Genomic DNA, 288,358 nt, shown 5'->3' with positions numbered 1-288,358 from the left:
AACTAAATCACAAGTATGGGGAAGACTGCTGATCTGACTGCTGTCCAGAAGACCATCATTGACACCCTCCATCAGGAGGGTAAGACACAAAAAGAAATTTCTCAAAGAGCAGGGTGTTCACAGAGTGCAGTTTAAAAGCACATTTACAAAAAGTGTGTTGGAAGGGGGAAATGTGGCAGGAAACGCTACACAACCAAGAGAGGCGACCGCAGCCTTAACAGCATTGTGAAGAAGAGCCGCTTCCAGAATTTGGGGGAGCTTCAAAGACAGTGGACTGAAGCTGGAGTCCAGGTATCAAAAGCCACTGTTCACAGACGTGTCCGGGAAATGGGCTACAATAGCCGTATTCCCATGGTCAAGCCACTTCTGAACTCAAGACAACGGAAGAAGCGTCTGACTTGGGCTATGAAAAAGAAGCACTGGACAGTTGCAGAGTGGTCCAAAGTCCTCTTTTCAGATGAAAGCAAGTTTTGTATGTAATTTGGTAGTCAAGGCGCCAGAGTCTGGATAAAGGCTGGAGAGGCGCAAAATCCAAGTTGCTTGAAATCCAGTGTGAAGTTCCCACAGTCAACGATGGTTTGAGGAGCCATGTGTTGGTCCACTGTGTTTCATCAAGTCCAGAGTGAATGCAGCTGTGTACCAAGAGATTTTAAAGCACTACATGCTTCCATCTGCTGAAAAGCTCTATGGAGATGATGATTTCATTTTCCAGCATGATCTGGCACCTGCCCACAGTGCCAAAACGACCAGTAACTGGTGTACTGACCATGGCATTACTGTCCTTGATTGGCCTGCCAATTCCCCTGACCTGAACCCCATAGAGAATTTGTGGGGTATTGTGAAGAAGAAGCTGAAAGACACCAGACCCAACAATGCAAATGAGCTAAAGGCCGCTATTGAAGCATCCTTGGCATCCATAACACCTCAGCAATGCCACAGGCTGATTGCCTCCATGCCACGCCGCATTGATGCAGTAATCTGTGCAAAAGAATTCCCAACCAAGTACTGAGTGCATTAATGGACATTTTCAAATGTTTGATTTTGTTTTGCTGTTATATTTTTTTTTTACTTGGTCTGAGGAAATATTCCAATATTTTAAAATAGGACTTTTGAGTTTTCTTCAGCTGTAAGCCATAATCAGCGATATTAAAACAATAAAAGGCTTGCGATATTTCAGTTGGTTTGTAATGAATCCAGAATGTATGACATTTCATGTTTTTTAATTGCATTACAGAAAATAAAGAACTTTATCACAATATTCTAATTTTCTGAGACAGTCCTGTACATCAGGGAGACTCTATTTTTCAAAATTCTTCCCTCTGGGGCTCGGGCGGTGGCACCAGCATAAGTGCACCCTCCTACCTGATAGTGTGTGGCCTGCTACTGTAAAAAAGTTTGACTGCCCTGGTCTAGTGACAAAGTTTTGGTGTATTGCTGTAATCTTCATGCAGTTAATGTGTACAATCTTTAGTTTTTCAGTTATTAGTCTGAAAATCGCGATAAAACTGGAGGCATTTGTATGCAACAAAGCGTTTCAGTAACTTGAACATTAATGATAGCTTTGCCCATGCGGCAAGACTAGCTCAAGTGGTTAAGCAGTGGGAGATCATTTGGGAGACCAGGGTTAAATTCCTTAGAAGTGCATGATGTTTTTTTCTTGATCTTTGAGCTTTTAATTACTTCTGAAACCATGTGCAGTTAATGTGTACAATCTTTTGTTTTTCAGTAAATAATCAGAAAAGTGCTACTGAAATGGATGCATTTATGTCTGTGGTTGCCTAGCAGCAATAAACAAAAGAACAATATAGGCTAACATTGATCGCTGTGTGGATCAAGAGGTCACTTGGTAAAGCATGGGGTTTCCCTGTTATTATTAAAAAACATTTCGACAGAATATGAGATACTTTTGTGATACTTTTTTTAATCACTTTTTTGTCAAGGGTTCTGATTTGTCGGTGTTCAAATCACGCACAGGAAGTGCACAGTTCTACCGCCATTTAGTGCTACAGTTACACATGTAAGACCAGCGTTAGCCTAGTCAAGTGCGGACGACACAAATTTGTTCACATTAGGCCTACCGCTTATCTACTACTGGACTTATGAGCCAAACAGAGGAGGAAGCTCCCGAGAGGGGTTTTGTCAATGTCATAAACCGAGTTTGGAATGCACTTGAGGTTGCAAGGCGGGAGTTATCATCATCACAGGAGGACAACATGTTGAGAAATACAAGAAGCATTTTTCGGAGACGAAGACGTCTAGGTCCAACAGGTATGAATACTTTTTATATTTGCCGTCTACAAAATGTAGCATTTTATAATGACTACACTGGCGGAATATTTGAAAATAATTAAATTGGTTGGCTCATTTGAATACAAGGTGGCTAATGGGTTCTTTGGAGTTGGTTTTATCTTAAGTGAAATAACATACTGTAGGCTAATGACTTTATTAAGTCATTATTACTAATGACTAGGGGCACCCATCAGGACCTGATTGCGAGGCTATGAACAGTAAATTTACATATATGGGTGGGATTCTTACATGATACCCAATAGGAGTCTTCTACCCACCCTCTCATTGGAATATGCATAATGATCGTTTCAGGCACTAGTTAACTAGTGAGCTGCTTTACTGCCACACATGCAAACTAGTGAGACTTAAATTGTTTACTAGTTAACTAGTGGACAAAAACGGTAAGCTTGTTTGTGTTTTTAGCTGTAACTAGTTAACTAGTGAACAAAATATGCATGCCACTAGTTAACTAGTAAGGCCCACAACACCCTCACTAGTAAACTAGTGGGCATTTTGGCCTTTACATGTTAACAAGTGAGCGTTTTGGCATCTCACTAGTTAACTAGTGGGGCTGCAATGGCCATCACTAGTTAACTAGTGGGCATTTTGGGGCACACTAGTAAACTAGTGACACTTTTTGCACCTCACTAGTTAACTAGTCGGATGGAATTTGCCATGACTAGTTTACTAGTGGGTGTTTTGGTGCACACTAGTAAACTAGTGACACTTTTTAGACCTCACTAGTTAACTAGTGGGCATTTGTGTCTTCGCTAGTTAACTAGTGAGCAGTTCTGCCTTCACTAGTTTACATGTAAGTGTCACACTGAAGCCACTAGTTTACTAGCTAGAGTACCTTTGGCCAGCATGTTAATTTGTGTGCCACATGCAAATGTTGTGGGTGGGATTTCGTGAAAGTCTGCACTGTGATTGGTTGTCATGTTCTATTTAGACATAGAGAGCCAATAGAAAGCCTCAATTTCCAGGATTCTCCGCCTCCTAATTTGAATTCTGTGCCACTAGTTGACTAGTGAGAATGTTGTCTTGAACTAGTTTACTAGTATACATTTACAACCTCACTAGTTAACTAGTTTGGACAAAGGATGCATTAACTAGTTAACTAGTGAGACTACTGCCATCACCTAGCTAGCTAGAAAGCTATTTATGGTTCACTAGTTAACTAGTGACATTGACCTACTGCAACTAGTTAACTAGTGAGGTATTTTGCCTTCACTAGTAAACATGTGTACATTTTTGGCAGTAACTAGTTAACTAGTGAGACCCAAAAGCCGTCAACTAGCTGACTGGTATGCATTTCGGCCTTTACTAGTTAACTAGTGGACATTTCTGGCTCTCACTAGTTAACTAGTGAAGCTATAATGTGTTCACTAGTTAACTAGTGGGCATTTATGCTGTCACTAGTTAACTAGTGTGCACAAACATGGCTCACTAGTTAACTAGTTGACAAAAATGGCCTGATATCAAGATATCAGAATAAATGCTCAAGCGGCTGGCCAAATTACATAGAAGTTAACAAGTGGGAATTTTACACTCAGTAGTCAGCTAGTAAACATTTTTGTACCTTACTAGTTGACTAGTAATATATGGAAGTCTTTAAACTAGTTAACTAGTGGACATTGCAATTTCCACTAGTTAACTAGTGAACATGCAGAGCATTACCAGTTAACTAGTAAGATATGAAACATATGAACTAGCTAATTAGAGAGAATTTTGGCCTTACTAGTTAACTAGTGGGCATTTTGGCTGTCACTAGTTAAGTAGTTCACACAGAAATGGCTCACTAGTTAACTAGTGGGCAGAAATGGCTTGCATGTACATGACAATTATGCCTGATATCAAGATATCAGAATAAATGCTCATTCGGCTTTCCATAGGAGTCGGATAAAACTCTGCCTGTCTGAGGATGGACTGCTCAAAAGTTTCTTGGGAGGAAGAGCCATTCCCATTGTTTTACCTGCTATTTTCACCAAGTTTAAAATCTGGGTCTGTGGTTTAGCAGCCAAATTGCCAAACCAGCTGGTGATGCCATTCCCTTAGTACAGACTCTATGGTGGCTCTGTAAAAAAGAAAAAATAACATAATATTGGCACAAACACTCTCAAACGACGACGAAAAAAAAGATGAAAGGCCCAGGGATGACCTATTCTGAGTTTACAAGTAGAGTCCACCAGTTTTTTTTTTTTTTATCTCCTGGTATGTCAGAGTTTATGATGCTATGTATTCAAACAAGGTCCCAAGGCCTTTGGTGGACAAACAGGTCCACAGCACCACACATCATCATCATCTGCCACCTAAACATTGTTTTATTTCGTTACTCTTCTTGTTTAAACACGCTTGCATTTATATGGATTTAAAAATGACAATGTCTATAAGAAAGCATCATTTTACATACGGTTAAGGTGATCTTTGACTCCTCAAGGGTCAGTACTTTTAGCCCTTCGTATGACAGAACACCAATCAAGCAGCTCTCACTTTCAAAAAGGTTGGTGACCTCTGATCTAGTGGTTGATGGAGACTCGCTGGCAATTTGGAGCAGTTTTTATTTCTTTTACCGTCACGGTGCAACAAATTACACTGGGTTCCTTTTTTATCGCATTTGTTTATAGCCTGCTGTCCTTGCAATCTAAACCGCAGATAAGGGCGAGTTTGGCAGAACGGTTATTTTCTTGTGGACGTTTGGAAACAGGCTCACAGCTTTACAGATTCTAAGCCATAATTAGCTGCGTTTCCACATTTCCACCATGCCAGACGTCCCTGGTGTGCACATTGTTAAAAATCCCAATGTTAGTCTCAGCTGAAAAAAAACAAAACATGCAGTTTCAGTTAAAGACCAAGAACACACATATTTGCGTCGGTGATGGTGGGACGGATTTCTTTTCTCTCTCTGACATGACCGTGATGTTTCTCAGGTTATATCGCTGCATGCACTCTTCTGTGAATGCTAGAGCGATGCAGAAAACAACATTCATATTATTGCACAACCTTGAAGAGCTGCTGCAGGCTCGTCCGAAGAAAAAGTTGCAGAATGTCCCTCTCCCTGCAGCGCTGACCTGTCCTCGAACCCAAAACTCTTCTTCACTACTTACATTAAATGACAAAATTGGCACATTTTAAATGAAGGGATGGATTTGCATGCTTTTTTTTTAGGCTGCTTTGAAAAGGTAAAGGTACAAAGCTGGAGCTCTTTGGAGGCGTTTGGTCTGTAGTACTCAAACTAATGTCATCTGCGTGACCCAGACGGAGCTCGAGAGAGCCCTCGTGTGGCTGATGCAGGTTAAGCTTGTTCAAACTAAACCTTGACATTATTTTTCTGACACCAGGACATAAAAAAAATAAAAAAATAAAACCAACTTCTCTTTTCTTGAACTTCTGCTTTCATTGTGACAGTGATCTTGGCTTTTTATTTCCTTGGAAACTATGTAACCAGTTATGGAATTAGGACAAATTTGGTTTCAAGTTTTGAGCTACAAATAACTGCACAGGGGGTCGCATTGCCTGGTGTGGCGTGGGAGGTTGCTTTGGCGCGAACCTTTTCCAGACATGTCAACAAACATGCAGATTGATTTATTTATGCAGCGACTGTGTCCAGCAGAAAAAATCCTGCATCTAATATCCAGACGCCTGGTGTAACCACAACACCATTTATCAGACAGAGCATCATTTATTACAACCAGTGGCCTCGCAGGGTTATGAAAAATACTCTTATTTCTACTGTTTCCATCTATTTTAGGGCTTTTGATGCCTGCGAGCTTTCAATAAAGCTGTAAAGGAATGCAAAAGCTTTTACTAAGACAGCTGGGTAAGATACTCCTTTTCTTTCTATCCCTCGTTCCCTTCTCCTCCTTATTATACAGGCTCCACGTTTAATGCTGATGGTTACAGGAAGCATAGCACATGCTGCAGCTGAGAAATTAGTTTCTTTAAAATGCAACCACTTACCTGTTTTGAGTGTTACACCCGTGGCCTTCTGCTGCCATGTTCATCGTCTACATCTTTTAAGCCTGTGCATATGCTCGGATGTAAACGCCTTGCTTCTTTAGATGAAATAAAAGCCACCTTTTCACTGCTGACGCTAGCGTCTGCCACATTTCATCGTTTCCTTTGTCTCTATGACGGTGCCTTTAGGTTGCAATAAAGTGAGAATGTATTTTACGTTCAGCCTGCATCCTTTGCCGTTTTCAGGCTCGAGGTTTCTGAGTCGGCCATTGACCAGCAAACAACACAACATGGACCACATCGACTTTAAACCACAGTCTGATGAATACAGAAAAGGATTTTTTAATTAGCTAGAGGTTGTTCACCATAGCTTTCAGACAGAGCAAACGTATGTAAAAGCAGCATTAATGTGGAACAACACAGGGGGTGAAGAGCCATGCAAAGGTCTTCATGTCTCCACAACCTTTTCACAATTTTGTCATGTTACGACCACAGACCTCAAGGGGTTTCACCGAGACGTCAAAGTGGTAAAATTATCCAGGGTTGATGGTTTATTCAGCTCTCTGGAGTCAACATTTTGTAGAAGGTCCTTGTAGCTTGGCCCTCCAACACGGCTTCTGACAAACTACATGTTTTCACACCACTCGCCCATAAAAGGCCAAATTGGTGAAGTTCAGGACAAAGAGAGTTCCTGCTTGACCCACCTGAGCTGCAGATCTCCGTCATTCCTCCAGAGTGACCACGGAGACGGCTGCTTCTCTGTTAAACGTTCACTTTTTCACAGCTTGCCACTTCTGGTGCTCGGCCGCGTCTTGGTAGGTTTGAAGCTGTGCCGCACGCTTTCCAGGTTCAGACGATGGACTGAACAGAGTTCTGTGAGGTGTTCAAAGTTTGGGATTGTGTTTTTATAACCCGGTTCTGCTTTAAAAGCTCTCCACAGCGTTCTCCCTGAATGTTCTGCTGTTTTTTCTCTCGGTTCCTTCGCAGAACAGACAAATTTACACCGATAAGAAACTATACACAGGGGGCCTCCATCAACTAAACTGATCTGTAAAAGTTCATGCATAACTTTGTATTTTTTTTTTCACAAAAAGGTTTGTTGGGGTTGTTTTTGCACAGTCTAGAAAACTACTGTATATAACGGGTCCACCTCCAGGAATGACAAAAAAAAAAATCACTTTTTAGAGCCAAAGCAGATTTTACTCACAACCCCCATGCCAGTGTCACCACCTTTCCCAAATTTTAGAAGGAAATTAAATTTGAACTGAGTAAATATTTGTCACAAACCTGATAGTTTAGCTGAAGGCCAGCTTCTCACCTCATCCTGAGAATATATTGACAGAAGGAAATGCCCAGATATTTATGGTGGCCAGTTTTGAGCGTTATATAAACAGTAAAAAGACTGTGGCCTTTAGGCTTCCTGCATTTTAATGTCTTTAGTGCTCGTTTTAGCCGATTAACACCGTCTCTGTGAAAACAGCACGGAGGAGCTGTTTTGATTTGAACATGTTGCGTTTTAGCTGGCCGTCCAGATGGACAAACTACTTTCTAGCGGGCGGGGGGGAAGCTTCAAGTTGCACTGGCGGTTAACGAGAGAAACGTCAAATATGAGGAAAAGCGCTTTATTATCTCGGTGTTTTACAACTCGTCGGCCATCCTGACCCCTCCAGCGTGCCTAACTGTTTAACGAGGCCAATTAAAGATGAATCGGCACCGCCTCTGAGGGCCTGCGGAATCATTACAGCGCAAGGCAGATAAACCTGGCGACAGCAAATTAATCCGGTAATGAGGAACTCTCCGACTAAAAGAGAAGAGACAAGGAACAAGCAGAGGGTCTTATTAGCGTCTCTGCCAATTTGCTTCTCTGACGAAACGGTTCGTTCTGTCGCTGGCTAACTCCTTCACACAGCGCACAATAAGACTGGACTTTTTCTTTTTTATACATTATTTTATAAATCAAATATAGTCATGCAGTCTATAATGATTTACAAATCAGGGACAGAAAAACACACGGTTTTATTCCTCTTTATTGGAATGTTTTGATTCAATAACATGACGAGAAGCCATAACAGTGCAAGTATCCTATCGTATCTGCAATCGCTTCCTTTTTTTATTCCCTCAAACCTCTCACATGTCCTACACACAACAAGAGACGCACAAAGCAGCACCAGACACACTGTACACACTTAAGGCACACACACACACACACTCTATTTACACGTAACACACACGTACGTGCAGTGCATACGACGGAAGAAACGGCGGATAACTCGATGTGCAACAGGAGCAGCAGCACAGATAAACTCTCTCTTACATATTTGACATGACCTATGATTGCTTTTAGCATTTAGAGTGATTATATCCAACATGGTGTGACCTAGATGCCTGAGAGATATTCGTTAGCAATAACACAATGAGCAGCATTCAAGGCGCCAGAGTTTGCGCCTGTGTGCCGGCAACAAACAAGCAGCATTGAAGAAGTTTGACAGAAAAATTACTTTCTGAAAGAGAAAGAAAAAAATAAAAACACCAGCGGGAGACGGATAAATATTTGTGTGCTTGTAAAAGATGCTGAGAGGCAATGATATGTCAGTAGGCATGGGCCGGTCACCCATATCAAACCTTTTTTTGTTAAAACTGTAAGATAGTGCTGTGTGGACCATGCTGTGATACAATGTGCCCCTCCCCTACCTGTTGCTACGCACTGCTGGTCAGCTGGCTGAAAGACGAGCACTACACGTTTGGGTAGTGTGGACACTACAAGAATGTTACCCATCTGTTGGAAAACCCCGAGCTGCATGTCTGTCAGGCGGCTGACTGCAGGCCGGAGTAGAAAGCCTGACGAAGCAGTTCATATCAGCTTATTCTACCCACGTTACTCTACAAAGAGCAAAAAAACTGGAAAATAAAAATAAAAAATACATACATTTTGAAAAATGCAACTAAATTCAGCAGGTGTTTATTCTCTATTTTTGTTTTGTTTATGTATCTAAACAAAAATGTTGTAGCCAGTACTATCAGAACGGAGATAATTGAAGCTATGTTAACAGAGAGGATAACTGATTCCATCTTAATTTAAAAGGAAAGTCATTTGATCATTGCTTAAATTTTCTTTGTTTTTTTTATTATTAATTTGTGTGACGTGACATAATTTCACTCAGGATTGTCGCAGCGGCCCACGCCTAGGCGTCACAATCAAACTGTGCTCACTAGGAAGAAATGCACGACAAGGTAAAATCCCAGCAAAGTCATATTTTCCTTTTTTTTCTGCAACAGCTAGCAGGACTCAGTCAACCAGTACATTTAGATCTGTGCTCATACTGATTTACAAAGCATTTACAAAGAAGTTGCCATATATAATGTGCTATCCAAACAATGACGTTTAATCATGGATGCAGAGTAAATAAAGCTGCTGGAAGGGGAAGGAGCGTTGCTCTTCACTGAAGGTGTCTGGAAGACTGACAGAATGTCGGGCAGCTACGATGCGATCGGCGTCGCTAATATGGAAGGTTGCTCGATACCGGCTGGGCGTGGCTAACGTCCAGCTCTTTCTACGACACAGTGGAGGCTCGCGTTAGCAAACACGCTGCTGTGCCGCGTTAGCATCCAGTTTGACGAGCACAAGCTGGGAGATATTCTGCTGACGGGCCAAATACAGCCGTCTGTCTCCACTTCTTTACACAAGTTTACAGACACGGTGCTGAGTCTTTTTTTTTCCCCCGCAGGGTCAAATAATAAAACATACAACTACTGTGAAGCTTGAAGGCGAGAATTTGGTGCATTTAATGTCATTTCATGAGGATTTTCTCCAATCCACAGGGTCAAAACTATTCTATATGCATTTCATAAAGAACTGCAGTAAGTGTTTAAGTAAGTCTCAGGCTTTCTGTGCCTGTTATTTGGTGACACTTGTTTTAATGCAGCATAAACATTTTAGAAGCTAAACAGCTGCTGAGGTGATTAGGAAACAACAGTCGCTTTAATGCCTCGACAGCAGCTTTCTGCCAGAAGCAACCATTCAATAAAACCTCTTTGCTGACATCCAAACAACAGATTTTAGATGTTTCCAGTTGCCAAAGGTTGCTATGAACCCAAATCAGAAAGAAACAAACACTTTGTATTTGTTTATATTATTCTGGAACATCGCATGTTTTCTTGATGTCTTGCTACCTAAAAGTACATCCACACTAATATTTAGTTAAACGCAGAAGCTGTAGAGCTTTTTTGGAACCATTTGGCATAATTTCTGCTCCTCTTTTAGCCGGACTGGCTTACGGACCGGTCCGTAAGTTCCTACATATTGAACAGGGTTGAGATCAGGAGCTTTCCAAAACCTTAGTGTTAGCCTGCTTTGTTCACAGTTTAGGTCTTTTTTTTTTTGGGGTCACTGAACCCTCTGGAGCAAACTCCCCTCCCTACAAGATGAACGGTCATATCTTTAAAACGTTCAACAGCAACTCAGGAAGCACAAAAGGCGTAAGCCTACCATGACCCGAAAGATACTAGACCGCCACTGCCGCCATTCCCAGTAAAACCAGTTTCTCAGCAACGACGGAGCAAAGCGCCTGCTCCTAAACAGACGCCTTCAAGGTTCGGGTACGGCTGTCAAACCTGACAGAACTGTACCAAAACTTCAGCAGAGTGGAGGGGGGGCAGCATTACGCCAAGGGTTCGTTTTAGTGGTAGTGACGCCGGTGAATTGCACACACTGAATGTAATAGAGGAGGAAGACCACCTCTGAATTCTTCAGTTTGGGTGTTCGGGAACGGGCCGGACCTCAACCCTTTTGATGGATTATCCCGTCTGGGAAGCAACCAATCAAAAATGAGCTCTACCAATTCTGAAAAGAAGAGCGGTCAAATTTCCTGCAAGAAATGCGTCACAAGCTTGTTGACGACTCCAAAAACGTTTCTCTGCAACTTGGTAAGGGAGACTCACGGACATACTGGAGCCTCTATGAAACATGTTGACCCTGTATAAATTAGAGAAATTTTACAATGAACGTATATCTTATTTTGAGATTATTGAGGTTGTGTGTTGTGCAATTATTCCACCCTGAAGAAAAAAAAGATTTGACTAAAACAAAAGTCCAACTTTAATATAAGCATATAGTGGGCCTATGGGAACGTCTGCAATGCATTTTATAGTGATGACCGGGTTCTAAAACTGGAGTTGCAGAAGCTGACAGAAGACGTGCTGCTTAAAGTAAAATTATGTTCAAAGTTAATTTTGATCGGTTTTCAGACACTGAGAAATCTACTAGAATGTAAATGAGACGGACGGTCTGCACCAATCCACGTGACAGGAGAGGCTTTACCTCTTTACTGCTTGGTTTACTGACGATCACTGACATCAAAATACAGCCACAGGTGAGACTCTGAACAGCTAAAAGATAATATTTTTCCCCCCGGCTCAGTGCGGAACAGATCAAACATCGTTCTGTGTCTGTTTCTACCATCTGTGACTGCGGCGGACTGGACTTACAGGCTACTAATGCAATCGGTGTCTACGTCTTCAGCGGCGTCGTCCTCCAAACCCAACCCTCTGCTCAAGGGCCCCTTCTGCTGCTCCCAGCAGGAGAGGCCTCCTGGGGGGCCCGAGGCGGCTAAACCAGCGACGCCCTCCTGTCCTCTGGCGTCTCCTCCAGGATCTGAAGCAGCAGGTCGAGGAGAGGCTTGGCGAGGGTGCGGTAGCCTGCCGACGTCAGGTGGAGGTAGTCGAACATGTCCTGTGAGCTGATGGTCCCGTCCGAGTGGACGAATTCTTTGCTCACGTCCAACAAGGAAGCCTGGCCCAGCCGTGGCAGCCAGGAGCACAGGAGCCTGTTGACGGCGGCGTTCTTCTCTCTCAGCGGGTTGGGCCGCTCCCCCCGAGGTAACAGACCCTTCGTTGGCACAAAGACGTATCAGATGTTACCAGACTTCACTTTGATTCGTTCAAATCATTCAGTGCAAACTCCGGATTATTTGGGTTTTACTTTTTAGGACATGGATTAGAATAGAACTACCCTTTATTGCCCCTCAGTGGGGAAATGAAGGTAATACATAATTACTGGATTTTTATCCAAATTCTATACATTTAGAACTAAGCTCATGCGTCCAAAAGACACACAACAGATTGAACACCATCAGTACTTAAGGTTAGGGCTGGGCGACATGGCTTGAAAATAAAATCTCAGATTTTATTATACCAAATCCGATTAATGAATTTTTTTCCTCCTTTTCGTTTCATAAAAATAAATTATTGGAAGAATAATTGCTTTTATGTCAAGCATTTCATCTTGGAGTTGACCTGAATTCAAAGTGTAACTCAATACAAAACATGAAACATGCTTGTAAAAACAAGATGGCGGCCCTGCTGTTGTAAACAAAGGAAGTATTACAAAATGTTTGCTGCCAGTGAATTTACACAATGAGCTAAGAACAGGCTTCACTTGTGTAACATCAAACTTTCTTAAAAAAATTATTTAATAATCATAATTAAAGTGCCTCATATTATGGTAAAAAAAAAAAAGAGTTTCCCCCTTTACAATATATAAACATATATTCATCATTGCATGCTATTCTCTTCATGAAGGCCCAACGAGTGCTTTGGCAAAAATCAGATCCTGATTTTCCAAAAATTCAATCTTTAAAAATCATTTTTTTTAAATTGAAAATTCAAATGAATCGATTAAATCGATAAATATCGTCCAGCTCTACTTGAGGCGCTTCAATCAGATGTTCTAGAGGAGACGGAGACCAAAGTGAGAAAGTCTGGCGATAACAAGAAGACGAACACTAAACCCAGAACATTAGCAGGAACACCTCATACTGTCAAACACGGTGGTGGAGGCATGACGGTTTGAGCTTAAAATACAGCCACAGGTAGGGGGGCCGCCAGGAATATTAGGCCCAATGGTAAAAAATAAATGTACTAATCCCAAAAGCTAATATAGACATATACATTATCTTTTTTGGGGCCCTGACTAACAGGGGCCCTTAAATTGTCCCAACTTTCCCCCCATATGGTGCCCCGGGCCACAGCTGCTCATAAACTCCTCATTACACAAAAAGTATTTGTAGGTTAAATATGAGAACATCTCTCTGACAGTTGAAGCTTTGCCCAAACTGGGTCACCAGCCGGGCAAAGATCCTAAACAAGGCAGCAGATCTACAACAGAACGGCTAAAGAAGAAATCATTTTAATGTTTTACCAGGTCAGATGAGTGCAGACCTCAATCTGACCGAAATAATGCGTTTGGATCTTTGGAGATCTGAGCAGAAACCAGTCTCTGTAAATTTCAGTGAACTTAAACATCCATCCAGTGTCTATAGGACAGGTCGGCAGTCCATCACAGGGCCACAGAGACACACAGGACAAACAACCATGTGCGTACATACACCTCGGGCAATTAGGAGAGACCAAGCAGTCATGACTGGGACCTGTGGGGGGGAAGCCGGGGTACCCAGAGAGAACCCACGCATGCAGAGGGAGAACATGCACACTCCATGCAGACACCTTAGAAACTCCTCTCCAACAATTAGAGCGTCTCAAAGTCGAACAGAACGACTTCTGACGGTTATTGCTGCTGACGCGGCGTCTACATTGGGTGTACTCAGGCTTTCATGCAAGACTTTCTATTTTTTTAGCTTAGCTTATTTTTACATTATTTAATAAAAAGTAAAAGTGGTACCAGCTGTCGAATATTAGTCGGGGTTTTTGTACACCTCTGTTTAAAATAGCTTAAAAAACCTGGTTTAAGCAAGATCACTATTTATCTCTTATGTAAAAGCAATTTTCACGACGTTACATCTCATTTACAAAGATATAAATACATAAAACGGCTGCACGTTACTAGTTCTAAAGCCAGAGCGTCAGATAACACTAATAAACTCACCAGTACAACAATCTTCGCTTTGGGAAGCCGGTTGGTGAGCAGCTGTGCAATGGCAACGATTCCTCCTGCGACCTGCTCCGCTGTGTGTGCATGGTTGTTGGTTCCGACCCACAAAACCACCGCCTTAGCGATAGAGAGCAGACACACGGCTTGTTACTGTGGATTTCACTGGGCACAGTTAAATTACACACCCATCAGAAAGCAGGCGACACATGAAACTTGATGGGGTGGCCTTGATGAAGTCTCTCCAGGGAGGGCCTCGCATACCAATGTCTAAGCAAAAACAAAAACAAAAAAAAATGGTGGATTTAGCTTTGCTTTGCCACCTTTGGGCGGATGTTCTGTAGCTCTCCGTTCTGCAGCCTCCACAGCACGTTGCAGGTCGTGTCCCCGGCAAGGCCGAAGTTGAGCGCGTGAAGAGGAGAGAACATCTCCCTCCAGATCTGGGCAGAAAAATAAAGAAATTAAATAAATCTCAATTTTACAGAAATGCCCTGCGAACAAGAACAAACGGAGCACGCCTCTGCTTTTCACTTTGCAGCATTTGTAAGATGAGCAGCTTCTACAAAGCAAATTACCGCCGCCTGTTATTTTAATGACAAATAAATTAGCTGAACCTGTACTGAAAAGAATGCTCAATAAACCTTGTCTGCATTCAAACGCCAAACAATACTCAATTAACTTCTGCTGTGGTCTCCGCCTTTTTAAATGCGTTGCTACAAAAATGGCTTATGAAGGAACAGCGGGGTGATAACGTGTAAACGACATGAAGAAAACGGCTAATTAGAAGCTCGTTAACTTGGCAGAGTGTGTATTTGCGGTGCAGAAACGCAGTAAAGAAGGTCCAACATGCAACGCGCTCAGTTCGCCTCACCTCATACTGCTCCATCAGTTGCACCATCGAGTCCCCTACGAAAAGAACCTCTGGTTCCCCGTCTTTGCACTCCTGCACAAACCTCGCATGCTGAAAACACACGAGAAGTGCTCACTATAGGCATAGATCTGACAAACCTCCCCCAAAATCACCACCACCATGCTTCGTTAAAGTATGTACAACCCTAAGGCTTTTCCACATTTTGTTTCGTTACATTGATGGTTTCATTGATTTTACAGGGCTCTTATGTGACAGACACAAAGTTGCAAATAATTGTGAGGTGAAGGAAACATGATGTACAGTTGTTTTGGGAAATAAGAGTGCGGTTTTAACAAATCCCTTTTACTCGGACACCCTTGAATAAATAAAAGCATGCATGCAGCTGCTTTCAGAAGACAGCCATTAGGTATAGTTTCATCTATTGGTCTATAAACAGCTGGTCAGTTAAGGCTTTAGAGCATTGTGTCAAACTCAAGGCCTGCGGGCCGATTCCGGCCCATCAAGGGAATTCGTCCAGAGCCAATAAAGTAAAATGTCATAAAGTAGAGGCATATATCCTTTTAAATTGTATAAAGTGGCTTAAACTGTCTCCTATAGTGAATGTTGATTTTTTTAAATGTGTAGTAACATCATCCAGCCACTAGATGTCAGATTTCCCACAACACACTAAAACAACCTAGAAATGTCCAAAAAGTAAAAAAGTCAAGCAGAATGATGAGTTTAAAGTGTAATTCACGCCAATATCAACTTTTTTGCATATAAACTGTCTAAACTAAGACTAAGGGTGCTGCTTTACTGTTACTTTGCCTTGTTTAAATACTTTTACGTGAACTGGAAAGAATTTCTGAAATCAAGAATCATCTATACAAGTGCAACAGGCACTTTTAATGACTTCATGATGCCAAAGTGGCCCAATGTAGAAATGAGTTTGAGACCCCTGCTTTAGAATTTGGTGCACCATCACCATCATGACCCATGGCAACTCTGGACAAGAGATCAGCATCTCATGTGGGAGCATCTGGTGTCAGGACAACCATTAGGCACACACTCCAAAAAAAAAAAAAAAACAAAAAAAAAAAAACTAACATCTGGCCTCATATAGCTGCTCAACATAGCAACCGTTGGAAGCTGCATGCCAGTAATACTTTTGATCAGTTGGATTGATTTTTTACTGTGCTCAACGCTCCACACTTGATGTGTATTTTTAGTATCCAAGATGCTAACGCTGACAAAGAGTGGGAGGATATTGTGTTGAAGAACAATGTGGGGGATTCATAATCATTTATATAGTTTTCAGATTATTCCACATTAGTGAAGCAATTCCTGATATTGTGCAGCCTCGCCTTTACAGAAGAAAGTCCGTATTAAAAGACAACCATAAAAAGGCATTTAGGCAAGCATGTGGGAAAAGGTGCTCTGCTTAGATGATGCCAAAAACCAAGATATTTAGCCAACAGTGGAAACAAACACCATGTGTGGCAGAAAACTAACACTGTGTCTCACCCTAAACTAACCATCCCAAGAGTGAAACACGGTGATGGTGGCATCATGCTGCGGGGATGCTTTTCTGCAGCAGAGAAAGGGAAGCTGGTCGGAGGTAGGGATGGGTACCGAAAGCCAGTCTCTAAGGACCAACAAGCTTCAGCCTTGTGGGTCCTCTCAATGCTATTAGGCACCAACCTTTCTGAAACCGAGCTACCTGATTGGTGTTGTGCCATACGAAGGGCTGACCTTTGAGTCAGAGTTCACCTTAACTTCATGCAAAATAAACACATTTGTTATGCTTTGTTATAGTCATTTTTAAATCTATATAAATGCAAGTGTGAATAAAAAAAAATGGAAAGTAACAGAATAAAATAAAGTTTTAGATCCAATTGGTGGATTGGCCCTAAAGTCTTAGATTTGTAAATGCAGTGTTAAATCATGGGGCTGAATACGAATGCACACTTTTCAGATTTGCTTCTTTGTAAAAAAAAAACAAACAAAAAAAAACAAAAAAAACCCTCATAATTAAATTCTCTTCTACTATGAACTATATGCAACTTTGTGTTGGATCATCACAGAAACTCCCAACGTGTGGTTTCAACGTGACAAAAGCACAAGTATAAACAAATGTTCTTGTAAAGCACCAAAGCTTTTGGCTGTTGTTGTTAAGATTAAGCACCCCATGCTGTGATTTCTGTCAATCAGAGCATCATGGTGATATAAATGAGCCATCGGTGCAGGGCCAAATAATCCAACAAGGCGATCGCAGCCAGGGGCCGTCAGACCTGAAGCCAAGCTGGCCCACTTAAGTTGCTCTGGCTTCAGAGGATCAACCTGGCAGAGAGCGGCCAGGAGGCGCCACTAAACAAGCCCGGTACCCGGTGGATAAGCGATGTCTTCACGGCAATGGACGCACACCGTACCTGCGCCAGCCACCGTCCGTCTCCATGGAGATCCTCCACCGGCTGAGGCACCGCCGCCGGGTTCAGGTCATCGCCGCTCATCGTGCAGGAGAACCCCGCCGCTGCTCGGTGGCTTCAACAGAGCACCAGTCCGCGGCTCGACGCTGGAAGACAAGACAGCCGCCCGACGTCGCGGACTCAACTTAGTTCAGAATATAGTGCGTGTAAACATGAGGGTGACGCTGCAGCTCTCTGCAGTGGAGCAGACTGACTGGCACGAATAAACGCGGGATGTATGAAGGCGGCGCACGTCAACTCCGCCGGGTTCCAGGTTGTTTTAGCGTGAAAGCTGCTAGGAAGCTAATGACAGGAGGACGGACACGCCCGCCGTTAAACCGGGCAGGTCATAAATCAAGAGGCTCCACCTGACGCTGACAGGATGCCGTCGCTCCTGTCAAACCCGTAGTTCCTCCGCCACGGCTGAACTCTGCCTCCGTGCTGCCGTAAAGGTTTAGTACAGACACTGACAACCGCAAGCTGTATCAGGGAGGTGAACTAGACAGGCCGAGTCAGGAGAAGTCCAGAGCTGCAGCGTCAACGGCGAGATGCGGCCCCCCCGCCCGCCATTTGCGCCACTACACGGTGCTTTACGGGCGAGTTTTAAGTCCATGGTGCGTTCACGTACCGTCGTACACAAGACTTTTTATGTCGAGACCTTTAACATATTATTACGTTTTATAAATACGTATATATGTAGCCTACAGCTGAGCAGTGAGCTCACTTTTAAGTAATCTTAAAATACATATTTTCTTCAACAGTACGTTAAAATATTTCTTAAACCTGTATTTGTGTATGAAAGATTTGTTCTAAATAATCGAGTTATTTCCTGCCCAACAACAGCTGACTTAACCGAAAGAGAATTTAAAACTCAAATGTTTTAAATTATATATGACAAAAGCGCCAGATCGTTAGCTCTGTTGTTGTGGCTCTTAATAAATAAAATGCACATAAATCATAATTTCCCAGTTATTTTTAGTAAACATTTAAAACAAAATAGTAACAATACACTATAAATCATTACCAATCGGTGTTATCAGTCTACACCTTTTAGTGAAAACCTAATCACGAATAGTAGCTTTAAATGCGTTGAGGCGTGTCAACATAGGTCCTGTAGTCTACGTGGTAACCCTGAATACACCATGAGTTCACCTCCAGTTGCCGTAAACCACCGTTTAGAAGCGCCACGGCGTGATGGCGGGCACAGCCACAGCTGGTAGGAAAACACGGGGGAACTTAGCTAGTCACTGCACCTGTTTCCAAAGGTCGAAAGTGCTAGCAGCTAATAAAAATATTCCTTGAACAGTGCAGGCCGCCACATCAGGTTAATCAGGTTATAACAGATAACTCCTATCACTCCGATATGCCAAAACGCGTTTCCTGTCATCATCTCTTACCTCAGCTGCTCGACGGGTGCATTCCCTAACGTCAGGCCGGCAGATCACTATGGAGGAAGGGATCAGGAGACGGTGTGGGAGGAGATTACCTCTTAAATCGAGAGCAAACCTCTTACCCGGCGGGACGAGGTCATAGACAAACCCGTCTGGACGATTTAAGGTCATTTTACGCCATCAATCACTGTCCATGCACATTTGGACACCAGCTGAAACCTAAAGTCAATTTATTGACACTGTTCGTTATTTAAAGCAACTCTGTGCCGCCGGTCACGTGATCGCCCGTCTCTCTCCAAGCGCTTGTTGGAAACGTGTGCAAGCGTCGCCCACCACCCGGTGCACCCATTCTGTCGCCCTGTGATAAATGGGGCTCACCCGTTGTCATCTGATTATTAATGGCGTCAAGAAAATGCTGCGTTTCAGTTTGAATGTATAAAAAAAAACGTAACAAGTTATTAAAATGAGCAGGGAAGGGTAAAGTGTTTGTAAATTCTAATTCACCCCATGTAATTTCTAATCCAGGGTGATTATAAAGTTCCATACCCTCCCCAGACATTCAGTCTGTTAGGATTTGTCAGAGTTTCCTTTTCATTGCAGGTAATTCTTCAAATCCTTTTTAAAAACAGCTTTCCAGCAATCCAGCTCACACAGCAGGCTGCTGACCTTTGGACCTCACCAGTCGGAGTCCTTAATTCATCACTTGTGCTCCAAGAATTCAAAAACTAGTCTGAAGGTGTGTTGAAACATACACCTCACTAATTCAGTTGTACAAGTGATCATGTGAACATACTTGACAGCTATAATGAGGTACAGTATTTGAGAGTTGTTTTAAGAAACTGGCATGTATTCAAACACACATGAGATGATATTGGTCAGAAATCTTGGGCTCTTAATTTCACCCATTTTAATCAGAAAAGTGACGACGGTATTTGCAGGCACCTTTTAACACAAATGTCATGTCAATCTTTAATCACAAACAAGTTTTAAATGACGGAGAAGCTCATGTGGCACTTTTTTTTTTCTTTCTTGGAAGGATTCCATGAAACTATATAAACCATAATGTAATTACCAAAATAATTTTTTTTTTAGAACAAAATAATGTTAATTATAGCAATGTAATAAAATATTGGGGGAAGAAATTAATTTATATGGCAAACCTCATAAAACAATGAGTTAATTTTCTATGCTAATGCAAATCTTATTTTCCACTTGAAATAAAAATAGTGTAAAGCACAAAAGAAGTAGGCAGCAGCAAGCCTATTCCAATTGCTCACTGAACTCCTGCATGTGTTTTCTCTGGAAATTAAACAATTAAAAAGGAGGAAAAACAAAAATGAGATGAAGAGATCAAAGATTTTGTTTAGATTCTACTCGCCTTTTCTTTAAAGTAGCCCACGTTGTCCTCAAATTTAGCTACAGCTTTCAAGGAACGATCAAAGTGTAACTCAATTCTTTTTATGTTGATGTTTGCATGGAAATTTATTTTTAACTATTTTTTATCTATTGAACTAAAATGAGGCTATTTATGTTTATATCAATTTAACTTTAAAGTTACAGTTCTTTTCTTATGCATCCCTTCAGTTTCTAGGTTACATAAGGGAACCTTGCAATATCTGCTAACAATGTTCTTAAACTGGATCTTATGGACAGAACCCTCAACATGGGTCGAACATTCACTGACGGGTTTAGCAGTCTCAGAAAATGTAAAGAAAGGCCCTCAGTGTGATGTGACTTACAACAAAATTATGAAAGAGAGCTTAAAGGTTTGCACTGTTGCTTCACCAGTCATGTTTAAAAAAAAACAAAATAATAACTTTTCAGCACCGACATGCTGTGAATGACGCTGAGAATCCATTTTAGTTTGCTATACAAGTCTAATTAAAGCGCAATAATTGATGGCTAATAAACTCCCAGTGTTAAGAACTTGCATTTTTTCCATGCTAACGTAATAATAAGCCAGCTGGAAAGAATCCCGCAGCAGCAGACGCTCACCCTGGACACAAATGACGGCACCCAAAATGCTAAACGTCACAGAGTGATGGAATCTCTGGTGAGAAGGTAAGAAGAAAACAGGCATATATTGTAACAGATATGATCATTGCAAAATGTTCTTATACTGTGCAGTCCTGCTGGAAATACACGTTAGTTGTTTGTTGTGAAAAAGTACCCACCCTGACAAATTCGTTTATTTATTTGTCACACTTAAATGTCTTGGATCATCAAATAAATGTCAATATGAAAGAAGATATTCTGAGTTAGTACCAAATGCTGTTTTCACAAAGCGTTTTGTTTATTAAAAAAGGGACAAAAACCTGATGTGTGAAGAAATAAATAGCATGAAATTGGGCATCCAGATTCCAGGCCAAAACTACTGCTTGACAAAAAAGGAAAAAACAAAAGTCTAATTTTTCATTCCCCCAAAAAAGTTTCAGTGATCCCCAAGGACTTGGGGAAAGTATTCTGTGGAATGACAAGACAAATATTTCCCTTTTTGCAAAGAACAAGTCTGCGTCCCGTTACATCTGGTGTAAGATTAGCACAGTATTTCAGGATTAAAACATAAAACAGCCAAACGTGCTGGTGGTGGCGGAATGCTCTGGGGTTGTTTTCCTGCTTTGGAAAATGTATGAATTGATAGAACTGCTCTGTACCAGAAAATTCTTTAGGGCAATGTATGACCATCAGTTTATGTCATAAAGCTCAAAGGAAACCATCAATATCAGTGTGGACCCTCGCCAGAATGAGTACAGGAGAAATGGGTGTATATCTGAAGCTGTGGTAGCTGTGGTCCATCAGGTCCTCACCCAACAAGCTCCTCTAAGGTCACAGGTGGGCGTTCTGCACAACAATCACACAGACCCTGGTGATATAGCTGGCACTTCAACAATCAGTTTACCTGGGTGCTGGACTTCTTCACCCGCAGGACACAGACCCTGAAGATCTATGGTTACGGGGTAAGATAACTGTCAATATAAATGTGTGCATAGGTGTCTGGATTTGTAAATGCAAGTCAATAAATGTGAATCAATTTAAGATTTGTGTTTGTTCCTTGCTGCGATACACTGGCGACCTATCCAGGGTGTATCCCACCTCTCGCCCATTGACAGCTGGAGATGGGCACCAGCACCCCTGGCGACCCCACAAGGGATAGACGTGTTGGGAAATGGATGGATGGATTTGTTCCTTGTTGACTCATACATGTGACAGCTGATGTTTCATCTGTGATGATACAAGTTTAGAAGTTACAAATACAGGTTACAAAGTTACAACTTTGTAACAATACATACAACTACAAATAACTAATTCCGTCCGTCCGTCTTCTTCCGCTTATCCGGGGTCGGGTCGCGGGGGCAGCAGCTTCAGTAGGGAGGCCCTACTACTGTAACAATACATACAACTACAAATAACTAATTCACGAGTACAAAATTACAATTTTACGAGTACAAATCAAAAATTTACCAGTGCGAATCTACAACCCCTAAAGAAGTTAGGTGGCAGTAATGCACCTGAAAGTTGTTCACCAACCACCATTAAACGAGAAGAAGAAGACAAAACAGAGCTTGCATTCTCACAGACGAAAAATCTGATGTAATATTTCATTACTGCCACCAACTGGTAAGGAATATAACAGTTTCATCAGGGGGTTTACATTCGTACTCGTAACTTTGTGATTCGTACTTGTATTGTTGCAAAGTTGTAACTTTCTTACTTGTATTCGTAACTTCTAAACTTGTATTCTTACATATGAAACACCCGATGTCACACGTATGTATGAGTTGACAACAAGAAACAAATACAAATCTTAAATTTATTCACATACATTTACAAATGTAGACACCTACGCATATGTTTTTAAGACGGTAATCTTACCCCATACATGGTCGCTGCTCTTCACCAGCACTCCTCCACCAGTAAATAAGGCTGGCATATAACTGCTCAACTACACATCCGAGCTGCCCTGCTGTCATTGTGGACCTGTTCCTTCACAGCAACGGGTCAGCGTAGTAGAGGCTGTGGGAGCAGCACTTAAAGTCTTGGTGCAAAGCCAACAACCTCTGCATAAATATAACGTTGGTACAAAGAAGATAATTGTGGTTTATAGGAAGAGCAGCCATCCACATTGTGGCTACAGCAGCTCAGGCTACACCTCAGCGAAAACCTCACATGGTCTTGTCATACTATAGGCCTGTTCTCGGCCTCCTCTGGTTCTTTTATCTGATAATGCGGTGTTTCTATTGTAGACTTCTGTAGTAGTAAAAAGACTCAAACCGTAAATATATTTTACCATGTTTAATCTAAAAGACAGAGGAATGTTTGCAGATTCAGTACTGGGTTCTCATAACAACACAACCGATAACTGAGAACCCCGTTTGTTCTCACCAACAGACATTAAATACCAAGCATGTATCCACCCATTCAGGGGCGTGCACAGTATGATATCAGCGTTCTGTTCATCACATTGGTGGAGAAGATCATGCAGTAATGCAGATGTCCTTGCTGACACATATCACCCATAACAGTCATTCTGTCCAGTCTATGTCAGACACTTTGCCTTCAGAGTCCGTTTATCTGTAATTTCCATTGCAACCAACTTTGCAGTCCAGTCTCTGTAATCTCATAATCTCTTACAGTCTTCTACAACCATGACCTTGAGGAAAACCTGACCAAAATCTCCATCTCATGAGGAAACTCACTGCAGCCTGACCAGGGCTCCCATCCCTCATCGTCTTCCATAGATGTGGACTGGAGAGGCTCCTGACCCTGTGCTGGACAGGAAAGCTCCCCAATGGGTGATCTAAGCAGCTGGCAAGATCACCAGAAGCAGTTTTCCATCCATCATTGAGATTACCATCAACTGCTGCAGGAGGAGACTGATTAGTAAACCAAGTCCACACATGTGTAACACAATCTCAGTGCAAATCCAACCCTTTAGTGAAGGCCTCAGTTTCTTTTTTTTTAGAGAACATTAGTGAACAAACAGCATAATGAATACCAAGGAACACACACAAAAGACAGGTCAAGATTAAAGTTGTGGAGCAGGGTCCAGTTATAAAACAATTCGCTCCACAACGAAGTCCAACCAAAATTTCTGAAAGCACAGGCAAGGATGAGATTCAAGACGTTTGAGGTTCTATCCTGATATAGGCTAACATGAAAACGTTCAGCGGGTTTGATTGTTCAAAAGAGACTTTAGATCCCTGATAAATTTTTGGACAATTCTGGATTAGCAACGTACTCAAATGTTTTCCTCAAACAAGTTGACATTTAATGCTAAACAAAGAGCTTTTGCTACCCTGATCCAGGAGTCAGCAGACTTTATGATGCATAGAGCCATTTTTACCATAGTGCAGTCTAAAAAAGCTCATGTAGAGCAGCAGATGTTACATGACCTGTGGAGATTAAAAGAATTTAGGATTTTGATAAATAAGCCCATCTATAGTAAATTTGTTGTCATATAAAAAAAACAATTTATTTCTATTATAAAATAAAGAAAAATATGCAAAAAAAACATGATGTATACAATTTCTTCATTTGAATGTTAATATTTGTGGAATACTTTGTTACTTTGAATATTTAGCTTTCCAATCTGACAGGTAAAGTGTGATTTAAAAAGCTCTCGGGTTCTTTTAGTGTAATTCTGTTGAAATTCACCGCTATTATTCCATGAAAAATCTGCTAAAACCCGCATTTGTTATCATATTTATATGGAAAAACATCAATTGGTTCTTCAGCATTTTTTGGGAAAATGTTTACGAGCCATAGCAGAAGGTCCAAAGATATGGAGGACCAATCCTGCCATAATTAAAAATACACACAGAAATAAATGAAGGACTTAATAATATAAAATGGCTTAAGAAAAGTGTCTAATAATATTAATTTGTGTGCCATTTAATGTGACAAAATAATAAAAATAAGATATTTCTTCAACAATTCATCAATTATTCATCAAAAAATATATATTTTAACTTACACTTTTATTTTTACTTTTCTTCTTGCTTTTATGCTGACTTATTTTTAACCCTTGTATTTCTGAAACAATCATTTATTTCTGCCTCTAACATTTCTAGCTGTTTTTTTACCCAAAGGATTTACACCTGCCCTTTTATTTCCTTTTCCCCTTTTTCCACTTTGTGTATTTCTAGTTCTTGTATTTAAAGCAACATTTTTAAAGCATGTTTTTACTCCACCATAAATATTTCTTTCTATTTTATTTTAAACTTATATTTCTGAAACATATATTTATTTCTGCCTCTAACTTTTCTAGCTGTTTTTTTACCCAAAGGATTTACGCCTGCCCTTTTATTTCCTTTTCCCCTTTTTCCACTTTGTGTATTTCTACTTCTTGTTTTTAAAGCAACATTTCTAAAGCATGTTTTTCCTCCACCATAAATATTTCTTTCTATTTTATTTAAAACTTATATTTCTGAAACAATCATTTATTTCTGCCTCTAACTTTTCTAACTGTTTTTTTACCAACCCAATTTTTGCCTGCCCTTTTTATTTCCTTCTCCCTTTTTTCCACTTCTTGTATTTCTACTTGGTGTTTTTTTACTTCCTCTTTTTCCACTTTGTTTATTTCTACTTTGCGTTTTACTTCCTCTTTTTCCACTTTGTGTATTTCTACTTCGTGTTTTTTTACTTCTTTCTCCACTTCGTGTATTTCCACTTCATGTATTTCTACTTGGTGTTTTTTTACCTCCTCTTTTTCCACTTCGTGTATTTGTGCTTCGTGTTTTATTACTTCCTCTTTTTCCACTTGGTCTGACTGCAGCTGTTAATGTTAATACGATGGCAGGGAGGGAGGGGGGAGAGGGGGGCGGTGTCACCGGCAAAGCTTCACAACTATTGGCCAAGGCCTGCCTCCCCGGAAACGAGCCTGCATCAGCTGGCCGCTTTCCCAGAATGCACCGCGGCCGCAGCTTGCTTATGGACAGCGCTAACAGATCACAGTGGTAAGTTAAAAATTACCTTTTCTGCTGCTGTTGTTCTTTAAAAGTACGTTTGAGGCGACAGAATTATACTTTTAAGCTTCCCTATATGGCCTGTTTACAGAGTTAGTGTGTAATTAAAAAAGAACAAGTCCGACATGAGTGGACCACAGTGATCTGCAGATTCATTCGGGAGCGTCAGAAAGCTATAGTGCGTTCAGGAGCATGGGACATTTCATATTTACAAGGAAAGAGGCATAAAACGGAACAGAACTTCACTCATACAATATTGTGTCTATCCAGAAACAGTGTGGGCTTTCTTACAATACTGAATGCTCTATAATTGTATTTCTGTTATTTTTTGATTATGCACACCTGCTAGCTTTTTATTCTGAAACTTCTAATGTCCCATGCTCCTGAATGCACCATAGCTTTCTGAATGCGCTGTGCTGTGTAGATAGATGCACGTCTGATCTTCCGCTTAAGACAAAGCTTTGCAGTTTCGAAACTCATGTCGGCTCTCACGGATTACTGTTGTGTGAATGACAAGAGACCACAACAAATAAATCAGCCATTCCTCTAGGGAACGCGAAAACCTTTGCGAGGGAATGCAAAAAAATATATATTTTCCCCAGGTCCCCTAAAGGGCTCTGTATACACTTCCCTCGGCCTTGTCGTGTGTCAAGTGCTGCTGGTTCTGATGCCGTTTTTTGTTGTTTTAATTCGGCAAAACGTTCATTTGTTTTGTGTTTATCTCACTGACTTGAGTTGCTTTATTAACTCAATACTTGCTGGAATAAATTATAAATGTCTCCCAAGGACGACAGCAGCATTCAGGACAAAACGCAGAAGCAGAAGCAGTTAGTTATCAGCTATTATATAGGTTACAAAATATGTTCGGTCTGCGAGTGTCATGTTAGTTACACATAGCAGAAGCAGTCGTAATATTGCCTAGCTTTTAGGTTTAACATGGGTTCTGTTGTCTGTTCATCTTTTATTATGAAGTATTACATAATTGACATTTATATTTTAAACAGGGACCACAGAAGGAACCCAGGCCCTCATCAACTGGCGTATTCCCAATGAGGGCCTATTTACAGGCAGGAGGAACTACTCCAAAACCGAATGGCAGTAAGTCATTTTTATTTATGTCTGCCTAAATGTTTATGTTCAGCTCTTGTGACACTAAACTTGTTTTCTATTCAACTAGTGATTTTGTGAGATTTTGGCTACCAAAAGGGCCAATAAATATTTGTCCCTTTTAGAAAAACTTGACAAGTTTTAAATAAAATCTATAAATGTTTTTCTTATCTAAGTGAGTTTCTTTTGAGCAAGGACACAAAGAATTGAGAGGGGAAAGAAAACAATTGTAACAGTGTAAAAAAAGACATTTATTTTATACAAATGATTTTACATTCAAAATCTTTCCCCGTGCGTCACACACACCCTGCAGGATGATTGAAGGGAAGAGTTTTCTGTTTAAATAACATTTCTTTTGTGGTTCTGCAGGTGGAACAATTCGCACGTCACCCATCAATGGCACCGACTGCTCCTTTGAGCGCCTCGATCCGGGCAAGGCGGGCAAAACCAGCACCCACTCCCTCCAAATCTTGTCTTTTTGGGAAGAAATTTTTTTTTAATGATCCCCATCAAGGAGTTCATGACTCTGTGCACCACCTGGCACACAAGGGCATCACAAAGATGTCGGCTGTTTCCCTATAGGATGCACCGCCGCCAGCCAGAAGAGGGTCACCAGCACTCTCCTTATCCTCACATGTTTTGTTGGTGTTTCTTCCTGTAAATAAAAAATGCGAAATGTTACCATAATTGGTTTTTAATTTCTCACCTTTTCATATCATAAAACTATACCTGGTTAACATGTAAATTAATATAGTTCTCAAGAAAGAAAAAGTAAAATGTATAGTCCTGTAAAACTAGTCAAGTATAGCAAATGTAACAAATGGCTTCTCTTCTCTGGTGTTTTTAAAATGTACAGATTCTCATTGTAAGATGTATTGATTAATTTTGCCATTTCACTAAGAGAATGAACTGAACTAACTGCACATAATTTATAGATTAATCACTGTAAAAGTGGGCAGACATAGAAATGACTTTTCCTATCTTAATGATCAATGCTGTGGTCAGTAGGTACAACAAAGTACCCTAACCCTGCAATGTTATGTTAAAATTGTGTTTTCGTTTTCCCATGAGTTATAGAGAAATGGTCACAATTTCAACCTTATCACTTGTTCAATACCATCCTCAATGTTTTTTTTTAAGATAAAAGTAGGAAATAGGCATGTTAATCTTAAAATGACTACCAGTTGGCACAGTTGGGCTAGCAAAGCAACACAAGTCAGTGAGATAAACACAAAAATGAACGTTTTGCCGAATTAAAACAACAAAAAACGACATCAGATCCAGCAGCACTTGACACACGACAAGGCCGAGGGAAGTGTATACAGAGCCCTTTAGGGGACATGGGGAAAATATATATTTTTTTGCGTTACCTCAGAATACTTTTGCGTTCCCTCGCAAAGGTTTTCGCGTTCCCTAGAGGAATGGCTGATTTATTTGTTGTGGTCTCTTGTCATTCACACAACAGTAATCCGTGAGAGCCGACATGAGTTTCGAAACTGCAAAGCTTTGTCTTAAGCGGAAGATCAGACGTGCATCTATCTACACAGCACAGCGCATTCAGAAAGCTATGGTGCATTCAGGAGCATGGGACATTAGAAGTTTCAGAATAAAAAGCTAGCAGGTGTGCATAATCAAAAAATAACAGAAATACAATTATAGAGCATTCAGTATTGTAAGAAAGCCCACACTGTTTCTGGATAGACACAATAGTGTATGAGTGAAGTTCTGTTCCGTTTTATGCCTCTTTCCTTGTAAATATGAAATGTCCCATGCTCCTGAACGCACTATAGCTTTCTGACGCTCCCGAATGAATCTGCAGATCACTGTGGTCCACTCATGTCGGACTTGTTCTTTTTTAATTACACACTAACTCTGTAAACAGGCCATATAGGGAAGCTTAAAAGTATAATGCTGTCGCCTCAAACGTACTTTTAAAGAACAACAGCAGCAGAAAAGGTAATTTTTAACTTACCACTGTGATCTGTTAGCGCTGTCCATAAGCAAGCTGCGGCCGCGGTGCATTCTGGGAAAGCGGCCAGCTGATGCAGGCTCGTTTCCGGGGAGGCAGGCCTTGGCCAATAGTTGTGAAGCTTTGCCGGTGACACCGCCCCCCTCTCCCCCCTCCCTCCCTGCCATCGTATTAACATTAACAGCTGCAGTCAGACCAAGTGGAAAAAGAGGAAGTAATAAAACACGAAGCACAAATACACGAAGTGGAAAAAGAGGAGGTAAAAAAACACCAAGTAGAAATACATGAAGTGGAAATACACGAAGTGGAGAAAGAAGAAGTAAAAAAACACGAAGTAGAAATACACAAAGTGGAAAAAGAGGAAGTAAAACGCAAAGTAGAAATAAACAAAGTGGAAAAAGAGGAAGTAAAAAAACACCAAGTAGAAATACAAGAAGTGGAAAAAAGGGAGAAGGAAATAAAAAGGGCAGGCAAAAATTGGGTTGGTAAAAAAACAGTTAGAAAAGTTAGAGGCAGAAATAAATGATTGTTTCAGAAATATAAGTTTTAAATAAAATAGAAAGAAATATTTATGGTGGAGGAAAAACATGCTTTAGAAATGTTGCTTTAAAAACAAGAAGTAGAAATACACAAAGTGGAAAAAGGGGAAAAGGAAATAAAAGGGCAGGCGTAAATCCTTTGGGTAAAAAAACAGCTAGAAAAGTTAGAGGCAGAAATAAATATATGTTTCAGAAATATAAGTTTAAAATAAAATAGAAAGAAATATTTATGGTGGAGTAAAAACATGCTTTAAAAATGTTGCTTTAAATACAAGAACTAGAAATACACAAAGTGGAAAAAGGGGAAAAGGAAATAAAAGGGCAGGTGTAAATCCTTTGGGTAAAAAAACAGCTAGAAATGTTAGAGGCAGAAATAAATGATTGTTTCAGAAATACAAGGGTTAAAAATAAGTCAGCATAAAAGCAAGAAGAAAAGTAAAAATAAAAGTGTAAGTTAAAATATATATTTTTTGATGAATAATTGATGAATTGTTGAAGAAATATCTTATTTTTATTATTTTGTCACATTAAATGGCACACAAATTAATATTATTAGACACTTTTCTTAAGCCATTTTATATTATTAAGTCCTTCATTTATTTCTGTGTGTATTTTTAATTATGGCAGGATTGGTCCTCCATACAAAGAGCCACTTGCGGCTCCGGACCACTGAGCTATATTATACACTGGAGTGCTGATTTTGCCGAAAAACTGAAGTCACTGGCCGCCATCTTGCTACTCCCTACTCTCACAGAATCCCACAGGATTTGGTTGCAACAACAAGCAGTTTTCTGGCTGAGTGAAAACGTTTCACAGGTAATTCTACAGTCAGTGGATGTACTAACACTATCAACTACTAGGAAATTAGGTGCTGAAATATTTTACATGTTATTCATATTAAATATATATATATATATGTATATATAAGTATGTGTATATTTATATATTTATATATGTATACACATATGCAAATATATGTTTTTGTACATTGTTATTTATATATTTATAAATGTTAAACATATATATTTAAATTAATAAAATGCAAAATATTTCAGCACATGACTTTCTCAGTACTTGATAGTTTTAGAACATAACATAAAAGTATATGGCATTTGACATTTTAAAAGTCTTAAGCCCCCCCTGAAAATGAGAAAATCCTCGTTATTCGATGCTGTAGCGCACATATTCCCTAGTTACTGGGGGGAAATAGGGAGTACCAATATGGCGGCTGGTGGCTTCAAAGCGACTCGTTCAAACAGACGGTGATTAGCACTCCAGTGTATAATATAGCTCAGTGCTCCGGACCCACAGGTTTCACAGGAGCCACTGGTCAAAAAGAATCTCATCTGTTGACTCCTTGTCTGGCCACAAGATGGCAGTAGCTTGCAGCTCCCCAATTAAATCAATTATTGGAGGTGCAGTTCTGCTGCTCCGCTCTGCATTAAACCAAAGGTTCATCAGACCCAAGCGGTTTGGTTTCCATCAGGTCGTTAGTGCCAGTATTTTTTTTTTTTTTTTTTTTTTTTTTTTTTTTTTTTTGTGTGTGGGAGTGTGAGCCGCGTTACGCAACAGGTTAAACTCCACCCCTCAGGTGTGTGCTCTTCCTCGGGTGCCATGAATCATTTTCTTCCCGAAACCTAAAGCGAAATTTTGCGGACAAATCGTTGGAATCCATGCCTCCCTCCAGTAAATGCCCCTGAATGGACATTTTTGGCCCACACAGCAGAATCTGAGGGAGTACCGGTGCTTTTTTCACACATGGATCGGATATGGCTTCTTGTTTTCCTGGGAGGATTGTTGCTACCAGGTAAGTTAGAACAACTTCCTGGAGTGGCATGCCTTTCATTCCTTATGTTAAACCGCGGTGCCACATATTTCTGTGTATTATAAATGACAGCCTTTTGTACGGGGTTTTATAAATTCAAGCTGCTCTATTAGGGCTGTTAGTGAAGGACAGAAACTGTTTGGAGAGCTACCGACCTTTGATTACAACCTCTGAACAGCAGACCTTTAGACCAGCTCCTCTTCTGGATCCCTGGACATTTATTTAATGACTACTTATTTATTGGCATAAATGCCTCTGTGTGTATGTACGTTTTTCCAGGCTTTGTATTTAATACTCCAGGCTTTTATTTTATAGGGTATGGGAATTTGTTTGTGCCACTAAACCTTATTCAAAAACGTTTTTTAATTACACTGCCTTTGTCAATACATGTTTTACCGATTTCTGATAGATTAGGATCGTTTTATTTAAAATCAATGACACTCAATCATGCTGCCATTTTTGGGCTCTCACGGTCTCAAATATAATCAGCAAAACTTTGTATTTTCTAAGAGAATAGATGCCTAAATCCAGAGGTGGGAAGTAACTAGCTACATTTACTCAGTTACATTTACTAGAGTAACTTTTTGAACGAAATGCACTTCAAGGATTACTTTTACTGCACTGTACTTCTTACTCTTACTTGAGTAAAACCTCTGGCTACTCTAGCCACTGTAAGTAACTTCGCTGAATACAGAACAAACTTGTTTCAACCAAAAATGCAACAGAGAGACATGCATCCACAGTCTGTATTAAGGTGAGACTTCTTGTTTTTACACAAGCTTTGTTCTTTTAATGGTATTTCTATATGCTGAGCTCATCGAGCCATTTACAGGTCTAGTAACCGCAGTAAACAGTAGATGTTGTCATTGGAAGTTCTTTGCACTGTCCTAACTTACTGTGTATACTTTTACTGCTTGGTTTCATAAGTTTTATGTTGAAAAACATTGTTTATTGCTTGGAAATGTTTTATTCTAGTTGTTAAAATACTAGAATTTGTACATAATTTAATATTTTTGCCTGGCTGATTACATAATTTTTAAATATTAAATCAGTTATTATAAATATTTACTAAGTACTTTGGTAGCCTTCTTACCAAATCCGTTTTTACTCTTACTTGAGTAATTTCTTGGTTGGGTGTTTTTTACTTCGACTTGAATACGTTCAAGTAGTGCTACTCATACTTGAGTAAAATTTCTGGCTACTACCCAACTCTGCCTAAATCCCTAAAATTGGTATTCAAGAGTTAAAAAAAATCCAGAATTTTATTGTTGTTTCCTTGGCTATATATGAAGTCATGCTTATAATGTTGCAGCCTAATTTCAAGGCTAACCTTTTATTGCAAAATAAAACTGTATGGTGTTTATAAGATATGCAATGAGGTCAACTCAGCATGTTGCTTTGCAGGCATGCACTGGACTTAAGGTTTACAGACATCTGCTTAACACCGTCCAAGTAAAATTTTTTAGGGTTAAACATTCACTGGGGAATTGTGATTTGTGATACATTTCCAGCCAAACTGTCCTTGTCTCATTAGCTGACCCAGTTAGGGCCGGTCCTAAGATGCTGAACTAGACATGAGTTGGTATGAATTCCTCCCAGTAAAGTCACCTTGAGTAAAAAAATACTATGGTTTCACTGTATCACCCTAATTATACGGAAGTATGGGGGAAAGACGTAAAGTGATCAAATTTATTTTATTTAAAACAGATAAGCAACAATTATTCCTACCACAGTAAACCATGTTGATTATAGTTATAATCATCTATGATATGTATTTATTGTGTGTTTTGTATATGTCAATGTCAAATGTCAAATTTATTTATATAGCACTTTAAAAACAGGTATAAAACTGCACCAAAGTGCTTTACAAGGAAGACAACAACAACAATTAACAAAACAGAATGTGAAACACTGCTTCAAATAAAAGCCAAAGAATAAAAATAAGTTTTTAGAAGCGATTTAAAAATTATCCAGGCTGTGGGCAGATTTAATTTGAAGAGGAAAATTGTTCCACAGAATTGGAACAACAAGTCTGTGGAACAATCTGTCGACTTTTTTCCTCTCAAGTTGAGTCCGAGGAACTGTAATAGTTGATTATTTGAACGTAGACTTCTCGACACAGACTGGAATTTTAAAAGGTCTCTAAGATGAGGAGGAGCTAATCCATTTAAGACCTTATAAGTTAATAAAAGAATCTTAAAGCTCTTCACCACCGGCCGGTGTGTGGCCATGTCTGCTTTTGTTTGTTTAAATTAGGACTTGCAACACCCAAGGGATGCTGCTGTAGAGCGAAGGCAACCACTCCTAGCCATACTTGCTCAGTGTGTATTAAAATACAGGGTTCATGAACCTGAGCATGGTAAATGCACAGCCAGCACCGTCCTTGTTTTAATCTAGACAGCTGGATTCTCTCAGGGTCCACACACAAACCAAACGTTACTCAGGGATTTAGCAGTTCTCAAATGTTGACCATAGCCAGGTTTGTGGGTTGATGTTTGCAGCTTTCAAAACTGCAGTCCCATACAGTCTGTGCAGCATGCAGCGATTTTCAGTGACTGTGTTTCCCTTTCCACTCGACTGGTCAGGAATCCCCACTGTTGCTGCTCGCTCCTGTCCTTCCCTTTCATCGGGGCATACGCGTCATCACAAATAGTGTTTTTGTCTCAGGGATGTGTGGCTTCAAAGGATCTGAATTTAAGTGAGAGTTGCAAAAGTTGTGAAGAGGTTCTGGTACAGCATCACCTACTTTCAGGGCGCACGAATAATGAAGAACTAAGGTTATGACTCTGACACTTGTAATGTTTAAATCATAGGTATCGGTCGATACGAGTGTTTCACAGTGTGATAATCTATATTCTGCTCTTCACAGGGTAACAAATGGATTACAAACTGATATTGGCTGTTTAATTTGTCAGGCTAACTGCTCCGGTTGGGCCTGCTGTCAGCTGCCTAGCAAAACAGCCCATTGTGAGATTTACTTTAGAAAACAGGATTACACCAATAAGAGTGATGAGCAGTGTATATATATATATATATATATATATATATATATATATATATATATATATATATATATATATATATATATATATATATATATATATATATATATATATATATATATATATAACTTATGTTGGGTATAACTTTTTGAGGCCCTCAATAATCCATAATCATGATTGTTGGATAACTGGCTTAAGCTAATTAAAGAACAGTTATTTTTTACCAGCTGGTGATGGTTTGTGGTCACAGACATGGTGTGACGCGTGTGCATGATGGGAGGACAGCAGTAGCTAGCTTGATTTGCCAAACTGAATCATGGGGAGTGAGCACAGTTACGCTGGTAGTCACCACGGTTTGGTCTTTTGAGGTGGAGGATTGCCCGTGAGACAGCTCTCTGCAAGCCAATTTACATTTAAATCTCTAGACTGGATATTAATTACTGAAATCTGCAACGTAATTTTGCTAATTTAGTCCAAACTCTTTATTCAAAATATCTGTAATTAGATTTTGACTATTCAGCACTAATTACAGATATCTGTAATTCAGTTTTCCTTGTAAGATTCAAACTATTTTGCCATTCATGTGTTGTTTGTCATCATAGATATCTCTAATTTAGTTTTGACCGGTCAGAATGACATTAGCTATATCGTAAAGCAAAATTCCTTCTAGTCACAGTGACATTACGACTAGTCAAAATGTTGTAGATACCAATATTGGTAATTCCGGAGAGTTAAACTTACTGATTAAATTTTAAAATTGCTTGCCCTAGTCCCACCGGGGCAGAGCTGCTGACATCACTTTCTCCAGATTACATCACAAACACTTTTGAGCCAATAGCAATACAGATTCAAAAGTCAATGCAAGACCACCGTTTAACTCTATGAGGGCGCCACACCAACGTTTTGAAACAAAAGCAGGATTTCAACAAATATGCACTAATTTGTCAAAATAATTACCAGGATATGTAGACGGTACTATAAGACAACTATGGTAAGAGTTTATTGGCAAAAAATAGTTCATCTGGGGGTGAGTTACCCTTTTAAACAAAGTCCTTGTGATGAAAGTTCTGGTTTGTTTTCCCCATTTGCTAATTTTTATGTTATTTCTCATTTTAAACAGACCACCCTTTTGTAAGGGGTTGTTTTTAGTTTGCATTCTATTTAAATAGTACTTTATGCTTTCGAACCATTTTGATCTATGTCTCGGTTGAAAAAGTGAAGCTATGCGTAAACCAGGAAACTAGAAAACATTTGGTTGGGGTGGAGGATGGTGGTTTACGTGCTTAGTAATAGAGAATATCTGTCTAGTCACAGCCAGGTTTGTCACATTTTTCATAAAGAAACCCGTTTGTGTTCAGTTTTACGTTTTAAAAGCTAACCCGCTTAAATGAAACAGGCCTTCTCACATTTGTTCTCACACTTTTGGCAAATTACATGAGGGAGACTTGCTAACTGATTTAGTCTGTGTCCGAGTTTCTGTAACTGAGTGAAACAGTTCAGAGCTGTATTTTTCTTTGTTGATGGAATCTCTTATCTTCAAGCCTTATCCCTTACCCAGCAGTGAGACCTGCATATCAGCCTGGTTTTCAAACAGGTGCAGGGTTTTGCACTACAGCAGCTTGGTTTCATTTTAGATTTTAGATTTATTTTATTTTTTCAGATCCTGAAGTGTGTGCATTGTGACAAATCTCTGTTCCTGCAACTAGAGCACAGGAATTTAAAATGGAACAAAGAAACAACAGTTTAGTCAATTGTTTAGTGTCCAAATTGCTGTACAAGTTAGAGCTGCACCAATGAGGCTTTTCTTGGAAATAAGGATCTCCACTTTTAACCAATTAAAATGTTTAATTTTTCGCTTTTTCCCCATGGAATATATGTATAGAACAGAAAATAAATGTGCAGCAGACATAGTCTTGAAACTAGGAATGGGCAATAAATACATTTTATCAAGACGTTTGAATTTGTAATTTTTTTGTTTTTGAAACTTTGCATTATATCAGTCCACAATGGGGAAATTATTTTGGTAATAGGTTTCAATATTGAATATTTAGTTTAAGAAAGTGCTTTATAGAGGAAACTTTTTTTTTTACCACAAGTTAGTTTGAAGTTACAAGTGATGTTAAGCCTTTTCTTAGATGCATACCTTTAGCTTTATCTATTACCCAGTTCTTTTGTTGGCAGCCTGAGGAAAGTAGTCAGAGTCTTAAGTTCTCAGATGCCAAAGTCTAATTAATTTTGGACACATATAAAGTTTTACCGCGCCGGATTCTATCCATAGAAAGAGCATCGTCATCAGAATACAATACATATTTATCTTCTCGGCCGAGTATGCCCCGTACAATTACCTGGACTTAGGCACGCAGCGCGATCTAATTGGCTCTATGCAAATAGTGTGGGCAGGCCAGCTTCTGCACACATTCTTTCAGGGGGATAGAAAAGAAAAGTGTGTGTGTTGGTCTCAAGCATGTATCTAATTGCAACAGACCTACAGTTAGACAGAAGACCTTGAACATTTCTACTCTACTCCTCAACCCTATCGAGAGTGTCTCTCTAATATGGCATGGCCTGCCATCTTCTTTTACATGCATAAAATGTAAAAGGGGGAGAAAATAAATTGATTAATCAGACTTGGTATTATAAAATCGAACCAACCCTACCTGAATCTAAAAGAAATGGAAATTAAATTGAATGAAAAAATGAATTACAAGATTATCCCCTTTTATGCATCAAATGCAGGTCCCTAACCTTTATCTGATTTTTTTTTTATTTTTTATTATGCTACAAAAAACATCAAAGGAAATGCAGTTGGTTATATCTTTATGGATTGAAAATGCTTGAACTTGTTTGTTTTTATGCATTTAACGAATAGTGGGGGTAAAAAAATTCTACATCTCAAAGAGTATACAAATTTATGACCTCTTTCATTTCTTTGGAGAAATGTTTGTGATCTGCAGGGATATTTCAGCTGTCTAAACCCTCGGTGCTGTGCCCAGATTTAGTCTAACCTTTACATTTCTGCAGACCATGTGAGGTAGAGACACTCCTGTCATGTGTCATCTTAATAAGTAACCGATATTCAAACAAAACCGGTCAAAGAATCCTTAATCTGTTGGGAGTTTGAAATAAAACCAGAAAATTAAAAATCTTGTTCAGATGAGATGAGCAAGGTTGACACATTTAAACCATGTTTAGCTTTTCCTTATGCTGTTTCACTCTTTAATTAGAAAACAAGTGATGAACTTTAAGCTTTGCTATCTTTATCGACGACCCTGCCGTCTCCTGCGTAATAGTTTCTTGTTTGTCCTCATTCCACAGTTTTGTTTCCTTTCAATGGGACTTGAGTCACCAAGTATATTCCAAGATGGAGCCAAAGGGTGAATGGAAGTGGGGAAAAAAACACACACACAGCGATTCATACATCTATTTTACTTAATTATTTTGCAGACAGGCAAGAAACTAAGAAATACCATGTATTTCATGTATTTTATATTTTTTTGTTGAATAGTTTTTAGTGCCATATTTCAAACAAGACAAGGCAAACTATTGCTTCAGGTCTGATCATGTCCCCAGACAACAATAGTGCCTCCTTTTCAGCCTTAAACTGTACCCATCTCAACAGTGTTCTTAAAACCTATTCAGGCAGGATTAGCTTTACCCAGGAACCACATGAGATTTCTGATAATTGTGGAGATTGTCTGTGTTGTCAATTCCGTGCGAGCCATTTCGGTGATTTGTAAAGTAAAAATTCACCCACAAATTACCTACTATGAGGTCCCAAGATAATACTAATCCAAAGCAAACAGATCTCTGTGATTTGGACAGAAATGGGCGGGATCCTATAGGTGGTTAGACAGGTTTTTTTTATTTTATTTTTATTTTTTTCGTTTCCTGGGCACATTTTTATTTGCTTTTGGCAAAGAATGGAGACTGCATTGGGGTGTTTAGAAAACATTTCGGGACCCTGGACAGCAAAACCCCTTCGGCCCATAACGTGTAGCATCAAAAAGAAAAGTCTGGAGAGAAGGAGCAATATCAGATGTAAGCGGTGGATCACATCATGCATTGCTCTGTGTGATAAGAATAATTTTCTTCTGTTTGTAGCCCTTCTTCTATAAAGCTGGCTAGCACTGGCAGTAACACAGCACCGAGCTGTGGTCGTAGCCTAGAGAGTGTTTTGAACATCAACTCACACATGGGTTCACATCGTCCCTCAAGTCGTTAACATCCTGTCTGGAAGACGTCAGTAAAATCTCAGGCTTTGGTTATCCCGTGTTAATGTGTCACATAAAAAGCAGACGTAGGGGTAATTTATTTTTTACATTAGGGGTCTCCGGATAATGCTTATCCTGTCTGAATAGGGCTTTAGAATGTGGTTTTATTTCATTTGAAGGGATGCTTTTTTTTCCCGCTTGCTTTTTTCATACAGTCAGCTTTATTTGAATAAAGTTGTATCCTCCTAACTGTACCAAAAGGGGCCAAAAGCTGGTTCAGTGACCATGGTGTCACTGGGTTTGATTGGCCAACAAACTGGCCCCCATAGTTATCAATTCATGCAAAAGAAGCATTTCCAAATATATAACCCACAAAAAAAGGCTTGGAATTTTTTCTTTCCAATCTGTGTGTAATGAATCTATATGATTATAGGAGGTTAATTTTTTTAAATGAGCAACAATAATTTTAACTTTTTCACACATTTCTAATTTTTTGATATTAAACTGTATCATCACGTTTGACTTTTTTGCTTCATGGCGATACTCTAATAATAATAAAAATGGTTGTTTACTACTTCTGCCTTCATCCTGTGAGAGACTAGAATTAGGAATGTCTTGATCTATTTCCATCATGTTGGAGCCTTAATCTAGATCCACATAGAACTGCGATGAAATGTGTTACTAGCCAAATGATCAAGAAGTCATATCAAAACACAGATTCAGTATAATCGCTTTAGCCTTGCATTTCAGCAAACCGTGCCATAAGAAAACATTTAGCTCACTGTAGTTGAATGTATCGAGGCATGTATATCTATAGTAACGGGTGTCCTATAGTAACTCCTGTTTGGACAAAATACTTGTTGCTGTTTTGCAAACAACAGATGCTGCAACATCCTGAACATCATTGGTGATCGAATTAAGTAACAATACTAATGTAGACCATGTAACACTGGTGAAATGTAGCATGTTATTTTAATTTCAAGTTGATTATATAGAGGCAATTCACAACACATCATCTCATGGTGCTCTGCCGAGTCAGTTCAGTCAATTTATACAAACACATTAGCTGTGTCTCAATTCGCAGGCTGCGTCCTTCGAAAGACGCATTTTAAGGCCAGTGACGTCAGTGACGTCAGTGACGGCCATTGACGATGCGCGGAGGCTGTCCCATTTGGCAAAAATTCTGAGGATGCTTAAAATGCAGCCTTCGAATGCGTCCTCCTTTTCCCCGAATTCTGAGGATGCACCGCTACCATCCTTTGCGGCCTCGCCTGCCATAAGATTTCCCGAGGTGCTTTGCGCGCTTTTTTAGTGATAGTGAAAGTAGTGATTTAAGTCAGTTATTTACAGGGTTTGTACACATTTAACTATTTAATTAAAATTACTAAAGTTACAAACATAAGCTTATATCAAGTCTTAGAAATATAAAATTTTATATTTAAACATATTCGTCAATCTGCTGACAAGCGTTTGTTTAATAACTGGTATATTATGATCAGTAGCAGACCCCTGTGGGTGAAAATAATAGCAGGTAAATGTTACCTCTCCACTGCGCTCTCCCAGTCTGAGAAAAATTTGTCGCCGGTTTTGCTGCCACCGACTCTCCTCCTCCAATAACAAGTAAATAAAAAAATTAAATAAAAATTTCCATATCCATTTTTTTTGTCGTCTGGCGCTGTTTTTCCCGGGCTTGGGGTAGACGTGATGACGTCGCGTCGCAACCAGGAAGTGCTCCAAAGGCTAGACCATCCCATTTACCAACGGTTGAGGATCCTCCGGAGCATCCTCCAATGGCTGGATCCTCCTAAGGCTGTGTAGGCTGGGTCCTTCGAAGGACGCAGCCTGCGAATTGAGACACAGCTATTGTGTTTTTTTTTTCTCTGAGGAAACCTGGCAGATTGCATCAAGTCATTGACTCACAGCATTCACTCCTGAAAGAGCATGTAGCAACAGCAGACAGTCACTTGCATTGTGATGTTTACTTTGCAGCAATCCCTCATACTGAGCATGCATGTAGCGACAGCGGAGAGGAAAACTCCAATTTAACGGGAAGAAGCTTTAGGCAGAACAGGCTCAGTGTGAACGGCCATCTGCAATGACCACCTAGGCTTAGAGAAGACACAGCAGACACACAAAAGATCAAAGATGATCCAGCAATGCTTTCTATGTTGGAAAGTCATTACAGTTTAAAGAAGTTATGCCTGAATTTATCTTTGTCTGGTTAAGAAAAATGCTTTTTACACAATGTATTATGAGTTTAAAAATATAATTTGATAACAATTTACTAGTTGATTACACGACCAAGTGAGCACAGGCATTTTCTTTTTAGTAGGAACAAGCAGGGAACTGGGGACAACCTGGGATGACTTTTTTTCTGCCAATGGCGCAACAAGGAGTGTTGACTATTCACATAAATGGAATTTACCCGAGACGTAGCCATTTATGTAAAAGAAAACAAAGAAAAGTCCCGCGATGAAGCCTTGTTTGCTCCAGAGAATTGTGCACGAGCTTGAGGTGTGTGTGTAATAGCATGTCAACTGGGAGGAAACAAGGAGGGAGATAAGGAGGGTTTCTCATGTTTAGTTTGTTCAAACCGAACAAACTAAACATTTCTTCTCACTCTTGGTTCGAATTTGTGCAGAATTAGGGATAGTCCCTTTTAAATCTACCATGTTCTCATGCATACACATGAAACAGATTTTAATGAACTTGATTTCAGTTTATTTATATAGCATCAGTTCACAACTTGTTCTCTGTAATTTACCTGAAAAAACATTGGTGACTTTACTCAAATCATACAAACTCCAAGTGCTTTACATTCATTCTGATTGGGTGGAGTTATCAAACAATGCAGGGAAGCCTATGTTATTATTCAAACTGGTTAAACGTTTTCTACCTAAGGACACCCAGCAGATTGCATTAAGGCACCGACTGATGTTCTTAAAGGACTTTGATGAATATCTGAGACAAAATTAAAAAACATCCTGGTTAGTCCATTTATAGTTTCAATTCTTCCCTCCATTATCTTAACTTTCTTCAGTTCCCAATGTCTGACCTTTTAATCAGTAGCTGCATAATTTCCGCTGGCATCATGCTTACAATCAAAAACAGTGGTAAAAAAAATCTGTTATTGCCTATACAAAGATGTCTAAAGTACTGGACTTATGAAGGTTATCGAACCGCTGCCTATCAATATGCAACGTTTTGAATTTTCCAGAACCATAATGATGAATTTGTGAGTTTGTACAATCTTCTTATCTACTCGTGTTTTTTCAGGGGCGCAACATGTCTGGGGGATGGAAATTTCCACCACAAAGGAGGTGGAAGCGGTCAACGGAACCAGTGTAAAACTGACGTGCACCTTCACCTCTACTCACCCCGTGTCGCCTCAGACGGTTATTGTATCATGGAACTTCCAGCCGGTTAATTCCAAAAATACTCACCGTGTAAGTAGCACTTTTTGTGCAAAAAACCTGGTTTTATCGTCATCAGTAATATGGAAATGCAGAACTTGCGGTTTGGTTCATCTTAAGCACGGACTGGAGAGAGCTTTTCACAAGATGATAATAAAAATACCAGTTTCTCAGTGTTAATCATTACCCTGAAAACTTTTTAAAGGCTCCACCTTTATGTGTATTTAGACAGTTTCTTGCAAGCAAGTTCAAATGTTTTAGTTTAGTTTTTTGCCTGCTGAAGGACAAAATGATGGCTTACTTTCAGGGTCACTAAGGTTCAAAGGTAGCCTGGCGTAGTCATACTCAATTGTAGTCAGAATTTGAGTCTGATACTGCTCCATAGAGCTGTGATTATGGGACGTGTTTCGTCCCATAGATTAAAAAAGCATCTTGAATAAATTCCCATTAAATTTTGGTAGTCTTCTCAAGTATTCATATATGAAATTGATTAAACAATTAGAACTTTGTTTTACTTTCTACATTCTTTGGATTCCTGCACTTCAGTTACCATTTTTGTGTGTGTTGCTTTGTTTTTTTCAGGTGTTTTACTACCAGGAGGATCCACATCCTCCCCCTGAGGGGATCTTTAAAGGGCATGTAGAGTGGTCAGGAGACATAATGAGAAAAGACGCCTCCATCACCTTGCTTGATGTGCAGCCCATCTTTAATGGGACCTACAGCTGTCGGGTGACCAACAATCCCGATGTCCACGGCGAAATTGGAAAAACCGACCTTAGAGTCGTCAACAAAAGTGAGGCCATACAATACATTCTTCTTGATTACTGTAACCTTTCAAAAGGGTTAACAATAAGCTGCTTTCATAGAAAATATTATTGTGTATGATACTATATGACAATAGACAACACCTGCAAAAGTTTTCATACCCTTGTACCACATTTTGAAACATAACTACACGTTTTGATGTGTTTTAGTGGGATTTTATTTGACAGATCAAGACATGCTAGTGCAAGGCTTTACAACTACATTGCTCAAGGGGCCACAGTTACTAAAGGCCAACAGCTCAGGGGCCAGGCATCTAGCAACTAAAGTCGTTATGTAAAACAAGAAGTATAATCATTTGTTACCTTTTTTAAATCGGTTTTTACTGTCTTAAATTATAAGTGTAATTAGCAGAACCCAAATGTGCAATTCAAAGCAAGATGTCAAGTGTTGAAAGTGCTTTCATCCATTATGTAATCCTGAAAAAGAAACGTGAGAAATATGAATCCAATTTTGTACACTTTACATGTTGTTCAGTTTTAGCATAGCATAGTGATCTATTATACTCTTGCCAGGGCTATTCAACTGGCGACCTGCGGGCCACTTCTGGCCCACGGGTGATTGCAATTTGGCCCGCAATGAGCTTCCAAGTAAAATAAATAAAAAATAAATAAATATGAAAAACGGATTAATCTGTGAAAAACACCTCAGGCCAGCGACAACCTTTGTTTGCCATTCATTTACTAAGTTAGACTTCAGTTGTGTCTTTAACAATTCTCAATCTAGGGCCTATTACATCTGGCCAATAATATGCTTAGATTTTTAAGCACCTCAAGCACCAAGTCCTGCTTTCAGTTTCTCAACAAAGAGCTCATTGAGGACAAGTTTAACAAGTAGGCCTACTATATAGAACAAAAGGAAAGTCTCACTAAACAGGACAGACACTTCACTGATGGTGTAGAAATGTCTATCTTACGCCGGCCCTCCAGCACCCCTACACCAATCAACAGATAGTAAAAGGAACAACAGGTTAAACTGAAAACCAGAGAACAAATGAACAGTCACATGGGAACTCAAGCCAAATAACGTTACAGTGTTTCTCAGGATCTCCCATTGGGGTGAAAGGAAGTCAAGTTGCAGCTCCTCCAGAGTTACCATGGGCGTGTCTGATTGATAGGCTCCATGTTTCTGCCTCAATGTAGTTTGACTGGCCTGTCGTGACGGGTTTGTTGTTGCACCATAGTCTAACTATTTTCAGACGATGTTCACAACTTCAGGTTATTCCTAACCTAACCCTGCTTTGAACATGCCCACAGCCTACTCCCTCACCTGTCTGCTGTGTTTGGTCTTGACGATGATCCTGAGGATCACGATGATGTTTGATCACTAAACAGCTGGGTTTATACTGAGATTGAATTACGCCAATGACTTATTTTTTGACTTTTTGCTGCAATTTGTTGCACTAGATTTATTTTTAGGGATATCAAAGTAAAGGAGTTTAAAAATAAATGCACACCGCACTTTTTAGATTTATTTTTGTCATAAAACTTAAAAAAAACAAACACGTTTCCTGTTCCCTCCACTTCACAAATATTCACCCAATTACAGAAGTGAGACCGGTGCTTGGAAAAATGGCTCTTCCTCAAGAGCCATTGTTTTGCTTGTTCTAGAAGTGTCCCTACTCCAATTAAATAGTGGTTGTTTCACCTGCTCAATGTATTATCCAGTTCTGCAGCTGCGTAGTAGTGAACCATTCATTTCATTCAGCACATTGTATCCAGACCCCTAGCAGTGAAGTTGGCCACACATGGCCTATCACAAAAAAGTTGCAACAAAACACCTGCTATGAATGCTTTTTGCAAAGTACTGTAACTTATAGCCATCTAAAGAGAGGTTCACCCGAAGGTAGAGAAGTCATTCTTTACGCTTTTGCTTCTAGCATCCCTGTCTGAGCTCAGCATCCTGGGGGCCATTGTTGGAGGTTCCTGTGCCTTCGTCCTTATCCTCCTCGGTATCTATGTGGCTTGGAAGATGTACAGGAAGCAACAAAGGGAAAGGGACATTGAGATGCACCTAGACGAGCGATCGGAGAAGGACCCAACTGTGTGGTGAGGCTCCAGAGAACCCCGGCTTTTGTCACGCTCCTCCTCTCGGGTCTGCTATGGAGTCTGATTGGCTGCTTGGGTCCATGTTCTTGGAAGAGATGAATGAAAAGCTTTGTTTTTGTTTTTTTCTTTCATGTTTGCTCCTCTATAGTCAGCTTTCAGATAACACTGCAGATTAAGAATGTCACTATAGTGTTGGAGATGTAATGTGTCATATAATATGTTGTTTTATAGAAGAACCGGGGCACTTTTAACCTCTTCGTATTTTTATTTCTTTTTAATTTAAAACACTTGTTTCTAAGAACTTAAACACATTTTAGAGGGTGTAAACGTGGATACATGTTGTCCTAAGGGTGGGGTCTTGACTTTAGCCTTAACTCACAGCAGCAGTGCTGACACATGCGCCTTTTTATGTTTTTACTTTTATACCTTTGTGTTGTGTGTAGTAACATGAAATGTAAAGGGAATCCTGCTGCTGTGAATTAAGGTTTACCATCGTTGCAGTTTTTTACCTACTAAGAAATGAGGTGTTTTTTAGGCTTAACAGATACAACACTAATCTTTCTTTGGGGCAATTTCCCTTTCTTTTGCCTCGTGCTAACAACTGTTGCTACACAATATGTTTCAATCTTTGAGTTCAGGTGAGAAATTTCTGAAATCAACACCTAGGACTGGGTTTAATACGGATAAATCCTCTTTGTCTGGGAGGGAATCCGTTTTCTGGGCCTTCCTCGACTCGAGGTAACCACTTTGGCCACCTCTCCTTTTCTGTTGCTTTGGCGATGGATATATATTTGCTGAGGTAAACCAATCCCACGCAGTCATTTACTGGACTATCCATGTGCAAGGAAATCTAAAATCTATCTCACGGTTTGCTTTTGTCGTTTTGTTTTTCTTCCCCCCTCCTGCGGCTGAATGTGTTTGACCACGGTTCTGCAGTTCACCTGCAGAGGCAGTTCATCTGACAGCCCAGAAACAGGAAAAAGAAGTCGGTAGTTCAGACGATGAGGAGTCTGAGGAGAGCAGTGGGGATGGTGAGGAGGAGGGAAGTAATGAGGAGGAAGATGACGATGACGACGACGACGAGGAGGAGGATGATGATGATTAGTTAAACTTTTATTTTAGCAGAAGAAATTGAAATATTTGTGTTGCACAGTTCAAATTTAAATGCACAGACGTTTGTTCAACTGTCTGTTGGTTGATAAACACAACATTTAACTCCCATAACCATTTAAAAGAGTAAGGCAGAATCAGAGACGCTGTCTTCTTGATCCATTTACAAAATCTTTCTTTTAAAAACATTTGCTTCGGTGGAACTAAACCGGAGTTTTGCTCAGCTTTACTTTAGCAGCACAGTGGCACCAGCCTCCAGAGACAAGATGTAGGATGAGATAAAAACTTTGAAGTTACATCTTTTGACTACATTCCCCTGGTGTTCTTTCAGATCTTTCAGATTACCAAACCTATCCGACCAAATGAACACCGCAAATGGCCTTTTGAAACATTTCACTATAAAGATGGACCGAGAAATTGGCCAGCTTGATCAAGGCGGGAAACTCGATTCAGCAGATCTTCTTCCTTTCAGTGAATGCACTACCAGGTCACTCGAACAACCAGACTCTTCGAAAGGCGTTTAAGGGGAACTGTAGGGTCAACAGAGTCGTGCTTTGTTCAGGCTGATCGTTTTTAAACGGGGAGTGAAACCTTTGACAGAAAACAGGGATGTGGCTTACAAGAAGGGTAGCTCTTTTATCCATTTGAGCTTCCCAGCCTCTTCCTGTCATGGAAAAGGATGGATTCAGAAATATTAGCTGCCTTGTGGAAATGCCAGGAGGTGCGGATCTATATTTTTAATGGTGAAACACATTGACTTATTTTAAGCTTTGAAAGGTGCGTTTCTGAAACTTCTTTGCGAGCAGCACAACTCTGTCCTTTTTTTTCTTTTCGAATATACACTAATGCTCCATAACATTCTAAAATACAGTTTTAAATGTATTTTATTTCTGTTTTAAGTTGTTTGAGATGTGTATCGTTTCTTCTGTAGTGCATAAGAACAGTGTCACAAAGTTGTTTGTGCTAATTTAACTAGATTTCCACATATTGTGTAAAAATGTGTTGCCCGAATCAGAATTCTGCTGGATTTTAATGCAGTATGAATGTATTTTTATAGATTTTTTTTTTATAGACATTTCCTTTTTAATTTGTCTCAATGCTAACACTGTGCAGATAATATTATCTGTTTCTGCTCCATCTCCGGTGCTGTAACATACATTTCTTCTCTTTGAATGAGTAGATGAGTCATTAGAGGTTTCCAGTAAAAATGTATTTGGCTTGTTTTGATATTTAGATGAAAGCAACATGATCTCTTGCCTTTTTTTTTTTTTTCACAGGTGAATGACATTTTATGTTTGTCACACCTGTGAAATTGCACAGGGGATTTATACATGTATTTTTTGTATGTGTTGTAAACAAAGTGAACTTTATTATTTTTTTAAAAAAGAAAGTCGGGAAATGTCCATTATATTTTTTGCTGCTTTTAATTAAAGAGATACCATTTTGAAACCACAGTAGAATCTGTTTTTCAAGTCGAAAGCAGCCCTTGGCATGAACAGACCGGTTATTGGAGAAATGTGACATACCAGCCATCCACGCCTGTGTGATAAACAACATGTTACAATGCCAACGCACTTTCCCACTGCAGCAGAGACTTCGTTTTAAGCTGCTTCAAATGTTTGTAAAAAAAAAAAAAATCTATTTGTTGTAAATATTCATTTGCGGTATTAATTTTTTGATTGCTTATTTAACTTATCAGTTCATAATGGCGCACCTCTTGGAGAAGAATAAATAAAGGTTAATAGCATTGTGAAAGCAGTCAGTCAGAATATGGAGTTGTTGGCTCTGGATGAGCTCATCTTGGGATCGACTGTATGGAATCCCAAGAGTGCTTAAAAAAACAAAATGAAAAAAAATTTAAACAACTAGATATTTACACAGAGATTTAAAAATCACGTCATGAAAAACATTTTCCAAATGGAAACATTTTATTTTTTACTTTTTTGCATAATTTCTTTCCTTAAATGAAGTTTATTTAAAGATGGAGTGGACGATTTTTCCGAAAATGTAAGCAAGAACAGGCCAAGTCCTGTTTTGAATAACTGCGGTAAAGGAACAAACAAATGCATATTCTTTTTAAATCATTTCACAACTAAACCTTTCAAAAACCTAAATAGGGTGCCAGAAATCAATAAATATAACTCTTACCTTTTTAGAAATGGTTTTCCCCTAGTGTTCTTTGCAGAAAAAGCCATGAAACACATGAAGGATGCATGTTCAGTTGTCCGGACACTTTCTTGCTCCATGTCTGATCACGATCAATGTGTGCCTTTATTTTGACACAATCCCGGTTTTGTGCGAAATTCAGTTCCCCTGAAATAATCTGTTCTTCTGCAGTCAAGAGACCACAGTTGAAAAGTTGGAGAGGCTGATTCTACAGCAGATTTATTAATGAAGTAACATTATTTCTTCCTCTCATTTTACACAACTATTCCTCTACATTTGAAGCTGTTTCCTTACTAAAGCAACGCAAGGGAACAGAATATTTCAACCTGCCTTTTGTCTCTAAAATCTGTTCTCCCTAGACAGAGAGAGACCAATCAGATTATATTATTATATTATATTATACTTATTGTTTTGGATTTTTTTTTCTCCCACTCACTTCAACTATTTCCATAAATTTGGATACTATACTAGATTTTTCTTAATATATGGGGCAGAAATAAGGGGAGAAAATTCTGAACTTTTCCGGAAGCTATAGTTGTTGTGTCCAGTGACTGAGTTTCCAGTGCTTTGTATCAGTGATAAAGAAAACTGTTAGCCTGACCACGAGTTGGCTTAAACTATTGTGCAAGGGAACACAGCTTCGGTTGAAGGCACAAAAAAAAGACCCAAAACTGTGTCAAAAACAAGAACACGTTTAATCTGTATTACTTTTACTGGGAACAGCAGGTTCAACGTTAAAATAACCTTGACATTTACGGACTGAAGAATCCGCCTCTTGGGCTGATGTTATTTTTTTTTTAAATAAAGCTATAATGCTGCAGGTCATTTTATTTCAGAGGAACTGAATTTTGCACACCGGGTCACTTTTATAAAGGCAAAACGTAACACCAGCCAGCATTCACCTATGCTGCCTGCATCTCCTCCTCCTCCTCTCACTCAGGTGGTCTGAGAGCGTCTTTCAACAGGATTATCTTCGCTGGCAGTTGTTTTAAAAACTCTGTAAGCTTTGGTGTAGTTTGTAGTAATTCTTGAAACCCCCTAACAAGTTTATTTTAATTTGTTCCAAGCACCGGTCTCAAATTTCTTTCCCAACAACCGTCACCGATTCACAGCGGAAGTGCACAGTCAAAAACTAGCTCTTCACGTTCTGATTGGTCATCGTAAATCAGTGAGCCCACATGGGTCGTTTTTAGTTTGGGGGGCCTCAGCAGGCACAGACCTGCATCTAAAGTCCTAGACATATGTCTAAAGTGATTGACAGACAGAGAGTTTGACATGTTACAGACATTGATATATATTACAATAGTTACAAAACAACTGGATTTTTTTCAACTCATCTTGTGACCTCAAAATGTCAGGCCTTCTAACGCTGTAGGCCCATGGGCTTCAGCCCAGGTAAGCCCGTGTGTTAAGGCGGCTCTGGGCGTTACGTGAGCGCGTTGTGATTGGCTCGAGGGACAACTGATAGATAAGATGATACCCCCCGGAACTCGAAGCCGAAAAAAGATCGTCCACTATACCCTTAATAGGTGTAAATAAATAAATAATAATTTGATCATGTAATTATGTATATTTTTCACATATTAAATATATAATTTTTCAAAATGTAATGAGACTATGCATAAACGAGATAAATGGCCGAAAACATTCCCTACCTTTTCACAGAGGGTACAGAGCCTTTAAAATGACAATGTTGTGCCAACTCTGTGATTGGCTGAATTGCTAATTGTGTTGATTAGTAAATGGTAAATGGTAAATGACTTGTACTTGTATAGCGCTTTTAACTAGTCTTGACGACCTCCAAAGCGCTTCACACTACAGTTCAGTCATTCACCCATTCACACACACATTCACACCCTGACGGTGGTGAGCTATGTTAGTAGCTACAGCTGCCCTGGGGCACACTGACAGAGGCGAGAGTAATTGAGAATGTGTATCCAATAAAGTGGCTGGTGAGTGTATGTCTGTGCACAACACAATTTTAGCTACACAAATAGAAGCTGAAGCATAGCTATCACACACTCACTTGCCAAGCTCTATATCTAAGGAAAAAAAAATATTTTACTAGCATAGCTGCGAGCGAGTTTTCATTCAGGTAACTAAATTTTTTGTGGCATATTTGAGTTTTCCTAGTCGCTATGTCAGTAATAAAAATATTTTCCATGTTATTCCCTTTAAGACACTGGACACAGATTGTTTCCCATTTCCGCTTTGAACCTTCAACAACACAAGCTCGGCTGTATTGCTCCAGCTGTCAGATGGGATGCTATTCGTCGAGTTGTGTTCTACATGAGGTCCAAATAGACTCCTCCCCTGTCGATCCAGTTAGGCTGGTTTATGCAGTTCTACTTTTTTTCTCTTTGCCAGGAGTTACATTGGTGACAGTAGACTCCTGGAGTTCCAGAGCAGATCGAAAACCAATGCAAGGGAATCAGCAAATGATTAGTAATGATAATAAAATTCAGGCACAGTACTTTTATTTCCCAGTTTTTCACCTTCCTAGCCTTTTTTCTGCCCTTATTATCTTTATTTCTTTTCCAAAATTAATCACTTTTTTGCTCACTACTGTAGTTCCATATACTTGTCAGAGCTAAGAGTATTATTTTAAAAAACAACCTTGTAATGGCACTCTTTTACCATTTTTTTCTCTACTGCAGTATTATGACCTTCAGCAAAGAAGAGGAAAAAAAGATATTTGCATAGATACACACGATACAATCACATATTTTGAATAGTCCTTAAGTTGTGCTCTACAAATAAAGGCGATTTTAATCATGTTACGTCATTGCTGTACAATAACACCTGAGATGTGTGTCCTTGTCTCCTGCTGCGGGCAGCAAGCATCTCGCTGCAGCACTCCCAGAGGTACCCATGTTCTTTTTAAAGCTGAGGATGCATCTTCATGGCACTGAGTTATGTAATGAAACAAATGAACACAGCATCTGTACACATTATAACTCATCTAGTTCTATGTGTGCATGTGCAAGCAGACACCCTCGCCATGTTGCTGCAGCTGCCTTGGACAGGTCTGCTGCAGCACTCTGTCTTCCTGCAGCAAAAAGCATTTTTTTTTTTTTTCTAATCGCAATTTTGGAAGAGTTCCCACTGCTGCTGCATTGATACTCCAGTGGAGGGGCTTGCAGAGCAGAGCGGTGAGCCTGCATCCTGGCCAAACTCTCTCTGATGTTAACTTAACATCTAATAAACTGCACTACTCTCTACCTCTTTTTACAATGCACAACAGTCTGTCTGTCTGAACTATTCTGTTGTTGGGTTATAAAAAAGTAAATTAGTCGGGATAATTGGTTTATATGTTTCTTATCCCCACATTGTGTTCTGATTTACTGCAGGAATGGAAATTGTAAAAAAAAACAAAAAAAACAACAACACTAAAAAAAGCATTCAGATTTGCTATGAATCATAAAATTGGTGTTAGTATATGTCAATTACTCAAACTTAGTGGGTTCTTCAAAAATGCAATTCATTAAAAAAATATTTTTTAAAATATGAGGAATAAGGGCTTCAATAAACCATCTTTGAGTAAGAAGACTCATAATAAAAACTTTAGTATTGCCTCAAAACAATGTTTTTTTTCCCCTTTAGAGCTATTCACTGCCTAGCTATTCAGGTCTTGCTCTTTCTAGTCATATACCGCAGGTTTCCTGGTGAGACACAGACGAGTTCCTCAGCCATTCAGCAAGTTATATAAAATTGTCTAAACACATCCACATTGTCCTGTGTGTTTTTTGTTCTCCGACTTCCCCAAACCACCTCAATGGAGCAAAATTGGGGCCAGTTTGATGAAGCTGAAGCTCTTTGCAGATTTGACACTCACATTACCAGAGAATGCGGTAATGTCTGGTCATTTGCAAAACCTCCAAAATAGTTCGAAATTGTAGAGGCCAGCTGGGAAAGAGACTTTTGGTTGGCCTCGACAAAACCATTCAGCAATACAGAAAGAGAAAACGGAGACAATCCAAAGCTGTGTGTAAATATATATATATATATATATATATATATATATATATATATATATATATATATATATATATATATATATATGCATTGTTCTGGAGGGGGTGGACTCAGATCGGAGTCCACCTTCCATCTATTTTGTGTACTTCAACAGTATCACTGGCAGAAAACAACCCCCAGCATGAACCTGTCACCACCATGCTTAACAATGTTCTTAAGTTTGAAAGCTTGACTTTTACTCCTCCAAACATACTTCTTGTCATTGTGGCAAAAAATCTTAATCTTTGTCTGGTCTGACAAAAAAAAAAAAACGTTCCCCCATAAGGCATTTTAATTTTTCCACGTGGGCAGCTGCTAACCTTGAGGCTGAAGGACTTTGCACGTCTTCTTATTTTAACACACCGGAGTTCCACAACCTTCCAGTTTATGTAGAGTCTCGGTGGTTCTTCGGTTTTTCCAAACCAATTTTCTTTCATCCAAGGGTTCAAGCATTAGTATTATATAGTATTCTTTAAAATGGACTAAGCAGGCCAACATGATTATCTGGAATGTCCTTCCCAAAGGGTGGTCCACGTTTTTAAGAAAGGGGACCACCAGAGAGTGTGTTCCAGTTATTAAAGGTTCACGCTTCTGTGAAAGCTCAGTCTGGGGTGTTGGAGAGGAAGTTCAGACTAATGATTGAACCTTTGTCCTGCCAATGGAATAGTGTCGCAATTCCTTACTCCTGCAGAATTCCTTAGGGGTCATGGGAGTATGCTTCTCTGGTCCACATGTGTTTTGTTTATCTGAAGAGGGCCTTAGACCAGGTCCCTGTAGTACTTTGTGGGAATATGGAGGATCTGGGCGGCTATCTGATCCTTGTATGCCCCAAATCAAGAGCTATGTCCGCATTTTCAGCAAAAATGGAGTCTGGTCCCATTGTGCATTGGACTCTGCCATTGCTGTACCTATTGCAGATCCAGTCTGTGGTGTTCATGGACAGGATATGAAGGCATAGTCATGGACAGGAGGTTGTCTGGTTTGGGTTCATTTATCTTTGCTTTTTGCAGATGATGTGGTTCTGTTGGCTTCTTCAGGCCATTGCCTCCTGTGGTACGTGGACTGGGGCAATTCACAGCTGAGTATGAAGCGGTTGAAAGGGCATTCAGCTGAAATAAGAGGGATCACCACTTTTGGGTTTGAGGTCATTCTCTGCTTCAAATTTAGGAGTCTAGATAGCTCGGTGTGTTGTTCATGAGGGATGGTAGGATGGAAAGGAAGATGGGCAGATGGATTGGGGCTTCCTCTGTTTTTGTCTTTTTTTTTAAATCTGTCCTGGTCTGTCTGGTAGTGTGGCATTAAGAATTGATGTCTTAATACCAAAGAGAGCTCAACAGATTTTACTTTCGCAAATGGGCCATTACCATAGTAGTGCTCCACTTGATTTCGTATATAAGCATATAGCTTTATTAGATTTTATTCTGGGACTATTTAACGTTCAATGGACACAAAAACGGGAAGGTAGAAGTGAAAAAAAAAAAACAAGGTAGTAATGTTATTCAATACGAGATGTATAAAGTCAAAAACCCACCCTGACAAAAAGACAAACAGGAAACCTCAGTCACATTCACACGTTCCCACCCTAGTGCCCCCACATCCATACACTCTTACCCACACAAAAAGGACACTGTACACACACTCGCACTCACCTCACACATCCTATACTCCCAGGTCTAGATACCCCCGGTCCCAGGGGGGTATCCAGCCCCTCTGGGACCCCACAAACCTTGAGGTTCTACCTCTCCTACACCCTGCCCTCCAAACCAGCTTCTTCTTTGTAAGGTCCAAGCTGCAGTCATTTCTCAGAACAGGACACCTCCATCTACCCTTCAGCCTCCCAAAAGCGGCAGCCCTTTGCCCCCTTATGAGGTTTAAAAGTACTTAATGTTAAAATAAAAAATATTAATACAATTCTGAAGATGCGTTGCATTGAGATGTTTGGTGCCTAAAACATTTGGAAAAGAGCGTTGGCTCCCAACAGAACACAGATGTTCTGGTTTCGAACAACAGCGCTTCTGGTGGAAAAGTACTGGGAGAACCCTCAGCTCAGTTCTGGTTAATATCTTAACAAATAAAAGGGTGGAGGCTACATATACTAGAAAATACATGAGTTTAAATTCAGTCCTAGGATTTCATGAGTCATAAATGGATGTCAACTACTGAGCACCCTTGAATGTTTTTTTTACATTTTAACAACAAACAATCACAAAATCCATTTATTTTCACGTTTATGTGATGGACCACAATTGTCAATCTCCTGCCTTCCGGTTTTCGGCCTCCTTTGGATGTGCTTGTGCTTTAATTTTCCTGAATCCAACAATTAAGCCACAAGAAGGACTTTGTAGAAAGAGCTCCACACTGAGGAGGCAATTCACGCGTTTGATGTGGTTGTTTGAGGACACTGTCCCGCAAAGACGGGAGTCAGACATCACTGTGACCCAACAACACAAACAGTTTGGGTGTAAGTTAAGTTTTAAATCTGATTGGTGTGTTTGTTTTCAACCCCCTTTACTCTGATACCCTTGCATAAAATTCTTAATGCTGACCTCTAGAAGTCAACTAATGCGCTTTTTTCTTAGCCTTTTTTATACATTATCTTTTTATACATTATCTTTTTATACATTATCATTTTATACACATTGTTCTTTTCTACTTTTTAGGCTTAATTTTGTTGCAGTCCTGCTGATTTATACAAAAATTTTCTTCACTTTCCTGAGCCATAGCACAAAATCTCATCCACATGGTATTTGATAATGCAAATCTGAATGACAATAAAGATAAGTCACATTTTTTAACCACTTTACAAATATTCACTGCTTTGGTCTTTCACATAAAATCCTAAAAAAATACAGACAAAATTGTGGTTGAAAAGTAAAAAAAACGTTAAGGTGAATGAATATGTTTTCAAAGCACTGTGACTTTGCTCCTGACCTTCAGTCTACTGGTGTGAATTAGTTCTAGACCTTGGTGGTGGCAAACATTCCCACGACTTATTCTGTTAAAAAAAAATGGTCTTTTTTTTTTCAAAAAAAAGGCCAAAATCATGTAAACATTGCCAACTTAACTTTTTCCCCAACATTAACTTTCAGTAGGTGAACTATCTTCTCTTTAAACAGTTTCACAAGCCCTAATCTGAATGCAATGTTTGTCAATTCTGAGGTTGACTAATCATAACCGAAATCTCTGAGGTCGGCACTTTCTTCTTCATGCCCTGCAGTAATAAGGTTGTAGAAACGAAATGATTCTCAGACGTCGCTTACTGACAAGATGGTGAATTTATCACTTGGAAAATGAGCTGTCCTACCACAAACAACCGACACCACTGCCATGTCAAATAATATGTCTTCATAAAATTAAAAAAAGTTGCAAATGTTGTTAAACATCAGAAAATCTGACCCAATCTGTATAATATGATTGAACTTGATTTTGCAAAGTGCCTTGAGATGACATGTTTCATGATTTGGCGCTATATAAATAAAATGGAATTGAATTGAATTGAAAAGGATTCTCAAGAGAAAGTCTGCATTGTGCAAAGTGAAAAAAGAAAGTATTGTTTTTTTACGCTCTTGCTGTAATTCTCTCATTCTAAAGTAAGAATGAAATAATCCACATTTATGAATGGCAGTACATCCTGGCCGAGGCCCTGAAGCAGAACCACACACCCTCCTTCCCAGCCAGCACTGCAGAACTTTCTCCTGATCTTCACAGCGCTCAGCCAAAGGTACATGAGTCTGCACACACACACACACCCAGACACACACCCCAAATCTGACAATGGGGAGGGTGGGGGGGGGTGAGCCAGTGGGAGGGAACTGTAGAGGGGAGGCGGAGGAGTGGAAGGGGAGTTTGTGGAGGAACTGAGAGGAAAGTGGGGGCAGGTGACGAAGTGGGGGGGGGGGGGGGGGGGGGAAGAAACAGAAGTGAGATAGTGTGGCGCGCAGCCAAGAGGGGATGACAAGCAAAAAAAAAAAAAAAAAAAAGTTAAGGAACATCTGGATGAACGATCTTGGGAAAGATGCAGCTCGCTTAGGTTCTGCTGAACAGGGATGAAACCCTGTGTCCCTCCTGTCTGTCTGGGGTTGCTATTCCCTTTTCTGCCCCCCCCCCCCCCCTCAACCCCACCCCTTCTCTCCGATTGTCTCTCCTCCCGGCCGGCGCTGCAATGTGGCTGTCTCTGCAGTGAAAGTGCTGGCTGGCAGATTCTCCTTGTGTGAACCCTGACTCTGCGCAGTGAGAGTCTGCTTCCGTCCTGTCCCACACTGACTCAGCTGTGAAGCCAGTCGCCCGGCCACAGGAGCAGGTAGGACAAAAACTTTAACTGTACTGTATGTTCCTTTGGTTAAAACGCGTAGCTGCTACTTTAAGGTTTTGCATTTTGTTTATTCATTCATCCATTTTTTTTCTTTATGGGGTAAAGTTTTAAAAGCACGCTCATAAATCTTTTCCTTTCTTCCACATATCCCCTCATATGTCCCTTTTTTTCTCTGCTGCTCTGTCTAACATACAGCATTTTCTACATGAGAGCATCCATAGCTGCCTTTTTTGGGACTCCAGCCTCCAGATTTGACTCCACACATCTGGAGAGCAGAGCTGGCCTGAAGGATAGTCCAGTGTCAAAGTGAGCCGGGGGCTGGATCCTGCAACACCATCTTTCTCGGACTAAGCTAGCTACCATGGATGTCCGGTGGATGGGGGTTGAACCCTCCAAGCTGGGCTCTCCATATGCAGCCTTCACTTTGCTGCTGGGTAAAGTCTGCCTTTAATCTCTTACCTCCTCTTTCTATGTTATGCGAAGCATCTTTGTTTTTTGTTTTTTTTTCTCTCTCTCTCTTGCTGATTTCCAGATATCTGTTTTTTTTTAACTCCACAGAACCTCCTTGGACTTTATTGTTCTTACCCCAGTTTGTCATTCTTAGTACTTTTACACAATGTAATTGAAATAATATTGAGGCATTGAAGTCTTTTATGCATTACTCTAGGTTTTTTGTCTGCAGGTAGATTCACAATACAGGAACATTTGTTTTTGTCAAACCAAAAAGGCAATGACAGGATGTTTTACAGAAACAAACAAGCTAATTTCGGTTTTTGAGTCAAACGTGTGATAGTTGTGCCTTAAATGTTGCAGCCGTGCTATTAGATCTGATTGCTGCTTGCTGCTGGTTTGGGACTCTGTATGAACAGAAGGGCATCTCAGGGAAGTAAAGTGATCCTCCTATAGGAAGGATGCGTCATGCACTCCTGGGCTGCTCTATCACACGGTGTTTTGTTGGTCCAGATATGTATTTTTGGAGCCGATGTTGCAGGGAAAATCCCATTTAGGTCGCATATTTTCACATGTAGGTCTGGCTTGTAGTTGGATTGTAGTCTGGTACGTACCATACATATTCTTTTACCTCAGCATTAAAAGAAAATGCTCCTGGAAAAAGATCCTATTCACCTAACCCTTAGTAAAACATTTATAACACATATTTATTTGTTATAAACACACATCCATCCATCCATCCATTTTCTAACACGTCCATCCCTTGTGGGGTGGCGAGGGGTGCTGGTACCTATCTCTAGCTGTAAATGGGCGAGAGGCGGGGTAACCCTTTGCACACATTCCCTTGAAATTCAGTCTTCTTAAACGTATCCCCGAACATCCTATTTGTGGCCTGAATGCAATATATGTTCAGTAGAAATATAATCTGTACCATTATTTACTTGGAAAACAGCCTGCAATGATGCTGTATAGCTGTTACAGCGTAGTGAATTTGATTAAATGAAAAATGAGATTAGTAAGGGAATTTATGTTGCCTGGTGAATACTGGTTCATTTATCTTGTTTTTTTTTTATATAACAACAAAACAGTATAGGACCTATTTTTTACAGGCCACCTGCAAAAATACAAAAAAAGAGGAGAAAAACTGCATAGAAGAGTATAACACACACAGATGATCAGGCAGCTGCAACAGAACTAAAACCCTACATCTTTATTTGCACACTCATTGTACAATGTGATATATTGTTTTTTTGGCTCTGAAAAAAAAAATCACTTTATGCAACATAGATAAATATTAGTGTGTGAGATAGATAGGAATAATTAAAGCAGCAGCTACTATTTGTAAGAGGACACGGCATTATCATAGCATAGCCTGAATAAATGTAAAAAAAAAAATAAAAAAAATAAACAGTTTTCAAATGATAATGGTATTTGTGCCACCCTGGGGGACTATACTGCTATCAAGTGAATATATCGTCTAAAAAGCCTCAAGGTGTTTTAAGCCGATGTGAGACAGGTTTTTCTTTTTTATAAGTCAGATTTGATTTTACCCAATGGATGCCATCTTTGCCCTAATCATATGTCTATTATTGAATCAGTAATGCTGACATTAACCGAGGCAAGAAAGTCTGCAGTGCTTAGATTTTTACTACTGTTCCATGTTTGTAGATATTGGCTTTTACTTTGTTTCATTACAAGCGTTATAAATGGGCTTGTAACCCTGATCAGTGCCAATGACTATATCGTGTGTTCTTGGATGTCATCAGATTAGGGCAGGATGTGTTGCTATTTGAAATCTTTTAGCCTGGCTTTTATTATCACACAGGTTCTGGTTATGGTAATTTTTTTGTAATTCTACAGGTCAAACCCACGCCGTATTCGGGCCTGGGTGTAGCTGGTTAAGCTTTAACTCAGCTGTACAATATGCGTGCTGAATCAAAGTTTATTTGTGATTTAGAAAGGGAATGAAACTAAACAAATTAAATCTTAATATGTAACCTGCTATTTGTATTAACTATTGTTATCTTTGTCTGATTAAAAATTACTTTAACAAACTGAAACATTCAAATGTGACCAAACCTCTAAGGAGGGAAGTCCTTACTCACAGTACTGTATGTTGTTGTGACGTGATGCTTTTTTTTTTGAACAGTACAGAACTATTCAAAAAAGCAAAACAGTACAGTTATGTCTTATATCATTTTACCTTTTAAAGAAGGACCTGAGAATTTATTAAAAAGGAATATATTTGACATATAGGTCAGAAACTAGGGCATCTGTTTATTTAGAAATAAAGAGAAAGATTTTTTTTTTTTACATGTCCCAAAAACCGTGGTAGCTTTATTTATGTGATAACAACATTACCATGATCTTAAACATGCAGCATTTGTTTGTCTTTAGCATTATGTCCTCGTAAACCATTGAAACAATAGTTATTTATGCAGATGAGGTAACAGGAGTAGAACTTTTAATCCCTGTGCAATCCCTGAGCGGCTGTGTGCTGAAACCTGGTTTTGGGTTTGTATATTAGCTTTTTGGAACTAAAGTCATCTTATAGCAGCTGAAGTGTAATATCTTTGGTGCCATCCATAGATTTGAACTTTATTGTTCTGATGTCTGGGCAGTGAATAATGTGGCACAGAGTTTTTACTACATATCTCTGTAATCCGTCTTAATTGAGATCAGGTTGTGTGGCTGCCAGGTAAAGGGGGAGGGGGGGGGGGGGGCACAGAGTCACCATCGACACTCTCCAGCTCATTCTTGGGAATCCCAATGTGTTCCCAGGTGAAATTGGATATTTAGTCTCTCCAGGGAGTTCTTAGTCTGCCAGAGGGATGTGCACAGAAAACCTCCTAAAGAAGAGGCACGGTAGGCCTCCTGATCAGACGCCTGAACCACCTCGATTGACATCTTTCAATGTGGAGGAGAAGCAGACCTGCTCCAAGCTTCCCCCCGGATGACGGAGTTGCTCACCTCACCACGTCTCTAAGACTGAATCCAGTCACCCTTGCTCATTTCAGCCGCTTGTTGATCTTGCTATTTTGCTCACGATTTATGCCTCATGACTGTAGGTGGGGGTCGGAATTTAGTCTATGCTCACACAAATGCGACCCAAATCCCATCTGCCCACATGTGACCCAAATCTGACATTTTAATGGCAGTATGAACGGCCTTGTTCCGATCTTGTCACCCAAAAGAAAGCCGATTTCACTTCCATATTCTCTACGAAATCAGATACGTATCCGATAGCCGCCAAAGAGTCTGCAGTCTGAACCATCATGTCGCATTTTAGCAGTCACTACTCCACAAAGGCCATTGTTGACAGCTCTGTTTTTTTTGTTGTTGTTTTTTTTTAGCTTTCTTCGTCTTGCTATGATGTGGTATTTATATTGTCGCCTCCTGTTGCTCAGCACGTTCATAATAATGCAATCTAATCCAATCCAAGTTTATTTATAACACACTTTAAATTATGAGGGGAGGATGGAGCGGGAGATCGACAGGCGGATTGGTGCAGCGTCTGCTGTGAAGCGGGCGCTGTACCGATCCGTTGTGGTGAAGAGAGAGCTGAGCCAAAAGGCGAAGCTCTCGATTTACCGGTCGATCTACGTTCCTACCCTCATCTATGGTCACGAGCTTTGGGTCGTGACCGAAAGAACGAGATCCCGGATACAAGCGGCTGAAATGAGTTTTCTCCGTAGTGTGTCTGGGCTCTCCCTTAGAGATAGGGTGAGGAGCTCAGTCATCCGGGGAGGACTCAGAGTAGAGCCGCTGCTCCTCCACGTCGAGAGGAGCCAGTTGAGGTGGCTCGGGCATCTGGTCAGGATGCCTCCTGGACGCCTCCCTGGAGAGGTGTTCCGGGCACGTCCCACCGGGAGGAGGCCCAGGGGAAGACCCAGGACACGCTGGAGGGACTATGTCTCCCGGCTGGCCTGGGAACGCCTTGGGATTCCTCCTGAGGAGCTGGCCCAAGTGACTGGGGAGAGGGACGTTTGGGCCTCCCTACTGAAGCTGCTACCCCCGCGACCCGACCCCGGATAAGCGGAAGACAACGGACGGACGGACGGACACTTTAAATTACCAAAGGGACCAAAGTGCTGTTCAGAATACATCACAAAAGTTCAAAACATTAAAAAATGCTATAATAAGGAAACAAGCATAAAATACAGAAATTAGATAGAATTAAAATGCATTAGCGGCCATGCAATAAAAGACTAACAAACTAAGCAGAAGCTAACATCAACTTCTCGCATGATGTCAAAGGCCAAGGTGAAGGAATGAGTTTTAAGAAAAGATTTAAATCAGACCGTGATGTAGCCTGTCTGATGTGCAGTGGTAGCTCATTCCACATTTTAGGACATGGTAAATACATGTACTCCCCAACTTCAGACATTGCATGAAGATGTTTAAAATATTACTAAAATATTACTAAAATCTCACATTATCTCTCTGGAAGTTTGCATTAAACCGTACGCAGTGAATCATTATTTTTCTTTATGTTTCACACAAGCGCCATACACTGCAAAAAGGGAACTAAAAGTAAGTAAAAGCTTCTTGAAATTAGTGCATTTGTCCTTCATATGAGCAGGCAAGTTTAAATGATCTGCCAATGGAATGAGATTGGCAGATGGAACAACTAATCTTCATCGTCTTATATACAGCATCTAATTATCTTATTTTAGGGATCTAAGTACTCATTCCATTGGCAGATAATCTTATTTACCTACTCAAATCAAGAACAAATACACTTATTTCATGAAAATTGTACTTATTTTCAGTTCCCTGTTTTTTAGTGTTCAATTTATACAAAACCTAGACTGACAAGGTGAAAGATGCATGGGTTTTTCCCACCAGAATCAGAATCAGAATCAAAAAGTTTAATCGCCAAGTAGGTTTGCACTTACAAGGAATTTGACTTGGTGTTGATGGTGCAGACAAAAAATAAGAATACAGTAAAATAAAAAGTAAAAAGGATATGTATATATACAGAAGCTATATACTCTCAGTAAACTGTGCGTTAATGTAACACAGAAGCTTGTAAGTCCTGAACGGTGGAGAGAGACAGTGTCCAGTTTCACGGGCGGCTCTTGGCCTCGTTCATAAGGCCGGTAGCAGATGGGAAGACCGTGAGAACGTGTTAGCTCAGCAGTTTGCAGAGTTTAAAAGGCCCTTTTTTTTTTCCTGAGTCCAAGAAGTGCCCAGAGGCTGATGGGGGAGAAGAAACTGTTTCCTGCAGCAGGAGAAATGTCCTGCTACAGCGAACCCAGGCATTCTTCTGATAGTGTAATGTTTTTTTCTATTCATCTTGCGCGTCCCTTATATCTTAGTTTTAGGAAGACTAAGACAGCATTCGGGGGCAGCTTGACCCAGAAAGAGAGCAGACACATGTACCGTTGCGGGTCGTGTGAAGATTAATAGAAGGTCTTTGTCGTCGATTCTCTTGCATCGTTGTCTGCCAGCCGCATAAACAGCGGCAGTATCAGAAGCATAGCAGCTTACGTCAGGTGATGAGACTAAAAACTAAAATGCAACATTATATAACTGAAACGTTGATTTTAAAGGTGTACTCGGATGAGAATGAACCCCTTAGATAACAGATTACAGGATGTTCTCCCCAGCCACCTCCTGTGCATTTCTGCAGTAGGGTTTTGCACGGTGCTGACCTTGACCGTGCTGTTTGTGTAACACGGAGACACAAAACACGGAGCAGGATCCCAGTGGTGTTGGAGACAGTGCACAGGGTGTTATGGCTGCTCCTCGGGTCTCACCACTGTCCATGTGTCATTCCACTGCTGAGCCTTACTAAATGTTGACATGGAGCACATCTAATCACTTGAAAAAAGGGAGGTCAAAGAAAAAAACATCTTCTTCTTCTGTTTTCTGGGGGATTTTTCTTTACCTTTTCATGAAGGCAACATTTATTTACTGCTACTTCCTGGACTCGCATGACCCTGGTGATCTCCAGTTTTGAGTTACACCTTTCAAGCCCAGGCAGATTGAGTCCTTTGTTATTGACAGTAACGCCACAGCAAGGACGTGGCGGTGTCATGTTACGGAGGCTTTGAATTCGTGAATGTCAGTAGTAGGTGTAGGAATAGCAGGATGTGACAAGAAGTTCCCTAAACACTTTTAATCCCTGTCCAGCACAAAAAGAGGTTTGGCTCTCTTGTGTCCAAAGTTTCAACACCACCGTATCGCTTACAGCCATGGAGTGTGGTACAGCTAGTTAGAGGAGAGATTCTGAATGAACAACGCTGTTTAGTTGCCCTAAAAGCCATTCGTTTAACATTGTTTGAATAAAGTTGGATTACAAACAAAAGCAAAAGTAAAGGACCCCGTGTAAAGTAAAGGAAATAATAAGTCAAAACCCATAACAGTCAACAACACTTTACCACTATTCTGGCACTAAGGCTCCTTCCTATTAATGTGTCTTTAAATATGATATTGTTCCAGGATCAATTAAATCAAACACAGGGAACTGATAGCTTGGCGCCGGGTAAAAAACGCTCAATTATCACTTTCTATTTCTTTTGTTATTTCACCTAATTTACTGTTCAGATTAAAGTGTTCCCTCATGAAAAAGCAAAGTACACTTGAAGTACATTTGTGAGGTCAGACACTGATGTTGGATGAGTAGGCCGGTCTCATGGTCTCTGCTAATCTAATTCATCCCAAAGGGTTGATGTCAGGATTGTGTTCAGGTCTGCCACGTTCTTCCCGACTGCACTGCTTATCCACGTCTTTCCAGGCCATGCTTTGTTAACGGATGTACAGCCACATTAGACTTAAAGGAGCCATCCCCAAACTCTTTAAACAAAGTTTGGAACATAAAGTTGTCCCAAATGTCTTGGTATGCTGAGGAGTTCCTTTCAGTAGAACTAATGGGACTTTTCCAAAGCCCCCTGTCTAGGCCTGCACTACTCTACTCATCCTGCCCCAGCTCCGCTCCACTGTAGCGCTTTTGGTTTTCAACAGACCTGGTAACGCGGTGGCTTTAAGCCCCACCTCTGTTTGGCGCCCGGTTGCTATTAAGCAGTGAGGCATTAACTGAAGAGATAGTGAGAAACGGTAGAATAAAAATGTAGATCAGGCTCTGACATGCCTCTGTGCGTGTGTGCGTGTGTGTGTGTGTGTGTGTGTGAGAGAGAGAGAGAGAGAGAGAGAGAGAGAGAGAGAGAGAGAGAGAGAGAAAGAGAAAACGGGAGACATGGGACATTTGCATTGCATAGTTGCGCTAAATCGTCCGAGTGCTGCTTGGGTTAGATCCACAATGGCTCCGCTTTGCTCCTTGCGGTTGTTATGCTTTTCTCCGTTGTACTGAGTTTGCAAATCACCCCCCCCCCCCCCCCCTCGCTCCACTGTCGGCTGGCTGGTCCCACGTACGGCCAATCACTGCCTGGCAGTCGGCCCACGTAAGAGCTCTACTCTACTCGATAACAACCACACCACATCCTGAGAGGGGACCAAAAACCCAGCCGGGTAGGAGATAAATGTCCGTCGTTGTGGAGTTGAGTGGACTTCATAGAAAAGTCGTATAAGAGTCCAACCTGAACCCCTGATTAAACAGCCCTACATCACCCGAGTTTCTACATCAAACTTTACACTTAATGCAACGCAGTCAGGCCGGTGCTGCTCTGCTGGCAACACTAGACTAGACTCATCCATCAGAAATCTAGACAGGCCAGATTATTCCCTCCAGGGAACATGCCTCCTCTCCTCTGGAGTCCAGGGATGGCGTCCCTCACACCACAGCGTCCAGTGCTTTGGATTGCACATGGCGTTGGGCTCGATGCAGCTTCTCGGACACAGAACCCATTCCACAAAGCTCTCCATGCTCTGCTCTTGAGCTAATCTGAATGCCACATATAGCTGGGAGCTCTGAAGCCATTGCCTCTGCTGAAGGTCGTAACCTGTGAGCGACAGCGGCGCAGGAGTTTAGGAGTTCGTCCTGCCCCGGAGCAGCTGTGGCTACTAACACAGCTCCCCACCGTCAGGGTGTGAATGTGTGAATGACTGATTGTAATGTGAAGCGCTTTGGGGTCGTCAGACTAGTTAAAGCGCTATAAAACTACAAGCCATTTACCTCTGTGCACACATCTGCTAATCGCACTGTTGTATTACGTTGCCTACTACTTTGTGTATTAGTTTTACCCGTTTTTCTTCCACTTATTCCACCAACAATTTACCAGGGAAAATCTGTCAAATCTTCATAGCTACACTTTTTTGCTACCACACTGGGCTGGGTGGCTTGTTGTCATACATCTGTGGACATGGAAGTGATTAGAAGGCCTGAACTCAGTGACGAAGAGGAGTAAGCAGGGTATCTTCCTGACAGGTATCCTACCAGTATTAATAAATTACCCTCCTCCCCCCACCAAATCCCCTCAGACATTTGGGTTCTTCAATGATATTTCTACACATGCAGCATCATGCTGACAAATCATAACATATGTGATACTCTGAACTGCATAATCACATGGTAGGGTAATTTCATATTTTCTTGTTAATGAAGAAGGTCCCATCTCTGTGTATGATGCACTGATTTGAGCTGTGGTTACCCATAGTTAACCAGCAGAGGGAGTTGCTCCCAAAATGCAACATCCCAAATTTTCCCTCTGAAGACCACAGGCAGTGCTGACGCTGAAGGCCATGTTTATCACATGTTTCGTCACCTTATCTCTCGCATGTATTTCTTTGCTTTCCCAGGTGTTTGGTCCGCTCAGGGCCTGGAAATGTCCGTGGGGAAAATTCCCTTCTTGGAGGCAGTGAACGGCAGCACCGTCATGTTGCCTTGCACGTACGCCAGCTGCATTGGCATCGAAAACCTCTACTTTAACTGGCAGTACAACGACAACGGCACGATGCAAAAGGTAAAAGCAGTCTGCTCCTTTCAAAGTTTTTCCCCCTCGGCTTTTCTTTACGCTGACCTTGCAGTTTTGTGAGATTGACGGCTCGCTGATCCTGTCAGGTGTGTGACGCCGTGATACCGACAGAGGACGTGATACCGACTGTGAATATATTCAGAGAGAGAGTGGAGTTCATAGGAAAGAACCACAAAAACAACATCTCCATCTTGCTGTGGAACATCACCTTCGAGGACGGAGGCCTGTACACGTGTTTTGGCCGTAATCCAAAAGAGAAGAACAAGAACCACAGCGCGGTCTTCCACCTCATTGTGGTGGACGAGTGTAAGTTCTCGACATGTTACAAACGTTTTATTCTTGCCAAACGTTTTTCCGCATTTTGTCACGTTACAGCTTCAAACCGCAGTGTGTTTGCTAGGATTTGCACAACATGGTTAAGTGGAAGGAAAAAGTACTAAATAGTTGTCCGCTCATCGGATTCTGCCCCCTGAGGTGGAGATCTCAGCAGCTCCCCCAGAGTTACCACCGGCCTCTCGGCTGCTTCTCTGATCAATGCTCTCCATGTTGGTTTAGGTGGACGGTCATGTCTTGGTAAGTTTGTATTTGCGCCATGCTCCATTTCAGATGAGGGACCGAATTTAAAGGTAGGGATGTTGCTTTATTATCCACCCTCTGCCCTCACTACACAAGGGCCATTCACATTAATATTATATTACATGTGGATGGACTCTGCTTATTAATTAGGTGACAACAGAAGGAATTTGGTTTCACATTGGATTTTATTCAGAGGCGTTAGAATAAACAGGGCTGACCGAGCCACGCTTTTTTATGATCTCTATTTGCAAAACATTTTAAGCGCCATTTAGAGCACTTCACAGAGGATCCTCCTGAAATACATTAAAGTTTGGAGTTGTACTGTGACAAAATGTAAAAAGTTAAAAAGATTACAAATGCTTTGTCATACATTGAAAAGTTTCCCCAATTTACTTTCCCAACATATACATAAATGAATCTCCCAGTACTGCAGTTTACCAACATAATACCAGATGTTCAGCTTTAGTTACTACTACTGCTCCACTTGTGTTGGTTGCTGCCTGGTAACTCTATGGTACGTTTAGTTTATTACAAGGATATGACCTGAAATACCAATTGGTCAATTTACCAAAAAAGTAAATGAGTCACTCTCACTCCCTTGATCCTTTATTAATATGCATACTCAGGTGAAAGTAGACCAGAACAAGCATTTGTTGTCTAAAGATAAAGTAGTGGGCAGTTAAACCTTTAAGGACAAATTGAATCAGACTGGAAAAAGCAAATCTATGAAATGTTTTGTCTCTCTCTGAGAAACCTATTTACAGTGGACAGGAATCATTAAAACAGAGAGATGAAAGATTCATCTTAGGTTTTCTTTATGTTAGGAAACATATATAAATTATTTTAACATTGTAAAGGATTTCTTTGCTACATGTCTGCAGTGAGGGTGGTGGACAACACGCTCACCATCCTCATAGCCTCGGCTGTAGGTGGGGTCATCGGGTTCCTGATGGCCTTCATGCTAATCAAGAACTTCACTCTCTTTGTTCTGGCCAAACTCGAGGAGAAAAAGTGAGTTTTCGGTTTTCCGCATTTTAATGGCCGTGCAAATGTTTCACGATATTTCATCACGAGCCACCGCTGCGTGGTGGCGGCTGACTTTGAGCCGTCGCACACGCTGGAGTTGTTTTCTTAAAGCTGCCAGTTTGCCTTTGAGTCGCTGTGATTCCGTGGTTCTAACGCAACCTCGTTTTTTTTTTGTTTTTTTTTCCCGCTTCCCTCCTGCAGTAAAGAGTGCCTTGTGTCTTCGTCAGGGATCGACAACACTGAGAACGGCCTCTCCAGATCCAAAGCTGATTCCAAGCCAACTCCAAAAAAGAAATGAGGCAGGGAATGTGCGACTAAAGGAGATTTAGGTCGTGTTTGCAGACGTTTATAAATGCGAATGTGTTGACCGGTCATTATGCCTAATTTAATACCTCTGGGTATGAGGTTTGAATGGGGAAAATAGACATTTGCACACAACGATGCCAAATGTGCTCTAAGTGGAAACTGTGCAAATGATATACAACTTAGGATTGTGCAAATCTTGAATGCATACATACTTATTCAAAATGTCTACATCATTTGTACACCGTTATCTTGTGCTCGGCTTAAGTTAATTGTGGCTTGAGTGGTAGTTAGGTTTACCTACTATACAAAGCCAACTAAACATGGCAGCAAGTTATTCTAATATGTACCCTTTCCTTCAGATATAGTGGTTCATGGAGAAAGAGTACAATCCAATGAAACAGATCTATTTCATGACAAAACGTATGACTTTAAATAAGACAGGCACAGGTGTATTAAGCCCCTTCACACTGAATTAAGACCACTCTAAGGTCTTCGTAATCTCCAACTTTTGGGAATGTTAGTGGATCGTGACAAACTTGGAAAAACTCATTTCAGTGTGAAGGCGGTCATGAGCTACTGGATTCTTACTACTTGTTTCCCCAGCTCTTTTAAAATGACACGTACAATATCTCCTCACAATTTGCTGAAATTCCCGGCAAATATTAGAGGTTTCTGCTCCACCGCCATCAGTTCCAGCCTTGCTGTAGAGGAGGAAACACCGTCAGTATTTTTCATCAGTTTAGCAGCATTTTTTTTTTTACTGATCACTGTAAACCGCCAAGCACCGCATCCTTTGCATCCTGCGTTTGGTACGGTGCTCTGTTCCCATAGCTTGGGGCGGACAGAAGTAATTATGGACACAATCTAACATCTGAGGTTTTCACTCATCATCGCTATTAACTTTGTGAGTCCTGCTACAGATATATGTCATAAACCAGGTTCTCACCAGCTCAAACTTTTTCCTCCTTACTCCTCCTGGTCCTCTCTGTCTGTTTGCTATCTCCCTCCTCCTATTAAATATGATGCCAGGACTTCTCCTTGACAGCTAGGGAACCACATTTTGTGGTCAAACCGCAGCTGGAAATACTTGCAACTTCCCTCAGTTTCTTTTTCACCCGTGTTACTCCCCTGCTGAGAGACCTATTTAACACAGAACCCAGGACATCCCAGCTTCTAAATGCAAGAAAGCTGATCCTGATACTGCATTTATCGGCGTGGATTTTGTGGACCGTGTGTTGCAGCTGCTTGCTAAGATACTCTTTTTAAGCAATAGCAGCAGCGGGGCATGAGTTCAGTTGCGCCACACAGAGCCCAACAACAAATCACACGGAGAAATGCCACCCGGGTGCGGATGTAATGAGGTTTTAAGCTTAGATTCAGGGAAACAGAGCTGTCCTGCTATAGGTTTTCTGATGACCAGTCCACGTAAGGATCAGCTACCCGGCTGAGCATAGGACTAAGATTTGTTAGCAAACTCCAACACATCAGAACCGCAGGCCTTTTAGCATGCTCAAATACATAATCTGGAACGCCAAAGACAGAGGACCCGGAAATTCAGCCAAACGCAGGGAGCATTTCAAAGGGTTTAAAACAAACTCGCTGGTGGGAAACAGGAAACTGATCGGAGCACTCTCAGGAACCACTGATGGGGGGGGGGGGGGGGGAGATAAAGGTGAGTGGCTGCCGAGGACTCAATGAGGGATGAAAAACAGAAATAAAGCCACTAACCTCCTCCGGATGGAGGTAAAGGATGTGATCTGAGGTTCCTCAGGCTCCATTTTGGATCCACAGGGTTGAGCGAATGATGGCGTCGCAACAGGTCACATCTTGGAATAAGCAGGCAGCTTTACCAGATGGGGGGGGCGGAGACTTGAGAGGGATCCGTCAGATAATCAAGGGTCACACACTAGAAACCAGAAACCGATGAGGTGTCAGACGAGGCCAAGGCAGGGGGATCCAAAAAACAAGAACCTGGTCATATACAGGTAATCTATGCACACAAAGCCTTTTAAAAAATCTGGTGGCGACTGACTGTGGAGATTCAGCATTTAAAGGCAGTGGGGGGGGGCAGGTTAATAGGATTCTTCTTATGTGACGGCGCAGTAGTCCGGAGGAGCGAAGGAGGTGCGTTCCATTCTGTACCGAGGCAAAGGTGGGATGCGGCCCTCATTAATACACCTGTTCTTGTGCTACTCATTCAGCTCAAATGTCTGCCATATAGACCTATTGTTCTAGTTTATAGTGTATGGCGATGCTGCTGTTAAACAGTAGAGAACATATCTTACTGGTGTAGTAGCATTAGTGAATGACTTCACATTCTTGGAACATTCATTTTAACTAGAGTAAGAATTTCCCACCAGCCTCCAAAGTCTCTTTATACAAAAACTATCTGGAAAATATTCCCTACACAAAAACGTCCCGCTAGTTTTCATTTAAAATTGTTCGAATAGCAACAGGAAGCAAATGATGTCCTCATTTTGTCGTTAACGGGGGGAGTTTTAACTGATGCAAGTTATTAAATGTGTAGCTTCACATGTAAAACAAAAAAAACAAGTTGTATGGCATTTGGCACAGTTGTTCACGTTTGTTTCCACCAAATATCCACTCAGGCTGTAGCTTCTGCCATTCAAAAAATATTGAACTGTTCTTTATCCAAAGTCAAAACAAAACAGAAAATAACCTTTTTTTTTTTTTTGTCGAATTGCTTGAGGCTTAGAAATGCTGGGATGAAGACCCTTATAATAAACACCAAATCTCATATGCTAATAATATCTACTTTAATCATATTGATAGTCAGTATTTTTCTACACAAGTTAGCAATTACTTTAGTTTTAGTAAAAGAAAGAGGGCTTTAAGCAGTTCTAATGCAAAATATCATACGTAGTATTGCAGGAATCAGCCTAGTTCTTCATCTCATATCTCCTCCTTGCTTGAAAAGAACACATGTGCCTGTTAAAGCATACCGACTCTCGTATTTAATAGAATAGCTAGACATTGCAAAACAGTTTTTTAAAATCTTATTAAACTGTTACAAGACGTTAAGCTTTTAGATCAAAATGATAGACAATCTCCATAGACAATCCCCAACATCTAGATACACTAAATAAACACCATTCAGAGGATGCTGCTTTTGAACTAACTACTCCAATATAAGCATGTGCGACATGGGCCTGATTTTAGCTCTGATGCTTAAATGCGGAAAACAAATAGAAATATAAAAATACATTAAAAACACATCTTCTCATAGTAAAGCTGGTAGTGTCAGGGCTGAAGTTAATTGTAAACCAGTTTCAATCTCGGCTAATCCCATTAATGTGTTGGGTCGAGTCTACACAGGCCATCTCCTCGTACTCTAAAATCTGCTGGGTTAAAAACAACCTATCCCATCTGTCCTGGGTTAAACATGGACCAATTCAGCACTGGCTTGATCTAACGTGCCAGGGTTTGGTTATAGGGCTGAATATTAAAACCCAAAACTCTTGCCAACTCCTCAGCTATGGAAGTTGCTTCTGACCATCCAAAATCTTGCTAATACGTTGTCACCCAATTTACCACGCTATTGTCGCGGACATTGAAAGATAAATTAATAGCGGAAATGTTTAGTGCAGAAAAGCTCTAAATCTGTGTTTTAAACTACGAATGAACGCACAAGAACCAGAGCAGCACACGCCGCACATTAAAAGAAGTAAGGATGATAGAGGCGAATGATAAATATTACAATTGCAGCAAGTCACATGTACAAAAAAAACAACAACTAAAAACTCAAAATAGCGAGAAGATTGCATTGTGGCAATACTACCAGCAATGGGTTTTATAAAGCCTGTCTGTATTGACTTTGTGACTGGTTGATAAAAGTGTGCAGCTAGTGGTAACTTCCTATCAGATGAAAAGTTCATGTAATCTTAAACGAACAAAGGCAATCTCTAGTGTGAACTAAAGTCATTAGCTTAGGCTAGATACATTAACATTACCTTACAGCCTCCTTTTCCATCTCACCATTTCTTATTTGCTCCTGCGAAAGAGGTTCAGTGAAGTCTGAATAGGTTGTTGTATAGTTAAAAATTAAGAGTGTGGGGTCTCTTCGCTAAACTTCCCAACCGGGTCACAGGTAACGACCCAATATTTTGTTAAAAGAACCCAACTTTTGTCCTAGCAGCAATAATCCAGCAGCATTTTACGGAGCCCTAGAGGGGTCATCGCAAAATGTTTTGCATGTTGAGAGAATGTGCTCTCGTTTAACTATATTGTGCTCTCGTTTTACTAAAATATACGCTCATTTTACTAAATCATGTGCACAATTTACTATATTGTGCTCTCGTTTTACTATAGTGTGAGCTCATTTTACTAAATTGAGCTCTCATTTAAGCATAGTAAAACGAGAGCACAATTTAGTGAACATGGTTATAGAACATTGTGTGCACGATCTACTTAAACGGGGCCACAATATGTAAAACGTGCACTCAATATTGTCTTGACACATGTAAACATGAGCACGTTATAGTATATTCGAGATCTCGATCTACCAAAACGCACCCACGAATAATTAAAACGTGTGCTCGAATAAGTTTTATTAATTCGAGGACTCAATTAAAAGAAAACGTGCTCAGGTTTTATTAATTCGAGGGCTCAATTAAAGGAAACGTGCTCACAAATTATCACGACATGAAAAAAAATATCACTTAAAGTGAGCTCTCCCGGGCTCCGTAGCATTTTGGGCTTTAGAAAAAAAAAAAAAAAAAACAGCAGCTTTTTGTGTGTAGGATGAGGACGCAGATCAAGTTTATCGATGTTAACGCCAAACTTCTTAAAATGCATTTCTAATTTAGAACAAACATCCTTACCTGAAGCACTATAGAGAGAAAAAAAGTGACTAGGTTGTCTTGCACATGCATGTACAAAGCAAGCACCCTTAAACCAATTGTTAATGGGTATATTGATGATGATAGAAATATCTGACAGTAGGTTGAGCATGGAGGGTTATAGTTCATGTCAGCTGCAAAGGTAAGGTCCTGTTTTAGCAACCTGTACCAGAGAGGGAGGTTTTCAGTAGTGCTTTGCTTCAGGAGGAGACCCAAACTCTGCCAAATACAATTTTAGGTAGTATTGAGAAAATACTGAACTTCTATGGCTTTAAAAGAAGTACCTTGAGCTCAAGAAGTTGGGCGTAGTGCGTATGTAAAACTTACTTCCCACCCTTAAAAGTTGATAAAAAAAGTACTGTACAATACAAATTCTGACCGTTTCATCACCACTTTTTTTTAAAAAAAAGTGCCTCAAACTTTAAAATCAAGCTTGAAGCAATATATTTTAACGGGGTATTCTGGGCTCTTTAAGAAGATTTATATTTTTCGTATGCGCGATCCAAATCGGATCATTCTTTCATGTTGTTCATGCAAGTGCGACAGAAAAAGCAAAAACAAGCAGCACAAAAAAAAAAAAAAAAAAAAGATTTCATGTGAGACCGTCAGTGGCGGTTCTTGCATGCACGGCGCTTTGGGCCAGCACCCCTTGTTCCCCCTATAATAACCTGTTTTGACTGCAAACAGGTCTTGCAGCTGCTGTGTTTTGCCATGTTTTATTTCATATTTTCTCCTTTTTGGTGCCTGCTGCCATGTTACACACGTCCACAGACATCTTCAAACTGCTTGTTTAGGCGTAGCAGAAAGGTAAGGCTTTAACGCTCCAGCTGAAGGGAGAGTAAATGGTGGCAGGATAACTTTCCTTTGGCTCAGTTTGATTGACACCACAGGCAGCCATGTTACCTGAAACTCGGACAAAATACAAGAAGCAATCAGATTATTGGGTTGGGTGAAAAGGCAGATGTGTCTTTCAGCAGAAAGCAGAGGGTACACATTCAACACACAGTGGTCCCTATTGAGTGCACGCACATTAAAAGCAATAGAAAAAAAGTTTGAGACGCAAGTGACAGATTAAAAAGTTATTTTGTACGTCCCCCCTTTCTAATGCCGCCCTGAGTAACTGCCCATGATACCCGTATCTAAACCTCCACTGGTTGCAGTCATTGCTGGAAACACATTCAGTTAACCAATCATATAACTTATTCATTCATTTTAAAAAAGCACTCCCCTTGTAAATGTTTTTATTTATTTATTCAGTGCCAGCATGTGAGACGGTATGAGCTTTTCTGCAGAGTCACTTCACCCCCTTCGTTAGATTAAATGGCTGCGGTCATGAAGTCCAGTTTTAACCGTGTCGGGAATGTGTTGTGACATTGGAAACATCTGAAAAAGGCATTTCTAAAAATGATTCGATTCGATGGCAACATTTAACCTAAAGTACGGGAGGATGAGGTTTCTCTGCTAACGTTACAGAACTATTACTGTGAGTTGTTTTTAATCAAAAGACTGTCGTTTGTTTGAATCACAATCCCCAAATTTGGATATTAAGCTTTTAGTGAAGTGTGTCAGAATGAGTGTGGCAGTTTTGGGCCTTTGCAAGCAACTCTATGCAAATGACAGCCGGACCAAGCATTTACTGTGACAGCTTTGTAAAAAGGTACCGCAGTGATTACTATAGATCTACGAGCTGTGGTGATGGCATGCAGGCTGGATCCAGAGCCCCTCAACTGGAGCAGAACCCGAGGAGCCTTTGGAGTCAGTTTCTTCTCTACCGCTGCTCTCTGCACTCAGATGTAAAGCTGTAATGCTCTTGCTTGCACTTAAATGACTTCACTGTTTCCCATATCTCCTCCATGCATATCTACCATTTGTTCTGTGTTAATAAAGTTTTGAATATTATCTGTCTGGTTGTGCTGTGTGTGTTGGGATACACTGATACACTCCTTCCAGGCCGGCGAATGAAGTGAACGAAGGTTAATATGCACTTAAATGCAACATCTGGCAACAATACTAGCATGCAAACGTTAGGCAGATGAAGAGGAAGCTCTTGCATTAGTGAGAACTAAAACTATAACGCTACATTTGCTTAGTCAATCAGTTTATTGTCAAAAGATTTATTAAATAATAATATTTACAGATATTTACAGAAAATATTAGGTCACCCTACAAAAAGTCTGGCGTATGGGTAATATAAATTTAAACTGATATAGTCTATGAAAGAAAATAGTACGTGGATCAAAATTGAAGAAAATATCTGAGATTTTCTGTGAGGATCGTTGAAAAAGAAACAACTACCGCAGAGGAATTAAATTATGCCAATGCCACATTTATTCTGATTTAAAATGGCTAAAATCATAAACCATCAGGAGCGCGTGGTTACAACATTGCTACCAAGCATTTTAGGGAAGTTTGTCCTGTTTCAACCTCAGACATTTAATTTAATGTGTTCCTGACAATGTTCATTTTTTGTTACTTAGTTGTCATTAAATCACGTTTATGTAAATATTTTTACTTGAAATAAATGAGCATTTGATGGGCTGTTATAAGTTTTCAACAGGACTATAAATGTTCTTGAGAAAGTAACTACAATACTCAGTAATTTAGGATCTATTTGTTTTACTTATATCAACCCCGTTCTAGAAAAAAAAAACTACATTGAAATACTTATTTAAATCTCTATTTTTTTATTTTTTTTAACAGAATCTTAAGTGAGCAACTTTATTTATTTATTTATTTATTTATTTCAGACATTTAAAGAGCCACACTCACAAAAGCTTTAGGGAAGTGGGTTACTCTTGCTCACCACAGCAAGTTTCATAGTTTAGGCACTGAAAATACTAATTAACACAGGTTTACAAGTGAAATCTCTGCATCTGGCTGAATGCAAAGGGTATATCTGATCAATAGTCACAGGTCATCAAAAAGATTTCAACTGAAAGAGCTAGTCAAGCACACATATTGTGTTGTTTTTTTTATATAAAGAATGCCTTTAACAAGATGGTAATGGACGCAAATGTTTCTCCACTATTCCAGTATAATTATTTCTTTAAAGTCCCAACTATTGTTAGAATATTTTATTATTATTTAGGTGTTATGTATTCAGCTGTAAGAATAGATTGTTCAGTGGCACTACTTTGTGTGCTAGGTGGAAGAACACCGAGTGTGTTGTTTGTACGTCTTTCGACTTGTCACTTGTACTCCAGTAAATAACCAATAAAGAAGGTCACGCTCTACTGAAGGTCTCGCTTGTTGCCCAAAAGGGATAAGACAGAACGTAACAATATAATAAATATAATATAATATAATATAATATAATATAATATAATATAATATAATATAATATAATATAATATAATATAATATAATATAATATAATATAAGTAAGTTTATTTATAAGTTTACAGAAAATAAGTATTTGGAGGGAAACTGCAGTGTCATTTTTTGGGACAGTTGCCAAGTTAGGAAGCAGCACTGTGGTCACATCCTTTTTCAGCACAGGGTGTGTCATGTCTCATTTCATTTTGTTAATATCCAAAATGGATGTGTTTTTTTTTTTGTTATATTAAAATATAGGTGTATAAAAAAATAAAGAGTCCTTCATTTCCAAATATTTCAGGTTACATAATTTTAAAAACTCAATTCCTGACGCAGAAGGAAGCCTTTCTTTAATTGTATTAAGATATTCATCGATTAATCATTAACAGGTGCGTGCACCTCCATGGAAACAGAAGCTCTGATGGTTTTCAGATGTGTTTTATTACGACATCATCCCGGGAGAGAAAAATTACAACATTTGTTTCGAATAAGTAAATATTAAAGCCCATCCTGTCTGGAAGGAGTTTTGCCATTTTAAAAGTAATTGGACTCACCATTCTATTTAGAAACATAATGTAATTTTTTAGTGGAGAAACATTCGTGGCCGTTTCCGCCTTTATAGCCTCGATTGTCTCAGACAGTTCACCGTGAGGTCAGACCCTTCAGTTTGTGTAAAATGGTAAAGTTAATGAGAGTAAAATATAAAAGTATGACTTACTTCAAAGGAGTGTTTGGAGAAAGCCAAATCTCTAAAAATATATGACAGCAAAATTAGATTACATTAGATTATATTAGATTATATTAGATTAGATGCACTTTATGGATCTCACATCAGGGAAATTCATGTGTTATAATAGTGCCACGCAATGAACAGTGGCACAATAAAACAATCAATACTGGTATAAAAATAAGAGGAAAACAAAAAAAGACTAAAATATTTAAAAGGAAACTATAAACTATGTGCAATATATACAGAGAGTTATTTGCATTATTTACAGAAAAAGATGTATTATAATACAAAACCCAAAGGTTTAGGTTTGCAGAGTTGTACCTCAGCAAACCATGCGAAACAAAATTACATTGAAATTCAAATGCAGCATCTGAAAATAAACACCCATTATTCAGGGTGGTGGGGGGGTCATGGTTTGGGCTTCTTTTGGCATGAAAAAGCAACTATGTTAACCATGAATGCTTCTGTGAAGCGTGGGAGAGACCATTATTTTACAGCTTACTCAAACTGCATCATTTAAAATGACAAAGATCCAGAGCCGAGCTGCAAAAAGACGGCCTGTTTTTACCCAGAGAAAGTTCGCCTGATTTCTTGCTCCATCTCTTGATTGAGATGCTTTCGTGGGCTTAGTATTTTACACAATGCTTCCTTCCTTTGGCTATGGTTTATGTCATAAAAAAAAGTCTCCAAAATGTTCTGTAGCTATGTGCCCGACTGAATTTGTCTGACTTAAAATGTTGGTAAGAATCCAAAGACTTTGAAAATATTTTTTTCTTCTGGTTTGTGAACATTGGAACTAAAGGAAAACAATGTATGGACATTGCCCGATGACCAATATTTCTGCTATTTTTTGCCCAGTACTGTATACAGGTGTGTTACCTGATGCAACTGTCGTCTGTAAATCAAATCAAATTAAAGGTATAAAAAAAACAAAAAAAAAAACAAGGACATCTCTGGTCTTGATGGGATTGTGACGGGAAACCCATTTAAAAGTCTGAGGGAGATTCACAAGCAAAGACTTCGGCTCTTGAGCCAAAGAGCCGCCACATCCAGGATATCAGGACTCCTGATATGTGCAGTTATATTCAATAAATTAGAATATTATTGAAAAACGTATTCATTCTAGTAATTTAGTTCACTAAGAAAAACACATTGCACAAATACTGATGTTTTCAAGCCTTTATTTCTGTTATAGACAGGACAAATAACCTTGTGCACACACCTTTTTATACCTAAGGACAATTTCAAGAGACCAATGAACCCAACAGTCATACTTTTGGGCTTTGGGAGGAAGGAACCCAAACATGCACAGGTAGAGCACTTCATGCTTCCTTCTGATGACAAACTTTTTGGAGCAGCTGATCATATTTTCCTGCAGGACTTGACACCTGCCCATACTGAAAGTGCCAACACCTGGTTTAATGACCATGGTGTCACTGTATGTGGCCTAAACCCCATAGAGAACTTTTATAGGTATTTTTCTAATAGTGTAGTTTTTCATTAGCTGTAATCATCACAACAAATAGAAATCAATGCCTGAAATATAGCACTTCGCATGGAAAGGACACCCATTACGAATTAACTATTTTCTTCTTAATCACTGATCAGTAATAATCAATTTTAGCGCGATTTACCCTATAGAGATTTTTGGTTTGTTGTTATTTACAAATACATTTTATTGTATGCCTAAATGCATTGTGTTATCCGATAGAATTGTATATATATATATATATATATATATATATATATATATATATATATATATATATATATATATATATATATATATATATTATTTTTTTTTTTTTTTTTTTATCGTATGCGGTATTCCTGATTTGAAATCCAGGACTCCCGTTGGATGGAGAGCAATGTGAAATTGTGAGCTTGTTCACTTGTCTGTTCGAAGATTGGCCAGCAGATGGCAGCATTGAGCCGCAGAAAGGATCGGATGCTTGGCCCTCAGCTCGCAGGGGCAGCTGCAGCGAGCCAGAGGTGGAGAGAACTTTAACCAAGTCTGAGTCAGTCAGTAATACTGGCCAATCAACTAATATGTGCACATAAAGGTAGTATTACCGAATGTTTTATTATCACTGCTAATTCATATGTTTCTTAATGTGGTCAGGAGATGAAAACGTCCTCAACAACGTGAATCTATGAGAACTTATTCTTACTGCGAAAGTGTCACCGGCCGCATATGTAACTAATTTATAATTTAAATACAAACATTCAGCCTTTTCTTTATTAAGAGAAAAATCCACATAATAGTCTGATCTAAGTTATGAAAGGATCAACTCGAAGTAGTGCGGATTCCAACACCTTTTATTCCAATATTTTAATATTAGTATTATTGTCAGTTTAAGAACTAACAGTTTGTAATAAATGTTTGTTTTTTGTTTGTTTTTTAATAAAGACCTTACATATTTTCCCTCGTGCAGTTTTATTGCTCTCTGTGTGTTTTTCGGGTCATTTTGGCTTTTGCAGCAAAATATTTTCATATTTTCAATTTAATTTATTGATCATTTTTCACCATTATTTGAAATATTCCATGAGCCTGAATGAGTCAAGCAACTTTCATGCCTTGACTTTATGCTTGTGCAGCGGAGCAGTTCTCCGCGGACTGGCCTGCAGTTAAGAGCAAACCAGCTCCCCAGAAAGTTGCCCTGTTGTCTTTCAGAGCGTCCCTGGAAACCTTTGGTTCGCTTGGCACAATGTACCCGCTTTGTGAACTTGCCATGCCCCACACCCCGCTCCTCTCTCCTCCTCTTCTATCTGCAGTGCATTTCTGTGCGCAAATGCCTGCGCTCTGAAAGCAGACAAAGAAAAGAACAATCTTTGGAGCCCACCCTGGTCTGCAGCTACATGGACCTTCAAACCTGGCACCGTCTCAGAGAAGAGTGTGCCAACCCAAAATAGGCTCCGGGTCAGTGCAGAGCGACTTCTCCGCATCCATATTGCGCAGGAAAGAAAAGCGCGGTCATCGGGGCGCACAGGTGGGTGCGCTCTCCAAACGCCCTCTCCAAAACAGTGCCAGACGAGGCATCCTGGACACAAGTGGACCAAGAACGACCAGCTGCGAAAGAACCCAATCGGCGTTTGATTTGAGGAAAGACGGGAAGAAAAAAAAAATGGATTTGCATGCACGGTAGTCTCATGAAGAGAGGAGGGGACATGGGCGGGGCCGAGGCGCCTCTCGTTTCCCCTCCACGCTTAGCGGGGCAGCAGGGCTGGAAATACCTCCCGGGAGCACAGTCGCCAGTCCAGCACGGAGACCCGCCTGGCCAAAAGAACGCGCCTCACACTTACCAGGATTGTCAAAAATTCCTGAAAAATATACCTGCTATTTATGGCATGTGGCTTGTAACTTTACTCCTGCTGTACTCTCTCCAAGAAGGTAAGGGGAAAAAAATTTTTAGAATAATATTTTTGGTATATTCCCTCACTCTAGTCTGAGATGGGCTTTTTGGTATTTAAGTTGAGTGAATGAATGAAAAGTTGCTTGTGGAAACCGCTAATTTCAGATTCCGCCTGCTCTGCCCCTCAAGCTCCGGCTGAAAATCCAGCCCTGATTTGATCTGATTGAAATGTATCATTAAAAATCAAATTGCCTGAAACTGTTGCAGCTGAGCGAACTGAGGTTTAAAGTGGTATGATTTCTCTGATGCTTGGTGAGATTTTATTTTTTTATTTTTATCTTTTTTTGCAGCGCACCTTGGTGCCGCTCAGATGCTGCTGATAGCACGGATTGTTTTCGCATTACCAACTCCAGTTATGAATATGTAAAATGGCTGAATGGGGAGAATGAGGCGCAAACAGAGGGGGAGTGAGACAGAAATAAAAACAAGCGCTTATAATCAGCTCATTCACGATTATTATTATTTTTTTAAAAGCAGTTGTCATTTATGTCCACTCTACTCCAAAAGTTTCCAGGTGGACCTTTGTGATTTATTGATTTTTATATATGTATGTCTAGGTGCTTCCATCTTGTAGCTTTTGCTAATTGCAGCTGTTTGGATGGACTGATTAGGGGGAGAAGCGCTGGTTGCTACAGAGACGCTCTTATTTTTAGGATGAGATTTTTTTTTTCCTTCCCCTGTGATGACAAATTGTTATAATTTGATGGTAAATAAAAAAGGGGCCCCCTTTTCTTCCACCACAGGCTTATTAGTGTAATAGGTCTACACCCACATAAAGGCCATAATTGGAGCATTCAGATTTGTCCTTCTTACTTAATTCATCGTGCCCCTTTTGAAAAAAAAAAAAAAAAAAAAAACGTCCTCTGATTTTTCTGCCCGCAAATGCGAAATGCTCCTTCGAATTATTTCATTTGTGTCCCTTGTTCACGATGCAACACATCCCCGACCCGTATTGTAAAGTTGATCTTTGTGCTTTTGCAGTGCATTAAAATAATCCCGAGCAAATCTGCGTCGAAAAATAACAGAAATTCAACGCTCCCACATGAGGGTGTATTTATAGGCCTTTGTGTACATCCTGTCTGTCTGCAACCATTTTCATGTGATTTTGTCCTTATTAGCTGAAGTCTTGAGAACGAGGAAATAAGTAAAAAAAAAAAAAATAATCTAAAAACCTGGAGTACTGGGAGCAGAAATGTGGCCATTTTAGCGCATAAAGGCCCTAAAGGTCCACGTAGGCACCAGGTTCATTTGTATCCGACAGGATTTTAGTTTTATGTGAAGAAATATTAGTGAGAAAATGTTTTCTTTATATATATCATTTTTTTCTTGTTAAATTGTTTTTATTATTATTTATACCATTTATTAAATGTGATTTGAGAGCCTGGCAGACGGCTCAATGGAATCACATTAAAATACGCAAATTTATTTCACCAAATGAGAAACTCCAGGGGCGTGGGTGCAGATTAGAGACTTGCCCGGTCATGTTCCTCGCTAATAGCGCACCTGGACCCCGCGGACGTGTCCGCGCGCGTGTGCCAGCCAGCGCGGCGCGTGCCCGAGAGGCGTGCGACGGGGACGCCCCTTTTTAATGGTTCTGCTGGTACATGCTGGGTACTTTTTCATGAGACCCAAACATCTCTGGATGTTTGTTGTTTTTTTTTCTCGCTGAAACGGACGAAAAATAAATAAAAAATGATTTGGGCCCTAAAGAAAAAAAGGTGGAAAGAGTGAGTTGCAAAGTAACTAACGGATCTTAAAAAGGATCCCGTTATAAGAGCTAAATTCATTCTTGTTTTTGAAAAGAGGATGCAATGGTTTTCTCCTGTGATTTTTAAGATTTACATTGCAATTAGTGATTGATTGGAAATGAGTAAAATTAGGTTCTTATTCTAATAATGAGGCCTAATGTCAATCAAATCATCAACTGAATGAAAATGTTTAATTATTTATGACACAATTGTTATGTATAACCTTGTGTTTTTGAATTAGAGGTGTTTAATGAGAAGTCTGACAGCAGCAAGGGGGGGTCAGTCCCCTTTTTGACACTACTCACCTCCCTTCATCTCCTTGCCCAATTCCCTTTCCTTCCTTTGCCAGTCTGCAAAATAAAATTTGCAAACTGGGCTGACAGGCTGCGTGGTGCTTGTCCATGCCTCCTTTCCAACCTGCCATTACTTAATTTTACACTTCAGGATAGAAAACGGCAATCTGGGTGAAGGCCACAAAGACAAATGGATCCGATTGAGTTAGTTTTGCTCTATGACCTTTACCTGAAATCGATTTGTTTAATTAAAATGTATATATTTATTCTGAAGTAAGCCTATACTAAAATATATATAGAATGAAAGTACTTTACAATTATAATTCATTTTAATAATTTGCTTTTAACTCTCACATTTTCATTTACTAACTCACTAAGAACATATAGGTGCTGTCAAAAGTTGTTCATAAAATCCCCAATGGGACAGCTCAGCGTTTCCCCAATTTGGCCAAATCTATCACAAATCCAGATATTCTATCATGACCACCAGTAAAATAAAACAACAAAACAACATCCATGCCCGAGACATCAAAAGTGAATGTGCAAAATTTTCTCCAGCAAGAACTCTGTGTATCAACACAGCGTTGCTAAATTGAGCCAGACCTCCTCCGAATTTCATTGGACGCCAGCGCGGCACATTTTTTTCCGAAGGAGGGAGTGTTCGGCAAATGTCAAATCTCTGAAGCAAGTATTTTTTTTTTATTTTTTTTTGGATCTCCTTCTATCTCCATCTCTCTCTCCATCTCTCCCTCCCTCCCTCCCTCCCTCCCTCGCTCAGTTGCTTCCTCTCGCAATAACTCCCCTCCCTCTCTTTCCCTCATCACTAGGCAGAATTAAAGGCTGGGGGGAGGGGCAGTTTATGCAGACTGTGCTGGGACTTGTGATCTACAGATTTGATATTCACATTAAGAGAGAAACTGGCTGCTTTGAAGTGAGGGGGGAGCAGATCCCTGGGGACTGCTGAAGTAGCACACTTTTTTTTTTACTGACACAGCACGGTCCTGGGTGGAGGGGGGGGGGGGGATTGGGGGGCTAGGGGGGCTAGGGGAACAGATTGCCAGGGATAAGGGTGGGGAACAGCAAAACCCCTCCATTGATTAGATCCAACTTCAGCAACCCTCCTCCCTACTCTTCCACCCACCGACCACCTACTCATGCCAGACCCCCAAGGATTGTCTATACGTTTGCACCTATCTAGACCCCCCCCCCTCCAATTGCTCAGTGATATTCAATTCACACCCCTTCTCTCATTGTATCTTGTCCCAGAAATCCCCGTGCAATTTTATGTTTCCTCACATAGTTGCCACCCAAATCAAAACACAACTTTCTGCTCCGAAAAAACACCCGACAGATGAGTGACGGCGGGACGGCACGCCAAGACGAGAGAAAGAGTAGACCTACCCCTCAAAATGAGGCGGTTTCTAAAATAGTTAGAGCCAAAGGGGGAAGAACAGAGAGATTTTCTGACAGTTCATCCGGCTATTCTACATGCGAAACGCGGGGCTGCAAAAGTTGAATCCTAGTTTTGAGCTTTAGCGACTACACCTATTTCTTTTGAAAAGAACCCCAAAATGTGCTGGAAATAATTTCCAGGTTTAAAATTTGTGAGAGCAGACACAGGAAGCGTGAAGATGTGTTTTGTCTTCAGTTGGGTACAGGGGCATGTGGAATTGTACAAAAAAAAAAAAAAATCTGTGAATTTGAATCATTTGGGGGGGGGTTGGAGTCACCCCCCCCCCCCCAACACAATACAACTGTGAACGTCAAGTGTGTGTGTGTGTGTGTGTGTGCATGCACACTTGTGCGCATTCACATCCTGGAGAGGCGTAGATCAGCTGCATTATGCATGATGAAACCTTGCATAGGTTATGACTTCTGCTTCTCCGGCATACATATTCATGCATGGCTCACTGGCAGGGCGTGTAAAATAGTTCCTGCGACTCTGACAGCCTAAGCTGCAGCTCCAGTGGTGCCATCAGCGCCTCCAACACCTTCCTGTAACGGCTGGTTTTCTCTCTGGAGCTGTGTCTGAACGAGGCTGATGAAGCCTCCTGGGTGCAGAGGAACGGCAACAACACCTCCACGAACACCGTGCAGCACCGTCAATACGGCTACCTGGGTATCGACTGTCCACCTGCTGCAAGGGTTGGGCAACAACAATTTTTAGCTTTTGTTACGTTACAAAGATAACAAATCATCATAAATAATCTGAAATTGACTTACTGTTTTTTTATTCTGTTTGTCAGTAGATGATACTTTTCGGGGGGAGAAAACCCCCAAATTCTCTCTTTACAATTTTAAAGCTCTTCTTCACTTGTGTAACATTAGATTTTAGACATGCCTTCTGGTTGCGGAAAATTAGACTTGTGAGGACCTCGTTAATGGATCCAGTAAAATAAAAATTCAGCTGGTAGTTGAAAAAAAAAAATACAACATTTAGATGTCTCTAAATACGCTGACTAAGTTGAATATGGACTTTGATGTAGAACAACTTATAGTCAGGTGGTCATTTCTTGAGAGAAATATTTTGGTGTAATTGTTACACTATATGTTGATGATCTTTTCCTAATCTTAAACAAATTCTTTGAAAGTTGGAAAACAGTAATGAAACAACAAGCAAAGGTCCCAGGAATTTGCACATGAAATGTAGAAAATATGAAAAAAATTTTGCACTTTGAAACAAAACATTTGGACTAAAATGCCCCTTTTTTAAAGTCATGCTGCTAGCTTCTAACTTGACCCTCGCCAGACGGATTTCGTTTCGCTGAGGTCCTCATGGCCTCAACACATCCATCTGGTATCACAGCCATTGGGAGGGATTTCAATACAACATAAAATGGAAGAGCCAATCAGGATAGCTTTCGTAGATGTGACGTATCAGAGAAGCGACTGTTTTGATTCAGAAAACAATGGCAGCTCGTAGTGAGGAAACAAGCGGTAACATTTATGCTATTTCATCAGTGTTGTCCAATCTACCGAATATTACGTATTTAAAAGAACACCAGAGAATGGCTTTGAAGGCTTTTGTTAGTGGAAACAATGTTTTTGCCCTTTTCCCGACTGGGTTTAGCAAGATGGTAAATGGCTTGTACTTGTATAGCGCTTTAACTAGTCCAGCGACCCCAAAGCGCTTTACAATACAATCAGACATTCACACCCTGATGGTGGTGAGCTATGTTAGTAGCCACAGCTGCCCTGGGGCAGACTGACAGAAGCGAGGCTGCCATACATCGGCGCAATCGGGCCCTCTGACCACCGCCAGCAGGCAATTCGGGTGAAGTTTCTTGCCCAAGAACACAACGACTGAGGTAGTCAGAGCGGGACATCGAACCGGCAACCCACCAATTGCAGGACGACCTCCCTCTCTGCTAACCTGACTCTAGCCATATGGATGTCGCTCCGCCTAGCTCCACTCACATCCATCTGGGACCTCTCCAATAGAGAGTGATTTCTTCAACCAATTTTATTGTCTAGCCAATCAGGACGCAGGGCTGGAGTTTCATAGATGTGACGTAGTGGAGGAGCGACTGTGAGACTGTTTTGATTCAGACAATGGCAGCTAGCATCGAGGAAGCAAGCGTTAACATTGATGCTGCTATTTTTATCCGTGTTGTCCAATCTACCTAATATTGTTTCATTAAAAGAACATCAGAGAACAGCTCTGAAGGCTTTTGTTGGTGGAAACAATGTTTTCGCCCTTCTCCCGACCGGATTTGGCAAGTTTTGTTTTCCAGGGCGCGTCCGCGGCAGAGCGGTTAGCACAGACCATGTTAGGAGGCCTTTAGTCCTCGACGCGGTCGGCCCGGAATGGACTCCAACCCGATCCAATCATATGCAAGGATTTTTGATAAGGCCCAGCCTTCAATAAAGGCAATTCCTATGGAGAGGTCCCAGATGGATGTAGGTGGAGCTAGGCGGAGCGACATACATATGGCTAGAGTCAGGTTACGTTTTCATTCTTACCTGTCAAAGATAAAACTAGTAGATCTGGTTTGTACCGTGAATTGGTTGGTAGTTCTTCAAAGTTCAAGTAAACACTATCAGGATGAACCCTTGATGTATATTGTTTTATTCGAAAATGAATATATCATTTGTTGTGTTTCCTTTTTATGGTTAATGTGTGACTAGGCCCCTTTAAGCATAGTAAAACAGCCTTTTAGCTGATTTCAACTTTAGCATTGTAAGTGACAGTCACAGTATTCTTACGGGTCTCTCAGATCATATGTATCTTGTTTCTAACTTCTCCATCGTGCTTTGATTGTTTTTTTTTTTTCATTTACTTAAATTGAGTCCACAAATACTGCAAAATCAAATTATTTTAAAGTGATGTGGTGTTGGCCAGCTGACTCTATATCACTCTTTCTCATGTTCATTAAAAAACTGTTCAGTTGTTCACGAACTAGCTAAACATGATTCAATTTGCTCTAAGTAAATGTAAAATCGTCAGTTAAAATGAAAATAATAATTATGATAATAGAAAATGTAGCAGTGATAAACTATGATAAAAACAGTTGAATCTTTTCATCTAAATATTGTACTCGGTAATATACTTTTTTATCTCAAATATTTCGGTGCCTTATGTGTGCTGTGTATCAGATGTATTTTTTCAGTCAGGTTTGTCGATATTTAGGTTCTCAATGTGGTTTGAAGCATAAATCCATGAGTGCAAGGGACTGAAGCGCTTAGGAGAACCAGTAATTGGAGATCCAATGAACGCAGTTGTCACCAGAGAAACTTATCAGGTTTATAACAGAGGTGTTAATGTTGGCTCAGCAGAAAATGAACGGCAATTCCTCTGTCTACTATTACCATCCCTCAAACATTCATCTGGTAGCTATCTAAACAGACTTGTAGCAGATTAATCTGGGTCTAAATAAAATATGATTAGTTGTTTTTCTTTTTGCCATTACAAGGTTTTTGAGAAAGAAATATGTTTTTGGACATTTGAACATACAATTATACATTTATAAGGTACAGACAGAAATAGTTAGTTTGCTAGATGTGTGTAAATTTAGATTAAATTAGGTATAATTTAGGACATTATGCTTTTAACAGTATAGGTTTATATTATACTGCTTTATTTTGCTCCATAATTCATCAAAAATATTGTTTTATGTGTAAAAAAAAAAGTTTACTTTGACTGTTTCTATGCACTAACCTCAAGTTTTGAAATGCTTGTGTTTTATACCTCACTGTCAGTTGATTCTACAGTGTGCAGGTTTATATAATGGACTTTTTTTTAAACTATAATTGGCTCCATTAAACAGTAGATGTAATTCAGTATGTGGTTATTGTACTTAAAGGTCTGAATATGTTTGTTATAGTTTTCCAAATATTGTCAAATAACTTACACTTTATGCTGATACTGCTTTGGCTTGAACCTTCACATGAATAAGCCTGTGTGGTCGCAGTACTGAAAAATATTTTGTTTGTAATGTTGTATTGAACCAACGGATCATCCGATAGCATTGGTGCATAGCCATGAATCTGGATGAAAGTACTTTCTAAACAAACTATTTAAAGCTAAAGAACATGCAATTTATGAATCAGAAGCGCTTCAATGAAGTTGCTCTTTCTTTAAATGAATTTCCTTATTTGTTTAACAGGATAGCCTTTAAACCTCATTAAAAAAAAAACATGTAAAGTGTTAATGTTCCTGTGTTTCTCTGTCACTGGTGCCATGGCTATGTTTTCTTTCCTTGGCAATGCAAGCTATGATACTGGTTGGCACAGGTGGTCGGTAATGTTTGATCTGCTGGTTTTAAATGGAGTGGAAACAAGTGCAGCACTGAGCCTTTAAACACACCTGGTCGGGTGGCTTTGTGATGCTATCTGTAGGCAGTTTGCCTCCAGATACTATTAATCTGCCCTCTATCTCCAAAACAGTGGCCATTTTTTTTGTAAAAAACAAATAAAAAGCATTTCACTCTTTTCTAATACTTTCAAGGTTATGATTGGCAGTCATTCTGGACGTGGTAAATTCAAATACGTGGGTTAAAAACCCAACTGGACCTCAGTTATCGTGGTTCAAAAAACGTTTCATCCCCTTAAACGATGGCCTTTTTTCAATTCAAAGCTAAGGAGGGAGAAGTTCCAAACTTTTAAGCGTCAGGGATGTGCAGTTCTGCATTTCTAGATTCACATGCAAATTGACCTCCACTATGTTTGGAGAGATGTTTGATGGGACGCCATAAGGCTTAATTCTAAACTGTACGTTTTTTTTAAAGCCAAAATCTGAGATCTCCTCCTCTGTTTAGAGATAGTTTTTCTCTTATTATGTAAGTTACTTTCTTCATCCTTAAAATATGAACTTTTTGGTCCCTTGAAAAGGGTGTCCTTTATCCTTGAGGTGTAGATGCACAGCTGAGTCTTGTCCTGAGGAGAGCCCCAGGAAAGCCAGGTCTTCAGAAATGACGATTTGGTGCCTATCTCCAGCGGTCATTGGGCAGGAGGTGGGGTACAGCCTGGGGAGGTCGGCGGTCAAACACAGGGCAGCACAGAGACACACAGGATGTGTGCATATATGCATACACACACGCTTATAACAATTTGGACAGCCCACTTAACCTAACAGTCATGTTTTTGACTGTGGGAGGAAGCCAGGGAGAAACATGCATGCACAGGGAGAACATGCAACCTCCATGCAGAAAGACCCTGGGCCAGGATTTGAACCCAGGACCTCCTTGATGCAAGGCAATAATGCTAGCTTTATCCCAATGTTATGAAACAGTAATATTAAGAACATGCATACAAAATAGGGTAAATTACAGAAACTCATTATTAGACATGCTGTTGTTTACAATGCTCTGACAATCAATTGTGTTGTAAGGATGGTTTAATGTTTATTTGCCACTTCTTTAGATGTTGACACAATATTAAGAAGGCAAGCGGTTATAGTTTGTTGATCTCCACGGGTTTTTATTTTGCAGTTGTCACATGTGGTCTGTTCTGGAATTGGTATTATGTTGCTCCAGAAATTATATTGAAAAATGGAATCGCTTGAGTCCCTTTATAGTATGGATTAAGGCCAGCTTTAAAGCATAAACAATAGTATGTTTTAGCGTTAAACAGCAGTCCCTAATATGGAATAGCAAAAGCTAGGACTGACTAGGAAAGTATTCAAGTTAGAAGAATTCAATTAGATAAGAATAGCAAATGAAGTCTGAAAATATACCCCAAAATACAGGAGAAAAACTTCAGGTCTCCTGGATTTTTGTGTTATTCAGCGCCAGTTTTCAGGCATGAGGTAAACCTTTTGGGATGTTGTCTTGTAGCTTGTATTACACACGAAACAAGAAGGACAGAATGTCCAAGAATGAAAATAATAAGCTGTTGCTCTGCGACCTTTTTCAAAAAAGAAGAGAGCAATATGAAAGGACAAATATCAGCTAGATCAGTGTCATATAAATTATGTTTTTCCTCCGATTATCAAGCTAAAACCCTCATTAATTGCTAAAAGCATGCAATGCAGGGAGTTTTTGTTGCTTTGTTTTCATTGCAATGGACGTCATGATTTTGTCTCCTGTCTGCAACACAGTAATGCAGTGAAGTGTCAGAAAATTTATTAGCGATGCGCCAATCAAGAGTTTTGTGGCTGATTTCCTATCTCTAGCTAAAAATGATTAATATTGGTTGCAGGGAAGACATCGTCACACTGTGTGTGTGAAGGAAAGCAGTCACTGTAAAACATGGTTTTTGTGACTGTAAAACAAAGATAAATGATTGTGGCATCATCATTTTAAATGGGTTTTGGATCTCCCATTAGCAATTAGCATGGGTGTCAATACCATAATAGTAGTTTCTGTGTGCATGGTATTCCCTAGAATGTAGATAATTGTAGGACTGGGCAATATGGCTTAAATATAAAATCTCAGATTTTATCATTCCAAATCTGATCAATCAATTTTATTCCCCTCCATTTTTCACAAAAATAATTAAAGAAATTATTTAAAAAACTTTCTTTTATTTCAAAGATTTCGTCTGGTAGCTGACCTGAATTTAAAGTGTAACTAAATGCAAGCTATAAAACATGCTTGTTAAAACAAGATGGCGGCCCTGCGGTTGCAAACAAAGAAAGTATTACAAAATGTTTGCTGCTAGTGGTATTACACAATGAGCTAAGAACAGGCTTCACTTCGCTCGTGCAACCTCAAACTAACTTAAAAAAATAAGTAATTCAATATATTAAAGTGTCTCATATTATGATAAAAAAGTTCCCTCTTTACAATATTTTGACAGTATATATTTCTAAACATACATTCAGCATTGCATGCTATTCTCTTCATGGACGCCCAACGAGTGCATTGTCTAAATAAAATCCCAATTTTCCAGAAATTGAATCATAATTAATTGTGAATTTGAATTAATCGATGAAATCGATCAAACGCCCAGCCCTAGATTATACCTTTAAAGATTGACAACATTTTTTAACACAGCACATGTGACAGCTAGAGACAGAAAGCTCCAGAATATAAAATGACAGACCTACATCATACTCTGTCCAGGTTGCTGTTATGAGCTTAAAGTCTTGCTCTTTCTTGCTCCTTTGCAGACTAAATAATTCTCACACACTTCATGCAAAATAGTTTCCCCTTGATTAGCTTTTTACATCTCTGACTTCAACAACCGTCTGATGCTGAAAATAGGAATAATAACCGTTACCTCCCTGCTGGGTGTTGCTGTTTGAGCAACTTTTCGGGGTTTACATATGGTGAGTTATGGGTTCACTGATAAAAAAAAAAAAAAAAAAAAACATTGGAGTCTTTAGTTTCCAACTGGCTGGTCATCAGTCATTGCTGGTCAAGACTGACCAATCCCTATGTGCATATCTAATATTTATGTATCACTTTATTATTCTTGTTTTAATAACAAATGGCTCCTGCTACCCGTAAAGCTATAACCTGTACATTACAATATAAAAATGCCGTTTATCTTTTATTTTTTGACACAGTGAAGAGTATTTTTTAACAAAAGTTTTTTTTTTATTTCTTTATTTATTTTGTGCGTGTGACCAACAATACCAGCCTACCCCTACGACCTTTGTTACTTGCAAAGGGCAAGGGATCCTCCTATCGAAATTATGTTAATTTTATCCATTTGCAAGTATTTAATAAGTCATAATTTAGTTTAATTAGAGTATAATTACTTTTAATATTAGCTGTCTCTGATATTGGAGACATGGGAAATGAAATGATTGGATCTCTCATTCTTGTGAGAACCTTTCAGCTAGTTTCCAGTTGCATTCATGGATGTAGCACCTGAGTTTGTTGAATTATAATAGATTTCAAAGCAGCTCTAGAAACCATATGTGTATTCATTATCCATCAAGTCACTCAACATACATGTGTTGGTAATATAATTCGAACATCATGAAAATGTTGATTTTTTTTTTCTTCAGTATTTCCATTCAAATAGTTAAACCAGTATAATATATTAATTCATTACACACAAACTGATGATATTTCAATTGTTCATTTCTTTTGATGATTATAACTGACAACTAATGAAAACCTCAAATTCAGTGTCTCAGACAAGTAAAATATTACTTAAGACGAACACAAAAAAGGATTTCTTGAAAAGTTGGCCAACTGAAAAGTATGAGCATGAAAACTGTGAGAATGTCCAGCACTAAATACCTAAATACCACTAACATCTCCTTTTCCTTCGATTACTGCAGCAATGCAGCGTGGCATGGAGTCCATCAGACTGTGGCACTGCTCAGGTGTTAGGACAGCCCAGGTTGCTCTGATTGTAGTCTTCAGTTCTTCTGCATTGTTAGGTCTGGTGTATCACATCTTCCCCATAATCCCATAGATTCTCTATGGAGTTAAGGTCAGGTAGGTTTGCTGACCAGTTAAGAACAGGGATACCATGGTCCTTAAACCAGGTACTGGTAGCTTTGGCACTGTGTGCAGGTGCAAAGTCCTGTTGGAAAATGAAATGTGCATCTCCATAAAGTTGGTCAGCAGCAGGGAGCATGAAGAGGTCTAAAACTTCCTGGTAGATGGACACGTTGACCTTGGACCTCAGAAAACACAGAGGACCAACACCAGCAGATGACATGGCTCCACAGACCATCAGTGACTGTGGAAACTTTCCACTGGACCTCCAGCAACGTGGATTCTGTGCCTCTCCTCTCTTCCTCTAGACTCTGGGACCTTGATTTCCAAAATTAAATGCGTAATTTAATTTGATCAGAGAACAAAACTTTGGACCACTCAGCAGCATCCAGTCCTTTTTGTCTTCAGCCGAGGAGAGACGTTTCTGTCTCTTGTTCCAGAGCGGTTGACTCCAGCAATGAGACGGCTGAAACCATGTCCTGCAGACGTCTGTCTGGTGGTTCTGGAAGCTCTGACTCCAGCTGCAGTCCACTCTTTGTGAATCTCTCCACACATTTTTAATGGGTTTTGTTTCACAATCCTCTCCAGGGTGCGGTCATCCCTGTAGCCTGTACACTTTTTTTCTACCACATATTTTCCTTCCCTTCGCCTTTCTATTAATGTGCTTGGACACAGAGCTCTGTGAACAGCCAGCCTCTTTAGCAATCACCTTCTGTGTCTTGCCCTCCTTGTCCAAGGTGTCAATGGTCGTCTTTTGGACAACTGTCAAGTCAGCAGTCTTCCCCATGATTGTGTCGCCTACAGATCTAGACTGAGAGACCATTTAAAGGCCTTTGAAGGCGTTTTGAGTTAATTAGCTGATTAGAGTGTGACACCAGATGTCTTCAATATAGGACCTTTTCACAATATTCTAATTTTCTGAGATACTGAATTAGTTTTTTTATTAGTTGTCAGGTATAATCATCAAAATTAAAATGAATAAACACTTGAAATATATCAGTCTGTGTGTAATGAATTAATATAACCTACAAGTTTTTACATTTGAATGGAATTACTGAAAAAAAATCTAACTTGTTCATGATATTCTAATTATATGACCAGCCCCTGTATACGCTACAATATTTTGCACAGTAGATATTAAAAGACATACGTTCTTTGAAGGCTTTTTTGACACAGACCAATAAATGGAATTTGCCACACACGTTTTTGACGTGCAACCGTGATGACTATCAGGTAGATCCACTTTCCTTTATATAGCCTACCAACACTAGACGGCTTGTGTTGGTAGGATGGTCTTTGGTAGATGCTCCTTTTGTACCCAGTTTTGACACCCTCACTCAATCTTCTGATTTTGACTTTTACTTAAACTCACTTTGATTCAGTTTATTTATATAGCACTGACACCTGAGTGTTGTCTCTTTTCACTTCACCAAAGAAACAGCCGGTGTGTGTGTGTTCAAGAACGTAGTCATTTCATTCCAATCATACACAAAGATGTGAAGTCAGTAGTGTAAACGCCAATGTAATCCCAGCTATTAAACACCAAAATCAAATTGAGTTCGTTAATCCGGTAGGTAAAATGTTTTCTTTCTAAGGACACGCAGCTGATTGCATCAAGTTGTTTTCGACTTTGCAGCAATCCCTCATATTGAGCATGAATGTAGCGACAGTGGAGAATAGAGCTCCACTCGAACCGGATGAAACCTCCATTAGAGCGTGGCTCAGATAGAGATTGACTTGTGCCGCATCAATGCAGTTCTCTTTCTGTTTGCCTTTTACTAAAAACTGTTTGAAGTTTAATCAAAGTTGAGTTTGTTTTTTTTGGGATGTTGTACTTGTAAAAAAGCAGATTAATTAAATAAAAAAATATATAATACGAGAAACTCTTTCGGAAAGTGGGGTTGCTAGATGACAAAATCTCGAGATGGTACTGCTGTCATATTAAAGAGAAAAAAGTGTGCCCCTAAAGAAGGATCTGAATTGTAACATGGATAAAAGTTTAACTAAATTCTATTTTTGGTTGAAGAGGATCTACGCCAAAGCCAAAACGTCATCAAGGGGACATTTTGCTAACAATTTGGATTAACAGACAAACAGTTTACAGTGTTTTTAGGTTGTAACGTAGTTTACTATGGCGGCCACAGTTATTAGGAAGAGTTGTTGTGTTATTGTTTTAAATCCAGACAGAGCTAGAGTGTCAGAGCGTCCATTAAAAAGCCACTTTGGCTCCTCCCTTTACGGCTGAGAAAAGAATGCATGTGAAGGTTTTCATCCATTTTCATGTGTGTATTTGTGTTCCAGTAAGTGTGTGTGTGTGTGTTTTCCGTGGTTTTGACACAGCTTTGACATGGTTTTGAGTGGCGGGAGTTCTTTCAGATCCACTTCAGTCCCAGTGCTCCCCAGCCCTCCAAATGCCCATGCCTCCAGGCCATATAATCTACTGTATGAGAGGTTTCTTTCGCTGTCCGCGATCCCCTCCCCCCCAAGCTGATAGGGTGACCCCTCACTTCCCTACTTTGCTGCTGTCCCCCCATTGGGAGATTATAGATATTGCAATCTTTAATATGGGCTTTATGCTCAGGGGCCATTATCAGTAATCTGCGGAGGGGAGGGAGTCTGACCTGGTTTTTGGAGCCCACCGCTGGACTGCCAGACATATTTTCATATACCATCTGTAACATGTTGCCTAGATCCATCAATCTCTGACCAGGGATCCTCCTTTATTTTAAACAAAGCTATAATTATTAACCCAGTGGTATAGATTAGATCACTGCTTTTATCTCCGATTTTGATCATTTGAGTTCAGCAGCAATATATTGAAATTGCTGATAATTTAGAACAATAGATTCTCTTGGTAGGGTGGACTATCATATATTGAGATATTTTTGCATTAACTTAAGGAAGGAAAGAAGGAAAGACTATAATGCTGTCATTACATCTGCTCAGATTTAAGATGTTTTACCTTGATTAATATAAGATATGTGCAAATTGTATATTTAAATTTTTTTAAAATATATTTTAAAACTTATGTGGACGACATTAATTTACTATCTTGACAGAATCCACAAATCTTTGTGAAATTGCTAATCTAACAGCTTGTTTTCCCTTTATCAAACATAATATCCAGTGTTGTATTGTAATGTCTTTAAACAAACTAAGAATAAAAAACTTTCCGGTTAATGAAGTGTGGATTTCCACAGCAGGATTATTTTTTTTAAAGCACACAGTAGAAGGCAAAATCAAATTCTGCTGTGCGTGTATTTGTGTTATTGACATAAAAGGAGGCAGACACATCAGATAGCATTTGTACACAGAAGACAAGTAAAGATCCTCAAAGCAAGAATTTGATCAGAAATGTGATTAAAAGGGGGAAACGTGTCACAAAACACTACAAATCAGAGAAATCTGAAACAATGCCGATCCCTTGCCTTGCGCATCGTGTGATGTCAGCAGAGGCACGTCAGTAGGGAAGCTTGTTTTGAAAGGGTAGCCTTCATCTTGAATAAATAACATTTGATTGTGAAAGAAAAAAAAATGGATCATGAAATGTTTTATGGTCTCTTGTAACACCTGAAGTACGTTTTGATTTTATAGAAAACTGTCTGGCAGCTTTAAATTCTGGTTGGCCTAAAATTTCAATAGATTTTTAATAATTTATTGATAACAATCTTGACTGGTCCCCAGAGACATCGTCTAGGTTTGACAGGAGTCTGAGAATAATATTTAATTCTAGGCTCGAGTCAAACATGTTTCTGGTCTTGGTGGGGTCAAAAATCAGCCTTCAGTGTGTTTGGTCAAAAAAAATATAAAAAAACGCAGAAGTTCCTGAGGTAGTATAAAGTAAATAGCACTTTAACCCAAAGCCTCATGGATAACGCCCCTAGAAACATCTCTGACTTATCAACCTTCTGTGTGCCCTCCTGACCACTGAGATCCTTGGCTTGAACCTCAATAACTATCTCCTGGTCAACCTTTGTTATAATGAGAGATAAAAGGCTTTTTTTCCACTCAAAGCCCACCCCCAGTTCATCGAACTCCCTGCCCACTGAACTCCAGCGCACTAAATCTCTAACTGCCTTCAAATCTCTTTATAAAACCTTCCTCTCTGTTAGAGCCTTTGGCAATGTCTAAGATATTTATCACAAGCGCTATTATTCTCCTTTTGTGAGTCAAACCAGCTCACCTTCACCTTCCTCTCTATCGCATACTGTACCACAGGAAGAAATTCATGGAAAATACTATGATCAATAATAATATTAACGATAATGGTAATAATAATAGCAACACCTTAGAGTCTTGGATTGAATTTGGATGGAAAGAGTAAGTGATACGTGTTACTTTTTGTTAAAAACTTGAACAAAGTATTTTTTTTGAAGGATTTTTGTGTCAAATAGAGAAGTGGTAAAATTATTTAGCAAAGCGGCGATGTAGCTTTTATAAGAAAAAAATATATATTTTTTTCTTCTTTTTCTTTTTTTTTTACCACCAGTAGATTTAGGGATATATAGTATTTCAATATTTTTTTTCAGTCAACACGATCAGCGCCTGTTTGTGCAAACATTTTGATGTAAATGGGGGCGGGGTGGGGGGGTTATATTATGCAGGTGGTAGCTAAACTTTACATCTTCTAGCTTCTTTGACAACATGTTAAAAAAAAATCTGTCCTTAAATGTAAAATGTATTTGGGGGAGGAGGGGGTGTCGAGCATTTGGTCAGTGGCTGTATATGAGGTGGCATGCAGTAAATCAGAGTCAGTTGTGGTTAAAATCCACATCTGTCCATCAGAAGTGCCCCCCCCCCCCCCCTTCTCTATGTACTCTTTTAATCTCACCCAAACTTGGTGCAACCCACCCCCCATTTTTCCTCTTTTAACTCTCCTTTTCTCGGCTGGAGGTGTGTGTGTTTAATCTAAGGGCCTATGAATAACATGGCTATGAGTGTGTATTTGTGTGTGTGTGTGTGTGTGTGTAAATATGTAAGGAGATTAAATAGACTTAAATCTCTGCGTCTGGCATAGAAATTCCAATCACATAACCTATCAGCGAGTTCCCTCCCTCCCCGTCTCTCTGTTTGTCTTTGTGTATGCGTGCATGGAGGTAACAGACTCCTCCTCCCACCCCCCCCACCCCCACCCCGTCCCATCCACCTAAACCATCACAGGCTTTAGCCCAAATCCCTGGCTTTTTGAGTCACATGACTGATGTTTGCAGCTGGGCATTTGACATACATTTGTTATGATTATTTTGCAACACATCTGAAGGACGTTCCCACCCGTTTCAACTTATTTCTGTCACGGCGACGTGGGCACGAGCTGTTTTGACATGTAGTAACCTTAAGTAAGTGAAGAACACAGTTTAATGGAATAAAAGGTGTGCATTTAAATGCAAATTTACAACATGGTCTAATTGCTTTCATTACTTTTTTTAATAATTCAAAACTAAAAAGCAACAGAAAGTTCTAAACCCTAACGCTAAGAAAATTAGGTATTCATCACGACAGTTACGTTAATGTTATATACAACCTTTGCTTATTGTTAATTTGATCTCAGTACAATGTAAACACAAAATTACTTCAAATTCAAATTCCAGTATTTGTGCTTTCAATGAATACAGTTTGAATGATTAGTCATTGGTACCAAAAAATAAAATACAGAAAGGCCACATATGCTTCATTTGGTTTGAAATGTAAAACAAAATAATGAAAAATTACAATTCACCCCACAGTACACAAGCTGGCCAGTTGTTTTTTGTTTGCTCATTTGAGCAACACAGCTAGAACTATGCAAAAATATAAAGTACGACAAAACTTGACAAAAGGATTTAATCCTCATACTGTGAAATACCGTAAAAGCTTAAAATCTTGGTATGCATAGATACTGGTAACTGACCCATGTCTGCTGCGATGCTTGCCTCTTTAAAGTACCTTATTGGTCCTGGAATTGATTCAGTCTGGGTTTTTTGGTGTTTGGATCGTACCCTGCATAAAACCCATGCTTAAACCTCGTGCTGCTAAGTAAGAATGTTTTTGTCTGTTTGCCTCTGCAGTACACAGTGAGGATGTGGGCTCTACCAGGCTGTACTTTGTAAATGCCTCCCTGCAGAGGGTAACCTACTCCAGCTCAGTGGGGGTGTCCCTGCCCTGTCCTGCAGGGGGCACCCCCAGCGCCATACTGCGCTGGTACCTGGCCACCGGCGACGACATCTACGACGTGCCCCACATTCGCCACGTGCACGCCAATGGCACCCTCCAGCTGTACCCGTTCTCGCCCTCCGCGTACAACAGCTACATCCACGACAACGACTACTTCTGCACCGCCGAGAACCAGGCGGGCAAGATCCGCAGCCCAAACATCCGCATCAAAGCTGGTGAGTAGCAGCGTCCGGCGGCGGTTTAAGCTGAAAATAGAGCAGGTTGGATTGACAGCTTCAAAAAAACAAAAAAAAAAAAAATAGAAGCCCAACCCACACTGAATCACCTGCCCTAAAATAGCCCTTGACCTGAACACAGATTGACCTAGAACACAGTCTGCAGAGAGAACATCTGCATCGCTCACCGCATCAGGCCCCGGCCTTCACTCGCCCCTGTTAGACAGAGCCAGTGATGAAACAGCGCGCTTTCCTCCTAACATCAGCCCTTCAGCTTCTCCATCTGCTGAATGAGGTGCAAAACACAAGTTCAGCTTCTTTGGAGTCCAGATCAAAGGAGATGGGCAGGAACTTCCAGTCACTTGGGAAAAGTTTAGAACAAAACATTTTAAAAGCAAATTGAAGATTTAATAATGTGTCTTATAATAGTTTTTTTTTAATCACCACATTATAATGACACGAAAATCACTGCCATTATAGCGCTTTAACATATTTTCAGTCAACTCTGTGGACTCTGTGGTTGCCAGGGTTCCCATGTTTGAAACAAATGAATGTGTTTTGAAATTAATCTTTATGGAATTGACTAGAGCTTCACAATATATTAAATTGCAGCTGTCCACAGTATCAGTGTGTAAACTTTCGCAATCACAAAGGCCTACATGGATGCAAGATTTGATAGAATATTTAATATACATTAAAACTCTGCTTGCAAATCCTATACCTTGCCATTTCGATGGACTGTCTTTGAATGCTATCTAATATTTAAGGAAGTTGCTAAAATGGTTGAAAAGTGAATGATTGTTTTTTTTTTCAGAACCTCCAAAAAAAAATGTAATGTTTTTTTTTTGGACCAAACAATGTCTGCCTTTCTAAAACCAAGATAATTAATGCCTGAAATAGCCATAATGACGACCTCCATAAGTGTTTAGAGATCAGTTATCAGGATTTTAAAGTTCATGGACAATAGTGGGGATATTGTAAAGATATGAATAAAAACAGAGTAGTGAGGTAAATGCGCGTTAATTACAAACTATACTCTCATCACAACATTTCTCAATAAGTTTGCAAGTGCATGTTTTTCTAATATTGAGCCACCTCAGAACGCACTTAGTCATATATTTATGAGACGCAAGCATATATATGTTTACAGATATTATTTTGATACACAGTTTAAAGCAGACTCCTTCATCATTCCCAGCAAACCTCACTGTTGCTTTTCTCATCTATCTAAGCAGCAAAGCCATTGGTAAATGCTCACCTATCTGAGCTACAATCAGAACCACTGCAAAAATATAACTAAAAATAAGTCAAATTATTTTGAAATGAGTGTGTTTGTACTTGATTTGAGCAGGTAAATAAGATGATTTGCCAATGGAATGAGTATTTTGACCCCTAAAATAAGATAATTAGATATTCTGCCCTCTAAATAAGATGATGGAGATGAGTTTTTCCTATTTTAAGTGCAAAGAATCTCATTCCAATAGACAAATATTCTTATTTACGTGCCCAAATCAAGGACAAATGCATTCATTTCAAGAAAATTTTACTTATTTTAAGTTTTGTTTTTGCAGTGTGTTCATAAGCGCTGCTTGGATACATCTGCAGCAGTGCAAAATTTCGAACGTACTGGATCTTACGAGCACATTTCACTAGGATAAAGGCCAGAAAAAATAAAGGAGGTAAATTATGACATGAATGTGTGAGGAATCCTGTAAAATATGACACCAGAGGAATTTGGGGTGTAAAATATTTAATAGAAAAATCCTCAAAAAGCAAGAGGCTGCTGAGGAGAGGGATATTGGTGAAAAAAATTACTAGCAGCAAATCATCAGAAATTAGTGTTCTGGTCTCTTATCTGATCATAAAAAATAATTTGAGCCTTCTCTATGTGCTTAGTTCACCAACCTTCTTTATTTCAGCTGGCAGGCACCTTAAATATAATACCACAGTATTAGTGGTTTTATGCAAAAATGTTAACAAAATAGCATCAAACCATTGCTTTAAAACGGAAAAGTAGCCATATATCCTACCGCTGCTAATATAATTGAACAAACCGGCTGTTAGAATTGTAATGCTATATGTAAAGGCTGGTTCACACGGCAGGATTTTAAAATAGTCGGCCGATATTCAAAGCCCGAGAGACGATAAAAAAATCCTAGATAAAACATGTTTGTTCGTACAGCGTGTGATGTCCGGTCAGACAGCAAGCACGACACACCGCACACCAACAGATTTTGATTAAGATCATTCAGATGTCAGAGGGAAATCTTGTGAATCCTCTCAAGATAAAACCTGAGTTCAGAGTTAATAAACACGAACGATGGGGGAGAATAATGCAGATAGTGTGTGGACTGATTTTAACGGAGAAAAAAAACATAACAAAAAGAAAAGCTGTTGGTTAAAGCGGAGACAACGCGACCGACTCTACGCTTGCTGTACTGTGAAATGGGGGCGAGTTTTTTTTTTGTTTTCTCTGGGAATCGCTCATCTCGCTTTCCGATTGGCTACACGTCTCATTCAACAAGCTGTCTGCTGGTTTGTCCTTGGAGGACACCACACATGGTAGGATATCGGGGGAAGACAATCCAACATGTTGAGGTCAGTTTGAGATCAGAGCGGTCCTGACGTTCTACTGAGCGGACCTGATCGCTCTTAACATACCACAAACGGCAGGATATTCTCTTAAGATTGTCTTAAGAGACATGGTGATAGTCGCCGCCTCTCAGAAGGCGGAGACCGGGGCGAAAATCAGGCTAAAAATCCTGCCGTGTGAACTGGCCTTAAGCCACATTTATTTTGTGATTTTGATAACCAGATTTGAGTAAACATATGGAATAAACATCTGTTATATTTAGTAGTGGTTTTTAACTCAACATCATTATTATGGCGAATTTTGCACCTTTTAGCCATTTCGCTTTTTATAACCTAAAACATCTAGAACAGCCAGACTGACTTACGCCCTGTGAAAGTCAGTCTGGTAAAGCTCCATTCCCTCCAGCCTAAAACAGACCGGACCAATCACAGCGCGGGAGACAGGACATTACGGTGCATCACTCTCAGCGTCAAAATTACCCATAATGCAGCAGCGCTTTTCTGTAACCATAACAGATACAGACGGATATGTTTGTTGCTTGGTGTCTTGGAAAATTGAGAAAGTATATGTGAGTACAACATTTATCTTACATTTAAATATTTTTAGGCAGAAGCGACAAAAATTGTTTACTGGAGAATTTGCTCGATGGCATCACATGTTTCACGGGCCACAAATTTAAAAAAAACAGAGCATGTCTCTTAGAGTTTTTTGCGTCACATCTGTAGTTATCTGATTGGTACTAACCTGTGGAAGCAGACCCTGTTAGTGCCGCCTTTGAAATTGAGCTCTACCAGCTCCTTACCAGACTGATACACAGCGTATACAGCATAAATCAGTCTGGCTGGCCAGGCGAGTCACATGTAGGGTCCCACCTTTTCTTTTAAAAGCAGTTTTACCTTAGTACCAATGATGATGGTACGCTTATAGTTTGTTTTTGTTTTGTTTTATGTTTTTTTGTATGCTTTTTTTGTACTAAATAATCCTAATTGAGTTGTCTTTTTTGTAAAAGAGAGACAATTGTAGAAGACTTCTTCTGCCAGGTGACCAGCAGTGCACAGCAACAAGTGGGGGAGGGATTCTTTTGCTTTCATCTTTTTAAAAAGACTTTTAGCCATGAAAATGGTACAATGGACATTTTTCGCAGTTTTAAAGTTGTATTTATAAAAAATTCACTGTATACCGAGGTAATCAGGCAACATTTTATTTTGGTACTTATCAAACTGTAACACAGAATACCAATAACTAATTCATGTTTTTAGTGTTTTGACCTTCAGGGGAAGAATTTTTCTTATGTAAAACGTACACAAAAAGTCCCATATAAAAGTTATATTTCCCAAAAATATTTTTTTCATAATCTAACTAAGAAAAAAATCTTAGCTTCCCTCTGAAATTCAGGTAGTTATTGTAGATAAATCGACAGATACATTTTATTGCAGACCCATGGTCTATAAGACCAGTCTATAAAAAGTACAGGCATAAAAGATAACAGAGCAGAAAGACATAAAAAGACCGGAGGCAGTGTTTCCTGGATGATTCACCACACCACACCTGAAAAAGGCTGTTCCTTATCCCCCTTACCAAAAGCTGCCAACCCTGTGGACACTGTCATGCCAGGCTGGTACAGCACATATTGATTAATTAAATAAACACCAGGGCAAAAAAAATCTTTCCCGTAGTGCATTAGAATAGATGATCAATCATCAAACATCAGCCAATACAGCAGGAGACTAATTTTGGAAATTTTGACCACTAGTTGCCTCTGTTTCTGTTACATTAGGTTTTTCTTCTCCACCCTCTGTCTGCTCTTTACATTTTCCATCTCTTGTTTCAGACTAAACACGCCTATGTAATTCTCTTTTATTAACAGATCAAATTTGTGTTTTTTATTGATTAAATAATGTTAAGCTGCTGTAATAAGCTATATTTCATCAGTACATTTGAGTTTTCTTTGGAATACAAGTAAAGAACCCAATTGACAGATACTTCAAACACACAATTGGATTACCTTTAAACCACATCCATTGTCCCGCTCTGTACACTGTTCCTCTCTTTCATTCAGGCCACTTTGGTCCCTCCCCCTTCCCTCCTGCCATCAACATCTGTTTTCATATTCTGCCTCCCAACACAGGCCTGAACTAATACTCATATTCATTCTAATACTAATACAAGAGCCAAGTGGGGGATTTGAGCCGGGACCCAGAGCTACATGGCAGCCGGTTTGCTGCTCTTCATTCCCACATGACCAGAAAGCCCAGCCTCAGGAGCTGAGGGGCGGATTAGCAGGAAGCAAACATCCTGTCGTCGGTGGCCTATGTCAGGCTTGGGCAGCGACTGTGATCAGGTCACGGTCGGACAGAATGTTGCTTTTTATTTTGTGCTTTGTTTGCCAACGAATGGTTATAGACAGGCCAAGTGCTTTACGGCATTAACACCTTAAACTCCATCAAAAAAAGGCCTGGTGAGTTGGAAAATGTCCATTTTAAAACAAGAACCCAACTGATCTGTGAAGTCTGACGTATCTATTTAAAGAAGATGTAAATTTCTGCGCATGGTTTCCCCTGTTGCAATCGGGAATGCATGCATACCATCTCCGTGTCTGTTACCAGGCAAGGGATTCCGAACCAGTCTCTTAGCAACCTTCAGATACGTCCCGGCTTTCATGTGATTTTGCTAATGAGCTCCTGCTCATTCAACAGAGTGTAAAATATTGCCCGAACCTGCATAAAACCAAAGCACCAAAAAAAAAAAAAAAAAAAAAAAAAAAATCCCATTGGTTTTTGAACCTCTGTGCATCGTATCCTTCTGAAGTTCTGTGCACACATGGTGTCGATGTAGAAAATGACTTCCTTGATTACGGTGATATGATTATGATGCTTTATGATACGATTACCGGCGGCCTGAGTCACGTATGGTGAAAGGAGAGATGAGACTCGGAAGTTTGGTTGTAATATTTCTGTGAAGCCGGATTCTGGCAAAAAAAAAATTATGAACATATCCGTTATTTCAATAACTCACACCATCCCATCATTAAATATTGATTATAGCCAATTAATACATTAGTCGAGTACGGTTAAACATGAGAAAAAGTTATAACTTAACCTTACCTGATTAAACTGTATTTTCATACTTATATTGTCATGTCCTTTCAACGTCTATCAGGTTGCACATCGACACGTAATAAATGCGCTACCAGACCCCCCCCCCCCCTTTAATTATACATCAAATATCCCTCATATCACTCATGCATTTACTTTTCTGTAGCTACATTGTTTATTTTGTTTGTCATGGTTTTAATATTCTCCATATGCCTTCATTACAGATTTCTAACTCCACTCGTAAGAAATGCGCTCTTCCAGGCTTCGTATTTCCCACTGTTGCCATGGTGAATCGCGTTATCTGCGCCCCATTGATGAGGGGCTTCGTTCATGCTCGTGCTCACACTTAACTCAGGGTTGATTAGACGCTGAGTTTAGTTACCGGATCTGTTCTGAAACCGAAAACGCGGAGTATGACAGTGTGAGGTAGAACTACTCAGAGTAGCTGCTTTCTACTCAGGGTAGAGCGGCCATTCTTTCTGAAAAAAGGCCCAGGGAGGTGCTGATTTTTCCGTTGGCGTTGCGATTGATTGTTTACAATATGTGTCTAATTAATGTTAAACTGGACCAATTCACTGCTACGAAATCAACAGCTTATCGCTTATTTCCAACTGACCTTACCCCGGCAACCACACAGCATCTCCTGTCTTCACCTACGTAGGTATCGAGAAATAGGGTGTGTCTGAAGTCAGGGGCTGCATCCTTCATAGGCTGCTTGAACCAACAGGAAAATTCAACTGCAATAGCCACCGTTCAACCCTTAAGGGGGCAGCACTAAGAAGGTTTTAAGACAAATATTGTAGAAGTTGACATCATTTTTTTTTTAAATTGCACAATAACATTAAAGTAGCGCCGTTTGGCCCAGTTTATTCAGTTTATCTGCAAAAAAACAAGAACGCTGATTTTAAATCGTGAAATGTTTTACTAATAAATAACACACATGGTGTTTGTCATCAATACATTTTATTTAATGGTATATTTTGTCAAAACGACTTTAAACATTTGGTCAATTAATGAATGACAATCAAATGAAGAGATGATAAAACCACGTTTTAAACAAAAGATTGCGAGGAATCATGAATATGTAAAGTCGGGGGGGGGATAAAAACCCTGTACAGTTATTTACAGCGGAGACAGCGGGCATTCGGGCTCCATCTGTTTGGTTTCACAGCTGCTTCACGCTGTCTCGGTTCTCAGGCAACAGGAGTCGCGCTAAGGTAAGGGCGGGGACAGCCGATGAAGGCTGGACCGTCCCAGTTCACAAGCCGATCTCTTCCAGCAGCCGACGAAAGACCCGGCCAACGAAGACACGGTCCTCCGAAGGATGTGGCCCTTCAATTGGGACACATCCTTAAAGTAAAAGCAGACACAGAACGTCATAAACGCTACATTTTGTTCAGATGCTTTTTTGCTTGTTTGTTTTTTATAAGCCCAACTGCTCCAATACGTTGAGGCGCTATGGAGAAAGAGAGCTTGGAGGTCAGCTGTTTCAAACCAACTCCCTCCCAATACAGAGGCACAATGCTGTTTAACCTCGCCATTGTTTATCAACTGGCTGACAAAGGTTTTATCTCTCTGGTACACTGCCCTCCATGCATTTGGGATGTTTAAAACAGCGGTCAGCGGTGTATTTGTGCGGGTTTGTGTGGATGGAAACTTTTCTGAAAATGATCCTGCTTGTCTGATATTAGTTTTGAAAATGACGTGGAGGAGATATTGGACCTGGCTATGTGTGTACAAGACGTTAATCTCATTTTGCCAAAACACACAGTTCCTGTTTGAATCCTTGCACAGATTTAACAAAGTCTACATTTTATGTTTGGAAATCTTTTTCTGGCACCGCTCCCAAACAACCGGTTGACGTGTAGATAGCATTTTAAGGTAGTTATAGAGTTGGCGAACATAGACGTTACTCTTGGAACCATGATGATTTAAAAGCAAAATCTCTGACCATCCTCTTCACTGCGTGATGAATTTGGGTCCTTGGCCAAGTCAGAGGCTAAATGAAATGGGCCTCCTGTCACTTACCTCTGGGAAACAGAAAGTCATGGACTACTATTTAGATATTCACTAAAACACTAATGAACATACAGTTTAAACTAAAAAACAATGCTACACCTGCTTTTAAAAACTTTTTGAGGTATCAATAACCATGCCGAGTATTTTATTAGAAACAATAAACGTGCCCAGCACTCTACAACATGTGTAGAAAGAACTACATACGTATATTTAAAATACTTCTAGAAAACCTCCGTTTAATCTTTTCTGTCCTTAAAGAAAATAACCTTTAAAAACCTTGTTGAGTGGTAGCTGAAGAAATGCTTTAAATGTTTTTTTGTGTGTGTTCATAGTTTTCAGGGAACCCTACACTGTGCGGGTGGCGGACCAGCGCTCAATGCGGGGCAACGTAGCAGTGTTCAAGTGCCTCATCCCTGCTGCCGTGCAGGAGTACGTCAGCGTTGTGTCCTGGGAAAGAGACACCGTTTCCATCGTTCCAGGTAGGAAATCAAAAAGCGGATTGTGGAGTGATTTGGGCTGGACGGATTGACTGCTGCGTAACTCCTGGATGTGTATGTCTTTATCCTTTACGTCTGATTGAGTGGGAGGGGGGTTTGATGCAGGGCTCTGCTTGACCGAACTCCTAATGTGCGTCTTCTGTCTGCTTACCGTTCTGGATCACTGATCTAGGGGGCCTTCGTCCTTCTCCTCCTCCTCCTCCTGTTCTTCCTTGACCTTTCCCTCTTTCTGTCCCTCCTTTCAAGGCTTTCCTCATCACATTGAGTTTTTCTCCAGCTAATGTCAAGTCCTGCATTTAATTTAGCTCGGCGCTGAAGAAAACTTAGAGACAGACTTCCTTCCAAAAGTCCAATGGTTTCTATTTCTGTCCACTCCCCGCCTGTCTTTCCAGCATGTCCTTGAAGAACAGGGCCACAATTAGAGACACAGGATGTCAATAGGACTGTGCCGTCACATTCATCTTCATTAACCTCATTTGGGTGTGAGCGAGTCTGACAGAGGATGGTGGAGAAAAAGAGTTGAGCTCGATGTCGCGCGGCACTTTTTTTGCGTTTTTTTTTATTTTTATGTTTGGGATACACATGCAACGTCTATTTGTGCATTTAAAACCACTGCAACCCCAGTGCAGAAGAGAGAAATGGGCGAGAAATAAGAGAGCCGCAAAGAGGGTAGTAGAGCAAGAATAGCCTCAGGTCCTGAAGCAGATGGTGTTCATATTCATATGTAAGCGAAAAGACACTGATACCATGATGCATATGTACTGGGCTTTATTTTTATTATATCTAATAAATACAAACTGTGAGATGTTGTTAATTGAATCTTAGAGATTCCATAGTGAATTGTCTTTCAGTCTGGTGTGTTGCTGATCTTTCTTTTTCTGGCCCAATCTTCCATTTTTCCTCTATTTGGGTCTTCCCCAGACTTTCCAGTAGTAGAAGGTTTTCATTGTAAAGATTTCCTCGACTATTCGGGTCCATTTATGCAGAACTAGTGGGTCTACATGGTCATCTTTCCTTAGTATTGCTATATGTCAAGCCTCTGTTTGAATTTTAGCTAAACATTTACTGCTACATTGTTTCACGTTCATCTGAAAATATACCACGGCACAAAAGCAAATTAAATCTCAGTAAGATTTTCACCTTATTCATTATTTACGTATTACCATAAAGGTTTTGTTTTGGATGTGTCCGAAATATGTGTCAATCACTGGCATTCACTCTTTAAAATTCTGGTTGCAGTTCACTTTACCCTATTGCGTTTATTTTGTGATGGTTCAAGTTATTAGTTTCTTTTTCTTTTTTGCCATTGTTCTTATACATTCATTATTCTATATATCCTTTAAAAAGTCTGAAATTTTCACAATAAGAGATTATTTGACTTATACATGTTTTAATTTTCACACTTTGAGTAAAAATTGTTTCCCTTCTACAGGACTGTCTCTGAAAATTTTAATATTGTGATAAAGTTCTTTATTTTCTGTAATGCAATTAAAAAACATGAAATGTCATACATTCTGGATTCATTACAAATCAACTGAAATATCGCAAGCCTTTTATTGTTTTAATATCGCTGATTATGGCGTACAGCTGAAGAAAACTCAAAAATCCTATCTCAAAATATTAGAATATTTCCTCAGACCAAGTAAAAAAATAAATTATAACAGCAAAACAAAATCAAACATTTGAAAATGTCCATTAATGCACTCAGTACTTGGTTGGGAATCCTTTTGCACAGATTACTGCATCAATGCGGCGTGGCATGGAGGCAATCAGCCTGTGGCATTGCTGAGGTGTTATGGATGCCCAGGATGCTTCAATAGCGGCCTTTAGCTCATTTGCATTGTTGGCTCTGGTGTCTTTCAGCTTCTTCTTCACAATACCCCACAAATTCTCTATGGGGTTCAGGTCAGGGGAATTGGCAGGCCAATCAAGGACAGTAATGCCATGGTCAGTACACCAGTTACTGTGAGAATCTTATGTCGTCTCTTAACCACTACCATACTTGTGATTTAGTTTACTGAACCAAGCTGAGTGTTTTTCAAGGCTCAGGAAACCCTGCAGTGTTTCGAGTTAATTAGACGATTCAAGTGATTAGTTGAATAGCCTACTAGTATACTTTTTCACGATATTCTAATATTTTGAGATAGGATTTTTGAGTTTTCTTCAGCTGTACGCCATAATCAGCAATATTAAAACAATAAAAGGCTTGTGATATTTCAGTTGATTTGTAATGAATCCAGAATGTATGACATTTCATGTTTTTTAATTGCATTACAGAAAATAAAGAACTTTATCACAATATTCTAATTTTCTGAGACAGTCCTGTATTTGTACTTTCTCATTAAAATCTCCTGCTTTTCCTCTACTTAAATATTATAACTTTGTTTATATATTGATTGCTTCAGTTTTAATATGATTCCCCAAACAAATTCTTCCAATGCCCTTAGAAAGTATTCACCGCCTGAGATTTGTCACCTTTACCACAGTAATAGCTTTTATTCATCAAATTATGGTTAATATACTAAATCATTTCAAATAATTGCATAAATATTCACCTCCTTTACAGCAGTGTTTATTAGCTGCACCTTTGTCTCCCATCACAGCACCTAATCTGTGTGAAAACGTTTCAGTCGGACTGGCACAACTATTCTTCTAGACACACCAGCTCAACCTCTTTCTGGTTGCGTGGGGATGGGCGTGAACAGCTCTTTACAAATCCAGCCACAAATTTACCTTACAGGGCATGCTGCTAAGAAGTATCCTCAAAGCATAATGTTGCCATTATTTATTTATTTTATTTTTTTTGTGTGAACATTTTAAAGATACAATGAGTAGAATGCTCTCAAACATCCAGCAGAGGTGAATAATTTCTATAGGCATTGTGGATGGTCTGGTTTGGATGTGTCATTTCTCTTTGTGCATATTTCTGGTTTCTGTGTGTGGCGTTGTGAGGCTGCTCCGTGTAATTAGGGGTATATAGGTCAGTTGATGAGCAGTGAGTGTGAGAATCAGATGCCAAACGGGATGAAGCTGCATACTGAGCTCAGGGTTCATTTCTCTTCGACTGTCTGAAATATAGCAAATACTTCCAGTGAGGCGGAATCGGCAAAAATAAACAGAAACAAATATTCAGGCAAAACTATAGATGCTGATCTCCTTGCTTCGCCCCTTAACCCTTCCCCGTACTCTCTTTGTACTTTCCTCCTGCTTCTGCTCCGGCGAGGGCCTGTCTGGATGGATCTAATGAAGACGTGAAAATTAAAATTGATTTTGTTACTAAAGGCTCCGTGCATGTGTGTGAGAAGCTGATTGCCTGTCTTGCCTGTCAAAGTCCTGTCAGCTGGTTTTAAGAAACGCAGCAGGAGGTGTTACGACTGATGCGCCGAGGGTAAATCCACTGTGCAAAGGTGAACATTTGTTTCTTTTCTTCACATAGTCTAGTCATTCGTTTAATAGCTTGCCTTTTTTTTTGTATTCGGCACGAGAAACCTTTCAAACTTCGCTTTTGGACCACGAAATAGATTTGCGTTCATAAAAGATGACAGTTTTATTTTGAATAACATAATAAAAAAAAAAAAGATGATGATCCCCTTCTGAGGCTCATCTAACCTGCCTCTTATCTCCCAACCTAGAAGCAGGGATAATCAAAAGCTTAAGAGAAGGAAACATTTCCTCCACTCAATGGTCTATGGGGATAGCGAACATCAGAACAGAGGAAGAGGATAGTTAAATCCCAGTGAGCTATATTACATTGTCGAGTGTATTTTCATAAGTCATATGGACTAATTTTAGCGGTAGTAATTTTAGACTACCTCAGTTCTCTCCGTCTTAGGAAAAAGATGCTTTAAATGAGAAAGTCTTATGAATCTTTGTACCTGGTATTGAATAGAGGTTTTAAAAATAGGCCATGATACTAAGATCCCGTCTAATATCTCATTTGAACCGATGCAATATACGCAGTTAAGTAACAGCAGGTATTATGTGATCAACATTAGTGTTGCATAGCGATGTACCAGTCATAGATCTGCGGCCAATTGGCCAGCTCTGACCTGATGAAAGCAATTTTAGCCTATTCCGGTTTCCCTTTGATCGTAATTACTTGCAGTGTTCACAATAGTTTTTCTTATGTTAGAAACAGAGGTGCATGTTAGGCCACATCCACACAGAGTTGAATACTGTATCCGCACAGAAAAGTTGGAGAAGAAAGATGAAGCCGCATGAGGCTAGAAGAGCCGTAATACCCGTTGTAATACCTATGCCATGCCAGTGAGTGGCGCAGTAACGCAGCTACAGAAGTAAAGAAGGAAGCAAAAGGAAGAAGAGCCGGGAGAAAATAAACAAAGGCGGGAGGGAGAACAGAGGCGTTTGTGTGCAAATCGTCCATCTTCATGAACGCAGTAGAGGAGCAAAATTTGTGTAAAATTCACAATTAACTGAATAGTGTCTGAAGCACAACAGCAACTCCAAAGTCCACCGTTGTTGTTTGTGTTGACACAAGCGCGAAAAGGAAGAGGTGAGGTCCACGCTAGCTCGCCTGGGCAAACACGACAGTTTCTAGCTGATTATTCGGCTAGGGGTGTCAAGACCGAGCCACTGCAGGAGGGCGGCTTCAGGCTTATCCAGTCTAGGAGGAGGTTTTCAGTGAGTGAACAACACTCACTGAAGTCTAGCTCTATGCTTTAGACGTTGTGATGGACATATATTATTTCTTAAAGGTTTATAGCAACGTTATATGCTTATAAAAAGGACCAAAAAACATTTGATCATGATAAATCAAGGTTATCTACACCTACATTTTACATTATGATAATTTTTTGATAGTCCTTTTTGAGCCTAAATAGAACCCCAGTACTGGCCGCGAAGAGCAGATATAAACAGATGTGGCGCCATCTACAGGCAGTATGGCAGAACTATCAGAAATGATCAGACTAATAAATCAGTACTAAATAATGCCAGACTGAGCCTGACACCTTTGCAATGCCTTGCGGTAAAGTAGCAGTTCATAGCATTGCTATTACTATTGTCACAGTATTAATAAAGACGTTTGCTCATTTTAATCAACCCTGCAGTCACACACACACACACACACACATATATATATATATATATATATATATATATATATATATATATATATATATATATATATATATATATATATATATATATATATATAGCCTTATTGTGATTGTGCAGCACATAACACCACTTTTGTTGTCCATATATAGATATTTTTTTTGTTCCCAACTGGAAGCTCCACAGGTTGTCCTCAATATGCTGCTCCTACATGAGGTTAAGTACTAGATTTGTTAACGTGCCTTCTAATATGTGTATAGTTGGTTTCTAAAATATTATCTGACTTGACTCATAGAGGTACGATCTTCAATAACTGGATTCTTCTTTTACTCTGACACTAAGTGCTTGTCTAACAATAACATATTTACTTTGCATTTTGATATGAATGTTGATAATTTGACTTGTAGTATATTTTAGCGCAGCTATATTCTTTACGGACTTCTGTCTGGCCACAGCGCGCAGAGTTACACGACTCAGACCAGGAGCTGCAGCAGCCAATAAACTCTCTCTTTCATTGTGATGAAACATGACAATTACTCACTGCACAACAACAGATATTGGGGTGTGAGTTTCATCGTGGAGCCTGACACTGATTCCTAAAAGCCTTGAGCTGTATAGTTACTGTAGTGATCGAAAGGAACCATTTTTAATTATTTAGTCATCTCTAGCCTTCTTTAATTAGTTACTTTTTGTGAGGACTTTGTGTATCTTGTCACAAGGTGATAACACAATCAAAACATATCTATATTGCCAGAGCTCATTTGAGTTTTATTTTTGGATTAGAAAGGAAACAAGAGTTCTACTCATCTTTCCAGTAGTTTCAAAAATACTTACATTTGTTTTTCATTGATTGATTTTTTTATTGGACTTGGATTATTCTGCATGGGGTCTTGGAGTCCTTCTGCCTTTAAAGGAACATTTGTGCCGCCTCTAACCTGAGGCGAAGTTCATTCCTCTAACTCTCCTCCAAAATTTCTCACCATCTGGACGCAACATCGGGACAAGCAAATGCCCAGACAGCCCCTGCTACTGCTGCATTAAAAATGCTAATGCCCGACTTCATTTTCCCTCCGTGCATGCACTTCTTTCTTTTTTCTTTTTTTTTTTCCCACAGTGGAGTCATTAGGTGCGGACACTGATCATTAGCACCGACATACCGGTCGGAAGGTGGAGTTGATGACTTAACACAACGCAGCCGTGCCCTTTGAACCCCAACAGGTTCCGTTTTGTCAAGCGCACACGTTACCCATCTGGTGCACGGTGTGTGTTTGCGTTTGAGTGCATGCGTGTCCCCTCGCCTGTCCCACTTTCACGTCCAGCCAGGACACTGAGTGGGGTTTAAGAGGGGAGGGGTGCAGGCAGACTGACCTATTTTCCTCTCACTCCCCCCCCCCGTCCCATACTGTACTGTGCCCGTAGTTAGGCCTTATATGTGTGTGTGTGTGTGTGTTTGTGTGTGTGTGTGTGTACGTATGATGGACCCTGGTGAGACAATGAAGGCTACTAGTCAGAACGAGGATCTGAAGCAGGAGAGCTGGAGCAGGGACAGAGAGATGGAGGGTACGTGGACAAGCATAAAAAAAACAACAACAGTGGGGCACAGTGAGAGCTGCGCCTGCAGATCCAGGCAGCCAGTCTAACCAGCAGAAAGCTAATGAGAGGCTCCGATGAATAGAAACAGGACCAGCAGATGGCTGCAGCCACATGGTGGTCCACAGAAGATGCCCCGCAATACTCTATGTAATCCACCTGCTACACAGTTTGCTCATATTTATGCATTTGCAAAGTTATGCGATTTCCATGAAATCCAGTCTTTTTTTTTTTAAAAAAAGAAAAAAAAAAAAGAAACACAAGCGGAAGGCTGGAAGAATTGAATCAGTGTAAGTCTGTAAATGCTGCCTTAGGAGGCAGGGTAGTGCAAACTTGGATCCTACGGGGACTCACCAGGTGGCGAGTTCACTTACAGGGTACATTACAGATCGATGGTCTGCCCCTCGGGTCCCCGCTGGATGTTAGGCCTTTCAATAGACATGACGGCGTGCAGCCCGCAAACACACATCCAATCATACAGCTGGAAAACAACAGGCCTGGTGATCAGTTTACAGAATCATCTAAGTTAGCATTATGTGTGTGTCCTTTGGTATCTGATTTTCATCTAATAGTTTGTCTGAAATATAAAATAAAATGTTTTTTTTTCCATTCACCAAAGGAAACCTGAAGATATCTTATATTTCTGAATATTATTAATGTTTTTTATTATTATTATTTTTGTCATGACATGGAGGTCTTATTAGGAAAAAGTTAATTTTAAGACAGAAGATCATAAACCCACCTATTTACCATTCAGTACCATGTCTAATCCAAAGAGGTATTTTTCTCCTGACTCCTCCTAAATAACATTTTTCTAGAGCCTCAAATGACTCCATGTCAGTTTGCTCATTTCCTACTTTTATTCTCCATCCCATTCCTATGAATTGCAGTTTACGCCCTTACTTTTTCTACCTTTTTGAATAATGACATAGACGTAACCGTTTCATATCCCTTTAAACCATGGCATTTGGGTTTTTCTTTGTAGTCTCCCTCCATTAATTATGCCATGGAAATACTGCAATACCATTCATAATTCAATTTAATTTAATATTACTTATGTTAAACTTTCATTGGTGAGGGTTCCGATTTTAGTTTGGGCCAATCAGCTCTTATTAAATATTAGGGATTAGGAGCCATGACAAAAGTTATTTTAAGTGACCCTGCTTGTACATATAGTTTATTAGAGTAATACAAATGAATTTCCCACTAGAAGACTAGATTATCGAAAATTTCTTTAAACTGTAGGTTGTTAAAATGGATTTGAAGCGTCTCCAAGGTGGGTACTTGATGCTTCATCAGTACGAAACATCGAAAAAATGGCTCCACGACCGAACCTACAAAGGTTTGAAATAGCAAAGGCCCAAAATGTCAACAACCCACTGGACCTACATAAGCCATCAGAAAAAAAATAACTAAGTTGTACAAAAAGAGAATTAACTTCTTTTTTTTTTAATGGAGTTCAACCAGCTCACGAGAAGGGATGACACATGTTACTGGCAACCCTAGAACAAGAAAAAAAATACATTTTAGCAACATATTTGGTGGATTTAATAACCCTTATTTCTGTGTCTAAGAGTTGAGTGTGCTGGTGAAGATTCTCAGTCATCCAGGTCATGGTCATTCCAAAAAAAGTAAAAAACAAAGCAACTGGACTTGTTTTCCGTAGTTGAATTCCATAGTTTCAACTACGGAAAACAAGTCCAGTTGCTTTGTCTAAGAGTTGAGTAAAAGTTTCCAAAATCGCAAAATGTGTATTATAGAAGTAAATGTGTTCTTTAATTTCTCTAAAGGGCCCAAAAAAAACATTTAAATTTAGAAATCTTACACTCTGTTTTTGAAGAATCACTGTTCAGTGTAGAGTAATTCAGGTTAGTCCTATTTCAGCAAAAAACTGAATCTGTGAAATAGCCCTTCAACATTGTGCCTATAGAAAGCCCGAAGCTTATGGTAACCCAAAGTAGCCAAAATGCTGCTAGATAAACCATTAAACATAGTCAAGTCTTCTTTGACCATAGCTGCCAAGGCCAATGACATCTTCATTAGCCTACAAGTCAAGAATTGCTTACTCTTTCCATTCTTTTCGCTTCAAAACAGGCGTGCCAAGCTTAAAGTACTCTTGGACTCATAATGATTACTTACTTGACAAAGTCACGTGCTAAAATCAGTTGGCTAGCACTTTTTGGGACAGACTGTTGACATTACTGTGGCGGTTCTTTTGGTTCCTCACAACATGCATGAGGTGGCTGCTCAGCGATTTAAAAAAAAAAGTGATTGTCATGAGGCTCCAGAGAGGTGGGGCAGAGAGGGGACAGAGGCGGAGAGAGACCTCGTGGAGAGCAGCAGCGTGTGAGGACACGATGTCTGTTTGTACTGTAAATCTGTGCCTGTGCACTCGGAGCAGGAATAAATTAATAGATACACTCGTCTGGAACACCGCGGACTCTTGTAAACAGTTGTCTCACACACAGACGCGCACACACACACACACACACACACGCTTGCTTTCAGAAAGTACAAGGAGTACAAGGCGCAAACATGCATTGCCCTCATCCGTAACACAGTAAAGCCATTTTCAGGTTTCGCACGATGCCGCCTGAATCGGGCGTACTCATTAAACATTAACTCGGGACACATTAAGGCAGAGCTCTGCCCTGCTGTGTGACGGCTGTCCTGTTGTTGTTGTCGTTCGTCTCGGGCTGCCTGGGTGCAACGGGGCGCCGTGTGACCGAGGAGGACGGGGAGCACGTGGCCTCCCCAGGGCTCTTGGAAACAAAACCCTATCGACCCTCGCCTCCCCCCATCATCACTGGGTCGCACATCATCCTTCTCGCATCTCTCCGCTGCCTCTGTCCCATGTGGCACACAGCAGGGCACAAGGTTTGGGGGGGGGGGGGTTAGCGCAGGGACTGCATCATGCAGATGAGGGTGCGGCACATCCAAACATATTCCAAATGCACCCGAAATTTAGCGGGGGCTTCTGATTTTGCTTTTCTGAAAGTAAGCGATTGCCACTTGATGTATGGGTTGCTCATCTCTGCTACTTTCTCCGGGTATATTTTTGCCCCCCCTTCTCTTATTTGCCCCAGTGTGCTGAGAGCGGAGCAGATGGAGTGCTGGCAGCCATCTTTTACTCAGTTAGGTTGAATAGGCACGTGGGTGGGTGTGTTAATTAGCACAGATAAGTGCATGTGTCTGCATGCGTGTTGTCTGTGTGTTCAAGGGGCACAATAGGCATAATTATATCTGCTTGAGAGGCCCAGTTGTGTGTGTTTGGGAGGGAGGGGGGTATGTAGAGGTGGGAAGGGGGGAATGGGGTAGGACAGGCGGAGTTCAGCAATGACCCAACTGCAGGCTTTGTGTGTGCAGAGCAGAGGGCTGACAAGTGTCGGCTATTATTGACTATTTACACACTGCCACACTCGCCGGCTCACGTGCACTTAACGCGCATAATGCACGCACTCCACCGCGGCTCGCAGTCGCTCCACTCCGCCTCCGCTGGCTTTGTGTCTCCGCCGAGCACAAAACGGGTGCCGCGCGGGCATGTTTACAGTGTGTCAGCGTATCAGTGTCACTCACCGTAAGAGGAAAAGATGGGGAAGCCCCCTGCGAGCACATCACTCTGACAGGAGTCTGGTCACTATCTTTCCTCCCAAGCCAGGCATCGTCGGTGCAGATGCTGAAAGAGACAGCGAGCCAGTGAGGGGCGCGCGGGTGGCAAAGCTTAAAGGAAACACAGACTTCATGCAAAGTAGGAAACTATTCTGATTGGATGTTAAAGTTGTTGACATCCTGTCACAAACCTAATGAGTCATGTAAATCCACACCCTGCATCAGATCTACTATTGTCTTTCATTGTTTTAGATTGACGTGTCTACCAGAAGTTTTAAAACTCCTTTGCCAAATTATGCTCACCATGTGGAAATACAATGCCTTGCAAGAGTATTCCCTATAAACGATTGTTTATAGGGAATGCTCCTTCCATCCTGGGTGACAAATGAAAATGATTTAGGTTGATTTTACTGTAAATATCTTACTTTTAGCTCCTTTAAGGCTGACTCACAGATTTACCTTCCAGGAGGATGAACAACCCTAAACATACAGCCAGATCTACAATGGGATCCTTTGGATCAAACTTTGTTCATATCTTAGAGTAATACAGTCAAAGTCCATGCATAAATCCAGTTGAGAATCTGTAGGTAGATTTCAAATTTGATGTTCACAAATGATTTTCATTGAATCTTACTGAGCTAGTCTGCAACTGAAAACGGGCAAGATTTCCAGTCCAGATTTGCAGTGCAGGTGAAAAACAAAAGGCTAGCAGCTGTGATTGCAGCAAAAAGTGGCTCTACAATGCCACTTTGTAGAGGGAATGAATACAATAGAAACACAACACATAGATTTATGGGTAAAATCATCCGTTTTGTTCCTATGACATTAAATCTCAATAAAACACATCAGAGGTTTATGGTTGTGTAGCGGGGAAATCACTTGGAAAGGTAAGAATAGTTTTAAGAGGCACTGTAGACTGTATTTAAAAAAAAAGAACAAAAGTGCTTTTTTTCTCCATAGCACATTAGCTACATCTTTATTATCAGCTCCAGCCTTGCATTGCCTGTATATATATATATATATATATATATATATATATATATATATATATATATATATATATATATATATATATATATATACAAATACAAATTGTATATAATACAATACAATTTGTCTTTACTGGTTTTGGCAAAGGATATGTTCTAATCTGGACTTTAACCGCTCCCACAGTCTTTAAGAAGAAGTGAAAGTAGAAAGGCTTGTGTCAAGGCTTAAAGTAAAAGAGGTGGAGGGTTTATGTGGCCTAGAGTGGGAATAGGATTTAAGTAAAGAGGTTTTACCCCCTTTTCTTTGGCTCCCGTCTATGCTTTTGTTAAGGTTAACGAAAAAGGGATTAATGCGGGGAGATTATGGCTGGCTCTGCTTGGAAATTGTGTTTAAGGAAATGTTTATTTACTCAAAAACTAGGAAGCGTGGCAAGAAGTTTGGGTCAGGTTTTCAATCTTCATGTCCGCAGTGATTTTTATTCTAATCCCGGATTTAGAAAGAGTTCCTCGTGAGAGTCGGGGAATTACATCCTACTTTTTGTATCAGATTTAATGAGATTGTCACATGTAGTAAAGCCGTCAAACTAAACGTTTTTTTTTTGTCTTCTCAAAATGGACAACTAGATGTTCATGAGGGTAGAAATACATTTTCCCTTTTAATGTTATGATACAGCTGAAGGTTTTACATCTGAAAGGAATTGTGGTCAGGGATTGAATGGGATCTCTGGAGGTTACCCAGGCACCGTGTTCCTACATGACCTCCCAATCAAACCTATTGATTCTACTCACTATAAGCTGTCCAAATGCACAGATGGGTCAAGTCAACACTGCTGGCCCTGATCGACTGTAACAGATAGGAAGATGAGCAGCGCGCCAGGAAGGCTTGTGCGAGGTTAACATGATGGAGAAGGGTAGCTGCAGCTGTTTGTGGATTTGCTTGTACAAATTGTGTGTAGGCAAGTCAATAATTCAACACATGGGTTGTTGTTTTTCTCTGCTGTCAAACTCTCTTAGGACTAGAATCAACTACAAAACAATATAGACAGCCACTGTTTCCTCTGACCTGTTTGAACTTGGGCTGTTCCCTTAGCAGACAGATGTTAGATTTATTTTTTTTTTACAGATACTGGTTTGTATCATACTAAAAGTGGCAAGAGAATGTGGGCTTAAGTAATTAAATGCATTTAGAGCACGGGGTGATGCCATGCTGAATGGCACGGTGGTGCGTAAACACATACAGAATTTGATGTTAACTAGAAATTCGGACTATAAAGCTACGATGGAGGCAAAAACAGCAGTTTGCAGTGTCATGAACGCTGGAGTGCATCCTACCAAACTCTGGTAATCAGTGCTTTACCTGTCAAAACATACACAAACCCAAAAGCAAACCAGAATTTCCAGATCAGTTAACGTGTGGGCGGATAATGTCAGCACAAGGTGGAGGAGCAAGCTGTCCTGACAGTAAACCGAAGAAGCCATGCAAACTAAAAGGGAGCATAAAATAACTCAGTAGTTCTTGGATTCTGAATTGAATTTGGAATAAGCAGCTCTTTTCTTTTTGTAAAGTACCTGGAGATGACATTTGTTGAATTGCTGCTATATAAATGTTTGAATTCAACTGAAAGATCAACCAAAACTGAGTTTTCTTCCTCTGTAGTATGCATAAAATGTGTGGAAATCTAACGGACGCTGGTGGGAAGATTAAGTTAGATGTCCAAAATTTCACAGCATGAGCATCACAACTCAGAAACACCATATTTACCGTGTGTGCGACACAATTGATGCAAATGCTTCTCAAATGTTGCAGCAATGACACAAATATGACCTCACTTATTTTCTCATATTACGTTATGCCGACTCTCAGTCTGCACTGACATACCAAATGCTTGGAATGGACAAAACTTGAGCTGGGAATTTTTTTTCTCCCAATTAATTCAGCTAATAATGGTATGATATGGATTCACTGAGGGCACTTATAGACTGTGCAATGATGAGTAAAGGATGTGTCAGCTCCAGATACTCTGGAAATTATTAGGTATTCATCATGTTTTGTAACCTGGCAAGACAAATTAATAACGTGTAGCATTCTCGATTTAGTTCTACACATTATCAATCTGGGCCTGCTCTCACCGAATCTATTCGGGGAAAGGAGGGACATTCAGCAGAACTTTCCAAGCTGATTGGGCGAAGCGACACGTAGTGCCAAAGTTTGGATTTAGCCAGTCACAGCATCAAATGAAAATGTCTTTAGCAGACACAAACATCTTGGACATCCAAAAATGCACAAAGCGCTTCTTGCTGTTCTTCTTTCAAAGAAGAAATTGTGGATTCTGAATAAACGGATGTGATTGCAGCACTGCACTACCAAGTTTTTTTGCTTTTGTCACGGCTGTGTGTCCTGCGCTAAGCTATAATACTGCAGCGTGATTGGTCGACTCGTGTAGGGTCGCTTGTCGTACAGTTGAGTGGGACAAAATGGATATTCGGGTGTTTTTGAATGCACAAATTCAGCTTGAGAATTTATCTTGCAAGCAAGGCTATGTGTTTAGAGCCACGTGAAAAAAAAAATATTTTTTTAGAGGGACTTGGACACTTTAATTGCATCTAGCCTCCAGTATTACCGCAGTACAAAACATGTTGCATTCAAAATATTTTTTAATTGGAAAGACTTTACTTATTGTGTCGAATGACTTGGTTAATCCAGATTAATGAATTAATTACAGTCTATTATTAATAAGATAAAAATTTTATTCATGTCTCACCACTAATAAATGATGTGAAAGAGTGTTAATTGACAAGAAAATCACCCCAGTGGTGCTTTCAAACAGTAGACGGTTTATAACTAATTGAAGAAGTTTATCCCTCGTATCCAACCCCGACTACACAGATTGACCTTATACCCTCTACTTGAGGCCATTTTTCTACGGCTTTGCTGTATTTTGCAGTGAATATTCCTTTTGTGGTTACAGTAAGCCATACAGATCCCTGTAAACATGAAGCCGCTTGCAGACTCCATTCTACTGCCTCTCATGGTTGGTGAGACCCTCTTGAGCAGGAACAAAAACAGCGCTGTGCCCATGCGGAAATTGTGTGTTTGGCAACCGGATCGTTGCTGCAGTGCTGCACTCCAAAGTAAAGAAAACTCCTTCACTAGCTTTAACAGCAAACTGTTCATCGGATGCTGTCATTTGCACAAAGGGAAGAATTTCAGTTTCATAATTAATACTAAAGGTATATGTTTTCTAAGAGAATTGGTTTGAGTCTTTTGAGTTTGAGTCTCTTTTTGATAATGAGACTGAGCTCCTCACAGTTGCTTTTTATCATCATAAATATAGACAGGTAAGCCTAAAGTTAGATTCAGGTTAAAAGTAATATTTTTGCCAATATGTCATTGTTGTTTTTTTTTTTACCTATTAGATGTTTTTATGTTTTGGAGTGAAGCGAATTAGCGAATCTTTGGAGTTAGCTAAAGAGTAGAATAACTGCAAGGATGCCGTCCCACCTCAAAGACTAGGAGCTCATCAGCAGACACAAATTATCAAAATACCAGCAGAAACAAGCAGAAAGCTGATCAGCAAATATATAAAGGGTTGTTTATTTATTATTATTATTATTAGTAGTAGTAGTAGTAGTAGTAGTAGTAGTAGTAGTAGGAGGAGGAGGAGGAGGAGTATTAATCATTTGAGGTATGACTTTGTCTTTTCCTATCAAAAACAAACAATTTGCTTACATGAATGCAATTTACGTCTAAATATGGCCGGGCATATGAAAAATGTCGGAAATAGTAAAAGATTCCCTTTAACTACTTCATTGACGAAATGTTTTCTTGTTGTGGCATTAACTAAATCCTTGTTTCCTAACATTTGCGATTATTTTTTTTCCCCAGAATTGTAGCCAAATAAAGTGCATCATATGATTCTTTGATCCTGTTCGTCTTTAGGGTCATTTCTCTGTCCTGCCTGGTAAACCAGTCTGTGTCACTGTCCTTATTCGTGTGTGTGTCTACTAGCAGTATTTATATATCCTCTCATCCTCCGTATCCCTGCGATGGGCAGTGGCACTCCTTTGCCACCAGCGCTCTAATAGGCAGAGACCAGGCGGCTCACTCAGCGCTGCTAATGCAGCTCGCTGCCCCAGGCCATGGGCTAAGCTGGACTACACTGCATCACACACAAACACACACACACACACAGTCCGACAGAGACACAAACACATATGATTGGCCCGCTACAAAATTCAACTCTTTGTCTTTATCTGAAGCTGAACAGCAGTAAGGTGAAGAGGCGAGAGCTTTACGCTGCCGGATGTTTGCTTCGCAGCACAGTTTTAAAGTCTCGCGTTCCTTCCCTATTGATAATGTGCTGCACAGACAACTAATGGTTTGGTAGAAGCTAATGGGGCATCCTGCAAAAAGGGGTAGGTGTGTGGACTGTGGCGGCACGTGTCTGAGCGATTCTGTGTATTAGGATGTGTGCGTATATAGTTTTTTTTTTTTTTTTTGTCTCGTGGGACTCTCATTATCACTGCTGTCCCAGATGTCACCCAGCACATGAAACACACGTCATGAATAATGGAGTCCTATTTCTACATCTCTCCCTATTCCTCTTCCATCCGCTCAGCCTCTTCCCTCCTCCATCCCTCGTTTCCTCTGATGCTCCCACTGTTTCTTAATCTCCCCCTGCCGCCACCTCTATCCGGGTTGGTCCATTTAGGCTGTCTGGTTGGGTTGGGATGGGACGCAGTCCTTCTGTGGCTCTGTGTTGAGTTATTAGAACCATGTGCGTCTTATGAAGGCAGCCGGTTTTGAGTCTGCCCTCACAGATCCGTTCAGACTTTCCACAGTCCAGTCCCCCCCCCCCCCCCCCCCCCAGTGTTTACTGTTTAAAGTCACATAGGGCAAATTGGGACAGAGGAGCCAGTGGAGCAGAAGAGACGAGGTCTCATCGCCGCGGAAACTGGACTCTGCTCCGTGTCTATACCCTGTGTCACCCCCCCCACACACACCCCACACCCCGCCCCGTCTCCTCCTCTACGTTCGTTCCGCTCAACTTTCAAGCGTCGTCCGTACTCACGCAGTTGGTGGACGAGAGCTCGCAGGGCAGGGCACATATGATTGAAAGATGAGGTAAGCAGTCAGAATTGGTTAGGGGAAAGAACAGTAGTTAGGATTAGACAGTGGAGCGTGGCTTTTTAATGAAAACATGACAGAGCTGCGGCTTCTTCTCCCAGCGATTCGATCGACCCTCTTCCAGAAAATGAGCAAGTGACAGTGACGCGAGCCGGAGAAAGGAGAGAGAGGCTGAGATTCAGACGTTCCTTATGCCGCGTCGGACTAAACCGGCATATTGATTCATGCGCTATGGGGACAGTTTGGCCGCCTTAACAAAGTCTCTTTTGCTAAGGCGATGCAGCAGAGTGGACTCTCATTTATCAGCGTGGTTGAGCATGGGCTGCGGCAGTAAAACTTCATTTGAATGTGTTATAAATAGGGAACTAGCCGGAGACATTTTGTTGCCAATTTCCATTGTGCAAAATGTGTACGGTTCTGAGCTGCGAACAGCATTCAAAAATCCTTTTTTTTTTTTCCAACTTTCCTGCGATGAGAGGTCATTAATTATTTACATCAGGGGCAGTGGAAAAAAAATCAGTCGCTATAAAACCATGTTTTACCATTTTAAACAAAGACAAATGATTAAGAAGTTGACATCATAAACTGTCTTTAGCATCTAATGTTACAAATTAGTGTGGTGAGCAGCGTATTTTGTTAAAATACACACCAGTTGGTTCTAATGCCCAAACTCCTTTGCTTTACTGTGTTAAGCCTTCTGGATGTCTTGCTCTCTCACTATTTCACCATCTAAATGAATAAACGGTAAACGCCTCACTGATTCGTAAAATACAATTGATTAATTTGAGTCCTGCTTCTCTCAGTGACAGCGTCCACACCGAAGAGGGTTTTTGTTTCTCTGACAAGGTAATGCATAGGTATGGCGCATTCAAAGACTGAAAGAAGGTTTTATTTTTGAGTTTCCAACCAGCCAGTCAAGAGTCGAAGCCAACCGAGGTTAAAAACCAACCAATTGCAGTTACTGGTCATGATTTCAGTGGATATCCAGCCAGTCATATAGGCAGAGTGGGTGAGAGTCGTACAGCAGGACGCAGCTAGGGAAGAGCCTATTTCATAGCAAACAACTGAATCTGCTCTACTCTTTCAATGTACACAGCAGAGGGAGGGAAGCACAGACAGGCTGAGGCGTGCTCTCGCTCTGAATTCAGATGTAACTCCCGTTTTTGCATAAAAGATTGGGGAACAGAGACATGCACTGTTGCATCCCCCTTTAGCTAGCCCTCTATCTTTCCTTTGACTTTCCCAGTGTTTCCTTTCTTCCCTTTCCTTCCTATCGCTCGACATGGAGTATTTTCCGAACACTGTCCATTTTCCGCTTTAACGCGTCCCTCTAATGCAAAACTGGACCGCAGCCATTCACTGACTTTGCGGCGCTAATTCCAACATGTGCATTTATTAATTTTTTTTCTTGCCAGCGGGGATTTTTTTTTTTTTTTTTTTTTTTTTGCGTCCTATTTTAAGCTTGTGTGTTTCTGAGCGTGTGTGAGTGTCTATCATGTCAGCATCCGTCGGCGCGGAGAATATTTCAGCACTGCAGAGAATGCCTCCAGAATGTGCTGCATTTTTCTTTGCTTGTGTCTTCTTTCATTGACAGTCACAACTGTTTGATCTGCTCCTTCTTCCCTCTGTCTTCTAGCCTTCTTTCATATTCTTCTCTGCAACTTGGCGTTGAGAGCAAAAGGTGTACGGCAGAAAAACGGAGCCCGGTTTGGATAAAATCACATTTAGTAATGCTGACTATATTTCCTCACTCAAACTTGAAGGTGTTTTTATCCAGCAAAACAATTTTCAATGTGTTATTGTAATTCAGACTCAGACTTACTTTAATGATCCCAGGGGGAAATTACTTTTGTTACATTGCTCCAGAATACACACATTGTTATATATATATATATATATATATATATATATATATATATATATATATATATATATATATATATATATATATATATATATACACAACATTCCACACAAGGTAATACCATATCACAATAGTCATATCACTTCACCTTCAGAGAATATTTAGTGGCAATATTAAAATTACCAACTAAGCTTTGAAAATAATGAATGTCTAACCACACTCTAACCCACTTGAAGAAAAGATTGATCACATTGATCACATCCATGAAGCATTCTTGGTGTAAACTTGTCCTATTCTGAAATATCAAGGCGTTTTTTTGTTTTGTTTTGTTTTGTTTTTTTTTGTACTCTGAATGCAGTGTTCTGTAAAATGTTTCCAAATCCTTTGAACTTTTTTTTTTTTTTTACACTTTGTCTTGTTACAAAAACCCAATCTTCACTGTGTTTTATTTGGATTTGGTTTGCTAGACAAATACAAAGTAGTGCATGATTATCAAGTGAAAGCTAACAGTTGAATGCAAATGCAGGCCACACTTTTCAGATTCTTCTCATGCTTTATAAAGTACAAAAAAAACTTTGTAAAGCATGTACCGATGTTTTTCCACTTCACATGCTTTGTGTTGGTATATCATGTAAAATCTCAATAAAAGGCATAGAAGTTTGAGGTACTAATGTGAGAAAATTAAACAAAAAAAATAGAAGTATGAATATTTTCAAGGCACTGTTGTTTTTTAACATACGTCTTTAGTAGATAAACGTGATCTGCTCCCAGATAGCTCTTTCACAGTCTGTCACACCTTTGACCTTCAGCTACTTTTTCTATATTTGCTCGTTTCTTAGCTGTCATATTTAGCTATCTTTGTCCTTGAAGTACGAAAGACCTTCCAGGCAATAAACTAAGGCCATTAGCTGTAATCTGTGTTGAGTAAGATGCAGACTCCAGGGAGCAGGTTTTAGTGATCCACCGCAGAAGGGAACAGGAGTGGGAGTCTAATGGCTGATTAGCTGATTAGCCTGATTGTGCATGCAGAGGGGGACCCACAAAAACTGGCACCTTTCTTTCAAAATCCGTTGATCCAGTCTAAATGTTTTGCAGGAAATTTCCCCTTTACAATTCAGACATCAAGGCTAAAGCCATCTGCATTGAAAGCATGACGAGAGTTTGCTAGCTGCGCGTTGACCTTTAAAGAGAAAGCCAAAATATAAAATACTTTTAAACCAAAGAATTGTGCTTTTTTTTTGTTTGTTTTCACAACAGTACTTGATAACAAAGCTACATGCTGCTGAAAACTAATCCGGAGCAACTTTACGTTGACACCGTTTTCATCCTGGGTTCTTCCAGAGCCGTTCTGCATTTCCAAAACTACAAAAGGTTACACGGTTGCTGCCTGTCATCCTAAGCAATTTGCAAAAACAAAACATGATTTAATAATTGGTGAGAGTACCGCCGAAATCCTAACGCGATGGCGGCGAGAAGGCCCTAGCAACAGAGAGAGAGGATGAAGGAAGCACGAGTAGGAGGGGAGGGGGAAAGATGCAGAACATCAATAAATAATGGCCCCGCTGAGGAGGTGGAAATATGGGCCTCGTTATCTTTGCACCGACGCCTTCATTTGCATGTGAGAAAATGAGGCTGCACCTAACTCACAATCGCTGCATGCACACTTTTGGACCCACAAAGGCCATAGTATCTCTATTTATAGACAATGTCATGCTTTTATTTTTTTTCACCCCCCTTACTCTCTCACACACATTTATACTTGTAATATTTTCCATTTTTCCTTCCTGTTCTTTTAAAAAAATCTTTTTAAAAAATCCGTTCTTGCAGCAGGTTTCTACTGTTATGTCACTGCATGGCTGCCATTTTGTTGAATAAAAAAAAAAAAAAGACAACACAAATAAAACCCAGAGGAGACAGCAAATGTTTATTAAGCAGCAAAAGTCTGTTTCCGTCTGTGCAATGCGCCCTTATGCTGCAGAAGATATAGTGAGAGTACATGGCAGGTCTTTGGTAAACACCAGGTAGTGGTGCGCTAAGCAGGTTTATTCCACATAACTGCCCCTGTTGTAATTGGTCTGCAGATTAGAATGTATTCATTTTATTCTTTGCGAATGTAGGCCCAATTTGGTCAGATTTTTTATTTTATTTTATTCCTAACCCTTAAAATCCCTGCGAGTCTCATCTTTGTTTTTGAATTTTTGAATGATTCAATTTCACCTTTGCTTTAAGGCTGAAACATTGGAAACTACCTTTATAAACATAACAGCAAAATTCAATGAGTAAACAATACGCTTGCGAAAGAAACTATGAGACTGAAATTAATTTGATTTTGTTATTATGAAGTTGTGAAACATTTCTAGTTATTCTGGTGCAGCGGTTGGGATTAAGAGACTGAAATGATGGCTCCCGTCTGGAGTCCATCTGCATGCAGGAATCATGAGCAATGCTGCTTGACTTTTTTCCATGAACGCTTCTCACTGATGCTGACCAAAAATCAGGCGAGATCCAACGACGTCGACTTCCTCAAGGCAATGTGGCTGCTTTCAGAGAGCTTCTTTGGTACTGAAGATACTTCTTAAAGGGTTGTTTTATTGTTAAATTATCCTAATCTGTTAGTCCTGGGAGCCATTTAGTTTTTTTCTGCGAGTCCTTTTTTATATGTTTTTGGTTGGTGGATTTTTTTTATCTATACAATTAAAACCAGATATGTAGACATACTGTATAAAAAGAAGATTACTCTGTCTTTAAATAACTTCAGCAAGCCCAGATAATGTCATTGCTTTGTAAAGCATGTATGTTTTGTAGGGAATTGTGGACCTGTACCAGGGTATACCTGGGAACAATATCAAGATGCCCAAAGGTGCCACATATATCTGTTCAAACAATTATACACAAGTATTTAGTAGCATGGGATTGTCGAGCCATCGTGTCATTCAGGCACGGGGCGGGATCTGTGGCGCAGAGATGAAGAAGTTTTGGTGTTGAATGTGCAAATCAACTCCAGAACAGAATCTAAAGATCATGAAAAGATTCAGCGAGAGAGTGCCTTTATCTGTATTAAAACAAGGTCTTTACCAACATGAGCTGACGTGAAACATGAATATGAAAAGCCCAATTACAATTTGGAAATGCACTTGTGACATAATGACCAAAATCTTTTGGAAACACTTGTCCTGTGGTCTAAAGTTCGACCATAATGAACATTGTTCCAATTTTGAGAAACTTAGGGGAAGCTTGCAGGCCCGACAAGACCATCCCACCAGTGAAGTACGGAGGTGGCAGCATTGTGTTGTGTGGGTGTTTTGCTGCTGGAGGGACTAGGCAATTCACAAAAAGACAGGGTATCATGAGTAAAGAAATTATGTGGAAATATTAAACTAACTAACATCTCCAGCCATCATCCAGGATGCTGAAACTGGGGCACAAATTAGCCTTTAAATTGACCCTGACCCTAAGCATAAATAAGCCAAATCATTTATAAAGTAACTTGAGGACAACAAAATCAAAGTTTTAGAGTAGCCGTTACAAAGCCATGATCTCAGGCTCTACGGGAATTTGTAGGCGGAGCCTAAAAGTCGTGCATGAGCAATGTGGCCTACAGCCTGACCCAGTACACTGCAAAAAAGGAACTAAAAGCAAGTAAAATTTTCTTGAAATTGGTGTATTTTTCCTTGATTTGAGCAGCTATATGATACTATTTGCCAATGGAATTAGTATTTTTACCGCTAAAATAATTTAATTAGGAATTCTACTCTTGAAATAAGACATTGGCGATGGATTGTTCCTATTTTAAGTGCAAAAATCTTATTCCATTGGCAAATAGTGTTATTTACCTGCTCAAATCAAGGAAAAATACACAAATTTCAAGAAAATGTTACTTACTTTTAGTTTCCTTTTTGCGGTGTGACGGCAGTTCTGTCTGGAGGAATGGGCCAAACATCCAGCGAGCTGCTGTGAGAAGCTTGTAGAAGGATAACAGAAAGAAAGCATTTAGAAGTAAAGACAAATCTGGTAACTCTGACTGGTCAGGAAAAGTTAAGTCTTTCTTTCTTTCTTTCCAGATCAACTGAATTACAGCTAAATGAAAGATATTAACTCCACACCTGTAGGCATGGGGTTTCGCACATTTTGCTGCACCTGCGTATGTGTGTGTGTTTTGTGTGCACATCTATCTGTTTATGTGATGCACGCCGGCTCCGCGTCTCATTATCCAGTCAAGTCAACATGAATAAAAACTGAGGGAGCAGAGTGATTTCAGATTTAGCAATTAATATTTTACTCCGTCTGACACTCTGCTTAGAGACCGGGGGGGCTTGCATAAGCAAGGGAGATAAAAGAGGTGAGGCAGACGATGTGAGAGTTCACACAAAGACGGGAGGAGAGTCATCTCAAGATTTTGCTAGCAAACGACTCAGGATGGACAGACAGCGAAAGGGATTAGGCGAGTTGTGTAATCAGCGGCGTTTCAGGAGCCGCAGATGGGACGAACGCAGCCCACTGCAGAGGACCTGGGGACCGAGACCAGAAAAAAAAAAAAAAAAAAAAAAAAATGTGGCTTTGACAGATCCAGCTGACTCCCCCCTTTTCTCCTGCAACCTCTCTCTCCCTGCCTGTGTCAGAGTGTTGTGACAGGCATGTCTTCGGTGTTGTGGGAGTAGCAGCCTTAAAGTGCTCATTATCCTGTAAGGCTTCATTCTGGGGGGCAAACAAAGGCTGCTGTGAAATTGCAGCCTGTGCCTCCTCTAAGGTCATGATGTTGTGAGAGGAAACACACACACACACACACACACACACACACACACACACACACACACACACACACACACACACGCGGTCCTTAACTGCCACCTTCACCGCATCAGCTCAGCCTCCTGACTGACAAACACAGGCATTTTAGGTCAAATATTGATGCTTATAAGCATACTTACGCTTACATACACTCGAGCACACACAAGCTGCTGACGGTTGGGATGCTAAAGAGCACGAGGTGTTTGATATTTAACAAATTAAAATTGAGCGCAAGATGGGCTGGAAATTTTTGAAAAATCCCCTACCCAATACATAATTTTTTATGCTATAACTTTATCAAGAATGGAATCGTTTAATCAAGACTGCCCACGGTTTTCCAAAGTGGTTGCAGAATTATGAAGACTGAGGAAGAAGGGATGGAGGAGTGGATAAAGATTGACTGGAACTGCTGTGTTTTTAAAGTAAACTTAAGAAAATGTACACTCTAAAAAAACACTTGGTTTAAAAACAGTCAAATCTGGGTTATTTGGTAAACTCAATCCTCGTCACACTTGGATCAATTAACAGCTAACAGAATTGAGTTACTAGTTTGACCCAGCATACAGGGTTAGTTTTTTAACCCCTAAAACTCAAATATGATATAGAGTGGCGTCACAAACATGAAGGCCACGTCTGCTTTCTTCTCTCTTTATTGGCCTTATAGCAATCAAACCCTTCTTAGAATTGCTGACCCGCTTTTTTCACATTCCCACTGGTATTAACACTTTATCTGGTGATGAGCTGCAAGATTTTGAAGTTGGAGGGCCACATTTTCATCACCCTAATCTTTACCTCCCTCCGCAAATTCTCAATGAGATTCAAATCAGGATGGACCGCAACCTTTTAATATTACTACCAGTGAGAGGAAACATGTTGTTTAACTGAAAACATGTCTGAATAATTTTGGGAACCAATGTAACACAAAGATCTTAAATAAAAGTAGAACATATTTTAAATAGCAAAGCCACGGCTACTACGCAGCTGCCGTTAAAATGTTACATTTATAATTACAGGTCTTGTGTTGTTTGTGACGTGTATTTATTGTTTCGATTTTAAGATATGGAAACAGATATGGAGAGCAAGAGAGTACAGGTGAGAGAGTTTACAGTCACTCTGTTTAAAAAGAAGATTAGCTGCTTTATGCACTCATTACAACAGCTGACCAATCAGTTTTTGTTTAGCTTAAGATATTTGGATAAATCAAGAATTAAATTGTACTTCAGTCACAGGTAGTGACAAAGATGTAAAGTCAGCCCCAAGGTTGGGGTGTGAAGTTCCTCCTTTGCATTTAAAGAAACAGCACCAAAATGAGTTATTGTCAAACACACCTCAGAACAGGGATAGCAGAGGAGCCAGTGGAGCTACAATAACAACAACTGAGACCAAAGCCTTGCAGCTACACTTTTTATAAACCACTACTGAATGATTTCAACCTAAAAAGGAAGGTATTAAAAAGTATGGCATGTCCTCTTTAAAGGGACTTCATAATTGAACTTTTTCAGATCTGTAACTGGCCCATGCCAATAAGAGGTGTGAATATGAGCATACCAGGCATAACTCCGCAGAGGGGAGAGAAGAAGACAACGCAGAGACAGAAATGGCTTCCCACTGTGTAAATATTACACATACCTTAAGGCTATAGCTTTTTTAGAATAAAAGGAACGATGTATAGACCTGATCTGTGTTGATCTGGTACTATATACAGAGCACAATTAATGAGACCATAAGGGCTGAGGATGCCATTGGGTGACAGATTGCCTCGCTGGGCGTAACGGGTGAAAAGCTAAGTTAACTTGTTCTCTGGTGTGTACTTAAGTCCTTTACACAACCCATTAAATGGCATATTGTTACTATCTTACCACTTTATGTTTCATCCTGTAGCAGCGTTTCAGTGAAGTCTGATCAGTCAACATGGTGCTCTGTGAAGAACGATGAAGCTCCTTCTACTCCAACCCAACAAACCGGGTCACAGGTTTTAACTCGATGTTTGGTTGAAACTACCCAACTTCTGTTCCAACGTCATAACCCCGTAGATTTTTGCGTGGTACGGAGATGGATGTGGGTTCCTATAGTTGTGCAAGCTGCATAAAAAGGCCTGGTTAACTTGCACACGCACATACAAAGCAGACATCTAAACTAAATTTTAGTGGGCTTATTTCGTTCTATGGAAACGGATGCAATCAAAAACAAAGAACCCAGCAATTTTTGGGAGTACGACGGAAACACACACACAAACTCTTATCTAAAATATATTTGCTGTGGAAAATGAAAATATGAAGAAATTGTTTGTTTTTTTTTGTTTTTTTTACACGGGTTATTGTGTTGGAGAGAAGCTTTTTTTAGCTCAGCCACTAAATAAAAAAAGCTGACAGAAAAAAATAAGAGTTATTTTTTTCACATCTTGACCTTAGAGGAGGCGCAGGCTGCATTTCCACAGCAGCCTTTGTTTGCTCCCCACAATGTTGTCACTTGATAATCTTGTGTAGCATGTCGTCTGTAAGGTTGTATTAGTTATCATTTGGATTTTGTGGAAGAGTAGGGACTGGGCTCAGTGAACTGCGAGACAATCCGTTTGGTTCAAGTGACCGAAGTTTGTCCTCCAGCTCTTGACCGAGCGCCAGGTTTTTTTTGGAGGCGACATCATTAGCCAGGTAGGGACAACTGCTCCGGCAGCTGTTGGTTCTCCGCACAGCACGCTTTAGCAATAAGCACAACGTATTTGTTCCAGAGTGAGAGAGCACGAGGGACCGGGAGAGCACATTTTATTTTGTAGCGGATGCTCGTGGAAAAACAAATCACGACATTGTTCCCTGTTAGCATCCTCACCACATTCTGCGGAGCTGTGGATAGAAGTCGGTTGATACGCACCCCATATTAAGGAAGCATTGCAGCTGAGAAATGACAGATAGAGGGGCCCTGCAGAGGATAGTGAGGGGAGCTGAAAGGGTCGCTGGAATGTCCCTCCTCTGCCCAGGGTCGGTTTCAATCCTACAGCAGGAACTGAGGCTCCTGGCACCCTGTTCATGGGCATTTTGACCTGCTGCCATTGGACACATTTAAAATAAAAGCGGCTCGTGCCACACAGATTTGGCATCCCACTGTTAATAGAATGCACTTATTATTTTATATACTTGCACTTGTTCTGTCATACTCGAATATTTACACACACTGGCCGTTTCTCAATTCACAAGTACACGAGTACGGACTCGCGTTCTCCCCAAAGTCCGTTCTTGGTCAAGTATGGACTTTGAGGAGAACGGGAGCACGCAGAACGTATCTCTGTGTATCGGAACAGAAGCGTACTCGTGACATCAGCTCGTCTGGACCTGCATTTCACCTCCTGTTAGTATCAGTCTTTAGATAATAAATTATTACTTATATTGATCATAAAATGAAATAATTGTATGAATAATGTGTTCATTGTTGAATGTGAGAGGTAATATTGTGTTTTAAATTAATTATAATTTAAGTTCTTTTTTTTTAACATACAAAACTATTTATTCACTACACCATATTTTATAGAAAGCATTTTTAAAATCTAAAAAAGCCTAAAAAAAATCAAAAAAAAAAAAAAGAAAAACAGAATCAAGCTGCGGCCGCGGTGCATTCTGGGAAAGCGGTCAGTCTGAAGAACGCTCCTGTACGCATGCTGAGAAACAGCCACTGTATAAAAAGACATTTAACCCCTTTTCACTGTGTCCGGCACTAACCAGACTAAATTTTTTCCTTTTTTAGAAAATTGTTCCTCAGGATGAACCAAGCTTGTGGAAGTCAACAATTCCCTCCCTGATATCTTGGCTAACTTTCTTTGATTCTCCCATGACCTCTCACATGGAGGCGGTGTGTTTGAGGCGTATGTGAATAAAAACGACCACACGTCTGTCAAGTTATCTCCCAAATGTTAGGGTGCTCTACCCATGACATCAGCATCTGGGGATTTCCCCAGTTGCTTCAAGGCATTACGCTCTTCATGTCTGTAAACTTCGGTATTTGGGGAAAGTAAGAAAAAAGGTTCTGTTAGTTCTCATAGTTTTAGGAGATGGAAATCATTCTGGTCGCTCCTCACTGAACCTGCAGATCAAAGAGAAACACTCTTTTTGCTGTGTGCTGTTTAGCATTTCATAAAATGAGACTAAATTGAGTTTTGGTTATTGCTAATTAACCTCGGTCTTTGTTGACGGTGTCGTCCTCAGGTAACAGGTTCTCTCTCACCTCCTTTGGAGCTCTGTACATCTCTGACGTTCAGAAAGAGGATGCCCTCTCCACATACCGGTGCATCACCAAGCACAAGTACAGTGGCGAGACGCGGCAAAGCAACGGGGCCAGGCTGTCAGTGATGGGTCAGCGCCTATTTTGATCAGCTTCCTTCCTGTATTGTTCTCTTTATGTTTTTACATCATCACTAATTGTAACCAAATCTCTACCCACCAGACCCCAGCGAGTCCTCGCCCACCATCTTGGACAGCTTCCAAGCGGGGGAGGTGTACGCAGGCCAGAGCATCGAGCTCCCCTGCATAGCGGGCGGCTACCCGAGCCCCACCGTGCGCTGGCTGAAAGATGGCCGACCGCTGCCCTCAGACGCCCGCTGGACTCGGCGCTTGACTGGGCTGACCATCAGCGACCTGAGGCAGGAGGACAGCGGCAGCTACGCCTGCGAGGTCACCAACAGTTTTGGCTCAAAGGAGGTGTCTGGACAGCTTCACGTTATAGGTGTGTGACACACACACGCACACACACAGTCGCAGACAAATAACCTGACACTTTCTCACCGTGTCTTCATAGTGAATCATCCTGGCAGAGGGACACATTTCTGAGCTGTCTTCTTTTTTGGTTTGAGGCACGACTCGCCAGCGATCACACTTCGAGTGTGTCGCTAACAAATGCATGGGAGCTGCTCCGTGCCCCATCATATCAGGCCTCAAAAAGAGAGACAGGGGCAGTAAATTGCCGAGTGTGACTCCATAACACAGCTGCCAGCGCCGTTCACCGTCACACACACACACACACACACACACACACTGAGGCTGAGGAAGATGGAGAGGAAGACGAGGGGGTCACAGAAGGGACAATCAGATGTCCAGACAGTGTTGGAATGACATTATCTGCGATGTAATAACAGGATAATAAGAGCAGGTTACGTACACTGTGAGAAGTATACAAAGAAACAAAGGCAGGGGAGGCGAGACGCGAGGAGGGAATGGAAAGGGAGTAGGCTTTGCCAGTGGGCACATCATGGCAGCACACTCTGTGACTCTGACAGGGCGAGAGGGAGGCGGGGGGGGGGGGGGGGGGGGGGGGGTTGGGAGACACAGCGATGCCCCCAGCATATACCACCAGCTGCCTTATTGCTCACTGACATTTACACACACACACACACACACACACACACACACACACACACATACTCCCCTTAACACACAGGCACACTTCTAAACACACAAGTGGACAGAGATGTGAAGAGATATCTCCAGCTGCTTTTTTAATGAGTGTGTCGAACTGATTGAGTCACCACTGCTGATTGTGCCCTCTCTGGCCGTCTGCTCGGATGTAAACACCTACTGTACATTTAAATCAGGGTGTCACGATGAGGCCAGTGTAATGGCTTCAGAGTTTCCCTTTTTGTTTAGATAATAATGAAGAAAGATTTTTTTTAATTTTAGTAGATTTGCGTTGATCAGAGATTTTGGGGCTGATTTCTAACCACGTGGTTTTGCGAAGCTGATGTTGATCTCAGCAGGCTAAACTTTCTCTTTTTTTTGGGGATAAACAGTAAATTGAAGCACCCTAGAAATGAGATCAAACAATGGATTCTTAAAAACAGCTCAAACCTTCAGCGTTCTCTCCGGATGACTGAAGATTTCGTAGTGCAGTGAAATCCTCCAGGTCATGCAGACAAAACCTAATGAAAAGAAATCGCAGGGTACCTCTTTTACTCATCTTCAAGAAAGATTGGAAATAACTAACTTTTTACTTTTTTTTGCACGGCTAAAGAGGCAATGTACACTGTATCACAAGATAGTATGAATCTTTATACAATGGATTTTTAACCTGCGTCTGGCCTTTTATGTGAAGAGTTGTGGTTTACTGTTGCATGTTACAATGTTAAATTTTTTTTTTGATTTATTCTAACTATATGGGACCCTTAAGAATCTTTTTTGTTGCGTTTGATCACTATTAATCCTTTATATCAAGAGCACAGGCTACATCACCCTGTGTGTTTGAGAGAGAGCAGCTTGTGTTACACAGCTGTAGATTCTTAGCGATTTGTATGATCAGCACTGTTATCAATCCAGCTGGTAATAGTAGTAAGGGTCTACTTTGATGACGGACAGATTTGGACTCTTTTTAAAGAGTAAAATAGAGCAAATTTGCTCTGTTACGTTCAGTTTTCTATTACCTGCTGATGCCTAACGTCTGAGTCTGAATGATGGCCATACGACTAGAAAATGGTTTTCTTTTTGGACGGTTCTCGCACTTTTTATGCTTCCTCAGATTTTCATATTTCAACACCTTACTGATGCTGATTATAGCGAACCGAGGCTTTTAAATATATGCAATGCTTTGAACACCAAGGACAGAAGTTGTAAGTGCAACTTGGTTGCAAGGATGGCGCGTTTACTTGTCGGAAATGAATCCGAATTTTATTTTTTGACTGGCCAATCTCTAATCAGGCTCCTTTAAGAGTAAACTCAGTGTCCATATAGTATATATCCCATAGTAAAACTTTTTTTTTTATATAATCCAATTGAAATCCTTAGTTGGTTTACTAACATTCATAGGAAAGACCATTTAAGAACCACGTACTGCGTTTGTCACAATCAACTGATTGTGTTCAGACGTGTAAAAAGACAAAAAAAAAAAGATAACAACTCATAGTTTTGCTTTGCATTTCTGGTCATACCTTCAGGATGTTTGTTCTGACATCATGTGCTTTTTGTTTTTTCTTTTTTTCCCCCAGATCCACTGAGAGTGACGCTGTCTCCAAAGAACATGAAAACAGGCATCAGCAGCACACTGTTCTTCACTTGCACCGTGGAGGGTTCTCCAGAGTACACCGTCACCTGGTACAGGAACACTGAGCCTATTGTTCCCGACCAGCACATTTCCATACAGGGACAACACAACGACACCCTGCAGATCACTGCAGCTCAGAAGTTCCACTCCGGAGCCTACCAGTGCTTTGCTTCCCGAAAGGGTCACACAGCTCAGGACTTTTCCATTATTCTCTTAGAGGGTGCGTGGACAACGGCTATAGGGACACTCAATAAGTGGAGACTCTGTTTACCAAAAGAATCTACTAAATGATTTGGCTTCTCTTGGCTTAAACTCATTTCCTCTTTTCCTCTCGGTCCCCCCTCAGATGGTACTCCTCGTATTGTGTCTTCCTTCAGCGAGCGGGTGGTGAACCCCGGCGAGCCTTTCTCCCTCATGTGCGCCGCCAAAGGAGCCCCGCCACCCTCCATCACCTGGACTTTGGATGAGGAGTCCGTGGTGCGAGATTCCACCTACAAGACCAGCCAGTACACCCTGTCGGACGGCTTGACCGTGTCTCACGTCAACGTCAGCAGTCCGCTCATTCGAGACGGGGGAGTGTATCGTTGCGTCGCACGCAACTCGGCCGGTAGCGCCGAGTACCAAGCGCGCATAAACGTAAGAGGTGCCTGTCTGCTTTTCAATATAAATGCACTCACACCTGACTCTATACAAACACGCAGGGCTTAGTTAACATCTATCTATCTATCTATCTATCTATCTATCTATCTATCTATCTATCTATCTATGTATCTATCTATCTATCTATCTATCTATCTATCTATCTATCTATCTATCTATCTATCTATCTATCTATCTATCTAAAAACTAAGTCCACCCTTGCTGCTTTCACAACATTTCAAAGGGAAAGGAGAGCGCAGGTTTGTTTTACTGCAATGCTAAGCCAGGAAGACATCAGCAGACTTTAACGAATTTTATTTCGCCAACAAAGCACATCAGCACAAACACATCCCGCTAACTATTGGTGCACGGTGGTGGAGGAGTGCGGATGTGTGCTTGATTTCCAGAGACGGCCCCCATAATCGCTGAAATGCTTTGGTGGGTCTGTTAGAATGGGATGTATAAAGATATTTGTGCCAATCTTAATGAGCTGAAGAGCGGCAGAGAAAGAATACTACTTTATGTACAAGCCATTGTACCAAGGGGTGTACTTAGTTTTTCTATGTCTGTCAACACAGTCATGGGAATGCTCTTCCTTTCCCATGATTGCATCTATCTACACTATGTTGCCAAAAGTATTCGCTCAACCATCCAAATGACTGAATCCAGGTGTTCTAATCACCTCCGTGGTCACAGGTGTAGAAAACCCAGCACTTAGGCACGAAGCTGCTTAAAAAAACATTTGCGAAACACGGTGTTGCTCTCAGGAGCTCAGTGAATTCCAGCATGGCTCTGTAGCTGAGTGTGACTTGTGGAACACGTCCACCTAATACCACTGTTTGTGGTATAATAAGGAGGAAGCAACTGGAAACAACAGCAACGTAGAGATGTAGTGGTAGGGCACATAAAATGTCAAAGCAGTACCGGGGAGCATTGTGTGCAGAGGTCAACAACTCTGCAGGTTCAATTACCTCTAAACTTTCTGTGGCCTCCAGATTAGCTCAGGAACTGTGATCAGAGAGCTCTAGGGAATAGCTTTCCATAGCCAAACACTTGCAGCCAAACCTTACGTCACCAAGTGCAATCCACAGTGTCAGACGCAGTAATGTTAAGCTTGGCGCTGCTCGACTTTGTCTGGGGGCCACAAATCATGTCTGCATATCTAATAGTCCAGTGGACCAGTCTGGGTTTGGCAGCTGTCAGACAAATGTGACATGTCTGACTGTGTTGAATCAAGAGGCGGAGAAAGTTATGATGCGACGCTGCTTCTCAAGAGGTGGGCTCGGCCCCTTAGTCTTAGTGAAGGAAATCTTAAAACGGTCACAGATTCCCATAAACACACTCCCAAACCTTGCGAAAGGCTATCCCAGAGGAGTTGCACCTGTTATAGCAGGGAAGGGTGGACCGACATCATGTTAAACCCCACAGAATGTCCCTCAGGTTCCTGCGTATGTGCTGGCGGATGAGCAAATATTTTTGCCAATATAGTGCAACTATCAAGCCAATGTAGCTAGCTAGCTAGTTTCTTTCTGTGTTTACTAATTTAGATCCATAGCAAGCCTGCTTAGGATAATTAGATATTAACAAATACCCTCAGTCAGATTTTAGTAATGGGGGCACAACTAACCTTCCTCTCCACTTGTCAACTTGCCCCAATCACTCCATTCCTCAACTTTTATCTCTTCACCCTTTCGTCCCCATTGGCTGCCCCCTATGACCTCTGTCACCTCATCCGCCCTGTTCTCCTACTTTCGGGTCTGTCCCTGTCTCCCCCTCCATCCCCTCCCTCTCTTCCCCGTGTCTCCAGGTCCGCCTCGAATTAGACCCATGCGAGACATCACAGCAGTGGCGGGCAGAAACACATATATAACGTGCCGCGTGATTGGGTACCCATACTACTCAATCAAGTGGCTGAAGGACGGCATGCAGCTGCCCGATAATCACCGTCAAGTGGTGTTCGAGAATGGCACCCTGAGGCTCACGGACGTGCAGAAGGGCGCCGACGAAGGGACCTACTTGTGTAGCGTTTTGATCCAGCCCCAAGTCTCAATCAATCAGACCGTTCACGTAACAGTTAAAGGTAAGAGTGAAGAGAGGGTATAATTATCCATCTTAAAAAGCCAGCTTGTATAAATTGTAAATTATAAAGATGTGTAAAATACCTTGAAACTTGTCTTTTATTCCAACATTGAACAAACAAGCATTGAGTAATAAGAGTGTATGCTGTTTATTTTAGTTATTTAGGGAATAAAACATTCAAGACAAATGATAACGCCTCTAATGCCAGCCATTAAGTACGGTGGAGGATCCGTGATTCTCTGGGCCCTTTTGATGTAGCTGCCATCATAAACTCTTTGAAATACCAGGATTTTAAATACAAATCTCTGGACCTCTGTCAGCAAACATGAAATGTGTCATTACTGGGGTGGGGTGGGGGTTGGGGGGTTCCCAACAGGCTGGTCCAAATCGTATGACCAGACATGGTTCATCAGACACAAAATCCACCTTGTTCATCTCAGTCTTCAGACTTGAGTCCTATAGAAACCCTATGAAGTAAGCGCTGACAAGAAGCGGGCATAAGAGAGGACCTAGGACATTGGATGATCTATACTAGAGAGACTGTACAAATAGAACTAAGCGGTTTTAACAAAAATTAGTTGTACAAAGTATCTTATGAAATATTCATCTAAATGATCAGAATTTTTTATTTTTTTTTTCTTAACCAAGCTTTTTGCATGTTGTTTCTAAGGGTAGAATACAATTTAGGACTCTTCTAAATTGGTCTCATTGTAATAAATGAATAATATTCATGACAACTTGCAATGATTTTTTTTGACGCAGAATGGTGGCGTTTAGAGATTCGCGTCCTCGGCTGTAAATTTCGGATGTTTGTGTCGTTATGTTGCTCAGCCTGCGAGTCGGCTAACGATGGTAGCACGGCAGCTGCAGAGGTGTTTAAGGGTGTGTGCATGTGCCTGAGTGTGAGTGTGTCTCTGATTTAATTAGATGAATAATAATGAAGCCTAGATTAAATCCCCCAGATGTCTCAGCTGTAGTACCCCCACCTCAACCTCCATCTCTATGGCAACCGAATGACTTCCCCCTGCCAATTGGACTCTAACCAGAGCAGCTATTATGGGCTGCAGGAGATGGGGGTGGAGGGGGGGGAGCTAAAGGGAGGGTGGCAGCAAAGACGGGGCCCACTGGCCAATGACCTTCTCTATCTCTTTCAGCATTGCTCCAGATGGCCACACTGCCTCCATCTATCGCTGCCTTTATTCCTCTTGATTCTATGTGTGCTCTCCCCCGTCTCTCCTAGTGCCCCCGCTCATCCAGCCCTTCGACATCCCCTCTACCTCAGTGGGGAAGCTCATGTACATCGCCTGCGTGGTGTCGTCCGGGGACATGCCCATACGCATCACCTGGCACAAAGACGGCCAGCTCATAGTGCCAGGCTCCGCCTCTGGCGTCGCAATAGAGACCAAAGAGTTCATGAGCTCCCTGCAGATCTCCAAGGTGACACTGAAGCACAACGGGAACTACACCTGCATCGCCAGCAACGCCGCAGCCAACGTCAGCTGGGAGAGACAGCTGATTGTCACCGGTGAGGGGCTGGGCAAGTGCCTCAAACGTGCGAGGCGAGCTTACAGAGGCATGATTGTTTCCCCTCCTCTACCTCTCCTGTCTTCCCCTCAGTGCCGCCACGTTTTGTGGTTCAACCCAACAACCAGGACTGCATTTATGGAAAGGCTGGAGTTCTGAACTGTTCTGTAGACGGCTACCCACCTCCAAAAGTCATGTGGAAGCATGCTAAAGGTAAAAATTAGCACTCGCGTCCTCGTACAAACAGTGCAAGCTGAAGGCTTTGACTTGCTTTCCCTGCATGGTTTATGTTCTCGTCTGCAGGTGTCGGAAACCCACAGCAGTACCACCCCGTCCCGCTCACCGGCCGTATCCAGATCATGTCCAACGGCTCCTTACTCATCCGACATGTCCTTGAGGACGACCGAGGGTACTACCTCTGTCAGGCCTCCAACGGCGTTGGCTCAGACATCAGTAAAAGCATGATCCTCACAGTCAAGAGTGAGTGTCAGTCAGTTCTTCCGCCGGCTCAAGCGCGTTTCCTTTTATAAGCACATCTGCTGGATCGTAGGGATCCGTCTTGTAAGGTGCACTCCTGCCCCAGGCTGTTTCAGCTTGTACTAAACACAGCAAAATCTCCTCTCTGTCCTGCACACCTCTAACTGGGGGTATCCTGGCCATTGATTTTTTGCGTAGAGGCTGTCAGTTTGGGTGCTCCTCAATGTTTTGCGAGAAAAGGAGGCTGCTGAATTAGTGATAAAAACATAACCACAGGATCCCCATTCAATCAATAATCCACATGTGAGCATCATAGGAGAAGGAAAGAGCAGAAATCTTGGAGAAGAGGTTGAACTAGGGAAGTAGGGTGTGACGTAAGGGAGCCACTGAGGCTTGAAGCGTGAAATGACACCAGGGAACGTAGAGCCAGAATAGTGATATCCGTGCATTCGTATCGTATCCACAGTTTCCAATACCACAGCCCCGATCCCTCACCTCATTACTCCATATAAAACTATTCATTACTCTGACACATGTCTGTGGATCTGCTCAGTTCCCGCCATGATCACCAGCCACCCCAACACCACCATGGCGAGGAAGGGCCAGACCAAGGAGCTGAACTGCACAGCACGGGGCGAGCAGCCCATCATTATCCGCTGGGAGAGAGGAGACACAGTCATCGATGCAGAGAGAAACCCCCGGTACTCCATCACCATCAACAAGAAGGGAGATGAAGTCATCTCCACCCTGAAGGTGAGATTACAAAGCTCAGCCTTTTTTTTTTTTTTTATAAACGGGGAGGGGTTATTTGAACCTGTTTATAACCCATCAACATCGTGATGAGCTCGTATGCGTTAGAGCAACACAGGGAAAACGACGCACGGTTTTTGTCATTCATTTCCGGCAAAAAGCCGAACACTTTGAATGGACGGGCTGACGGATGATGTGAACAGCCTTCCTCAGTCAGTAATTTGGAGAACCACCGTCAACTGTAATATAGCTGCTTTGCCAAAATAAGCCAAGCTCAGTCAGATGGATTGGGGAGCATTTGTGAGCATCAGTTTTCAGGTCACGCCAGGGATTCTAACCTGGATTAAGGCCTGGACATTGAGCGCTGCCATTCTAACACGTGAATATGCTGAGATATAAACCATTCAACTGTAGTATAGTTAAATAGCTCTGGTTTTAAATCTTTTGAAGAGTCTAACAGGTTATCCCCTCATATCACCCTTTATTGAGCTTCATCCATCTTCCCATCAGTTAAGACCAGCTCATCTCTCCCTGCTGAAGAAAGGATCCCCACGATGCTCCACTAGAAATTACAGCACAACAATAAACTCAACTTAAAAATAAACCTAACTGTAATCAGTCGATCAATCAATCATTCATTTGTATAGCCCTTACCACATTCACAACAACGGAGACCAGATCACTCAATAAAATCAATATATAACAACAAAACCACACAGGGAAATAAAGGAAAACATGAAAAACCATGTTAAAAAACAATGTAGATGAAACAAAATAATTAAAACAAGGTCAATACGACCAGTGGTGCCCCCGCAGTTGTAAGTATTAAAAGCCTGTCTGCATAAAATGTTCTTGAGCTTTGATTTAAAAAGGCCAAGTTGAGGTTTAGATTAAAGATCTAGTGGAAGCTGATTTGAGAGTCGAGGTCGAGGTGCGGCCACAGAAAAAAACAGTAACATTTTTATTTTGTCCCTGCAAATGTTGACTGTCTAACCCCAAGAACCTGGTTCAAATAGGAAAGCTTGATGACTCAGATGAATCTATCCTAAAATGGACAGGTTAGCCAATGGAGCAAAACTAAAACAGGATATTTAAGTCTGGTCAGTCCAGCCTAAATTCCTTTGGCCGCTTGTGTTTCTCTGCCTTGCTCTCATGTCCTGTTGCTGTCTGGCTCTTCTGTTTGCATCTGTATGTTTGAGGAGCATGCGCACCTGCGCCTCTAGGCTGCCAGGGGCGTGGCTTTGTTTGACAGGTATGATGGATTAATCTGATTAGATGAAGGAATGACACAAAAAGTGCGGATTGGCAATGGGTGCTGAGAGCTGCACCCTGAGGAGAATCTTTAAGTAACCAATTAGAAACCGGCATGAAGTCACATGGAAGCCTCCCGTGTCGGTAAATAACAAGACTTACACAAAAACATAAACCTCGATAAAAGCCAACATGGAATGGGAATGCTGAAAAAAATGCTAAGAGAACAGATCTGATAATTACTTTTTATATCATAATTTATGTATTTCCTGTATCTGCACTGTTCTCCTGCGATTTTGATGGGGGCGCCACCAGAGCTCCCCTTATTGACAAACCACCACTGTGATTATTATCTTTAGTTTTTTTGGCACATATTGTGTTTTGCATGTCTACCTAGAAGTAACATTTTGTTGTCTTCTGACCATTCTTCTTCTTTCACATGGTTGCTATGTCCCCTACATGGCTTTTATTTTGGGGTTTCCTGGGTGCCTTTCTTCTGTTAAGGCCAGATTTCTGGACATCTCAGCTAACACTTGTCCTGTCAACTGTTTCTCCCACCTGTAAATGGCACCTCAAATAAAATCAGAATAAAATACAAAGAAATTTAGGAGTTTCACACAAAAACTGTGGAAAGTGTTTTTATGGTTATGAAAACTAATGCATATACATAAATTTTGTCTCTAAATGACATTGCATAATTTATTTGGGAAGTTTTAGTAATGCAGGTAAGACTATGTTTTGCTTTCTGCTGTGTGTTTGTGTTTCTCAAAGGTAAATTAAAGTGTTTTAGTTAACAGTAGTCCAGTAAAACATATGCGACCTATTAAGAGCTGTTTTTTAAGCCCAATACTGAATATTGCATATTAATAAAGAATCTGTCTGAGGCCCAAGCTGGTATGTACAATTTGTGGTATGTACAAATCTTTTTTGGTGCTCTTCCTTTCAGCTAAACCCAGCTGAGCGAGGAGATTCTGTCTTCTTTTCCTGCCACGCTATCAACTCCTATGGAGAGGGTCGCGGGCTCATCCAACTCACAGTGCAAGGTTTGTTTTTCTTTGTTTTCATGTCTAAATAACATCATTTATGTGTTGCTGCACATGCTGTACGGATGAACATCCCAAGATTCTGCAACGCAATAACTAAACTGTCCCGTTTTTCCTCTCCCTTAAACACAGAACCACCAGATCCTCCTGAGCTGGAGGTAAGGGAAGTGAAGGACAGAAGCATGAACCTGCGCTGGATCCAAAGGTTCGACGGCAACAGCATCATCACCAGCTATGACATAGAGTACAAGAATAAATCAGGTAAAACGGCTCAGATTTGCACCTTCATCTGTTCTTTTTTTCTGCACGGGTTTTGTTAAGAAACCTTAATTCTGCTCATGTTCGACAGACTCTTGGGATCACATGTACACGACCAGGAACATCTCGCCTACGAACAACCAGGCCAACATTGTGGAGCTGCATCCAGCGTGTGTGTACAGCATCCGCATGTACTCCTACAACAAAATTGGTCGCAGCCTCCCCAGCAAAGAGCTCACCATCAGCACCGAGGAAGCACGTAGGTGTTTGATTTTCCCAGGTTTTCGGCCTGTTCGTCGTGTTTGGCTAGGATTTACTGTTCTAACGATGAATCCTGATCAAACAGCACCTGATGGCCCTCCGATGGACGTCGTCCTTCAGCCGATGACATCTCAGAGCATACGAGTCACATGGAGGGTAATAAATCATGTTTGTCTTGTATTTTTAACATCCGTTAGTCATCTTAGACCATGAATATTTTTTTTAGATGTAGGAAATTACTTAAATACCAGGAAAAGGCTGATACTGTTGTATTGCAGTTTATGAAAAGCAGCTTTGTCTCTTAAGATTTGTATGTTTTGACTTTTTTTTATCTCAAGAAAAGCAACATGTTTTAACTAAAAGTGCTGAAGTGTAGGTTTTAAGACTGGAAGATATATTAGATATACTGTTTTTTTTTTAAACCTTTTTCAGAACTTAAAAACATTCACATGTCCAAATGTTGCTTCTTACAAAAACAGAATTAATCATATATGTACAGAATTTCACACGTTTTGATGCATTTGTGCCAAAATCCTAAATGCACAATCACTGCATTTTTGTGGGAATGCACACATGCTCAGTACATGTTTTTTTTTTTAAACAAAATCACTGATCAAAATAAGTAAAAGTTTTGTTAATAGTGATCATTTTCCATCAGTTTAGCTCCTACCTTTTGAAAATAACTACCTTTAAGAAAGTATTAAACATACTTTTCATAAAGCTCAGATAAATCACTGTTATTACCAGAAATAAGGGTTTAAAACATCAGTCTGGGGGAAATTAAATAATGAGTTTACCTTTGTTAATTGGGTTACAAAAAGACTTTTGAACATGACAGTATACAGACAGACGATACTTTTTAATGTTAAAACATAAAAATGCTCATTTCTGGCGAGCATTAAGCAATATCAAGTCAGATACAGCAGGTGTTAAGAAAGGAATTAAATCATGTATTCTACTAGCATAGTTTACTGATTTTGAGAGGTAAAAGACACATCATCACCTGATCAGTTTATAATAAAACCAGATGTTCATTTTGTGCAGCAGGTTAACAACTGACAAACTCATTAGCTGGGAGTTGTGACACTACATACATGTAAATCAACTATTATGTGTCTTGGCTGTTTAAGTTTTTTTTAGAGAATGTGAAGACATAGAGAATAATAAATATCGCTAAAGTAGTTGAAACTAACTAATAGTCAAATAGTACTAAATTACTGGCTGTTTTTATTTCACAAATTTAAATATTGGAATTTTTATAAATGGGCAACAACACTAATAGATATTATTCTGGTCCTCATTTTAAAAACTGTCGTGGCCAAGACATTTTGGAAAATCTCAATGCAACGCATACAGTTTCAAAGTATCCATTAGATTTATGTGGTGCCGTTTCTTAGCCCTAAGTCACGTAAGATTAGAGAACCAAAATACAGACAGTGAGTAAGCGTATTCTTTATGAAGAGCTGAAAATAAAAATGTAAAAAGATACAGTTGGAACAGACATTCCTTAACAACCAGCTGGAGATGACACCTGTCCTCCTAGAAAACATTTATTACTGATTTCTAGTCAGCCTAGATATGTTCATACTCTTGAATATACAAACGATAAGACACCCAAACAACTGTGCCGTGATTCTATGGTTCATTTGGTCGAAGTGGGTTCCCACTTCTTGCTGGTAGATCTGAATGCAGCACCAAGCCTACAGCAGGTTAGTAAACGGTGCACAGCCACAAAAACAAGCTGGAACTGAAATTAAGGCCATTTGGAAAAAATAGACTCAAAAAGCCCAAAGGACAAACATCAAACCCAAGTATCGCTTGACTCATGGCATCCAGACTCGGTTTCTGTTCCAAAATGAACTTCTTTTTTCCTCCAAAACACCCAGGCCCCCAAGAAGGAGCTGCAGAACGGGGTGATCCGAGGCTATCAGATCGGTTACAGAGAGAACGGACCAGGCAGCAATGGCCAGTACAGCATCGTGGAGATGAAAGCCACAGGGGACAGTGAGGTGTACACCTTGGACAACTTGAAGAAGTTTGCTCAGTACGGCGTGGTTGTCCAGGCTTTCAACAGGGCTGGAACTGGACCGTCCAGCACCGAGATCAACGCCACGACACTGGAAGATGGTATGATGGAAAAAAAGAGGAATGACGGAGTAGATTTGGATGTGGCGGGGGTGTGACAGGGAATAAAAAGGGTCTAGAAGGATATCTTTTCTCTGAAAACGTTTCCAGGAGACTTGACAAAGACTCCTGGATGTCCAGAAGGATGTTTTTTAAAATGCTTCATTTGAATTACTTCTCTACAGACTGGTAGCAGTTAAGCTACTAGTCAACCGTTTGGGCTCACAGTTGTCATTTAGTGGCTTTTTCTTATTTTTATGACTTTCTTCATTGCAGGTACAGAGTAAAGACATCAAAACTATGACTCAAAAGTATACAGAATTACGGATCACAGAATTGTGAAATAACTCAAAACCTTTTGTACATTTTAGCTTCTTTTTACCCGTCTAACCATGACTGGTTTATTTCAATTCAATTCAATTCAATTCAATTTTATTTATATAGCGCCAAATCATGAAACATGTCATCTCAAGGCACTTTACAAAGTCAAGTTCAATCATATTATACAGATTGGGTCAGATTATACAGATTGGTCAAAAATTTCCTATATAAGGAAACCAGTTGATTGCATCAAAGTCCCGACAAGCAGCATTCACTCCTGGGGAACCGTAGAGCCACAGGAAGAGTCATCTGCATTGTACATGGCTTTGCTGCAATCCCTCATACTGAGCAAGCATGAAGCGACAGTGGGAAGAAAAACCACCCATTAACGGGAAAAAAAAACCTCCGGCAGAACCGGGCTCAGTATGAACGGTCATCTGCCTCGACCGACTGGGGTTACAGAAGACAGAACAGAGACACAACAAGAGAAACAAAAAAGCACAGAAGCACACATTGATCTAGTAATCTGTTCTACATTAGATGGTAGTAGCAGGTGAGCCGTCTTCTCTGGATGATGTCACAGTTAACAGAATGCCAGACCAGGTGTACCTACTATGAAGAGAAAAGAGAGAGAACAGAAAGTTAAAGCAGAAATGACAACACATAATGCATAATTGAAGAACAGTAGAACTCAATATAGTGAGAAAATTAGATCCTGATATACTCCAGTAACCTAAGCCTATAGCAGTAAAACTATAAAGGTAGCTGAGAGTAACATGAGTCACTAGTTATAATTTTTGTCAAAAAGAAAAGTTTTAAGCCTAGTCTTAAAAGTAGACAGGGTGTCTGCCTCACGGACCAAAACTGGGAGTTGGTTCCACAGGAGAGGAGCCTGATAGCTAAAGGATCTGCCTCCCATTCTACTTTTAGAGACTCTAGGAACCACCAGCAGACCTGCAGTCTGAGAGCGAAGTGCTCTGATAGGAACATACGGGGTAATCAGAGCTCTGATATATGATGGAGCTTGATTATTAAGGGCTTTATACGTTAGAAGAAGAATTTTAAATTCTATTCTTGATTTAACAGGAAGCCAATGAAGGGAAGCTAAAATTGGAGAAATATGATCCCTCTTGTTGATTTTCATCAGAACTCTTGCTGCAGCATTTTGGATCAGCTGAAGGCTTTGAACTGCATTTTGTGGACTTCCTGATAGTAAAGAATTACAATAGTCCAGCCTTGAAGTAACAAATGCATGGACCAGTTTTTCAGCATCACTCCTGGACAGAATGTTTCTAATTTTGGCGATATTCCGGAGGTGAAAAAAGGAAACTCTGGAAACCTGTTTAATATGGGATTTAAATGACATGTCTTGGTCAAAAATAACACCAAGATTTTTTACTTTATTACCAGAGGCCAGGTTAACACCACCCAGATTAAGTGATTGGTTAAGAAGTTTATTTTTTGAGGACTCTGGCCCAAAGATTAAAACTTCGGTCTTGTCAGAATTTAGATGCAGGAAATTTAAAGTCATCCAGCTTTTGATGTCATCAAGACATGACTGCAGTCGAAGTAATTGATTGGATTCATCAGGATTTATGGATAAATATAGCTGAGTATCATCAGCATAACAGTGGAAATTAATCCCATGCTGTCTGATAATTTTGCCTATCGGAAGCATATATATAGTAAAGAGAATTGGTCCAAGGACTGAACCCTGTGGTACTCCACAGGTGACCCTAGAGTTTGAGGAAGATTTATTATTAACATGAACAAATTGGAATCTGTCTGACAGATAAGATTTAAACCAGCCTAATGCTTTCCCCTTAATCCCTACAGTATGTTCAAGTCTTTGTAGGAGAATATTGTGATCAACTGTATCAAATGCAGCACTGAGATCTAACAGGACAAGTATAGACACAAGTCCATTATCTGAGGCCATGAGAATATCATTAGTGACCTTCACCAGAGCTGTTTCAGTGCTATGATGAGCTCTGAAGCCTGACTGAAACTCCTCAAGTAGGTCATTACTTTGTAAATGTTCACAAAGTTGATTAGCAACTACTTTCTCAAGAATTTTAGATAAGAAAAGAAGATTAGATATAGGTCTGTAATTTACTAACTCATCTTGATCAAGAGAAGGTTTCTTAAGTAAAGGTTTAATAACAGCTACTTTCAAAACCTGTGGTACATATCCATTTACTAAGGATAGATTAATCATGTCTAAAATAGTGCCACTGATCAAAGGGAATATGTCCTTAAACAACTTGGTTGGGATTGGGTCTAACATACAGGTAGAAGGTTTAGATGAAGCTAAAATTTTAGATAGCTCAGAAAGCTCTACTGCTTCTAAACAGTTCAAACACTGCGCAGATTCTAAAGATTCCTCCAATGCTGCCTCACTTACTGAGGACGAGGTAATCATGTTTGGGAGGATGCCAATTATTTTATTTTTAATGGCATCAATTTTATTTATGAAGAATCCCATAAAATCATTACTACTAAGAGCTAAGGGAATGGATGGATCAACAGAGCTGTGGCTCTGGGTAAGTTTGGCAACTGTACTAAAGAGAAATCTAGGATTATTTTTATTCTCTTCAATTAATGATGAAAAATATGCTACTCTAACTCTGCGGAGGGTCTTGTTATACAACAATAGTCTGTCCCTCCAGATTAAGTAGGATTCCTCTTGGTGTGTAGAGCGCCATTTTCTCTCCAATTTCCTAACATTGTGCTTCAAGGAACGCAGCTCTGAATTAAACCAAGGAGCCAGCTTCCTGTGAATAATCACCTTCTTTTTCAAGGGAGCTACATTGTCTAATGCAGAACGCAATGAGGAAGTCACATTGTTAGCAAAGGTATCGATTTGTGAATGGGAAGAAACAGCAATGCTGCCATCTACAGGGCATTTCTGCAATACTGAGGATATTAAGAAGGGGACAGACTCTTTAAGTTTTGATACAGCATTATCCGATAAAAATCTACTATAATGGAACCCTCTTTTGGGGGTGGAGAATTCAGTTAGATTAAACTCAAATGTTATTAAGAAATGATCAGACAGGACAGGGTTGTGAGAGAATACTGTTAATTCTTCACAATCAATGCCATATGTCAGAACAAGGTCTAAAGTATGGAGCCGAGAGTGCATCGGTTTATGCACATTTTGAACAAAACCAATTGAATCTAGGATAGTTTTAAAGGCTACACTAAGGTTATCACATTCAGTGTCAACATGGATGTTAAAATCACCCACTATAATAACCTTATCAGTATTTAACACCAAATCAGATAAGAAATCTGACAACTCATCCAAAAACTGAGTGTAAGGGCCTGGTGGACGATACAAAACAACAAACAGAAGAGGTTTTACTGCTTTGCAGTTTGGATGAGGGAAACTGAGGGTTAAATGTTCAAAAGAACTGTAATTATTAGTTGGCCTGGGACTAATTAATAAATCAGACTGAAAGATAGTTGCCACTCCTCCTCCTCTTCCCACAGATCTGGGAATGTGGAAATTTGAATAACTGGAGGGGGTTGACTCATTTATACTAACGTAGTCCTCTTGTAGCCAGGTTTCTGTGAGACAAAACAAATCAATCTGATTATCAGAAATCAATTCATTAACTAACAAAGTCTTTGGAGGGAGAGACCTTATATTTAATAGACCACATTTTATTATTTTATTTTTAGGTTCAAGGTGAACCATATTGATTTTTATTAGATTTTTATGATTTGTTCCTTTTAGATCAGTTTTTGATCTGTTAAGTTTTGGCCGTGGGAAAGACACCGTCTCAATAGGATAATGGGTGGGTAACAGTACAGAAGCTGCAGAGAGGTGTGTTAAACTACGGCTCTGCTTCCTGGTCTGGACCCTGGGTTGTCAGCATTTAGGAGAACTAATAAATCCGGCCAGATTCCTAGAAAGAAGAGCTGCACCATCCAAAGTAGGATGGATGCCGTCTCTCCGGATCAGACCAGGTTTTCCCCAGAAAGTTCTCCAGTTATCAATGTAGCCCACGTCGTTTTCTGGACACCACCTAGACAACCAGCGGTTGAATGATGACATGCGGCTAAACATGTCATCACTGGTCAGATCAGGCAGGGGACCAGAGAAAATTACAGAGTCCGACATAGTTTTAGCAAACTCACAAACCGAAGCAACACCAACTTTGGTGACCTCTGATCGGCGTGACCGGGTGTCATTACCGCCAGCGTGAATAACAATTTTGCGGTATTTACGCTTATCCTTAGCCAGTAGTTTTAGGTAGGATTCTATGTCGCCTGTTCTGGCCCCTGGTAGGCATTTAACTATGGTCCCTGGTTTCTTTAGTGCCACATTTCTCATTATGGAGCTGCCAATAATTAAGGTCGGCTCCTCGGCGAGATTGTCGCTCAGAGGGGAAAATTTATTAGAAACGCAGATGGGTTGGTGGTGATCTGGGGTCTGTAATCTAGAGCTATGCTTCCTACGAACCGTCACCCAGCCAGCCTGGTTACCAGGCTGGCTGGGTGCTACTGCTTTAGGTTCGCTACGTGAAGTTACTCTATGCGGCTCCGCGCTAGCAAAAGAGCGGCTATCAGCTGGTTTTTCAACAGCACGGAGCCGGGTCTCCAATTCTGACACCCTCGCCTCCAAAGCTACAAAAACACTACATTTATTACATGTACCATCATCACTAAAGGAGGCAGAGGAATAACTGAACATCTGACACAGAGAGCAGCAGATAGGAGACTTAGTCAGAGCCGGAGAAGCCATTATGAGGCTAAGGCTTGGCTAGCGCTAGGCTAACGCTAGGCTAAAGCTAGGCTAACGCCCTATTACCACGCCAAAGAACAAACCGTGTGAAACACGAGGAGTTCCCAAACGTGATGAGCAGCCACAGACAATGTTTTAAAAGTGCTTATGTTTGGAAACACATGTTACAGCAAAGAGGTTTAAAGATAAAAAGCGAGAGAGCCTGGAGCAAAGCTCCGTCGTTCACACAGCAACAACAGAAAGTGACGCAATACGCCTTACCGCAAACAGGAAGTCCGCGATCTGACAATGATCTAGGCGAAATGGGCAGTATTTTAGCTGAGATTGCCTATGATTGATGATATTTAGTTATCCCTTACTTTTTAAGGTGCCATCTGCTCTGCCAGATCTGTCAAGTCTTTTTGGGCACATAGCGTTAACCTTTAAATTAAACCCAGTATTTTATTTTATGCCCGTTTATTTGCACTGACCTTCCGTTGTTGTTTTGTTGCTGTTTTTTTTGTTTGTTTTTTCAGTGCCGAGCGAGCCCCCACAGAACGTCAGGGCGATCTCGGTGACGTCGGACGAGGCGGTGATCACGTGGTCAGAGCCGCCGCGCATGACGCTGCACGGCGTGCTGAAAGGCTACAGGGTTGTGTTTTGGTCCCTCTTCCCCGACGGAGGTGGGTGCTGTGGGGGCCGGGCCCAGTGGCCGATGCAGAGTAATTATCACCTATCTCATTCTAACATTCACCGAAAACCACCCTCAGAGTCACACACGCGTGTGTCAGTGTTGTGAGCTTGTGCTTGTTCGTACCGTTCTCATAAAGCATTTTGTGTTTCTTTGGACTTAGTTCTTGCCGGTGCCTTGCAAACGAGTTCATACCCTCAAAACCTCGTCTCGCGTTCATGTTGCACCAACAGATATTATCGTTGTATTGGGAGAGTTTATGTAATAAACCAAAACCAAATGTGGAGTGGAAGGAAAATGATACATGTGTAAAAAAAAAAAAAAAATCTGGAAAGTTTGGTGTGCATTTTCCGCACTTACTCTGAAAAAATAAAAAAATTTGAATAAAAAAGATTTCCAGTGCAACAGCAGGAGTCATCCAATGAGTAAATGGAGTCTACCTGTGTGTAATTCATTATCAGAAAATAGAAAGAGTGTGTGACAGAGCTACAAGCCTGGGCAGCATTAATAAGAGAAGCAGCCAAGAGGCCCATGCTAGCTCTGGAGGAGCTGTAGAGATCCACAACTCAGGTGGGAGACTCTCTCAAAGGAACAACAATTGACACTCCACAACTCTGGCCTTCATGGAAAACTGGTAAGGGGGAAAGCCAGTGGGGAGAAATATAGCAAGTAGCATTTGCAGGACCTACAAGCCTGCACACAAACTCAGACTGAGGGACAATTTAGAGAGGCCAATTAACCTGACCTTCATGTCTCTGGGCTTTGGGAGGAAGCTGGGGAGAACCCACGAATGCAAACTCCATGCAGCAAGATCCTGGTCAGGATCCGAACCCATTCAAACCTCCCTGCTGCAAGGCAACAGTTCTGAGCCACATGAGTGATGAAAATGTGGAATTATTGCATCCGACTATTTATCAATACCACCGGCAGCACGGGATTTTCCAATATTGCGCAGACCTAGTACGAAGTGGTTTTGCAAGGCACTGCGCATTTAGTGTAACATACTGTGTGTGTGTATGTGTGTGTGTATTATGTTATGTCTGTATTACTTTCTCCTAATTACTGCAACACTCTGACCCTGGCATGTTGTCATAAAAGTGTAGTCTCAGACGATTCAGCCCAATGTGAACTTTCTTTTTTTTTTCACCCTGTTTTTGATCAGAATGGGGAGAAATGCAGAACATCACCACCACACGTGAACAAGTGGAGCTGCGAGGGCTCGAGAAGTTCACCAACTACAGCGTTCAGGTTCTGGCCTACACGCAGGCCGGTGACGGAGTTCGCAGCAATGTCCTGTACATCCAGACACGCGAGGACCGTGAGTGTATTGTTTCTAATTTATTTTGTCCAAACACTGTTAAGCAAGCAAAATTCTAACCATGTCAATAGCTGCGTTGAATAGGAGGCAGATAACAAAAAGCACGCCGTGTTGTATCTCTAGCCCATGACAAAAGCCCATTTGTGTTGGGAAGCTCCATTAGCAGTGCTAATGAGAATTAAGAGGCTTTGGGTCCACGGCTCGAGGCTGAAGGAGGGCTGGTGGTGGGGGGGGGGGGCGCTAGGGGGGGGTGGGGGCGCTGGAAAAGAAGCAGGAGGAGGGTCCTCTCTCCGAGCGTATTGCATCCAGGAGTCAGCCGTCAGCTCCGGCCTGCATCCTCTCCTGCCACAGGCACAAGGATTAACTCTGCATGGATTAGAGAGAATTAATTTTGTGCTTACACCATTGGAGGCAGGATTACAGCCAGATCCATGTCTCTTTATAAAGAAAGAGGAGGGGCGGCGTGAACCGAAGATGCAAAGATAGAAAAGTGATCACTCCGTCTTGCTTTGGCTGAAGGGTGAAAAGCATCAGGGGTTGTTACAGAAAAACAGAGATAAGGAATTTTCTTTCTGGGGGAGATCACAGATCCCTTTGTATTGGTATTAATTTGGGTGTGACACATCTTCCTCTGACTGGCACACTGGTTCATACCGTGGCCATGATGTGGCTGTTAATGCGGCAGCGTTGCGCCTCTCCTCCTCATCGTTTTGGTTGTGCTAGCCGGCCGTGGCAGACAGTCCGCCTGCCTGTCTGGAGTCTGGGGCAGGTTTTTGGGCAGCAGATGGGACTTATCCTTCCCCTCTCTCTCTCTCTGTCTCTCTGCCACTCCTACTTTGACATGGCGGTCCAGTTATGGTAATGATCGCTGCCTCCTCTGCCACTCCTTTGCAGCCGCAGCCACCATGATCCGTCCCATCAAAGAGTGCACCTACCATTCTCCCCTGGATCTCATCCCCCGCCTCCCTCCTTTAAGACCTCCTTGGCTACATCAACGCTTTCTTAGTTAATGTTGTTTTCATGCCGACTAATGTCACGTGTAGGGTTGAGGAGTCAAAGGGGTTAAACTGGGTGAATGGGTAGGTCTGGGGGGGCCTCTTGGATGATAAAAAGAAGAACTAGGGGATGGATTTATGGGGCTGGGTCTCCTTCTATAAACCCCAGATGAGGCCCACTGTCAGGCCTGAGTTATATTTATGGAGCAGACTGAATAGGCTTGATAGGTAGAGCCATATACTGTACAATCAATGTGAGAAAGCTTCTTTTGTTCTCCTTTTCAAAGCATCCAGTGTCCTGATGTGTTTTTGTGAAGCATGACTCCTTCCCTAAGCGCCTTCTTGAATCATTATCTTGTAATCAGAGCATTAAGCAGTGTCCAGTGTCAAGCTAAAGTGGCTAGCGGCGGATCAGACACTAATGTCTAATCTGTTTATGAGCGTGAGAGTTAAGAGAATGCTGGGTGTCACAGAGTCAGAACTGCTGACCAGTGTCTGAAAGAACATATGTCACTGCCGTCCACCCAAAGAGAGCCCTCCCAAGTCCTCCTAGAGCGGCTTAGCACAGGATAAGACGACCAATCTGCAAACAAGCCTTCTAACTTTAACAGCCATCCCAACAAATGAACACACGCAGAGCAGGCCTGAATAATAAGCAAAGTATGCAGCTTTTTAGAGGGCCTCCAGGCCACAGGACGTTTTCTGAAAAGCTCATGCAAAAAGAAATTCAGCCAGTTTTAAAGGTACACTTCCATAATATTTAAAGGAAATGCTATGTATAATATAGACTCAATCAAAGGGATTTTTTTTTTGTGTCTTAGCAAAAGGCACATTTGTCCCATCTGAAGAGTTTTTCCTTGTACTAATAAAATTTACTGTTGGATTTTAGCCGATAAGATTTGTGTAACAGTCGGTCTAGATACATTTTTTTTAATAAATTGTCTTCTTTGAGGAAAAAATGTGTAGAAAAGCAAAAAAAAACCTCAATTTCAACCAAATTAACATAAGTTATTAATAAAGATCTATTCCGCAATGGAGCATTACAAGAGGACATAATGGGGCTGATGTGCTCGCATCTGGAAGTGTCCATTAAAAGATGTGCAGCAGCATTTTGAACCCATTGAAGCCTGAACATCAGTGCTTTTGCTAAACTAGTTTATCTATCATGGGTAAATTGTTACAGCAATGATGGAAATTGCTGACAAGGAAGTAGCATTAACACTGTCGCTATACTAGTTTATGGCTTAAAAAGCTTGATAATTAAACTGCTACATCTATTTCAAGCTAAGCTTACTAGCAAGTGCGTTAAATGACAGCATTAGCGCCATCACTAAACTACCTTACTTGCTAACAAACTTTTTTTCAATTTGAGTCAACAAAGTGGCATGCAGATCTTTTCCCAAACAACTACAGCTAAAATATTTTATATACGCCGTTCGTTGTAGCTGCCTCGGGATTAAGAAGATTATCTTTCAAGCTTGACTCCAGAGTTAGCACTGACGTTAAACTAGCTAAAGCTGGATATGAACGCATGAAATTCATGCTTACTCATCCTAATGTATCATCACAGTTATTATTTTTTTCTATCAGAATACCCTTAATAATAGCTCCTAGCTCCTGTTCCTTGACTTTCACAGGGTCAACAGTAAGGTCACTATCTTGGTTAGGAAAGGAGCTCCAGACTGCTGTGTCGATTTTGGACAGTCTTTAATGCCGACGTCATTACGTGACGGAAACGCACATGGATGATGCGAGTCCAATCCGGGGCTACAGCCTTCTGAATATGAACTACGACGCGCACACGCTTTTCTCTCCGGCCATTTTCGTTCATTTCCGTGAGGTGGGCTGTGCTTTTACGTCATGTCATGAAAGGGATTGTGGGATTCCGTAGAGTCGGTAGGGGACATTGCAAAGTTCCTAAGCTAAATTAGCCACGTGAGGGAGCATACAAGCTCCATTTCCTACCTCCTTTCTTACTGACTGCACTATTCGGACAGCTCTTATCAACCGCTGACGCACATCTGGTTTGGCTAAAGAGTCCATACGTATTCAGATTGAGTTTAAAACTCTTCTGTAAAGCAAGTTGCAACTATATAATGTATTGACCCAAGACAACCTGCAGAGGGTGCTGTAGGCAATTAATTGGACTTTTGGAGGTGGTGAAGGAGACACTGATACGGTAATATGCCAAAATGGACATTAGAACTTGGATTAACCAAAACACAGGACAGAATGGAGGAAAAGATTATTAAGAAAATTTAATTCATCTGTTAAATGTAGACTGCAGCTCTATTAGACCGTAACAGCCCAGTTACAGCCAGAAGGATTCCTCACTACATGAGCCTGGAAAGATGCTGCAAATGAACACGTTCAATGCATTTCACCACACAGACGCAGAAAATACAATTTTTTAATTTGATGATGCTTATGAAAGATTTTTCCATAGGGTTGTTATTCATTATTTACGTTTAAGATTTGTGTAAAAACAGAATGGAAATGTTCATTTTGAGCATTTTTTACTAAAGCATTTCCTCGTTTCTTCAGGAGAAGTTTGTGTACAGTTGCCTTTAAGTTTCTGGAGTTAATGTGTTTAAAACACAATGCTGTTCAGATTAGTATCTAAGATTTTTATTTATTTTTTTTTAAATCTGAGGTCAAGTTTATGCTAATCTGTGGATAATTGCTCCCCGTTTTTCTGGTGATTGTCGCACTCTTACGTGTCACTGTGCAAAGTTATTATTCTTTATTGTATTAATAATCAACATGGTTAGTTCATTTGTCCTCTGGAGCCCTATATCGCTCCTTGCTGGACGTCAGAAACAACGACTGAGTCAACATCTTCTGTTAAATCCTAATCGAAGTGAATAAGTAGGATCTGCTACCATAACAAATTGTATAGTAATTGCTAAAGGGTGTCAGAATATAAGCATCATTGAACTTTAAATTTACAAAACAATGTGGCATATTAAAAGTGTAATTATTTTAATAGTTAATATTTATTAGCCTCTAAAATTTACTGTATGCATAAGCTCGCTTTTTCATTACTCAACCAAATCAGTAAGTAAGAGAAATAACCCTATCCCCACCATTTTTCAATTTACAGCTGCCACTTTCTGAAAACTATTTAATCAAATCAGGTGATTGACATTGTATCCCATGGTGAATTTGACAAATTCCTTCCTAGCTTGCTAGTTAACTTAACATGGTTTAAAGCAAGACAGCTATAGCCTGAGTGAAGATTTCAGATGGTCTGGTTACTGGTGGGTGATCAGTGATCTCCAGAACAAACGCCGCTCTTGGGCCCCATAAAGCCTTCAGCAATCTCTGCACACGCACGACCGTGCCCGGATGTACATCTGCATTCCTGTGTGCGCTAACGTTGCTCTCTGGTTTTCCGCAGTTCCCGGTCAACCAGCCGGCATCAAGGCAGTTCCTTCCTCTCCGAGCAGCGTGGTGGTGTCCTGGTTACCGCCTCTCAAACCAAATGGTGTTATCCGCAAGTACACCATTTACTGCTCCAGTCCGGGATCTGGGCAGCCGGTGAGTCCTTCCTCCACGGGGGTCAATGTAGAAAATGCTTCCGTTGCTTGTAAAAGCAAGTTGATAAAATCAGCCAGAGGAAATGATTCATTTGTCACCACTATAATTAATTGGACCCGCTCGTGTGTGTGTGTGTGTGCGTGCGTGTATCTTAGCGCATGTCTCTTATTCACCGTGTTTGCACCATTGCTTTATTTCCTGCCCTCCCAGATGAACAGATGAGGTTGTCTTGGCAACGTGATGAGACGTAGATATGCAAATGAGGCTGAGAACAAGCTCACACATGCAGACTGCCGCATCAGAAGCGCGCACACACACCGCAATCTCAACGATTTTCTATTTATACGCGTGTTGCGGAGCGCTTTCCAATTTTGACTAGATTACGTGCACATCAACTGCAAGGTGCGCAGCAAAGTCTGATATAAGGAATGGGTCTCACTTTCGTATTATTCGCAAATATTCCTCCCTCCTTGTGCATGAGTGCCATGTAAATGAGCATGGGCAGGAAAGGGAGGGAAGGGAAGGCAGGAGGAGGAGGAGGAGGGGGGGGGGGAAGAGGAGGCTGAGAGGGAAAAAGAGACACACTATTAGAGGTAGGGAGACACCACAGGGAAATAGGGGGGGAAAAAAGAGAGGGATGGAGGGAGGACAGGCAGGGTGGAAGGGAGGAGCAGAGGAGGGTATCAGTCACATCGAGATGAGAGTGCTTTTGTCCGTCTTTTCATTATCTCCCTGTATCACTCCCTGGATCACCACAACACCACCGCAACGCTGGAGGAATGTTCGAACCCCCCCCCCATACACAGACACACACAAAAGCACACACACATATTCCCCCCCTTTCTGTCCATCCATCCTCTCTACTTCACCAAGCAACACAGAGAGGGATAGAGGAGAAAAAGGCAAAGGCTAATGGGGAAAGCAGCTGAAGATGAGCGCTGAGAGATGGACCAAATAGAGAAATGTGGGCAGAAAGAGCTGCAAGTTTTTGGGACAATCTGCCATGTTTTATCCAACTTTATTTTTATTTTTTATGGGTTTTTTTTTTGTAAATATAAATGATCATTCACCTTTTATAATGTTTTTAAATGACATCTACTGGCAGGGTGGGAAAAGTAGTAATATTTTACTCCCGAGGACTTCAAAAGAACTTACAGTTTCATTTTTCAAAATGTTTATGCTTGTTTATTTATCCCATCTTGCCATCTTTCCAATCAAGTTGCTGAGAGTGAATTAGGTTTGTCCTGACAAGGAAAATGAACATTTCTAACATGTTTCAGAGAGGCGACGTTGAGCGTGTAACCCATACCGATGAGGCGGCCTAATAGTGTTGTGCTTCTTTTTTCGTTCCGGCTCGTGTAGAAGTGCAGCTAGGAAAAAGTTAAAACTCAATGTCATAGACTGACTACCTTTAAAATTACTATGCACTTTGGAAAAGAGTTAAAAGTAGTCTTAAACTTTGGAGAGCAAGACAAAATCAGTGTAGAAAAAAAAATTTTCCCCCACTGTTGAAGATAAAAAAAAAATCTTCATCTAGAAAATCTTCATGAAAATCTTCATCATTTAGCTGCATTTGTCTCCATTTGGTCTTGTTGCACCTGTCAAACCAAACCTCAGTTCTGACTCTAACATGTCCAGGGTTTGTGTCCAGTGCCACCCCACTGAAGCTGTCCTGTCGCTGCGTCACAGGAGCCTCCTAACATGACATGGCGTGCTCTCATTCCCAGGCGCCCAGCGAGTACGAGGCCAACCCCGAGATGCTCTTTTACCGCATCACGCACCTCAGCCGCGGCAAACAGTACCAAATCTGGGCCGCAGCCGTGACGACCGCCGGCCGAGGCAACATTAGCGCAAAGGTCACAGTGGAGCCTGCTGGGAAAGGTGGGTCCTTCAGGCGAGCTCGCTGCAGAGGAGACGTGTACGGAGGTGCTGTGTAAAAGGTTATGAGGGAGATCCTCCTGCACACCAGTCACTTTCATCCCTCCCGCCCTCTTCCTCCCCGTCTACTTTTCCCCCGCTATTGATTGACAGCTGTGGTATCGATTGAGTCGGGGCTACGTTGCAAGGAACGCTGTTGTTAATTATGTGGTGATGAACAGGGGCTATCTGGTAAAATGACCCCTGGGGAGAGAGGAAGCGGGCGGGAATCAATCGAAAAGGAGGATTTATGAAGAAAAAATGGACTGGAGCGAGTAGTCTGAGGAGGGGGGCCGCACTAAAACCCTCCACTACATCTTTTTTTTTATTCCTTCAGCTGCAAGTAAAGGCCTTTTCCCCTCAGGCGCTTTAGACCAGCAAACAGCACACACAGGCAGACTGCGCGGCCCGTGTCAGAGATTCAAAGTGTTTCGTGTCTGTCTGTGCAGTCCCGGCGAAGATCCTCTCCTTCGGCGGCACGGTGACCACACCCTGGATGAAGGAAGTCCGTCTGCCCTGCAGCTCGGTGGGAGAGCCCGCGCCCACGATTAAATGGACTAAAGACAGGTCAGAGCCACTCAAACTCAGCCCATATCTCAGAGTCATGACTCAGATCTCTCTTTTTGACATTTTTTTTTTCTTTCCCCCCCTCCCATCAGCGACGACTCCGCCATCCCCGTGACGGCCGACAGTCAGCGGCAGATTTTGTCCAACGGCACGCTGGTGCTGCGATCGGTCAAAGCCGAGGATTCTGGGTACTACACCTGCACGGCCACTAACACCCTGGGCTTCGACACGATCATCGTTAATCTGGTGGTTCAAGGTAAGCAGAGGCGGCTTTCTTTGACCTGTGGGTTGAAGTTGTTCCCTGTGGACTGTGGACTGTGGAACGCTGACTCTGTGCGTTTATGTGTGCGTTGTCCAGTTCCTCCTGACCAGCCTCGTCTGACTGTCTCCACTACCTCCACCTCCTCCATCACCCTGGCTTGGATTCCCGGGGACAATGGAGGAAGCTCCATCAGAGGTACTCGCCGGACTCATCTTTCGGTCCACTTGTGCCTACCGCACCGTTACTCTTAGAACAAATGTTGCTCCTGAGAGCCCCTGTAAGTCTCTGTAAGTTTAATTCTCTTGAGGTCGGTGATATCTGAAGCCTTGGGTGTTAAGTGCAATAAGTGGTGACTCCTTTCCGGGGCTAGTGAGCTATTCCAAGCTAACTGTCGCCTCCTGGTGTGCAAACGTTGTAACTTCAGCTAGATCGTGGCCGTACCTTTCATCGTCGTAAAACTGTCCTGTGTTGTCTGCAGGGTTTGTGCTGCAGTACTCTGTGGACAACACAGAGGAGTGGAGGGACGTGTTCATCAGCTCCAGCGAGCGCTCCTTCCGGCTGGACAACCTGCGCTGCGGAACGTGGTACAAAGTCAAGTTGGCCGCAAAGAACAGCGTCGGCTCGGGGCGCATCAGCGAGATCATCGAGGCCAAGACGCACGGAAGAGGTGAGAGCATAGCTATGCTCCGTAACGGAGTGTTGTAATTTAAAATGCAGATTTATTTAGATTAATTAGATGTACCACATTCTATTTATAGAGTTTATTGGATATTCAGTAAATTCAAACTTCTATCCCCTATTAAAGATACATACCCATTCTCAAACAACACATTAATAACTAAGCAGAGTACGTACAGTTTTATTCTGGGATTTTAGGGATTAATATTTCCAGGGTGGACTGTCAATACAACAAACGAGTTCAATGCACCTTTAAAACAAGAAATGAATGCAAAAGTCTGGATGTTTTGTGGCTTTACTCCCAACCAAATGTACAAACACTTGACAAAAGCAGCAAAAGCTGCTGAATGCAGCTCCCCATTTACATCTGAACAGTGTTTTCTGCGGGTCAGTGTTTCTCTATATACAAAAATCTATTTCATCATACTTATTGGATTGAACGTTACTCAAAACAACAGGGAAGTCCCATAAACTTAATGAAGATCTAAGAAGTAGATCTGTAGGTTTACACAAGGTGGGAAAGTCTTTTTGGAGCTATTTTTTTTTTTAACATCTGCTGATTCCAAGATCATTACTTTAAACTACTGAGCATAAGCACAAGTCACGTGGAAGTGTCAGCATTTTTCTAACGTCTGGAGGAAGACCCTGACTGTCTAGCTCAAATGAAAGGAAATTCATCTCAAGAATAACAAGAAACTACTGGAACACCATTATCCAATGCTCCTGGATCAACACCTGTGAGTTCGGCTAAAACATGCAGCTGCCCACATGGACAAGCCAAAGGCCTCCTGGAGAGAGTTTTACAGTCAAACAAAGCAAATATTGGGCTATTTGGTTGACAACAAGAAGTATGTCTGGAGGAGTCGATTCAAGCCTTTCGAGCCTAAGAACACCGTACCGTTTCTGAAGCATGGCGGTGGGATCTTCGTCCTGTGAGGGTGTTTTGCTACGTATTATATATGTGTTTTGCAAAAGTGGACAGAATAATAAAGATGCAGGACTACCTCCAAATATTTGATCTTCACCTTAAATCAACAGCAAATCCAAAAAGAAATGAAAATGATACCACTTGCGACTTACTGTAGGACAGTTACCTAAAAGTTACTATTAATGAGACTATATGCATAGATTTGACCCTGTATTTGTTTATGGAAATCTACAGTAAATTCAAACAAAAAAAAACCTTGTTTTCAGAACTGATTGTGCTTTCTGTTGTGTAATTATTCCACCCTGACAGAAGTTTCTAAAAGCCGTCCATGCCCATTTTGACTGCATGTAAACCTGTGAACAGATGTGTGCGGTATATGCTTTCTAAGTCTACAACCAGCCTGGTCCTCATCTGCTGCCTTATGTGGTCTCCGTCCATCTCCAGAGCCGGTGTTCAACAAGGACCAGCCGCTGCTCACCCACATCAACTCCACTCACGCGGGACTCAACCTGCAGGGCTGGACCAGCGGCGGCTGCCCCATCACGGACCTAATGCTGGACTTCAGACCCAAAGGCACGTGGGCCTGGCAGAGCCTCAAAGCCAACTCCACCAACCAGCTGTTCCTCAGCGAGCTGCGTGAGGCCACGTGGTATGAGCTCAAAATGAAGGCCTGCAACAGCGCTGGCTGTGGAAACCAGACCTCCCAGTTTGCCACCACCGACTACGACGGGAGTGAGTGTTCCCGTGCTTTCCCGTCAACCTTTCTTTTCCCTTACTTCTCCCCGTCGCTGACATTTAACTTATCTCCGCTGTTGCTTCTCCGCTCCTCTCAGGTACGATCCCCCCCATCAAATCGGCCCGCGGCGAGGGGGACGATGTGAAAAAACTGTTCTCCATTGGCTCCCCTGTGATCCTGGTCACGCTGGGCGTGGCTTTGCTCTTCATCATCCGTAAGAAACGTAAGGAGAAGAGGCTAAAACGGCTCAGAGGTAAGCGGTAGAAGAGATAAATCCGCTTGATAGATTGTCGTAACGTAGCGTTAAAGATGCATATAGATCAAAGTCCAGGCTAGCGTTGGGCTAATTTAGTTCCTCTCTCGTTACAGATGCAAAGAGCCTGGCTGAGATGCTTATCAGGTGAGAATCGGATTGATTTATCGTCTCAATTCTGCAACAGACAACAAAGTAACATGTCACATTTTGTATTCTTAGAATATTCTACAGTGCCTTGCCAAATTTGTCAACCACAAACTTCAATCTATTTTATTGGGATTTTTACATGATAAGCCAGCAAATTTATCATGTAAATGACGTTATCAATGTGTGAATGGAAGGATGGATGAACTCTGATACCCCTTAATAAAATCCAGGGCAATCAATCTCCTTCAGATGGCATTCAATTAGCAAATAGAGCCCGCTTGTGTGGAATTTCATCTCATCAAGCAAAATTGATGTTTTTGGAAGGCACTCTCTATATAACATAGAATACATTATTATGTGGTTGTACTTTGTTTTTCCAGCAAGAACAATCGGAGTATAGACACGCCTGTGAAAGGCCCCCCTCAAGGGCCGCGGCTCCACATCGACATCCCCCGGGTTCAGCTGCTCATTGAGGACAAGGAAGGCATTAAACAGATAGGCAAGCCGCTACAGCTCACTAAACTACAACCGTCAGTCCTGAGCGGTTCATTTGCAGCATGCGTGTCTAAATAGTGCATTTGCACGTGTGTCTGCGACAGGAGAAGACAAGGCGGCGGTGCCGGTGACGGACACGGAGTTCAGCCAGTCTGTGAATCCTCAGAACTTCTGCACGGGGGTGTCGCTGCACCACCAGGCCCTCATCCAGAATTCAGGACCTCTGATTGACATGTCAGACATCCGCCCAGGCACAAGTGAGCTGGCTTTTTATCTTTAACACTCAAACGTGCGAGAATGGACTCCTTGATGGCTGAGTCATTGACCTTTGCTAGAGCAAGCCGAACTGCCAGAACTCAGGAATCTCTGTGTCGTCACTCAGACCCCGTGTCCAGGAAGAGCATAAAATCCGCTCACAGCTCCAGGAACAGATACTCCAGCCAGTGGACGCTGAGTCGACCAAGTCAGTCCACGGCCTCGGCACGGACTCTGACTTCGGACTGGCGAACGATGGGCTCCCACGGCATCACCGCCACAGAGAGCGACAGCTACAGCGCCAGCCTCTCCCAAGACACAGGTAATTCAGTTTGGCATTGTGCTGGTCATAAATATACATAACTAGAAAAAGCTGTTCTTGCGTAACAGCGAGTGAGAATGCTAATCTGCAGAATTATTTGAGCAGAAGATGCAGAAGATCCCTGCAGAAGAGAAAAAGTAGCTGAAAAACATTGAAATCAGATTTGAAAAATTTGAAAAAAATTGCAGAATTTGAGGGGATTTGAAGAATTTGAAAAATTAGGAAAAAAATTGAAAAATTAGAAGAAATAGAAGAATTTGAAAAACTTGAATGAATTTGAAGAATTTGAAAAAAAATTGAAGGAATATGAAGAATTTGAAAAAAAATGTGAAGGAATTTGAAAATGTTGAAGAATTTGAAAAAATCTGGAAGAATTTGAAAAAACTTCAAAAAATTGAAAAATTTGACGAATTAGACAATTAGAAGAATTTGAAGAATGTAAAGAAATTGAAGGAATTTGTATCAATTTGCATTGATTTCAATGGGAACAGCCAAAAAAAAATAAAAATAACACAAAAAGTGAAATATTTAAAAAAGAATAAAAGTTAGCATAACCATGAGATATGGCAGTCATGCTGGGAACGAGACGAACGTTTTGATACCAAAATAGTTGGAATCGGTTGAAGTATGCGGGAGTAGTTAGACGCCGACGGAATAATAATAATAAAGAAAAACAGGAAAACAATAAGTGAGAATGCTGTATAGCATTCTCACTGATAACTCTGACACGCAACATTTACGTTTCTGAACGTATTTGAATCTGTTTTTTTTTTCCAGATAAGGGTCGAAACAGCATGGTGTCAACGGAGAGCGCCTCCTCCACCTATGAGGAGCTGGCCCGAGCGTACGAGCACGCCAAGCTGGAGGAGCACCTCCAGCATGCCAAGTTCACCATCACGGAGTGTTTCATCTCCGACAGCTCGTCGGACCAGATGACCACCGGTACCAATGACCCGGCGGACAGCATGACCTCCCTCAGCACGCCATCCGAGCCGGGCATCTGTCGCTTCACCGCCTCGCCTCCCAAACCGCAGGATTACGACCGTGGGAAAAACGTGGCAGTGCCCATACCCCACCGGGCAAACAAAAGTAAGCGGAAACAATTCTGCGGCCTCGCCAAAGTAGTCGCACCCCCAAGAACCTTTTCACGGGTCGCATTGCAGCTACACACCTCGATGTATTTTATTGGGATTTTATTTGCAACGGACCAAGACAAAGTCTGTGAAACGGAAGGGGAAAAAGTAGTTTCAATGTTTTCTTGTTGTTTTTTTTTTACAAACAAAACTGATCAAATTGTTATGCATGTGCATCCAGCACCCCCCCCCCCCCCCCCCCACACTTCCCCCCCCCCTAACCCCCGAGTCAAATGCCTTTTGCTGAAATCCCAGCTCAAGTCTGCTGCAATAGCAGGTTTGCACATCTAGAGTCTACATTCTTGCCCCATTCTTCTTTAAGCTCACCCTAAGTCAGACTGGATAAAGTGCTTCTCTGAACAGCAGTTTTCAAGGCTAGCCATTCATCCTCGGTTGGATTTAGATTTGGATTTTGACTGGGTCGTTCCAACACAGGAATATACTTTAATCTAAGTCCTTCCATCGTAGCTCTGCCAGTTTGTTCAGGGTTGTTGTCCTGCTGGAAGGCGAGCTTTCATCTCAGTCTCCATTTCCTCCAACATTGCCTTGTATTTAGTTCCTGCTGAAGAAAAGAATCCCCACAGCAAAAAAAAATAAATAAAATAAAATAAAATAAAAAAAAAGAATCCCCACAGCATTATTACTGCCATCTTTTGCCATGGTGATGTGCAATATTAATTGTCTGCAACATGGAGCTTTGCATGCAAGCCAAAAAGTTGCATTGGGTCTCATTTGACGAGAACACCTTCCTCCACGTGTTTGTTGTGTGGGACACAACAAACACTAGTTTTTCTTTGGACAGATTGTCCCACCTGAGTAATGGATGTCTGCAGATCCTCCAGAGTCCTGAACTTCTGGCTGCTTCTCTGATTAGTCCTCCCCTTGCCTGGCCTGTCAGTTAAGACGTATCAGAGTAAAAGGAGGTTCAATAAAAATGGATACCACGCTTTTCACATTATTTTGTGTTAAACATCTTGACGGCCACGTGCGACTTCACAGCTATGTGCTGGTCTGTCACATAAAATACAAATAAAATACATTAAGGTTTATAATGTGGAAAAATCTTAAAATGTTCCAGGGGCTGGAATATTTTTACAATGTACTTTAAAACTGATATAAAAATATGAATTAAGAATGACTTCTTGACTCCTAAAAAAAAAGCAAAAAAGCAATGTAATGTAATACAAGTAATTAAATCTAATAAAATGTAAGAACTTTAAAGCATGCTTTATCTTTACTTGAAGAGATAAATATGTGTATTGTATCTAGATAAATTATATTAGATTATATAAGAGATAAGATATAAGAGATCAACAAGCGCTCAAAACAGTGGCGGCACCAGAGAATTAGGAGGGTGGGGGCAAGGGGGTCTGGAGTTTTTAATCGGGGGGGTCCAGTGAAATTTGATGCAGCAAATAATAGTAATATAGATATGAAGGATTTGCTGATCCTTCGCTATAATGGGTAAAAGTTGTGCCATGTACTACTACCTAACTGCTTTTAATGATTAAACAAAAATAAAAAAAGGCTGAAACTAAGTTGAAACAAACCAGGATAAACTTCTTTACCAAAGTAGAAAATATAACATAGAACTTTACCCTGGACCTTCTCTGGACCCTCATCTTTTTTCTTGTTATCAGTATTAATATTTCAGTTACTAATACTGTATAAACAAAATTGTATCCTTATATTGAATAAAACTGTATCTTAAATTAGTTTATATAATATTACATATTACACATAGAGTGGTCAGAAAAATGAAGGAATTAATGGTACATTTGTGATTAATTGCTCCGGTTCATTTCTTTTTGTTACTGCACCTTTAAACAACCCTGTATGTTTTGAATCGGCACAGAAAATATGGTAGAGAAGAGGGAGGCTCACTTTTGAACTTACTGTAGGTGCGTTATATTTTCCCATTTTATTGCACTAAACATTTTTCTGTCCACAGCGAATTAGACCGGCTGAAAAGTAATATGGTGATCTAAATTACCTTTTAATGTTTTTAGCTAATTCAGGGATAAATGCTTTGATTTTTACCAAACCAACCACAGTATCATTTTCACATCTTATTTTATTTTGTGCCCCCCTTTGGAGAAGGAAAAATGTTGAGGCCTCCCCATCCCAACAAAATGGGTCAAAAATGTAACTTTTATCATTTTCTGTTTTAATGCATTAAATGCTGGAGATTACCCAGAATCCCTTTTAAGATTTCTAACATATAACAATGTTTTTTTAACAAGAAGAATCTTTTAACATTGCCACACTTTTTAACTATATAATATTAACAATATAAATAGCTTTTAGCCTGACTTGTACCGGCAGTTAACTTTTAAGTAGCTATTAAAACGCATATGGCAAAAATATCAAGCCATTAAAGACGCACTTCAGTTACATTTTGTACAGTTATATGAGTTTATTAGTAGTATTCATCAAACTACAGACTGCGGGTACAGACAGCAGAGGGTGCTGTTGTCACATTTACAACGATTTTGAAGGCCTGTATATTTGGACAAAAAAAAAGACAAGGCACTTCTTGCAGGTATCCCTGCGCATCCACACAGGCAGGGATACCCCCCCCCCCCCAACCCCCTGCAAAATTACACAAAGGTAATTTTCATTTCAAAAATGTACATTCCTGTCCTGATCTTTATTTTCTATTTGACAGGCGAGTTCTGCAATCTGCCCCTCTACATGAAGGCAGACCCGTTCTTCCGCAAGCAAGGGGACTCGCTGCACGACCCGTGCCCAGCTGTGCCGCCGCGGGAAGCCTCAATCCGCAGCCTGACGCAGCGGGCGTACCACACCCAGGGCCGTCACAAGACTCTAGACCCGGCCAAGCAGCAGGCCCTGACGCTGGGTCACTCCGGGCTGGGCAGCCTGGGTGCGAGTTCGGGCACCTCCACCTTGCCCCAGAGGACTCTCACCATGCCCAGCTCCAACAACGCAGCCACGGCCTCCACGTCCAGCACGGGCAGCAACCCCACCAACAGCAACAAGGTGGGCGGCTCCAGAGACTCGCTGCTCGAGAGCAGCTCCTCGGCCCTGGGGAGGCTGCAGAAACAGAGCGTGGGAGCCTACTCCAAGTCCTACACGCTGGTGTAGTCCGTCCTGCTGCACAGACTCGCACTGCTGCCCCCCCTCCTCCTCCTCCGCCAGCGGCACTCTGGCGCTCATGAGTCTGGGCCAGAACAGGCTTGCAGCCATCTTTCTGAAAAAGCCAAACCAATGGCAAACCGCCCAGCTTCCTGTCTACTTTTCCTTCAGGGGGTGGGGTCGGCAGGTGTCCCGCCCCTCCAGACAGAGACCCAGCTAACCCTACCGTTCATGTTCACATGGAACTATATACGAGAACTACTAACTCCAACTAACAGTTCCAGCCGGCTGGTGCTCAGCTCCACTCAGTTCCTGCAGGAGGCACACAGCCAACTTCAGAATGTGATTTCTGTGATCATTTGCAAATATTGACTATAAACGAAGAGCCGACGGCTCTTAAGTTCACGGTGAAGAAGACTATAATAGCCAGTATGAAGCTGTGCGACCATCCTGTTTTTCATACACACACACACACACACACACACACACATAATGTCCTCCATAGTTTCTATTTGATTTCTTTAGCATTTTATTGGGTCAGATTGCAGGACTTCGGTTAAGTCCCCCGTTTTTTCCCCCACGCTAAGCTCTCACTCTCTTGGTGTCTCTCAGAATCCCTGATAAGAATTGGCAGACTCCCCGTTCTGATGGTGATCCCAAAAGGTACCGATTCGGGTTCACCTCGACCAATCAGTATCCTCCACTCATCTCCCTGCAGCGGAACGCTGCCTCGACTCTTCAGTCCAGTCACTCACCACACCAGTGAAGCAGCTGTAACTTCTCACCTTACAAATAGAGAATATTTGGTATTATAAAGAATTTTACATATATATTTCTATGTAGGTATATTATTGACATTTAAGGGAAATGATGACAAAGTATAAACTGTATGCGCTACACCGATGTGATAGTTATATACAGTAGTTTAATGTTAACGGCAAATTTTAAGAAAGGAGACAATCGCTCAATCATTGAATTTAGAGGTAGAGAAAATGTAAGAAAAGTCGGACTTAAGAAAGCAAATGTTTAGTATATATGTGAGATATTCTGTATGTTAGTGCGAGCCGGACCGGCTAACAGAAGAGGGACCCGCTCTCTTGTTGAGGCGGACTAACAGGAGGCATTGTGGGAAGATCACAACATCCCTGGGCTGGGACGCCGTCGTTGCTTGCGTGCTTTTTTGGGGGGGAAACAATCACGATACCAGGCCTTCAACGATGTCGATTATTTAGCTGCTTGGTTAGCTTAATACAGTAGGAATCAGACGTGTCTATAGTGATTCTAACTATGTTCCACATTTTGTCACGTGACAAGCGCAGACCACCATGTGTTTCATTGAGATTATGTCACAAAACCAACACAAAGTAGCGTAGAGTTGGGAAGTGGAAGTAAAATAATGCAAACCTATTAAAATAAGTTCCAAAAGGTGCATTGTACACGTGACAAAATGTGAAATCTTTCAAGAGGCACAAGGTCTTCGGCAAGGCGCTGTATGTTGTTATCTCAGTGGATCCCCACGGCTTTTAGGGGCCCGTGTTTGTGGCTGGATGGCAAATCCTCGACAGGTGTGGTTATTTGCTCCTCAGCCAAATAAATAAGCAGAAATGAATGCCAGTCATAATGTGAATGAAGTATTAATAATTATTAATGTCAAGAGATGTTATATGTCAGGGAATTCAGTTTTGAAATTTATATGATGTTCACTGAATTGATATCTTTGTTGTTGTCCTGTCTGAAGAACTGTAAATGTCCCACTCTTTTTTTTAACACCCCCCACCCACCCACCCTTCCTTTTCGCACTGTTCTACACGGACACACGATGCTATTGGATTGCCTTTTTGTCAAGCATTCCAGCAATAGCGTTTTGTGTTGACTATTTATTTATCCATTTGCTCTGTTGGTTTGTCTGCTTGCTTGGTTCGAGGAAACAGGGGGGGGGTCTGTTGATTTTTATTTCTCTTCAGTTTTGTCAGAAATGTAGGTTCCAGGGGTCCAGCGGTACATGGCCCGTGTTATACACCAGTTCAGCCAAGTTAAAATCAGGGACTTGTGGCTCTTTCGGTCATAAAAACCAATATTGTGTTGTGTATATACTGGAACGGGGCCTTTCTGTAGAACTGCATCATTTGGGCCCTCGTCCCCCACCGAGACAAACCGAGGTACAAATTTACTCCCCTCCCCAAACCATCCAAGATCCATCGACTCTACCTTTGTCAGTGTTGTTTTTAAATTGAGTCTTGTACATAAAACACAGTTTTGTATGAAGAGCTATTTTCTTCAGAATAAACCAAGGGACGCATCAAGGTGGAAAAGTCCCGCTTTCAAAATTGAAACAGAATCACAAATTCTTTTTCTTTTTTCCTTTCTTAAAATGGACAAATACATTTTTTCCCCCTTATGTTTTTGATACTACTAATTTGTTGAATTTTTAAGTCTTTTTTTTAAAAAGAAAAACATATTTTGATGTTGTCATTTTTGTCCCATTTACTTTTTTTACTACCATTATTTTGTATTTTGTTCAACCCTCTGAAAAGTCATTGCATGCTTGCTAAAAGGGAAAAATTGATGGAAAAATGTATGAATTCTTTTTTTTTTTCTAAATGTTGAGGAAATCCCAAACATTTCTTTAAGTTGCTTGTTACAGCAATTGCTTGTGTTCAAAGGTACATTTTCTATGAAAAAGCAAAAACTAAAAAGATCATTCTAACACCTTGTGCAATAAAGCTATCTTTCATATGCCATGGCTTCTGTCATTTCCAACACTCTTCTTTTTCAGAGACTGAACCTATATGACCTGATCTTCTTTTTTTTTTTCCCCAGTGTCCTGTCTAGCAATATGGCAATAGGAATTGTTATCTCAATGCCAGATAGAGCTCGAACAGATTTTGCTTTTACAAGTGGAGCGAACAGCTTTCGCCTTAGTGCTCCACTTGATTTATGCTTGTAAATAGCTTTATTATGATTCCTGCAAGGAGAATTTCAAATTATATGGACATGACAATGGGAGAGTAAAGGAAGAACAAAAAGTGAAAGAGAAAGAAAAGAAAAGAAAAAAAGAGTAGAGGTGAAAGAAAGAGGAGATAAAAGGGAGAGAATGATAAAACCTTCTCCGTCTGCTCCGTCACCTGGAAAGAGAGATGCAAAAAGAACAGCACAACCAACAGACATAAAGCAACAGATACAATCGAATAACACCTAGATGCCATTGCTAAATCATATATATTATTATGTAAGCTGACATGTGTAATGTGATACTTGAAAAAAGAAAGTGAGAGAACATAAATAAATAAATAAATTATAAGATTACTGTATATAAGTGAACACTTAATACCTGGGACCCAGCACCTGTGGGAGATGTGAGAGTACACTAGTTTAGGTGAAAATTATCCAGAAATAGCTTGATAGTGATTGTGGCCCATGCCAACCAATGCGCCAGAGGGCCAAGGCGCCCGCCAACGAAGTGGAGGAGGGCAGGACGTGGGGGGATGGGCTCCGCACCTAGCGGAGACTTGGGATGTTCTTGGGAGAGGGAGCGGACCACACCCATACCTGGGGAAAAAAAAAAAAAAAAAAAAAATGGAAAACTCATTCACACCATCCCTCCCTTGTGCCCCACTCACCTAGCCTCGTGAGACCATCCTGATCTCGCGAGGTTTCAAGGTTTCACTCGCAGATCAGTCTGGATACTCTCCGTTAAAGAAAATTTGGAGCCGTTCACCAAACGAACGTCCAATCAGCGTTGGCTTTGAGGCAGGTTGAGGTGTGACGCAACGGGAAGCGCGACAGTTCAGTCTAAAGAACATGGCGGCTTCAGCCGATGAAACTAGTGTTGGCGTGGCTATCGAGCAAGTTTTATCGGAATTACAGAGTATTTCTCTGCTGAGCTAACGAGCCTTTACCTGCAGCAGCAAGAGTAGCTTGGCTTGTGGTTGTGTTTTCGTCGTCGCTCGTAACAGAGCGACGACGAATCTGATTGGTTTATTTGGCCCGTCTATCACCAACATAGGCCAATCAGCTGACCAGTATTTTCGCCCCTTCCCAAAATTACTTCAACGGAAGGTTTCCAGATGGATATGCGGAGCAAATCTATCTGGCGGAGTCAGGTAACCACTCACCACACACAGAAAAAAAAAAAAAAAAAAAGACGCTGTACACACATTCCCACATAACACTCACATCCAACACTGACCAGAGGGGGGGGTCACCCCAAATCGACTATACGACTGCTTGTATCCGACCCCCGGCCCTGAACCAGACACCCCCCGGACCGGGCCCCCCCAAGAGGGCGGGCCAACACGACCCGCACGAGCCACCCAGCCAGAGCCCCCCTCACCCCCTAAATACCTAATAAACCCCCTCCCTCCCCCACCTTACCCTTGCCATCCCTGCCCCCCGCCCCTCCTGGGGGGAGCGGAGGCATCAGCCCCAGACCTGGCAAGCCGCTGACTACACACCGCAGCCCCCTGCCAAGACCCGGGACACAGTGGCCCGCACCTCCTCCAGGCCCCAGACTCCTTGCCGCCATCGGAGAACGGGGGTGTGCAGAAGACCCCGATCCTCCCTACGCCTGCTCAGATGTTGTGTTGTTGCATGTTGTTCTCAAGTGCATTTAAAAACTGGGAGCGCCGAAGGAGATGCACGGCACAGCCCACCCCCCTTCCGGAAGGAAGCTGTTGCCAGCGCACCCCCTCCGGGCGACTGCCCAGAACCCTCAATGTCTAAGTGGGAGAGGAGGTGAAGGGAGCCGTCCGAGGTGAGGCTCACACAACATAAGCCCCCCCCCCAGACGTCTTCCCCCCACCCACCCCCCCTACCATGGCCTACATGAGTGTGCGATGTGAAAAATGTTTGAAGTGAAAGTGTCTAAGATGCATGATAAAATTGGGGAGAGGGGCGTCACCAGAAAGTGGCAACCTCCAGTAACGCCCCCTCCCCCAGGACCTACATGTGTGGCGGCGTGATGGAGCAGGCAGAGGGAGGAGTCCGGGGATGGGGAGCAAATGACTGGGAAGCTATCCCAGGGAGCCAGGTCCCCTACTGACTCCAATAGGCACCCCCGCTCCCCGAAAGCCCCACCCAGAGAAGGGGGCCTCGCCAGCGGCGCCACCGTAGCCCGGGGGCCAGGGAGAGGCCGCAGGGCCCGCCAGCCAACCACCCACCAGGACCAACACCTCAACCCCCCCAGCCCACCCACCAAGCCTACTGGCTTCCCCCCCCCAAAAAAAAAACTAAATAAATAAATAAATAATAATAATAATAATGATAATAATAATAATAAGAATAATAATAATAATAAATAAATAAATAAGAGGGGGGGACCCTGGCCAGCCGGCCCGCACGAGCCATCCCAAACCCCACCCCCCAAGCGAAACCCGCACCGGAAGACGACACGGACCAGGACCGGGACAGGGGGCCGGACACAAGCCCACCAGAACGTCCCCCCCCCCCCCCCCCCCCCCCCCGCCCCGTAGATTTAATCCCTCTCCAACACTAACGTTCAAACTACTCACCATACATTCGACAGTAGACATCCAGGCTGGGTAGGTCCCTACTCCCCCTCACCCCACTGGCAGAGTGCCTATCCAATGAAGGAGAAGAGCATCTGCCCAGAGATGTTAATGACCATGCCCCCCTACCAGCTCAACGGGCCCCGAGGCCCCCCAGTGCACCCGAGGCCCCGTGCAGGGGCGGACACCAGGGCGCGCACCGGCCCACACCAAAAGCGGCACACCCCCCGGAACCGGAAACCCCGAGGCCCCGCCGGGGCCCCCGCCCGAGGGCGGCGCGCCCCAGGGACCCCAGGCCCCCAGACCCACCCCGGCCCCACCCAGCGGCAGCACAGCTACCAGGTCAGTAACCCACGTCCGTCAACACGCAGCTCCCAAAGAGCGCCGCAAGCGGCTGCTGTAGGCCACCCGTAGGCCTCCCAAACTCCTCCCAGATGGGGGCAACAGACCCCGGAGCCGGATCCACCAGGCGCCCTACTCCAAGTGCCCCCAGGGCCCCAGGAACCCCTCCATCCAGCCACTGTGCCTTGCAGGAAGCAACCCATCGCCCCCTATTCCACTAAGTGATGGTGTTGATCAGAGGAGCCCAAAGAGACCAATCAGATGTGGAAGCAGATGCTGTCTCTAGATTAATATGATCCAACAAAAGATCTCTATATTGATTGATACTGAGATTTTGTTTACTTTTCCAATTCATGAGGATAGTTTTCTTTGCGATACATAAAGCAGTGAAAACCATGTAAACTATTTCTTTTTTCAGAGGACTTTCCTCAAAATTACCGAGCAAGCAAACTGATGGGGAAGGTGTAATTTTACAGCTCAAGCACTTTGATAAGTCCTTACATATCTGTGTCCAGAACCTCTGGACTGGTGTGCATAACCATAACGCATGAAAATAATTATCAGGATGATTGCCTATGCAGTGTGGGCAGATATTAGATTGTGCCAGACCCATCTTGAATAATCTTTGTCCTGTGTAGTGTACTCTGTGAAGAATTTTGTATTGTATTAGTTGTAAGTTGGTGTTTATAGTCAATTTGAAAGTTCTTAGACATGTCTGAGCCCAGAAATTTTGTTCAAAGGTGCCTGATAAATCCTTTTCCCACTTCATTATAGGAAGAGATATCGAATCATCTATTTTAGTCAGTGTCCTGTATGATTTAGACAGTAGTTTGGGGGGGGGGGGGGGGGTTAAATCTAGGAACTCTAATATATTAGTTGGGACTTGTAAACCACCATTAATATGCTTATATTTATTTTTAATTATAGATTTAAGTTGTTCATATTCCAAGAATTTATTTTTACTAATGCCATATTGCATATTTAGTTTAGCAAAATTGATGAACTCGGTTCCGTCAAGTAGATGTTCCAGATATTTAATACCTTTATTCTTCCAGTATGTAAAGTTTATCATTTTATTATTTTGTAGGATATCAGGGTTATTCCAGATAGGTGTACAACTGCATGGGATAAGGGATGACTTTGTCATTTTAAGGAACTCCCACCATGCTGTAAGAGTAGAACTAATGTTGATATTTTTAAAGCATGTATGGCGTTTTATATTTGAGCTAATAAACAGCAGATCTGAAATCATGATATTATTGCACATTTCCTGTTCTATATCTAACCAAGGCTCATCTAAAAGACTATTTTTTATCCATTTAGAGATGTATTGTAGCCTATTTGCTAAGTAATAGTTATGGAAGTTAGGCAGATCTAATCCTCCCCTGTCTTTAGTCTTCTGTATTGTCTTTAAGCTAATACGTGGGGGTTTATCTTTCCAAAGAAATTTAGAAATGGCAGAGTCTAGAGATTTAAACCAGTCAGATGATGGTTTATTGGGGACCATTGAAAATAAATAATTAATTCTAGGTAGGACCAGCATTTTTATTGAAGCTACCCTACCCATAAGTGTGATTGGAAGCGATTTCCATCTTACAAGGTCCTCTTCTATCCTGTTTAAAAGTGGGGCATGGTTAAGTTTAAGTAAATCCGTTAATTTATTCGACACAGTAATACCTAAATATTTAATATTTCCTGATTGCATTTGTAAATCTAGGGAGTTTTCGAGAGAGCAATTAATTGACAGTACCGTAGATTTAGACCAGTTTAACGAGTAATCTGATACTTTAGAGAAAGATTCTAGTATTCTAATTATGACCTGATCTTCAACAGAGCAGCAGCAAGTCAAATGTTTCAAATTAGCAAACTCTCTGGATAAATAAATAAAAAATCAATGAAAAAGCTAAGATGAAATGAGAGAAGAAAAAAAGGTCACCACATCTACCATAAGTAATACCAAAGGTTGCTAAATTATTAAACTTGATTATACAGTCATATCCAATAAATTAAAATATGGGTTCCAATGAGGCTCATTTGTCAGATTAAAAGTACTTTTTTGAAAATAGCAACCTTTAAGCAGGCATTAAGCATACTTTTCAATAAGCCCACATTTCTGTATTAAAAATAAAAAAAACATCGTTTGATTTAATATTCTAATCCTAAATGTAGTGTTTTTATTATATGTCAGCAAAACTAGGGATATAAGAAAACTGTTGAACTGTTTTAGCAATGTAATAGGATTTCTTATGGCCATGATTTTGGAAGGGATTTAGTCACAAGATATGTAATACTCCATAATTGGGCTGTGATGTTTCTATAAATGTCAGACAAAGGGAGTTAGCCCAGTTGTTAGCTTCGTTGCTAAGAAACAAGGTCCTGGGTTCAAGTACCATCTTGGGCTCTTTTTAGATAGAGATGTATGTTCCACATGGGTTCTCTTCAGGTAGGGAGAACCCATGTGGCTGTGATGTACTTGTGACAGCCAGTGTGCATAGAAGATGTATTTACTTATCAAATTATACATAAATCATGTTTAGACAAATATGCCTTGGCAAGTTGCACCAGCAAGCTTCTGGCAAAATTTGAACTCTAAAATTAGCCAGTGTTTGAATTGGAATTGTTGCAATTTTCTTGGTTTCCTGGCATGCAAGTGTATAAAAATAATCTTGTTTCAAATTTCAAACTCTGAACGTGTGTACATTAGAGGTGAAAAAAGTCTAACATTTCCACTCAGTTCTGTTTTTCAGTCATTAAAGTTGATTCTGGTCCACTATCCGGCGTCTTAGGAGGGAGAAGCGGTGCAGTACCAACACTGTTTACAGTGGGGGTGGTGTGCTGCTGACCTCGACTTGGGACATCATGTGTCAGTGGCCAGAATACTTTGAAGACCTCCTTAATCCCACCAACACGTCTTCCATTGAGAAAGCAGAGCCTGAGGACTCTGGCTCGGGTTTTCCCATCTCTGGTGCTGAGGTTGCCGAGGTTGTTAAAAAGCTCCTCGGTGGCAAGGCCCCGGGGGTGGATGAGATTCTCCCTGAGTACCTTAAGGCTCTGGATGTTGTGGGGCTGTGTTGGTTAACGCGGCTCTGCAACATTGCATGGACATCGGGGGCAGTTCCCCTGGATTGGCAGACTGGGGTGGTGGTCCCACTATTTAAAAAGGGGGACCGGAGAGTGTGTTCCAACTACAGAGGAATCACACTCTTAAGCCTCCCTGGTAAGGTCTATTCAGGGGTTCTGGAAAGGAGGGTCCGTCGCATAGTCGAATCTCGGATTCAGGAAGAGCAGTGTGGTTTTCGTCCTGGCCGTGGAACACTGGACCAGCTCTATACCCTCAGCAGGATCCTGGAGGGGGCATGAAAGTTTGCCCAACCAGTCTACATGTGTTTTGTGGATCAGGAGAAGGCATTCGATCGCGTCCCTCGGGGGATCCAGTGGGGGATACTCTGTTTTGGTGACCTTAGGATCGCGTCTCTGCTATTCACAGATGACGTGGTTCTATTAGCTTCATAAGGGCGTGATCTACAGCTCTCACTGGAGCGGTTTGATTTAAGCTTGATTTAAGCAGGTAAATAAGACTATTTGCCAATGGAATAAGATCATTTGCACTAAAAATAGGAACAATTAATCTCCATTATCTTATTTTAGGTGCAAGGTATCTAATTATCTTATTTGAGGGGTAAACATACTCATTCCATTGGGAAATACTCTTATTTAACTGCTCAAATCAAGGTAAAATACACTAATTTCAAGAAAATGTTAGTTACTTTCAGTTCTTTTTTGCAGAGCAGAATATTTCTAACAGTTTGAAAGAGCAACAAGCGAATTATGCAACAGTTCAAGATGCAGTAATTCAACAAAAGTGCAACACTTACTGGCTGCTTCTTAGGCAAACTCTATTTGTAGCTGAGATTATTCAAACTATTGACAAGAGTCTGCTCTCTGTTCATTAGGCTCCACCACAGTTGCTCTCCTCCTCTATCTCCTTCCAGCATCTAGGCATCTAGGCAATTAACTGTTAATTGAATCAACCTGAAGAGCTCAGTCACCCTTCAAAAAGAGATGTATGACCACGGGGAGTGTATGTGAACTTCTGATGCACGCTGCTCCACTGGTGTTTTATTATACTAAGGAAGGTGCCGTACAAGCAAACTGGACTTGCATTCCTCCTTTTATGAACACAAGGTGGCCACACACACACAAAAGAAAGGTCAGGTAGTGGCTCCATGTGCAGAGCAGCAGTACAGCTAATTGCAAATGACTTGATCTTCAGGTGGTAGGCTGGCCTGTCCAGAGAGGGTCCCAGAGATGGTGGCATTGATGTTCCAACATTTTGCTGCAGAGCATCTGACAGTCAACCTGAAAAATGATCATGTCATGGTGGGCGTTGTGTTTTTTGTGTATGCATGCATGGTGTGGCATCCTGCTGCTGCCCAGCATGCGCAGGCCACTGCATGATACGACATCCTGATGCCCCGGTGACTGCTTGCAACGCAACGCTGCTCTTTATGCCGCCACTAACGCCCTCTAGTGGCCCTTCTAGACACGCCAGCGCCTTTAAGATCGAGTAATTAATTAACATCATCACTGATGTGCGTGTGCACCAAATTGCATCCCACCCGTGGCATATCCTTCTGGACGCTTGTCTGGCAGCGTTGGAACACAAGAGATGACAAACAGGATCCGGTTTAATGTGTAAAAAATGTCAGATTTGTGGTTGTAGTCTGTCGGTGCAGCGCGTTCTGACTTACTTCAACATTTGCTTGGAGGTTATAGTTCATCTATCACCCACCGAGCTGGAAGACTCGATTACTCGTTCAAGCACAGAAATGCGTAAAGGCACGGCCGTCCGTGAGATGGGACACACCCAGATCCCGCTGCGCTGTGCGCCCGCGCAGCCACAAGGTGGCGCAGTCATCCTTTCAAAGCCAGGCCCGCCCGGAGAGGTTGAGGGCTACTGTAACGAGAGGCGCTCTCTTAAAAGAGTGCAATCGCTCATGACGGATATGCTGTGAATAATAGATGCGCCTCAGAGTCCCCGTACGCCGGGGCATTTATACCAAAGCTCCTGGTCACTAACCGCGCAGCCAGTCCTGCATAAAACATGCGGCGCATATCTTACTGACGCTGCTGGATGATTTGCATTTATTCATCCGACGACGGTGCCTTTCTACCGCTTTGGAGATAACGCCCGCACTTTGGGAAAGTGGGCGACTCTTGGATGTTTTCAGCTTGGGTCGTTTTGCAACCGCAAACTTGCACTTTACAGCGATCTTATGTGACAGGCTAATAGAAGCAGTGCAATACTCAATTGGAAGAAAAATTATATTGTCCATCAAATGCACATAAAACTTTTTTTATTATTATTGTATTTTGGCACCCAGCACCAAACCGATCAAACAAATAAATCATCAAATGATCCAAGGGTTTTCAAATAAGACTTCTATAAACATGCCATGCTTTTGCACTCACCCCCTTTTACCCTGGTACTCCTAAACCAAATCCAGCCCGTTACCTATACTCAGGACAAGACTCTGCTGTCCACCTACACCTTAAGGACAAAAGCCACTCTTTTGAGAACCAAAATGTTCACATTTTGGACAAAGAAGACAGATGGTTTGAAAGGGGTGTGATGGAAGCCATTTACGTCAAGAGAGAAAAAAAATAACCCTAAACAGAGGAGGACGACTTAGGTTTCAACTTTCAAAAACCTACAACACAGCGATAGGGTTGATTCCTTACAATTATCACCTCAACCTCACCCCCATACGGGTGATCAAAACATCGCACCTGTAGACCAGGCCAATAACGACCCTAACGACTCCCCATTGCAGAGGCGTGGACCTGTTTCGGTTTAATTTGCAGGCCAACAATGACCTTAACGACTCCACATTACTAAGGGGTGGACCTTTGTTGGACAGTACTATAAAGCTTGCAACTCCACATTACTCCACACATTTTGAATTGAGAAAGCTTTCTGGATGGGAAGCGAAACATCTTCAAACTTCGGAAAAAAGTCCAGTTGTTTTGTTTTTTAACTTTTTTGGAATAACCTTCAGAAGTTGCTAATGTGGTAAATGGAGTCCACCACTGTTGGATTTGATCTCAGTTTAGACCCAGCTGTTCAACGAAGCCCTCAGAAGTTTACATTGGAGAACAAACAGCATCAGGAAGGGCAAGGAAAGGGATTGACAGTTTCAGATAGTAAAAATAAAAAAATAAAAATCATACTTTGCAAGCATGGGACAAGACCGCCCACCTTAGAGAAACAGCCAAGAGACCCATGGTGGTCACGGAGGAGCGGAAGAAATCCACAGCTCAGGTGGATTATCATCATTAGTCGAACACTTTGTCAATCTAGCTTTCAGAATAAAAAGAAAGCCATTGTTAAATTAAAGACATTGCAGATTATGTTTAGAGTTTTGCAAAAAAAAAAAAAAACATTTAGGTCACAAAGCCAACATTTAGATAGTGCCCTCGCCAGATACAATCAAATTTACACTGCTTGGCCTACAGGCAAAGTGGTGTAGATTAAAAAAACAGTGAACATCAACCTAAACACACCATCTTCATGGAGACGCACGGTGGAGGTAGCATCATGCTGTGGGGATGCTTTTCTCCAGCTGGTCAGAGGGAGATAAATTCATGGACATCCTGAGAGAAAACCTGTTGATGGCTTCAAGACCTGAGACTGGGCAGACGGGCAAGATGGGGATACAGAGAGCTACAGTGGAAAGCATGTCCACCTGTTAGAATGGCCCAGTCAAAGTCCAGGCCTGACTTAAGATGACTTAAACAATGTTCACAGATGCATTGTTCATCCGGTCGCCTACTAGGACGCTCATTCTTAGGTAGAAAATTGGATCAATGAAGAGACAAACACCTGTGCAGGAAGTTTTACAAGATTTAATTTATTAACTATTGTACAGTTCACATAAGGCCTTCATTTTCAAACATTGTCAGTCAGACAAATTTCACCATTTGCTCCTGGTGCACATGATACATGATTTATTTATTTTTTTTGTCATTTTTTTTCAGCTAAATCAGTTCTCGTTCACACAGTTACTTCATGTTTTAAAAACAGGAAGAGGGCGCTCATCCTCCTTCCTTCATGTGTTGTCTTGTTTTTTTTTGTTTTTAAGTCATGCACTAATTTTAGGTGGCCTTTTAAACCATTCACAAAAATTGTAAAAATGAACTTCCGATAATTGAAATACACACTAGAGATGTTTTCTACCATCAACTAAAGGGCGGCGTCCCCCCAACCCACCCCTCACCCCCCCCACCCCCAAAGTACAAATAAACAACCATAACGGAGACGTGGTGTGCACCCACTCGTTGATCCTTCCGACAGCACATTTGATCGTGCATTTTTTTTCATTTATTTTTTTTTTCTTATTTTTTATGTTTGTTTTTTTTAATGCTGAAAGCCAAATGATGCAGCAACATTATTTATACACTCCCAGGAATTCTGTTAGTCTGAATGTTTAAGCTTCAAGCTCAGAGAAGTCTGAGAGAGAGGGAAAGAAAAAAAAAAAAAAAAAAAAAAAACATTTCATTTTACTTCTTTGTTCCAGTCTGTTGAACACATAAAAATTACAATCCCCAACAGTACCAGTAAAACAGATGAGCCCAAAACGCAACCAATGACAGCGCTACAATCCTCGCATCGGAAAGACAGCAGGCTACTTTCTTGTTAAGAGTTCAAAAAGTTAAAGTTACGGGGGCCCTTCATTTGCAGAGCTGCCACTGAAAACGGGTCCCAACCGCAGCAGGTGGTGGGGGGGGGGGGGTTACTTCTCAAACGAGGTTCCGTTTCAGCAGAACCCGCGGTAACAGTATGATCCTACACCCTCCGTAGTTAAAGGTTCTTAACATTACACGAAGAAAAAGAGCTCGGGTCGATGGACAGCACAGCAACGCGTCAAGCGACCTATTGTGTTTCAAGCATTTTGGTTTCCTTGGACACCAGATGATGATGATGATGATGACGACGATGATGATGCGACTAGGTTACACATTCAACATGGCTGATTGCAGACAGCATGGCTTGTCTGATAAAAACAAAGTCCCCGATCATCCACCCAGGTCAACGAACGGCGAGAACAGAACTTTTTTATTTTTTCTTTCCTCCACAGGTCTGGATGAATGAGGAACAATTAAGCAGATTCAGACTCTCCGTCAGAACACAAAAGCCAGACAACTAGATCCAACTAAAAGACTAACGTTGCTATTTTTGTTCAGTTTGATTTTACAAAAGAAATCCTGCACTCGTGCCACATTCAGCCGCTAGAAACAAACAATATGGACAATTAACCGATGTGGCATTTCTTCATATTTAAACACTACACCATCAAAAAGTGCTTCAGATAGGTCTGTGGATTAAACAAAAAAAAAAAAAAAAAAAAACACGTTTGATGTAAACAAAGTTTGATCTGCCAAAGCTCGGTTGAGGCAATGGGTACGTATGGCTGTTTGAGCGAAGAAATAATAATAAAAAAAAGAAAAAAAAGAACAGTGATCATTAAAGTGCATCCCTGGATGTGATACCCACCCCCTTTCCTCCCCCCACCATGCAGACCCCCTCCAGTAAAGCGAGGAGAGAGAAAGGATAAAAAAAAGAAAAAAGAAGGCGGCAGACAATGATCCTCTGCTTCTATGGAGCAAACTGCTGCCCAAAGGACCTAAAGAGGGGCTGGTCCATTAATCCAGTGGCGGTACTTTAAAAAAAAAAAAAAAAAAAAAGAGAAAAATTAATATTACATACGATAAAACCATGTTGATGGTGGCCACAATTCATCTCGTCCAGCTTGGGTTGGAAGTGCACTTGCAAGTGTAGCCTTGCAGCGTCCTCCACCTTACTGATAATCGAAGCATGCCACATTTCACACAACACTGTCCACAGATGCCCCCTGTCCCCCCTGCCTTCTTAAGCTAGGTTTGTCATGTTTGAAATGTGTTTAGTGTTTTGTTTTTCTTCTCGTGTATGAAGGTGTGTGTGTATGTGTGTGTGTGTCGCTAAGGTCCAGCATCATCAAGGGCACAACGCGGTTTCATCGTCGTCTCTCACAGTGTCTCTTGCTCAGCGGGAGAATGGTGGGCGTGGGGGTGCTGGTGCAGCGGGGGCAGCAGGGACTGCAGGGGCGACTGCGGGGTGGTGGGCGGAGACTGCTGCAGGGGGCTGAAGTGCGCGGCGGTGTGGGGGGGCGAGGAGCGGTAGCAGGAGTAGGCGGAGCTCCCGCCCAGGGTGGTGGTGGGCGAGGCCGGGAGGCCCCCGAGGCCCGTCGGGGAGTCGATCAGGGGCTGGTTGTAGAAGAAGAATGCACACTGGTGGATGAAGGTCTCGATGATTGTCTGGTAGGTGCGCGTGGCGGTCAGGGCGTCCATCGTGGTGAAGTCGGGCCGCATGAGGGTGGGCCAGAAACAGATGGACAGGTTTTCGCTGGTCATCAGGTTCACCCTGCTCAGCTGGCTCACCCTGGGTGGGGGGGGAAAAAAAGACACCACGTCACGTACAGCTCCTTGGAAAAAAACACCCAAACCCCTTCAACCTTTTCAACATCATGGTGTAATAAAGCACAGAACTCTTCTGTAAGTTAGTGCTTTTTCTTTTTTTTAAGTCACAGATCAACACGGAGTAGGGGATGATCCCAAAGTGGAGAGAAAAGGTTCTACACAGTTAATGCTGTGTAGAACCCGCTTTTGCTGCGTGGACAGCTGCAAGTCTTTTGGGCTTTGCACATCTAGTCACCTAGCAGGTTTAGATGTATATGAAGGGAATTAAAGGGGACAGGCGTCTCTCAGAAGACACATCAATATCAGTGTTTAATGCTCTCCTTGCCTGGCCCGTGTTTGGCAGGCTTTCCATTTTTGAATGATAACACCTCAGCAATGCCACAGGCTGATTGCCTCCATGCCACGCCGCATTGATGCAGTAATCTGTGCAAAAGGATTCCCAACCAAGTACTGAGTGCATTAATGGACATTTTCAAATGTTTGATTTGGTTTTGCTGTTATAATTTTTTTTTTACTTGGTCTGAGGAAATATTCTAATATATTTTGAGATAGGATATTTGGGTTTCTTAAGCTGTAAGCCATAATCAGCGATATTAAAACAATAAAAGGCTTGTGATATTTCAGTTGATTTGTAATGAATCCAGAATGTATGACTTTTCATGTTTTTTAATTGCATTACAGAAAATGAAGAACTTTATCACAATATTCTAATTTTCTGAGACAGTCCTGTATGTTTGTGCTTGAAGTGCGGCACAACGTGGAAAACACGAGCCCGTACTCGGGGATTCTAACCGGAGCGCTTACCTGTTCAAGTGGCTCACTACGTATCTGAAGACGTCGTAATTCTCCCTGGGGAACTTCCTCAGCACGTCCTTCATGGTGTACAGCCTCTGCTCTCGGTCCATGATTTCTGTAAAACACAGACTCATCCCTCACTGCTAATCCATCGTATCGTATTTCAACTGAACTCTATCCCCGCATCGTCAGGGAAGCCTTTTTTCCTCCTTAAACGCCGCAAACACACAAAACAATAGGAGGAGCAGAGTGGCCCCCTCAAGCCCCCCCCCCCCTTCCCTCCTAAGGAAATAATCTTTTTATGTTGGTGTGAGGACCCTCCCAGCCCAGCAGTGTTTGCTTACTGAAAGCGTCCAATAGCTCCACCTGCAGAGCACAAGGCACCAGGGGATCAGGCAGCTCTGAGAAGAAGCTTTTGAGAGCTCCAGCCACAGTGTTTATGGCGTAGTCTTTCTCCACCAGGTCTAATCCGTGATCTGCGCAGAAACGGGGATCAGATGAGAAAACGAAGCACCGGTTGTCATCGGCAGCTTGCCCCGTTTTTTTTTTTTTTTAAGGATTCAAGGTGCTAGGAGTAACTCACCCTGTTCAAACTGCTTCTGCATGGCCTCCATCTCGGATTTGTTGCCGCTCACCCGGTACAAACCTTCTGTGTTCAGGCCTGAAGGGAAGAAACAGACAGAGAAATAAAAAAAAAGCGTGGAGGGGTGTATATGGGATGTTATCGTGCGAAGCGGGCAAAGCACAAACACTTTCTTAGCCCTTCTGCAAACAGACATGAATCTATAAAGCTCCTTCGCAGAAGCACTTAACGAATTGCATGATCATGTTGCAGAGATCTGGATAAAAGGAAGCGTCTAGAACATTTGCAGCTCTCCAAGCTTCTTCCTGGACTTCACCAGAGTCCGAAAAAATACTATCAGAGATAAAATGAGCTTTTATACCACTCTGTTTAATCTCCTCCTTATTCTGTCACTTTCTCCAGGGTGTCCATCATAAACCTTTGCAAGCTTTCACTGCTTATAGAGGCGTAATGTACACGGTTACGGTGTTTAGTAACAATCTCTCATTCTTCATTGAAAATGGCTACGCCTTACAACCTTAGATTGACTTTGTGAGTGTCCTGCCGCCTGGAGGGGATGAACGTATAAAGAAAATCTGCCATCAGCAGATGTCAGCTCAGCACGAAGGCTGAGGAAGGGGAAAAAAAAAACATCTTAAAGTGTTCAGAGACACAAGTCCTTCCTCCGACTGGGACTTTACTTTTTACCTATAACCGTTTGACGGTCTGGTCTCAGCATGGGAGAATTACTGGTATCAAAGTATAACAAGTTTTTTTTCCTTAAAGTTGATTTCTTAACTGCTACAATTCCTCACCCTGTCCTTCCTCCAGACTAAAGTTATTTTAATTAGATGCCAGAAAAAGTGCAAGAGTAGCCAACATTTTGAACCAACCTGTTTGCACAGATTTGCACACACTGAACCACCTTCCCGTTCTGCGTCAGCATTCTGTCTTGAGCTCACACCAGGCATCAATTCGGGTAAATCCGATTAACCTGAAATAAAAAGTTCCGCTAGCGACGTAGGAATTTCCTGATTTTTCCCCAAACTGGCATCCGTCCGCTAGAGATATGGTTTGCAGAGAACCTACAATGGATTGCAACGACCTTGTTGAAAAAAAGCCGTCAGTCGGGGAAAAGATTGGCAAATGTTCCCGAGCAGCATCAATCAATGACGATTGAAAATATGGTACAACTGGAAAAAAACTGTCAGTTTCTCAAGAGTTGACAAGTTAGTCACCTCTGACTAATTTCTAAAAGGACATTACCACTGAAGGATATGCAGGAATCTCTAACGAGTCCAACATTTGAACAATAATCTCCTGCATTGTCCATGTGTCTGGGCTAAGGAGTAGGGCGGTGGGAGCAAAGCATTGTCTTCCACTGAAAACACCTGGGCCTGTTTAAAATTTTATAAGAAAGTAGAAAATAGTCTAGTTGACCTTAAGTATCGGGACAAGACGCCTTGCGACTATTCTCTTAACAAGAAAGTAGCCTGCCGTCTCTCCGATGCGAGGACTGCAGCGCTGTCATTGGTTGCGTTTGGGCTCATCTGTTTTACTGCTACTGTTGGGGATTGTAAAAGAAATTTCTTAAAATGTCTCATTTTATGATCGGCAGGTCTACAGGTACATCTCCCAAAGTTAGAACACTGGTTGCAGAAATTGAAACACAAATTACACAGATATTCCTCAGAGTAAAATACTACAAACCATTATTTCTTGTAATCTGGATGGCGCTAAAGATGATTGAAATGAGTATGGGGTGTATGGAGTGTTTTATCCAAGCACATTCATAGAAAGTCGAGTAGAGGGGAAAAAGTCTGGTAGGAAAAGGGGTCCCTGCAACAAGGTTAGCTGCAGGCTTAAGAGGATTTTCAAGCAACATCCTTTCAAAGATTTTGGCGGAGCTTCGCGTGGAGTGGACTGAGGTCGGAGTTGGCGCATCTAAGAGCAACTATGCACAGACCAATCTCCACATGGACGGTGAATGCCACATTCCTTGTGTCAAGCCACTCCTGAACTAGAGATTAGGTCAGAAACATATTACCCAGGTTCAAGAGAAAATGAAATGGACCGTTGCTCAATGGTTCAACGGTCCTCTTTCAGATAAAAGTAACATTCGTATTTAAATCAAGGTCCCAGAGTGTTGAAGAAGAGTGGAGAGGCCCAGAATCCACGTGGATTGAAGTCCAGTGGGAAGTTTCTACATTTAGGGACGTTTTGGGATGCCTCAACATTTGCTGGTGCTGGTCCACTGGGTTTTCTGAGGCCTAGTCAACTCAGCCATCAACCAGGAATTTTAGAGCGCCCAATGCTTCTTTCAGCTGATGAGCTTTGTGGGGATGCTGACTTCACTTTCCAGCAGGACATGGGACGCTCACTGCCAAAAGGTACCAAAAGCTGCTTCAATGATCAAGGTGTTGCTGTGCTGTATTTGCCAGCAGACTGGACTGATGTGAACCCAACAGAGAATCTATGGGGTGTTGTCGAGAGGATGAGAGACACCAGACCCAACAAGGCACAGGTTGATTACCATCAACGCTACACCGCATTGATGTAGTAATTCATGCTAAAGGAGGCCCAACAAAGAGCAGAGATAGTTTCAGAGTCCTGTCACCTATCGTCTTTTATTGATTGTGGGTGACATTTTAATTTTCTGAGTAACAGGATTTTCTGCTTTTATCCGTAAACCATAATCATTGAAATGACAAGAGATGAAGGTCTGAAACATTTCATTCTGTGTCTTATGAATCTGTATAATTTATTAGTTTGACTTAATGAAATGAGTGACAAAAAATATTGAACTTGTTCACAATATTCTACTTTTTTCAGATGTACCTGTAACTAGTGAAACGTTCCGTTTTCCTTACATTGAATGACGTCTGAACACATTTATCAGTGTTCAGACGTCATTTTCAATGGGCACCTTGAGTTGAATTTTTGTTTATAAGGCGGTGTGGCTAACATCACATGTACACTCAGTAAACTAAATTTCCCATTTGGCAAAATAAAGGATTTTTCTACGCCTGTGGGGAAAAACATAAACAGGATATAAAGGCATAAACAGTGCATTGATTTAAGGGTGTGGACCTAAACACCTTTTTCTGTTTTGTCCCATCTAACAGATTTATTTTTATTTCATAAAGTTGAATTGTACTAAATAAATGGCAGTTTATATAACGGGAAAAGTTTTGAAAGGGTTTATGGTCTTATTTTTATACGTCACCAATACCTGCCACTTTAGCAGTAGTGTGCACACTGCTGAGATCCTCATTAACCACACTGATCAACTTTTAAAAAAAAAAAGGAGAGATTTAATCAAAATGCACATGTTATGTTTTACTTTATGTTTACAAGCTGTGGTACAAGGACAACAACTGGTACCCATGCTGCTTTTAGTGTTCAGAAGACATTTTCTGTATCAGGTGCTAATTGAATTTTTAGTAAATTTAGAGCTAATTATCCCAAAAAAGATCAGTTCAAAGAGAAATTATTCAGAGGTGAAGTGCAGTGGATCTGGGGCTGGTGAGAAACCTCCATCTTGCCTAGCTGATTTTATTTATAATTTAGCTTTTCCTTTCATCGAATATCCAGTGCCATTGGGTAATATTGTGAATTGTTTTTTAGTTATACAGGTTTGCGACTAAAGGCAACATAGGGAAAATCCTAATCCCATTTTAACACAGTTTGAAAATGGACACTTTGGGGGTGAATAAAAACTTATTTAAATAAATGGAATTTCCCCAAATCCATAAATGTACTCAAATTAAAAGTTGGACTGTTATGTTTTTAAACATATCTTGACCAGGCCCACCATTATCTGGAGGAAACTGTGTATATGTGAACTGATCAAGTATGCTTTCAAAAGAAGAACACAAAGTGAGCCACGCAGTGATGAAAGAATTGACTGGTTGTTATAGCGTTTGTCTAGTCAATGCCTTCAGTGGAAACAACACCTCAGCTTTTCTGGCAGCCTTCAGCTGGCAGGGATACGGACAGCTCAGAGCAGAGCAGAGCGTTACTGCTGATTCCATCTGATTTATGAATGAATTAGCACTGATCCCAACTAAACACACCATTTTGCTTTAAAGCAATTGCTGACTGAATACCTCCTGCATCCGGTTAGAAATGAAAGCTCAATTAAAAGAACTTTAAACTTAAATATCTAATGTTAAATCAGTAACTGATAAAAAATATATATATTGAAAATGCTCATGAAATGATAGTTGTAAAGTCCTTGTTTAGCCAAGTTGCTTATAAATGTATTTCTTTTCAGTTTTTTCAGTTGGATGGATGGATGGATAAAAAAAGTGACAATAAGCACAGTCTGTCTAGTAGGATTACTAAAGAAAAGCTCATTTCAGTATGGTGAGCTATAGAGGTTGATCAGTTCATTCAAATCTATAAGAACCGAACTATATGTACTTTTGACGGGCAATTTGCACAACATTGAACAATCATTATTCCTAATCTTCACAGCACACCAAAGAAACTCACCTGTTTTCTCAATGAAGTGGACACACTTCTCTATGAAGAGTGGAATAGGTCTGTCGGGGGACACCACACTCGCTAGCGGCACTCCAAAGTAACTGCTCTCCATGGGCTTGGGAATTGATGGACGTGGCTTTGATCTTGTTTTCTGTATGGGATGTAAAACAGGGGTGTTTGATGAGTTTGAAATATTCAGCAATGCTAAATCCTTCCTCCAAGTGGATGCTAATTCTCAAGGCTTAAAGTGTATCTCACTGAGATTTGTTGGGAAATAACAGTATTATATTCCACAGGCTCACACTAGTTATTCATGATTACAATATATATATATTTTTTTTAAAACTACGATTTCTCTTAAACTTAAAAGATAAAATTGTAATAATCCAAACCTTGGCAGTGCGCCTGAGGCTCTTCAGAATGTTCCTCTTCTTTGGGTCCTCTATTTCCTCATTAACAAGGCTGTCACCTTTCAATGTCCCAAAGTCGTCATCTTTGGACTTGGACAGAGCTCCCATTTCATCGTCGCTGCCTATGAAGCTTGTGCGGAAACTGCTGAACTTGCCCAGCCGCTTGGAGCGGTCGCGGTACAGACGGGGCTTCACGCCGACTGCTGAGAACTTCCTTCTTCGCTCCAAAGAGCTGCTGTCCGCTTCGCTGTCCGAGCCGTTTCCGTTCGAGTGCATCCTGTTGGAGTTGCGGATGGTTATGATTTTGCCCTGCGTGCTGTCGTGAGGAACCGAGTAGATAATCTCTTCGTTGCTGGGGCGGGGTTTGGAGACGGCATCGATGGGTTCGGCGTAGTCAGAGGGATCGTAGCCCACATCCCCACCAGGGACCCAGGTAACAGCAGAGGGCAGGGACCGGCGATGACCTAGGGTGTCGATGTACGGGCTGCGGCTCATTTTCCGGAAGTCAAAAGTGACACCTGGTTTTCCTCTCACCTGAGAGGGTATTTTGTTGTTGAGCTTGTTTTCAAAGTCTCTGATATCAGATATAACGGAGATGTCACTGGAGTCCAAGTCAGGCATGTTGAAGCCGCCGCCGTGAGAAGAGAGAGTGCCGTCGTAGTATGGCGGAGAAGGCTCTACGTCATCCTCCGAATCCACGAACATGGTCACGGGGCTAGGAGAGATGCAGCGCGGGGAGTATACGTTTTCGTTGGTGCAGGCCTCAGCAACGTTGTCATACATATGTGTCGCCTCCACGATGTTGCGCTTCTCCACCACCTCCATCAGAAACGAATGGAACATTTCTATTCTGTGCAGGCCTCCCACCACTCCCCCGGACCCACAAACCACGCTATTGAAACGACCCTCGATCTCGTGGGCCAGTTCCTCCCCCTGAATCAGCTGTTCACAGGCAAAGTCGCTGTCAGTGAGCTCCGCCTGGCTATCGCCTACTGCCAGTAGCTGAACGGGGATAATGTCCTGAACCTCGCATAAGAATGCACACAGGGTCTCCAGGGAAGCTTTCCGGGTGACTGAGTACACAGCAATGTAGCCATGCACTAACCTGCTCTTCCTCAAAGTGAAAGAGGCATGGTATGAGAGGAGGGAGAGCTCTATAGCCAGCTTGTGGCCCCCGATTGTCTGCTCCAGCAACACCGAAGTGCCACTGTTCGACATAGGTCTACAGTGCTGATGCATCAGGAAAGGGGACAGGAGCTGTTCGATGTCATAGGGGTCTCCGCACATTAAGCACATGACTATACGGAGGTCTGCCTCTGGGGCCGGCTGATGAGGAGAGTCTCGGAGACCGGGAGGCTCGGGGAGGAGAGGCGGGGAGCTGCTACTAAAAGATGTGCTCCTTCTAACGTCAAGTAGGCCCCTCAGCACCTGGTTGATCTGAGTCTCATTTACATTGTGGCCGTAGCCCACACCGGGGGAGGCCGGATCTAGAAAGCTACACTGTTGTCTCCTAGCAACTTGTTGTCCCTGTGTTATTAGGTTTAAGGCAGTGTCTCCACCTATATCAACATATGAGCCCACACCTCTCTTAGTGACTAAAAGGAGAGATGTTGGCAGCTGGGCCAGCTGGCTATCCCTTCGACCTAGAGTTGATTCCCTAAGTCGCTCAAGACTTTCTACCACGTAAGACAGCGAATCTTTTGAATTATACAGACAAAGACATCCATGAGGGGTAAAAGTGGGGGTGTGGAAGGAGTTTACCGGAAGACGCACGTTTCCCTCGATGGGCCGCAGCGTCAACTCGTACATCTTCCCATCTAAAACGTACCAGTCATCGTTTGTGCACAGAGCCCTAATCTCATTGGCAAATTCCCTGGCCAGTCCGTCCTTCCCTAGTATGACCAAGTTAATTCTATCCGCTTTGGTGTCCCCAAAATGAGCTTTCACGTCAAAGAAGGGGTAACACGTGGGGAAACGCGAGGCTAGGAGTTGCTCAATCTTAGAGTCTCCGCAGTGAGGGCTACTGGGGCAGGTTTCCTTGGTGGGGTGATACACAAAGTGGATATGCTTCAGCACAAGAGCATCTCTTTCCGCGGGAAGCTTTTGCAAAGCTTTAAATCTCAGTTCCTCTCCCAGAACCTCCTGAATTGCTCCCATCTTCTCTTTGCTAGGCTTGGCATCCACTTCAAGCTCATAAAAAAGCTCAGAGTACTCAAGCAGAAGCTCCTGAAAGTCTTCTTTAGCACGGTCAATAATCTCCTTTTGATGGCGGTTGTACAGGTCCAAGTACTCCGGCTCCTCGAGCCACTGGTAGAACTCTTCATTCATGATGAAGCTGCGGGCCTCCTCCCAAGGTTTGCCGGGTGTGACAAAGGGTGAGGACGCCAACTTTTGCTTAAACTCCTGTCTTATCTCTGCACGTCTACATTCATTTCTTAAATGTTCCAGATGGGCATTGAATATATCTTCCGCTTCAGCCGTCTCCAGCAGGTCGGAGGGGATTCGCTCATCCTCCATGTTGTCTATGTGAGACGTGTCTTCCCATGGAGAATCCTCCAGAACAACAAACCAGTGAGTGAAGTGTTGCTTGGACTCCAGCACTTTCTGCACTCCAGACCAGCTCAGCTGATCTATCTCATCAAGATCCGGCACCAGTGAACTAAGGGCTAAAGGGAGAGTGCTAAGGTATATCCGGCGACGCCTCTCAATGTGCTCCTGCTTCAGGCGGTAGACATGTTGTTGAAATAGCTTTTTGCATTTAGCCGTCCCTTCTAAGAAGACATATTCCTTGTACTCCGGTGAGGTGTTCATCCGTCGGCTGGCATTTAACCAAGTTTCATTGTGATTCTTGACGATACGGTTAATAAGCCACTCATAGCGATCCTTGGCTGAGGCTATCTGCTGACTCTGCAGCTTCAGGGCTTCAAAGTAAGGTATGATCTTGGGCTTGCCCCTGCCCTTATCGAGAAGCTGAACCAACGTGAGGAAGGCAAGATCCACATTTATGTTTGAGCGAGCGGACGTCTCGACTACTGGGAGGCTTTTCTTTGTAATGGCAAAGGTATGTGCATCTTTGATGTAGCGCTCAACACCCTCGTCGCATTTGGTGAGCACCAGCACAATGGGCTTCTTGGTCTTGCTGAGTTGGCCGTAAAGGTTTGTGACAAACTTCAGCTGGTCATCAAAGTTACGGTTCATGCCGCGGCTCACGTCCACACACAGCAGGAAGCCATCGACCTGCAGCTTCCCCTCTGGCATTTGCTTCTGCTCAAAGTCTTGCTCCAAACCCAGCTGATCTGTACAGAAGTACATGAGCTTCTCTGCTGAGGCCAACTTGGTCGCAGCCGCTCGTTTGATATAGGGCTGCATAGCAGTGCTACGGTGTGGCTGAAAGGTCTGGTCATCTATGAATTCGGTTTGCTCCACAACATGCATCCTGCACTCGGGCCCCTCCTCCAGGACCCGAGACACCTCCCCCCAAAACAGAAAGTGGTCATTGTTAACCACCCGGCCCCCAAAGTCACTGGTGCTCAACACCGACGTGTGATCAAGGTAGAAATCGTCAGCACTGGGGCGCACAAACCTATTACACAGGCAGGATTTGCCCACCCCGCATTGGCCCTTCTCCTTCTCTGTTCCAGACAAACCCACCACAATGAGGTTGTAAATGGGTGATCGTGCATCTTGCTTTTTTGCCATCATAGCCTCCTGAAACTCATCCTGCCACAAATAGGCACTGAATAAAAGAGATCACGTATATGTTTGTCCATAAAAATGCTGATCCACAGAACAGATCAAATTGCTCCTCCTTCTGCTGGGCTTCAGTTACGATAAATGACAGTGCACTGATATGAGCAGTCGGTCCTTTCATTCATTCCTTTTATGAATCAGATCCTGTCAAAACAAACAAAAATTGGAAGTCAGACAAACAGGCAATTATTTTATCAAAATAAATAAATAAAAACACATTTAGAAATAATGATGCTTTAAATGGCAACATTGATGTATTTGCAACAGTCATATGTTTATGTGTACATATAGTTTTGCTCACCCTCCTAGTTTTTTTCAGTGACAAAATGGTTCATTATTAATTCTGAGTCAACTATTGATTATCTACCAGGTGTGACGTCATGCAAATAATTGTACAACGTATGAAATCATTCCACTAACATTCTTACTTATTTTTTGCCATCTTCATTCATTATTACAAGCTAAACCTAATGATGGCTGTGTTTCAAAAACACCTAAGCCAACCATTATAATATCCGCTGGCAGAAGCCATTGCTTATTCTCACAGTGTAGCATCAGCCAAAACAGAAGAACACAGGTTTACACAAATATCTGTGAAAAAAAAAAAAAAAAAAAAAAAAAGGAAGCTTACCTAGCGCCACAGCCGTTACACACAACAACGAGGATAACAGACTAGTTAGAATTGTTACGTGGACAAGTTCCATTTTGTAATGGCCTTTTGCCTAAACTCAGTGCCTGGCTGTCTCCATTTAACTTTTTATTAACCTGCAGATTAATTTATTGAATCATGAGTGACATTTCCCCTGAGCCAAGTGGTGACAAATTGAAAAGATTTAGACCAGGTCTTTGCATTTGACCAGGAAGATCTTTATAGAGTAATCATTAAATTGCTGGGCTCACTTTCAGCAGTGCATCAACTGTTCTTAAAACACAAAAACAACAATTTCTGCAATGTCAGAAAAGGAATGACATCCAAAATCTAAGGACAAGAATGTTGGGAGTGGCGCTCTTCAAGTGACGGTATCAGCTGATCAGTGAGTAGAGTGACATGCATATAAATGACTGTGCTCTAGGCGCTCCATTCTCCACTCTTTTTTTTTTCAAAACCAAACAAATAGGGGTGCCACAAAATGGCCACAAAAGGGGAGCAATGGCCAGACTTATATGCATGATTTTTCTTTATGAATATGAACATGAAAGGTTTGACGCGTTGCAACATTTGTTAACTTTACTTAAATTGCTCTGGGCCCGGTTGCCCATCATCCCATCCCCCAGCAGCCTTCATGTCAACAGCATAATCAGACTAGATTAAAATCATTTAACATCAAAATGTGTAATATGAAAGAAATTAATATTGCAAATTATAGAACCTCCATTTATTCTGGTTCAAAGTTAGAAGTGTTACAGCATTTTAAAATTCCAATTACCATTAGGAGTCTTTAAAAAAAAAAAAAAACATGCTCCAGCTAGGTACAGCGTTTATACTTTACATGCATTGAACCAAAATTTAAATTTCCAACATTGCAAGATGCCTTCTTAAACACCTAAAAAATATATATGCAATGGCTTTTGAAGTGTGGTTCACAAAATGTTATGTAGAGATTTCTCAAACTGTTTAGCTTTACAGATAAAATCTTTTTTTTTTACATAAACAAGCTACAGATAACTCTACATCAAGTTATAAAGATTACACAAATGTGTCTTTAAAAGCAGCCACAGACTTTATTTTACCAGTCTTTATCCTTTATGAAAGTTTTTTGGACAACTTAAAATGAGATCCAACGCTAAAATGACTATATGGTTTTAAACTTGTTCCTGCAACTAACCAAGAGCCACTGGGGGAGGAAAAAAGACTTTTAGAATCTTTTCAAATTCAAACACGGTTACAATGAAAGCAAAAAAGGGGGCCATGAACTTGCTCACCTCATCTATTTTTAAAGGGCAGATAACTGCTTCTGTCATAGCACTGATGCAATGCTGCTCCAATAGGCACCTCATAAGGCAAACCAAATTATTTGAAGTGACCTTGGCTACCCTGGTGAAAGAGACTGACCAATCGGGTTGCGTTTAAATAAAAAGCGTCTCTTGTGGTGCTTTCTTTAAAAAAAAAAAAAGGCAAAGTCCAGCAGGGTCAATGGCAACTGCGGCCAGCTGAGGTGAGGTAGGCCTGATACCCGAATAAACAGAGACGTTTTCAAACAAACCACCCTGCTCAACGTGACGCCTTCTATGCAGCGATCCAGAGCGCATAAAAAAGAAAAAGCAGCTCGCAGCGTTGTATAACCCGCTTACAGAGACAAGTTATATGTTCCGCTAAGGATTACCAGTGAACATTGGCTCCAGGGGTGCCCAGAGAGGGGCTGACCACGCCAGGCCTGCTGTCTACATAATGCAACTGCAGCGCCGGGGCTGTGGACTGACCCTGCGCGCTGCAGACACGCAACGATTAAAGGGAACCCACTTTCCACCCCCAGCTCAACCTGGGGTGTGGGCACTCGGGGAAAAACGGGCCAAATAAAGACGCCGATCGGAGCACGTTTAGGGGCATACATACCATCGCATCGCTCCCCTTTCTCCTCTCGCATCTGTCAGGCCAGCGCTTGCCGCAGCCGCCGCCGCCGCCTGATGTGCATGAGCAAAAGCCGCAGAATAAAAACGCCACGAACGGTGCCCAGATTACGCCGATATCACAACGCTGCGTGCGGCGAGGTCAACAGAAAAAAATAAATAAAAAAATGAATCCCCCCACACCCTGAGCACAGATGTCTGGATTCTCGCCTCCCTTTTTGTTATTTTTTTTTGCAACACTTTTTTTTTATTGTTGCGTTTAAACGCCGGGAAGAAATTATTACGTCCAGGAATAATCTTCCAAAAGGGAGGTTTCCTCGTGCAAAAATCGGTGCGTGTATATGTATTTAAAAAAAGAAAAAGAAGGGAAAAAAAGAATGCTAGTCCAGTCGTCTTCCTCTCGGTTCACCACGTTGCTTTTTCAATCATTATTCTGTCCATTGTTGTGGCCACATAATAACGCTGGCCCGGCGGCGCGCACCAGACAACGGAGAGTTTGTCGGAATCGCCCTGGTGTCTCCCTCGAAATGTGCTCCTGCTGCAACACGAATCCTTCATGTCCCGTGCAAAGTCTCAGGAGCCGATCGCGCGTTGTGAAAGTGGGATTTCGGTCTGCTTTCCGATAATGGCGGCGGCGGCCCTCCTCCTCCTCCCCGGACCTAGATCTCCTCTTCTTTTCTTCAGCGAAAGGGAGCAGTGGAGACCGGAGCAGCGGAGAGAGGGACTCACCCAGCGGCGCCCTCACACAACTGCAGCAGGTCGGCTCTCTGTTGCTCTGTCGCACCACCACCCCTCTGCTGCCTCCACTGTCTTACCCAAACGCGATTGATTAGTACACAGAATTTAAACAGGATCTGATTCCGTCCAATTGCGAGCGCAAACTATTAAAGTGATTTAAATAGCTATCATGGTGCAGAAAAAGCAGATGATTTTTGCCCCTTTGCACTTTGTTGTGTAGAGAATCCTGACATCCATGTAGGCTAAGTGTTCAACACAAAGCAGAACAAACGCCCTGTATTTGTGTACAGCTGTTGAACATACCAGCAGTGCTTTGCGGAAGTATTTTTTGTTCACAATGCCAGAAACCTCAATTTTTTTTTATATAGCCAGTGCCGGCCCAAGGCATAAGCGAATTAAGCCGCTGCTTAGGCCCCCAAAGCATTAGGGGTCTCCCATAAATGCTTGAGTTTGAATACTTGCTATAGACCTAAAATTTGTGTATTGTCACCTTCCTGAAATAATGGCCAGTCATTTTTTTGCCAAAAATAATTGTTTTGCCTGAGTCCACTCAATAACTTATTGCCGTATTATTTTGTGTTTTCTGAAAACGTAAAAAAGGAAATAGGCCATTATTTTAGGAAGGTGATTGTATTTGTTGTACTGGAGAATACTTTCAGACTTCCGCTGAGATACATTAAAGCAATATTGGTTGTTTAGTATTTAAATGACCATATTCACACTATGACTTTATTAATTTCTATAGCAGTAGCTCACTCTGGTCGCATACAAAGGTCTTCCAACTAAATTACCGGGCCCTCTTGGCTTATTGTGTTTTATTTCTGTGTTTTACACAGAAATAAAACACAATTAGCTGTTAGAGCGCTATTGTGTCAGCCCCTCTGGCCCGCCCATTGGCTCTGCGGCAATGTCAATGTGATTGACTGATCAACAAGGCGTCTACGTACTTTCAGGGTTCTCGCCAGCGCATTTCAGCATAATGGCCCGTTACGCTGAAAGTTGTCAAAATGATGCTGAAATTAGGGTTCGTTCACACTGCAGGGAAATGCGACCCAAATCCGATCTTTTTGCCCATATACAACCCATATCCATCATTTTCATGGCAGGTTGAACGGCGCAATTTCGATCTTTTCAACCCCCCCCCCCCTCCCCCCGCCCCAAAACAAAAATCTGATTTGACAACTTTCATATGTGGAACTAATTTGAATACGTATCTTTTTTTTTCAAGCGTCTGTATTCTGAACGGCCATGTCGCATTTTATCCGTCTTTCACGTCACTCTACTGTCTCTCACTACACATCCACACACAGTAGTAGCAGCTGCCGGTCCACAAAGACCCTTTTTAATAGCTGTGCTGCTTTCTTCTTACCTTATTTAGTTTCGCTATGATGTGGTCTTAGTATTAGTGTTGCGCCGATGCCATTTTTTGGCCCCGATACCGATACCCGATACCTGGCTGTGCAGTATCGGCCGATACCGATACCATACCGATACCATTACTTTGAAATTTATGTGTGTGTGTGTATATATGGAGAACTGCATACTACTTGGATGTAAAATAATTGCTATCATGGCTTTGTCAAGCTGCTACCTTATTAAAGCAGGAAAAAGACTAATACAAAGTGAATCCAGTAGAACTAGTGAGTGTCGGGAGAGAGAAGGGTGCATTCAAGTGACATACAAACATCAAAATGGTATCTGTGACCTATATCAGCAAAAAGTCGGAACTGAGCACCAGGACCCGCAGTATGAACGTAGCCTCAGATTGTTAAAAACAACGGTCATTTTTAATAAGGGTAACAGTGCTATGTGCTACATGCTAATCTAACGGTATGACACGGCTGTTTTGAGAGCAACATAGAAAGGTCAGTAAAGCGCATGAACGTGCATCTCCTATGCTATATGGTCAAAATACGTGACTAGGCCCCTTTACATGTAATATGTAAAAGAACTGGCAAGTTTGCTTTGTAAAAGTGTTACTTTTACAGTTTGATTGTTGTGTTGGCATAACTACAATCAAATGCTGTGATTTTACAAGATCACAAATACATCTCAGCAAATATTAACCAATTATCCCTGATTGGTTTTGAGCTCAAGCAATTAAATGTGTCTCCCCACACCAAATCAGTTTTGAAACACTATTTAAGAGGCCCCAGATATTGTTCTGCTTAAGGCCCCGCAAAACCTTGGGCTAGCCCTGGATGTTCCCATGCACAGGGGGGTACATCCAGCCCCCTTTATTCTGATTTCTTTGAATAAAATTCACTGCCACCAACTGGCTTTAGAAGTATATTTATTTAACACTTTTGTGCAATTTAATTTCAGTATAAAGGCAGCAATTCTGTAAAGAGGCCTCAGAGGTTTCTGTCAGAGCATCAATGAACAAAAAGCATCACGAAGATCCAAGGACCACAGCAGACAGGTCAAGGGTGAAGTGCAGAAGTTCCAGGTAGGGTTATATTATATATAAAAACGTTTTTAACATCTCGTTGTTCAAAAATGAATGCCACAAAAGCAAACCTACCAAGACATAGATGTCCAGCAGGACTGAAGGGCTGAGCAAGACAAACATTAATCAGGAAAGTAGCCAATATAGTCACTGTAACTCTGGAGGAGCTGCAGAGATTCTAGAGAGATAATCTGTTTACAGCACAAGTATTTGTGTGCATGCTACAAAAATGGCTTTTATAGAAAAAGTGGCAAGAAGAAAGCCATAATCCGAAATAAAACCCTCCTAGTTTATCCCCTTTAAACCATGTAAGGAACACAACAGGCATGTGGATGAAAGTGTTCTGGTCAGATAAGAACAAAACCTGTAACTATTTCAATTAAACGCTGCAGAAAACTAACGGTGCAGATCCACCTGAACTCTCCATCCCTGTTCCAATGAAAAAAAAACATGGCAGCATCATGCTGTGGGGATAGGGATGCACCAAGATTTTATTTGAAGAATGTCCTGCTGTGAGTCAACAGCACTTGCAGTGAATATCACCAATATCAATAAACTGGATCGATATATCCGAATTATCTGAAATCCAGTTAAACTGCACTCAGTTTTTCGGCTCCTTAACAGCAATTGTGATTGTTCTCAATTGTACGTTGTCAGCCAACATAATTCGCTGGTGTTAGGGGTCAAAACTAACAAGCCATACAACAATACCAGCCTTAGCAGTCCCAACCCCTGAGAGAACCTTAATATAAATAAGTATATAACAATATAAATATATGTTGATTCTGTTCACGCTACACAGGAAATTTGTCCGAGTAAAATTTACTCAAAGTGAAAAAAATGTTTTGAGAAGGACCAAATATTACCTGTTTCTGAGTAAATCTTCTTCACTTTGAGTAAATTTTACTCAGACAAATTTACTGTGTACCTTGAGTCATTTGGCATCCAAACATCACACCTGGAGTTCACCAAGGCTCCGTCCTTGGGCCATTCAATTACATATAAATACATCGCCCGGTTCAGATTATGGAGTTCAACAACATGTCTTCTCATACGTATCCACAAGATATATGAGAAGACATGTTACAGATATGTGTCCACAACGTTATTTCTGTTTAACCACATGGCCATAATCGATTATAGTCTCTAAGCAAGTGTATCCATTTAATCAGCGAGTTGGTCTGAATTTTCTCGAGCTTTGGTTTTGGTTTGGTTGTTTTTGGTTCCATACATGCAAGGATAGACATCAGCTAGAATCAAATGGGATAAACATCAAAGATCATACAAGTTATCTCGTTATGTGTGACTGAGGCTCAGTGGGTAGGGTAGTTATCACGCTGTTGGAAGGCTGTGGGTTTGATTCCAGCTTCCCCCTGTCATGTGCCGATGTGCCCCTGGTAAGGCACTAAACCCCAAGTTGCCTAGTCATCTGTGTATCTGTGTAAGAATGTGTGCAATTGGATAGTGTACAGTGCTTTGAGGGGCCTTGGCTAGAAAAGTGGTATATAAATTCAGTCTATTTACCATTTCATTTTAACAGCCGCATAAAATTGCATTTGAGTAAAATCTATGACTAAATCCATGTAGCACTGCCTTGAAAACATTATAATAGGTTTACTGTCAAATCAAGATACAGACAAACTGGTGCGTGCTTTTCATTGCATAGGGCTTGGTTATCGTCATGGTATCTTTGCTTGTCTCCCTGAGAAATCAACAGGCAGTCACAGCTCATCAATCAGACTGCTGCCTCAGTCCTGACCAAAGCATCTCACACCAGCCCTTAAATAACAGGCTTCCTGTTTGTAAAATGAACAAATTAAAAGACTTGAAATCATTACTCCTTTCTGCTGCTTTCACTTAAATGTCAAAACTAATTTTTCTCAGTTCATTTTGCAACATCTTAGATGTTTATTTGTTTTGGATCTGTATTTTATTGCATTTTGACCCCTGGAGACAGGCACCAGCCATCCAGGGTTAAGCAGGTGCAGATTATAAATGGATTTTTTATTAGTAATACTTTTTATGTATATGCTGTTTTAAATGTAAATTTCTATATCCTTGCGCTTCTAATTCCCCGTAAAGCACTTGTGTATAAATGAGGCCGCACTAATGAAAAACAGGCTTTTTCTTGCCTGTAGCTAAATTGCCTGTTATCAGATAATCTACACGATGGGAAAGTTTATCTTTAATGTTTAGTGATGAAAATCCATTGATCTTTGTCGTATGTTCAGATGTGTATCACACACCGCAGCATATTAATAGAAACCAAAGCAGTTCATTGAGCTTATTTCTAAGGGAACAGAAAAGCATTATAGGAGTCTCAATGATTTTTCAAATATTCAAGGAGAAAATGAAAGGAAAAGGAAAAAAAAAAACGTGAACACCACTTCTATAAAGAAAGTGCACGTTTGAAAGAGGAAGTCCCTGTAGTTGCATTCAGTCTACTAAATGTTAAATAGCTGTATAGTACTGTACACCACTGGTGTTCCACCTTTGGCTGCTGCTGGACTGGTTCAGCCTGACAGACACGCAAAGACAAACGCTGGGATCTGATTGGAGGAGAGGCTTGGCGTGGGGGGGGGGGGGGGGGGGGGGGGGGGCAGATAGAACTGATAACATCAGCCATTAAATAGATCAGCCATCGACATCATATCTGATTACTGTTACCTTCACTGTTGCTGCCTCCTAGTGGATTTATACGCCATAAGCCAGCTGACGTCACCCTTTCATTAAGGATGTTATAAGATCAGTTTTCTTCTTTTTTTTTATATATATATATATGGTGTGTTTCTTTCAGTGCACGTTTTACTGTGGTGCTTAGTTACTCTGTTTGTGTTCAGAGATTGCTGACAGGTACTAGATCGGGTGGAGTGAATTTTAGACTCTGCAGGCTTCAGGCTTTGCAGCAGAAGTTGCCAAAGCAGTGGCCAGCACCACCGGACGGCCGTGGAAAACTCTGACCGTTTGGGGGGGAAAGAAACAGGTAGTCAAGTTATTGCATGCGTTCCAGTTATGTTACAGATATGTGTTGGCTTTAACGTGTGAATTCGCACACTCGCTTTTTAAAATGTTTGACTGCATAACAGTTAAACTAATAAGAATCTCGGCGATTAACAGTAGTTCTAAGAAGTATTTGATGTTTGGGATATACATATATATAAGTTATTATTATTATTATTATTATTGGACAGAAAAGTAATGCTAAGCCATTCTTTCAGAAAAATGTGTAGTTGATATTAGTTGCACTAGGCCGAGAGCACTACTAACACATTCATGCACCACATGCTATTGTCTTTTTTATCATCTATGTTGTAATTTTATATATTGGGAATTGCTTAAGTATTTAATCTTTGTGTTTTTGTGCTATCATGAGGGAAAATTGACTGACGTGCACCTCAGCAAGATGTATTATTTTTTTATGTTTATGTTACACTTAGTTGATAGAACCCTGTTTCCATAGCTTTGGGACTCTATGGGGGTTAGTTTTACACTTCAGCCGACGTATAAAGGAGCCTCTGTGTAACAGGGATCTGGGGGATGAGAGGCAGTAAAGGTTAGGACGGGGTGAAAGGGACAACAGATGGGCGCTGAGGGAGCTCTGCACCGGCAGACAATAGGTGGGAAATGTCTTTTATACGAGGCGAATAATAAAGATTCACCACAGATACGTTACTATAACTGAGCATCTTTCAGATATCCCTTTATTTAAGGAGCAGCCCTCATAATTGTCTTGTACATGTTAAATAATATTAAAGGAAAAGGAGAAAAAAAAAAAAAACTGGCATTTCTGGCTTGGTAAAGTTTATCTGGGTTGCAGCTGGAAACTGATCTGTGCCTGTGAGTCAGAGGGTAAACCGAGTCAAAATGAGGGGAAAAAATATCACTTCACCCACAAGATGTCACTTTTTACCCATGATGAAGGATTCATTTGAACATGAGAATATAAATAATTGAGATTAAAATGAAGCTGGGGCATTTTATGAGAACAAAGCTTTACTTAAATCTTTCAATCTCTTCCCGACTTAGATGTTTAGAATCAGTTCTGAAATTTATAACGACCTTACCTTATATTTTAAATCAGATCGACCATTTTAAGGAGAGAAGACAGGCATACCAATGATTTGTTGCTAGTTTTCCATGTTTAATGCTGTCATAACAACATTGCGCATGTGTCTGTCACTGATCTGAGCAGAAATTGGGTAAAGTTGAAAAGGTCTGTAAAACTATGTCTTCCATGACCTTCCCTGCCTTTTAAATGCCTTTTAAATCTTAACATTCCAAAAAATGTAGAGGTATATCCCGGGGCGGTGTTTTTTAGGGAAGATGCTGAACATCAGGAAACGTCTAGGAAGGAAATTCTTCTCACAGGAACGGCTAAACAAAGATCGGAACAGTGATTGAAAACAGCCTGGCAAGACAATAACACATCTAAGGTGAGAAAGACTGACCTTCCAGGGAGACTGTTTGATTTTTTCGTGATTATAGGAAAGATATTTTTTACAGGTTGTCCGTAGGGGAAGCGCTGCTGTGCGCGATGGCTGGGGCAAAGGAGCATATCTTGAACGTCCGTGCGCACCGGTGGTTTAACCGTAGGCCAAATCGCCATATCAAAATCTGCCACTGTCCATGTGATCAGGCATTCTGTTGTTGTGCTTGGAGCTCATCTACTGGCTGTTTTGTGCAAAACTGCCATCTGCCTGTTTTTACTTGTGGCACCAAAGCTGTAAATGAGGGACATAAAGAAGCACAGCTCTTCTAGACATTATTATTATTATTATTACTTTTTACTCATTTTCAAGACTGGTTTCTTGAGTTTGAATTCCAGAAACACAACGTAAACATTGCCCATGAATCCCTCTAAGGAATTGCTGTTTTGCTGCAAGGGTAAACTAATACCCTTACAATTGACTTTTTTTTTTTTTTTTTTGCAATGCTGCGTAAGCATCCTGAAGTATGATTGCGTGCCAGTCATCTTTTTTTTTTTTTTTTTTTTGTATTTTTTATAATTACTATTATTTTGTACCGCACGATTCGAAAGTAATTCACTGGGAGAACGACACGACATCATGCTCCTATGCACAAACAACATCACCAATTGTATAGCCTTTTAGCCTTCTCTGTGGTCTTTTCAAAGCTGATTAACAATTACTTTTTTTGGTGAATTAACAGTAAATGGCATAACATGCATTCACAAATAAAGGTCGGCCTACAATCTTTTCCTATTATGATCTTAATCCTTAATGTATAGGGACTGTATGTCATACAACATCCAAAACTAGTGGACAATTAGGAGGTAATAATAATAATAATAATAATAAAACATTTTATTTGTAATGCACTTTACATTTAAGAAAAATCTCAAAGTGCTACAGGTAAAATCATCATAGAGGGGTCAAAATCAAAATTTAAAACTAATCATCGCTTTAAAACAGTTATGAATAAAATCAATAGCATAATTGTAAAATGTTAAAAGTCATATGTCCTGCTAAAAAGAAATGTTTTTAATCCATATTTTGTACCCAGGTGAAACGAAAAGGGGGAAAAAAATGTTTTTAAAATAGTTTTGCAAATAAATCCCTGTAAAATGCAGCATTTGTATAACAAAATCTGGTATCATTAAATCAAGTCGCACACAACCAGCTGTTTTTAGAAGTCGCTTGTAAAGTAGAATCCACCTGAATGTGATTCCAGTAAAAGGCCAGCTGTTCTGCGAAGACCTTAGAGGTTTGTTAGAATATATAAATGAATAAAAAGCACAGCAGGAACACAGCAGACAGGTTAGAACTAAAGTTGTGAAGAACTTTGATATCCCAGATCATCTCATGGCTGTCCACCTGAACTGACAGAGGAGCGGCAGAGACCCACAGCTAAAGTCAGCCAGAATCAGTCGACAGGACCGATATTAGCCGTGCACTCCTCAAATCTGGCTTTTTTTGGAGTCACAAAAGGAAAACACCTTTCTTCAAGGAAAGTCATTAACAATCACAATTGATTGATTTTCACAAGATGTGAAGGGACGCTGCAAAATGGTCAGATGAGACCAAAGATTTAACTTCTTGGCTAACGTCAAAAGAAGGCTAGGTCTGAGAGCCAAAGCATGGTGGTGGAAGCATCATGCTGTGGGGATGCGTTTCTTCAGCACGGTTAGGCAAAATTTGAAAACATCCACCATTTATAAAATTGTTTGCAATGCACACTAGCGAACATCCAGAGGAGTTTTCCCCCCACCCATTTTTTTATTGAAATAACTATTTTCAGTTCTTCTCTGCCTGTTGACAGTAAACGCGGCGGTAGAACTAAAGGACTCCGTCTCTTCGGACAGCATTACTCAGATTCCTCAGAGCTGGATATTTGATGATGCTGGCAGGGGACAGGAAGAGAGATTCGAGTAGAAAGTGAAGTGAGAAGAAAGACGAGAAACCAGAAGAGGGAGCTATCCTTCCACAGAGAGCATCTGGCCCTGATTGCACTCCCTCAAAAAAGGCCAAAGTGGGAAGGGGCATAACCAGAAAGGAATTTTTGTGATCCAAACACACGGCACAATTGCTAAATTTATACGTTCCAAAAGAAATATGATGGTCACCATGACATAATGTCTCCTCTGCAGGTTTAGATTTTTTTTATTATTTTTTTTTAAATGGTAACAAGTTGTTTTGTCACGAGGGGAAAGCCAGAAGGAGACGGGTGTTTTTTTTTTGCTCACAAACCGTTTCCATAACTCACAGTGGATGTGAATCTGTCTCAGCTTGCGGGAGAAAAAGGGAGGGATCCAACTAAACAGGGAGGGGAAAGGAGGGAGAAGAAGGAATGTAATGAGATCTCATCATATGATTTTCTGTTTCTTTTCACTACGTAAAAAAAAGAAAAAAAAAGAAAAGCTGAACGCTGATTACATCCTTGCAGCTCGGGGGATGTTAGTAACTTTTTCCAGAACCTCTCAGCTCTTTTTTATTTTTTTCAGCACCCAACAGCATACTTTCCTTGCCTTGCCCCCCCTTCTTTTTTCAGCATGACGTGTGAGAGGAGTTCCTGCCCTTGTCTCTGACAGTGAGGTTTTGAGTTGTAGCAGAGAGGGAACTCGTACAGTGGTGGTCATTTACTTTGACCTGGCGAGACTGATCGAAGGTTTAAGCGAGAAGGAGCCCAGAGCGTTCTGGCCTGAGTGTGTGCTTTGTCCTCACAGGGTGTGGGGGGGCAGAGGGACGAGGAGGAGGGAGAAAGCCGAGGAGACGAGGAGCGAGTGGACGAGTTGCCAAACTGTGCCGCCTGTGGGCAAAGGTGAATGAGAAGGAGCAGTTGAGGAGTGAGTTGGAGAGAGGAGGAGGAGGAGGAGCACCCGCCCGAGGGAAAGCACCGCTGTAACAGGACAGGATGAGGTACCAAGGCAGGGTAAGATGCTCTTTTCTTGCGTTTGCATGTCCACTGTCTCACGCAGATGTAAAATCAGCTGTTTTTTTGTTTTTTTTTAACTTGTTTGCACTCATATCATAAAGACCCGGATCACCATGGAGATAGCACAGAGAGAAAAACAAAGGAGAGCAATGACTCACTCTGAAATTTCCCTTTCCAGCCCTGTGATCCGGTCTGCATGTTGTGGGGGGGGATGTTGTTCGGGCTCCAACTAAAACTAAAGCTGGATAAATGTGAGATTTCTCCACCATTTGCAGCCTCCAGCATAGAGCGGTGTAGAGAAACAGCTGTGGCAGAGGACCAGCTCGCCCCAGGACACAGTGGTGGGGCCAGGCCTTATAAGGAATGCAATCCGTATGTAGTTGGCCCAGCGGAGCTCAGTCTCTGAGCCTGAAGCCAAGTCCTGTCACTGCAGCTGCACCTACAACCTTACAGTCTCCACCAAAGCCATCTGCTACTCAGAGTCAGGTCTTGCACTAAAGCACCCCAGCATTGTATGCTGAGGCGCGTTGTCCCTGCATGCCTGGAAAACAACAAAAAAAATGCAGGGATTAAACTGTCTTCTGTTTACATCTCCATCTCTGAGGATTAGAGATGGAGACCCTTGACTCTAGGGAGTTGGAAACGTCGGTGTTTTGATCCCTGAGCTGCCCAGTCATCACTTTTGCCGTGTAGCACGGTGTTCCTGCCATCCTGGGGAAAAGCGTTGCTCACCATGAAACTTCTCCTGTATCATTGGTTGAAGTTGTCGTTTGTTCGTGGGCAAAATAGTAAGTCGACCAACTTACTTAGAGGCGAGACGTGACTCATGGATGCTTCGCTGTCAGGGTGACACAGGACTCACGGTGAGAGTCATCTTTCCCTCTCTGGGCAAGCCGTTTTCCAGATGTCCCAAAAACTTCAGCCTTCATTGGAGAAAAAGACTTTACTCCAGCCCTCCGTAGTCCGATCTTTGGGTGTTGCTGTTTTTTTCTTTGTGACTTCGCCGCAACAGTTCTAGAAACCGGTCAACCATCCAAAAGTCAATGCCAACTGAACCTCTCTCCCTTTAAAGTTCTTGAAGTTTTGATAAACGGTTGATTGTGAAGCCCTTATGACACGGAGCTGTGACGACAGCACGTGTTTCCCTGGAGTTGGTCTTTGTTGACAACGGAAGAATGAATTCAGTCACAACTCACTTCTTAAGCAATTGGAATAACGGAGTCAAATCATCTGCCTTGTTAACATCAACCAAAGATCCTGGCTAGTCATTATGTGCCGAAAATAAGTCTTTGTGATTAAGTCAATTTGTATTAACGTTCAATAACTTTGCAGTTACCTGCCTTTCATCTGATCACTTTTTACAGCAACCTAGACTCAATGGAAATTGTCACCATAACAACCGTTTTGCATGGGTAAAAACAAGATTTCCATGAGTCGCTACACTTCTGGCCATGACTGTCGCTTTGGAGAAAGGCCTCTTACTGCTAAAAGTTGTTTGGGTTCAGTGATGCAATTCCTGGAACTGAGACAGAGAGTAAACTCATGACTAGAAATTAACAGGGCATTCAAGGCGGTGTTTTTGCTCTGTTTTGGAGTTGAATATCCTCTAGTGTGTAGCTTTACACTAAAGTATCCAAGCTGACTTTTTGTACACTGCATATAGACTGTCTGCCAAGCACCTACTGAAGAGGACTGTGCAACTCATTTCACTATACTGTATTTTGACCTAAAAGAGATATACGTTCTTGTGCGCTGTGAAAAATGATTTGGAGCAACGTGTCTTTCGTGTTTTCTTTTGACTTTGGGCTGTTTTTCTTCCACCTATTTTATGTTCAGTTCAGCACTGGAAGGTTTTTCTTGTATGTTCATCGATAAAACTCTGACCCACAACGCTGGTGAGAAGTTTGCACACAGCCATCATCAGCATGCATGTACTAGTTCTTGAATTTTAAAAACTAGAACTGAGCACACAAGTTTGATTTTGGTTTTTTTTTGGATCAATATCATACATAGCAGCTCAAATATACACCACCCACACACTTTTGTAGCCATGAAGAGGATGTGCCATAGCTCCGGATGATTGACTATTGTCTTCTTGATTGAACCGGTAGAGTTTATTTAAGTTGATTGGCTTCCCCAGGCCCAGCGTTTAACCACAGTCCATACCTTCATGGTATGGTTAGGTCACAGGGCCATTCACAGAGATTAATTATAAGCCAGTACTGTGCTTTCCAAAAATCAAGGTTTATCTGTGTTTAGATTTATTGTTCTGATGGAACATGCAACCATGTTCAGGTTTAAACCATGTAGTTGTTGTCTAGAAGTGAAGTTGAAGAATTCGGACGTAGTCCTCGTTCATTGTTCAGTCCACTCAGAGTAATGCACCGGTTCTGCTGGCAGTGAAACAGACCCGCATTATGATGCTACCGCCACCATGCTTTGACAGCACAGTGTTTTAAGGTTCATCGTGGTGGTTAAACAGCTCAGTCCTTTTCTTTTTTTTGGCCATCAGATTTTCCCAGGAGGCATTTGACTCATTGATGTGGACAACCACAAACTTCAATTGTGCTTTAAGCTGTAAATGTTGGAGCAGGAGCTCTTTCTTGGTGGCCATTTAAAATTTGCTTCACAATAGACATTTCCACAGATGTTCCAGCATCTTCAAACGTCTGATAGGGTTGTTCCTGAACATCGTGACCAATTACCTTACAGTGGTATGTAAAAGTGTTTGCTCCCTTCCTGATTTTCCTTTCTTTTTTTTTTTTTTACTTTGCATGGTTGTCCCTGTGTGAAAAGGTGATTGCTCCCTAAACTTAATAACTGGTTGGGCCACCCTTAGCAGGAACAACCACAATCAAGTGTTTGCTATAACTTTTACAGCTGTGGAGGAACATTGGCCCACTCATCTTTGCATAATTGTTGTATTTTGAGGGGTTTTGTGCACGAATGGCCATTTTAAAATCATGCTGCAGCCTTTCAATAGGATTCAGGTCAGGACTTTGACTAGGCCACTCCAAAATCTTCATTTTGCTTTTCTTTAGCCGTTCAGAGGTGGACTTGCTGGTGTGTTTTGGTTCATTGTCCTGCTGCAGAACCCAAGTTGGTTTCAGCTTGAGGTCCTGAACAGATGGCTGGACCTTCTCCTTCAGGGTGTTTAGACAGCAGAATCCATGGGTCCATTTATCACAGCAAGTCTTCCAGGTCCTGCAGCAGCAAAACAGCCCCATACTATCACACTACCACCAACATGTCGTACTGTAGCTACGATGTTCTTTTTCTGAAATGCGGTGTTACTTTAACACCAGATGTAACGGGACATACACCTTCCAAAAAGTTCAGCTTTTGTCTCGCCGGTCCATGGAATATTTTTCCAAAAGCCATCAGGATGTGTTCTGGTAACATTGAGATCTTTAATGTTCTTTTTACTCAGTAGTGGTTTTGGTGTCGGACCTCTACCATGCAGGCCATTTTTGCCCAGTCTCTGCAAGTGGCGCCTGCAGTTCTCTGGATGTAGTTGTGGGGACTCCTGGATGAGTTGTCGCTGCACTCTTGGGGTAATTTTGGTCGGCCTGCCTCTCCTGGGAATGTTCACCACTGTTCCATGTTTTCTCCGTTTGTGGATAATGACTCTCATTGAGGTTCACTGGAGTCCCAAAGCTTTAGAAACGGCTTTGTAACCCTTTCCAGACTGATGGATCCCAATGACTTTTTTTTTTTTTTTGCTACATTCGTTCCCAAAATTCTTTGGATCTCAGCATGTTGTCTAGCTTTGAGAATCTTTTGGTGTACTTAACTTTGTCAGGCAGGTCCCGTTTAAAGGATTTCTTGATTGAGAGCAGGTATGGCAGTAATCAGGCCTGGGTGTGGCTCGAGAAGGCGAACTCAGGTTTAATAAACCACAGTATGGGCAATCCCTTTTTCTACACAGGGCCATGCAGCGTTGGATTTTTCTTCCCATAATAATAAAAACCTTAATTTTTAAAACAGCATTTTGTTCTTACTTGTGTTGCCTTTGGTTAATTTTTAAATGTGTGACAAATTTGCAACAAAAAAAAAAGGATCTCAGGAAGGGGGCAAACACTTTTACACCGCTGTGTATCTAAGGGTGACCATTTGGAATCAAAGGAGAACAATTTAAACCCAACATTGATCACATATATAGATCCAAGCAAGTTTTGAATTGAATAGGTAGACCTAAAGTAATCTCGAATGGTCCTAACCTTAAGCATACTGTAACGATATGAACTATGCTTAAAGCTTGTAAGCCTATATGTAATATTTTGATTCTGTGTGGATTAGAGAAATGTTCTACTGTATGGTATGAATCCTTCTGGAACAAAAAAAAAGACTGAAAAACTTAAGGGATGAACCTCTGTGGTTTCTACTCATACGATCCTATATTTCTAAATGAGGGATAATCCACTGCAGCCTACCGGTAGACGAATTTGTGATTTTTTACATCACCACACCAGCATCACTTCCTCACATGGGTATCCCAACTGGAAACTCAAATTTAGGTTTTGTGGAAGTAAAGGTGGCATATACCCAGACGGTGATCTCAGCATTCCTTCCTTAGATATATCCTTTGGAAAAAACTCTGACTGGGAACTTCATTTACTATCTGTAGGAAGGCCACCTGCAAGTGGGAGAACAATACTCTTGAGGTAAAACCTAGAGGAGGGGCCGCAGTGGAAGTGTTTGCTGGCTTTCCTTCGCTCTTGGCTCTCTTCCACTGTTGTCCTCGTATGTTTTCTTTTTTCTATGGACCTTCCTGCACCAAGGGTCCAGAGATAATGACCTCTTAGCAGCATTAACAGGCCAAATGAGACCCTTGAGAGGTTGTTGCGCACAAGAAAAACAGAAGTCCTGTGGAAGTCCAGTGCCTTTGTTCTACTTTGTTTGTTTTTTTTTCTTTTCATGAATGTGAAACAGAACAGCTTCTCTCATGACCAAGCCTTCAGTACCAAACACTGTGTGCTCTTAGCTTGCTTGGGGTGTGGCGGAATAATTTCACTCTAAATCACATTTCTGGATTACTATCACCAGTAAGTATCTATAGATATCAATGCCTCTTTGTGTATGTGTGCTTGCATGTAAGAGCTAGTGTGACCACAGTCTTACTTAGGGGGGCAAAAAATGTGAATGTCTCTGTCATGTTCGCCACCCTGGTGCAGTTGATATGTACACATAATGTCTTAGTGGTGCTGATTAAATCTTGTCTGGGGACGTAGCCATGTGTCTACCGTACATACTTCTTAATGCACCGTCCCAGCTTCACATAACAGAAGATTTCATCCTCTGTGGTTCACATTGGGATTCTTCAAAATGTCTCTAGTGTCCCGTGTTGCCAAGGAGAGGTGGAAGTTTTACAACTTTGTGCCAGCAGAATGGTACGGGAAACGTATCCTTACAATAGCAATGGTGTCCCTGTATGACTCAATCCTACTTTCTAAAATGTTATTTGGCAAGTATCCTGATTCTGAGCACCAGATGTTAGTGTGGTCACAGCCGAAAAAGAGGCAGTAGGAGTCAGATAAAATGGGTCCCTCCGTGCTCTCTGCTGGCAATAAAGGGGTATTACTACATGTTTTGCTTATATGTATATAGTGAATATAGATAGATAGATAGATAGATAGATAGATAGATAGATAGATAGATAGATAGATAGATAGATAGATAGATAGATAGATAGATAGATAGATAGATAGATAGATAGATAGATAGATACAGAAATAAATAAATTACACTCTTGTTTTATTCAGCCAATTAATTCATTGGGTTTTTTTTTTTTCTTCTTCACACCGTGTGTGTAGGAGGTGGACGAAGGACGCGTGCGCCTGGTGATGGAGAGCGCCCTGACTGCCCGGGACAGGGTCGGGGTGCAGGACTTTGTCCTGCTGGAAAACTACAACAGCGAGGCCACCTTCATAGAGAACCTGCGGAGACGTTTCAGGGAAAATCTCATCTATGTATTTAGAACCACTCCTCTTCAAATGCTCTAAGAGAAAAGTACAAAAGTTGCTTCGAGTCGATTATTTGAACAGGAAGTCTCTTCCCTCCATGTTTTGCCCTCAGACGTATATCGGCTCGGTGCTGGTGTCGGTGAACCCGTACAAGGAGCTGGAGATTTACTCCAAGCAGCAGATGGAGCGTTACCGAGGGGTCAGCTTCTACGAAATATCTCCTCACATGTGAGTCACTGCATGCTCCTCATTCATTATTGAGGAACTGTGTTATCTTGAGAATATCACAAACTGAAAATTGTTCTCATAACTGATTATTTCTGACCCCTGACAAATCCAATACATCCAATTTAATTTACAATTGTGACTTTTCTGAATATTAATAATAACGTTATAAAAATTAGGGCAAGACTATTATTATTGAACGTTGCCATGATAATATAGCAACGCAATCAACCCACATTTTCCCCACCGTTTTCTTTCTTTCTTTCTTTTTTTCTTTCTTTCTTTCTTTCTTTCTTTCTTTCTTTCTTTCTTTCTTTCTTTCTTTCTTTCTTTCTTTCTTTCTTTCTTTCTTTCTTTCTTTCCTGCCATCATGATGTCCCCAACCCTCTTCTTGACCTTCAGTATTGAAGACACAAAGATTATTGACATTCAGAGTTTGAATGCATGACAATTGAAACATTAGGCCTATACTGCGTCCAAGCGCTCCTTTGCAAATGTGATAACACTGAAATTGCATAGACACCTGGGATTTGATATATTGTGCAGTTCCATAAAGTATCATACACCCGATTTGAAACTGGTATGTAACGAAAGACATCGTCTGATACCGAATCCCAGTGTAATAACTCATTTAAATCAATGCCATGTAGGAAAACTGCACACTACGCTCCATTAGTATGACATGGTCTCATTCTCCCTGAATGTCCTAACATTATGGCTAGTCTTTCAGCTGCTCTCTGCACATCTCTCCCAGGATAGGGTGTTTGAGCCATGTGATCTGATCAGAGCCCACAGTGCATGTCACATGACCTAAACAGAAGAAAAAAAAAACAGGAGCTGCCTCCCATTTTCACAATTATCATCAATGTAAAGAGGGAAAACGACTCTGATTGTTGTAAAAAGTCAGATTTGATAGATCAAAATCTACCAAAAATCAGAAAAAAACAACTTTCATGGTGCCTTCACAGCGATCCAGGTTACTAAAACTGTGGACAACATTACAAAGACAAATATCCTGGGTGTTGTCTTTCTGTATGCTAATGAGATGGAAGATGATCGATCCTTTTTAGTTTGGAGGATGTTCATATTTCCCCCCTTTATTTCTTTTTTGAAAATATCTAATACTTTTATTAGGACAGATTTGAACAAAAATCCTGTCAGTTTTCTTTTCATTCTTTTGGACACGTTACCAGTTGAATCTTATCCATGAATGAGCTTACATTTTTTTTCCTGAATTAAATATTTGACAAAAAAAAATCGTAATCTTGGAACATCGCTGAGACATAGCTATCAAATATTGCAAAGTCAGAGCATGTAGCCCAGGTTTAGAAGAATTTTAGCAAATCTTATCATATTAACACATTTATTAGTCCTCACCCCCTGCCATCGTTTTAACATTTAGAGATAAATACATAGATCTAATATTTTAACTTGTCACAGGTTTTCAAAAACGTTATCCTGGACAAATGTAGTTTTAAATACTGTAAAATGGTTTGTTTGAAAAAAGAAGCACTGTTTTTGGTTTAATTTTGTCATTAAAGCCTCTTTTCTAATATATTTTCCAAAAGCTATGCCATATCAGACAACACGTACCGGGCCATGCGCACAGAGAGGAGGGATCAGTGTATTCTCATATCAGGAGAGAGTGGAGCAGGGAAAACAGAGGCCTCCAAGAAGATCCTCCTCTACTACGCCGTCACCTGCCCCACCAAAGATCACATGGTGACCCTCGGTGACCGTCTCCTGCAGTCCAACCCTGTTCTGGAGGTGCGTGGATGTCATCTGCTTGGTTGCAACTTATTCTTCTTCTTTTAATGAGTTCTGTTGTTTGTGTTTTTAGTTTGCATTTTGAGCCGTGTCTAATGTTGCATCTTCAGATTTCCCTTTTTTTTTTTTTTTTTGCTCAGGCTTTCGGTAATGCCAAAACACTGAGAAATGACAACTCCAGCCGCTTTGGAAAATACATGGATATCCAGTTTGACTTCAAGGTATATTATGCTTTTGTTTTTTTGCCTGGCGTGGTCATATGTCTCAGATTTAAGGTTGGTTAAAGGGTTAACCCTTCAGCTAACATCTAACTACTGCTTTCCTCTCGCTGTGGTTTGTGCGTCTTTTCCCTAGGGTGCAACGATGGGTGGTCACATCCTGAATTACCTGCTAGAGAAATCTCGGGTGGTGCATCAGAACCAGGGGGAGAGAAACTTCCACATCTTCTATCAGCTTCTGGATGGAGGGGACGATGACCTGCTCAACACACTGAACCTAGAGAGGAACCCTCACAGCTACCGCTACCTGGTTAAAGTACTGCAGCTCAATAAATGACCTGTTGTCCAACAAAGGGTCGCGCAGCTGTATGCTCATGTTGGATTTTGCTTTCGAATTGTTTCCTTTAGGGAAACTGTCCCAGGGTGAGTTCCATCAATGACAAGAACAGCTGGAAAGTAGTGAGGAAGGCCCTGGAAGTGATCGGCTTCACTGAAGAAGAAGTGCAGGTAGTAAATACAGCACCGGCAATTTGCTTGCTTGTGTTGCCTGGTCCAGCATCAATAAAACAATTTTAAATAATTAATTTATGTTTATTTACATAGCTCCAGTTTATGGTGAAAGTAATCTCAATGCACTTTACAAGACAAATAGATTCAGCTCAGTCCAAATTCAAGTCAGTTCATTGCAGAACCTTCGTATGATATGGTGGGACACAGCTCCAGACACATGGAGCTCAGTTCCGTGGATCATTTATGGCCATTTGGTTAAAGGTTTTCCATCTAGGGAAGTCCTGCCAGTTGCATGGAGTTGTTGACTTTGCAGAAATACACCAATCCCTCATCCCGAGCAAGCATACGGCAACAGTCGTGAGGAACAACTCCCTTTTAACGAGAGGAAATCTCCGGCATAACCAGGCTCAGCGTGAGCGTCACCTGCTGTGGCCATTTGGAGGTTGAGAGCGCCGAAAAGAGACGACAAGAAAAACAAAGAGAGAACCCATAGGGGAGGCTGCAATAGATCATTTAACGAGGAAATGAGTGATTTCCACGGGAAAGAAAAACAAGAGGCAACACAAAGTTATTGCCAGCAACAGCTCAAGCAACGGTTTAGTCCAGAAAGGAGACACAGATAAACACAGAGCCATGAGTACCTTCTGTACCCGAGAAAAGAGAAAAAGTAGCTTCATCCAAGAGAAATGCACATCTAAACATAGAAGCACAGGGTCTGGAGCACTTTCTATGGGATAAAAACGTTAGCGATGATTAAAAATAATCATTTATTTCATCGGTGTTGGAACCAAACAACAGCTTGATTAATCTGAAAAAAACGGTGATCTCGGTCTTAATAAAGGAATTATTTATCTTTCTTTGAGCCTTTTAAAGTAGACAGGCCACTTTTTTTTCTGTCTTTCTGTTTGCCTCAGAAACTACTCAACATCATCGGCAGCGTTCTCCATCTCGGCAACACTCTCTTTGGGGAAGGGGAGGAGGGAGAAACTTTTATCACCACTGAGACCCAGCTATCAAATGTTGCAACGGTCAGAGCGGTCGGAATTTAAAATATGCCAAAAAAAAACAAAAAAAAATCAGCAGGGCTGGGGTTACATGAGCTGTTGTTGTTGTCTTGCAGCTGCTGGGTGTTGACGGCTCAGCCCTGAAGGAGGCACTCACTCACAAGAAACTCACAGCCAAAGGGGAAGAGGTGAGCGTCCTCTCCAGCACGCTCCCCAATGCCGCGGCCTGTCGAGCGTGCGCTGACCAGGTGTTCTTTGTGGATTGCAGATGATCAGCCCGCTGAATTTCGAACAGGCAGTGTCCGCCCGTGACGCTCTGGCCAAGGCGGTGTACGGGCGGACGTTCAACTGGCTGGTGGAGAAGATCAACCAGTCGCTCGCCCTAAAGGTGCAGGACCAGCAGCCCTCTTGGCAGGAGCTTGTCGTGTCGTAGGGCTGCTCCGGTGTTTTAACGGTGATGTGGGGTTTGCACATCTGCAGGCGGACATCTACCACAGCAGCCAAGGCGCCTCGGTCATAGGGCTTCTCGACATCTACGGCTTTGAGGTCCTGCAGCTCAACAGGTGCGGCTAACTCTTCGTTTTCCTGCAGTTTGGCACGCCCACTTATCGAGCGTCGTCCGCAAACAAGCGTCTCCGTGTCTGCATCACCATCCATGCACTCTAACTCTTCTTTTGGTTTTAGTTTTATTGAAAGGATCCCCATTAGCTACAGCTATGCTGCAGCTATTCTTCCTGGGGTGCTGAAAAAATACATACATTAAAAACAAAACAAAGAACACAGCAAATAATTGAAAGAAAAAGAAAATACACATATACAAATACATATATAACATATACACATATCAACGTGCATATGTACCCTCATGCGGGCATGAAATACGACAAATATAAAACACATTCCTGCTTTTATACATTCACAAATTGTTTATAGTAATTCTGTTCATGATCACAACACTAGAGGTTCTTGGAATGGGCAGCTTGTTTTACCAGGTCCAAAAACCAATGCTCTAAAGAGATCCTTTATATATAGATCATTACACCTTTGGAATAATCTACCTCACTACATCCGCTACACTGATAGTAAATTATCTTTTAAAAAGAATCTGAGACTCCATTTGATGCCCTGAAGTGTTTTTGTTTTATTGGCTGTTTTATTTTACTTGTTCTTGTTTTATTGGCTGTTTTATTTTACTTGTTCTTTTGTACTTCCTACAGTAATTTTTAAGAAATTACATTTTTGGAAATTTTTTATATTTGTAACTGTTTTTTACTGTATGTTTTTAATGTGGACCCCAGGAAGACTAGCTGTTTGCCATGGCAACAGCTAATGGGGATCCTTAATAAAATTACACTTACACTTGTAAACATACCTACACATATGCATACATATTCGCACACATATATGAATAAATATAAACATTCAGTTATATTATTTTGATAAAAACTGTTTTACATATAATTTAAATTTATTTACATTGTTAGCAAGCAAGATGTGTTTTGGCAGATTCTTCCATTCTTTCATGCCTCTAAACACAACAGTATTTTTTATGGCATTTGTTCTTGCTCCAGTTTTGAGCAGTTCTGCATCAACTACTGCAACGAGAAGCTTCAGCAGCTCTTTATCGAGCTCACCCTCAAGTCTGAGCAGGAGGAGTACGAGACAGAAGGAATCGCTGTGAGTCGTTTTTTTATTTTATTTCCAATTCCAATTGGACACGCTTGTTCGTGGTCACGGACACGTAGCAACATCACGTTGGTGTCCTTCCAATGCAGTGGGAGACGGTGCAGTACTTTGACAACAAGATCATCTGTGACCTGATCGAGGAGAAGCACCGAGGCATAATCTCCATTCTGGTGCGTATGACACCTGCTTTGTGCGCACGGCACGCCGTGGATGGAGACTCGCGGTTCTGTTTTCTTTCCAGCTGTCACCGGTTTCCATGCGGAGAAAAAAAAAAATGCCGTGACTGTCTTTCAGGATGAGGAGTGCCTGAGACCCGGAGAGACTTGTGATATTTCCTTTTTGGAGAAGCTGGAGGACACGGTGGGCGGCCATCCCCATTTTATCACGTAAGAGTCGTCCGAAACATAAGTACAGGTTCACGTCTACACCTACACCCGCAAAATATTTGGAGTGTCCCTTAGCAAGTTATACTACCCTACCACACACAGTGAACAAGCTTCTAGCGTAGTTCTGCCTGGATATTTGACCACTTGTCTGGGGAGAATTGGAACAACGCATTAAAAATGGTTGGTTTCCTGGCATGGAACCAACCTTTTAAGCAAAAGCCATGAGTTTTTTAAAACGGTTGAGTTTGAGACTTTGGAAAGCTCAATCCCAAAGCTTGTTTTGATGTCTGTTTGGGGTCATTGTGGTAAAAACTAATTCTGACCAGATGTCTGTAATGTGACCATAACCTCAGATCAACCATTTTTACATCCCATTCAGACTAAATGATTCCTGTTTTAGAAGTGAAAATATTTTTCTTATCTTCTCTTTCTTTAGTCTTTCTTTTTGTTGCAAGAGTTGCCTTTCCGTCTGCATTAATCCAAACACAACCCTTGTGACTGAGTCAGGCCAGCCGATGCCTTGAGATTTAATATTTACACATGATGTCATTTTCTTATGATGCCATCTGCTTTATGAAATGCACCAGTCCCTTCTGGAGTTAGTCACAACTGTGACATGATACTATCAGCCCCCCTTCCTCACACTTGATTTGGTGTCATCAGACCTGAGGGGGTTCCCCATTTTACCGCCAAATGTAGTCATTGTCATTACGGTCAAACACTTAAATTGAAGTTTCATCAGACCACAGGACTTAGCTGGGCATATTTAGTGTGTTTGTGTTGCATTTGGACTTTTTTATGTGGATTAAAACGGACAGCAAATTCAAACTTGTGCACCCACGTCCTGTTTTGAAAACCATTAAAGTTGATTGTTGCAAAGTCGTCTGACTCTGAAAAAAGCTCCTTAAAACCAGAAATGAATCAATTTGTGGCCGTTATAAACGTGAATGTGTTGAATTTAAAAGAACTGTAAGTTGTTCTGTCTATTTACGGGGCGCGTCTTTCAGGCACAAGTTGGCGAATGGAAAAACGCGCCGGGTAATGAGCAGGGAGGAGTTCCGACTGCTGCACTACGCAGGAGAGGTCAACTATAACGTCAATGGTAAGACAAAATATGACGTCTTTACTTTATTCCGGTGCTTCATGAAAGTCTGTTGTAATAATATGTTTATTATTATTTAACATTAAACTGTTTCTTTTTCCTCCAGGCTTCCTTGACAAGAACAACGACTTGCTCAACAGGAACCTAAAAGAGGTGATGGGAATGTGCTTTGCAGCACTTTTTAAAACGGCCCAGTCTCCTGCATTTCTCCTGTGAAGAGGAAGAGGAGGGTGTGTCTTCCTGTGTTGTTGACATGTGGTTTTGTGGGTTTTGTTTTTTTTTCTCAGGTCATGTGCCAGTCAGAAAACCAGATCCTAAGTCACTGCTTCCGCAGAGAGGAAGTGATCGACCAGAAACGTCCAGAGATGGTGTGATTTATTCCCTTGCGTCCCCCCCCCAACTCCTATTTGACCTTTTTTGAAGCTGCTTTAAATCAAACGTCGCTCCCCGGTCGCGGTGTTAAAGGCACCAGTGAGAGTTTTCTGTTCTTAATTTCTGTTCCTGGTAAGAACAACACCCGTAACGTTTGGTTGTTGTCCCGTAGGCTGCTTCCCAGTTTAAAAACAGCCTGATGAAGCTAATGGAGATCCTGATGTCTAAAGAACCATCCTACGTGCGCTGCATCAAACCGAATGACGCCAAGCAGCCAGGTACATTCGGATTTCTTGTACAATTCATTTGAAAATAGCTTGTTAGAAATTAGTTTGAAATGAGGCAAAATCTGAAGCGCATTATATCTAAAGAAAAAGAGAATTGGGTAGAATAGGGTTATGGATGATGGTACAGTGCCCCTTTTTTACTTTTGCCCCTGGCAAAGAGGTGTAAAGAGCCTTAAAAATATTAAATAATTTATTGCAGTAGTGTAATCTCACATGAAAGCATTAGAAACCTTCCCTTTGTTAAATTATATTTGTTTTTAAATATGCCACTTTAAGCACTCAGTTTTTCCTTCCTACTTCCTTCCTCCCATGCTATCCAGGAACTGTTAATTAGTCGCCTAATCAAGACTTAATCTCTTTGTGGCAAAAATATTTCTTTAAGCCCCTCACCACTGCGCTGGACGAGGACCCATATTTACACTATATTGATAGTGATGGCATTGTGGATGATGGCGAAGGGGATTAAAAAATCTCTGAAGCTAACTGTTAGGGAGCTGCAGCAACGCCATGGCATCTTGGGGTCACCATAACAACCGTTAGCATCTACATGTTAACTTTTATTGCTTGTTTTAAAATTGCTTGTTTTTTCTGTCTTAATTTGTTGTGTTTTATTTCTCTCTTTGTACGGTGGCCTGAATTATTATTATTATTAACTGGTTGTTTGGGGGTGATACCTGATTAAATGCATTTTCTGGTCCTACCAAAACAGAAGCACACATCTGGAGCTTGCTGTGCTCTGCTGGGACCTTAACTGGAACCATGTGCTTTGAATAGATTGTTGTTGTTTTTTTGACAACAAGGACTCTAGGTCGGTTTGGGATGGAACATGAATAATAATAATTTAAAAATATATATATTTCCCATTGTTAAGCATGGTGAAGGATCTGCAATGTTGTGGGCTGGATTCTCCATCGCATAAAAAAAACTCAACTAAAAATGGGTCCTCGTAAGATCTTTCAAGCAGGTTTGTGATACAAAATATGGAGGCAGTTCAACCCAAATACAAAATTCAATTAATATCAATTCAATTAAATTCAAAAATACCTTTTAGCTCCCAAAGTAAAATTAAATTCTGGTGCAACTCGTGTTATAGGGGTTTCTTCAACGAGTTGTTTTAGATATCTATTGCTGCAGACTGGAGATCAAAATCAGCCTTCTTCTCAGTCTCCAGACCTAAATCCTGCAGAAAACCCAATGCTCTAGAAATCCTGACTGCATCAATCTACTTAAACTAAGAGCTGGACTACATTTTTCAGCCTGAGATTGTGCTGCTGTGGTAAAACATACGGGCATTTAAAGCTCGTCACACATCTATTCCAGGGTTTCTGACAAATGTGGCTAGCAGTATAAAAAAAATCATCTAATTTCTATCATCAGAATCATATAGAGTCACAAAATACTGAAGCACATCAGGTGAAATCTTTCTTTAGACATATGTTATGCTTGTTTTCCAACAGCGAGCTGTTTCTTGAGGCCTTCCAGTGTCTATGACGTGCTTTAGTGAAAGTGCCACAGAGATGTGTGCCCCTCTGCCCCTCCACCAGTGACTCTGCCTCAGTTAGCATCAGTCCTCCAGCTTATCATTACCATGGCAACTTGCCATACCACGCTATATTTGGGCATAAATCTGACTTAGTGTTGTAAGAGTCACCATGATAGCTTATGTCTTTATAAGGTTAGGTCCTCTAAATAAACAGAATTTGTTGCTGAAAGCCAACTTCTCCTTTCTGAAAAGCTTGACTAAAGCTGACCTCATGCTGAGATAGCAACATAGCCAGACATCAGGCTGGATCTTACTAAACATTCGGACCGGTGCGGCCCTAAAAAAAAGTGATTGGCTTGTTTTTTATCAGCATGTCAATCATGTCACATTTTTTTTTACAGTACAGTCAAAACAGCATGTCTTCCGTAACAAAGCAAGAGGATTGTGTGATGATGATGTGCTGAGATAATGTGCTCCAAGATCTGAAAGTTAGAAAAAGGGAAGGGTTTGATGGGTTCGTCTTTAATTGGATGATAAGAATTCAACGTGAATCATTATATTTGAGGTTTTTATTCACGTTGATGACAACAATGTGGTTTACATGGCATGGTGTCTATTAAGTGAAAATGCTTTCCAGGACGTTTTGATGAAGTTCTGGTGAGACACCAGGTGAAGTACCTGGGTCTGATGGAGAACTTGAGAGTCCGGCGGGCTGGCTTTGCCTATCGCCGTCGCTTTGAAGCGTTCCTGCAGAGGTGAGACACCGTTCCCCTCCGACTGCTTTTGAGCCCGTTTGCCCTCTTTAGCTTATTTCTTATAATGACATGAAAATGCTTTTAGGTACAAGCCTCTGTGTCCTGAGACGTGGCCCAACTGGAACGGAAAGCTGGCTGATGGGGTTTCTGCGCTGGTAAACCACCTGGGCTACAAAGCAGAGGAGTACAAACTGGGCAGGTAACTAGAGGACATGGCTGCATGAGCTTTAGGAACACATTTGACAAGCACAACAGAAGACAACAGGTTTCATCAGTGGTGTGTAATGTGTATTCAAAAGCAGTTCTACCTCCTTCCTGGACTTGAGATTATTAGATATGCACAAAACTTAAATTTTGTCTGTATATCAGCGACTTAAAGAAACCTTAATTGCTCAATAAGCGTGAGCACATCCAGTCTGAGGATAATAAACAGCTAAATGAAGCTTGTAGTTTTATTATATGCAAATTATCCAGTCAGAATGGCTTTAATAAATAAGGGTTTGCAAAGAAAAAAAAAGAACCGATGAGCGTGAAGAATTTTAGAAATCAATAGTGATGACAATTGCATACTAATATTAGGACATGGGGAAAAATGTGGTATTTCATTCCTTTGACATGAAGAGCAATTATGGATCGCTCATGATTTTAACCCACAAGTTAGTCTTTGGAGAGCCCAGAAGACTGGCAGTTTCTGCAACATTCACACCATAACCTGTGGCACCAAAGCTCAAAGTTTACCAACTCATCTTCACAATGTCTGTGTAGAGTCGCTGCCAACTGGTTTATTGGTGACTCCATATAAACAGTGAAATAAACCAAGATTTGCACCCCTGAGTAAATGTAAAGTAGTCATCCGGCTTTAAAATGTAACTTCTGTTTGACCATGCAGTGACATGAGTCATGTCAGAAACTAATGCAGTCCTGGAAAATATCCACCAACATTTTAAAAATATATATATATACATCAAAGATAAACTCATCTGCATGTAAGGATATGTTTTTTGCAGAACCTGAAAAATTCCAACCAAATATCGCTGCTGAAAACAAAACTATTGGTTTCTGGGCGGGACTTATGGGCAGAAAGCAAGAAATGTTGATTGGCAGACAGCATGGTTATTTGCTTGAATTGTGTAATGATGAAAATTATGCTGCCTTGGAAAATTTCTGCCAGGAATGTTAGATTAGATTCTCGCCCCAATCAGTCTTTGGGTTGGTACCACAGATTAAACTGGAAAGAAAACAAGCTATAGGTGGAGTTGGACTGTTATTGAGGATGATGCTGGTTTAATTTTGAATACTGCTGTCATGCTAGTTTTTTATGTTTCTGCTCTAGGCCATGTCATTAGCACAATTTGTTTATTAATGAATGAAGATTACGACATTTCAAGTCCAGGTGCTAAACCAGCCTGTGGTCCAACAATATCTCCAACAACAACTGATGCATTGTAAAGTCAATGAATCCTTGAATCAAGTAAGGGAAATGTTGATTCAGCACTTTCCTGAGCCCTAAAAAGTTTCAGTGGAGCCCTGATGCGACACAGTTGTAAACATGAATCAAGGTTGTGAGTGTAGTTTATTTCCTAAAAAGCAACATATAACCCTGCTGTTTCTTGTCTGTAGATCGAAAATCTTCATCCGTTTCCCCAAAACTCTTTTCACTACTGAGGATGCGCTAGAGGCAAAAAAGCCAGAGATCGGTAAGTGACTATGTTTATCACATGTTAATATGACATTTATAAAATGGACCTGACATTAATAACTTTGTAAGGTACAGTCTGATTAGGGAGCCAGAAAGGTAATAGTTGTGAAAACTATACCTCTCACTTTCCTAATAAGCACATGTAATACTAGAGATCCACCAATTAAAGCTTTGTGGCTTATTTTCTATCTTTTTTGTATATCTTTAATGTGCCTATGCTGATTTTAAGCAGTTCTCATTTTTCTTCAAGAATGTCACCACTTTTACGTCTAGCCTTCATTCACTACTTATATTATGAGCAGTGACTGTGTCACACTGTGTGAGTGAGAAAGAGGGCAGTCACTGTTATAAAAGGTTTTAGTATTATAAAACAAAGCAAAACGCTTTAACTGTCTGTTGTTGTGTGCTTGGAATCCCTAGAACAATGTAGAACATTTGAATGTAATCTGTCCAGGTTCTGCGTAGACATTTTTACATTCAGTTTAGGTCATTATTTTTCAATCCGTTCAGTGTTCTCTATTCCCAATAACATTGTTTGAACAATTGCATCACAGTATTTGCTGCAGGGCTGCAAAAAGCAAGGGCGTGGACTTTTGACTTAAGAATTTCATGAATCTGCCATTTAAATTTTTTTGCCGTGATTCTCAAGGATGTCAAAGCTGCAAGTGGATAAGTCAAAACATTCGGTTGTTCATTACACCGTCCCCCAGCATGCTATAGAAATGGCCGAACGGGGTGCAGTGGGGGGCGGGGTGTGAAGTGCCTCCTTCGCATTTAAAGAGACAGCGCCAAAACGAGTTGCTCTCAGGCGCACCTCAGAACAAGAGTAAAAGAGGAGCTGTGGGGGAGCAATAATGAGGAATTCAGACCAAAAGCATTGCTGTTCCACTTTATATAGACCACAGCTGAGTGATTTCAACGTGAAAGGGAAAGCATTAATATGCATGCTATGTCCCTTTTAAACCTCTAAAACGACAAAACACTGCAACATTGCTGTAATATTGTGTGCTTTAAGTCTTGCTCCTCACCAACTTGCAGCCTCAATAAACTGCAGACATGTAATATGAAATACAGTTCCCTTTTAAAGATCTTCTTACATATTTATGCTTTTGTTAACTTGATCTTCAAACACCTCACTGATACTTGAAAAGAAATAACTTTGAATCTTCATCCCTTAGTAACAGCATCCACGTCGATGGGTGTCATGGACTAAATAACTGCACAATAAATTACATTTTACTGTAAAGTGACTGACAGCTATCTGCCTTTTTTGACTAGAACATTTAAATCCTATCAGATGTTAATACACTCCGATCTATTTAATACACTGTGCTATAACCTGTGCAATAATCCTGATAGAAATTACTTCTGCTGCTATCACCAAGTGAAAATATGTCAATACATACATACATACATACATACATACATACATACATACACATATATATATATATATATATATATATATATATATATATATATATATATATATATATATATATATATATATATATATAAAAACCCTGAATGTACATATGACATCATCTACCTACTCCGATTTCTTTTGTATTTTTATTCTTATTTTTTCTCATTTTCTTTTTGATCCACTGTATATATGAAGATACACTGTATATAACTTATGCACCTTGTCCTACTTTTGGCACCTTCTTCTGACTATTGACTATTGAGCCGACGGGACAAGTGAATTTCTCCAACGTGAGATCAATAAAGCCTATCTTATCTTATCTATTTGCACACTTTTTAGTTTCTCTGGCGGTGTTGTGTATTCCACTTGAACATTATGTCTTGATATGTGAATTCTGAGCCGGTGTCTCACCAAAACTTCATTATGGTAACAATCACAATAAAGATTTTTTTGAGTTTCATCTGAAGTCACTGGGACGTTCATGGATCCAAAAGGAGGCCAGTTTGTGAGTTTCCGACCAGCCGGTCAGGAGTCAGAGCAGATCAAACTGATTTCTCTGCCTGTCTCTGTTTTATACACACAAAAAAAACAACCTCACTACGCAGTGTGATGAACGTTAAGGTGAACTTCAGTGTGAATCAGTTCCTGTGCAGTGGTCACGGACGAACTTCACACAGTCATCATGAAATATCACATATCCATATCCATGGGACTTTTTCTTTCTGTTTTACTTCAGCTGTCACTCTGCAGAAGTCCTGGAGAGGCTACAGGGAAAGAGCCAAGTATCAGAGGATCAGACATGCAGGTATCTTCATACATACATCCTCCCTGAGCCAATTAGTTTTGTGTTTCTCAGGTGCAAACTCAGCATTTAGCTTTATTTATTTTTATAACTATTAATTTTTTATTTATTTATTAAGGACCTAAGCTGAGTTTCTGATCATATATGCTCTGCCTGTCCTTTTAGCGCTCCTCTTCTAGCAAAGACTAATCCCTGAGATGGCGCTAATGATTGCACGTATGTGTTTGCGTAGTTATCGTGATCCAGTCCGCATGGCGAGGGATGAAGGGACGCAGGAGGGCTAAAAGGCGCCGCGAGGCAGTTCAGTTGATACGAAGGTGCTGGACTAATGCCTCGCTTTACTCTGTGTCGGCCGCTTCAGTTTTTCTGTCCGTGCTAATTTCTTCAGAATGCCTCTCATTTCAGGTTCATCAAGGGCTTCATCTACCGCCATGAGGAGTACTGCGACGAGAATGACTATTTCCTGGATCACGTACGCTACTCCTTCCTGAAAGCTCTGAGGAAAAACCTGCCCAAGAGCGTTTTAGACAAGAGCTGGCCCACCCCTCCTGCATTGCTAGTCGAGGTATATAAGAAGAATCCGAACAGCAGGATATTTCTGCCGGCTAAAGCCGCCACACCAACATAAAAACAGAATGATCCCCTCTTATTTATTCATTGCCCACAGGCCTCAGATGATCTCCAAAGGCTTCACATGCGGAACATGGTCATCAAGTACTGCAGGAGGGTTCAACCTGAATGGAAGAAGCAGGTACATGTTACAGAAAGTCCCACAGCAAATTATTGGCACCCCTAGTAAAGTTTTAAAGAGAATAGATCGATTTTTTTTGTATTTTTTTTTTTTTTTTTTTGCGGTAGCATGAGCTCACACCGAAAATTGGAGGATAAGCCAACCATTAATTTGAGTAGATTTAGTAATTGAGGGAAATCCCTGTGCCACACTTGTTGGCCACCCCAAAGAATTTCCACAAAATAACTGCTGGTCAAGCATTTTTGTAACCCGTAGTTTACTAAGTTGGTCAGCGACCTGGTACTTATTAATTAGTAATCTGAGGCTTATTGTTGCCCCAGGCTATAAATATGACTTGAGAGAAAGGGCAATTTCTCCCAGCCACTGTTCAAAATGGGAAAGACAGGAAAAGATCCCACTCACTTTGGCCAGATGTGTTTTAGATATCACAAGGAAACAGCTACTGACACCCAGTCTGACTAATAATTGGAAAGTTAAAAAAAATTAAATGTGTCGAACAAGACTGGATCCAGATCCAAGTGGATTATGCCAAAGTTCAACTAAAAAAAAAAAAAAAAAAAAAACAGCTCAAAAAGCTCACTTATTAGAGATTAGCAGCAACCAGTTTCATTTCACAATCACCAAGTCTCCACATTAGCCTATTTCCACATGACATGCTGCTGTTTCAGAGGCATGCCAGGGCAAAACCCCTTTCTGTTCCTACCGTGAGAAACAACAGTGTGCTTTGGCCAGGCGAGTCCAGCATAAAACAAACATATCCAGTATGTCTCTGAATATACTCATGCTGATAGTTACAACGGAGGGTTTATGATGCTGTGGCATCTTCTATCCCAGAGATCCTAACTGAAGAGAACGGCGTCATAAACAATTAAAATAACCGCAAGATTTGAAATAGAAAAATTTGGTGTCTTCTGTCATAACATTGGAAATGGGTCTTCACTGGATCTTTCCATGGGCTATTGATTCAAAGCATGGCAAGATCAACGCAGAAATGGATCTCCAGACATAAAATCAACCTTCTTCCATTAACCAACCCGCCAAATTTAGATTGAGAACCTGTGGGGTGCGCTGAAGAGAGGAGCGCATAAACGAGGACCCGGGACATTTTACACATCCTTACCGGGAATGCCAGCAGTTACCCGTGCTCTTTCACTGTAAATATCAGGGTGTTTTACTTTGCTTGACTTTTGTGCTTCCTTCAGATGATGCAGAAGGTGGTAGCCAGCGAGATCTTCAAGGATCAGAAATACAGCTACCCCCACAGCGTTGGGAGGCTGTTTTTGGATTCCAGGCTCGGTAAACCTTTCGTCCTCCCCCCGTGTCCCGCGCCGTGTCAGAAACATAACACTCACCGGGCTCTTTCTGTTGCTCCCCAGAACGAGCGCAAATCAGCCTCAAAGTCCTCCAGACTCTCGGGAGTGAGAAAGTGCAGGTAGGGCTAAGGACAGATAACCTGACAACAGCCAGATGCATGTCTCGCTCTGCCTAGCTCCACTCACATAAATCTGGGACACCGCCATAGGAATTGCCTTTTTTGAAGGCTGGGCCTTATCAAAACTTCTTGCATATGATTGGATAAGCCACTTGTCTGTCATCTTTATCGACGTGCTATTTCAACCACTCACACCGAAGCTAACCCGTGACGCTGATGAGAGCGACGCAGGAAAAAACAAAACTTTATTTTTTTTATGTGTTTGCAGCTCTAGTGGCGTTTTATTGACAGTGAGCTGACAGGAAGAGGGGGGAAGACAGGCGGCAAAGCGCCGCGGGTCGGAGTCGATCCCGGGCCGACCGCGTCGAGGACTAAAGGCCTCCTAATATGGTTCATGCTAACTGCTCCTCCACGGACGCACCCCGGAAAACAAAACTTGCCAAATCCGGTCGGGAGAAGGGCGAAAACATGGTTTCCACCAACAAAAGCCTTCAGAGCCGTTCTCTGATGTTCTTTTAATGAAACAATATCAGGTAGATTGGACAACACGGAAGGAATAGCAGCATCAATGTTAACGTTTGCTTCCTCGACGAGCCGCCATTGCTATCTGAATCAAAACAGTCTCACGTCATGGTCGCGTCTCCACTACGTCACATCTATGAAACTCCAGCCCTGCGTCCTGATTGGCCAGACCATAAATTTGGTTGGAGAAATCACTCTCTACCGGCGGTGTCCCAGATGGATGTGAGTGAGGCTAGGCGGAGCGAGACATGCATCTGGCTGTTGTCAGGTAAAAGGACAGAGAGGATGGTAGACAAATGCTCCCCGGCAGACACAACTTCTGCTCTTTGTTCTCCTCAGTATGGAGTGTCCGTCATAAAGTACGACAGGAGGGGCTTCAAGCCTCGCCCCCGTCAGCTGCTGCTCACCAACACCTTCGCCGTGCTGGTGGACAGGACCAAGATCAAACAGAGGATGGACTACGCCGCTCTGAGAGGTGAAAACCAGCTGCAGCTTTCAGAGCTTTTAGATCCTTTTTTTCATTGCCACCCTCGCGGCTGTTAAGGGGTGATTAAAGTCCAAGGAAATTAAATTTGTTCTGTTGTTGAGTTCATTTTGGGTTGTTGTTGTTTTTTTTAAATCAGGGATCTCTGTGAGCTCTCTCTGTGACGGGATGGTTGTCCTGCACATGCCATGCGAGGACAACAAGCAGAAGGTAGAGCAGGACACGCGACGTGGTCTCTGTTTATGTGCAGCAACAGAGCCGCCGCTCTAACCCCCGGCTGTGCCTCCCCCCCCTCAGGGTGACGCCGTGCTGCACTGCAGCCATGTGATTGAGCTGGTGACCAAACTGGCCACGATGGCCAGCAAGGCCAACTACGTCAACGTCAGCCCCGGCAGGTGAGCCTCTGTTACCGACTCCTCTGGGTGGCTGAACTTTGCGAGCTTAACTCACAGCCGCCCTCCTTAACTCCTCCTCTCCTCCCGGTGTGCTTTGCCTTGGTGGGACGCGGGTCTCAGCATTCGGTTTGCTGTGTCCCGAACCAAGGAGGGGATAATCGATTTCATCAGGGGTCCGGAGCTGAAAGTGGCCAAGGGCAAAAGAGGACATCTGCTGGTGGTGAGTCACCGACTGTTCTCTCGTCATGTGGCGAAGCTTTGTGGGAGGGGGTTGGTGTTTTTTTATGAGCAATAAAAAAAAAAAAAAAAAAAAAAAAAAAACATCCAGCTGACTGTGTTGAAACTTTGTTTTCCTCTTCAGACTGCCCCTCCGTGTAACGCCTCGTGAAGATCAAGAAAGCAGCGAGACGACAGCCGGCGTGAAGCTTCCTGTTCATCACCCGAGAGCTCTTTCACTGTTTTTAAATAATCTGCACCTCTTTTATCAGCTCTAGCTCAACGTCAAAGATACTTACACTGCTGTAGCACCGTTTCTCATCTTGCCATGTACAGGTGGATCTCAGTAAATTAGAATACCACACAAAAAAATGTAAATTGAAGAAGTGAAGACTAATATTGATTGACACAACCGTCAATCATCATTTAGGGTGATTTGGATGAGTATTGCGTATAGCTTATGAAAACCTAAAGTTTAGTTCCTCAGAAGATTACACTATTAAAGACAGTGAGGACTTTTTACACAGAAAGTCCAGCAAACATGATTTAAAACACTCCACAAAAAATGGTGAGCCACAAAAGGTCATTTCAAAGGAATATGGATGTTTCCTAAGGACGCTTGTCCAATCAATGGAAGGTTTAGTGGAAGGAAAAAGTGACAGAAAAAGGCAGCATTTGGGGGAGGTCCAAAAGCCGTGCGCTGAAACTGGAGCCGGTGCTTCAAGAGCCACCAAACAAAGACAAACAGAAATGTTTTGATGAAATGAATTGTGAAACCTTTGTTTTTTTTTAAAATAATTTAAACAAGAAAAATACAATTGCTCTGTTTTTAGACTACCTTAGACAAAAAAGTGGATACAATTTTAAAGTTGTCAAAAAGATCATTTAAAAAAAGCTGATCTGAAACTGTGTTTAACGAATATCTAATCAGTGCAAAATAACCAAAAGTGCAGATTAAACTTCCCTTGATCCAAATGCTAGCAGAACTTTGACATTTACATTGTTTATTTTTTTATATATATATAAATTCACTAAAGGTTTCACAAATCATGAAACGTGTTTGTTTTTTTAAATTGTGAACTCTATAGGATAATTCAATCCATAAGTGAGATGTCTTACAACGTGTATTTTTAAGGAGGACTATTTAAATGAAGGGAAAAGGAATTAAAGTCTTATTTTTGTGTTTGAACACAACGAATAAATGTTTCACAAATCACAAACTGTGTGACAGAGAAGCTGTAAGTAGTCTAGAAGGATTAAATGTGAAGACCCTGAATCTGAGCTGTGGTATCAAGCGGGAACCTCTTTAATGGGCTCTAAATTAGGCACAGGGCTAGTATGAGAATTTTGAAATGTAATCGTGAGTATTAAAAAAAATCATATTATCACAGTATTAACACAGAGTTGTAAAACTAAAACGTGTAATATGAGCTTAATTGTTTTTGTTTGTCAAAAAGAAAAGCAAAAATTATTTGTACTATGGCTAAAGTAATATGAAAGGATTTTTTTGCCATTCTAATAAAGCTACATGTACCAATTTATTTTAATGTCATTTTATTTTATTTTATTAAAATATACAACAACTTCGACTTCTTAACAGAAAATATAGCTTTGAAACTAAAGTTTTTCTTGCTTCAATAAAAGTAATGTGTGGTATCCCTTCCCCGCAGCTTGATGCTACCACCACCACTATTTTTTTCTTTTTTTTTTAGCTTCCACAGCATATTTATCTGTGTTTTTCACAACCAGAAATATCTACAAGACAGACAGCTGACTGACTGGCGCAATAACAGGGGGGGGGGCAGCTCCTTAAACTGCTAAATAGTCCTTTGATCACTCTCTCTGTTGTCTTATAAAAGGACTTCAAAATGCAGGAACAGTTTGACATAAAATGTTTATTGATTATGAGACCCTACTTTCTAAAATGTGGATGTAGGTACCAGTAACTAGCCAACGTCTGGTCGACATAAACAAAATCCCGCAACTTTAATTAAGATTTGGGTTCTTGTTGTTTTGTTTTTACACATCTAACTGTTTTAGATCTTAGCTCTACAGATGAACAGCTATTGTCCCGATTCCTTAAAAGCAGCGGAACAGCTCTTTACTCAGACGCTACATTCAGAGTCATATGAACAAGACTGAAGGACTGTCGCTACAAACCTTTCACGATTGTTACTCCGCAGCTGTCAGAATATGAAACAGTCTCCCGGAGATATAACCGGTCCGTCTTCGAAATATCAAGTCTCCATTGTTTTTGTCAGTTCATTTATTGAAATTCTTTAAACAACACTATGTATCTATCGTGTACAAAATGCAACGTGTAAAACACTTGTTTCTCTAAAAAACGTAAATATACGACTTTTAAAATAAATAAATATAAATATTGTAATAAATAGCAAATATCTCTTCGGAAAGTCCTGAAAATTGAGGCTGTGGTGGAAAAACAGGATGTTGGGACGTCTTCTGGGAGCATGTGTCTAACGTACAATTAGAGGAAAAACTGAAACTGGGAAATACCCAAAAAAAGCCCTAAAATATATGGTAGTACTTCACAGAAAGTAGTCCGACGTTCAGATTTATGTTGTACGGCCGTTCATCCCATAGTTGCTGTTCAGTTTTTTTGCCCCTTAGGTCTTCTGTTTGAGCAGTCTCTTTGTGTCACAACTGTGTTTTGGAGGCCAGCAGCAGAAAGTCTCTGGCTAGTTTTGTGAGGTAAAGGTCCAGGTCCCGGAGAATGATGTAACCCTCCACTCTGCTCTGCCACACTGTCCTGGAGCTCCTCTGCGGGTTCTGGCGCGCCGCGACAGGTGTGGGCCTGACCCAAGAGCCCCTGACAATTCTCATCTGGAGGAAGAAAGCAAAACCAAAGTTCTTTAGACCAGCTGCAGTGTCACTTCCTTTAAAACTTAGAGAGACGGAAAAAAAAAAAAAAAAAAAACGTGGGTGTAATTCAGTGGGAACTGTGGGTACCTGACTGCTGACTTTGCTCATCAGGTCCCGTAAGTCCAGCTGAACGTGCTTGATGCTCTGAAGCAGACTGGACGCCGTCCTCAGCACTTTCTGCTCCTTCTCCAGCTGCTTCCTTTTCCACTCCAGCATGCTCCAGTAGGTCTGGATGTCCCCCAGGGCCCCGTGTAGCCGGTCCCAGTCCTGAGCGCACGACAGGAGACAGACGCCGTTGACACACGGAAAGTTTTGCACAAACCTGTCTACACGGGTGGGCCCTAAAAAGGGGAATTCCTCTCAGAAAGTCCTTGAAACTTTACAATCTGCAAGTTCAGACATTCGGAAGACGTTTGCCAGACGTTTTAGTTTTTTTAACGTGATTTTAAGAGTAAAAAAAGACGAAACAGGATTAGAATTATTTCTTTTTTTCCACAAATTTCTTCTGAATCGTAGGCTTACCGACAGCTGAAGCCAGTCGTTGAAGTCTGTGGAAAGCGAAGGCAGATCCCTCAAGTGGTGGCTCCGGTCCTCAAAATGTATGTTTCCCATCTGCTGCTCCTTCTGTGAAAACAAAAGGCGTGTGTCAGGTGTGGACCGAGGACAGGTGTGAACAGCCAAATGAGCTGCGAGAGATTTAGTTTTAAACGCACATAGTCCCGCATGAGGCGCTGCACGTGGTTTCGGGTGGATCTTGTGAGGCGAAAAGAATTGTCGTATTTAGTTTTCAGGACGAATGGCGACGAATGAGCGGACGCAGCGCAGCTCAGCACGCAGCAAAGCAGGAGAGAAGCGCCCCAACTGGCCATCTGAAAACAGACACAGGAATTGGATGCGTTATGAATCTGGGTCTCTTTTCTTAGAAGCCGCGGTTGTTAAACGGTGAGGTGTAGCACTGAATCGGACCGTGCAGCTGGATTTAAGGCGCCAAAGTGTGCCAAAGATAGAAAATAAAACAGATGTGACTTTGCATGCTGACGGGAGTTTTGAAATAATTCTGAAAGAAATTCCACGCCGCCACTTTAATCTTTCCCCGACCATCTGCTCACCAAATATACACTTCAACCGTTGTGCAACTCAACACCACCGCTGCCAGTAGGTGCACAAATACACAAAACAGAAGTGTGCCAATTCCGCTAAACACTTTCACTGTAGAACGAAGCCATCTTTCGGCCCCGACTCTCTAAATGTGCTCCTGCAAGGCATCCTGCAGGCATCAAACCCACACTCAGCTAGCAGGCTGAAAGTCCGGTTAGAAAATGTAAACTTCCTACTTCTGTCAGTTCATGCTGCTCTACCGAGCCTCGCTGCAGAACAAACAATCCAGTCTCATTTGTTCCGGTTATTTTATGTAATTGCATCAAGTGTTGCTCAGACTCAGTGACAAAGTGTATCTATAATCTCCCAAATGCATGACAAACACCTTAACTTCTCTGCTGTAGTTCATTAGTAGTTAAACAGGTGATAAGAGTATTCTTTCAAGATCATGTAGACGAATAGCACAACATGAACATACAGCCATAAAAGACAATTGTGATGCGGATGTGAAGTTTGTTTAGCCATTGTGGGTCTATAAATAACAGAAAAAATATTGCAATATTCCAATTCAATGTATAATTCATTGCTCTCTATCTCTCTCTCATATATATATATATATATATATATATATATATATATATATATATATATATCTATATATAATCTATGATATATTGTATATATATATATGTATATAGTATATATATATATATAAATATGTATATATTATATATAATATATATATCATATAAATATGTATGTATATATATATATATAAAATATGTATATATATATATATATATATATATAATAAATAATATCTCTCTATCTCTATCTCTCTATATCTCTCATAGGTGTGTGTGTGTGTGTGTGTGTGTGTGTGTATCTTTGGTGTTTCTTACCTTGAGGGAGCTGTGAGCAGCACGCTAATGAGTTATTAAACTCCCCAAAGAAGCAATATATATATATTCCTCTTGTTGCTTTCAGTTTCTTCTCTCTCTCTCTCTCTCTCTCTCTCTCTCTCTCTCTCTCTCTCTCTCTCTCTGTACTTCTTGAAGAGAACTTGTGGTGACTCAAGTTTTTGAGGAACCTTTTTTCTCAACGAAACAAACGACGAGAATGACAACAGGAAAATACATAATCGCTTGTAAGACAAAATTGCGAGGCTTTAAAAAAAAAAAAAAAAAAAGTTTACATCATCGTGTGCCCAAACAGTGAAATTAAACCAAAAATTCATGTTTTTTGTTCAACTTAAAGTCCTACATTCTGAAACTTCTGCTTTTTTTTTTTCCTGTCTGTGTGTGTTTTAAGAGGATGTTAAGTTCAGTCTTGACTGTGCATCTTGGGGGAATATTTCAGGAGTCTCATGATTCTGATAATCAATTACTCAAACAGTTTCACTGCATCTCACAAGGGGAGAGAGCACACCAGAAAGACCCCGTCATCATCATTACTTTGCTCATTCTAATTACTGGAAATAAGTATTTTTCGCCAGCTTATAAAGCTTGTCAAAAAGATGGATGTAAAAACATTGGTTTCTATTACTATTATTATTATTATTAAATATTATTATTATTTTATTACTACAACAGGAAAAAACTTTTTTATCCGCAAAAGACGGAGGAACAAGTATCCAGCTTTGCAAAAAAAGGGATGCTTTTCATGTTTCACCTCATTCCTGTTCCTTTGTTTGCTTTTTGCTTTTTTGAAAAAAGCAAAAAAGTATTATGTAAAAAGACTTCTTAAAATACCTTGTTATCATATTCTATTGATGTCTATATTTGAATTATTTCTTTATTTATATTTAGCAATAATTAAATACCAGGTCTTCAGAGTAAGCTCAAATGAGATATCTTTTTCCTCACTTTCTAAATCCATTGTTATTTAGGTGTCCAACCCCTACTTGGATCAAACTAAGTTTTGAACTACCTAATAGAAGGAAGCTGCTTTTTCATTAAGTTTGCATATATCACTTTATTATACAATACGCTTCAAATGTTTTAGGGGAGATTCCTCTACGTTCTCTTTCAAACAGCAAAGAGTCATTCAGGTTTGTTTGCTTTGAACATTTTCCAAGTTTGGGCTTCTCGCTGTTAGAGTTTCCAATTAGTGCACATTTTTCCTAATGTGTGTGGGGGGAAAACTTTGAATTCCCTCAAAAATCTGTAATTTTAGTAATTTTCCAAACAGAGACGAAACAAAAAGATCAGGTACAGTTCTCCATCACTGCAACGAGCATCACGAGAAGCTTTCAGCATCTGTGGCGTCTCATTTTAACAATGACGCATCAGATTCTCACTGGGGTTAGGCCGGCGACATTGACACAAGAGCTGCAAGACATCATCGGCAGGCCCATACGGAAAGGGGAAACACTGGAGGCAATAGCGTTATTGCATGCAAGCGAGATTAAGCAAGAAGAGTAACGGAATAAAACAAAGTTTTAGATGCAGCTCACTGCTGGTGGATTGTGTTTTATTTTATTTTTTTTTAGAACAGGCTCGTGGGCACCACATGTGGTCCACTTGTTGCCTGTGAGCGCCATGTTGGTGACCCCTGGTTTAAACATATTAGCCTAATTGTACCTCACCCAACCAATTCTACTATTGCTTTAATATTACACAGTGTTTGTCAGAAATGTCACCAGCTGTCCCTTGCCTAATCTTGGAAAACAAAGACCCAGAAGATCAAACATCTTACAAGCCCGTCTCGTCAATTAATGCAGACGCCAAGATTTTGGCGAAGATGGTGACCCTAAAGGTACGTTGACACCCAAGGTGAGCAAGGCGAATTTTTCCACATTTGGTCGCTTCACATTTCGCCTCTCTCTCTCACGAGCAATTTGCGCTGACAACGCGTCAAATAGGAGCGTCTAGATGCTTGCCGGTTCCTCCTGTCCGTTCAGCTCACTGTGCCGAATATGGATTTTATTTAGCCAGTCGCTGTGCTGTCTGTGTGTAATGTGGAAAGCTGTGTCAGCTTCCCCGGGTCCACCACATCGTCCGGAGACGCATCGGTTCTGCGAATACCACCACCTGTAGCTGTAGCTGCGTCTGGATGACGGTCGCTCCGGCGGTACGTCTGGTCTTCCCGGGGCCCAGCATGAGGAGCTGCTGCAAGTTGACAGAAATGTTCAGATAGTTGAACTCGAGTGAAATTTCGCTTTACTCTAGATGTGTGTCCACCCTGTTATTCGCAGTTTTGCTTCGGTCTACTCTCCGAATTCCCTATTTTCATGGGTTTTTTTATCACTGGGCAGCTTAAATAAGATCTCTGTATGAATGCGTGTATTAAAAGTACCAACACATGGATTGATGTGGAGTCCACAAACTGCAGTATGTTGAACCTAAAAGACTGCCCTTTGTTAGCTATAAGAAGGCAAACACTAGGGTTACAAAACAATTACATAGTACTGAACAGACTGATTAGATGGAACAAGATCAAGACTTATTTAAACTGAAAAATCCCTTTTCGTTGCTAATTAAGTGTTGACTAATCTTGATTTCTCCCCATCAAATCAGAACACGGTGTCCGAGGTGCTGCGGGATAAGGGTTTAGACCACCTCGCTAAACTCTTCCAAGGAGAAGTAAGGGAATGATTGGAAAACTTGAAGAGTAAATAATGCTTACAGAAATCTCACTTTTATCGATCAGATAAGGCAGCTTGTACATAAAAATGTATGGGTCCCACCCAGAGACTTTTCTTCCACTTTTTGGAAGACATCCTTATAAGCACCAAACCGGGGAAATTCATCTCCCGTGTCTATGGGAATCTCATGTCGAATTTAGAGTGTTCCTGTGACTATATACACACAGACAATGTTATGGACTGGGTATAGACTGGCATATTAAGAACGACACCAGGCATCGATCTTAACAAACACGCAGACATTTTACAAATCCCTCTCAGTGCTAAATTGCAATGGCACTGAGGGGAATGCTGGGATTGGGTTCTCTGTCCTGTATTAAACGTAATTTAGAGCTTGTAATTTAGAGAATATATGGTTGGGAGATGTGCAAAGATTGAGAAGTTCTGGAGTGATGTACAGGGCGAGATGACCTCTTTGATGGGGTAGGACCTGGAATTATCTCCTTTTCACTGCATCTTGGCAGCCAGAGTGGACAGTGCTAGGAACGAACAAAACACCACAATTATAGGAATATGCCTTCATGCGGCGAGGAATGCTATTCTCAAGTTCTGGATATCTCAAGAGGCCCCCACATTAAGTGGAAAGGCTAACATATACTCTATGGGACAACAGCAAGGGATATACAAAGACATGAAAAGCACTGCCGGGCACACTCAACCCCACAGGCCTGAACTTGATGCCCGTCATCTTGTTCTGTTGAAATTGTTCATGTTTTGAAGAAAAAAAGGGGGGACTTCTGTACATATGCCATTAGTAACAAATGTGTGTCTGCAGTGAGAACCTAAAACTGCGGTTTTTCTTTTAATCAAAGTCAGTTTGACAAGTTCTTCTTTAGGAAGTGAGCAATGGAAATGTTGCCCAACTCTTTAGTCAAAGAGAGTCACGGAAGTCACACATCACAGTCCTTTTTGACACACGGACATATACAGGCATGATTTTGTGAGTGCGCGTGGTTCTTTAGGAGTATTTGAAGAAAAGCATTGCTCAGACTGAGAAGGACATGTTGAGAGTGTGAGTCAGCAGACGTCCGATGATGTCTTGAGTGTCGAAACTACAGACTCCCGCTGAACCTTTGCTCTTTAAGCTATCTCGGTTGTTGGTTGGAATGACCTAACAGCCCGCACGGCATCTACACGAACGTGAGAAACATGCATTTAATGTTGTGCAGATAAAAAACCCAGTTGATTGAGTGAAAGAAAGCCACCGAAGAACAGCCTGATCAGCCGCCACTAAAGCGCTTGTATTACAAAATTATTGTATGGTAATGGTAAGGAAAAGGAAGGAGGAAACTAAAAACTATAATGAACTAAAATGAAAAAGAAAACGTAAATAGAATCAAAAATCGGCTGTAACCGAAGTCAAATTGATTGTGCACACAATGAAAATGATTGTGATTTGGATATGTGAGCCAGGACTGAGCAAACAAATCCTAAATGAGGTTGTTTTTTTATCCAACAAGTTTTAGAGCAAATTTAGATACATTTGCACGATAAAATCTAAAATAATTTACATAGTAAAACAAAGGGTGTTAAATCTCTTGGATTCAGACGGGACCATGCTTTGTCTTGTTGGCAAATTCTGTTTGAGATTATTTGCCTGAGCGCTTTTATTCAGTCCACAGTTGTGTCAGCATGCGTTAGGCAGTTTCTCTTATGAATTTGATAAACAACTAAAGCAGAACAATGTTTGTCCTTTTGTCAACCATTATGAACCACTGATGCCACAACCTAATCAACCTGCAAGATTTGATCACTTTTAAGTTCAAGTTTAAGCTTGTTATACTTCAGTGACATGCAAATAAGTCAAACTATATTCCTATTATTTTTTTAAAGTCACCAAAGACTTGGGGATCTTAAGGTTCTCCAAATATTTTTTGTATATTTTTTTTACTGTCACAAAAAAAAAAAAAAACACGATGTCAAAAAAAGAGATGAAATATTCTCCATATACGATTTTTTTTATGATCATAATATATGTTCTAATGAATAAAAAACTCCATGAGAATTTGCTTGTCAGGGGTGATTCCTTCTGGGGGGAAAACCGTCATGCTGAGGTTAGTAGAAGGGAAGAGCTACATGAAGAAGGGCTTTCCTCATTTTCACTACCTCATCTCCCTCAGTCTTAAGCTGATATGGTAATAATGAATTTCCCATGTGATATTTGCAACTTACTATCAGCCAATTTTCACTCGTGTTCATTTCTGGTTTTAGAGACCGCTGAACCTTTAGTTTTGCTTTTCCTTCCTACTTTTGAAACTGAAAAAAAACAGCTTGCAGGACTAAACTTACACCCACTCATCTAATTCTTTTTTACTGTAAACTGCATGTATGTTTTGATCATGTGCTTAGCATTTAAAAAAGGGCTGAGGTGTGTGGTTTCATCTGTTAAACCAATGCTTTTAAAGGGCTGATGAAGCAAATTTGAAGAGGTTGAATAGTACTCTGTTTAATTTTACATACGCATTGTGGTCATTTCACTCTGAGAACAAAAGAGATGAGAACCAGGTGTAACGCATAGAAAAATTGATTCCTTTCTGCTTTGCCTTGGTCAATTTATTTTGGTAACGCCCACAAGCCTTTTTCACCTTAGAAACGTTTACACACCTGACTGTTTTGGATTGCTTTCTGCTGTGCAATGCAAATCACGGAAGAATTTCAAAGCATGCTTTCCATTAACGTCTAGGATAATCCAAAGAGCTAATAAAATGTTGCCAATACGACAATAAAAAAAATCTAACAGGATGAAATGTGTTTATTTTCACACCCTTAGTCATTACTCTGTAGAACCATCTTTTATAGAAGTTAAAGCTGCAAGTCTTCGGGGGTATGAATGTACCACAACTAGAGACTGGCATTTTCATCTGTTCGTATCTGCCGAATAGTTCAACTTCGGTAAAGCTGAAGTCCATATTTTCTGAGAATAAAACCTAGAGGCAATAGATACAATGAAAGAAGGAAAGGCCTTAAATGGAGCCTCGTGGGACCCCAGATAACATTTCAGAGTCTGAAATGTTGACACAGTAGTGTCAGTGATCAACCAGATATAAGATCTAAACTAATCAAGAGCGGTGTGCTGAGTGGCCACTAAATGATTTAGACGTGATATTAAAATATTGTGGTCTACAGTGTCCAAGGCAGCTGTTTGGTCAAGTAGTAGTAGTAAAGTTATTAGAATCACACGCCAAAAGGATATCACTGATGCTGATTGAGTACCATGGCGAGGTTTTAAACCAAGATTGAAATGTTTCTGCCAAGAAAGACTGTTGGTCCTCAACCATCTTCACTCCCTTTGAAGGTCATCTTTGTTGGGTCTGTTGCACTACGCCAACCATTCTAGTGTCAGGGTGAATGATGAAATTATTTACACCCTGCGCTGATCTCTGACCCACCGGGAGAAACCCAGAAGCACATCGTGTTCTTTGATTGCTCCGGGTAGGGTTAGGGTTATTCCAACCAGCCGAGACTTCTGAGGCACAAGCTGGAACTGCCAGGAGTTGACCACCAGCTGTCCCTGTGGATACTGGACTACCTCATGGTGTGTGAAGATGTGAGGATGCGTGGACCCTGAACCGCAACAATCCTGTGCTGGGACAATTCCTGTTCACCCTCTACACTGCAGACATCTCCATCAACTCCCTTGGCTGCCATCTACAAACCGATCTGCAAACGTACTGCATCATGGACAAAGCTCCACTTGGTCCTCTCCTACCTGGTTCACTCAGAGGAGCTGTGGGAGCACCTCAGAATCAGCTAAGAAGCAGAAAGAGCCAACAGAGGTTTTTTTTTTTTTGTTTTTTTTTTTTACTGTTGTGGTTAAAAACATAGTAAAGCATACTTTGACACAATTGTTCACCACTGAAGCAACAGCAAACTGAACAAATTAAAAAAAAAACATGAAAAATGATAAGTGCAAAAGCAAAGACATTAGAACAGCGTAATGATTCAGGCTGCTGCCAGACTCAGGTTCACCCGTTCCTCATTTAATCAACCTCCAGCCACATCTGCTATCTGCTGCATACATAGCTCACCTCAGTCCCTACCTCTTCGCCAGATCTATTTGACTATTTGATTTTGCCAGTAGAGAGCTAGCGGTTCCTTTCTAACTTCCTGTTATTAATCATGGGTTTTGCCCTTTTGTGTGGCCCTTGACGGCTCTTCTCAGCAAATCTGATTACTGGACAGCCACCCATGCTTTGCTTTTAGACCCATGATCTTTGCCTGGCCCTTCTGGGTGAGTATTGTCTCTTTGCTCCTTTGTGTATGACTTTTGCCTTCTGGAAATTATCTGAAAGTCGAGTTGTTTTTGTTTTGCCTGTTTCAGTTTATGTTTTAAAGTTACAGACTGAAGAGGAGCGCCTGTATGATTCTTCATTCAATGCCCCACCCTACCCCATCTGGTCAAAGCCTCAGTATTACTGTTTTCCTTGCCTTCTCGGAGAACACTGAAGCTACTGCTCTTTGGAGAACTTTACAGCGGCTTAGTGTGGGCACTCTTTAAATCAGCCCAGTGCCTCCAAGGAGGGTCCAGTACTGAAGTTTCAATAAACCTTTTTAGTTAATCCATTCCTGTGTTTTGGCTGAATTTCTGGGTCCCCATTGTGAGTATTTACAAAATGATCCCATGTTCAGCCCATTGGATCTGTCCTTATTCAAAAATGACTTACTACTTACAGCAGTGTTAAAAAAAAATAATATGGAGAAATTCTGCAGACTTTTTGTTTGTTTCTAATGAGTTCCTCCAAATTAATCTTCCTCCGGAAAACTAAAATTGTCATGATCAAATGGGTCACATGGGTCATTTTCCTCTGTAAAGTCGGATTTAAAAAAAAAAAAAAAAAATTCTGTTTGCCTCAAATTCAATTCAATTCAATTTATATAGCGCCAAATCATGAAACATGTCATCTCAAGGCACTTTACAAAGTCAAGTTCAATCATATTATACAGATTGGGTCAGATTATACAGATTGGTCAAAAAATTTCCTATATGATTGTGACCTCAGGTACCGGACCACAAAGAAAGGTTGTAAGGATTAACAGAGGCACAGGTTCCAGGTGAATATGGTTTATTGGTTTTACAAAACAATGGGAACAATTAACATGTTTTACCGTGCAGGGAAGAATAACCACCTTAAAACGTAGGAGCCTATGCTGGCCTGGAATCCTGATAGCCGAGAGGAATAGTTAAAAGACCCCAATTATAGACCATTTGGAGGAGAACTACTAAAGAAAACAAACAAAATACACCTCCGTGTCTCCCAACAAATACACACTCACGCCACAAACCCTGGTGCATACAAAAAAAAAAAAAATAAATAAATAAAAAAATCCCCTTCCTCTAGTCTCCTCAATCTAAATAAAACCAGCACAGGAGCCAGGGACAGCATAGATCCTCGGGTGGGTTAAAAACAGGCCAGGGAACTAAACAATAAAAACCCTTCTTTTACTAAAAAAAACAATAAAACTCTGAAACAGTAATTAAAACAATGACTGAAACAGTAATTAAAACAATGGCTGAAATAGTAGTTAAAACAATGGCTGAAATAGTAGCAGGTCAACCTGCACACAAAAGAGAGATCAAATTAGATCCGCGTCCCAAACAGTCCAGTGATAATAAACTGCTTTTACCTTCTCTGCAGTAAAACCAATCCATGGTGTTCTGCCAGTCAGTCTCAAAAGGTGCTGCCTCTGCAGGCACCCAAAACAGGATCTGATCTCCTCAGTGAGCTACCTGCTCTTAAATGTAGGTGCTCATTACAGCCAGGTGTGCTGCATCACAGCCTCTTCCATATATGGGCACAAGGAAGGGTGTGCAGCACCATGCTTCAGGGCCATAGTGCCCCAGCTATATAAGGAAACCAGTTGATTGCATCAAAGTCCCGACAAGCAGCATTCACTCCTGGGGAAGTGTAGAGCCACAGGGAGAGTCGTCTGCATTGTACATGGCTTTGCAGCAATCCCTCATACTGAGCAAGCATGAAGCGACAGTGGGAAGAAAAACTCCCCATTAACGGGAAGGAAAACCTCCAGCAGAACCAGGCTCAGTATGAACGGTCATCTGCCTCGACCGACTGGGGGTTTGAGAAGACAGAGCAGAGACACAACAAGAGAGACAAAAAAGCACAGAAGCACACATTGATCCAGTAATCTGTTCTACATACAAATTAATGTACAAACCTAAATCTAACAGCAATTAACTAGATCAGTTCTGGTTTTACACTCCCCGTTGTTGCATTTCAATCATTGTACTTTGTTTCCTTGCTTTAATCCCTATTAAACTCTGTCTTCATTTTCCCAACAGGTACAAAACAGATACTTTACAAAGTATAAATTCAAGAATAAAGTTAACTGATAATAGTAGCTACCATAAGTGTGGTGATGCTAAATTAGTTTAGTGTCTTACCAATATCTTTAACTCTTCTGATTTCAAAACAATAAATGTGAGAGTACATTTTAATAAACAGACACATTGATAAATGTATTTTGCTGTGCATGTGTAAGGAACCACAAAGCATTTGCGTTTGGGCCACCCAAATGGCCAGCACTGCTCATGACCCCTTCAAAGCAGTACAGGTGGTGGGAGACATGCGGACTCTGGCAAAAAATATCATTGGACAACGTATCCTACCCCATGCATGATGCTGCTGGAGTGTCCCTTTAATGCTGCATCCTTAAGGAACATTACTGGAAATACTCCCACCCAAGATCAAGTTACTCTATAACCATCACTGCTCCCAACAAACTCCCTACTGTTGTTTTTACCGTATTTATTTATTTTATTTTTTTGCCCAATATTCATGCATATTTTGTAAATTCCTACTCGCCGTACATTTCTTTTAATCTGAGGATGCTGTTTTAAACAACTACAGTGGCTTTTCTTATGTACATTTGCGCTTACTGTACAGTCTCTCTTCTGTTTTTTTTTATTTGCGCCTCCCAGTGATGGACGGGCGACTTTCCAGGGTCTACTACGTCTCTCGCTCAATGACCGAGAAGCAGTGGTGAGACTTTGGCAGCCAGTAACAGGTTTTCTTTCAAGATTTCCCTGTAGCTTTTTAAATTCATCTTCCAATCCACTCTGACCAGCCAGACTGTTTCTTCTGAGGACTTCCATTTCCACAGCATGATGCCGCCAACACCATGTTTGATGGAAATGAAAAGCAATATGCTGTGCTAGTTTTCCGCCACACTTAGTTAAACTGGATTCGTTTTAGGGGTGTTGGAGGAAGTGGGTTGAATAGACACTTTTTATATTGAAATTTGTATACATGTTTAATAATTATGCAATTACATTTGTGCTTTACTTTGTGTTAGTCTATCAGGTGAAAAGTACATTGACTTTTTTTGATTGTATTGCAACCAATTTTAAAAAAAGTAGTTTAACGGGTATGGATACTTTTACCTGCTATAAAGTCCCTGCACAGAGCTGAAAATTGGAATATGGGCAAATCATTTTCTATAATATTAAAACCTACTTACAGAATGACCCATCCACACAGTTAAAAACAACTTCAAATGGCGTTACCGTAGCAAACCTCAACTATAGCATGTGTAGCCACTGGACGTCATATAACCAATCAGGCTTTTTAGACAATTGTAAGGATAACATTGGCTATATGTTAGATCTTTTTACCATTCTCTGAGTCAAATAAATAAATAGATCCAACACCAGCCCCTGTCAAAGATTTGGGAACAAAATTAATTGGCCAAGACAATGTCCTCCCAGCTATGTCCTAATATCATACAGTCCAATTAGGTTCCCTTTTTTTCCTTTGCACATAACCAAATTACAGCAAATGTCATCTCAAGGCACTAAAAATGACTAAAATGTTCCAGATGATAGCCAAGTATCATTACTTTTGACGCATTTAGGAATACTTTAACAACAAGGTCAGCACTTGCTCTTAAATTTCTTCGAATCATTCTTTTTTTCTTTCATGTAAATGTTGGCGTTACAATTTAAGCAGAAAAAACAATGATTTCAGTGTTTTGGTTTCAAATCCTGATTAGATGCTGGTTTAGGGAAAAATGAACTTCCTGTAAAATTGCTTTCTTTGCAGAAGTACTCTCCCCTTTCCCGTTCTCTCATATAATGATTCAGCAAGTAATAAGGACTTTGTAACCTTTTCAAAGCAGTTACCAACTTCCTTAGGATGACTAAAGAGATTTGTTAATGTAGTATATCTGTAAAGATAAGGTGACAACTGGTCCACCCCTTAGCAATGGGGAGTCGTTAGGGTCATCATTGGCCTAGCTTACAGGGGAGATGTTGTTTTTTCTCTCTTAACGTAAATGGCTTCCATCACATCCCTTTCGAACCATCTGTCTTCTTTGTCCAAAATGTGAACATTTTGGTCCTCAAAAGAGTGTCCTTTGTCCTTAAGGTGTAGGTGGACAGTTAAGTCTTGTCCTGAGGAGGTAGCTCTCCTGTGTTGAGCCATGCGTCTGTGGAGAGGTTGTTTGATGTCTGCAATATAAAGATCAGCGTTTTGATTAACACAGGAGAGCTACCTCCTCAGGACAAGACCTTTAGAGTACTGTCTCAGCATCTTACACTTTTCAGATTTTTATTTGTAAAATATTTTTAAGACCAGGAGGCCATGCTCGCCTTCCACTTTACAATTATCCACCAATTTGTCTTGGTCTTTTATATATAATCTCAATCAAAATATATAAAAATTTGTGATTGTAAATTGACGTGTGAAAATGTAAAAGGGGTATTTGTCATGGTTGGCTTTATGTATTTTGCCCACATGCAGAAGCACACTCGGGAGAAACAGATGAAGTTTAAAGGTTTTTTAATAAGAACCAGGTAACGAACGGGAGGATTCTGCCTCAGCGGAGGCAGCATCATGTAACGGTCAGGGAGCAGGAAACCGGGTCGATCACTGGGGAAGAACGAGACAGAGGTTAACTGGGGTAATGTGGAGGGGAACTGGTCTGACTGAGCTGGATCTGCTGCTGGACGCAAGCTTACCACTTGATGGACGGAAGGCCGACCGGGGAGGAAGCGGTGAGGACTCAGCGCTAGCCGTACGATGGTGGCCACAGGTGTCCGGGAGACCGGTGGGTCGAAGGTGGGGTCGGGTCCGAGCAGCACCGGGGAATCCAGATGTCCAGGACAGCGAGAGGAACCAGGTGACTTTCCGGAGATGGCAGGGTTCCAGGGGAGGGGAACCGACTCAGGAGGAACCAGGAGGTTTGCAGGAGAGACCAACACCAGACGGAAGATGACGATGCTTGGAGCTCCTGCCACGAGAGACTTCACAGGGTCACGAGAGGAAGAGAACTGACACGGGGAGGTACCTGGGAGACACAGAGGTGAGTGATTAGTTCCTCTGGGAAACACAGAGAACGAGAGGCCAAGGCTTGTCTGCATACCACGACGGTAACACTCTAGCATCCTCTCGCTGTCTGCGTGGTGTTTAAGTAGTGCCTCCCGGTGCCGCTCAACCGCCCGCAGGTGTGTGGGCTCCACCCACCAGTCAACCCAGAACACCTGTGGAAAGAGTCTGAGGCAGCAGGGCCGGCAGCAAGCTGCACGGCCCTGCTGGCTGAGTCCTGACAGGTATTAATGTTTTTTTGCGAGGCACAGTAGATTAAAGCACACAAAGGCACCGCTCCTCACTCCCAAATAAGAAGGAATCTTACAAGGAAAATAAAAAAAAATGCAGTTACAGCATTGAGCTTGGGTTCCAGAGGTTCTGAGTTCAACTCCCACAGACTGCCACTCTGGGTCCCTGAGCAAGACCCTTAACCCTCGATTGCTCCCCAGGCGCCGCACATTGGCAGCCCACTGCTCCCCAAGGGGATGGGTTAAGATGCAGAAGTGAATTTCTCAATTGTGAGATCAATAAAGTTCAATTGTTTATTTATTATTCTTTTATCTTCGTGCCCTCTGCAGATACAGCTGCAGGGGCCAATTTCCATCTACAGTCTGTGGTTGTTTGACATATAGAACAGGATTAAAATACTGAACAAAACAATTGTTGAATTATAAATTACTAAAAAAAAAACAAATTGCAAGTTAAAAACGTACAGTCAACATGCAACAGTCACTAATCCACATATGATTGCAAGTTTGCTAAGTTACCAGTCAGAGTTTCATGAAAAATGGCCTGCATGTAACGTTCCTAAATTCTTGTCAGTGTTCCTGGTATGATCTGCCCTGGGAGAAAGCTGACAGACCATACGCCATTTTCCCGCATGGGATCTTGAAGTGTCCTCCGAAGGTGTGAGCTTGCATAAGACAGGTTGTGAAGATCCAGATTGCCCAAATCATGTAACAGACCTCTGCCAGACCTTATCCTCCGTCACCCATTTCCCCAAAGGTCACTCGGTTACCGCTCTCTGAACGTCATTCGGGCGTACATGCAGCACTGTTGCCTCGTTTACCTCACATGAACCTTCATTCCCCTCAGCATCCACGCTCACCCCGAAGGGATCTGGAAGAAGGCAGCGAGATGTCGAACAACAGGCAACGACAGCTGCACAAACACAACAGGGAAGCTAGTCGAAACATTTCATCATCTGGGTCACCGCCTGCCGCGGCAGAAGTGGACATTGGTAAGATGCTGTGGTGTTTGAAGTCGAGGAGGGGGCTAATACACTGGGTTGTCTTTGCGCAAGCATCACGCCCGTGCCAGGCTCCGGTTCTATAAAAAGCGCCGTTCGGCTTGCGGTTAGCTAGATGTGCTCTTGGTTGCTTGCTTTTTGTCACCTCTAACACTGTTTTGTCACTGATCTTTGAACAGGAAAATGTCTGCAACGACGGCGCTTTTGGTCCTCGTGTGCCTGACCGCCACCACCCGCGCAGACCATCACCAGCCATGTCGTAAGGCGCTTTCAATAATTATTTTAAAACTCTGTTGTCTATTTAAGAATTGTTTATGCTTGTATGATTTGTTTCTCAATGTGGTCTGGCCGGTTGGTTCAATTCCAGTGACTCCTTTCTTTCAGATACACACAACATGACTGGATTAATGAGTGTGGTGAGTATATACCTTTATTGGGATTAAGAGCCATCCAGCAACCGAAAACATGTTGAATGATCTCTTTCTGTCTTTGGAATGAATCAGATGACCCTAAAGGGTGAAATGAAAGCATTCGGCGCCTTCACTTACGACTCAGTGGGCAGGAAACTGAGGTTCAAATCCAACGAGAGCCACCCAACGAACGCATCGCTTGATTTGGATCTGCTGATGTTTTTCGAGGAGGTAGCTCAGCATCCCCGCCAACTCTAAAGGAGTGTTACTTTGGAGTTGTTTCTTGACAGCCGAATATGTATTTTGTCGTCGACAGGGGATTTTCTATGAGATTGACAGCAGAAACCAGAGCTGTGAGAAGAAAAAGCTTCAAATGTCCTTGCATCCTTTCGACATTCCCGATGACGCCAAGTTACACTCTACGGTGACCACTGGTAGCTCCTCCATTGAGGGAGAGGGAATGAAAGTCAGTATCTGGACCGGACCGCTGACACCTATGAAAGGTAGAACAGATGTTATGAAGAGGGACTTGTTTTATTACAGCTTTATAACATCAGCGACGTACAAGTTTGATTTGTGATTTCTCTGCCAGGTTCCTACTCCATGTCTGTAACCATGGGATGTTTGCCTGTGACCACTTTCTATTTCACTGATACCACATCGTTCCTTTTCAGGTTGGTTTTAGGTGGTTCTTTTGGGCATGTAAAAACAGGATGTGATGGGGAACCTCACCAAATTTCCGTGTAGTTTTTACACCTGTTTTATTTTTTTTTTCTTTACAGCAACATGGATGTTGAACTCAAAGTCAAAGATCCTGACGTCCTTGTGGTGCCCTCATTTTGTCACGGAAAGCCTGTGGAAGACACCCCTGAGGGGACTGTAAACAGCTTCCTCAATGAGTTCATGTAGATGAAACCTGCCAGTAAAAAAAAAAAAAGAAACTCACATCAAACCATGGCTTGCCAGAATTTTTGGCTTTTCTTTCTTTTTCATGCTTAACGACAGTTTTTCTTTTTACTCTCTGCCTTATCCACCTTTTTTGTAACATCTTTCACTCCCTTAAAAAGAACTTGTGCTGAACTGTTCACATCCTATATATGGATTTTTGATGTAACGGGATAAGTTATGGCAAGGATTGCAGAATTAGTAAGCAGCATACTAACAAATGGTGGCTTTTCAAGTTCATACCACTCACAAAATATGTAAAATAAGATTAATGGAACAATAAAACGTCAAAGGTCTAAAAAGTGTGATGTGTTTCATTTCTGCCAGTTGAACTTTTAGGCAAAAACCAGACAGAGTTGTGGTTTGGATCCTGTGATACTGTGATATCCCAGACTTAGTCTAGTATACAACAACAGTCACATTTTCCTGCATCATTTTTATAAAAATAAATGTTAAATAAATATAAAACATGCTGTACCAGATCGCTGTGGAGGGCCAAATGTGCCTCAACTTGTTAAATATTCAAACACGGGATCATGAGGACATAAGGATGTTTATTTTTCACTGTATTGCTTACACAAAATTTTGCAATATTTAAATAATATTGGAAACAAACATTAAATTCATAAATAGATATATATCAAGAATTATTCAAATGTTTCAAATATATATTATTAGAATCAAGAATATTTTATTGTCACCATGTTTTACCACAGTGAGTGAAATTACCTTTGAGGCAAAACACCGGCTTTGGATATACACAAATAACATGACACACATACACATCAGACTTAGTATTTACAGTTTTCTTTTGTTTTTTTTAAAGAAAAAATGTGACATCTCCTTGTGCAAATTAAATACATTTTAATGCATTGCATGTTAAAATTCATTTAATATTTCACTGTTCTTGTACTGCAGTCTATAATGAAATCCCTTAAGCTGTCACTCTGGCCTGTTAAATAGATTCTAATATGTGATTGGCTACCCTAATCAGCAAATTAACTTATGGCAAATCACCTTTATTATAGCACCCAATTACTGTTGACCCAGAGCTTTAAGGGACCAACTATAACTTATCTTGACAAAATGTCCCAATTCAGTTAAACAAACTAGAAAAGCTTAGAGGAGATCGTTCACCGGCTAAGTTCCTCCTCCTGCTGCCTTGATGTTCTACCCACAGCTTTCTTTAATAAAGTTTTGCCTGTCATAACGTCTGATTTGACTCAGATAATTAACACTTCCCTTCTTTCAGGTGTTTTCTCCCAGTTCCTAAAAACAACAATTATGAAACCAATGTTGAAAAAGAACAATTTGGACAAACTACTTCTGCAGAACTACAGGCCCATCTCAAACCTCCCCTTTATTAGTAAGATTCTTGGAAAAGCTGTTTCAACAATTAAATACCTTCCTAACAATGACCAGCCACTTCGACGTCTTCCAGTCAGGTTATTGTCACCATGTTTTACCACGGTGAAATTACCTTTGAGGCAAACACCGGCTTCGGATATACACAAATAACATGACACACATACACATCAAACTTAGTATTTACAGTTTTCTTTTTCTTTTTTTTAAGAAAAAAATTTACATGTCTTTATGCAAATCAAATACATTTTAATTCATTGCATGTTAAAATCATAATTCTTTGCTATTCATTTAATATTTCACTGTTCTTGTACTGCAGCCTATAATGAAATTGCTTAAGCTGTCACTCTGGCCTGTTAAATAGATTCTAATATATGATTGGCTACCCTAATCAGCAAATTAACTTATGGCAAATCACCTTTATTATAGCACCCAATTACTGTTGACCCAGAGCTTTAAGGGACCAACTATAACTTATCTTGACAAAATGTCCCAACTCAGCTAAATCAACTAGAAAAGCTTAGAGGAAATCATTCACCGGCTAAGCTCCTCCTCCTGCTGCCTTGATGTTCTACCCACAGCTTTCTTTAATAAAGTTTTGCCTGTCATAACGTCTGATTTGACTCAGATAATTAACACTTCCCTTCTTTCAGGTGTTTTCTCCCAGTTCCTAAAAACAGCAATTATGAAACCACTGTTGAAAAAGAACAATTTGGACAAACTACTTCTGCAGAACTACAGGCCAATCTCAAACCTCCCCTTTATTAGTAAGATTCTTGGAAAAGCTGTTTCAACAATTAAACACCTTCCTAACAACGACCAGCCACTTCGACGTCTTCCAGTCAGGTTTCCGTGCTCACCACAGTACAGAGACCGCCCTTATCAAGGTGTTTAATGACATCCATATAAATGCAGACTGTGGGAGAACCACAGTGCTGGTTCTGTTGGATCTTAGTGTAGCATTCAATACTCTCAATCTCTCCATTCTATTAGAGCGCCTGGAAAACTGGGTCGGCCTTTCTGGTACAGCTCTCGGCTGGTCTAAATCCTACTTGAAGGACAGGGAATTTTTTGTGTCAGTAGGTAACTTTACATCCCAGACGACAAAAATCACATGCAGGGTTCCACAAGGGTCCATCCTGGGTCCCTTCTTGTTCAATAGCGACATGCTCCCTCTAGCTCAGATCATAAAAAATAACAACATCAGCTACCATAAATATGCAGATGACACACAGCTCTACATCACCATGTCACCAGGTGACTATGAACCAATTCAGGCACTGAGTAAATGCCTAGAAGAAATCAATGCCTGGATGTGCCAACAGTTTCTTCAATTGAATAAAAACAAAACTGAAGTAATAATTTTTGGACCAATAGAGGAGAGATCAAGAGTTAGCACACAGCTTCAGTCCCTTTAGCTAGGAACCACTGATCAGGCCAGAAATCTAAGAGTAGTGATGGACTCAGACCTGAATCTCCAAAAGCATCTAAAGACAATTACAATGTCAGCTTTCTATCACCTGAAGAACTTTTCCAGGATTAAAGGACTAATGTCTCAGCAGGATCTGAAAAAACTAATCCATGCGTTTATATTTAGTAGAATCGATTTCTGCAACGGTGTTTTCACAGGTCTGCCAAAAAGTGGATCAGACGGCTGCAGCTGATCCAGAACGCTGCTGCCCGCGTCCTCACTAAGACTAAGAAAGTAGAGCACATCACCCCAGTTCTAAAGTCCTTACACTGGCTCCCTGTATCCCAGAGGATAGACTTTAAAATACTTCTGTTAGTCTATAAATCCCTGAATGGTTTAGCACCTAAATACATCACAGACTTGTTATCAGTGTATCAACCCTCCAGACCACTCAGGTCTTCTGGTTCCAGCCTACTCTGCAGAACCAGAACTAAACAAGGAGAAGCAGCATTTAGTTCCTATGCTCCACTTATCTGGAACAAACTTCCAGAAAACTGTAAAAGTGCGGAAAGCCTGAGTTCCTTTAAATCAAGATTAAAAACACATTTGTTTAGGATTGCCTTTGTCTGTTCTAGTCAAACTGTTAATTTAAACATCATTAGTTTAAGTTTGTAAACCAGCTGTTTTTAATATTTGCTTTTAGTATCCATTTCTCCATGTTTTATTTTGTTTTTATTCTGTTTTTATTTTCCTAAGTTTTAATCATGCAAAGCAATTTGCATTGTGTTTGTACTGAAATGTGCTATACAAATAAATTTGCCTTGCCTTCTTAAAAAAAATCTGATTTTTCTTTACTTTGACAATTAGCAAACAGCAATAATTTAGGTAATCCTAAATTACCCAAAATTTAAATAGTTTTGTCTAATTTCATATCAAACACAGAGATAAATGAAATGTGTTTTGTCTGTGATGGTAAATTCCAGGTATTTGCAGGATATTTCCACTTATTTGTAGATTTACAGGACTGACACTACTTCATTTGCTCTCCACTTGTCTGTTTTTTTCTCATGTTTTAAGCACCTTTTGCACAATGTACTTTTAAATTTTAAATTTGGTAATTTATTTATTTGTTTCATGATGTTGTTAGTGTTTTGTAGTTTCCCCTTTGTTTGTTTTTTACTTTATCTAATGTGCCAGATTTTCTAGTAGTCTTTAAAAGTGAAAACATATTACGAGTTCTCTTAGTAAATAAGCAAAGCTAAGTGAGGGTCAGAAAATTGCGGTTGGCCTATATAACTAAAAAAAAATAAAAAGAAGGAAAAATTCCCAGTCACACCCTGACGGTGGTGAGCTATGTTAGTAGCTACAGCTGCCTTGGGGCAGGCTGACTGAGGCGAGGCTGCTGTGCATCGGCAATTGAAGAAACAACACATTCAAAGTTGACATCCTGTGTTGCTGTTTTAGAAATTTCTGTTGTTGTTACTCCCCCCCCCCCTCCCTTTTTTTAGGAGGTAGGGCGGGTTTACAAAAAGGTACTTGAACCTTTATGATCACACCATCATCAGAAAATAATAGAATAAGCTTTTCATGATTCCTCTGTTGGAAATGGCTGAGTTACAACAGCAGCAGTGACACTGGGAATGGGACACACATTGGATAAATAATAGTAAATAATATTATGTACAACGGGGATGCACAGTGGCACAGTGCTGTTGCCAAGGTCCTGGGTTCAAGTCCTTCCCTTGCCCTGGGCCTTCCTGCATGGAGTTTGCATGTTCTCCCTGTGCATGTGTGGGTTCTCTCCGGGTACTCCGGCTTCCTCCCACAGTCCAAAAAAAACACGACTGTTAGATTAATTGGTCTCTCTAAATTCTCCTAAGGTGTGAGTGTGTGCGTGAATTGTTGTTTGTCCTGTTTGTCTCTGTGTTGCCCTGCGACAGACTGGCAACCTGCCCAGGGTGTACCCCGATAAATAAAATGTATTGTTATTATTATTATTATTATTATTATTATTATTATTAGTAGTAGTAGTAGTAGTAGTAGTAGTAGTAGTATGTGCAAGGAGGACTCATGCTCCATCATTGATCTATACACAGTATACTGAATAATAAAATATAACCATAAGTGAATGGGTGACTAGATAGATAGATAGATAGATAGATAGATAGATAGATAGATAGATAGATAGATAGATAGATAGATAGATAGATAGATAGATAGATAGATAGATAGATAGATAGATAGATAGATAGATAGGTAGATAGATAGATAGATAGATAGATAGATAGATAGATAGATAGATAGATAGATAGATAGATAGATAGGTAGATAGATAGATAGATAGATAGATAGATAGATAGATAGATAGATAGATAGATAGATAGATAGATAGATAGATAGATAGATAGATAGATAGATAGATAGATAGATAGATAGATAGATAGATAGATAGATAGATAGATAGATAGATAGATAGATAGATAGATAGATAGATGAGGATATCTTACAGCTGAATCAAGTATCCTGAGACCTCCGGGGCTGATGCCATCAAGCCCACCTGCCTTCCCCTGTTTGAGTTCTCTCAGTTTTTTCTGACTTCTATGAGTAGTAGAGGGAAGATTCGAGGTTGAATATCTCTAATTGCCTAAAATACATTAAAAGAATGCCAAAAATACAGTTGAAATGATTGTCTCGCTTAAGCAAAATGTAGTATTCAGACTCCCCAGCTTGTTGTACAAGAAAAACAAGGAAGTAATAGGGGATTTTGAAGACATTCAGAAAAAAAGAGTTACTAATTAAACTGGAACAGGTTTAAAAAAAAGTCTTGAAACTGTTCCAGTCAGAAAGCCTACAGAATAAGGAAACCAAGACCACTGTTACCTTCCTCTGTGGTGGTTAACCATAAAGTATCAGTCTAAGAGTGTAGCGTATGACAAAGCCACAGAAGAACCCTAGGTACATTTTAAGCAACTGAAAACACTTCTTACACGTTTACATACAGTTTAGACAAGGCAGGATGATTGGTATTAACTAATAGTCTGTTCTGAAATGTGCTGTTTGTATTTAGAGGCACACAGCAGATTTTATAAAGGTGTTTAAAGTAAGGTTACTGCTGTTTAGATAAATTGTTCTTCCATTGCCTGTTCCATTGCAGGTTTTCCTTAAGAGCAAAGAGTTCCAGTACTGGAAATAAAAAGGACTAAACATAGTTTAATTTATTTGCTTTTAAGCTTTGGTACCAACTCCCTGATAATCTAAAAAAAAAAAAAAAAGAGATGACATTGTTGGTTCCATTGAATCAGGACTAAAAATATTAGTTTGCTGCATCACTTGTCAAGAGTCAATGTCAAGCATTTTTATTATTTTTCTGTTCACTGTGTATTTACATGTTTTTATTCCTTTATTTGTATGTGATGCTTCATTTTTTTTATTGCTTTTTACTTATTTACTTTACCCGTTTATCTGTGTTTTAGTGTATTGCTTGTCTTTATAGTAATGTTCTGTTCCATTGTTTTCTTGTAAAGCACTGTGTATTGCCTTTTTGTGTGTGACGTGTATAATCATATTTTTCTACTGTTTATTTCATCATCTAAAAATAGAAAGAGTATGATACAAATGCAAACCTACCAACACATGGACGTCCACCTAAATTATTGTGATGAGCTTTAGAGATCTCTCAGAGCGCTGTTCAAACATACCAACACATGGTCGTCCAGCTAAACTGACAGGTTGCGCAAATAGAGCAAATAATCAGAAAAAACAGTCCACGGTAACTCTGGCAGCTCAGGCCTGAGGATCACAACTGATTGTTTCCCACAAATCTGGCCTTTATGGAAGCATGGTACAAAGAAAGCCACTCAACTTCCCATTTGCATTACGAGATTTCCATTGAAGGAAACACAGCAAACATGCTGAAAAAAAGGTTCCAGTCCGATGAAACCAACACTGGACTTTGCGGTTTTCTTTGTTGTTGTTGTTGTTTTTTTTTTATTTATTAGAAAAGGTGTTAGAGACATAGCTTAAAAGACTTGCAGCTGGTATTTGGAGCAGAAAGGTGGTTCTGTTAAGTGTAGGGTGCTTAATCCAAATGTATTACATGCTTTCGAAATTTTTTAGTTGTAAAGGAAATTGAACATCAAATGTCCTCTTCCTCCCAAAGAACGATAAAAACATTTTCAAAATATATTAAAATGAAAATATTTACCCCCCCCCCCCCCAAAAAAAAAAAAAACAAAAACAAAAACAAAACAAAAAACATGATCTGCTAACGCAGTCATTTACTACTAAATCGCCCTCCAAGAAAAGCGTCGCACGTAGAAAAACTATCACACTTGGGTAAAAGTAGGTGTTTTCCATCATTCACCTTCCAGTAGTTCTGTTTGGGGTTTGAACTCCTACCTGCAGTACCGCCGCGCCGCCGACAGGTGGTGTGTGTGCGCCGCGTGCAACCACGACAAAAATACACAGTGTACCTTGCTATGTTAGCCACCAAGGGGCTCCTTTACGCTAGCTTAAAAACAAAGCATCGTTTAGCGAGGTTTAAAGTGACAGCTTGTTCAGGAAATTAACGAAAGAAAAAAAATTAATCAAAGTGAAAAGCCCGCATCGTTGTAATTGTTTGGTTTCTGTGCGTCTTTGAATTAAAACGAGGTAAGTTGTAAAATGGCGGATAGCTAACGTTAACATCTTGGTAGTTTGTTATCGATGCCACTGTTCTTGGCCACTGAGCAGGCACATGAGGATAATGTCACCCGCAGGTGTTGACGCAGACTTGCACTCTTGAAAGGATACTTTGGAAATGGCGGAGAATGATAAATGTACCTAATGGCTTCAGGTAGTTTTTGTTGGCTAATAGTCTTGTTAGCTATTACGCTGCTAACGGTAAAGCTAGCCGAGCTAGAAAGTACTGGGATGATATATTTCCACATATTAAAGTTAATATCTCTCTTTACAGATATACGACGATACTTATAAAGTAGCGGAGGCGATTTTCTAAAGGTGCGAAACGGAAAACGCTGACAGTGTTTAGAGTTTGCGTTTCTCATCAATAACATTGGCAGATCCGTCATGTCAGACAGAGCTGAGAGTGAGCAGGAATCCCCCCCCTCCTCCAGCCTCCCTCACATCTGGGATGTTTTTAAGTAGACAACAACGCTTGGCTGAGATGTACTGAGCTCATCCGCTGGTGTGAAGAGTCAAGGTGGCGTGAAACAAAACGGGATGCCAGACATTTCCTTTAGTGTGATGCTTTTTTACATGGCGCTAAGATCCTGTTTCCTTTTCCAAGTATGGAGTCCCCTCTGTGCCACACAGACAAACTCATCTGGGCTCTGGTTTGAAGCCCGATCTTGTGAAATTGGGAATTTTCAAATGTGCCCCTATATGGTGTCCTTTATTCAGCTACACAATTACAGCTTTTAGGGTTATACCAAACTAGTTTGTCTTTTTTTTTTTTTTTTTAGGTAGCCACAATATTCCTAAATGTGTTATATGTTATGTACGTAGTATTTATAATTAAAGACTTATTACAAAGAATGGAATGTTTGTACCAAAGTAAACTTATTTTTGTAATGGGCCAAATAAATTAGTGTTTATGTTTATAGCTTTATTTGCTTTATTCAGTATTTATCATAACTCAAGAAGTGTGCAAGTGTGGCCTACCAGACAACCATTTGATTTTAACAAAGATTTAGATTTTGGGGTCTGTTCTCAGATTTTTGCCAAGGAGATTAAAAAATATCTATCAAACTGAGACATAGGTGGTGCGTTCCTTTTGCCTCCGAGGTCGGAACTAACCAGTCGCAGATCACGTCATCTCTGCCTTTTAGCGTTCCGGTTTCCCTCTTGTTGGACAGTAGGAAAAAACATGGCCGCCCGCACCGCTGTTCCAACAATAACGCTGTTCTAGGCCGTAATTTGTGCAAATAAACAGCTGAAACATCCTGTCTGATGAACACTAAAAAGGCAGTGCCTGTATGACCGACTAAATGTTACATAAATAATAGAGAGCTGCTACAAACAGTCAAAGTATGAGGTTTTACTCAATGTGGTATCAAGTAGCCATCATGAATGCTGAAGTCAGGCACCATCCTACTGCACCGACCTTCAGACTCCGAATACCTTCTTTAGGGGCCGTTCCAGTTAGATTTTCCGACCTGGAGTTCAAGAATCCCGACTACCGAGGACAAATGGAACGCACCAGTAGCGTTCAGGGTTCAAAAAGCAGGACATTTACTTTCTAGTATTTAGTACATGCATATTAAGCTGAAACACTATACAAATATCTCTTATTAATTAACAGTAAATGCTTTAACTTAGATGTCCAAAAGATCCTGACCATTTAACTGAGAATTTACAAATTTTATGGTCAATTAGTCCGGATTAACTTTATTGTACTTTATTATCTAAATCCATACTGGCTTCGAATTTCTTATGGACTCGACACACGGGGAGCGACACGCGGGCATCTTGAGTCGCTGTCACTCGGCTCTGCTGCCATTTATCTGGATCAGCCGTTAGGCGCGCCCTTAAAGTGATGATATTCTCCAGGCTGATTCCTTGTCTGTAACATAGGATGAACCCGGGTTGTATTTTTCTTTTGTAGAGTAGGCATAAAAGCAAGATTTCAGTCCCTTCCAGCAATATCGTCTGACTCTTCGTCCTTGTGGCTCACGGACTGCTTTGAAAATATCAAAAGGCCCTCCAATTTCATCCAACAGCGCGGCTTGAAACTCCGCCGTCGCGTCCCGTGTGTTGGGTCTTCACCGCGGTGGCGATGAAACAAATTAGTCGCTGTCGTTTGTCACTTCCCGTGTGCCGAGGCCATTAGACATCAGCTGAAATATCCAACGCCGCTTCAGTAGGCAGCAAAGTCCCAGATAACGATGGAAATCAGAAGGAAGAACACGAGTCAGCCGTGGGTTAGAGATCCTTACCACACAGCCAGGGCTTAAATGAATGTATCTCTTTATTTTACGATACCTTCTCATTCAGTAACGTCTTCAGTACACTTTCTGTACACTGATTCCACCATGATTACCCTAACAAATTTGCTCAGGCTAATAATTGTTGAAACAAAGCAAAACGTGAGTAATAAACATAAAAATCTATAGAGGTTGTTAAAGCTATTTTTGTTGACAGCGTTGTGTTTTTGGAGTTATGTTACATGGAGGTTTTATCTACTCTTAATCAGCCAGTTTGGGTCTCCGCTGGTTTGAGAGTCAGAAACTGAAGAAGTTAAAAAAAAAAAAATGTGGCTACATAATTATGGTTGGACAATATGGTTAAAAAAAATCATAGTTTTATGACCATAGTCTTGATTAAAATCTCTGTTTTGCTTAACTCAAATAATAATGTAAAAGGTACTCACTGTATGCACAGTGCAGTTTATTTTATATATAATAACTAGCTTTGACTTAAGGCTAAGACTAATTGTAGAACAACGGTCTCTGTGCTTTACTCCAAATGTCAATATTACCATTTCTCCTAACAAGGCAGAAAAGGTGTCGTTTTAAAAAGCCATTCTGTTCGTTTTCTTGCGACTGTCTTAAGTGTTCTCCCACTTTGCTGTCAGTGGCCGCGGCAAAGACATTAGATTATATTTTTAGAGGCGCTGTAAAATCAGCCGCCTGCTTTACGCCACAAGTGATTAATAAATATCTCTTCATAACTGATGCACTTTATTTATTTTACATCTTTTACAGATGCTAGCACAACCTAGCAGTGTGAGTGGACAGTTCTAATAGAGGCCAAGTCATTTTTTGCCTGTAGTTTGTACTTTATTTCCACTTCCAATTGTTAGCAAATAGGTATTTTTTTTGTTACATGTTTACAGTACCAATAATATAGTTAAAGTACCAAGTAGCAGTTATAACTAATAAGTGATTAAATTAAAGCAGAATAAAACAGTACATTTACAATTTCCACGTTAATCATTTTACAAGAATGCATAAAAGCATGATGCTTTTGCCTTCGCTTCCAGGCTGCAGAACCGACAACGTTGATAAAAGGAAATGAGTCGGCGCTCTGCTTGAGGAGAAAACACCCTGCTTGACCTGCTTGTTGAGGATTCATTGTTTCTATTTTTGTTTCCTTCTGGTTTCTCTTAACGACAGAAGACATCTTAGTGTTTCTCGCTCTGCAAAAGCCTAGGAAGAAGAGCAACAGAAAGGTCTTTTTTTTCTCAGCTGTAAAAAATGCAAAGGTGTGGTAACAAAGGCTGCATTCCACTTGGACACAGAATGCCGTACCCTAGAACATGAATGGCATGTTGAGGGGAAGGAAAATGTGTGAAGTGAAGCTCATACAGGAGTTTAGGGGAAAGTCACAAGACGTGAACTGACATCCGGAGGGTCTTACCTTGTTCAAGACAAAAAAGGCGTGTCGGTTAGGTGGCCAACACCCCTTCTTTGTCCTTTTTTTAGAGTAAATCTTTTTTTTTTATTTTCCTGGCATCAGGAGGAAGTGTGGAGAGGCACAGAGTCAAAGTTGCCTGAGCTCTAGCGGGAAGTTTCCACAGTCAGTGACGACATGGGGAGCCATGCCAGCTGCCGATGTCGGTCCACTCTGCGTTATAAAGTCCAAAGTACAGGGTTTAGGGTTTAGGGTTTAGCGAAGAGGTAGATGGGAGAAGGCCGTTGCTAAAGCATCCTGGACTTCCTGAACACCTCAGCAGAGTCACCGGCTGACGGCCTTCATGCTGCCAAACGGCACGGAAATATAATAATAATTTTGGATTGTTCTAAAGTCATTCCTAAATTTTCTGAGGTGCTAACTTCTAGATTTTACGTTAGCTGGAGGTCGATGTCTCTTGAATTATGCACTGCAAAAACGGAACTAGAAATAAGTAAAATGTTCTTAAAATTTGTGTATTTTTCCTTGATTTGAGCAGGTAAATACGATGATTTGCCAATGGAATGAGTATTTTGCACTTAGAATAGGAACAATTCATCTCAATCATCTTACTTCAAGTGCAGGATGTCTAATTATCTTATTTTAAGGGGTCAAAATACTCATTCCATTGGCAGATAATCTTATTTATTTGCTCAAATCAAGGATAAATACACTAACTTTAAGAACATTTTACTTATTTCTAGATCAGTTTTTGCAGTTTGTCACTGTGTGCCGTAACATTTGTGTCCCTTGTTCAGTTTGAACTTAACCAAAATGTTGAACAGCGATCTACTTTATGAAGAGGCACCTTTTGCTATTGCAAGTCGGAAGGTTTTCCTGTTAAAAAAAAAAATAATCTCTGCTGAAGGAGTGTTTCTGGGAAGCTCAACAGAGTTTAGCTGTCGTTAAAGTCGTGCATGACGGCTGCGCTTCCTGCTGCTGCGACAACTGAAAGTGAGGTGGAGCGCCTGGATTATCGGAAGGAGGGAGAGAAGCAGCGCATTTCTCGGTTTAAGTACCTGAAACTAGCTAATGTGGAGCTTTTTTAGATTTATGGGATTTCAAAAAAAAAAAAAAAGTACCTGCTGCTGTCAAAACTGCTGGCGATATTTATTTTTGATTATTTTCTTTTTCCTTTCTCCGTTAGTTTCAAAATCCCTTTTTTGAAGCAAAGCCGTGCTCCTTTTGTCAGGCATGTCCCAAAAACCTCCGGGCGGTTCGACAGAACCACAACGCTGGGGTCAAAGATAGGGAAACTAGAGCGGCTGGTGGATTTCAGCCGTCATTATTCTGGATTTATGTTTTTGTTTTGTTCGTTTTTTTTTTTTTTTTTTTTTTTACTTTCATGCTCTGCTAGTGTTGTGTAAACCGCGCGTTACTGGAGAGCGTGGAGTTTTGAGGTGACGTTTAAGGGGTTTTTGTTGGTCCTGCCCAGAGTAGAAATTATTCCTCTTTCACCTTCCTTCCTGCCCTTTTTGTAGAAATCCTAAGCTTATACAGAAGTGTTGTAGTGTTTAATTGACTTTAGACTAACACACACACACACACACTCGTAAACATAAATAGTTTATAAGTCAATGTAACTATTGAGCTTGGGCTGGTTGCTGGTATCAAGTTAAAGGGTTTTAAATTCTTCTATCACCTCCTTCCTACAGTTTAAAGCCCTTCAGTACCAGGGAAAGCGCTGGATGTTTGGATCTTAAACAAATGCAGCATTTCTCCCCCCAAGATAGATTCATTCAACAGCTTAGAAAACAGTTCTGATCACAAAAACTAAAGCAGGACCCCCCATTTAAAGCACATAATATATATTTTGGCTTAAAATGGTAGCGTTAATACCGTGATGTTGTTAAAACATGGTTGGACTGTGTTTGCCCTCATGCAGCCCAGTGCCTGGAAGCCGCTGCTCCAGTACTTGTGTTCAGCCGCAACATGTTCACAGTTACTAAGGTTGAAATCCGGCGCACAATACTGGTCGTTTGCATAACTAGTTTGTGCAGTTCATATTTTAAAAAAACAGATATGGATCTATTTTTTTAATTATCATTAAAACCTGCCAAGAATGTTTTTTTTTTTTTTTTAAGACCTTTCCTAGCAGACATTTCGGCTGATTTAGGTTTTAATTTAGATTTACTGAAACATTTCTTACGTTTTGGGCGTGGCGATTAAAACCAACGATGAACAAAGTAAAGTGAAAACATCTCTTATATTTTCGTAATAGAAGACTGACCCCAGTCTTCTCAGATCCCCAATCTATGGAAATAGATAGTATTATAAAAAAATCTCCATAAGATAACGAACAGTTCATTTGAATTACAAGAGACTTGACCCTGTTTTTTGTAGTTATTCGTCCTTGCGTTTCATAAAAATGTTTAGCTATGTGGAGAAATAACACATTAGTTCACAATTGAACTCCAAAAAAGGATTTCTACATTTTTGGCAGCAATGTTTAATGTTTTTCTTCATTCATTTTTGTTTTAGTTAAAGCTTGTCATTTGTTTGTTTTTTCACATTTTTGTTAAAACGTTTGAATATTTACAAGAATTTTAGGCGATTGCTTTTTAAAAGATTCAATTGAGCAACAAATCTGTAAGGGCCATAAATTAGCCTTTAAAAATTAGGTATTGTTTTGAATAATTATGTTTTTGGACTTTGTTTAATTGTCTCTTGATCATGTCCCATTTTATTTTTTTAGGATCCCCACCCCCCTTTTTAAAAGATATTTTAGCAAAGTAACAATTCATAATGTTTAACTAAGTGAGTATCCACTGTTCTGGGGTCTTTTTATGGTTAGTTTAGTGATGTTTTGTGATCTGCTGCAGGTTAGTATTTGCCTCGGTTAGTTATCTCAGCCCCTTATTCTGCCGTACTTGGCGGGAGGCTGTGGAAACACACTGCTCCCCTCTATAAACCATCCCTTCATAACTGGGCCACACAGACATGACAGTATATCTTACATTTGTAATCTGTGTTTGTATCTGTGTCTGTGTTGATCACTCTGTCTGTTTTGTTTCTGTTTCCAGGTTTGTCTGAAGAGATCAGCTCCTGCTTTTGGGGCCCAGAGCAGACTGAGGACCTACATCCGCAGCTCCAGAAAATGTTGCAGAAATGATAGCGGCACAGGATTTGCACGCAGAGTTCCAGTTTCCTCAGTAAGCAGCGACTCACAGACGGGCTTCGTAACTTCCATGTTGGCTGTAGCTCGGTTCCTATTCGCCGTCGTGTTGTCCCTGTGATGATGATGGATCGTTTGAGCTGGCGTCGGCGGTTCTAACGTCTTTATTTGTTTTACACAGAGAGACAGAATCTCAGTTGTCTTCAGATGCAGACCTTGAGGATCCTGATGGAAGAAATACCAAGGCAGGAAGAGGCATGGTAGGTTTATTGATTCAGCACACAGTTGAAACCAGATATGTATATAAACTATATATAAATACACATTTTGACATTAAATTAGACCAAACCTTTTCTGTTTCAGGTCAAGTTAGGATTACCAAATCTATTTCTGTTTAGCAAGTGCCAGAATAATCATAAAGATTAGCTACATTTTAAGGCAAAGCAAGGCAAATTTATTTATATAGCACATTTCAGTACAGAAACAATGCAAAGTGCTTTACATATTTTTCCTATATTAAAATATAGGGAAATAAAGCAGAATAAAAGCAAGTAGGAATAAAATGTAGCAACAAAATAAAACATGGGAGAATAGACACTAAAAGCAAACACTAGGACTACAGTTGGACTACAAAGTTGAACTAATGATGTTTCAGTAAAACAGTTTAACTAGAAGTTGAAGGTAATCCTAAACAAATGTGTTTTTATTCTTGATTTAAAGGAACTCAGGCTTTAAGCACTTTTACACTTTTCTGGAAGTTTGTTCCAGATAAGTGGAGCATAGGAACTAAAACAGTGACTTTGTTGTTTTTTAAGCCCCTTTGTAATTAATTAGACAGTATGTTTAGGGTTATTGTCTATTTATAACACTCATTTGTACCCAAGCTTTGACTTCCTGGCTGCAGTCTCGAGATGACGCTTCAGGGTTTCCAGAAAATCTATTTTCCTCATGATGCCATCTATTTTCTGAAATGCACCAGTCCCTCCAGCATCAGCACCATGCTGCCACCTCCCTGTTTAGGAGGCTGTTCCTGGGGTAGTAAGCCCCTTTATTTTTCCTCCAAATGTAACAATGGCTTTTATGGCCAAACACTTCAATTTATGCTTTCAGCAGACCACAGGACAGTTAATTAAATAAATTGAATTGAATCAATGGGAATGTTGTGAATGAATGAAGGCTACATAGCCATGATATCATCATCTGGACTTTCCCAAATTGTTTAAAAGCGTTGCAACCTTAGTGTGTGGTAACTTCTGAACGCAGAGGAAACAATACAAAGTTCTCTCAGAAAATTCTCTTCTACACTGATTTGGCATTTAGGAAATAATCAGGTTTTTTTATGCTAATTGACCTGAAACCGGAACGGTTTAGTCTGATTTAATATCAGTTAGAAGAAAAGGTTATGTCTGTTTTTATACAACGATTACCAGAACCTCACAAAACCGTGAAATTAGGCCGACCCTGATCAGAATGGCCTTCAGTGGCTCCACCAGCTATTTGCGAGTTCTTCAGCGCAACACCCTGACTTATTTTTGATTTCCTGTAACCAGATATTCCTCTCAGTCTACTCTTTCCCTGGTTATACTAGTTCTAGTTCTCATAATTGTGCCCTCAGTTATCATTAACCATTGTTCTCCTTCGCAGGGGGCCAAGAAGGGGAGGAAGGTGCTGGCAGACAGGGCCAAGGGTGGGGGAGCAGGGAGGGTGACTGGTGCTGGCTGGGTGAATGGCCACCATCAGGAGAACGGCATGGAGAACATGAGCCTGTTTGAGGTGGTTAAAATGGGGAGGAGCGCCACTCAGGTGAGGATCGGACTCATTTTGATCCTTTTTTTTTTATATACCCGCTAGGAAAAAATAATCAACAGTGTCTGCATAAAATATGGAAGGCCAAAAGTCCCACCGTTCAATAAACAGGGGAAGCACTAAAACATTTAAATGGGCCAAACTTATTGGTAATTTAAAGGGAATACAAAAAAAGTAATTTCTTAGATGTGTAATGAATTAAATGGGTCATCAATAAAAGTATTTAGTTACTTCTTAGTCAGTTTATGGATTCATTTTATAGTGAGTGGGCAGAGTTAACACGGCTCCAGGCAAGATGACTGGTCTAAAACAGAGTTGCAGTTTATTGACAAATAGTGATATTTTAACTTTTTATTAGATTTTTTTTTTCAAATGTTATTTTAACTATGCCTCTCATTCTATGACTTTTTCTTTGGATTTTTCCACTTTTGGCCCCTCATTGTCGAAGAATAAATGCTATAAAGCTGAATCAATTTTAACCTCCACATGTCATTTGCATTTCCAGCTTGTGTTTGTTGAATAAAGCGTGTTGTAAAATGCTTTTGTGATGTATGTTTAGTCCGTTGTCGACGACTGGATTGAGGCCTACAAACAGGACAGGGATGTGGCGCTCTTGGAGCTGATCAACTTCTTCATTCAGTGCTCTGGCTGTAAAGGTAGGATGTAGGCAGCAGTTTCCGTAGCTGAAAGCGTATATTTCCGTGCCGTTTGGCTGAAGCCGTTTCTTTTTCTTTTTCTTAGGTGCCGTGAGTGAAGAAATGTTCAGACATATGCAGAATTCGGAAATCATCAGGAAAATGACGGAGGAGTTTGATGAGGTGAAGTACTCCGTGTCTCTCTAGAACTGCCCTGATCACACTGCAAAAACGGATCTAAAAATAAGTAAAAAGTTCTTAAAGTTAGTGTATTTGTCCTTGATTTGAGCCAGTAAATAAGATTATTTGCCAATGGAATGAGTATTTTTACCCCTAAAATAAGATAATTAGACATTCTGCACTTGAAATAAGGTGATGGAGATGAGTTGTTCCTATTTTAAGAGCAAAAATCTTATTCCATTAGCAAATAGTCTTATTAACCTGCTCAAATCAAGGAAAAATACACAAATTTTAAGAAAATGTTACTTATTTTAGGTTCCGTTATTGCAGTGCAGCTATGTCTCTGTGCGACGCTCCTGTACTCGAGCTGATCGATTCTCTCATCATCAAACAGGACAGCGGCGACTATCCTCTAACACTCTCAGGACCACAGTGGAAAAGATTCAGGATAAATTTCTGCGACTTTATTGCCGTCCTCGTGCGCCAGTGCCAGTACAGCATCATATACGACGAGTACATGATGGACACGGTCATCTCTCTGCTCACCGGCCTGTCTGACTCCCAGGTCAGGGCCTTCAGACATACGAGCACGCTGGCAGGTCAGTCTAAGTGCAGCGCTGTTAGCTCCTGCTCTCTGCATAGCCGCTTACCTACATTATTTACATCTTTATGGTGGCGCACGCTCGGACTCGTGTTTGAACTCTGCTGTCCTCCCCAGCCATGAAGCTGATGACTGCATTGGTAAACGTCGCTCTGAACCTGAGCATCAATATGGACAACACTCAGAGGCAGTACGAGGCAGAGCGGAACAAAGTTATTGCAAAAAGGGCCAATGATAGGTTGGAGCTGTTGCTACAAAAGCGGAAAGAGGTAAGAAAAAAAAATCTAACAAAGCTGCTGAAAAAAAGTCCATTTCTGTTTCTGCTCAGTTAAGAAATTGAAGCTTCTCTGCACTGTAGAGATATAAATAGTGTGAAAAAAGGTTTAGTGGCTTTCAAAAGTGTTCATGCTCTGAATGTTTTCAAATGGGATCATTTTAATACCACCTTTTTTTCCATTACTGCTGAATGCCTTATGCAATAGTTTTTGTACCGGTTTTGCACAGATTCTCATTTGTATTTTGATTCGGACTTTGGTTGGGCCTCTCTGGGATGTAAAATTGCTTTGATTATCTGCCTTGTGAATGCAGCCCTGACTGGGCTTCAGACTCGATAATGATAGTAAGAAAAATACTCTATTTTTGATGCCATTTTTGATACCATGGCAACATTTTGTGACGGCAACGGGTTCTTTCTGCTTGAGAGCAAAACATATTATTGATTTAAATATGACACATTTCACTTCAACTTTCTTAACTGGAGCAAAAACAAAAGTAGGGGTCAACTCAGCCACTATTTAGAGAAATATATAAGTTATGTCACTTCCTTTTTTTATGCAAAACAATAGACGAGATAACACTAATGTTAAAAGTGTTAAAATCCTTTATGGAAGTATGTACCTTTGTTTCAGCCTTGCAGGTTTTGTATTTCAATATAATTGCCATCTTTAGCATGTGCTTCCATTTGCCTGTCAATTTGCCAATGATACAAATAAATGTTATGACTGAGGGACAAATAATCATTCTAAACTAAAATAAATCGTGTTTCCAAATAAACGTGGATCTGATGCATACAAAACATATTTTTCACAGTATAAACAACGATTCGGTCCATGCAAATCTTCAGCAGCAGCTTCAGCAATTTTTACCTTTCAACTAATTTTACTGAATATTTTCTTTACTGATCAACAGCAGCAGCAACACTCTGGCTCCAACCCTTTGCCCGTGCTATTGTTAGCCACATCAGCCTCCGATAGCTTTACCACTGAACAAGCGGAGGGAGCAGCTCTGGTTTGCTTCATTGCTACTAAAGAGCAGCCGACTAAGCCGTCAGCTGATGAACGTTTTCCTGCTTTGATTCGTACCGCTGTAGGACTGAGCGGTGTTGTAGCGATAGCTTGTGGTGTAGCTTAGCATCTGGAGTCGTTCAGCATGCCTTAAAGGAGCAATAAGCGAAATTTCATTATTTTTAATAGAAATAAAAAATAGTTTTGGGAAGAACTAAAAGGATCTTTTCAGATGGACTATGGTTAAATGTCACAAACGAGCTCTCTGTGTTTTTCTCCAGTCTCGTGTTTACATTGCCGGACCGGTCGTGCGTGAGACGTACGTGCACGTGAACAGCTGCCACTGTTCACGTGCACTTACCGCTGCCGCTCCCTGCCCATAAAATGTCACCGCTTATTGCTCCTTTAACGTTAAAGTTACTTCTGAATAACACTTTTATTTACATCCCGTCAATATGATTTTTTCTGACTACAGTGGTGTGAGAAAGTGTTTGCCCCCTTCCTCATTTCCTGTTCCTTTGCATGTTTGTCACACTTAAGTGTTTCGGAAGATCAATGGTTTGGATTTTTTTTTCACCTTTAATAATAAACACCTTCATTTCCAAATTGCATTTTGTGTTTACTTGTGTTGTCCTTGACTATTGTTTAAATTGGTTTGATGTTCTGAAACATTTAAGTGTGACAAACATGCAAAGGAACAGGAAATGAGGAAGATGGCAAACACTTTTTCACACCACTGTATACTCGACATGTTAGCAGAGTTTGAAACTGCAGCAGCAGATCATTGTTGAGATGAGCAGCAGCACGAAGTGCCTCTCGTTTGCAGCCATTCAGTTGGATAAATTTTGACTATTTAGGGAAATATCAATGGGTGTGTTTATATCGACTTTGACACAAATGAGTATCTTTGAATAATTCTTTTTATTTAGCATCTGTTATATGGAGATATCAATAAATGTTGACATCCCGAGCCCTGGCTGTATTTTGAGGTTCAGCATGACGCTCTGCCCCAGTCTTCAGTCTTTTACAGCCTCTAATAGGTTTTCTTCTTGTATTGTCCTGTAGCCCTTTGGCTCCATCCATCTGCTCATCAACTCTGGCCAACTTACACGTCCATGCTGAGGAAAAACATTTGTAATGCCGCCACCACCATGTTTCATTTTGGTGATGCTGTTCAGTGTTAGTTTTTGCCACAAAAGATTCTGCTTGTAGACCAAAAAGTTAAATTTTTCTCTCATCTGAGCAAGACGCCTTCTTCCACGTGTTTGCTGTGTCCTCAACGTGACTAATACAGCAAAGTGCTGAAGGGACGTTTTATGGCTTTTCTTTCACCTTCGCCTTTCTTCTTACTATTCTTTCATAATGTCCAGATTTGTAGAGCACACAACTATAAGTTGTCCTGTCAACAGAACCGCCCACCTGAGCTGTGGATATCTGCTGCCCCTCTTAGCTGCTTGACGCTCCCTTTAGCTGTCAGGGTGGCGGTCATGTGTGCCATACTCTCCATTTTCAGATACTGGATTAAACGTGAGGCGTTCAAAGCCTGGGCAAATCTTTTAGTAACCTAATCCCGGTTTGTCATATTTATTGTTGGCTCAGGTTCTCTATGAAACCTCTGAGGCCTTCACAGGACAGCTCTAGTTTCACTTTTACTAGATTGTTATTTTGGGGCCCTATACAAATTTTCATTACACTTTTCTGAATTTCAGTTGGTAAACATTTCTAAAACCGTGAATCATTTTTCCCTTGCAATCGTCTGCTTTGTTTTGGTCTACCACATAAAATACGCGTGAATCGCACCAAAATTTGTAGTTCTGATGAGACGAAATGTGGAAAAGTTCTATACTTTTTTGCAGCGAAATTTAAACTCATCCAGTAATGTTCTGCTTGTTTTGCCTAACTAATCTTCAGTACGGGACTGTTTCTATTGGTATTTCTGAACTTTCTCCAAGCATGCCTTTGCAGCACGTGTTAAACTAAAGAAACATGTTCTCATACAGCTCTATCTTGTTCTGTTTCTGCTGAGATGCTTTGTCATTTTTGTCCATTTTAGTCAGAAGTATTAATATTTTAATAACGGAACTGATTTTCTGCATTGTTTTCTCAAGGAGCCTCTAAAGACTTTTTAATATTAAAATTATTAGTCTTAGGACTCAATTCAATGAATTTGGCCTCAGCTTAATTATTTTATCTAATATTTCTCCGACACACAATCGTTGTCACATTAGGTGTGGGTCATATTGCTCTAGAGTTGAGCTGCTTAGTCAAGTTAACACTTCCTGTATCAGGATTTCACAGTTGTGTTACTGAGCTCAGATTCTGTAGTTGGTCCTCCAGTAAAGATCACATGTGGAAAATGTGAAATGCAAATCTGGGTTTTGACATCTTGTCTTAAATGGTTTGAAAATCGAACAGAGTCCATGTGTTTTAGCTATGGTCAGAATAGATAACGTTTTTAATATTGATCAATCTTATTTTCAGAATGGGTTTTTACCAGAAAAGAGGGTTAATTCTAGTGTTTGATGAGTAGAACCTGCTGAGATCATGTCATTCCCAAATGTCAGACAACCTTAGAACAAGGAAAACTAGCTAAAAGGTAATGCTCAATTATGAAAGTCTCATAGGAATCCACTTTTTGCTGGCAGCTATTAAAATCAAACAAATGCAACCCTGTTTTGTTTTGAGTAGTTGTTATTGAAACTGTAAATGCCATGAAGTTTATACTGTAATTAAATGTCTTTCTGCAATTTTTTTTAAGCTGTAGTGTACAGAGTTTGGTATTTGTAATTTTTTTTATTTGCATGGTATATGTATTGAAATCATTCTGCAACATGTCTTACTTAACTGAGACAGAAAGAGGGAATCCCTGTTTGACCTTTCCATGCCAGTAGGTTGTTTTATGTCATGAACATTGCTTCGTGTTTCTTTTTCAGCTCCAGGAAAATCAAGATGACATCGAAAACATGATGAATGCAATTTTCAAAGGAGTCTTTGTTCACAGATATCGGTAAATAAATTGGTTCATTCTGTTTATTGCCTGTAAAATATTTCCTGATTGTCCTCTGTTGAGTGAGTGTTGCTCGTTGCTCATTTATGGCCTGCTGGCGCCATCTAGTGGTGAATGGCTTTCACCACATAATAATGGCTTTAAGAATTTTGTTTTCATTCTGTCCATTTAGCTTTAAGGAGGAATGATGGCTTTTTTTCTGTGTATATTCAAGGGTAATATTAGGCCTCAATCTTTGTGCTTTTGTCCGTCCCAGTGACGCCATTGCTGAAATTCGAGCTATTTGTATTGAGGAGATTGGAGTGTGGATGAAGCTGTACAGCGATGCCTTCCTCAATGACAGTTACTTGAAGTACGTTGGCTGGACAATGCATGACAAGGTGAGGTTTTATGTTTTTTTTTGGTGCTTATAAATTCGGTTCCAAAATGCATTCTGTGGACATAAGGAGACACAGCTTAACCTGGCGGGATACCGCTTCCCAAAGACCAGAGTTTGAGATCCCTGTGTCACTCTCCAGTTCGCCATTAGATTTAAATGAGCTGGGTTTTATTTATTTATCATTTTTCATTATCATTTATTTATCACTCTCAGTGGCCACTCCCATTCTTCCTTTTCTTTTTGAATCTTTCAAATCACCTGGACAGAACACTTTAAAATACCTACCTAACTATCTGCTATCAGCAAAATCACATTGTCTTTTTAAAGCCAGGTCAAATGTTAGTTTCAGTCTTCTTAAAGAAAACTGTTCTTTCTATGTAACCATGTAATATTTATTTTATTTCCACTATTTCTTTTTGTTTTTTCAAATAACGTCACATACACACTTTATAACAATCTGGATAGTGTTGAAAGCAAGATCTTTCCTTACTGAGAGGGGGAATGTGTTTATAATATTGATGCATTTATGTTTATCACATGTTATCCATAGGGATGGTTGATGCGCTCTGGTTTCTGGTTTTGGCTAGTTTAAGTATAATGGCTGTAATTTCAGCAAGGCGAGGTGCGGCTGAAGTGCCTGACCGCCCTGCAAGGGTTGTACTACAACAGAGAACTGGGCTCCCGCCTGGAGCTCTTCACCAGCCGCTTTAAGGTGAGCTCACAGCTAAGCATCACACTTCATTTTTATTTGTTAATCAGTCATATGTGAATACCCAATGACAGCATACTACTATATTATAATGCCTCACAGCACACATTTAATATTGGCAGCGATCAGGTACTAAAAACTTGGTGCCTTTTTTTCTGACAGGACCGCATTGTGTCTATGACTCTGGACAAAGAATATGACGTTGCAGTGCAGGCTGTTAAACTCCTGACTCTTATCTTACAGTAAGCATTTTCTTTTTTGCTCTTCAACAAAGCAGCAAACATTTAATTCTGCATATGCACATCATGTTTTTACGGATTAAGACTTCAATGTTTTGGCACAAATTAAGGATATTTAACATTAGTGCAGCTGTAGGACATAAAGGTGTCCTGATGTTGCTGCGTTAAATCTGCAGTTTTGTTCTTGTCCTAGTAGCAAGGATAAGCCATAGAATATATATATATATATATATATATATATATATATATAAACATTTTCTGAGGACCACATTGATATGGTTATATTTCTATTGTGACAACAGGAGTAGTGATGAGGTCCTGACAGCAGAGGACTGCGAAAGTGTGTACCACCTGGTTTACTCAGCACACCGACCCATCGCCGTTTCTGCAGGAGAATTTCTCTTTAAAAAGTAAGTAATGTGCTCTCTGACTACAAAATGTCAGTGATGAGGCTGGAAGAGATTGTTGCGTGATCTCAGGTATTGTATCAGTAGCCGTTTTCATCCACTAAAGTCTGGCTGACTCTTGGGAATGAAAGACGCAACTGTTGAGAGATGAGAAGGAGCTCACGGGAATATTACACCCTTTCAGGTTATTTTATGTGTTGCTGGCTTGATGCTGAAAGACCTAAATGTTTCTTCTCTGTGGAAGTTTTAGGTAGACTTCTTTGCAAAATATGCAGAATAGTCCTAATGCGTTATTTACACTATTATTCTTAAAGCAACGGTAACACATTATGCTGAAATTTAGAAAATTTGGGACGTTGAAATAAAAAGGTATATTATAGGTGCTTGTTGAGGGCCAAACTTGCCATAATCTAATAAACTCTAAACAAAATATTATGCAATTTGTGGGGTTATTGAAATAAATTTTCATATATATATATACATGTACCGTAATAAATAAAAAGACACGTTACACGTTAATATTTTGATACTAAACAAATGTGGAAGTTATTCATTAACATTTAAATTCATTATATATTAGTCATATCTATATATCTCATTATTTATCTGATTATTTGATAATCCTGTCCTTTAACTCATCATTAATTATTTAAAATTTTGACTTTGAATTCCAAAGTCAGTAGGTGGAGTTAACACCACCACACAGACAGCGTAAAGAAAAAGAAAACACTAAGACCCATATAACCATCTTCAATTAAAACAATATACGGCGAGCATTTGTATTGATGCTGTTTACTTAATCCTTTTTGAGCCTGAAAAGAACTTCTCACCAGGCTCGGTCAGCGTATCTAAACGCTGTTGCGCCATCTGCTGGCAGTACAACAGAACTACCAGAAAGCAAAATGGAGACAATTGACGCAGCGGCTATAAGGGGCAGCAGACCGTCCTGCAATGCCTCGCAGTAAAGTGACAGCTCGGCATGGTTGAAGACCAGTCTGATCTACAGGGTTTGGGTTATTTAACATCTTTTTTTTTACCTCTGCTGGACGTTGCTGACTCGCTCGGCTCCATTGCTTCTCCTTGTTCACTCATTGCGTGTATGCATAACATCGTACTTCTGATCACGTGGTCCTGTTATGGTAAATATACACAAAAGTGCTTCGTTCACTAATAAGTAGAGCAAAAACAATAGAAAAAAACACTGAAATAAAATATAATAAGAAAACAAGGCACGATAATTTAATCGACAAACCTTTGTTTGCAACCAGTGAGATACTGGCGTAGAAATTAAATCATTCAGCTGTGGCTTGTAGAATACCTGATAATTAAATAGATATTTTAATACTAAATTATATGCTTCTTTTATATAGCGACTTACATTTTTAATCATTGATTTCTACTTTAGGTATTAAATAATTTAGATATTACTTTAGGTATTTCTACTTCAGGTTTGCAGGTGTGATTAATAAATGATTCACACATGTAATAATAAATCTGTTTTTACATTTATCCTTTTAAGGATATGACAATCATAATTTTCTCATGCATCACTATCAAAATGTCTATTATTATTAAAGCCATCAAATCCTTATACGTACTAACCAGCTTTTTATGTTTCCACTGATATTTCGATCATTTATCCTAGGTGATGAGCTCCAAATCTTTAAGGCTGAAAGGCCTCTTTGCCATCACCGTAATAAAGTATAAATAATAAAGTATATTTGAATCTCTAGCTCCCTCCATAGACTCTCTATCAGGTCGAAGCAGGACTCTGATATATATTAATATTCCTTCTAGCCAGAAAAAAAAACATGTTGGTCTAATGAGAATATTACTTTAGATCTAAATCTGCCAAAGGTATGAATGATTTAGGGCCAAACTGTATATGTTGTTTCAGTTTAACATGTTGTGTTTGTACCACCTTAGAAGATGGCGTAACCAATCCTACTGTAGGTTTTAGCCCATGCTGCTGTTCCTACGTGTTTATAGCAGCATCTTTCTAATGCTGATTAAAGGCTCTTCAGCCATCGAGGTCCGGAGGAGGAGGGTTTACCAAGGAGGGGCCGGCAGAGCCTCAATGGCAGCCTCATCAAGACCACAGTCTTCTTCTTCTTGGAGAGTGAGGTAACCGCGGCTTTGCTTTAAAATAACGCCCACCTCAAGGGGAGATGCACCAATCTGAGTTCTTTGGCTAACGTCTGATGTTTTGTAAAGCTGATTCAGATTTTCTCTTGTAGAGCTACAAAATAAGAAGACTTAAACTTTTTTTTTGGTGTTGTTGTTTGTTTGTTTGTTTTGTTTTTGGCTTCTTGCCCTCATTGGTCGTTAAATAATATTCGGGGGCGTGGGGTGTAAGGGCGATCGAGTAGCAGCCCGTGGACCTTTTGCCGGAAATCTTCCCCCTCCTTCTCAACCCCATTTCCTGTCAGCTCACTGCCAAATAAAGGCTATTAGTATCAAGAAAAAAACAGAACTTAATAAAAAAAGTAATATTAGAAGCAGATGTTATGTGATGAGATAGTTTTAAATTGGCTTTGTCCTCTTTTCTAATACGCTAATTCTTTTCCTTTTCAAAGTACAAAGCAGTCCTTTTTTGCCTTAATTAAAGAAAGATTCAGACTTTCCTAGATTTTTAGGTAATTGTTTCCTGTCTCGTTGGTATTTTCCCTGTAACAATAATGACAACGTCCTTCAATAAACCTTTGGTCCATTTATGACCTAAGTTTAATGAAAGAGTGTTCTCTAGTCGGTTTTTGAGTAACGTATTTTTCTCAGTGCATCTCTAATCTTAAGTCATTTAAGAATTGAAAGTGAATGCATTATTCGTTTCATTCACTTATACGTTTTTGCTAAGACGTCGTGTGTTTTCCTTGTAGTGTTTCATTGTATCTAGTTTAACAGGAAATCTGATTGTTTTTTTTTTTTTTGTTTTAGCTCCATGAACATGGGGCTTATTTGGTGGATAGCCTGTGGGAGTGTGCGTCAGAGCTGCTGAAGGACTGGGAAACCATGATTAGCTTGTTGCTGGATGAACCCATGCCAGGAGAGGAGGGTGAGGAGATGAACATTGAATTATTGATTAATATCAGGCATTCAAATCTACCCTTCAATTAATTCATTAATTTTTTTTCCCTTTAGCCCTCACTGATCGACAGGAGACGGCTCTGGTCGAGATCATGCTCTCTGCCGTTCGGCAGGCTTGTGAAAGCCATCCTCCAGTAGGCAGAGGCACAGGAAAGAGGGTGAGAAGCATATTGTTGGACAAAGAAATGCTAAGCTGAGATTCTCCAGTAATTTTGTGTCGGTAACTGGAGGACATTTTTTGTGTGTGCATTAGGTCTTGACTGCAAAAGAAAAGAAAACTCAGCTGGACGATCGGACACGAATCACAGAAATGTTTGCAGTTGCTTTACCTCTGTTATTAGCAAAGGTTAAACCCTGCGTTCTCTAGTATTGGCTACTCATTGTTGATTTATTATTAAAATCTTAATGTAGACCAACCTCTTCATGTTTTCTCACCGTATAGTACTGCGTTGACATCGATAAGGTGACCAATTTACTCCAAATCCCAAAATACTTTGATCTTGACATCTACACCACCGGCCGGTTAGAGAAGGTTGGTGAGGTCTCGCTCGCGTTGGATGCAACTCTTACTGCAAGCGCGCATTTTATTCAGTGACAGTAAAATAATCTTCCTCAATTCAGCACATGGACGCCTTGCTGCGGCAAATCTGGGAGGTTGTCGATAAGCACACAGACGCCGAAGTCCTGGAGGCCTGCTCCACAACCTACCACTGTCTGTGCAACGAGGAGTTCACCATCTTCAACCGCGTGGACATCGCCCGCTCGCAACTTCTCGACGAGTTGGTGGACAAGTTCAACAGACTTCTGGAGGACTTCCTGCAAGAGGTAGTTGGGTTTGGACGTTTCTTTCGCCCTTTTTATCACTGGAACCTGTTCAGGGGGCGCAAAGCTGAATTGAAAGTTTTTTCAGAGCTTTGATCTTTGGTTCGTCAGGGGGAAGAACCGGACGAGGACGATGCCTACCAGGTTCTGTCGACACTGAAGAAGATCTCTGCTTTTCACAAGTAATAGTTCACACGTTGACGTTTAAGCTAGAGGTCAGTCATGCCTTTTGTGCACGCGTTTTCATTTGCATTTGTTCTCTTTTTCCTTAACCAGTGCGCACGATCTCTCCAAGTGGGATCTGTTCAGCAGCAACTACAGGCTACTCAGCATAGGTCTGCAGAACGGGGACATGCCGGAGCAGGTATCGCAGACGAATGGGGTCATCCTTACCCGTCGCAGACGTTCCTAAAATTTAGCTTTGCATCTTGTCAGAAAGTCCGGTCCAGAAAAGTTGATGTCGACATGTTAACCGAAGGTGAAATAGAAGGCTCACCGTTTCTTGTCAACTTTTGTCTCTGCAGATCGTGATTCATGCAATGCAGTGCACCCATTACATTGTCCTGTGGCACCTTGCCAAGGTTTCAGATGGCAGTTCGATAAAGGTATAGATTATTAAACCTGTTTGATTTATGCTAACTGGTCATTTATCAGCCCTCTTGGTGAAAGAAGTTTTAAAACAGCCAAATATTTTTGTTTACAGTAGTATAATCTGGCACAGAAATAAAAAAATCTACTTTTTATCTTGGTAAGTTTATTCTGTGGGGAAAAAAAAATATTTAGAAATAGCTTGTTTTATTGAATTACAAATAGCACAATGGTTGCATCAGCCCCTTTTGCTTGTGAAACAGCATGTCTCAAAAAAACATTTCACAAGGCTGAAGCTGACAGAAACAGAACGTTTTATGACATCTCCTAGTTCATTCAGTCCCTTTACTGCGCACAGTGTGAGGTTCTCTCGTGTGCTACCACTCTACAGCTCATCCCATGGGCTTTTTTCCAGGATTTAGGTGCAGGGACTGAACTGCTCGGCTTTCTAAATTGTTTACCAGGGTCTTTGGAAAAGAAACAGGGTTCATCCCTGTTTGGGCCAAACCCACTTTGAGGGTTTTACTCCAAAAATACAAAATTTTGTCTCATCTGACCAAAGCACATAGTTCCAGGTATGAGAGTTTAGGAAACTTTACATGTTTATGTTTGTGATGACCGATCCTAAATGAAGTCCAGAAAGTTAGAGGGAAAAAAATGCTGTTTAGTTGGGATTTATTTTATAAAGGTACAGGACTGTCTCAGAAAATTAGAATATTGTGATAAAGTTCTTTATTTTCTGTAATGCAATTAAAAAACATGAAATGTCATACATTGTGGATTCATTACAAATCAACTGAAATATCGCAAGCCTTTTATTGTTTTAATATCGCTGATTATGGCGTACAGCTGAAGAAACCCAAATATCCTATCTCAAAATATTAGAATATCGTGAAAAAGTATACTAGTAGGCTATTCAACTAATCACGTGAATCGTCTAATTAACTCGAAACACTGCAGGGTTTCCTGAGCCTTGAAAAACACTCAGCTTGGTTCAGTAAACTAAATCACAAGTATGGTAGTGGTTAAGAGACGACATAAGATTCTCACAGTAACTGGTGTACTGACCATGGCATTACTGTCCTTGATTGGCCTGCCAATTCCCCTGACCTGAACCCCATAGAGAATTTGTGGGGTATTGTGAAGAAGAAGCTGAAAGACACCAGAGCCAACAATGCAAATGAGCTAAAGGCCGCTATTGAAGCATCCTGGGCATCCATAACACCTCAGCAATGCCACAGGCTGATTGCCTCCATGCCACGCCGCATTGATGCAGTAATCTGAGCAAAAGGATTCCCAACCAAGTACTGAGTGCATTAATGGACATTTTCAAATGTTTGATTTTGTTTTGCTGTTTTTTTTTTTTACTTGGTCTGAGGAAATATTCTAATATTTTGAGATAGGATTTTTGAGTTTTCTTCAGCTGTAAGCCATAATCAGCGATATTAAAACAATAAAAGGCTTGCGATATTTCAGTTGATTTGTAATGAATACAGAATGTATGACATTTCATGTTTTTTAATTGCATTACAGAAAATAAAGAACTTTATCACAATATTCTAATTTTCTGAGACAGTCCTGTATATAGCCATATGTTTATTAAAAAAAGGCCAAAAACCATTTGATCCTGATAAAATAAAGTTCTATACACCAAGCCTCTATCCTGACAATGTTTCTGTCTGACATGCTTCCTGTTATTAAAAATAAACACGAAAGGCTTTTTTACTAGCAAGTTGGGTAAAAACATAGCGTAAAACGCTAAATAACGTCTAATAACGTGACTATGCACCTTTAAGAAGTTGTTATGGGTACCAGCAACAGTGCCATAGGTGAATTTGTTAAAAACAACTATTTCCTATTTTGGGATTTTGTGTTTCCTGATTAAATAAACATACTGAATACGTGACATTTCTAGGTGAGATTAGGTGAGATTACGCTATTCCATTAAAAAAAAATTTTTCACATTTTTGTCAGGGTGCTAATGATTGTCTCTAACACTGAAAAGAATAGTGTCTGTCACTCCTGCAGCTCATAACTATACATAACAATACTGCAGTTGTTGTTGAACTTAGTTCCATTTTAAAGATTTAATACTACAGTACTACTTTTTTGTCCAAAAATCTCTCACAAGTGTAGTAAAACCCAAATTTCCACAACTTAGGAGTTAAGTTAATTCCAACGCCTGACTGTTTAACGGCTCTTTTTAAAGGAGACATTATTCGATAGTTTACTCTTGAATGATCTTTTAATAGAAAAGTATTTTAGTCAGAGTATTCCTTTGAGGGGCTGCGTAACTGAGCCTCTGCTTCTTTTAGGGTGATCTGGTGACGCTGAGAAAACAGATGAGAGCTTTCTGCTTGATATGTCAGCGTTACCTGAACAGCATCAACACAGCCGTGAAGGAGCAGGTGGGATGACGATTCGTCTACTCTGTCCTCCTTACTGCAGCTCTAAATGCTTTTTGCCTTGCATTTGTGAACCAGTGCCGTGTTTATTCTAGGCTTTCACGATACTGTGTGACATGTTGCTGATCTTCAGTCACCAAATCATGTCGTCAGGCCGGGAGCATCTGGAGAATCTGGTCTACGCGCCAGATTCCTCTCTGCAAGAGGAACTGCTCAACTTCATCTTGGATCAAGTTTTCATTGATCAGGATGATGACTGCAACAGCACAGGTTTGAACTTATCCCAGCATTGGGGTATCTTGTTACATACGTTTTGCTTAAAACATTTTTACATTTTGATGTGTTGTTGTTGTTATTTTTTTTATCAGATGGGCAACAAGAGGATGAGGCCAGTAAAATCGAGGCTCTGCACAAGCGGAGAAACCTTCTTGCAGCCTATTGCAAATTAATCATTTACAATGTTGTTGAAATAAATACTGGAGCAGATATATTTAAGCAGTACATGAGAGTACGTATTAACATATAAGTATTGCAAATGATTTATTGTTTGTGCTGTTTTTCTTTCTTGTTTTTTATAATATTTTTTTCCTTTTTCCTCAGTATTACAATGATTATGGTGACATCATCAAAGAAACGATGAGTAAAACGAGACAAATCGATAAAATACAGTGCGCAAAGACGCTCATATTGAGCCTGCAAAAGGTAAAATTTCTGAGTTCAAGTTATATAATATATAATTTTATAGTTCAAGTTAGATCAAAGCTTTTAATTCAGCCAATGTTACCTTAAACGTGTCGCATATCAATTAAGTTAAAGCATAACGATGGTTCATCTTTCATTGAACACAGTGAAAATGAGTTATTCAGTACTTCTGTCTAGTTGAAAAACATGTCAAGCAATTCAAGGAATTACAGAAGTAAGACTTTCTCGTGTTTTAGATAAGTCACCACATTTCAGGAACCGGAGTTTGTATCAGAGCTTATATTATCGGTTATAATACCGTTTTCTTTTTGATAAATCTCAAATCTCTTTGCTTTATAACAGAGGTACCATAGCCTGTCAAATGTGATAAAATGTGTGTTTTTTTGTTGTTGTTTTACTTGCAGTTATTCAATGAGATGATGTCAGAACACGGCTTTAACTTTGACCGCTCGTCATCAGCTTTCTGCGGCATAAAAGAACTGGCGCGACGCTTCTCGCTAACCTTTGGTTTGGATCAGTTGAAGACCAGAGAGGCGATTGCCATGTTGCATAAGTGAGTACTCGTCCTGAGAAAAGTTGGGAATTCACACAGCGTGGGCTTTCATGAGTAAACGAAAACCCGCGTTTCCTTTTAGAGACGGAATCGAGTTTGCCTTTAAAGAACCCAGTCCTCAGGGAGAAGGGGGTCCACCGCCCAATCTGCCGTTTTTGGACATCCTAAGTGAGTTCTCGAGCAAACTGATTCGACAAGACAAGAGGACAGTGTAAGTATGCAGCCTGACGTGTGTTTCTGATGACCTCTGAAGAGACTCTTAACGGCGCTTGTCATCCTGAACTCTGCAGTCACATGTACCTGGAGCGATTCATGACATTTCAAATGGCCCTTCAGAGAGACGACTGCTGGCTGCCCCTCATCTCGTACAGGAATTCCCTGCAGGCCGGGATGGACGACGACGCCATGTCTGTCATCAGCGGCATCAGCAGCCGGGGGTCCACCGTCCGGAGTAAGAAGTCCAAACCGGCCGCTGTAAGCAAGAGAAAACTGCCGGAAGGTGAGTTTTATAAAAAAAAAAAATAGTTTGTTTCTGCACTGTGCGAATTCTTAGCGTAGCCTTGCGTTTATCAAAAAGACCACAGGCTTTTATTCTAGTTAAAAGTGTTAAAATAGATGTTCTGTTTTTTGGGGAAACATGCAGTGCCTTTTGAAAGTATTCATACCCCATCCAACTTTTATTTATTTATTTTACATTTTGAGACATTACAACCATACATTTCAATGTATTTTAGTAGGATTTACGAGCACTGCAAAAAGGGAACTAAAAATAAGTAAAAAATGAGTGCAGGTTTCCTTGATTTGAGCAAATAAATAAGACTATTTGCCAATGGAATGAGTACGTTTACCCCTTAAATAAGAATTAGATATCCTGCACTTGAAATAAGTTGATAGAGAGGAATTGTTCCTATATCAAGTGCAAAAATCTTATTCCATTGTCAGCTAGTGCGATTTATCTGCTCAAATTTAGCAAAAATACACCCATTTCAATAAAATTTGACTTACTTTTAGTTCCCTTTTTGCAGTGTGATGGTTCAACACAGAGTATTGCAGAGTTGTCAGGTGGAGAGCTCTAAAAAGTTTGGTTTGTATTCCTATTTTTCCCTCCTGTAGGCCAACGTTTGTAGAAAAAACCTTTTGCTGTTATCTCAGCTGCTGTTTTTTGGCAGTATGTCTTACAGAAACTGAACTTTTTCCCTGTTCTTCTCTGCAAAATAACTCGAGGCCCAATCAGATTTGATGGGAAAGCTATTTTTAAGTCTTTCAACAGATTATCGTTTGGCTTTAGGTCTGGACTTTAACTAAGCCATTCTAACAAGTGAAAATACTGTGATCGAAATCGCTTACAGTAGACCTAGCTGTATGCTTGTGGTTGAAGTCTTAATTTTTTTGCAGCCTCTAACAGGTTTTCTTCCCAGATTGCCCTGCATTTAGCTCCATCTATCTTCCCCTCCGCTCTGAGCTGCTTCCCTGTCCCCTGCTGAAGAAAAGCACCCCACCAGCATTTTGCTACCACCTCTTGTGTTTTACAGTAGGGACGGTGTGCTCAGAGTGATTTATTTAGTGTTTTACATGTGGCCCAAACAGTTCAACCGCGCTTCGCTTTTTATATAGAAGTTCACAAAGTGCAAATATATCATCTTCTTGCAGAGGAGAACAGCAGCAGCAGCATCGATGGCGTCTGGATGAATCGTGAGCAGAGTGTGCCGACGCCGGTTATGATGCATTCACCCCACCTCACTTCTACTGTGTTGAGGGAACCAAAGAGGATGAGGCCAGAGGAGAGCTACGCAGCCACTTTCTCAGTGCCGGCGGAGCAGCACCTTCACCAAGCGCTCCCTCCACAACAGCTGCCTCAGCACCAACACCAGGCTGCCATAGATTACAAGTACAAAACGTTCCTTACGCAACTTTAATCTGGATTTTAGTGTGTCTGTCTTGTTTTTATTGTTTGAACTAAGGTGATTGTGAAATAATATTTACCAACCCTCGTCTCTCAGCACCCAGGTTACCTGGATGTTGACACAGAGGCAACAAGCCGAGGCCCGTCAGCACCAGGACCGGATCAGCATGCACTACGCTAAGATGAGGAACCACATGCAGCAAGCCATGTAAGACAGGTCGTGCCTTTAGAGAGCGTTTCTTATTTTACTGCAAACTCATTCTGAACAACAGGCAACATATGATTGCTGGTGTGTTTCCTCTGGTCCTTTCAGTCGTCGAGGGTCTGGATTAATGGAGGATGATGAGGAGCCAATAGTGGAGGATGTGATGATGTCATCAGAGGATCGCCTAGAAGACATCAGCGAGAGCATGGATTTCAATACAATGGAGATCGATCTGGTAATTTGAAAAATACCGATATACTTTTTGTTGACTTGGAAGTGAAGTGCTGGGCGCTGATTTTAGATGTAGTTTAATAGAGTTCATGGTCTAAGATCTGTAACGGTATTTTATTTAGAAAAACAAAAGCATAACTTCATTGTTTAGTCACGGTGGTACTCCGAATATTAACTAATGACTTTTTATTGATCTCAGTATATTGAGAGTGAATTGCCTGATTTTTGTCACCATTATCTTTAGTTTTAAAGCATTCTTTCCTCTATGTTGTCATTTATTTTCTAACTGAGCTGTTACTTTTCAGCCTGCATCTAAGAATCGGAGAGAAAGAAACGAACTAAAACCAGATTACTTTGATCCATCTTCCATTATGGATGATTCGGTAAGGATAATTCCTGTATTATACTGTAGTACATTTATTAGGGATGCTTAATTAGGTACATTTGGATCGACTCACTGCTTTCTTCTAAAGGAACAGAGCTGTCAGCGGGTTTTGCATCTTGCCAAGTAACTTCTAAAACATGTTTTATGTGGGACCAAATGTGAAGAAAAATTCATTTTTCTGAATCCTCAGGTTCTGTCAGATTTTAGAAGTATGTGCACTATATCAGCAAAAGTATTTGCTCACCCATCCAAATAATCAAAATCAGACGTTTCAATCACTTCCACAGCCACACGTGTGTAAAATGAAGCATCAGGACATCCAGACTCTTTGTACACAGATTTGTGAAAGAAACAAAGGGCTTCAGATTAGCGCCTAGAGAGATTCATGGAGTGGGTTTCCATGGCTGAGCAGCTGCAGCCAAGCCATACATCCCAAGGTGCAATGCAAAGCGTTGGCTGCAGTGGTGTAAAGCACGCCACCATTGGACTCTAGAGCAGTGGACCCGCGTTTCTTTTATTTTTTATTTTATTAATTTATTTGACAGGGACAGTGTACAATTAGCATTCCTGCAAATGCAGCAGAATTTGCCAAAAGGCTATTTTTCATCTGTTGTCCCTGGACAGATCATAAATTGTCTACCTAAAAACACAAAAGTAAGAATTTTACAGTGAACAATACAGATATAAAAAGAAAATAAAAACAGCTATAACTCTTAAAAACTTGTTTAAAAATACAGAGTTCATGTAACCTGACTCTAGCCATATGGATTTCGCTCCACCTAGCTCCACTCACATTCATCTGGGACCTCTCCATAGGAATTGCCTTTATTGAAGGCTGGGCCTTATCAAAAATCCTTGCATATGATTGGATAAGCCACTTGTCTGTCATCTTTATCGACGTGCTATTTCAACCACTCACACCGAAGCTAACCCATGACGCTGATGAGAGCGACGCAGGAAAAAAAAAAACTTTTTTTTTTTTTTAAATGTGTTTGCGGCTCTGGTGGCGTTTTATTGACAGTGAGCTGACAGGAAGAGGGGGGAAGACAGGCGGCAAAGCGCCGCGGGTCGAAGTCGATCCCAGGCTGACCGCGTCTAAAGACTAAAGGCCTCCTAACATGGTTCACGCTAACCGCTAACAGCTAACCGCTCCGCCACGGACGCGCCCCGGAAAACAAAACTTGCCAAATCCGGTCGGGAGAAGGGCGAAAACATTGTTTCCACCAACAAAAGCCTTCAGAGGCGTTCTCTGATGTTCTTTTAATGAAACAATATCAGGTAGATTGGACAACACGGAAGAAATAGCAGCATCAATGTTAACGCTTGCTTCCTCGATGCTAGCCGCCATTGTTGTCTGAATCAAAACAGTCTCACGTCACGGTCACTTCTCCACTACGTCACATCTATGAAACTCCAGCCCTGCGTCCTGATTGGCTAGACCATAAAATTGGTTGGAGAAATCACTCTCTATGGGAGTAGTCCCAGATGAATGTGAGTGAAGCTAGGCGGAGCGATATCAGATGGCGATTTCACACTTAAGAGACTTTGGATAACTCCCTGCTCCCAACTTTGTGGGAACAGTTTGGAGATGGCTCAGATTGAACAGCTTTAAGCTGTATTACAGCAGAGACTGGGAGTCAAGCCTTCTTGTCCAACATCATTGATCAGTGATCATCACCTCACACCTTCAGGAGGAAAGGTCAAAAATTCCCGTAAACACGCTCCAGAACCTTGTGGACAGCCTTCCCAGAAGAGTTGAAGCTGTCATAGCTGCGAAGAGTGAACCAATGTCGTATTGAACACTATGGGTTACAATGAGATGTCACTGAAGTTCATTGTTAGTCAAGGCTGGTGAGCGAATGCTTATGGCAACGTAACGTATTTTTCCTGTGTTGTTGGTTGTATGTGCGCGTGTGTGTGTGTGTGTGTGTGTGTGTGTGTGTGTGTGGGGGGGATGAACAATGTAAAACTCAGTGTCAACAGAGTAAGTTACTTTTGCGGTGGCCCTTGTTTTCGCCCATTATTAATGATCTCCTGAGCCTGGGCTGAAAGCCCCCCGCTCGTTACAGAGTATATGAACGCCAGCTAGAGGTCAGATGATTATCTGCTGCATTAATGGGAACGTGACAATCAGACACGGCCCTCCTGTTGGAGAAACGTCTGGCGCACATGTGAGCATCTGCATACTGTAGCATGAGATTAGTTTTATCATTGCTGCAAGATTTTCCAACAAAATCGACGGGAGTTCGGCTTAGTTGGTGGTCAAATTATGTATGTAGCAATATCAGATGACACAAAACCACAACTATTTTTATGCGACTGAAACACAAGGCAGATAGATGAGCAATGGTGAGATGTGGGTACAAATTTAAATTACTCTTCATTGAAAATTAGGTAAAGGCTTTCAGCAGCCCTCATTACGATCATGACCATAATCATGTGAAAGAAGCATAAAGTTGAAAGTCTTGCATACCAGAAAAATGTCACCATTCTCATGAGTGATAGTGCAATACTATAGAAGGGTTTATTGTCCTATTCACAGCGGAAGGAAGGTTGTTTATGATAAAATGGAGAAATCAGTGTGATTCAAACTGTTTAAAATAGATTCTCAGACCAAGACAGATCACCAAGATATTTGTGTGGATCTGTCTGAATCTGCTTGGAGTACTTAGTTGCTGCTTACTAGAATAGCTAAATGAAGCTGTTATTTCTGTTCCTATTGTTGGGTATTTACTGCTACTTATGTCTGTTTTTAGGTTCTCAACGTTCCGATGTTCTAACAGGAAGCGGATGAATGCTCAGTGCATCATCGAAATCCTCTTCCCGGAAGAAGAAATGACCGTTCTCTGTGAAATCTTTGAAAGGAAAAGGTTGAAATGAACTATTACCATGGTCTTTTGAGACTCCAGTATTTGCCTCTTTAACACTTAAAGACTTGGAGGGAGAGCCTCGTGATAAATTACAGTTTTATCCTGCTGTTTTCACACACTCTGGTTGATCAGACTGCAGAGAGAGACAGGATTCTGTTTCACTACCTGATCAATTGAAGAAACTTTTAAGGGGGGGGAAGGGGCAGGCTTAATTTCAGATTTTTAATGTATGTTATTTTCCCTTTTTTGCATTTGGTATATAAACAATTGTCTAATGTAAATACATAGAGGCCAACATTCAGGAGAGGTGAACACAATTTCATTAACATCATTAGACGG

The 288,358-nt window shown here is 41.0% G+C and overlaps 9 protein-coding genes across 17 annotated transcripts in view; 6 read left to right on the top strand and 3 right to left on the bottom strand.

Moving 5' to 3' along the window:
* Window positions 1–9,502: 9,502 nt before the first annotated feature.
* pafah1b2 (platelet-activating factor acetylhydrolase 1b, catalytic subunit 2) lies at window positions 9,503–19,053 on the bottom strand. Of its 5 annotated transcripts, none has more exons than XM_012867177.3 (6): window positions 18,838–19,053; window positions 17,405–17,547; window positions 14,997–15,086; window positions 14,449–14,565; window positions 14,123–14,245; window positions 9,503–12,127 (listed from the first exon to the last, which is right to left on the bottom strand). In XM_012867177.3, exons 2-6 carry the CDS (start codon window positions 17,483–17,485, stop codon window positions 11,849–11,851), a joined length of 690 nt encoding a protein of 229 aa, XP_012722631.2. In that variant the 5' UTR covers window positions 17,486–17,547; window positions 18,838–19,053; the 3' UTR covers window positions 9,503–11,848. The 5 variants fall into 5 exon arrangements, with proteins under 5 accessions (XP_012722631.2, XP_021174478.2, XP_021174477.2 ...); XM_021318803.2 differs by lacking the exon at window positions 18,838–19,053 and adding an exon at window positions 18,694–18,831; XM_021318802.2 differs by lacking the exon at window positions 18,838–19,053 and adding an exon at window positions 18,593–18,678.
* Window positions 19,054–30,975: 11,922 nt separating this feature from the next.
* Window positions 30,976–47,294, top strand: mpzl2b (myelin protein zero-like 2b). Its single transcript, XM_036143282.1, has 5 exons — window positions 30,976–31,218; window positions 41,726–41,895; window positions 42,445–42,655; window positions 44,564–44,732; window positions 45,669–47,294. Exons 1-5 carry the CDS (start codon window positions 31,170–31,172, stop codon window positions 45,835–45,837), a joined length of 768 nt encoding a protein of 255 aa, XP_035999175.1. The 5' UTR covers window positions 30,976–31,169; the 3' UTR covers window positions 45,838–47,294.
* Window positions 47,295–56,177: 8,883 nt separating this feature from the next.
* On the top strand, window positions 56,178–69,202 carry scn4bb (sodium channel, voltage-gated, type IV, beta b). The gene is made up of 6 exons (XM_021318777.2): window positions 56,178–56,322; window positions 56,530–56,768; window positions 65,485–65,648; window positions 65,747–65,966; window positions 67,118–67,247; window positions 67,464–69,202. Exons 2-6 carry the CDS (start codon window positions 56,696–56,698, stop codon window positions 67,558–67,560), a joined length of 684 nt encoding a protein of 227 aa, XP_021174452.2. The 5' UTR covers window positions 56,178–56,322; window positions 56,530–56,695; the 3' UTR covers window positions 67,561–69,202.
* A 10,076-nt stretch (window positions 69,203–79,278) lies between these two features.
* Window positions 79,279–170,600, top strand: LOC105929366 (Down syndrome cell adhesion molecule-like protein 1 homolog). 3 transcript variants are annotated; one of them, XM_012867104.3, is made up of 33 exons: window positions 79,457–79,863; window positions 97,810–98,130; window positions 106,170–106,316; window positions 133,572–133,718; window positions 133,810–134,088; window positions 136,337–136,612; window positions 136,739–137,035; window positions 138,839–139,111; window positions 140,351–140,635; window positions 140,728–140,847; window positions 140,938–141,114; window positions 141,665–141,864; window positions 144,059–144,155; window positions 144,288–144,416; window positions 144,505–144,672; window positions 144,760–144,830; window positions 146,561–146,801; window positions 152,388–152,534; window positions 153,705–153,860; window positions 158,256–158,395; window positions 160,123–160,276; window positions 160,762–160,879; window positions 160,972–161,135; window positions 161,238–161,336; window positions 161,620–161,808; window positions 163,192–163,479; window positions 163,581–163,736; window positions 163,853–163,883; window positions 164,267–164,385; window positions 164,486–164,638; window positions 164,764–164,958; window positions 165,736–166,047; window positions 168,760–170,600. In XM_012867104.3, exons 1-33 carry the CDS (start codon window positions 79,608–79,610, stop codon window positions 169,194–169,196), a joined length of 6,342 nt encoding a protein of 2,113 aa, XP_012722558.2. In that variant the 5' UTR covers window positions 79,457–79,607; the 3' UTR covers window positions 169,197–170,600. The 3 variants fall into 3 exon arrangements, with proteins under 3 accessions (XP_035999174.1, XP_012722558.2, XP_012722557.2); XM_012867103.3 differs by having other exon boundaries at window positions 152,388–152,573; XM_036143281.1 differs by lacking the exons at window positions 140,351–140,635; window positions 140,728–140,847; window positions 140,938–141,114; ... (20 more) ...; window positions 165,736–166,047; window positions 168,760–170,600 and having other exon boundaries at window positions 79,279–79,863; window positions 136,739–137,028; window positions 138,839–138,990.
* Window positions 170,601–181,926: 11,326 nt separating this feature from the next.
* On the bottom strand, window positions 181,927–197,872 carry arhgap35b (Rho GTPase activating protein 35b). Of its 2 annotated transcripts, none has more exons than XM_012867105.3 (7): window positions 197,112–197,872; window positions 190,790–194,701; window positions 190,407–190,548; window positions 185,931–186,008; window positions 185,692–185,823; window positions 185,357–185,462; window positions 181,927–184,514 (listed from the first exon to the last, which is right to left on the bottom strand). In XM_012867105.3, the coding sequence occupies exons 2-7, from the start codon at window positions 194,507–194,509 to the stop codon at window positions 184,103–184,105; spliced, it is 4,590 nt and encodes a 1,529-aa protein (XP_012722559.2). In that variant the 5' UTR covers window positions 194,510–194,701; window positions 197,112–197,872; the 3' UTR covers window positions 181,927–184,102. The 2 variants fall into 2 exon arrangements, with proteins under 2 accessions (XP_012722559.2, XP_035999169.1); XM_036143276.1 differs by lacking the exon at window positions 197,112–197,872 and adding an exon at window positions 196,481–197,083.
* A 9,307-nt stretch (window positions 197,873–207,179) lies between these two features.
* myo1ca (myosin Ic, paralog a) lies at window positions 207,180–232,730 on the top strand. 2 transcript variants are annotated; one of them, XM_036143277.1, is made up of 32 exons: window positions 207,180–207,701; window positions 213,518–213,673; window positions 213,780–213,895; window positions 215,461–215,659; window positions 215,800–215,880; window positions 216,014–216,193; window positions 216,286–216,384; window positions 217,302–217,415; window positions 217,508–217,579; window positions 217,660–217,779; window positions 217,872–217,954; window positions 218,963–219,068; window positions 219,167–219,247; window positions 219,372–219,463; window positions 220,471–220,565; window positions 220,672–220,718; window positions 220,853–220,933; window positions 221,110–221,215; window positions 223,345–223,462; window positions 223,548–223,661; window positions 225,083–225,159; window positions 227,324–227,392; window positions 227,622–227,706; window positions 227,795–227,954; window positions 228,057–228,140; window positions 229,343–229,436; window positions 229,517–229,572; window positions 230,434–230,569; window positions 230,718–230,788; window positions 230,876–230,973; window positions 231,094–231,193; window positions 231,335–232,730. In XM_036143277.1, the coding sequence occupies exons 1-32, from the start codon at window positions 207,684–207,686 to the stop codon at window positions 231,359–231,361; spliced, it is 3,135 nt and encodes a 1,044-aa protein (XP_035999170.1). In that variant the 5' UTR covers window positions 207,180–207,683; the 3' UTR covers window positions 231,362–232,730. The 2 variants fall into 2 exon arrangements, with proteins under 2 accessions (XP_035999170.1, XP_035999171.1); XM_036143278.1 differs by lacking the exon at window positions 207,180–207,701 and adding an exon at window positions 212,652–212,749.
* A 707-nt stretch (window positions 232,731–233,437) lies between these two features.
* LOC105929362 lies at window positions 233,438–236,183 on the bottom strand. Its single transcript, XM_036143280.1, has 5 exons — window positions 236,073–236,183; window positions 234,786–234,941; window positions 234,595–234,696; window positions 234,160–234,339; window positions 233,438–234,033 (listed from the first exon to the last, which is right to left on the bottom strand). Exons 2-5 carry the CDS (start codon window positions 234,939–234,941, stop codon window positions 233,848–233,850), a joined length of 624 nt encoding a protein of 207 aa, XP_035999173.1. The 5' UTR covers window positions 236,073–236,183; the 3' UTR covers window positions 233,438–233,847.
* A 13,320-nt stretch (window positions 236,184–249,503) lies between these two features.
* On the top strand, window positions 249,504–251,045 carry epd (ependymin). Its single transcript, XM_012867054.3, has 6 exons — window positions 249,504–249,647; window positions 249,773–249,804; window positions 249,892–250,029; window positions 250,115–250,301; window positions 250,391–250,472; window positions 250,581–251,045. Exons 1-6 carry the CDS (start codon window positions 249,572–249,574, stop codon window positions 250,705–250,707), a joined length of 642 nt encoding a protein of 213 aa, XP_012722508.1. The 5' UTR covers window positions 249,504–249,571; the 3' UTR covers window positions 250,708–251,045.
* A 6,910-nt stretch (window positions 251,046–257,955) lies between these two features.
* The window catches only part of stag2a (stromal antigen 2a), a 32,041-nt gene continuing 1,638 nt past the window's right edge, over window positions 257,956–288,358 (top strand). The window contains exons 1-34 of the mRNA XM_012867149.3: window positions 257,956–258,169; window positions 264,934–265,062; window positions 265,207–265,285; window positions 266,670–266,828; window positions 267,391–267,487; window positions 267,573–267,649; window positions 268,041–268,245; window positions 268,365–268,516; window positions 272,464–272,537; window positions 272,794–272,917; window positions 273,530–273,628; window positions 273,788–273,867; window positions 274,167–274,274; window positions 276,287–276,395; window positions 277,206–277,323; window positions 277,410–277,513; window positions 277,609–277,701; window positions 277,798–277,887; window positions 277,977–278,180; window positions 278,289–278,359; window positions 278,454–278,541; window positions 278,702–278,782; window positions 281,081–281,173; window positions 281,266–281,440; window positions 281,539–281,678; window positions 281,771–281,872; window positions 282,277–282,425; window positions 282,508–282,636; window positions 282,716–282,924; window positions 284,076–284,313; window positions 284,426–284,536; window positions 284,642–284,768; window positions 285,070–285,147; window positions 287,906–288,358. The exon at window positions 287,906–288,358 is cut by the window's right edge and continues 1,638 nt beyond it. Of these exons, the coding sequence (XP_012722603.2) occupies window positions 265,019–265,062; window positions 265,207–265,285; window positions 266,670–266,828; window positions 267,391–267,487; window positions 267,573–267,649; window positions 268,041–268,245; window positions 268,365–268,516; window positions 272,464–272,537; window positions 272,794–272,917; window positions 273,530–273,628; window positions 273,788–273,867; window positions 274,167–274,274; window positions 276,287–276,395; window positions 277,206–277,323; window positions 277,410–277,513; window positions 277,609–277,701; window positions 277,798–277,887; window positions 277,977–278,180; window positions 278,289–278,359; window positions 278,454–278,541; window positions 278,702–278,782; window positions 281,081–281,173; window positions 281,266–281,440; window positions 281,539–281,678; window positions 281,771–281,872; window positions 282,277–282,425; window positions 282,508–282,636; window positions 282,716–282,924; window positions 284,076–284,313; window positions 284,426–284,536; window positions 284,642–284,768; window positions 285,070–285,147; window positions 287,906–287,929 (3,831 nt within the window). The 5' untranslated portion in view covers window positions 257,956–258,169; window positions 264,934–265,018 and the 3' untranslated portion in view covers window positions 287,930–288,358. The remainder of the gene's footprint in view (window positions 258,170–264,933; window positions 265,063–265,206; window positions 265,286–266,669; window positions 266,829–267,390; window positions 267,488–267,572; window positions 267,650–268,040; window positions 268,246–268,364; window positions 268,517–272,463; window positions 272,538–272,793; window positions 272,918–273,529; window positions 273,629–273,787; window positions 273,868–274,166; window positions 274,275–276,286; window positions 276,396–277,205; window positions 277,324–277,409; window positions 277,514–277,608; window positions 277,702–277,797; window positions 277,888–277,976; window positions 278,181–278,288; window positions 278,360–278,453; window positions 278,542–278,701; window positions 278,783–281,080; window positions 281,174–281,265; window positions 281,441–281,538; window positions 281,679–281,770; window positions 281,873–282,276; window positions 282,426–282,507; window positions 282,637–282,715; window positions 282,925–284,075; window positions 284,314–284,425; window positions 284,537–284,641; window positions 284,769–285,069; window positions 285,148–287,905) is intronic.

Source organism: Fundulus heteroclitus, chromosome 11, assembly GCF_011125445.2.
Source record: "Fundulus heteroclitus isolate FHET01 chromosome 11, MU-UCD_Fhet_4.1, whole genome shotgun sequence".
NCBI classification, from domain to species: Eukaryota; Metazoa; Chordata; class Actinopteri; order Cyprinodontiformes; family Fundulidae; genus Fundulus; species Fundulus heteroclitus.
The sequence above is the reverse complement of the archived record's forward strand: the minus strand, read 5'-3'. Positions and strand labels throughout refer to the sequence as shown.

Bases quoted from the DNA above. Each gene is read 5' to 3' on its own strand.
- arhgap35b (XM_012867105.3), bottom strand. From the start codon at position 194,509: ATGATGGCAAAAAAGCAAGATGCACGATCACCCATTTACAACCTCATT. The intron at 190,549-190,789 runs GTTTGGATTATT...CATCCCATACAG, and splicing joins GCCTCAGGCGCACTGCCAAG to AAAACAAGATCAAAGCCACG. The intron at 184,515-185,356 runs GTAAGCGCTCCG...CCCCCCACCCAG, and splicing joins GTAGTGAGCCACTTGAACAG to GGTGAGCCAGCTGAGCAGGG.
- pafah1b2 (XM_012867177.3), bottom strand. From the start codon at position 17,485: ATGAGCGGCGATGACCTGAACCCGGCGGCGGTGCCTCAGCCGGTGGAG. The intron at 14,566-14,996 runs GTGAGGCGAACT...TTTTCTGCCCAG, and splicing joins AACTGATGGAGCAGTATGAG to ATCTGGAGGGAGATGTTCTC. The intron at 14,246-14,448 runs GTGGCAAAGCAA...TCTATCGCTAAG, and splicing joins TACAGAACATCCGCCCAAAG to GCGGTGGTTTTGTGGGTCGG.
- epd (XM_012867054.3), top strand. From the start codon at position 249,572: ATGTCTGCAACGACGGCGCTTTTGGTCCTCGTGTGCCTGACCGCCACC. The intron at 249,648-249,772 runs GTAAGGCGCTTT...CCTTTCTTTCAG, and splicing joins AGACCATCACCAGCCATGTC to ATACACACAACATGACTGGA. The intron at 249,805-249,891 runs GTGAGTATATAC...GGAATGAATCAG, and splicing joins TGACTGGATTAATGAGTGTG to ATGACCCTAAAGGGTGAAAT.
- myo1ca (XM_036143277.1), top strand. The intron at 217,780-217,871 runs GTGCAGGACCAG...GCACATCTGCAG, and splicing joins ACCAGTCGCTCGCCCTAAAG to GCGGACATCTACCACAGCAG. The intron at 219,069-219,166 runs GTGAGTCGTTTT...CTTCCAATGCAG, and splicing joins ACGAGACAGAAGGAATCGCT to TGGGAGACGGTGCAGTACTT.
- scn4bb (XM_021318777.2), top strand. From the start codon at position 56,696: ATGGATGTCCGGTGGATGGGGGTTGAACCCTCCAAGCTGGGCTCTCCA. The intron at 56,769-65,484 runs GTAAAGTCTGCC...TTGCTTTCCCAG, and splicing joins AGCCTTCACTTTGCTGCTGG to GTGTTTGGTCCGCTCAGGGC. The intron at 67,248-67,463 runs GTGAGTTTTCGG...TCCCTCCTGCAG, and splicing joins GCCAAACTCGAGGAGAAAAA to TAAAGAGTGCCTTGTGTCTT.
- mpzl2b (XM_036143282.1), top strand. From the start codon at position 31,170: ATGGATCGGATATGGCTTCTTGTTTTCCTGGGAGGATTGTTGCTACCA. The intron at 31,219-41,725 runs GTAAGTTAGAAC...GTGTTTTTTCAG, and splicing joins GGGAGGATTGTTGCTACCAG to GGGCGCAACATGTCTGGGGG. The intron at 44,733-45,668 runs GTGAGGCTCCAG...ACGGTTCTGCAG, and splicing joins GAGAAGGACCCAACTGTGTG to TTCACCTGCAGAGGCAGTTC.
- LOC105929366 (XM_012867103.3), top strand. From the start codon at position 79,608: ATGCACGGTAGTCTCATGAAGAGAGGAGGGGACATGGGCGGGGCCGAG. The intron at 79,864-97,809 runs GTAAGGGGAAAA...TTGCCTCTGCAG, and splicing joins GCTGTACTCTCTCCAAGAAG to TACACAGTGAGGATGTGGGC. The intron at 144,673-144,759 runs GTAGGTGTTTGA...CTGATCAAACAG, and splicing joins CATCAGCACCGAGGAAGCAC to CACCTGATGGCCCTCCGATG.
- LOC105929362 (XM_036143280.1), bottom strand. From the start codon at position 234,941: ATGGCCAGTTGGGGCGCTTCTCTCCTGCTTTGCTGCGTGCTGAGCTGC. The intron at 234,340-234,594 runs GTAAGCCTACGA...TCGTGCGCTCAG, and splicing joins ACGACTGGCTTCAGCTGTCG to GACTGGGACCGGCTACACGG. The intron at 234,034-234,159 runs GTACCCACAGTT...TTCTTCCTCCAG, and splicing joins TGAGCAAAGTCAGCAGTCAG to ATGAGAATTGTCAGGGGCTC.